The sequence below is a fragment of the Mchenga conophoros genome, linkage group LG15, assembly GCF_057382185.1.
Source record: "Mchenga conophoros isolate Kocher_MC1m ecotype Shallow Benthic linkage group LG15, M_conophoros_male_GT1.1, whole genome shotgun sequence".
NCBI classification, from domain to species: Eukaryota; Metazoa; Chordata; class Actinopteri; order Cichliformes; family Cichlidae; genus Mchenga; species Mchenga conophoros.
Window position 1 is genome coordinate 27,471,728 of NC_140540.1, and position 278,596 is coordinate 27,750,323.

General features: G+C 43.6%; 7 protein-coding genes, 4 long non-coding RNA genes and 1 pseudogene across 20 annotated transcripts; 7 read left to right on the forward strand and 5 right to left on the reverse strand.

The window, feature by feature from the left end:
* Positions 1–273: 273 nt before the first annotated feature.
* On the reverse strand, positions 274–8,668 carry LOC146558548 (C-1-tetrahydrofolate synthase, cytoplasmic-like). Of its 2 annotated transcripts, XM_085247890.1 has the most exons (12): positions 8,581–8,668; positions 7,510–7,612; positions 7,344–7,428; positions 6,612–6,671; positions 4,796–4,849; positions 4,571–4,707; positions 4,366–4,466; positions 3,758–3,894; positions 3,497–3,608; positions 3,115–3,242; positions 939–1,003; positions 274–740 (listed from the first exon to the last, which is right to left on the reverse strand). In XM_085247890.1, the coding sequence occupies exons 2-11, from the start codon at positions 7,608–7,610 to the stop codon at positions 956–958; spliced, it is 963 nt and encodes a 320-aa protein (XP_085104016.1). In that variant the 5' UTR covers positions 7,611–7,612; positions 8,581–8,668; the 3' UTR covers positions 274–740; positions 939–955. The 2 variants fall into 2 exon arrangements, with proteins under 2 accessions (XP_085104016.1, XP_085104017.1); XM_085247891.1 differs by lacking the exon at positions 6,612–6,671.
* Positions 8,669–12,478: 3,810 nt separating this feature from the next.
* LOC146558549 (uncharacterized) lies at positions 12,479–13,134 on the reverse strand. The gene is made up of 3 exons (XR_014888757.1): positions 12,966–13,134; positions 12,687–12,892; positions 12,479–12,607 (listed from the first exon to the last, which is right to left on the reverse strand). It is a non-coding gene; the product is annotated as an uncharacterized LOC146558549 (long non-coding RNA).
* A 34,577-nt stretch (positions 13,135–47,711) lies between these two features.
* Positions 47,712–49,222, forward strand: LOC146558550 (C-reactive protein-like). Its single transcript, XM_085246763.1, has 2 exons — positions 47,712–48,072; positions 48,447–49,222. The coding sequence occupies exons 1-2, from the start codon at positions 48,009–48,011 to the stop codon at positions 49,079–49,081; spliced, it is 699 nt and encodes a 232-aa protein (XP_085102889.1). The 5' UTR covers positions 47,712–48,008; the 3' UTR covers positions 49,082–49,222.
* Positions 49,223–58,348: 9,126 nt separating this feature from the next.
* Positions 58,349–64,814, forward strand: LOC146558551 (protein NLRC3-like). Of its 2 annotated transcripts, XM_085246622.1 has the most exons (7): positions 58,349–58,427; positions 58,541–58,769; positions 58,966–60,769; positions 60,840–61,013; positions 61,144–61,299; positions 61,834–61,880; positions 63,668–64,814. In XM_085246622.1, exons 1-7 carry the CDS (start codon positions 58,425–58,427, stop codon positions 64,270–64,272), a joined length of 3,018 nt encoding a protein of 1,005 aa, XP_085102748.1. In that variant the 5' UTR covers positions 58,349–58,424; the 3' UTR covers positions 64,273–64,814. The 2 variants fall into 2 exon arrangements, with proteins under 2 accessions (XP_085102748.1, XP_085102749.1); XM_085246623.1 differs by lacking the exons at positions 58,349–58,427; positions 60,840–61,013; positions 61,144–61,299; positions 61,834–61,880; positions 63,668–64,814 and having other exon boundaries at positions 58,547–58,631; positions 58,674–58,769; positions 58,966–60,773.
* Positions 64,815–97,799: 32,985 nt separating this feature from the next.
* On the forward strand, positions 97,800–116,266 carry LOC146558552 (inverted formin-2-like; annotated as a pseudogene). The gene is made up of 24 exons (XR_014888540.1): positions 97,800–97,991; positions 99,435–99,596; positions 99,685–99,946; positions 100,159–100,274; positions 101,338–101,497; positions 101,860–101,893; positions 101,981–102,122; positions 105,820–105,952; positions 106,193–106,726; positions 106,793–106,923; positions 107,012–107,073; positions 107,167–107,269; positions 107,389–107,474; positions 107,671–107,750; positions 107,836–107,927; positions 109,249–109,356; positions 109,439–109,509; positions 109,626–109,743; positions 109,878–110,042; positions 110,280–110,361; positions 110,736–110,858; positions 110,931–111,266; positions 112,266–112,328; positions 112,487–116,266. The product of XR_014888540.1 is annotated as an inverted formin-2-like (transcript).
* Positions 116,267–118,549: 2,283 nt separating this feature from the next.
* Positions 118,550–140,378, forward strand: cep170bb (centrosomal protein 170Bb). Of its 5 annotated transcripts, XM_085246614.1 has the most exons (20): positions 118,550–118,689; positions 120,975–121,112; positions 121,252–121,341; positions 121,614–121,692; positions 121,849–121,907; positions 122,135–122,252; positions 125,090–125,191; positions 125,314–125,826; positions 126,106–127,184; positions 127,626–127,802; positions 127,992–128,109; positions 128,398–130,122; positions 131,436–131,679; positions 131,773–131,929; positions 132,158–132,199; positions 133,279–133,416; positions 134,439–134,527; positions 134,915–135,008; positions 135,100–135,151; positions 137,411–140,378. In XM_085246614.1, exons 2-20 carry the CDS (start codon positions 121,008–121,010, stop codon positions 137,593–137,595), a joined length of 5,166 nt encoding a protein of 1,721 aa, XP_085102740.1. In that variant the 5' UTR covers positions 118,550–118,689; positions 120,975–121,007; the 3' UTR covers positions 137,596–140,378. The 5 variants fall into 5 exon arrangements, with proteins under 5 accessions (XP_085102740.1, XP_085102742.1, XP_085102741.1 ...); XM_085246616.1 differs by lacking the exon at positions 133,279–133,416; XM_085246615.1 differs by lacking the exon at positions 132,158–132,199.
* Positions 140,379–140,576: 198 nt separating this feature from the next.
* LOC146558554 (neuroglobin-like) lies at positions 140,577–156,523 on the reverse strand. Of its 3 annotated transcripts, none has more exons than XM_085246634.1 (5): positions 155,851–156,374; positions 154,905–155,012; positions 154,179–154,299; positions 146,738–146,828; positions 140,577–140,821 (listed from the first exon to the last, which is right to left on the reverse strand). In XM_085246634.1, exons 1-5 carry the CDS (start codon positions 156,015–156,017, stop codon positions 140,649–140,651), a joined length of 660 nt encoding a protein of 219 aa, XP_085102760.1. In that variant the 5' UTR covers positions 156,018–156,374; the 3' UTR covers positions 140,577–140,648. The 3 variants fall into 3 exon arrangements, with proteins under 3 accessions (XP_085102760.1, XP_085102761.1, XP_085102762.1); XM_085246635.1 differs by having other exon boundaries at positions 146,748–146,828; positions 155,851–156,368; XM_085246636.1 differs by lacking the exon at positions 154,905–155,012 and having other exon boundaries at positions 155,851–156,523.
* Positions 156,524–161,669: 5,146 nt separating this feature from the next.
* Positions 161,670–163,887, reverse strand: LOC146558555 (uncharacterized). Its single transcript, XR_014888541.1, has 3 exons — positions 163,828–163,887; positions 163,179–163,230; positions 161,670–162,119 (listed from the first exon to the last, which is right to left on the reverse strand). It is a non-coding gene; the product is annotated as an uncharacterized LOC146558555 (long non-coding RNA).
* An 843-nt stretch (positions 163,888–164,730) lies between these two features.
* On the forward strand, positions 164,731–167,118 carry LOC146558556 (uncharacterized). Its single transcript, XR_014888542.1, has 4 exons — positions 164,731–164,822; positions 164,964–164,993; positions 165,316–165,360; positions 167,073–167,118. It is a non-coding gene; the product is annotated as an uncharacterized LOC146558556 (long non-coding RNA).
* A 309-nt stretch (positions 167,119–167,427) lies between these two features.
* On the forward strand, positions 167,428–175,699 carry LOC146558557 (uncharacterized). Its single transcript, XR_014888543.1, has 3 exons — positions 167,428–167,559; positions 175,131–175,205; positions 175,563–175,699. It is a non-coding gene; the product is annotated as an uncharacterized LOC146558557 (long non-coding RNA).
* A 33,869-nt stretch (positions 175,700–209,568) lies between these two features.
* On the forward strand, positions 209,569–277,650 carry LOC146558558 (tumor necrosis factor alpha-induced protein 2-like). Its single transcript, XM_085246627.1, has 13 exons — positions 209,569–209,949; positions 211,265–211,375; positions 221,288–221,718; positions 222,611–222,822; positions 238,466–238,580; positions 238,786–238,908; positions 238,991–239,085; positions 239,718–239,810; positions 250,256–250,382; positions 250,624–250,752; positions 250,829–250,978; positions 255,711–255,835; positions 273,680–277,650. The coding sequence occupies exons 1-13, from the start codon at positions 209,928–209,930 to the stop codon at positions 273,861–273,863; spliced, it is 1,917 nt and encodes a 638-aa protein (XP_085102753.1). The 5' UTR covers positions 209,569–209,927; the 3' UTR covers positions 273,864–277,650.
* On the reverse strand, positions 245,220–246,586 carry LOC146558559 (uncharacterized). Its single transcript, XM_085246633.1, has 5 exons — positions 246,486–246,586; positions 246,175–246,406; positions 245,943–246,086; positions 245,780–245,848; positions 245,220–245,684 (listed from the first exon to the last, which is right to left on the reverse strand). Exons 1-5 carry the CDS (start codon positions 246,569–246,571, stop codon positions 245,322–245,324), a joined length of 894 nt encoding a protein of 297 aa, XP_085102759.1. The 5' UTR covers positions 246,572–246,586; the 3' UTR covers positions 245,220–245,321.
* Positions 277,651–278,596: the final 946 nt, after the last annotated feature.

The following is a 278,596-nucleotide window of genomic DNA, read 5'->3' on the forward strand; positions in this document are numbered from 1 at the left end:
TCTAATAAAATAATATTATATGATCTTTTCTGCCAATAACCAATACATTGATCCTTCATAAATCTCTGGTTAGTCTGCCTGACTTCAGTTGCCAGCAGGAAGCAGCTGACGATGTTTCCATGACAACAACCTCTGATCCCTGAGCAAACAAAGCTGCTGATGATTTTGAAGGTGAACACGTGATGGATAAGAACTTCGTGGGGCTTTTATTGTGAAAAGCTGCAACTTTGACTCAATTGAGCTTCATATGAACATCCTTGAATGCAAGGACGTTCATATGAAGCTCAATTGAGTCAAAGTTGCAGCTTTTCACAATAAAAGCCCCACGGAGTTCTTATCCATCACTTCTTTTAAACTGAAAGTACAGAAACTGTTACTGTCAGAGATTTTTTTATACAAGAAGGTAAAAGATTTTTACTATTTAAAAATCAAAGTAACAAAAGAATGAAAATAAATAAATGCTGGGCATGTACTTACACCTGGTTTAATACTGCAGGAAAGCGCAGCACCCACAGCCTCATCGAGCTCAGTGCGTCTGAACTCTGAGGTCCTGCTGGAGTCACAGTCAAACTTTGACAGACGTCAGAAATCTCTCAGATCAGGAAATAAATTACAGAAAAAAATTAAGACAAAAGAAAAAATACGGACGAGTTCAGCCTCTGAAACAAGAAGTGTTTCTGCTTTCATTCTGACGATGTCATCTCTGTGTATGAGCTGTTCACCTGTCCACAGCTGTCTGCCTACAGGGATACAAACAAAGTGAAGAAACTGTCAGTTATAAGAACCCAAACAAAAATACATTTAATCATTTATACATGTGCAGTTTTTTTGGTTGCAGAGTGTCCTTCAGTGACAAAAACTGATCATGACAATAAATTAGTTCTGATGAATTTAGAGGAAACCCTGGTTGGAATTTGAAAGTTTGAGCCGAGTTTTACCCGTCAGTGTCGATGTTTCATCTCCTCAACTTCAGGAGGAAGCGCTGAGCACTCTGCACCGTATTCTGAAACAAAGAAAAACCACAATAGGAACCGATTAAAGAAAAACCACAATAGGAACCGATTAACCGTCAGACCGGCCAACACTCCCAATCTTCCGATTTTAAGACCACCCCCATTTTCACCCCATTTCCCCATTTTCGAAACTCCTCAGATTTGTGTGTTTGTTTCCTAAGTTGCTGCTTACATTTTCAACTGAACTAGATCAGCCGATATGCAGACAATTTTCTTTTGTACCTATTAAATCTTAGACCATCAGGCTCCATGTTTTCTACTGTTTTCACTTTGTTCTGCACATATAGCATACAGTCAGGTCCATATATATTTGGCCACTGACACAAAAAAGAGGTTTTTTTTTGCCTGTTTACTGAAACATATTCCAATTATAGTTATATGACGAACATGGACATAATGTGGATACCCTCAGCTTTCATTTGAGCGTATCCACATTCAAATTGGATGATGGGTTTAGGAGTATCAGCTCCTCAACATGTGCCAACTTGTTTTTAAAATAAAAAGTAATTGGACAGTTGACTAAAAGGCTATTTCATGGGAAGGTGTGGGCAACTCCTTCATGTCATTATCAATTAAGCAGATAAAAGACCTGGAGTTTATTTGAGGTGCGGTGCTTGCATTTGGAAGATTTTTCTTGAGCAGAAAACATGCAGTCAAAGGAGCTCTCCATACACGTGAAACAAGCCATCTTTAAATTGTGAAAACAGAATAAAAACATTAGAGAATACAATATTAGGAGTGGCAAAATCTACAGTTTTGGTACATGCCGAGAAAGAAAAAAAGCACTGGTGAACAATGCAAAAAGACCTGGACATCCACGGAAGGCAACAGTGGTGGATGATTACAGAATCATTGAAGAGAAACCCCTTCACAACAGCCAACCACGTGAATAACACTCTCCAGGAGGTAAAAGTACGGATATCCAAGTCTACCATAAAGAGAAGACTGCATGAAAGTAAATACAGAGAGTTCAGTGCAGGGTGCAAGCGACTTGTAAGCCTCATGAATAGAAAGGTTAAACTGGACTTTGCTGAAAAACATCTAAAAAAGCCAGCACAGTTCAGGAAAAACATTCTTTGGACAGATGAGTTTAAGAAAAAGGTGGGGAGACGGTGCCGAACAGCTCATGATCCAAAGCATACTACATCATGCACACATTTTGCACAATTTCCTCCTGTAAAAGTCATATTTGTATATATTGGACCTATTTCTTATATTTTGTTCTAAAATATTGTATTATTTAATTTAGTTCAGCCTGTTACTGTTATTGTCTTGAAGTGGTTGCAACCAACATAATTTCCTTAGGGATGATTAAACTATTCTGATTCTGATTAAAACACAATGGAGGCAGTGTGATGGCTGCCAGTGGCACTGGGACACTAGTGTTTATTGATGATATGACACAGGACTGAAGCAGCTAAATGATTTCTGAGGTGTTCAGAGACAAACTGTCTGCTCAAATCCAGCTAAATGAAGTCCAGTTGATTGGACAGTGTTTCATAATACAGATGGACAATAACCCAAAAATACAGTCAAAATCCAGGAGTTTATTAAAGCAAAGTGGAAAATTCATGAATTACCAAGTCAGTTAGCTGATCTTAACCCAACCGAGCATTTCACTTCATGATGTCCATGACTTCAGGTTGTCAGTGCCAGCAATAAGTTTTCAACCAAGTTAGAAATGAATATTTTATTTTCACTTATTTAATTTGTCAGATTACGTCTGAGCCCCTGAAATGAAGGAATTGTGTTAAAAAATATTTATCGCCTTTTTATGCAATCTTTTTGTTCAACCCAACTTAAAGCTGAAAGTCTACACTTCAACTGGATCTGACTTGTTTCCTTTAAAATTAATTGTGGTAATGTACAGAACCACAAAAGCTGTGTCTGATTGGATGAAAGAGCTCTTATGAGGAGATCATTTAACCTGTTTTAAGTTTTTGTCATTCATGCATCTAAAATGATTTGATTTCATTTGAATTTGATAAAAAAATAAAAGTATGTAATGCTCAAAAGTAAAAGAGTAAAATCTGATGAGACTGAAAAATAAAACAAAAATAAAAACATAAATAAATAAAATAAAATAAAATAAAATAAATACCTCCATGAGCATGGCCACCGTCATTGGCCCCACCCCTCCTGGAACAGGTGTGATGTATCCTGCTCTCTGACTGGCGGAGGAGTAGTGAACGTCTCCAACCACTCGCTTACCGCTGGGCCTTGTCTCATCTGTAGCAGGGGTCAAAGGTCACAGAGTGAATCATTTTAAAGAATTACAGTTTTAAAGCTCAGAGCTAAACTTGGTCATTGGTTTATATTTTCCACTGCAGATCATTTTAGGATTGATTCACTCGCAGGATTGTTTCCACCCAGCTGGGGTTCCTGTGGAAACAATCCTGCTTCTGATTGGTTAAAAGAAAAGAAAAAAAAACAAGCTGCTGGCTGGAAAAAGGAAGTCAATAAGCGTAAGGGGATGCTGATACCGGGGACATGGTTAATTCCACAGTCAATGACCACGGCACCCTCCTTCACCCACTCTCCTCTCACCATCTCTGCTCTGCCGGCCCCCACCACTAGGATATCAGCCCGGCCCACCTGCAGACGCAAGAAGTGTTTGAGTGATGGAGGCAATCTGTTCTGTTTGATTTTAAAGGTGATTTTGTTTGAATTTTAACTTTTTAATTTTGCTTTTTAGGTTAGCTTTTATTCATTTCATGATTTATTTCGTATCTGCATGTTGTTACCTGCTCAGGTAGGTCAGGTGTCTTTGAGTGGCAGGTGGTCACAGTGGCATGGTTCCACAGCAGCAGGTCGTGCATCGGAGCGCCAACGATTTTACTGCGACCAATAACCACCGCGTGCTTCCCCGCCACAAACACGCCTGCACAGGTACAGGAAGTCACAGGCAAAGGTGTTTACTGGAACTGTCAGTGATGATGTTTGTATGTCTGATGAACAACAAACACATGATTTCAGATTTACAATCATGTGGTTACAATTATGTGTCTGCAGCAGGTCTTTACACCTAACCACCGTTTATCCCCAGGAGACGCATCCGCCACTTTCAACGAATGACATAATGTTCACAGTGTTCCCAATGTTCTGAATGTTCTCGGTGTTGCCAATAGTCCCAGCTTTCTGAATGTTCTCAGAATTCCCAATGTTCCCAGTGTTTCTAGTGTGCTGAATGTTCTCAGTGTTCCCAGTGTTCTGAATGTTCTCAGTATTCCCAATGTTCCCAGTTTTCTGAATGTTCTCAGAATTCCCAATGTTCCCACTGTTCTAAATGTTCTCAGTGTTCCCAGCAGTCTGAATGTTCTCAGAATTCCCAATGTTCCCAGTGTGCTGCTACCTGTCTGTCTGATGAGCTCCATGCAGGCGTTGGGGGTGCAGGGGATGAAGCAGTCATTCAGATCTCCTCGAGACAGTTTACCTGCATTAATGCAGCTCAGCCTGCACACACACACACACACACACACACACACACACACACACACACACACAGTGTTAGTGATGAGTATTTGGTGATGAACACAGGAAGTGATGCGCTCACTGACCCATCTACGTCTTTTTGCGAGGACACAGCGTTGGTGACGAACTCAGTGTCAATGCAGTTTGCGGAGTCCAATGGCAGCTGCACGATCAGACCGTGTACGCACGCGTTCTCGTTCACAGACATGATGCTGTGCAGCACCTGCAGGGCGACAGAAAACAAGAACCAATCAGACCTTCGATCACGTCACGGAGAAAAGATGATGACGATGAAGATGATGCATGAAGACCTCGTCCTGCGTGGTTGTGTTCGGCAGCCGGATATGTTTGGCTTCAATTCCAACCTGCAGGAAACAAAGTGAAGCTGCATCAGCCCACTGTGTGCGTGTGTGTGTGTGTGCATGTGTGTGTACGGAAGGACCAGAGGTTATGGTTAGGTTGAGGCTGAGGTTTAAGCTGAGGGTTAAGGTTAGTGTTACGGCCCCTAGCCTTGGAAGAAGTGAGCCAGACTTCCTTCAAGCAAATTTGAGTGTGACAACACACTCAGACAATTGGCTGCCTGGGAACCTGTGGCTTGCACCTCCAGGGAAAGTCTATTGGACCAGCTGAGGGATGCTAGACCAATCAGTGACTGATTGGGCACACTTGCATCTTTAAAAGTAGGGATGGGTATCGTTTAGGTTTTATCCGATACCGGTGCCAAATCGGTACTTTTGAAACGGTGCCGGTGCTCAAACGGTGCTCAAACCGGTGCTTAAAGAATGGAGAACACAAAATTGGTCCAAAAACCTCTCATGTTCAGCTGTTTTTTGTAAAAAGATAACAATGTTAGCCTTTTCTGCAGCTATGGGGCATATATGGTATCACTCTTGGCTGGAAGCAGTGCTTAAACAATGGAAAAAACACAAACTTTGTCCAAAAACCTCTCATGTTTAACTGTTTTCCACTTTTTCTTTGGTCATTTTAGCCTTTTTAGCCAGGGTGAAGGGAGTATCTGCCATCAAACAAGAAGACAGCTGCATGTAGCTATGATGATGTTTGCTAGCTCACCTTACATGCATTAATGTAATAACGTGGTTAGCCTACTCAACGTAAATTAGCTACTCACGCAGAGAAGAACGGCTGCTGCCACCATCATCCGTCATCATTTCTGCTACACTGGCAGGGCTAGGGGCCAGGACTCTCCTCTTCGTGTTTTTGGGAGATGTTGCATAACAGGCAACCCACCGGCAGTAGATGTGCTCGGTGTGAGGTCTCGCGGCAAGCTATCAAATACGGCGCATTTCTGGGCTTTTAAAAAAAACGCTATGCGTCGCCAGGTGTTTCATCGGATTTGAGGTGTTACCTCCTTTGACAGTATCACAGTATCAGCTTAAAGCACTTGTTGCAGGCTGCTGAGTTTGCATCTTTTGCTATGAAGTACAGCCAGACTTTTGACCGCTTCGCCTTGGACATTTTTAATCTGTAGCTCTGCTCTAACAGAACGTACGTACCTGGCCCCGCCTACTATCCTCGGAAACGTAAAATGATTGGCTAGAATCTAAAGTGTATCACAGCTCAGGAAAAAAACGCACCGAAATAAAGCACCGAAATGTGCGCTGCTTTTCGGTCTGGTTACTACCGTTTATGTCAGAACCGGTGCCATCATGGCACCGGACACCGGTACCCATCCCTATTTAAAAGGCTGAAGAAAATTCATTCTGGGTCTGCTGTTTTCAACTGAGTGTGCAGTCTGCGTGCTTCTGTCTGGTAACCTTGTTTGTAAATCCCTGTCTCGACTGAGATTCTCTTGAGTAATGTTAGTTGTGCTACAGCCCATGGGGCTAATTTTGATTTCTACTGGTTGAAGCTTTAAGCGAGGAAGTTGTTTTTGCATCGGTTGTTTGTTTGTTTGTAGTAAATGCTGCTATTATTTTTCAGTTCTCTGAGTTTTTTTGTAATAAAACATTTTCGACTCCGATCTTCCCCGTGAGAATCTCATTTATGTTACCTCCCTTAACCCCTAGCAGAGATGGTTCGTAACAGTTAGGGTAAGCAACTAAGGAAAATATTGTCAATTACATGTCTTCACTAAGATAGGAAAACGAGTGTGTGTATGTTGGTCACCTCAGCTGCAGCCTTCAGTTTGGTGCTGATGTACAGGTTAGAGTCATCTCTGTCTCCCACCTGTGACACACACATACAGTTAAAAATAGCCATCCTGCAGGATCCTGCATCCTTCTCATTCTCTGACATGTTTGTTTCCTCCTGGAGGATCCTGAGCTGCTCCCGACTTATTTGCGGCTTTTTATTTCTACATCATTCGTGTTTTTAATTTTACTGACAGAACTTCTTTGATTTTTGGTCGCTCGTTTTTGTCCCCTCAGGTTAAACTGCTGTAAGATTTTGGAGGTTTGTCCCATTTTTCACAAACAGACTGAAAATGATGGCCACGCACTCAGCAGTCACAGGTGTTTCTAATGTTCTGTCATTTATATCATTGAGGTGCACACGTCACCTGGTCACTGCTCTGCCGTAAACAGAAACGAGATGGGAGGCAGTCACATGTTTGTGTGTTTGTGTGAGAGGACCAGGAGCTCCAGCCTGAGCTGGGAGTGGAGGTCAAAGTTCAGTTGACTGGTTTCATCTGGTCACAAACACTAAAACAAAGCTGCTTTTTGTTGACAGGTGACAACAGGTGTGCACAGGTAAACTGCAGAGAGCAGCCCCGGGTAAAGTCTAGTCTGAGTTATGATGGCGGAGCTCAGAGAACGACCTGATCAGGTCACTGTGAGGTTGTTAGAAAAAAATCGGTTTGAAGTATCGCTCCATCCAGAAGGGGGCGCTTCAGGCTCTCACCTGCAGGACCACCAGGCCCGGTCTGAACCCGGAGAACTGACTCGCCATCTTCTCCACCTCCTTCTTCAGTCTCTCCCTCACTATTCTGCACACACAGCCGCAGGGCTGGGGTCAAAGGTCAGACAGTTAACGGACTCAGAAGCCGTTCTGGTGGGTTGAGACTTACTTGGACGTTTTGTTCCCGGAGATGACAGTTGCTATGGAGTGCAGGCTTTGTTGGTAACCGGTGGCCCTGACACAGAGCGAGTGGGCGGCCAAGGACAACATGACTAAAAGAGAGAGCAAGAGAGAGAAAGAGCTTCAGCTGACTGAGGATAATCAATAAAATGGATGGAAAAATCTGGAAACATCTGGAAATGTGAGGGGTGATAGGCAAACCAAACTTTAGGGACTTTGATCAGCTGTGACTGCGATGCATAAAATTCACAAGTTCAGAAACATTCCTGAGAAAAAAGACCTGCAGACGTTTTTACAGTGTTTCATGTCTTTATCCTCTCTGAACGTTTATCCAGCTTAGAATGGATGTGACCCAACCGATACACACGAGCTCATGACATCAACATTAAACGTTCTCTTATTTCCTGTTAGGACGATAGCACTCAGAAAGGCCGACGACACAAAATAACCCAAGAGTGAAAAGAGCAAACTTAAAGTCAAACAAAATGCCAACCGGGGCCTCAGACGGACCCAAAGCAAGAGAAAGCTCTGATATCACGAGAGGCAGGAGCTCCAGGGCAGACAGGGTTAATAACTGCAGCCGTCTCCCACAAACTGTGAGCGTGTTTAACTGTTTTCCTTCATTGTAATCCTCATCATCATCAGCACAAAGTAAACAGAGACTGAAAAAGCAGAGATACACAGAGTGACAGTCTCTGAATCTGTGATGGCTTCAAAATGAAGAACCTTTACTTTTTCTGAACTTTAATGAAGTATAAAAAGCTTCATTAAAGGTTTGGAGGGTTGTTTAAAGTTCACCGTCAGCACTCGCAGCTGCTTTTCTAACCTCACAGTGAAGCTCACATGTTAATGATTACAGCCGCTCTGCAGAGAAGAATTGAACCGAGACTTGTGCAGCTTCACACAAACACACACTCCTCTGCAGCGCTGCCACGTTCACCTCCAGCAGCTTGAAGTTTTCCAAGATTCCCGAAACTTCAGGAAACTCTATGCGACTTCAAGAAAGCTCCTGAAAGCTGCACAAGCACAAAGAGAAGCTGAAAGAGCAGCAGCTTCATACCTGAGAGGCAGAGCAGAGGCAGTGACAAAAAGCTGCAGCAGATGTTTCCGTCTCTGTGGAGCTTCTGTCAAAGTAAGGAAGCCCAGCAGTGACAAAAATACTATGTGAGGAGGGAGAGAGGCAGCCACAGCATCTGACAGGAGTTAATTATTGACTGAACGGGTATCGCTTATTGATCGATCAGACTGAGCTGGGTATGTGGACAGCTGCACACTTCTCCTTATCTCACCTCGGTCTACAGAAGCTATGCTCATGTAGGTCTTTACTTACCTGCGCTGAGTTACCTGTACATCTGTCCACATGCTCAGAGTGCACACTAGCTCAACTTGACTTTATGAGCAGGAATCCACTGATCGTGTGGTGTGTGGGTCACAGTCAGGAGCAAAGACCAAATCTCACATGTTGTAAAGTCTTTGTGCTTTTAAACACAAATAAAAAGTCATCTGATCATTGTTCCATTTCCTGAGCTGAGTATAACATGAGATTAACTAAAAGGTAACAGAGCTTTTATTTTGGTATAGTCCTATGACAAAAAGGAAATAGTTATACAAGTCAATGAATTTGAGTAATCAGAAAAAATAAAATAAATACAATCTCTCCTTCCTGTCCACACTGGGACCACAGTGACTGTTAACTTTATTCATGTTATTTTATTTACTATAAGTATTTGATCACAGAAACATTCATGCTGGCCGTACACTTACAGCTGTGGTTTAACAGTTCACTTCCAATATTTTAACACAACTACACGATTCACATGTATTACTAAAATATAATAACAGTGGTAATGATAATAGAAACTTTTTTGTTCCAGCTCCACAGATGCGAGCTGTATTTGTTCCTCTGTTACAAAACCCTAAAATAAAAACATTTCAGTCACTCAGAATTTCTGACACTATCATGACCTGAGCCTATGTGAGTGTGTTTGTGTGAGAATGTCTCTGTGTATGTATGAGGAATTACTGCTTAGAACTGAATCAAACCAGCCAGGAGAACCAGATTGATACTGGGATGGTGGACCAAAGGTCAAACCGCAGGAACCAGGAGGGACAGCCCACGCTGCTCTCAGCCAATTACATGGCAACCTGTCAGGGAGGAGGAGGGACTTGGTTTTACTTACATGGAGCCACTCTGCCGCATTTTCCGGCATTATTCTGATGCTGGGCTGCTCAGAGGACATGGTGCTGCGGTGCTTCCTGGGAAATGTAGTATAAAAAGAAAAGTGAAGAAAGGCTCACAGAGCTGAGAGACCTCACCTGCAGATTCTGCTTTCAGGGCCAAAGATCAAATCCAAAACACAACCCATCAAAAAAACCTTAATATGCACTGGCATCAGTGTTTCCGTTGAGCTGTCAGAGCCGGACCTTTAAATTTATCTGCACCAAAACACAAAAAGACACAAGAGGACACAACACACCGGATGAATTTATCAGTTTTAAAAGTCGTGAAATTGACAATAAGTTGCAAAGATTACAAATCTCCATGACAACAAACAACAGCCTGAGCTTCACACCATCACATGATGTCAGCAGGCCTGGATTGAGGAAAAATGCCAGGTGGATCACTACGACCAGTCAAAAAAAAAGATGTGCAGCAGCTTGAATGATGGATTCAGGGTCACCTGATTCAGCAGTAACTATATGCTTTAGCAAAAAGGAAAGTGTGAAGCCTAATCTTAAAAGTAGAGATAGTGTCTGTCTCCAGAATCCAAACTGGAAGCTGGTTCCACAGAAGAGGGACCTGAAACTGAAGTTGTTTCTGAAAGTGCTGTAGTAAAGTTAAAAAGGATATAATTGATCCATTGTTATCTTCTGCCCACACGGAGCAGCTGCCTGAGATACTCTCTGCAGAAGTCGATTATCTTGTTAATAATTTTACTTCTTCACTGTGAACGACTCTGGATGCTGTAGCTGCTGTGAAAAATAAATCTACATGCAAACTGAGGTTATTGTACTCGGCCCTGAAAATCTTAAAAATATGGTATCTAAGCAGATTCTTACTCTGGATGGCATTACCTTGGCCTGCAGTAACACTGTGAGGAACCTCGGAGTCTTCTTTGACCAGGATATGTTTTTCAATGCACATATTAAACAAAATGTAGGACTGCTTTCTTCCATTTGTGGATTATCCTCCTGAGAACTGAGGAAAAATGAATCATCCCATTGAACTTTTTTTTGATTTCCTTCGTCTTTGCAGCGAAAAGGTTTCACTCTAACACCTGAGATATCTATGGAAAGCTGGGATCTCCTCTGTTTAGTACATCGGGACTTGGTAAGATTGCTCTGATAAGACAAAAGATATCGACTGAAAACAAAAGTAGAGGATGTTGCAGAGGACAATGAATAGGGTGTTTCTTAGCAGGATTAGAAAAATCCTATCTCAGACTGAAAAACTAGTTCATGCATTTGTTACTTATAGGCTGGACTACTGTAATTCAATATTATGAGGATGTCCTAAAAATTCCCTGAAAAGCCTTCAGCTGATCCTAAATGCTGCATTTTCCTGTCTCAGTTTGAAATCATCTGAAATTGTAGCCCCCCCCGAATGAAGGCTGACACTTTACTGATGAAGTTTTGAAGGTTTAATGGCAGTAAACCATTAATCTCACCCGTGTTCTCGGCAAGTCCGTACTCCCGTGCGTTCTCGGCAAGTCCGGAGTCGCCGAGAACGCGAGTACGGACTCGCCTACTTGAGAATTGAGAAAGGGCCAGTGATTCGTTTATGCTAAGATTCAGCTTAGGAAGGGAGTGGGTGAGTGAGTGAGTGATTCGCTTATGCTACGATTCAGCACAGGAAAGGAGGGGGTGAGTGAAGGAGTGATTCGCTTACACTACGAATCCGCACAGGAAGGGAGGGGTGAGTAACTCAAATGTGCTGTTAGCATGTTAGCAGAGCGATGCTACTGTGAACCGAGGAGCTATTGTCTTGATGTGAGCTTTCTACTCAGGGTTTTTTCTTCCAGTCCAGAGCAGAAATGTTTTTATTAAGAAACTGGCTGTTGTTTTTTCCCCCCACAATTTTAATTATAAGCTAGATATATTTCTACTAATGAAATTAGTTTGCTAACAGCAACAGGGATGAGTCAGTGAGTCAGTTGGGCTTGTGAATCATGATTCACGAGTCAGTAAAGTGATTCTCGAGTATTGAACGATTCGTTCATGATTCGCACATCACTAGTGCACACTCACAACGATGGCTGAGCGTAAATGGAGTCATGTGTGGATGTATTTAACTCCACAAACAGCCAAGACGTGGTTTGCGATACATGTGGCAAGACAGTGAGGTGCTGTGGCAACACCACTAACCTTGTCAAACACCTCAGAGTAAATCATATCACAGAATATGATGAGCTTATATTGAGGCGAACTGAAGAGGAGGAGAGGGACAGGTGCTGCTAGGGCGAGACAGACGTCTCTCACGGAGTCCTTTAGTGCTGCAGGCAGGAAACGTTTTCAAATAGCGCACAACTTTTTTTTATATTTGTATATGATAATTCTGCATTATTAAGCAATAAGAACAAGTAAGTCTGATGTCCTTGAATCATTATGAAGTTATATTATTATAACAATTACATAATACAATTATATATGAAATACAATGAAATATTAAGCTTTTGTACAGAGTATCGGTATCGGATCAGTATCGTCGATACCACCCTGAATTTTACTTGGTATCGGATCGGAAAGGAAATCAGTGGTATCGCACATCACTATTTTAAACACGAAGAGGAAGCTGGTAGTAGAAAACAGCGATGAGTGCCAAAATAAGGTGCAAGGAACTAAATAAATGTCACGGCGACGGATGGCCGGTACTGAATAGGACTCAGGTGCAGAAACCCAGAGCGGAGACAGTAGATGATTTAATAGTTTATTACGGTTAAGTGCAAGGGGAACAAAAAAAGGGAAACGTGGCAAAGACAGAAAATGACGAGACGTGGAGCCTTGGTGTGGCGTGCCCAGGGGAACGTGGCTAGGGCGAGGGAACGAGGCCTGAGAAGTGGAACGGAGCTGAGTGGGGAACAGTCACACTGAGGGGAGAGGATATAGGAGTTAGGCAGGTAGTGCAGGCAGCTCAGAAGTGGCCAGTATAAGAGCAGCAATTCTTACTTGCAGTTAGGGACCTGGAGTGTTTGAGAGGGGGATGATGAAGATCCAGGGGAGGCTGAGTGGCGTGGAAAGGCTGACCTGAGATCCGGGGCTCCAGATGGAGTGTGATGGCAGGAGGGCAGGCAGGTGAGGCACAGAGGGATTTCCAAAATGATCACTAGGTATTCCGAGTCCGGAGGTGGAGTGAGCCAGGGTGGGTACAGCAACTGTAGCACAAAAGAGTCTTTGTTAGTAAGATGAATCACAGCGAGAATTTGAAACACAAGACCTGTTACCAACATGGGTTGATGACGAACTGGCAGTGAGTGAACATCGATGTGTGGTTTAAATCCCTCTGGCTTGATAGCCTGCAATAGGCTCCAGGTGTGCAGGAGCTGGAGTTGGCCCTGCCCAGGGGCGGATCCCAGGTCAGTTCAGGAGCCTAATGGAAACTCCAGCCACCCACCGTAGACCATGACAATAAAAGCATTTAGGGTTATTTACACTCCCACCAAAATTATGAATAATTGGTTTACATAAGAACCACAATGAATAATTTTCCCCAACAAAATAACTCATGTAGAAGTTACCTTAAGAACTTTCTAACAATACATGTTTTTCAAATCAAATCAAATCAAATCACTTTTATTGTCACATCACATGTGCAGGTAAATTGGTACAGTACATGTGAGTGAAATTCTTGTGTGCGAGCTTCACAAGCAACAGAGTTGTGCAAAATACAATAATGTAAACAAGCAAAATACAAGAATGGCTACATCTGAAACTAATAAATATATGTACAATATATAATAGTATATGCATTCCTGGATGTGTATACTAAATATTTTTCTACATATGTGTGTGTGTGTGTGTGTGTGTGTGTGTGTGTGTGTGTACACATATTTTACAAATTAAATAGAGTAAACAATAAATAAAATATATAAAAATATACAGAGTTGAGACATGTGCAAAACAGTGGCATTACTGTACAGTATGGAGTGCATAATGTTGAAGTTCCAGTAGTGGAGGTGAGGTGTCTATGACGTGTTCAGCAGTCTGATGGCCTGGTGGAAGAAGCTGTCTCTCAGTCTGCTGGTACGGGACCGGATGCTGCAGAACCTCCTTCTGATGGAAGTAGTCTGAACAGTTTATGGCTGGGGTGACTGGAGTCCTTGATGATCCTCCCCGCTTTCCTCAGGCACCGCTTCCTGTAGATGTCTTGGAGGGAGGGAAGCTCACCTCCAATTATCCGTTCAGAGCACCGCACTACTCGCTGGAGAGCTTTGCAGTTGTAGGCGGTGCTGTTGCCATACCAGGTGGTGATGCATCCAGTGAGGATGCTCTCAATGGCACAGTGATAGAAGGTCCTGAGGATGCGGGGGTTCATGCCGAATCTTTTCAGTCTCCTGAGAAAGAAGAGGCGCTGCTGCGCCTTCTTCACTGTTTTGTTTGTGTGTACTGACCACGTAAGATCCTCAGCCAGATGTACACCAAGGAACCGGAAGCTGCTCACTCTCTCCACAGCAGCGCCGTTGATGGTGATGGGGGTGTGTACTTCTCTGCACCTCCGGAAGTCCACTATCAACTCCTTTGTCTTTGCGACGTTGAGGGTGAGATGGTTGTCTTGACACCAGTGGGTCAGGGCGCTGACCTCCTCCCTGTAGGCCGTCTCATCACCGTTGGTGATAAGACCCACCACTGTAGTGTCGTCCGCAAACTTCACAATGATGTTGGAGTTGTTAGTGGCTGTGCAGTCGTAGGTGTAGAGTGAGTATAGGAGAGGGCTCAGTACACACCCCTGTGGAGCACCAGTGTTCAGTGTGATGGGGGATGAGGTGATGCTGCCCAGTCTGACCACTTGGCGTCTGTCAGACAGGAAGCTAAGGATCCAGCTGCAGAGGGAGCTGCTCAGTCCTAGATCCTGCAGTTTCCTGTCCAGCTTCGAGGGAACGATGGTATTGAATGCTGAGCTGTAATCTACAAACAGCATTCACACATACGTGTCTCTCTTCTCCAGGTGTGACAGGGCAGTATGTAGTGTCAGGGCTATGGCATCATCAGTGGACCTGTTGTGGCGATATGCAAACTGTAGAGGGTCCAGTAAGTCGGGTAGTGCAGAGCGGATGAAGTCCCTGACCAGCTTCTCGAAGCATTTGCTCACGATGGGGGTCAGGGCTACAGGTCGCCAGTCGTTCAATGAGGAGATGGTGGAGGATTTGGGTACAGGGACGATGGTGGCCATTTTGAAGCAGGCTGGGACTACACACAGAGAGAGGGAAAGGTTGAAGATGTGTGTGAACACTCCAGCCAGCTGAGCTGCGCATGACTTGAGGACGCGGCCGCGAATCCCGTCAGGACCAGTAGCTTTGCGTGCGTTCACCTTCTTGAAGCAGTTCCGCACATCCTCCTCAGACACAGTGTGCGCACTGACGTCATCCGCGGTGCGCACACTGTCCGGTCTCATGGTGTTCGCTGTGTCGAATCTAGCGTAGAATACGTTTAGATCCTCACACAGAGAGGCCGTGGTCTGCGGTGTGCTGGGTTTCCCTCTAAAGTCTGTGATCGTGTTTAGTCCCTGCCACATACTCCGAGGGTTGTCAAACTGTTGCTCCACCCTGTCCCTGTACTCACGTTTGGCTGCTTTGATCGTCTTCCGGAGTTGGTAATGTGCGTGTTTGTAGTCCGATGTGTTCGCGGAGGCAAAGGCGGTGCTCCGTGCCGCCAGTGCCGCGCGAACATCTCCGTTAATCCAGGGTTTTTGGTTTGGGAAGGATTTAACTGTTCTGGATGGGACGACATCTTCCACGCATTTCCTGATAAATCCGCAGACTGAGTCTGTGTATTCATCAATGTCCCTAGCAGCCACGTGAAACATTTCCCAGTCCGCGTGATCAAAACAGTCCCGCAGCGCAGACTCCGATTGGTCCGTCCAACAGTGCACCGCCCTCAGGGTTGGAGCTTCCTGTTTCAGCTTCTGCCTGTAGGCGGGCAGGAGCAGGATGGAGCGGTGATCTGATTGGCCGAATGGGGCGCGGGGGAGGGCTTTATACGCATCCTGGAAAGAGGCGTAGCAGTGGTCAAGTAGCCGATTTCCACGAGTGTTAAAGTGGATGTGTTGGTGGAGTTTGGGTGAGACTTTCTTCAGGTTTCCCTTATTAAAGTCCCCGGTCGTGATAAACGCTGCCTCTGGGTGTGCGGTTTCCTCACTGCTGATCGCGCTGTACAGTTCCCTGAGTGCTCGGTCAGTGTTGGCTTGTGGGGGAATGTAAACAGCCGTAATAATCACTGCTGTAAATTCCCTCGGTAGCCAGAATGGCCGGCACTTAATCATCAGGTACTCCAGTGAGTCCGGTGAGCAGAAGGATTTGACCGGGTGCACGTTCGCATAATCACACCAGCTGTTGTTGATCATGAAACACACACCACCGCCTCTGCTTTTCCCAGTAAGATCCTGTGACCTGTCCGCGCGATGCACGGAGAACCCCGGTAGTTGTATTGCGGAGTCCGGTACCTTGTCCGATAGCCAGGTTTCTGTGAGGCAGATCATGCAGCAGTCCCGCATCTCTCGCTGGAATGAGATCCGTGCCCAAAGCTCGCACAGCTTGTTCTCCAGAGACTGCACATTAGCCAGTAATAAACTGGGTAACAGTGGTCTGTTAGTGCGCCGTCTCAGTCGAACCAGAACGCCAGATCTTCTCCCTCTGCGTCGGCGTTTGCGGCCTCAATTCAATTCAATTCTTTATTTATTTGTCACATGTAGTTATAACTAGTACAACACACAGTGAAATGTTTTTTCCGGCTAAAAAGTACTCCCCCCCGACTGTGCATCTTACTAAACTTATAATAAAAAATATCTATATAAAAGTATAAAAATGTATAATATCGTGCAAAATATTACGCTGTAATAGTTAAGAGCTATAGTGTACGTATTTACATAAATACAGATGTATATGATAAAATACAAATAAAAATAAGGATAAAACTCAAAGGAAAATTATATACTGTGTATGGAATTGTCCATCATGTTGTCCGATTTGTGTTTTGATTGAGGAGTCTCACTGTTTGTGAGTAAAAACTCCTCCTGAACCTTTCAGTTCTTGTTTTCAGGCTACAGAGGCGTTTCTCTGACCTCAGTGGCCTGAACAGTTTGTAAGCGGGATGGCTGGAGTCGTTAGTGATCCTGATGGCCCGGGATCTGCACCTTTCAGCGTAGATGTCCTGCAGTGTTGGTAAAGATGTTCCCATAGTGCGTTCAGCTGTGCGCACGACCCTCTGCAGGGCTTTCTGTTGCTGTACTGTGCAGTTCCCGTACCACACCGTGATGTTATTACACAGGATGCTCTCAATGACCCCGGTGTAGAATCTCCTCTGGATGTTCTTGGAGATCTTAAACCTCTTTAAACGCGTCAGATGATAGAGGCGCTGTCTGCCTTTGCTGATGAGGAAGTCCGTATGTGTGTTCCAATTAAGGTCCTCGTTGATATAAACACCGAGGTATTTAAAATTAGAGACTTTCTCCACAGGGTTTCCATTGATCTGAATTGGGGTGTGAGTTTTCTCGCCTCTCTGTCTCCTAAAATCAATCACCATCTCCTTTGTTTTGCTGATATTCATGGAGAGGTGGTTTGCCACACACCACTTTGCTAATCCGTCCACCTCGCTTCGGTAGGCCCTCTCGTCATTCCCGGAGATGAGTCCTACCACCACTGTGTCGTCAGCGAACTTCACAATGGAGTTAGTGGGGTATCTGGCCGTGCAGTCCGCGGTGTAGAGGGAATAAAGAAGAGGGCTAAGCACACATCCCTGGGGGGCCCCTATGTTCAGTGAAAGGGTATGAGAGTACACATCCCCTATTCTCACCGACTGTGGTCTCGCAGTCAAAAAGCTGTGAATCCACCTGCACAAGGATGTGCTGAATCCCAGATCCCGGAGCTTATCCGTAAGGATGTGGGGCACTATGGTGTTGAACGCTGAGCTGTAGTCTATAAACAGCATTCTCACATAGTTCCCACGTCCCTCATCTAGATGGCTCAGTGTGGTGTGCAGGACCTGTGCTACAGCATCTCCATCCTCCAGGGCCAGAGAACAAAGGCGTCTCAGGTGAGATGAATGGGGGGTCTGCAAACGGAGCGTCCGTGTTGCAAAACTTGAACTCCGGAAAGTTATAAGAAAGACCGTCTTTTATGTCCAGTAAGGTTTGTCGGTCGTACACAAGGAGACATGTGCTACTCGCGAAAAAATGAAGGAAAAGTAAAATTAAACACAGAAAAAAGCTGTTGCTTGGGGGAGCTCGCGACAAGGCTGCCATACTCGGCGCCATCTTGGAAAAGATCATGGCGGTACTACCTGATTGGTAACATTCAGAGCTATGGCTGCCATGGTGTCATTTTTTGTGGTTGAAGCGACGTTTGTAGGCCTTTCATTTGCCATGTGACTCTCATTGTGCAAACAGGATGAGTGTGGTGATGACGACAGTCTCTGGCATTGTGGACCACCTTTAAGTACCTGTAGCACAGTTTATTGTCCTTCACAAATGTCCATTTGTGGTCTAGTGACTTTTCTGAGAAGCTTGGGCACTTTGACATCTGATGACTTTCATCTTTGCAGAACATGCAGGCCACCTTTAACCTTGTGTCATTTCACTTTTTTCTCCTTGTACTGTGGCTTGTGTAGTAAAGACTTGAGTCACAGATCTGTTTGGTTTGGTCTCCCTTGTGTGTCTTTTCTCCAAGCATGAGCTTGGAGTACGGTTCAGTACGGTTCCTCTCGTACTGAGCAGGATTACTATTGCAACAACACATCATCAGTAGGGTAAAACTAACCTGTCTCACGACGGTCTAATCCCAGCTCACGTTCCCTATTAGTGGGTGAAAAATCCAACGCTTGGTGAATTCTGCTTCACAATGATAGAGGGAAAATCTTCGCTTTTCATGAGAGCAACTGTGACTTCACGATTCCAACGCATTGTGAGCTAACCTGAAACCTTTTGCAATCATTTTTGGTTTTCCTCACAGTCACTTAGTATCTCTAAGCCCTTTACATGTGGTGTTGCTTGGAGACAGGAGACAGGACTTTCTGCATCTTTTGAGTGGATTTTAGGCCACTTTGACAGTTTGTCTTTGAATGCCTTTTGAACAACAAATGGCTTTTGAACAACAGAAATAGGCGTGCACATCACAAGACCACCTCAGGTAAGGCAGTGACGACTCCACCACGTCAACAAGATGGAGCAAATGCAAATCAGCAATCGGATCCAAGCACCAAGAGAGATTTTTAAAAGCGAATTGTTATATTATTAGAAATGATTTAGATATGTGTTGATCGTACTTGAATAAAAGTGCCTTTTTTAATCTTGCCTGCTACGTTGGCCTGTAGGATGCCTATAAAAAGCTCCAGTGTTCATCTGGATGTTGTCGGTGGGAGAAATCCTCATCCAGGTAACTTCCTCTCAGCTGTCTGGGATCTCCTTACCCTGTTGACTGAGCCTGCATCATGATGCTCCAGTGTAGCACTTTGTGGCTGATATTTAAAACAACAAGAATCATAAAGATGTTTCCTGTTTCAGAGATCAGTGCTTCCTTCTCCACTGAAAACACTGTTAGAGCAATTTTAGACTTTCTGGTGCTATTGTAACTTGTCAGCACAAGAGGGAGTAGTAACATCTCCACACACATTTAATCCAGGTTCAGTGGTGCTCAGGTGTGAATGAGCCTGGATATGCGTGTAAGGTCCTGTTAGATCAGAGCTTCCCAAAGTGTGGGTCCTAGGGGGGGGCGCAGAGCTATTGCAGGGGGGGGGGGGGGGGAAGGGGGAAAAAAACGGCTTGGACACTGCTAGCACGGGGCGCCCACACAAACGCAAAGCAGGAGATGAAGTATAGCTGAATATGTTTCCAAACCAACTTCATTCTAAGCCAAAGACTGGTGAAGCATATCTTCATATGCTATGAAGATATGATATGGTGAAGCATATCTTCCCCTTGGTTTCACCTGCACAAGTACCAAGTACAAGTACAAGTACCAAGGTAGGTCTCCGCTGTAGAATTGGTCTTCCCTTCGTCGGGAGCATGCGCTGGGCTGTTCAAATCACGGACAAACAGTATCCCACATTCTTGATTTTTAGTTCACAAACACTTCTCATAATGACTAACTACTCCTGACATTTTGGAGATGTTAGCTCTTTATACAGTAAAGTTACAGTGGGATACAAATAATATCAGGCTGATCCTGCCACGATTTGTCCCCCGGTTCAAATCACAGACTAACAGTATCCCATAGTTGTTTATGTTTTTAAACCCATTTTGCACAGAGAGGCATTTTTTGAAAAATGTATTGATAGCAATGTTGAATATTATTACACAGGAAAAAAACAACTACACGTAAAATAATGACACCGTGAAGCCTCTGCCTTTCTACATGGAGGGACAGTAACTGCGTGTGTATATGTAAGCGTGTAAAAACTGAAGATGGTCAGATTAACAGTAACAGTATTTTGTCTCTATCTGCCATTCTGCAATTCATCTGATGTAAACAATAACATGGCGCACAGCGTGATGTGAAAAAAGGCACATACCTTTGACGTTGCGTGACAAACTCTGTAGTCCTCGTCCACACGTAAACGCAAAAAAGGAGTTGTAAAAAATCTCAGCTTGTATATTTATTTATTTTTGTTTGAGTAGTCTTTTCACCAAATATTTTTTTACTGTTACTTGAGTAACTTTTTTGAAGACTACTTTTCACTTTTACTTGAGTAATAATATTTTAAAGTAATGCTACTCTTACTTGAGTACAATTTTTGGATACTCGACCCATCTCTGACTGCATTACAGTACTCGAGTACTTCTTCTGCAGACGATTTAATCTAATCTATGATGCTTTTAAGATTCATCCATTCACCCACTCCACCTGTCGGTGTGGCATGTCTCACCTGAAGGTACCGGAGAGCTCTACAGTTCAGTTATTTACTCAGACCCTGGAGGGTCAGATCATTCCTGCGTCCTGGCACAGGTGAACACACCTGTCAGGTGTATCAGAGCTTCCTGTTGCTGTTTCACTGCACATGTTATTTAATATAAATGTATTTTGATACATACATCAGATTTGATATATACATCAGACGTTACAAAGTCTGAGGTCACCTGTAACTGCCTCACTGCAACACATGATCAATACAGTATCGGTATTCCAGTGGAAACTGTTTACTGATTTTATATGAAGGAAACAAGGAAGAAATTTATTAAGGAGCACTGATCAGGAGTATTGCTCGTGTATTGATCTGTTTCCACAGAGCTTCCTCTCGTTCTGATGGCATGTTTTCTTTTCCTTTCCTGTCATCATGGTGACTTCACGCCCTGCAGAAGAATGAAGTCCGGCGGCTTCGGCTGCTCTAAGCTTCATTCCTGTCATTCCTATTGTTCCCCCTCCAGCACGTCATGAGCAGGTCTGATGATCTGCTGTCTGATTGGCTCATAGGTCACAGGTGAGATAAAACTGTTTTCCTGGCTGATACTCAGGTCCAGCAGGTGTGACTCACCTGTGCGATCCAGCTGATAATCAGCAGGTGAGACAAAGAGAAGGAATGCAGCCCAGCAGCAGGCCGCCTCACTTCCTGTTCACCTGGATGAGAGGGGAAGGCCTCAGCTGATTACACTTTAACTTCACAAACCTGAGCAGCCAAAAGAAAATGAAATAAAAATGTCTGAAAAGATAAAAAAAAACTGAAATAAACAGAATAAATCCTTCAAACAAAGACAAACAATCACAACTGCTTCCTGTTTATTGATCTCACGTTGGCCTGGGCATCAAACCGTAGACCTCTCACTTCTCAAACAACAGAATCAGCTCATTTACCATCAGCCAGGTGAGACACACCTGGATCAGATGACTCTGAAACAGCTCTTACTTACATGCTGGTCTTGCACTTGCCTTCCCACCCATGTGACCAGCTGTGAGAGCAGGATGCGAGTGAAACGAGTAAACGCCAAATAAATCCCCTGAACTGTCCAGCACATTCATCAAACATGATGCCAGCGTGCTCCCTTCGCCTGCAGGACGAGAACCCACCCGTCTGTGTTAGAAAAACACTGAACTTTGACCCTCTGCTGACAGTCTCCTGGGTACCACCTCACCAGGAGGAGATCCCAGAGGAGGAGGCCGGGAGACGGACGTCTGAGCTTCTCTGGACGGATGGAGGTACTGTTATGAAATTGCAGTGATGCTTGACCCCTCACTGAAAAATAATAGAGCGTAAGCACACATCTCTGACCTCTGACCTTTGAGAGTCAGCATGTTATGTGACACGGAGTGGGCCTGGGCTCATGTCTGAATTGGTCGGTGGCATTAAAAGAGAACCTCAGTGTGTCGGGAACGGATTTCCTGTAAATAAAGCTCAAAGAGTTTGAATGAAACTCAGAGGTGAACGAACTGGTGGAGCAGGAGCGTCTGGGTGTTTTCATGTGAAGCAGCTTGCCTTGTCATTACCTGTCCAGGCAGGTAACCTCCTTCTGCCGGTCGGACCAGTTGCGCCTTCATTCCTCACTGCTGTTTAAAAGGTGGAGACGCCGGCTCAGAGCGCCACACCGCCGCCTGCTCGTCCTCTCTGGTGCAGTGGTTCTAGATAGTTCAACAGTACAGCATTCGTTTGTGAAATGTTTAGGACCACTTGATCAGAGCAAGGAACTCACAGCTGGGAACTTCTGCAGGGACTCAGAGCAACACCTAAAGTCCCCGTCCTGTTTCCTGCGAGCCGGACGCACCTAAGCTGTGACAGGTAGAAAGGTCTGAAGATAAAGGTGGGGTTTCTGGGATGATTCCAGGTGTTTGATCTTTGAAGGCTGTTTACATCCACAACTTTTATTCATGTTTTAAATGATGTCTTGATGTTTGTGAGCTTCGTCAGCCAATCAGATTGCAGCTGTGACTTTTTCTGGATAAAAGCTTCTTCCTGTTCCACATGTAAAACTTGACGTCACAAGACAACCGACGTTTCCCTCAAGTCTTGATTTGGAGATCTTGCCCTCCATGGGCCTTTGCACGCCAACCAATCAGATTACACGTTCTTCCCATGTTGTTGAAAATGAAGAATAACTGTAACAGATGTAGACTGTAAAGTAGAAAATTAATCACAGCAATGTCAGAATCATTGAATCATTGAAGAAACATTTTTATCTGAGTGCTCTGCTCTAATATGAATATTTAAACATATCTGAGCTCCTCTTGTAAACACTTCTGTGAGCTTCCTGCTGAGCAGGAAGTGTGTGCATCTGTTTGTTTTGTCATTTCCTGTTGTGAATAAAGTGCTTTACCGCAATAAAAGCTTTGTATGAATCACTGCGCCATTCAGGCCCTATCCCCTCCATTTACTCATCGTGATGGTTAAATCTGGTTTGTACAATAACACAGTCTCATGACGAGAAGGATATCGTCATCGCTCCATATCCAAAAGATAAAAGATATCAGCTGTGTTTGTGTGTTATGGTCACACACTGGTTTTATGGTTATGCTACAGCTGATGGGAAACGTATTTTGGAGGTACAGGACAGGAAACCAGCAGATGAGGAGTGAAAAAAACTTCCATACAGCCATCCATTCGCTTCCGATTATCCTTTTCAGGGTTGCCCGGGGCACTGAATTCCAACTGTAATAGGGCGAGAGGCAGGGTACACCATGTACAGGTCGCCAGTCTGTCACAGGGCTAACACACAAAGACAAACAACCATTCGCACTCACATTCACTCCTGCATTCACACCTATGGGCAATTTAGATTGATTGATTTACCTATCCCCACTAACTGCATGTCTTTTGACTGTGGGAGGAAGCCGGAGTACCCGGGGAGAACCCACACAAACACGACACAGAAAGACCCCAGCCTGATGGTGGAATTGAACTCAGGATCTTCTTGCTGTGCGGCAACAGTGCTAACCACCGTACCACCCTGAAAAAAAAACCCTGAATCATTTAATAAACATATGAAGCTGTCAGTTCTGTTAAAGGGCTGAACTAACCCTTCCACCAGTAATTGTGGTTATAAAGCAGGTTGTATTGTGTTACTGTACAACTGTGATGGTATGGGCAGAACTTTGTGCCATCAGAAACAGAATTCAAATAAGTTAAATTCAAATTTGAATTGCTCGCATTGAATCTGAAATGTAAAACTGAATTTGAAGTAGCATAATTTTAAATTCAACTTATTGGTTTGAAAATGATCATCACTAAATTGAAATTGAATTTTATATTTTGAAAATGAATTCATTTCCTTTGAAACTGTATTTTATCCTTTAAAAATGTAGCTCTCGAATAACTTCAGTTTCACTTATCACTATTCAGTTCTACAATTCAATTTCAATTCCAAAATTCAGTTTTTTGGGACTTACATCTGGTTCCGGTTCCAGAGTAATCGAGCACAGATTAATAGAACTACATTTTGCCAGCGGACCGAAAGTATTACTCACGGGTATCTACAGCATCTTGAGCTGCATTAAGACTTCAGAAGTCATTCGTCATGTCGAATGACCAGCAGATAAACTCTCAAATTTGTAATAAATGTATTAAATGTATAAGAACAAGCGTCAAGTTAACAAATGACAGCCGTACAGTAACTTTTATTCTTATTGTAGCTGTTAGCTAAAAATGCTAATTTAGCGTAGTTTGCCCTTGCTTCAGCTTTGACAAATATGATTGACTGTTTCTAGTAGAATTCCAAAGTTGTCATTTTAAACTCAATTCAAATTTTAAGATTCAAAGCAACTTTACCTGTGGCTCCAGTCATTTTTCTCCACGCAACTCACTTTATTCCTCCTGTGAATCTAGCTATTGGCCCATTCTCTCCATTTCACTTTAACTTCTCCTACCCTATCGTATACTTGGCTACAGAAAGTGGCGAGCCAGGAGAGTTTGCAGAGTTGTTAGCCCGCCTAAAATTTAATAAAACCTTTAAGAGTGCCCGGAGCTTCAAAATGACTTTTTTTTTTCAACGACTGGTACTTTTACGTGTGCTAACAATGGAAGTTGTGAAAACAGAGAATGTTAAAGTTCAAAATGCTGTTTTGGTCAGTGGTTTAACTAACACAATCATTGATAAAGAAATAATTGAGTTTGTAAAAGCTTTCGGTCCTGTCAGTAGGCAGATTAAGCTACCAACTGGTGGTCAGATTATTGTGGAGTTTCAACATGAGGCTACTGCTAAGGAACTAGAGAAAAGATATCCGGTTGTTAAGTCTGACATCATTAGCCATGTCTGGACCCAAACTCCGCTGCAGGTCCCTAAGTCAAATGATCACTGCAGCATTACTGAGAGTTAAAAACTGTCTCAATTCTTTCATCTGTAATAAAATGATCAGTGTTGCTGCTCTACCAGGTGTAACAATTAAATTTAACATTCAGGCATCCAGGAAAACGTAATTTATGACATTTAACAGAGTTAGAAGTTAGCAGGGAGTTAGCTCGCTAGCTTCCATCCAGCATAACATAAACAGTAAAGCTGGAGGACGAACGCTAACGAACTTTCCACTCGATAAAAGTTAATGTGAGGGTTCCCAAAGGTTAGGGGCAAATGCAATCGCATGGTAGGATGCTGTAAACGGACCAAACGTCAGTCAGGAGACCCACCGAGATAATCCCGCCACAAAACGAGGTTAGTCATTAATATACTGCTGCTTGGGCTGCGCTGTAGTTACATCGTAAGGGTTTAAAAACTGAGCTTTAAAATGATTAGCGGTAATAAAAACCGAGAGAAGCCAACAGTGATCACTGACTGATTTTAGGGGCTTGTTGAGATTAAATAGAACAAGATACAAAGCATTAAAACATGTTAAAAATACAACAGCCTTATTAAATGCAGAATACGTTGGGCCCGGAAGCAGGATTAATCATGTCATCACTTAAAGACCGGATTTGCCTTACGACAGACCTTGCACTGTGAAACCAGAAGTTGTCTATCACATTCAAGACCTAGCCAGTGCATATAGAATTGAAACCAACGGAACAGCTACTGTAACCTTTCAGAGCTTAAGGATGTAGCAGCGCGAAGCAACCAATCTTTTGAAGACGTTTTCATGGATGAACTAGCTAAAATTGGGGAGTCATTGGGAGGAGATGTCCACAAAGCTGAGCCTTCCACTGAACAAGAGCCAGTGCCCCACAGTGATGAGGCCCTACCTTCTCCCCCTTTAACACCCAATAGCAACCATGTAAGTGCCTTGAACTATATTCATCCACCTGCAGAGGCCAAATAAAACAAACCCCTCAGATTCCCACCAACCTTTTAAGCACACCTGAAGTGCAGCGAGTTATTGTAGAGCACATTGTTAAAAGCCTCATTTTGTGGAGCTACTTCTCCAACTACTAGTGATGGGAATTCCGGCTGTTTTTAGAGAACCGGCTCTTTTGGTTTGGCTCACTAAAAACAGCCAGCTCTTTCGGCTCCCAACCAGCTCTTCAGGTTGTTTTGTTGCTTTAATTAATTTATTATCAACAACAATATAAAACTATGCACAAAAGGAATTACTAAGGTAAAAAAAACATGGTTTTGTTTATATATGTTTATATATAAGTATATACGGTGGCCCCTAGAGACAAAGCCGAAAGAGAAAGAAAGCCAATTACAACAACAAGAGACAATATTGTCACATTAGAAAGGTATAGTAATGATCCACAATTATTTTTGGTTGTGGATGATAAATTTAGATTTAGAAAGTTTATTCATGCAGTGAATCCTATGTATGAAATTCCAAGCAGGAAAACACTCTCCCAAAAAAATCATCCTAGGCCTATATGACAGAGAATGTGTATCTTCTTTTTGTTTTGCATATTTTAATTTATATATTATTGTGTTGTGGTTTGCAGTGTTTTGTGTTGTTTTACTTTAAATTTGTTTAAAAGGAAAAAGCTGAAAATTTAAATAGTTAAAAGTTGAAATGTAAATAGTTGTTTTTTGTATTTTATGATTCATTTATTACATTTTATGTGGTGTGAATAAATAAAAGTATATTTATGGTGGCCCCTAGAGACAAAACACATACAAACTCCGAAGCATGTACAAACTGCAAAACACGTACAAACTCCGAAGCAGGTCACTGAGCACCTGATGGCTTTGAACTTTTCTTGTCCATCTTCCATTGGTTTTCATTTTGCACTCCAGTATGAACACAAATCCCCCAACTCGAGGTTCGCCACAATATAACCTAATAGACCTACACCTTAGTTCACAGATTCACTTTGTCTAAGGTGTATTTCTGGGATTTCACACAACCCAGGATTCAAATCATGAATATATAATGGGATTGGATTTACATCATTATGAATGAAATGTGCTCTATCTGGAAGCAGCCGGCCCCCCTCCCCTGTCGACAGGTTGTGTGTGAGATCATCAAACTGTAAATTATTAATTTTAAATTGTTATTGATCCCTTAACCCCTAGTCCTAAAGTGTGTATTTATTTTCTTACTCTTCTTATATTTGTTGTTCGTTTACTTTCACTGCTGTAAGTGGAGCCTTGTCTCGTCTCTCTATATACTGGACTGTATATAGCGGAGATGACAATAAAGTTTACTTTGACTTCAGCAGCAAGCACCGAGGGCTCTCGCGCTCACTTTTCGCGTGAATTTCGAAAAAACATCGGTGCAAATTATAAGTCTGTATCATAATGGCTCGTGTTTTCGTGTTTGTTGGTTTTTTTTTTATTGTTTTATTTTGCGAGTTGGTTATTAGATGCTGCTCCAGCCAGCCAGAGAATCCCCCACCGTCCCGCCCTCTCCTTCCTGTGCCGCAAGCAGCAGGCGCACCTCGCAAACGGAGGGTGCCCTCACTCCCAGCAAATGGGCGATAGAAAACCGATCGGTGCCTATGTCATTCCCAATATGCGCTGGCTGATGTCGGGGCAGCATGAGTACGAGCAATTTTTTTTGTTTGTTTTTTTGCCGATGCCCGTGAATCCGCCCCCCACCACATGCTCTCATGGTAGGAACGATTATGAGCATGAAATGGATAACAATTCTCCTGACCTCCAGAAGCAAATTGCTGACCTCAGGTCTCAAATTGCACAGCTCAGACCTGACAAAACAGAGAAAAGATCAAAGAAACCTCAAAAGGAAGCAAAAAAGAACACAAGTACCAAAACTCATGAAAAGCCGGAACAGATACTACAAATTGCTGCAGTGTAAGCCAAACCCAAACCTGGATACGGTTTCAAGTGTGGGGAAGATGGTCATATCGCTTCCAACTGTAGTAATGAGGCCAACCCAGCATTAGTAGCCGCTAAAAGGAATGCCCTCAGACAAAAGCAGTGAAAATGGGAAATATCCAGACCAGTCGATGAGTCCTTTAATTTAAACAAGAAGGAGCCCCTGTTGCAGGACAGATGGGTGCTAAATCTGAACAAAGTCCCACCAAGGAAAAGACAATGAAAGCCCAGTGTGAAACAGCTAACGTTCACTCAGTGCCTAAACTCCCCAAAAGACTTGTGGGTAGAAATGCACAGCCAGAATGGTTATCAATGGCATTGAATGTAGTTGCTTGCTCGACTCAGGGTCTTAAGTAACCACTATTGCCCAATCCTTCTATCAAGAACACTTACCTGATCATCCTATAAAACCCATCAGTGATCTCCTAGAGGTTGAAGGTGCGAATGGTCAGACAGTCCCCTACTTGGGATACATTGGGACGGGAATCATGTTCCCCAAAGATCTCGATCAGTCAGAACTTGAACTATCTACTCTTCAATGGTTCAATGGTTCAATGGTAACTTTATTGTCCCTGATGGGAAATTGATTCGCAGTATGTCAAAACAAACAACAAACATACAACCAACACATCACGTACACTCATTAAAAAAATACTATAATATAATATAAGCCTGATAAAACAACCTAGATATTCCATCGAAAAAAGTGCAATGTGCAATGGCAACAACACTTACAATTTAGTGTTGTTAATTAAGATAATAGCACTAGGTACAAATGACAATTTGTGTCGCTTTGTCTTCACTGCAGTCATTTTATAACGACGACCTGATGGAAGCAGTTGAAAATCGTTAAAGAGAGGATGATCTGAACACAACAGGACAGAAGTTGCCTTCCTCAGCACCTGCCTGTTATAAAAGTCCACAAGCTGGACCTGAGACCTCCCTGAAATCTTGCCCGCCACTTTAACCAGATTGTTAAGTCTGGTCTTATTATCCATGGACATACTACCGTACCAAGCAATGATACAGAAAGTTAAAACAGATTCAATAAAACTTTTATAAAAGAGAGTCATCATTTCAGATGAAACATTAAAACCTCTCGCCTTAGTTGTCCCTGATATTTGTTCAAACTCAGACACAACTCTACTAATTGGCACAAATACACTTGACCCCTTATATAAGCATCTTTGTGAGAGCACCTTACCTGACTTTGAAGTAATCCCTTATGGATACCAACAAGTGCTAAAGACATTAGCACTGAGAAAAAGACAAACTGACAGTGGCAAGATTGGCTTGGTAAAACTTTGAAGTAGAACCCAAGAAGTCCTTCCTGCAAATCAAAAGCTACTACTGGAAGGTTTCATGCATGCTAGCCACGCTAAGCCTGAACAGTGCGCAATTATTGCATAGCTCTCTACCTGGTGGTGTGTTTGTAGATTGTTGCCTTATATCTCTGCCAAAGCATGGTCCTTATAAAGTCCCTGTGTTGCTGAGAAACGGGACTAACCATGACATTACATTGCCCACTAACTGTGTAATTGCTGAGTTAGTTGCCCCTGACTGTGTCATGGCATGTCCTGAGCCTGAGAAAGGTGACCAAAAGGTGTCTGCTACGTGTAACTCTCAGCAGCAGACCTCAAACTCAAGACCCCTTCTCAGTTTCGACAGTGGTGAATCACCACTATCTGAAAAGTGGAAAGACAAGATAACTGAAACGCTAAACACTTTCTCCAATGTTTTCTCACACAATGATCTTGATTTTGGACACGCCACACATATAAAACATCACATCAACTTAAAAGACGAAACCCCCTCCAAAGAGAGATCTCGCCCAATTCGTCCCCATGATTACGAGGCAGTTAAAAAGCATTTACAAGCCCTCTTAGATGCAGGCATAATCAGAGAATCTGAATCTCTATTCTCATCACCGATAGTGGTGGTCCGCAAAAAAATGGTGATCTGCGTTTATGCATTGATTTTAGGAAGCTTAACTTGCAGACCATCCGCGATACACATGCCCTGCCAAACTTAGAGGAGTCATTTTCTGGTCTTGCGGGATCTCAGTGGTTCTCTGTGATGGACCTAAAGTCAGGGTACTATCAAATCGAGATGTGTGAAAAGGATAAGCCAAAGACAGCCTTCGTGTGCCCCTTTGGGTTCTACGAATTTAATCGTATGGCCCTGAGCACTTTCCGAAGGCTTATGGAAAAGTGTATGAAAGACATCAATCTGAAAGAAGTGTTAGTCTTTTTAGATGATTTGATAGTCTTTTGCAGTTCCCTTGAAGATCATGAGACCCAACTCATTCATGTTCTTGAGCGACTCCGAGAGTACGAGCTCAAACTCTCACCCGACAAATGTTATTTCTTCCAAACATACCCTAGCCCTAACCCCGAAAAAACTGAAGCACTCAAAACTTGGCTGAGACGCCAAACCTTAAAAGAACTCTAGTCATTTTTAGGTTTTACCGGTTATTACCGGAGATTTGTCAAAGACTACTCAAAAATTGTCAAGTCCCTCACCTCCCTCACAGCTAGCTATCCTCCAAGACAAAAGCATTGTAAAAACCCACCCAGTGATCCAAAGTATCTGAACCCCAAAGAACCTTTCGGTGATTGTTGGGGACCAGAATGCCAGATATTGTTTCAAACTATTATTGAAAAACTCACCACCTCACCAGTGCTTGGGTATGCTGATGCAAAGCTACCTTATCTGGTACACACAAATGCCAGTACAGCCGGACTTGGGGCAGCTCTTTATCAAGTGCAGAATGGAACCACACAGGTTACAGCCTATGCAAGTCGTGGTCTTTCCCGCAGTGAAGCTAAGTACTCCGCTCCTAGCTTTAAAATGGGCCATAACCGACAAGTTTCATGACTATTTATATGGGAACACCTTCACAGTCATCCCCGACAATAACCCATTGACTTATCTTCTAACCACAGCAAAGCTTGATGCCACGAGTTATCGTTGGTTGGCTGGATTGTCCACCTATAACTTTGGCATTAAGTACAGAGCTGGGAGAAAAAATCTTGATGCAGATGGACTATCTCGGAAACCACATGACAAACCTGAAGACGATACAGTTTTTATTGAGGAATGTCAACGCATTGATAAGTTCAGATCCCATCTCTTGTCCTCAGTCAAAGATGTCGAGCTCCAACTTCAATCTGATACCGTGATGGCAGCCTGTCAAAGACATATGGCCTTGGACCAGACTGGACCCTCTTGTTCAGTTGCCATTCCAGACATGTTCCAAGAGGAAGGCAACGATAACAATCTCCTAGCCTTACCCAGATACACCCATGTTAGATACCTAACAACCAGTTAGTCCTTCCTGATTCCTTACACCCTACAGTTATGCTCAATCTTTATGACAACATGGGGCATTTAGTGGTCGAACGCACACTGGAACTCATTCGGTCTTGTTTCTACTGGCCAAAAATGGCAATTGATGTCGAAAAGAAAGTGAAAGCTTGCGAGAGATGTGTCCGTAGAAAAACCCTGCCAGACAAGGCTGCTGTAATATTAAAACTTCCAGGCCCATGGAGCTAGTCTGCAGGGACTTCCTCTCAATAGAACCAGACAGTAAAAACACTAAAGACGTCCTAGTGATCACGGATAATTTTACAAAGTATGCTGTGTCCATTCCAACCAAAGTCCAGAAAGCCACCACCGTTGCAAAGAACTTATAGGAGAACTTCCTAGTTCATTATGACTTTCCAGAGCGACTTCATAGCGATCAAGGGAGAGACTTTGAATCGCGTACAATCAAAGAACTGTACTCTCTGCTCGGTATCCGCAAAGTGCGAACAAGTCCTTATCATCCCCGTGGCAACCCTGTTGAGCAATACAATCGCAAGTTACTCAGTATGCTCGGTACCTTGAAAGACACTGAAAAACATCACTGGCGTGACTTTGTAAAACCAGTTACTCAAGCTTATAACTGTACGGAAAATGATGTAACAGGCTATTCTCCTTATGAGTTAATGTTTGGTAGACAGCCTTGCTTGCCCATTGATATTGCCTTTGGCCTACCACAACCAAACAAGCCACACTTTACTCACTCTGAGTACGTCAAGCAGCTGAAAAGCTACCTCGAACAGAGCTATGACATAGCCATCAAAAACTCCCAGAAAGTAGCTGACAAAAACAGGAAACGGTTTGACAAAATCATACATGAATCCACACTGGATGCGGGAGACCGAGTCTTGGTTCAAAATCTCTGCCTGAGAGAGAAGCACAAATTAGCAGACAAATGGGAGCAAACAATGTATATTGTTACCAAACAAATGGAAAACTTACCAGTATATACTGTAAAACAAGTTAAGTTAAGTTAAGTTACCTTTATTAGTCCCACGAGTGGGAAATTTCATGTTAAGGCTGCCGACCAATTGCACGCGATGGCGGCGCCATCTTACCCTCTGACCATACATACATTGCACAAAAACATCACATGGGGAAGACAGGTCAGAGAGGTATAACAATGGAAAATCCACAACATGTGGAAAGATAAGGAGAAAAAAAAATAACTCCCCCCAGACTGAGCTCCAACAGGGAGATCAGTTTGAGAACAGAAAAAAACACCTCTGCACATAGCACATGAAAAAACTCTTAATACAACAAAGAAACACATGACAAGCAACAGGGATGGGTAAAGGGTGAGAGACAGCCAGTGTAGACAGTGCATCCGGGCCTGCAGCATATGCGCTGGTCTCCTTGATCCACCGTCAGCATCGGAACAGAATAAACGTCGAAGGCGTTTGGAGGGGGAGGGGGGATGAGGTATATCTGCAAGTTTATATATATGTCTGTGTGTGTGTGTGTCCAGAGTTCAACTGAGACAGTGTCCTTCGCCCTGCCAGGCTAAGTAAACAGTCTTCTAGCCAACCCAGGTGGCCTTGCGTAGGATAGGAAGAACAGTCAAAGCAGTCTGTTATCAGGGTGTTTTTGTTCAGCTCCAGCCTTGAGACCACAGCTGGCACTGAGTGGTAGCCGCATGAAGTGATGATGGTTTTTACTTTAGTGCGAACAACTCGTAAGAATTTCAAAGCTGTTCTAACAGTCCAACACTGGTCTCTCAATCTCCCGTTGGAGAACCGTGAGCTTCTCCATGATGTTATCAAACTTACATGATGTCGTCATTCTTGTGCTCAAAGAGCACTTTCTGAGAACTCACGACCGCAGTGAGCTTCTCCAAGATATAATCCAATTTGCGGTCAGAGGTCTTATTCTGAATGTTCACGGCAGCTGCAAGCTTCTCCAAGATCTTATCCATGCTGCACTCAATGAGCCCATTTTGAGAGCTCACGCCTCATCCCATCATTTCAATCCCAGCGGGCAGCCTTGTGGGGGTTTGAACAGCCGGCTTAGCTTTCTTAATTCTTCGATAAGCCAGGGCCAAGCCATCTCCGATTAGCAAGAACCCTGTTATCATGGTTCCAAAAAGATAGATATCTTCAGCGTCTTCGATCGACAGTCCTGCCAGGCACACGACCCTCCAGTTATGCCACCTGTCGATCATGTATCCGGCAGGGAAAGTACCTGCAGGACACTCAGGCTCACCCGAGCCCAGACTTCTCGTTGAGAAAAGGGTGTCAATTGCATTCAGGGACCAGTTGATCAAATCCATAATTCCTCTTTTAGGTTTTAGAGAACAGACTGTGAGAGAGTGATCCAGGGAAAGTAATACAAAAAACACGAGACTAGACAAGGACACAAGAGGCTAAGCAGGGAAGCTAAGGGAGAGGAGGAGGAGGAGAGGAGAAAAGTGTGACCGCCTTCATCAAGAGCAAGAGAGAATTCAACTTGTCTTTCAGGTGAAAGTTGATTAGTTGATTAGTCTCTGACAATGGTGAATCTGACAAACAAAAGGAGAGGGACCCTACAGAACACTCCACAGAGATCTATTACTTCCCTGTGGATTTCTCTCACCGACAGAGCATAAACCCAAGTGAGTCACAAAACCTAACAGACCACGCACAAGACAAAGTTCAGCTCCAGAAGTTGACGTCGACCAAACACTTAAGGAACAGGAAGATTAGTTGTATTACCATGAACCCCCACAAGTGAAAGACAGACATTTCTACCAAGTATGTGTCATTCCACCAACACAAGGAATCAAAACTGAGAATTGAACTGAAACATACTTACCTGGACAGGAAACTGCAACATATTTACCTGAAGGCGAAACTGGAAGTTCAACTGACACCAACTTACCTCAAATGGACAGTGAAACCAACTAGGGCTGGACTATATCATATCGTTCACGGTATAGCCCAGTAATTTTGGGCAACGATCCTATCGTTGTAATTTTGGGCAATGATAGGAAAATGAAATATCGCGATAGAATATGGGAAAAACGCACATGCGCAGTGCCTATGTTTACGTACGCACATGGCAGTGACGCAGAATGAGAAGTGCGAAAGCAGATCGTTGAATGAAACAGATGAAGCAGAATTGGTTTGTAAAAATGCTGTGGTGTGGAACTGGTTTAGCTTTCGTCCATCAGAAACACAACAAAGCACTATTTTTGGTAGAGCATGCTAGCGGGCCATCGTTATTACCATATTGTTTGGAAAATACGGCACACTTAAAATCAATCCTTTGATTTTTCTGAAAATCGACAGTGTCCCTTATAATCCCGTGTGCCTTATGTATGAATTCTGGTTGTGTTTACTGACCTCGAAACGATTTTATGTACACAGCGCTCGAAAATCTGTCAAATGTTTTAGTACGACTTTGCTAAGCTACGAAGCCGCACCGCTTGATGGATTGTCGGAGCATTACGGCTATCGCAGGCAGGAGTGATACGTACTGTGCTTCAACATAATATTACCGTATTGTGTGTGTATAACTTCTTTTTAAGTTTTGTGGATATTATACATGGTTATGCTGAGGATATGTCGGCCAGTTTCCATTGGAAATGCCTTTTGGTTAAACTGTCAGCAAGGAATTTGCACTGTTAGATTTTTATATAACTTTAATGCACATAAAAAACAGCTGCTTGTTTAAGTGAAAATACATTGATGGGGTTTTTTGCACTAATAAAGTTGTGGTAAAGTATTTTGTCTCGTGTCAATTATATCGTCAGTTATATCGTTATCGCAAATTTTCAAATGTATATAGTGATGAATATTTTTGGTCATATCGCCCTGCTCTAAAACCAACTTACCTCAGATGGAACGTGAAAGGGAAACAAACTTACCACGAAGTGAACATGACACAAGCCTACAAAACAACACACCAAGTGAGTCTGAAACAGATACTCAAAAAGACAAAAATGTTTTGTCGACCAGTTTGTCAGATTCACCGTTGTCAGAGAACTCAACTAATCAACTTTCACCTAAAAAACAAGTTGAAAATGATGATGAACCTGAAACCTTGCAAACAGAAACACAGGTCAGAAGATCTGAAAGAATTCGCCAACCATACCTAAGAATCACTTATCCTCAGCTAGGTAACCCACTAGTAACAGTGGTTAAATCACTCTTTCAAGGATTGAACAAAGCTTTAATCGATTCCCTTGCTCATGATGTTGCCTATTTCACTAGAGCCGTGCATGAGATTTAAGAGGGGAGGATGTAACCAAGTGAGTTTTACAACACTCAGTAATGCACTACAACATTGTTATTGTTAATTGTGATTCACCATTAATCTGTTCATCACTGTGTTGAGCTAAAGTAAATCCATAATAAAAGATAAATAATATAAATATAAGAATAAAACCCCAAAGAGTAAATTTAAGACCCCTACTGGTTAAGAAGGAACAGGCCCCGCCTTCCCCTGCTCTGTACTGTCACATGTGCTCAGACACAGAGAGAGACGGATGTGCTCGACACCATTGCTGATTTTCACCGCTGAGCTAATTGCTGGAAAACAACTATAAACTTGATAAATTGAACAAATATCCATACTGGAGATCTACAAGGACCTTGGAGAAACTGACCTGATTTGTTGTGAACATTTTGGACTTTGGAACAATCCACCACCGTGGGTCAGAAGCTGTTAAGCTAACCTTGAAGCTAAAAAGCTAACAAGAAGTTAACGGGGAATATAATAGCCCAATATCAATGTTGTAGATCTGCACGGATGCGGATGAAGCGGACAAGATCCTCTCTGAGAGTTGAACATTACAAGCGTGCTGGTGAGTTAAACTGGGAAGGGGCGAATCAGGCTAATTGAAAAACTAACTATCCTAATGCTCATAGCTGTAGCTGGAGTCGACGTTTTCACTGTGGGAGAACACACAGGGTTTCTCACAGAGTTCAGCTACTCTGAGCACTCAGCTTGTGTGCTGATGAGGTTTTAGTATTACATGTTGAATATTAAATGCACTAAAATAAAATGATGGGATAAGTTAATTTTGATCTTAAAGTTAATGAATCTATTTTATTTGATATATGATGACATTTGATGCTTGAGCGGCACTGTATTGATGTCTCTGCATGTTCTTATTGTGCCAATGCCTTACCACACACTGTAAAACTACATCCTGTGGGCTTTTGTATATTTTTTTGGTGATTTTATTTTTTACATTGAATTAACATATTGCTTCATTGCTATGCAGTGCAAAGCAATGCTCCTGTAATTCAGTTAAAGGGGCAGTACTGTCAAAAAATAATCTACCATAGTTAATGGTTTATTTATGTTTTCTGATAGAAATGTGCAACTTAATGATGAAATAAGCTGATTGTGATTTAAAGATTACATCCATGGTTAAGATGCACTGTAAAAACTATGATTAGAAATGAGACTTAATGTTTTGTGCTTGTCCTTGTTATAGCAACTGCATTATTTACATATGGCCATATATACCACTATAGAGTGTGAACTGAATTAGTAATAGCCCTGTTGTTTACAGGCTAGTTTTTTTTGTGGGATCGTGAGACCTGGATTTCTTCCTGATAAGGAAGATGGCGAGCCTTTCCCTTTGAACCGAACCATAGCCATTCCGAGTTGGCGCAGAAGGGCAGGTTGCTCTTCTCTCATGAGCAATTGCAACAATGCAGTAGGATGAAATCGCACTAATCACAGACTTTTGACCTTTTGGATTCGACTTGACTGAACACTGACTATTAAGCCAGCAAGATTGACATATCTGAGCTCAGATAGGATTCTGGGGTGTTATTATTGCTGTTATTGTATTTTATTTTTATGTTTTCATTCCTGTTTATGAAGGGCTGTTTAATTGTTGCTACATAGTTCAATAAAATTCAAAGCAAGTTTACCTGTGGCTCCAGTCATTTTTCTCCATGCAACTCACTTTATTCCTTGTACGAATCTAGCTATTGGCCCATTCTCTCCATTTTACTTTAACTTCAAAACTAACTTCAACTTCAAATTAGGCTAATTCAAATTCAGTTTTAAAGAGCATTTATTCAAGTTAGAAACTCAGATTCAATGCAAGCAATTCAAATTTGAATTTAACTTATTCAAATTCCATTTCCGATGGCACAAAGTTCTGCCCATAGATGGCCTCAGTTCCTGCCTACGTCGTTAATAAAACCAGCCTCTCAGTCTGTAGTTTGATCTGAGGTTCAACAAATATTTTTCTGCTTTGCTTTTGATTCCCAGATGAATTCTGAGGATCATGTGACATAGCAGCTTCTTTTTAATTTCAGTTTGGGGATTTACTTTTGTGTCAGAATGTTTTAAATTATAATTTGGAGGTTTTATCAGGGGAAAGACTTTTGACTCAGAGCACGGCAGAAGCCTTGGGTAACTGCAGAGCTGCATGCAGAGCAGGTGACACCTGAACCAATGAGCACAAAGGAAACAGAGGCTCGAGGCGGTGCTCAGTCGTGATGTCACAGAGTCACTAAGCCTTGAGCTGTGATAGGTTGCCTAAGGTCGCAGGCTAATACGAGCTCACAGACGCACAGCAAAGTCAGATCACTCACACGTTACAGCTTTTATCAGAGAATAAACTTCCTGACAGACCTGTCAAAGAGAATTGAACAAACATTCACACTCTGCACCACAAACAGCTCGAATCTGCATTTAAAGGGGACATGAAACACTGAACACATAAAAGCTCATTTACCCCAGCATCACAGACACTCACACAGACGTAACTCAGTCTGTGACGCTGGCTTTAAGAAACTTAAGAGCTTAAAGTTAAAGTTTAAAACCATGTTTAGCACCATCTTCTGTCAATACGAAGCGTGACATCATGTGGTTGGCTAACAGACTCAGATTAGTTTATATTAGCTAAGCTAGCTCAGAGTTAAATAAACAGAGTAAGGGGATCACTATAGTGCTGCGGCAGTGAGTTTATGTTAAAGCAGGATATACTGTCAACTTTACTGTCTGTGTCTGTAGCAGGAATCTTAGCTTACACAGCACAGTCTGAGACAGGACAGCTGTCTCAGACCGGTGGGAGGACCCAGAGGAGAATGCCCAGTCTAAACCACAGCATCTCCCCATCAACAGCCAATCACAAATATTTCATGTTGTCATGGGTCTGATACAGGAGTGCCAAACTTAGAGGAGCTGTGGGCCACTGCTGGCACCGCCGTGTCATTGGAGGGCTACTTTAGTGTTCAAGTAGTACAAAATAAACAAACAAGAAAACACCCACAAATATTTCCTACAATGTAGTGTTTGATTGTTTTGTTTTTTTAATTTCAAATATTGTACAACAAGACAATTTTTTTTTCACTCTTAGCTAACTGAAGCCTTTCATTGAACTACCAAATAAACACACTGGTCCTCTCTTTCTCTACATGGCAGCACTTCTATCATTTTGTTCGTATTTAACAAAATAAAAATGCAGACATTAATTTTTGACTCTCTCACTGAACTAATACAGCCAGTCCCTCAGCAAGTTTGTATGTAGACCCCTGGTCTAATATATACTTTGAATTATGAATCGTACTTCACTTCTCTGTGTGTGTGCACACTCCCTGACACAGTCCACAGCTGTGTGAGCCAAATCTTTACCTGCCTGATAGTACAATAGTGTCAACTACACTGTCTCCTGAACTCCAAATTAGCCGTAATGTTCTCGTTAGTAAAGCACTCTAGGACTGTTTGGAGGAGAGCCTGTTTGAGTCAGGTGACAGGTGGTTACCAGGAAGGAAGTGATTTTTCCTCCTCTGGCCGAGAGCAACGAGCGGTGCATGATGTGATCAGTGCTATTTTATCCAATAAAATAATATTTCTGTTCCCAAACACATCATGTTATGTTTACAACATAACAGTTTACAAGCCAAAGTGTTTGGACTCAAACAGGCTCTGTTAGTAAAGTATATCATAATATGATAAACTTTTCAGATTGGAGTGGTAAAGGAATCAAATATTTAGAACATATACTAGAAGAAACAGAATTTATTTCATTTGACGGACTAGTTACACAATATGGGATCAACAAGAAAAGATTTTTAGAATATCAACAAATTAAATCCATAGTAAAAAAAGACATTTAAACCGGGTCAAGTTGAACTACAAACACCACCAAGTGTGGTTGAATTTCTTACTTTTAAAACCCCCAAATTACTATCCAAAATATACAGAATGTTTTCTAAAACAGATGAATCAATATCACTTCCTAATGCAAAATTGGAAGCGGATTTATCAGTTAACTTAGACCTAAACTTCTGGTCTCAGACTTGCTTAAAAACCTTTCATCTAATCAGAAATCCCAGTCTTCAATTAATTCAATACAAAATATTACATAGAGTGCACTATACAGGTCATCGGATGTTCAAGATGGGCTTTACGTCTACCAACAACTGCTCACACTGCCAAACCAATTCACCGGACAATTATATCCATGCTCTTTGGTTCTGTCCACCAGTTCAGAAGTTTTGGCGCGAGATATGTGAAGACTTATCAAAGTGTCTGAAATGTAACATTCCAACTTCCCCCTTAGTGTGTTTGTTGGGCAGCTTGGATAATGTCACTTCAGAAAAGAATATAGCCCATATGGTTTTCACTGCCCTATGCATAGCCAAGAAAACAGTCCTCATGAATTGGAAAAATAAAAATAATCTTAATTCTAACCAATATAGAAATGATCTATTAGATTACATTAGTCTTGATACAGCCTCTGCCACCACATCAGATCAATTGCTCTGGGCTCCTTTGATCAGTTCCATCACCTAGTGGGGGTGGGGGGTCATAGTTTGGTCCCGCCTTCACTGTTGTGATTGGTGTGGGGGTAGGGACAGGCTTAGGGCGTCAGGGGGTTCCCCGGAGGCATCTTCCTTGGGGGGCTCAACCCGGGGTAGCGGTCATGTCCAATTAGGGGCTCTGTTTGCTCTCAGGTGACGGTTTCCTCGTGGCTGCGTGCAGCGGGGCTAGGGGAGGGTCTGTGCTGACGGACGTGGGTTACTGACCTGGTAGCCTGGCTGCCCCTGGGTGGGATGGGCGCTCCGTCTCTGGGCTGGGGCCCTGGCCGGGCCTCGGGGGCTTGGGTCCTGGTTGGTGTGTTGCCGGGGTTGTGGGCGGGTGGGTGCATGGGGGCCCAGCCCTGGCGCAGGGTGCCGCCGGTGCGTCGAGCCACCTGGGCCCCGGTCTGGATGGGCCTGGGCCCCCTTTCCCTGGCGGGTTGCGGAGTATGCGGAGTATGGGGGTGCCTACTGGGGTCAGCGGGGGAGCTGGCCCCAGGGAGGGGTCACTTGCCCCGCCCTTCCTTCCCTCCCCATCTCCAGCTGCCTCCCTCTTCCCGCTCCACCACAACCACCCACACATGCAGGGCCTTGGAGTAGGGGTGTGTCACCAGGGTGCAGAGGAGGCTACCCCCCCCCCCCCCCCCCCCCCCGTCCCCTTCTGGCTGCCTCTGCCTCAATTTTATCCCACAACTTAGACATTCACATTACTCACACTCTCATTACACATACATATAGGATCTTGGGGGTGGGCACGCTACATTGATTCCAAAAGACCGATCAGCAAGCACTCCAGCGGGTGGTGAAAGAAGCTGGCAGAATTATTGGAACAAGTCTGCCAGAGATCAGTAATATCTTCCCCACTCGCTGTCTGAGGAGGGTGCACAGTATCCTGCGGGACCAACATCACCCTGCGCGCCACCTTTTCCATCTGCTGCCCTCAGGGAGAAGGTACAGGTCTATATAGGCCAGAACATCCAGACTGGCCAACAGCCTGTATCCACAGGCTGTGAGGCTCCTGAACTCTCTGCCCCCCTCTCACGGACAATAACCATATCCAACTTCTTAATAGCAATGAACTGGTCTGCATTGGTGCATCATATCTTTATTCTCTTCCCCCTCCTGCCCCCCCCCCCCTCTTTCTTAAATAGATAACTATCATATCTGATATCATATCTCACAGTACAATAATATTGAATGGGTTGCATTGTTGTATTTTGTCCTGTTTCTCAGGTCTTTGTCTGAATTTCTACGAACATTATTGCTAAGGATTGTCTTATTGCATTGGAGTCACACTGGGTTAAATATGTACACTTGGGTTTTAAGGGGTATTTATTATTTTCTTCTCTTTTTGGGTTGTATGGAAGCCCCAAACGCAATTTCATTGTTCTTGACAATGACAATAAATAAATACTACATACTACTACTACTACGACCATCAGGGTGTACACCTCACCCCTGGCGTCGTTGCCCACCTCTCAATTTTAAATACACGTAGACATTGAGGGCTAGCAGGAGGGACTATGCGCTTACCTGCTGTTCTCTGGCAGGTAGCTCCATGCCCTCCTGGGTTTTAAATGCACCTTAGAACACACATGCATCAACACTACAATGAGCGGGTGGAGGGAGGTTTGGAGTCTTCTCTCACCCCCGTTCTCTGCGGCCTGCTGGAGCGGGGGGGCTAGAAGGAGGAGTTGGCTGTCCGACTGCGGTCTGGAGTGTGGGGCCTCCCTGCTGCTGCGGAGTCGGGGCGGTCTGCCTCTCCCCACCGCAGGGAAAAGGGTAACACCACCTGGGTCTGGGTGCAGTTCCCCCCTCCAGGGGCAAGGGTACCTAGACCCGGTTCGTAGAGTACGCTTGGGGAGTGTGATCGTGTGTACAACGTCTCTTTATGTTTGTCTCCACGTTGGTTGAGTGTTGAGTAATTGCATATGAGAGCATGAGGGTGGGAATGGATGTCTGTGTCTATATGTCAGGTTGGGTATCAGACGCCACCTCTCTGGGGACATCTCAGGCCCTCCAAGGTTTGGAGGCCTATCTCCCCCCACCACCACTTCCCCTGCCAGTGGCGGACTCCCTCAGACATCGTGCGTTGGTGGTTCTTTGTGTCTGGGGATGGGCGTCCAGGTACACACCGGCTCACTCCTTGGCGGCCGCTTATCGGGGCCTGGAGCCTTGGGCTCGCTCGGGCCACTTCGGAGGTGGGGTGCCCCCGGCCTCTCGGCCTGGGGCTCGGTCACTCAGGCACGGCTGGCTGCCGGCGGAGCTCACGGGCACGTCACTGCAACCCCCCCTGGCTTCTGCTCCGCGGCTGCTGAGTGAGCCCTCATCTGGGACTCTCCTCAGCTCTTTCTGGGACAGTGGCGCGGCTGCCCCTCTGTTGGTCTTCCTTGGTCTCTTGTGTTCTGGGGGCCTCTGGATGTCTGGAGTTTTGATCTCCTCCATACCTGCTTCATGCCCTGGAGTACGGGGCAGTGGCTCCCCACAGCCTCTAGCAGATCATTACATTAAGGAACCTTTTAAAAAAAAACAAGCGCGTCCATGCTCACAGGGGTACACACGGGTGATCACACCCACAAACTACACCCTTTTTGGCTCCTACCTCAAAGCACACTGTGTTCTGTTGATCTTATGTGCTGCACAATAATGTTTAATATTTAGTATTTACTGTCATATTCCCACATATCATTGTGATGTTGTTTATTCTATTACTCTTGTTCTCTTCTCTGTTAGACCTTGTCTCAGCTGATCAGAGCGGTGGTAAAGCTGAACTCATTACAGGTTCAGACTGAGCTGAGTACAGTGACCGGTTGTTATACACTCAAAGCCTCATTCACTCAGGCACTTTCTTCTATGTGCAGTCACACACAATCAGCAACTCGGGATTAGTATTTTGCCTGAGGCATGTAGACTGGAGTAGACGGGGAGTGAACCACCGCAGTTCTAATTATCATGCTGAAACAAAAAAGTAATAAAAAAAATAAATATATCTCAGGGCTCGCAAAATTTCAAATTCCCTGGTAGCCCTTTGGGCAGGGACTCTTCAGTTTTTGGTACCCCAAAATAAATTTAAGTAGCCCGAATAAAAAAGAGCAATTTTTTGATTGATGTTTTGTTTCCTGTTTTGTTTCCTTTACAATATTATACATTAAAGTATAATATTGTATAATTATATAATATTAACTTCTTATCTTGTGCGCGTTTTTTATTTTGACAGCAAATGCGCACCTGCGGACCACTTATGTGCACCCCTGGTTATATACCTCGTCATATTGCAGCCACAGAAATTCTTTTGTCCATGAAACCATAAAGCTGCACTTTCTTTTTGCCTTATAGTCTGATTTGTCATAACTTTTCCATTTTGTGGTAAGCTTTTCTTTGGCTGTCACTTCTTCACCCTGACCTGTCTTATTTGGCTCAGCAGAACTAAAATATATATCCTGCTGCTTTTACACATGCACTCACATAACGCTCAGCGACTCTCTGCACGATCAACCTCTCACATGTTTAAGCTTGCTGCGGGAGATTTCACTTGTCATGTTTGCATAGTAAGCTAACGATTGATAAGACGATGTCAGAGGAATTGGTGCGCAAATTATCGTCACTCACCAATCAGTGCTGACGCTCTCTATACACAGTTCGTGCGATTGCAAAGTGAAAGCAAAATACAAGCGCAAATTCAAACGCGATTTAAATATGTCACATATTGACAGTGGCTCACCCATGCCAATGACATAATTACCCAGCTACATTTCCGAAAGAATGCAAAAGCATTGACATATATTTTTCCTTCCTACGATAGCCCGACGGGCAGGGCAGAGATGGATTTTGGTAGCCCGACTGGAAAAATCGCTAGCCCCGGAACGTGGGGCTAGCGATTTTGCGAGCCCTGTATCTGATTGAGGAATCACTCATCTTTGGAAAAGGAAGTTTATTATAGAGAAATGGCTCTTTCCAAAATAAAAGCTATACTATACACTTCTTCTGGGCTATATTCTCAGCAGCATATTAAACATATCAGGTCCCCATAAGGAGAATCATGTGCTAACGGCTGTCTAAATAACTCGGGTAAAGTTTGTAGCATGCGTGCTTGTTGTTTTTGTCTGCTTCCACTTGTCTTTGCACGAGGATGATGTCGGAGTAAATGTGCAGTCATATTCGTTGTGTTCCCACTAGTGCTGTCAGCGTTAATCTTGTTGAAATGACGTTAATGCCACAACACGGCAAATCTCCGTTAACGAGCTACCGCGGATCGCCCCGTGTGTGGGGCTGGACGGCCAACACGTTAACGAGCTAACTGCGCTAACACACTAGTTCCCACCAATGTAATTGAGCATTGCGTGGCACATCCGACATACTGTTTTACTTTAGTCCATGACGCGCTTACCTTCAGGGTCATACGTCACATGAAAACCAAAATAGTTCCAAATGCCACATCTGAATTAGGGTGGGGGAGGTTCAGTTTGCCATGTTGCAAGGAGAGCTTAACTTCTGTCTCGCTAGCTTGCCCTGCGCGCAGTGAATCTGCATTCGACTACTCCGCCTAGGCTGCACTGTCGAGCACAGATCCACTGAGCACTCAACACAGACAGCATCGTCAGAAGGAAAGTTGATAAAATAAATGATAAATTTTGTATTGTTCGATACATATGCATACCGAACCGAAAGCACTGTATCGAACGGTTCAATATCGATGCGAGTATTGTTGCACCCCTAATGTTTATATATAAATATATGCGGTGGCCCCTAGACACAAAGCACGTACAAATTCCAAAACACATTTCTAGCTTTAACGGAATTTCCAAAACAGCTACCTAGATCACTTAAATTACACAATTGAAAGCATGAAAGCATATGTGTATTGTTTGTATATTTATACACAAGCACTCATATATGCAGCGTGTTGTGCGCTCTGCTGAGAAGGTGATTGGCTGCAGACTCCCATCTTTGCAGGACCTGTACACCTCCAGGACATTGCGGCGTGCAGCTCGGATCTCAGCTGACCCTTCTCACCCTGGTCACAGTCTGTTTGACCTGCTCCCCTCAGGCAGGAGGCTCCGGTCCATTCGCACCAGAACCTCTCGCCATAAGAACAGTTTCTTCCCCTCTGCTGTTGGACACATGAACAATAACCATATGACTATCCCCGCCACTAACACATGACCCTACGCTGTGTTCACTGTATCATTCCATGTTTGGCACTGATCACCACCTGCACTCATGTATATATCTTTCAACGTAGCACTCTTAATTCTTACTCTCATGTATATATCTCATGTATATCTCATGCACATATCTTTCCACGTAGCACTTTTAATTCTTATCCCTACTTTTTTTCCATGTCTATTTAAGTGTTATTTATGACACCATGTTCGCACTGAAGCACCGCAGCAATTTCCTAATGTTGTAAACCTGCTCAACATTTGGCAATAAACCCCATTCTGATTCTGATTCTGATATATATTCAAATAATAATAAAAAAAAAGTTCATTTACCTGTTACTACCACACACCAAATCCGGTCGTTGGTACTGGCTTGTGTAGCCACTAGGTAACAAAAGCTCAACACTGCGCCCAGCATCCTGGAGCACTTCTGTTGTGTTTTGTACGTGTTTTGAGTTTTTATGTGCTTTTGAGTTTTTACATGCTTTGGAGTTTGTACGTGCTTTGGAGTTTGTACGTGTTTTGGAGTTTGTATGTGTTTGTACGTACTTTGTCTCCAGGGGCCACCGTAAATATACTTTTATTTATTCACTCCACATAAAATGTAATAAATAAATCATATAATACAAAAACCAACTATTCACACTTCAACTTTTAACTGTTTAAATTTTCAGCTTTTTCCTTTTAAACTAATTTAAAATGAAACAACACAAAACACTGCAAACCACAACACAATTAAATATAAATTAAAATATGAAAACAAAAAGAACATGCATATTCTCTGTCATATGGGCCTGCATGAATAAACTTTCTGAATCCTTTATCATCTGCAACTGAAAATAGATGTGGATGATTACTATACCTTTCTAATGTGACGTTGTTGTCCCTGGCTCTCTTTCTCTGTCTCTCTGTGATGGATGCATGCAACCACACAACTGAGATACTTAGTTACCTGACCTCCGCTCCAGTCCTTCCTGGTTTGGCTGAAAGAGGAGGCTGAGGGTAGAGCTGGTTTAAATGCAGAAGCCAATAAAGTGGACTGGACCATCTATTATGATCATGCAGGGGGAATGGGGTTCTTCTTGAATGATGGTTAGCTGTTATCTCTTTAGTTTTCACCTTTAGTGTATATAATGGTTTATTCATTTGCTGTATAACTGGAGCTGTTTCTCATTTGGGCAGGTCAGTTTGTTGAGTTATGTTTTTGTTAAGTGACTTTGGAGTAGCGTTCTGTTAAGTTAACCTCTTTTATGGGCCCACTTGGTTCTTAAAAACTTTATTTTTTGTTATTTTGAATTTTTGTAATCATCTTGTCCTTTTTGGGGGTATAATAAAACCCATTTTTTTGAAGATTACATTTGTGCCTGTGTGTTCCTGGCTGCTTGGATCATGACACTCTCCCTCCTGCTCTGTTCCTGTGCTACTGAGTGTAACTACCGCCCCTCCCCCCTCTTCCCAGCGCAAAGCACAAGGCTCGCATGCGGAGTGAAGTGGAAAAAAAGTGCGAGAGAGAGGGTGAGAGAAAGAAAGAAAAAAAAAACCCCACGGCTCACGATAAGGAGCCGGCTCGCGTCGTTCACGTCAAAGATCCGGCTCTAAGAGCCATTTCGTTCGCGACCGACACATCACTAATAAGAAGATCATTTGTAACCTTCACTAAAGCTGTTTACTGTAAATGTCGATCCACCGACGCACTGACTGATAGTGTTAAAAACTCCCAATCCTTTTAATCTTTGGGCTGAAGGAAGGACACTACTCGGTGTATAAATGCTCAATCAACAATTCTTTATTCCCATACAATTCAACACTTATGAGCACAAGCCATCATGATGGGGAGAGATGCATGAAGAGGGTCACAGCAAATCTCAAAATGGTGACGGGTTACTCAGCTCCTTATAGCCTCTAGTGGCCCCCACCTAGTTGTAAAAGCCTAAACATTCACATTCTTTCTCTCACACGGCGCCTAAGTTATGACCTCGGCTCCTGATTTTTCTGCTCTCTGTAAAGGTGGGGGTATGGAATGTGGTCTGTCTCTTCTATTATCGGTACAAGGTCCTCTGCACACAAAATTCTCTTCATGATTCAGCAGTATGAAATGTCAAGAAAACAGTGTAACACATTCAACAGTGTCGAATAATACAGGTCAATCCAATAGATCTAATGATTTTTCACACTCTTTTAAGTCAGAAGTATAATGCAAACTAAAACTACATACTGATCACACACTCTATACTAAGAAGTATAATATGACCTACAGCAGTATCCTAATTCAACTACTTCAATTACAGATATAAGATAACATATAATAACAGAATAATCTCACAATAGACAGCCTGCTCTTCCTCCTGAGCAACAGCTCATGTGTTTGTGAGGTTGTCTTTAAAGTATCGGCCTGTAACATCCTGTATTGTGCTGCACAGATATGAAGAAACAACACAAAAACTGCTGACTCCTCAAACATTTCAGGAAAGTAGTCCAACATTTAGAAATCACAAAAACAGGAAGTCTCACCCTTCTGCTTTCTCCAGAAAAAGTGAAAAAGTTGCTGAGTATGGGAGACTTGTATGGTTGGCTGTGATTGGAAGATGAAACAAGGTTAGTTGGTTGGAAACAAAACAACCACACAGGAATAAGAATGAGAATCATCATTTCTCCTGTCAGACTGTTTTTGTTCAAAGGAGACAAGGACAAAGAGAAACACCATTGCTGCAGTATTCAGTGTGTTATTGTTAATTACGCCTTGTTATTGGATAAAGCACCGACTCTTCAGCTGTCAGAGAAGCAGTGATATCTCTGTAAAAACAGTAACTGCATCATTTAAACGAGCCTTTTATTTTCTAAGCAGGTGTAAAAGACACTGAAACACCTCTTGTTTCTCATCATCATCATCATGGAGTCATCATCGATGCTGCTCTTCATCCTTCTCTGGACTGTCGGAAGGAGTGAGGTTCAAGGTAAGAAACGGCCAAATGACCGTGAGTGACATCATTAAATCATGCTCCTCGATCGTGATCTTTAAAACATGTCTCAGTTTCACTGATCTGAGTTCAGACTGATTTCAGCTCTAAGAGACATCTGATTAGTTCACAGCTTCTGCTTGTTGAGTTTATTCCACTCTCTCGTTTCTTTTGAATTCTTTTGTTTGTGTCAGCTTGTGGAGCTGTTTTTTTTCCCCACTGAACTGTTTTCATGTATTTATGCTGTTGTTGTTGCTGCTGTTTTACGTTTATTTTAGTGGTAAAGCTCACAAGTTTTTTCATCACAGAGCTGCTCTAGATAACCAGGAGCTCTGTGAGGTCATCCTGTCTCCTTGTCTTTTTTCCTGCAGATCTGTCGGGGAAACAGTTCACATTTCCCAGCGACCCCAAAGGCATAAACCAGCCCCGCGTTGCTCTTCGTGCTAACACCCGCTTGATCACTGTCATGACTGTATGCCTTCGCTTCTTCTCCCAGCTGAACCGGATGCAGGGACTCTTCTCTTTGGCCACCCGAGACCACTCAAATGCTCTGATGCTAAATAAAGACGCTGAGGGGTCCTACAAGGTCCACGCGGGCGACGACACCTACATCTTCACAAAGCTACCCACCAACAGGATGGACTGGAACTCGGTCTGTTGGACCTGGGACTCTCGGACCGGGCTGACCCAGCTGTGGCTGAACGGACTTCGAACCTCACAGAAGTTGGTGGGACAGAACTATCTGGTCAATGGTGATCTGAGCATCATTGTCGGTCAGGAGCAGGATGCGTACGGAGGTGGGTTCGACAGGAATGACTCGTTTGAAGGTGACATTACCGACCTGCACATGTGGGACCGGGTGGTGTCTGCGTGCGACCTCAGGTCCTACATGAATCAGGGCTCCTTCTCTCCGGGAAACCTCCTCAACTGGAACAACCTGAACTTTGATGTGTCAGGGAACGTCTCCATCCAGGATGCAGATTTTGAGGAACCAGTCTGTCAGTAAAGTGTTCTTACTGTGAGCGTAGGGCTTCAAGTTCCAGCTTCAAGCACTTTTTATGAAACAGCAGCCATTCGGTGGATGCTTCATGCTGGCTGATGCTGTGTCATCGTTTCCAGATCAATTAAAGTTCCGATGTCTCATTCTGCTCGGCTTAATTTATTTATTCACAAGATTTACACCAACATAATCCAGTCAGCACGTCACAGGTAGTGGAGGTAAACGAAGTCACTGCTATATGGTCACACCTGCACACTGAAGCCAGCACGCAGGTGTAGATTATGCATTTAAAAGCCTCAGGGTTAGCATTTGGCTGCTGCCATTTTAGTGAGAACTAAGCTATGAGCTAATGCCAGCTAGCTTATGATGACGATGAAGCTTTATTTGTCACTTGCAGTTGCCTGCAGCGAAACTGGACCTCTTCTGACCATACATATGTTACACAAACATCACATCAGGGAGACAGGTCAGAACAGGTACCGTAAAGAAAAACAATGTACAGCACAGTAGGTGGTGGAGGAGAAGACAACTCTACTCGGACTGAGCTCCTGGTAGGAGTTTGAGGGGAATGTATGTCAGTGTCTGTATATGTGTGTGTGTGTGTGTGTGCATGTGCATATGTTTCCTGTGTTCAACTGAGAGAGTTTTCATTCACCCGGTTTAGCAAAATTAAACAGTCCTGTAGGAAGTAGCGGTTTTTGATATGGGCGACACGGGCGGTTGCCCGGGGCGGCAAACACACTGACCTACACCACCAAACCATCGCACACACCAACCTGTAAATGCTCTTTTGCACAATATTATTACTAGATATATTATATATTATTATTATTTTTGCACTAACTTGTCTTGTAGCACCTTGGTTCCTGGAGGAACGTTGTTTCGCCTCACTGTGTATTTTTGAACTGTATATGGTTGAAGTGACAATAAAGTTGAACTTGGACTTGGACTTGGACTGGTGGGGGGCGGCATCACGGGCATTGGCAAAAAATAATAATAATTTGCTCGTACTCAACCTGCCCCGACGTCAGCCAGCACATTTTGGGAATGTCTATCGCGCATTTGCAGGGAGTAAGGGCGCCCTCGTTTGCGAGGTGTGCCTGCTGCTTGCGGCACAGGGAGGAGAGGGCGGGGTTGCGGGTGATTTTCTGGCTGGCTGGAGCAGCATTTAATAACCAACTCACAAAATAAAAGAAAATAAAAACAAGCCAACAAACACGAAAACACCAGACATAATGATACAGACTTAAAATTTGCACTGATGTTTTTTCTAAATTCTGTATGCGAAAAGTGAGCGCGAGAGCCCTTGGTGCACCTGCACTTTATTGTCATCTCCGCTACATACAGTACAGTATATAGAGAGACAAGACGACAGGGCTCCAGTTACAGCAATGCAAGTAAACAAACAATAAATATAAGAAGAGTAAGAAAAAAATATACACAAGGGATCAATAACAATTTAAAATTTAGATTTTACAGTTTGATGATTTAAAGTCTCACACACAACCTGTTGAAAGATGAGGGGGGCGGGGGGGGGGGGGGGGGTGGCTGCTTCCAAATAGAGCACATTTCATTCCACTGCAGGGCAACCTGCCACTGCATGTGGCGAATAAAATTTGAACTTGAACTTGAACATTTCATTCATAATGTTGTAAATCCAAATCCATTATGTAGTCATGATTTGAATCCTGGGTTGTGCGAAATCCCAGAAATAAACCCTAGACAATGCATATCTGTGAACTAAGGTGTAGGCTTATTAGGTTATGTTGTGGTCAACCTCGCGTTAGGGGATGGGTGTTCATACTGGAGTGCAAAATGAAAACCAATGGAAGATGGACAAGAAAAGTTCAAAGCCATCAGGAGCTCCACAGGGAGTGTTCACCCAGGGCGCCAAACAGGCTAGGACCGCCACTGCCTGTAGGTATAAATCTTATATGTCCTCAATTGACAGTCCTGCCTGGCACACAAATTGTCACTTCTGCCACTCTTCCATTGTGTATCCGGCAGGAAACGTCCCTCCCAATGATGGGAGTAATGGCGTTATAAGTAATGGCGTTACTAATGGTGTTACTTTTTTCAGTAACCTAACTAATTACTATTTCTATCGCTACAACGCCGTTACCGCCACTAACAAAAAAATGTGGTGCCGTTGCATTACTATTTTTCAACAAACAGACGGTTGAAGCTGTGTTCAGCTTACCGCACGTTATATCAGTTGTACGGAATTAGCTGTCTACGTAAGTAATCTGAGCGCTACAGCTTTAAGTAGCTGCGCGCACAACACCTGGAGCTAGGGGGCAAAACAATCACATGAGTGCTGCTGTTTGGCTGAGGAAGAATAAAGTAGTCGTGGTAAACCAATCACATGGTAAATGGCCTGTATTTATATAGTGCTTTACTAGTCCCTAAGGACCCCAAAGCGCTTTACACATCCGGTCATCCACCCATTCACGCACACATTCACACACTGGTGATGGCAAGCTGCATTGTAGCCACAGCCACCCTGGGGAGCACTGACAGAGGCGAGGCTGCCGGACACTGGCGCCACCGGGCCCTCTGACCACCACCAGTAGGCAACGAGGGAAGTGTCTCGCCCAAGGACACAACGACCGAGACTGTCCAAGCCGGGGCTTGAACCAGCAACCTTCCGATTACAAGGCCAACTCTTGAGCCACGATTGCCACTTCAAGATGACAAAGCAACAAGGTGCTATATACCAGCTTTTAAATTGTGTTGATAGGCCACGTAAAACCAGATAAACAATGATAAACAATATATACGTGTGTTTTTTCCTGAATACTTTCGTCACGTTTACTGTCTAAGGACAGAGCAAGCAAGCACTCTCTGCTCATGACCAAAAAATTAAAAAAAACAAAACAAAAAATACCCCTTTTGTGTTGGTGGAAATATGTACCACGTCGACCAATCAAAAAATGATATGGCAACATGACATTTGGTTGTTTAGGAAGAGGGGGAAGTTTTAGGAGTGTGTGAGAGAGAAAGAAAGAGAGCAGAAAAAAGAGAGAGCGCGAGTTCTGAGATGTGAGAGATTTGTGACATTTAGCGTGTTTGGAGTGTGTAGTTTGTGATTGTTACAGTAAAAAATATAACTTTTTTCTGCTATGACTGTCTTGGACAGTCTGTCACAGGGCGAGGTTCACACTTTAGAGGCCCTCATCATGTTAGTCATACAGGGAGACAGAGAGACCTCTAGTGGTGAGTTAGTCCATGACATCTTTCAACTTCATGTCTAAAATGTATTTAATCCAGTCTAGATGCTCACTGGAGCATACACTGGAGAAAGTAAAGAAGAGGAAATGTTGACTGTGGTCCTCACCCTCTCTGACTACCTGTCACTTTACTCTGATGCTGACTGGCTATTTCCGCAGAATATTTCTACTTGTGAATCCAAACTGCTGCTGCTCCATCAAAACTCATCAGATCATCAGTTAGCTCCATCTGCTGGAGAGACCACTGACTTACATCATCTGATGTGTGTGCTCTCTGACACTGACCGGGTCTTTCCTCACAGGTTAGACTGGTTTTGACATCTGATGTCTCTCTGAGGTTATGAGCATGTGACACTGTGTTAAGATCAAACACTCACAGACTCCAGGACTGACGAGGAGAACAAGCAGCTGCTTCTCCCCTGATGTTTTGTCCACACAGGAAGCTGTGAAGTGCCTGGAAGCTGACCTGAGGTGAGTTCAGCAGGTGAGAATCCTTCCAGAGAAATGTGAACACGTCTGTGGATCACTCTCACTGTACGGCACGAGTGCTTCCTAATGCTGACTGGCTGTGTGGGCTCGTCAGTATTAATCCAGTGAAGAATCTGAATCTGAGAACACTGATTTCAGAATCAGGGGTGTGTATTTTGGTGGTGGTTGTTGTGGACTGTAGTCTGAGTTTGAGTCAGTGGTGAAAAATGCCGGGAATGTCTGAACTGGTTTGACACTTTAGAGCAGCTTAAACTTATTTTCTAAGAATAAATTCTCAGAGTTGAGTTGTCTTATAACAGACTTGGATGCACTGAAGGCCTTTTTGTTCCACATGTCCTGGAAACGACCTGGAAAATAATAATATAAAATATAAAATTTTATTTATATAGCACCTTTCTAGACAGAGTCACAAAGTGCTCCATATAAGATAAAAAGTCATAAAAAAGTAAAACAGACAATATAAAACAGGCAAAAATTAACCAAAAGCTTTTTTAAAAGGTGAGTTTTGAGTTGTTTTTTAAAAACAGCTACTGAGTCCAGAGTTCTTAAGGTTTGGGGGAGAGAGTTCCACAGTCTAGGGGCCACAGTGGCAAAAGCTTCTCCAGGTCACAACTCAGTACTCACATCACTGCTCCATCATTATCCGGACTCAAAGCTGTGTGTGTGTGTGTGTGTGTGTGTGTGTGTGTGTGTGTGTGTGTGTGTGTGTGTGTGTGTGTGCGGGTGTGTGTGCGTGTGCGCGCACATGCGTGTGTGTGTGTGTATTAAAGTACACAGCAACAGAACAGATCTAAATATCCTGAACCAGAAACAGAAACAGAAGCTGGACCTGAACCTGGACCAGAAACAAAACCTGGACCTGGACCCAGGGGTGTGTCCCTCGTGAGTGGACACTCTTTGCCTTGGTCTGAAACAGAGTAAGTTTGTCAGTGACCCAAAGATCGTACTCAGACCACAGATAAGAGTTTATTCTGACAAAGCATTAGCTCATTGACAATAATTAATCATTAGCTATTATTAATCTCTGGCTCTCTTCCACAGCGTGTCTTTGTCCTGCCTTTGTCCTTTGAGGTAGGTGTTGTTGTGATTTGGCGCTGTGTAAATATATTTCAATTGAACCCTAACCCTGTAGAACCAGGGTCTTTTCCATTAGGCAAACTCAGGAGGAAAGAATCAGATTATTAGGACTGTCCAGCTGATTATGATGATTTGTGAAGGCAGACAGTTAAAGCTCTCTGAGGCCTTACTTGCTAGAGTGGATGATGATCATGTTGGAGGAGCTGAAGGTGGGCAGCCAGGTCTTTGTTTCCACAGTGTTGAGCTGATTGCAGAGGAGGCACAGGTAATTGACCAATTTTGAACTGAACTGGGTAACTGGGAAGCAAGTGAGAAGAGAGGATTACATACTGGAAAGACTAAAGTCTGACAGCCGGGGCGCTCCGTCATCTCAGCGTAGAGACGACAAGTCAGGGTTTCATACAGCTCATAAAATCAAAGTGTATGCCGATCTAACAGTGTATGTTGACTGGACAGAACAGGTCCTTCAGTACACAGGCTGAATGACAGGCTACACTGCAGCTGCACGGCTGCAAATCCGGGTCCTCCCTTTAGATGAGCTTACACAAAATACTGAACTAATAACTACCAACTGTCTGAATTAACCTAGATTTACAAGTATCTTTTAAACCTAAGTACCTACTCTTCAAGTTTCTACTTGATGTAATGATTTATTTTGAAATGTCAGTTGTCATCTCTGGCTGTGTGCCAGGTAGACCCACACACAGCCAGAGATTGAAGAGTTGAGAGTTGAACTGAAAAGACACAGCTTTTTTTTTGCTGGAACAAAAATACTCAACAACTAAAACATACAAAATGCCACAAAACTCAGGATGTGTGACAAATATCTACAGTCTGATTCTGGTTTTGTTTCTGTCAGGCTCCAGCAGCAAACAGCAGTCTCTCCTGTAACCAGCTCAATGTCTGTGCACTCAGCTTTGGCTTTTAATGGCCAAGCATCATCTGGAGAAATGTGAGTTACCTTGTGAGTGTGTAATACACTATGTCCTCTTTATGCTGTATAACTAGAACAATTAAAGTTCAAGTTAAAAAAAAATTACAACAATGTATATAGCTACCTCACCTCCACAGAAATGACGTAAGCTACTCAGTTTACCAAACAACATGTCACAGACAGCCTGTTAGAGAGTTATCTCTGAGATGCTGATGTGATAGCTCCCTCAGGACAAAGACTGAGGGACCAGTCAGAGAGTGGGCTCAGGGAGTGCTTTCCAGATACTTTAATGAACATTAACAGCAGGCCAGTAGTACACCAATTGGTATACTCAATGAGAGTATGGGAGTGCGTATGTGTGTGGTTTTAAATAACAAGAAAACAGGGAGAATAACAATCATTGCTTTTCAACATCACACACCAATAATGAATTACAACATAAATGATTAAATAAATGCTCTGGCTTAGGAAAATCTCACAGTGCCATTTTAAACAGGTAGAAAGCAGGAATATTTGCATATCCAAAACAACAGAAAAGGCCTAATATCTCAAAATTAGTAAAGATCAGCAATTAGGTGTTCAACAGAGCCCTCTAGTGGCCAAATAATCTAACTGCTATACACAAATCCGACCAGTATCAAAGGCTACGGTGGTAAGTTACATGCGTCTACCAATATCAATCAAATCTCCAAACACACTCCATATCATGTACCTGCCTCTGTATTTTTGTTGTTCTGTTGTCTTGTTTTTGTTCTGTTGTCCTAACCTATAATGTGCTACTCCTAATGTAAAACCCTCCCTTGTGTCATCATTTAAAAAACTTACACTGGTCACCCAAGGGACCCAAAATGGTCCTGCCCCAAAAAGTGCGATAAAAATGTTATATATTAATATTTTTTTCCACTTTAAATGAGTCAGTCTTTTAAAACTACTTCTGCCTAAAATATTCATATCAAGTTTTAATTATATTTCGGGGGTTTTAACCCTTTAAATCCCAGTTTCTTTACATGAGCGCACCATTTTTTTAGCCGAAAAAAACAAAAGACTTAAGTAATATTTGATTGTTATTATAATTAGGCCTTTAGATGGTCCAAAGATTGGCACCAACATTCATTTTGATTGATCGTTATTTTTTTTGCAGGGGCAAATTTAAAAAAAAAAAAAACTTACACTGGTCAACCTAGGGACCCAAAACGGTCTGACTCACGTTTGCACAGGAAAGCACACTGCTGGAAAACGCTACTCCCAGGCACTTATGGAAAAATGCCCTTAGGAAAATTTATTGATGTATTAATTACCACTACTGTTATAACAATGCAGCTGAAATATAAGGAGACTTTCTGACACAGCCTGTTCACATCCAGCTCCATGGATGTATCACTGCTCTCAGCGTCTGTGATCAGAGTTTGGATCAGAAGTAGGTGAAAACAAGGGCAGTTGGTCACCTGCCCACAGTGATGCCACCTGGAGGAGCAAACAGCATGCAAACGTTGTTCTTCAGCATAATCACATACAGCCATGATATTCACTGTTGGGTCTGTCTAGCACAGACCTACTGCTGGAACGAGACAATTCTACTACAACAGCAAAAGCAAGACGCAACTCACCAAAGTTCTTTGTCTTACTCATGCACGAGGGAGAGAACTGTGACGAGCGTCGTTCCTTCGCTTGACCCAGTTGCTCTCGTCTGCCCCCTCGTAACACTGCTCTTTATTACAGTTACATGACTATGCATAAGTTCATTAACATATGAAGTTTTACACAGGCATACATGTGAACAACGAGTACCATGTCTGTGTGTATGTATAGGCATGTGCGTGTGTGTGTGAGGGGGGGTCAAGTATGGGCTCAAATTGTGGTCATAAATATTTTGTACTTGTAAGTCAGGATTTGTATGTGTAAAAAGAATTTGTATGTATGTAAAAAAGATTTGTGTGTGGACTTCGCCAAAAAATACGTGTGAAACTCTGCACTCAAGTTTCAAGTTACAAGTATGAATTTTGACCCTATTTTTCTTCCTTTCAGCTGATTGGCCAATGTCATGTCAATCACAAATTTAACTATCCAATCAGAGAACAGATGGGTTTGGCTATTGGAGGGGTGCTTTATGGAGCTTCAGGTCCTTGAAGGAAATAAATGCCCTTTTACATGCCAGCCCAGCGTTTTCCTTCATCATCAGGAAGGGAAACAGTCTGTGGTGGTCCGAGTTTTGTGATTTTTGTGTCACAGATTTATGTGCTTAATACAGGGACCTCCAGAGACTTTTCAACAGTGCTGTGGACCTCGGGGGGCAGTGTTGTGGAAATGACACAGTCTCCACTAGTGGGGATAGTTACAAAGCTTTCTTCGTTATGAATGAGCATACATGTTTTTATTGAACATTTGAAGAACCAGCAAAAAAAACAGAAACGCTTGTAGAGGACATAAAGTCAAAGATAGAAACGACAAGGAGCAGGTGCATCTAGTACAGATGCCGCAAAAACCCACAGAGCTCAGCAGCCAGCACAACAAATTCTGGATCCTTGGCTTTTAGTTAGCAGTTAGCATTAGCAGCACATGCTGCGTCCAATGTGAAAGGAGCTTTATGCTGCGCACTGTGACTCACAGCAATGCTCCCGGGTCAGCCCTGACTTTGTGTTAAACTAATCCTAAAGTAATAATGGTATTTCTAACCACTGATATACCACAAATTTATCCTTTCAACAGCTACTGAAAGTTAGGGGACCTAGCTTCTATCGGATATTTATATAGAGATCCTCCAGCTTCAAACTGTATTACCCTTCAAGGACCTGTGGTTCAAAAAAGCTCCCCTCCGACAGCCAAACCCATCTATTCTCTGATTGGATAGTTAAGTTTGTGATTAACATGACATTGGCCAATCAGCTGAAAGGAAGAAAAATGGGGTCAGAATTTGTACTTGTAACTTGAAACTTGAGTGCAGAGTTTCACACGTATTTTTTGGCGAAGTCCACACACAAATCTTTTTTACATACACACAAGTTCATTTTACACATACAAATCTTTTTTACACACACAAATTCTTTTTACACATACAAATTTTTTTTACACACACATAAATTCTTTTTACACATACAAATCCTGATTTACAAGTACAAAACTGATTTACAAGTACAAAATATTTATGGCCACAATTTGAGCCCATAGTCAAGATGTGACCCTGTGAACGACTCCCCAAAGCTGGTGCTAGGAGCGCAGTGGTCCACCTAAACAAAGGGCTCTTATACTTAAGCAGATACAGAGTAGGTGTCCTCATATAGTATAAATCAGAAAGAGAAGGTATGACCTCTCTCATGACCTTAGGGTGTGTGTGTGCATGCCAGAACACTCTGGAAGGCACACAGAGTCTTTACAGACTGCTAAGGATCAAACCTCTATCAATCTACAAACATTTATATACTTCTAAGCATAAATGATTATAAATTTCTATGCACAAATGACAATAATAAAACATAAACCCAACATTCACATTAAATACAGAGTGCACCTTTACTGTACACTTCCTAAAACTGAATGTTCTCACAGGGTTACCCAGCAGAGCTCAGAGGTTCCCAGTGGTCAGTCTGTCGTTCAGCATCAAACAGACCTGGATGCCATATTCATGGTGAGACCAATTAATGCTGTATCAATGACATGGAAGGATGCATTTCGTGTGCTAATTGGACACTAAACAGTTTTAGCAATCAGCTTATAGGTTCTTATTATTTCCTTTTTCAGTTACTGGAGATAAAAATGGTCAATTTTGTAAAGACCGAGCTGAGGAAGATCCAGAAAGTTTTGAGTGCAGATTACCCAGAATGCTTAGAGAGTCTGAGGGAGAATGATGAGATGTTGGAGAATGAGGACGAAGAGCAAAGGAAGAGTAGCAGAGTAGCATTTCTGAAGATCACACTCCACTTCCTGAGGAGAATGAAGCAGAGGAAGCTGGCTGACCATCTTCAGAGCAGTAAGAATCTTTTATTAGCTTTGACATGATGTGGAAGTTCTGGAAGTTTGTATTTCAAACCTCAGCTCATCTTTAATATGATGCAAAACATCTGCACCATTTAACTCCTCCTGAGAGGCTGTTTTATTGCTTTATTTTTCATTTATCTGATCGCATTAACTTATTGTAAAAATAACATGATTTTGTGATCCTTCAGGGACCCGTGCTCCAGGGTGCCAACATGAACTCAAGTCTAACCTGAAAAAGAAGTTCCAGTGTGTGTTAGAGGAGATTGCTAAAACAGGAAACCCAACCCTTCTGAATCAGATCTACACAGAGCTCTTCATCACAGATGGAGGGACTGCAGGGGTCAGTGATGAATATGAGGTCAGACAAATTGAAACAGCATCCAGGAAACCAGACAGACCAGAAACTACAATCAGACAAGAAGACATCTTTAAAGCCTCATCTGTTAAAGATAAACCAATCAGAACAGTGCTGACAAAGGGAGTGGCTGGCATTGGGAAAACAGTCTTAACACAGAAGTTCACTCTGGACTGGGCTGAAGACAAAGCCAACCAGGACATTCAGTTCATGTTTCCATTCACTTTCAGAGAGCTGAATGTGCTGAAAGAGAAAAAGTTCAGCTTGGTGGAACTTGTTCATCACTTCTTTACTGAAACCAAAGAAGCAGGAATCTGCAGCTTTGAAGACTTCCAGGTTGTGTTCATCTTTGATGGTCTGGATGAGTGTCAACTTCCTCTGGACTTCCACAAAACTACAATTCTGACTGATGTTACAGAGCACACCTCAGTAGATGTGCTGCTGATAAACCTCATCAGGGGGAAACTCCTTCCATCTGCCCACATCTGGATAACCACACGACCTGCAGCAGTCAATCAGATCCCTCCTGAGTATGTTGGCATGGTGACAGAGCTCAATGGATTCACTGACCCACAGAAGGAGGACTACTTCAGGAAGAGATTCAAAGATAAGAAGCAGGCCAACAAGATCATCTCCCACATCAAGATATCTCGAAGCCTCCACATCATGTGCCACATTCCAGTCTTCTGCTGGATCACCGCTATAGTTCTGGAGGATGTGCTGAAAACCAGAGAGGGAGGACCGCTGCCCAAGACCCTGACTGAGATGTACATCTACTTTCTGTTGGTCCAGGCCAAAGTGAAGAAGATCAAATATAATGGAGGCACTGAGACAGATCCATACTGGAGTCCAGAGAGCAAGAAGATGATCAAGTCTCTGGGAAAACTGGCTTTTGATCAGCTGCAGAAAGGAAATCTGATCTTCTATGAATCAGACCTGACAGAGTGTGGCATCAATATCAGAGGAAACTCAGTGTACTCAGGAGTGTTCACACAGATCTTTAAAGAGGAGAGAGGACTGTATCAGGAGAATGTGTTCTGCTTCATCCATCTGAGTGTTCAGGAGTTTTTGGCTGCTCTTCATGTCCATCTGACCTTCATCAACTCTGGAGTAAATCTACTGGAGAAACAGCAAACAATATCTAAGATGTCCAAAGTATTTAAAGACAAACCTAAACTGAAAGATCTCCACCAGAGTGCTGTGGATAAGGCCTTACAGAGTCCAAATGGTCACCTGGACTTGTTCCTCCGCTTCCTCCTGGGTCTTTCACTGCAGACCAATCAGACCACTCTACGAGTCCTTCTGACACAGACAGGAAGTAGTTCACAGTCTAATCATGAAACAGTCCACTACATCAAGAAGAAGCTCAGAAAGAATCTGTCTGCAGAAAAAATGATCAATCTGTTCCACTGTCTGAATGAACTGAATGATCGTTCTCTAGTGCAGGAGATCCAACTGCTCCTCAGTTCAGGAAGTCTCTCCACAGATAAACTGTTTCCTACTCAGTGGTCAGCTCTGGTATTTGTCTTGCTTTGTTCAGAAGAAGATCTGGATGTGTTTGACCTGAAGAAATACTCTGCATCAGAGGAGGCTCTTCTGGGGCTGCTGCCTGTGGTCAAAGTCGCCAAGAAAGCCCTGTAAGTGGATTTATGAATAAAACAACAACTTTTTATAGAACAAAGCGGCTCATTTTTAGTTGTTTTTCAGGTTGAGTTGTTGTAACCTGTCAGAGAGAACCTGCAAAGCTCTGTCCTCGGTTCTAAGCTCAGAAACATGTATTCTGGAAGAACTAGACCTGAGTAACAACAACCTGCAAGATTCAGGAGTTAAACTTCTTTCTGCTGGTCTGATGAGTCCAAATTGTAAACTGGAAACTCTGAGGTCAGGATGGCAGTCATTCAACAGTTACAGACAGTTCTGAGTTCTGTTTGATTCTTCTATTCTCTAATTGTATGATTGTCCTTTAACGTCTTGAATTTTGTGGCATTTTGTGGCATTTTTCTTCTTCCAGCCTGTCAGGCTGCCTAATCACAGAGGAAGGTTGTACTTTCCTGACGTCAGCTCTGAGCTCAAATCATTCCCACTTGAAAGTGCTTGACCTTCGCTACAATCATCCAGGAAAATTGAAAGTGAGGCAGGGACTCAAGGATCCACACTGGAAACTCAGGTATGGACAGGGCATGGCTACTCATTTAGTACTATTTTGGCTAATTGTTTGCTAATTTAATGTGTTTTTGCTCAGAGCATCATCATAAAGAAGAGCTCATTTTGGGTATTTCTGAATTTTAGCTAGAACAAACCCAAATTTTAATTTCCAGTGACAATATTTCACATATTGGAGGGTTTAACTGGTTTGCACACATTCCAGTCTGGGCGGACTTGGATTCTTTTAGCAGCATCCCAGTTTTAGCAGCATTATTGGTGGATAGCTGCTGTCCATATTAAAAAAAACCATTTTGTGCTCCAGTAGTACAGGCATTACTGAACACTGTCAGTAGTCTTGGCTTACACTGATAATTTTCTTAGATGATTTAGAACAACAATGTACTTACAAATATTAGATATAAGGAACAAATAAAAGATAACTACCTAATGTAACTGGGTCAAACTTGGAAGAACAGGGAAAACTCTGGTGCTTCATGTGCAACAGTTAGATCTCATGTTGAATAGAAAATCATTGTTACTGTGTTTCTTTCTCCAGGCTCGACCATGGTGGACAGCAGTGGTTAAAACCTGGTTTGAGGAAGTGTAAGTTTGACAAATGATGACAAATCAGCAAAATCCAAATTTTATCGCTGTGCTATAAGTTGATGTGTGCTCATCCGATCGTTCAGTCTGACGTCACTAGCCGTGTCTGGGCCTACACTCTGCTGCAGGTCCATATATCAAATGATCACTGTGGCATTACTGAGAGTTGAAAAACTGTCTAAAGTCTTTCATCTTTAATGAAATGATCAGCGTTCTGCTCTACCAGGTGTAACAACTGAGTTTAACATCCAGGCATCCATGAAAACGGAATTTATGACATTTAACGGAGTTAGAAGTCAGCAGGAAGTTAGCTCGCTAGCTTCCATCTAAATACAATATAGCATGTCCTGACTGTGGCGGTTTGGAAACAAATTAAAATGTACAGCTCTGTTATCACTTCCAACATAAATGAAGACAGAAAACTAAACAGCAGTGACGTTTGTAGGGTTACTGAAGTTTGGCTAGCTGGTGTATAATGATGTGCTACGTGACCGCTAGCGACACAGCTATGTTAGCAAAATATAAACAAGCTAACTTTTTTTCCACTCGATAAAAGTTAACGTGAGTGTTCTCAGTGGTCAGGAACAAATGTAATCGCATGGCAGGATGCTGTAAAAGGACCAAACTTCAGCCAGGAGAACAACTGAGATAATCCATCCACAATACGAGGTTAGTCATTCATATACATGCATGGGCTGTGCTGTAGTTACATTGTAAGGTTTTAAAAACTGAGCTTAAATAAATGATTAGCGGTAATAAAAGCCGAGGGAGGTCAACGGTGATCACTGACTTTTTTTTTAGGAGCTTTTTGAGATTAAATAGAAGAAAATACAAAGCATTAAACATGTTAACAACACAAAAGCCATATTAAATGCAGACTACTTTAGGCCCGGAAGTAGGATTCATCACTTAATAATCGGATTAATCCAGGTAAGGAAATCCCAGAAGGCGGATGCTCGTCACATTACCTGTTAATAGTATAAACCTATGAGCTACAATACCATACCCCAACACAAACCCCTATCCTGATGAGAGCACACAAGCTTTCTTTTAATATTTATGTATGAACACAAAGTAGTCACACACGCTGAGCCTACTGATAGAATACTAGAAAACATAAACACGTAGAATGGAGGCTGCTACCTGTTGAAGTTCAGGCTCTAGTCGCTGAGCTGGTGAGGTGTATGTCTCCTGAATCCAAACTGGAAGCTGGTTCCACAGAAGAGGGGCCTGAAAACTGAAGGCCCTCCCTCCCATCCTACTTTTAAATACTCTAGGAACAACAAGTGAATCTGCAGTGTGAGAGCGAAGTACTCTAATAGGGTGATATGGTACTATAACCGACCGTGGCTCACCGGGTTAGGAAGCGCATCTGTAACCGGAAGGTCGCCGGCTCTCTGTCCTGGTTATTGTGTCCCTGGGCAAGACACTTTACTGTTGGCCAGAGGGGCCAATGGCACGATATGGCAGCCTTGCTTCTGTCAGTCTCCCCCAGGGCAGCTGTGGCTACAACCGTAGCTTGCCTCCACCAGTGTGTGAATGCGAGAGTGAATGAATAGTGGCATTGTAAAGCGGTTTGGGTGCCTTGAAAAGCGCTATATAAATCCAATCCATTATAACGTCATTAAGATAATATGGGGCCTGATTATTTAAGACCTTGTATGTGCGAGGGATGACAGTGATATTAAGTTTTATATAAATAAAATGACAGAACATAATGAAAGAACAGACACTAGATGTGTCAGATGATAAACTGTATCTCTGCTGTGTGTTTCTCTCTCCATCAGATTTCTGTGAATTAAAAGTGGACATGACTTCAATAAATAAAAAACTCAAACTGTCTGACAACAACATGAAGGTGACCGTTGTGGAGAACAAGCAGCCCTATCCTGATCATCCAGACAGATTTGACTGGTGGAAACAGCTTCTGTGCAAAAATGGGCTGATTGGTCGCTCTTACTGGGAAGTTGAGTGGAAAGGAGGCAGTTTTATATCAGTGAGTTACAAAAGCATCAGAAGGAGAGGAAACAGTGCCGAATGCAAATTTGCGGGAAATGATCAGTCCTGGAGTCTGATGTGTTCTGACGCTTTTGGTTACTCATTCTGGCACAACAATAGAGAAACACCCATCTTCTCCTCCTCCTCAGTCTCTCACAGAGTAGGGGTGTATGTGGACTGTCCTGCTGGCACTCTGTCCTTCTACGGAGTCTCTTCTGACACTCTGTTCCACCTCCACACCTTCAGCACCACATTCACTGAACCTCTGTATCCTGGGTTTGGACTGTGGTCCAGTGACTCCTCTGTGTTTCTGAGTCCTTTGTGTACTAACAAGTCTGTAGAGCTTGACTGTTTAGAAGAGGCAGAAACTACAAGTCGGTGGTATGAAAGCTGAATGTGGATGATGTTTCTTTTTTGTTTGCTTTGAATCACATATTCTGGGATTGATATGTTGTGATGTGATTTTGCTTTGCATGATTATCTCCTCACCACTTTACTTCAAACTCACTGATTGTTAACCTCTAATATAATAATAATGGATTGCATTTATATAGCGCTTTTTGAGACCCCTCAAAGCGCTTTACAATACCACTATTCATTCACGCTCACATTCACACACACTAATATCCCTAATATCAGCACATAAATATGTGGGGACATCTTTGCATTTTAAACCCTTTTCTGTTGACATGCTATTTTATCTCAAGATTAACTATTTTTAAAGACTATGAAGTTTGTGAATTAATGGTTACAGTTTTATGAATCTAAGAAAAATTTAAAGGTTTTAGTTCAAGTAATGTTAAAAGCTGTTTTACAAACTGCCAAAAATTGTAAATCATTCAGTAATCATTAATAAATCTTAAACATATCAAATGTTCCACGAGGGCAACAATAAAGTGTTAATGCTTTACTAATAATATTAACATGAGTAAAAGTCTATATGTTGTGTTTATTTTCATATATATATGTTGTTTGTTTATATTTGTCACCAGCAGTGTGGCTGATTATTTGACTCCAGCTGTTATGGTTAATTACTTTTTCATGATAATGAATAAATAAACTAATAGCTGACATGCTAACTTGCCTTGTTTTGCTTTGTAGTTGCTGTTTTAACTGTATTAACAATGACCGTGTTACTTATTAAGCTCCTCTTCTTTTTTTTTTACTACTTTCTTTTTATTGTTTTTCTTTAAACATTACACAGATGACATAAGAGGTAACAACAAAACAAAACAAAATTAAATAAAATAAAGAAATAAATTAATAAATTAATTTAAAAAGTGAAAAAAGAACATGTTGGGTCACCATGTTTCTACAATTTGATCGTTTTTCATTATCAATGTGATGGTCTTTATCCAGTTTATGTAATCAGTCCATTTCTCCCACTTTCGATGATATTGATCTTCCTGAGTCCTTATTCTGTAAGTCAGTTGTTCCATAATTTGTATTTCGTCTATAATTTTGATCCATTCATCCTGCGATGGTGGGTCTATCTTGTACCAATTTCTTGTGATAGCCTTTTTACAGGCTGCAAGCATAATTTTCAATATGTATCTATTTTCTTTCAACACATTTCCCGTAATGACACCAAGATATAATAATATACAAGACTTGGACACAGTATAACCCAGAATTTTACTTATAACTAAATGGACATCTTCACAAAATTTTGCGATCTTGGGGCAGAACCAGAACACATGGGAATGAGTCACATTTACATCTCTACAGCTTCTCCAACACGGTTGTGGTAATGAAGTGTGTTTGTTCCTAATTTTGGGTGTTATAAAAAATCTTATTACATTTTTCCAGTAATGCAATCTCCAGACACGTGATGATGTTGTTGACTGCTGTGTTTTCCAGATTTCTGACCATTCCTCATCGGATGTGTTCCCTCCCAACTTTCTCTGCCACATCAGTTTTACAGATGTTATTGTACACCCTCTTGCCTCCGTTATATGCTCGTAAATTGTTGAGATTATTCTAAAATTTTTTGCATTGTAGGTTTCAGTTATGGTTTTGATTAGAGATGGCACGATACCACTTTTTTATGTCCGATACCGATACCGATATCATAAATTTGGATATCTGCCGATACCGATATGAATCCGATATAGTGTTTTTTAATCAACAAAACTGTTTTTTAAATATCTTGCTGCATTTTGTATAAGTTCATACTCAAGTTTAAAACAACAACTACACTAAAGCTATTCTGTTATACCTGTATGCAAAAAAAAATATTTCATAGTTCAGCAATACTGATCAATCTAATAAACTTAAACCTACACCATCCTCCCTATTCTGGTATTTTAAAGAGTACTTAGCATAAATATTAAGCAACCTAACTAATAGGGTTCCAACTCCCAGCAACAACAAAAATAAATAAATAAAAAATAGGGAACCACCCCTCAAGCTCCACCTCATGATGCTTAATCGACGTAATCAACCTTAATTTGATGCAGTGTGGAAAAAAATACACAGAAATCAATTATTTTTCAAGAAATATTAAATAGATTCAACATCTTTCTTCAACAAAATTGCAGACTGCACAGATGGTACCTTCCCAAAGGAAAAAGTACTATAGCTTACTAGGGTATATTAGACTTAACAGTTACTATATACAATAATGGACTTCTATACATTTTACATCAGATTAAAACTTTGGGTGTAAGATTCAGATAAATATTAAATAATTAAAAGCTCGACATTTTAAATGAGAATAAGAAAGAATAGTATGTCTTTGTGCCCTCTTTTCCCTGTTAATGCCCTATCGGCCCCCCTGGCTAAACTTTGCTAGATCCGCCCCTGCACAGTTACCAGCCGTCAGCTACGTAGAAAAAGATCCTGGTGTAGAAAGTAATAATAAATAAATTCTAACAACAGCTGATCAAGCTTAAACGTGCTGCTGTAGTTCAGCCGCTGGTTTCCTCTGTCTGGTGCAAAGTGGGCCAAAAGCAAACAAGAGACACGGACTCGCGACAGAAAAGCCGATCAGCTGATCATTAAGCAGTTTCATGATTGAAGTAGCAGCCGGAGAGCGAGAGGCAGTCGCTCGTTAAGCTTAACGCAGGAATGCTTTACAAACATTCAGAGATGGACTTACACACTTGCTTTACTTCTCTCGGGGATAACTTTGTCGGAGATGAAATGCGGGGTTGCTAGCGAAGCTCCACATGCTATCCAGACCACCGACAGGTCCCGCATGCCACAGCCGCTCTATCACGTGATGCATACTGCTCCGACGTGCTAATGTTCTGAGGTGAGTTACAGCGTGTTGCAAGTTTTGTGAGGTGCTTTCGTGATATTTAATGGATCGGATTACATTTTTTATTTTTCTCCGATATCCGATCCAGTAATTTAGGTCAGTATCGGACCGATACCGATACGTAATATCGGATCGGTCCATCTCTAGTTTTGATTATTGAATTTTTATCCAGATTTACACTATGTTTTACTTCTTTATTAAAAAAGTCCCTAATCTGCAAATATCTGTAGTGATCTTGATTACTTAGATCATATTTTTGTTTGATCTCCTGGAAGTTCATTGCATTCCCATCTTTAATTAGTGTACATATCACTGTTAATCCATTAGGAATCCACTGTTTAAATCTTTGGTCCATAGAACCAGGGATAAAACCCTTATCATAAGCTATCCATCAAAGCAGTCCGAACTCTTTTTCCAGTTTGTATTTTCGTACCAGATTAAACCATATTTTTAGTGTAAACTGAGTGAATAAATGCAGCTGTTTAATTACACTCATTGCTTCTTCTCTGTCTCCTATAAGGCTTTGGATTTCTCTTCCTTGTACTGATTTTTCTAGATTCTTCTATTTGGCTTCATAATCATTGTCACACCAACAATTTATATGCCTGATTTGTGCAGCATGAAAGTATGCCTCAAGGTTTGGGAGTGCCAAACACCCCTTATCCTTTCTTATCTGTAATGTATCAAATTTGATTCTCGGTCTGTGACCATTCCATATAAACGTGGAAATGATTTTGTCCCATAATCTGAATTGTTTTTCAGGTATGTCAATGGGTAGCGACTGAAAAAGGTAGAGAAGTCGGGGTAGGACACTTACTTTTATGGTCTCTATTTGAGAACCAATGTCTTATGGAAGGGTAGCCCACCAATCCAAATCACTCTTGATTTCCTTATCTAATTTATCGTAATTATGTTTATATTAATCCTCAGCGTCAACCCCAAGATATTTCATTCTTGTTGCTCTCCAATTCAAATTATATTTTTGTATAGTCCATAGTCCAAAAAGGCCCAGACGGACAAGTTCAGGGGGCCGACAGCACAGGAGGCCAAAACAGTTCTGTTCCGGAGGCCGACCATGTGAATGGCAGCGGCAGTGGGGCAGGTCCGGAGGCCGCCCACGCAGTAGGTAGTGGCATGGAAACAGTTCCGGGGACCGACCGTGCGGACGGCAATGGCGGCGTGTAGGAGGTCGTCCTCGCAGAAGGCGGGGGTGGCAACAGAAGTCCGGAGGGCAGCCACGGTGGTGACGATGCCCAACAAGCGGCCTGACAAACGCTCGATGATGTTGAGGCGGTAGTTTGGGACCTGAAGGTGGCGTGATCCCTGCGGGACCAGGCGAGGCGGAGGCTGGACCAGACGAGGCAGAAGCCGAGGCGGAGGCTGGAACAGACGTGGCAGAAGCCGAGGCGGAGGCTGGAACAGAGGTGGCAGAAGCCGAGGCGGAGGCTGGAACAGAGGTGGCAGAAGCAGAGGCGGAGGCTGGGCCAAACGAAACTGGTGACGCTGAAGAGGAGGCCACTGCAGGGGATGCTGGAGCTGATGCGGGGGCTGGACCAGGCGAGGCAGATGAGGATGAAGCTGAAGCAGAGGCTGGACCAGGGGACGCTGATGAGGATGCCGAAGAGGATGCTGAAGCTGGACCCGGCGACGGCGTGGGTGGACCTGAAGCTGGACCCGGCGACGGCGTGGGTGGACCTGAAGCTGGACCAGGTGACTGCGTGGGTGGAGACACAGAGGCTGCAGCTGGCGAGGATGAAGACACAGAGGCTGCAGCTGGCGGTGGCGTGGAATCCGGAGACGGAGGCGCTGCAGCAGGCAGTGTGGACGAAACTGTGGATGCGGCTGCTGCTGCGGGTGTGGATGAGGCTGCTGGTGGAGCAGCTGGTGGCTGGACGGGCTCCTCGGGCCCCCCAGCTGACGAGGAAGGTCGCTGGACAGGCTCCTCGGGCCCCCCAGCTGGCGAAGCAGGAGGCTGGACAGGCTCCTTGGGCCCCCCAGCTGGCAAAGCAGGAGGCTGGACGGGCTCCTCGGGGCCTCCAGCGAAAACAGTCTCAGGACCAGTGGGCACAGGGGCCCCTGGAACACACAGAACAAAACGTGTCCAGCAACGAGGAAGGTTGCTGGACGGGCTCCTCGGACCCCCCAGCTGACGAGGAAGGTCGCTGGACGGGCTCCTCGGACCCCCCAGCTGACGAGGAAGGTCGCTGGACAGGCTCCTCAGGCCCCCCCAGCTGGCGAAGCAGGAGGCTGGACAGGCTCCTCGGGCCCTCCAGCGAAAACAGTCTCAGGACCAGTGGGCACAGGGGCCCCTGGAACACACAGGACAAAACGTGTCCAGCAACGAGGAAGGTTGCTGGACGGGCTCCTCGGACCCCCCAGCTGACGAGGAAGGTCGCTGGACGGGCTCCTCGGACCCCCCAGCTGACGAGGAAGGTCGCTGGACGGGCTCCTCGGGCCCCCCAGCTGGCGAAGCAGGAGGCTGGACAGGCTCCTCGGGCCCTCCAGCGAAAACAGTCTCAGGACCAGTAGGCACAGGGGCCCCTGGAACACACAGGACAAAACGTGTCCAGCAACGAGGAAGGTTGCTGGACGGGCTCCTCGGACCCCCCAGCTGACGAGGAAGGTCGCTGGACGGGCTCCTCGGACCCCCCAGCTGACGAGGAAGGTCGCTGGACGGGCTCCTCGGACCCCCCAGCTGGCAAAGCAGGAGGCTGGACAGGCCCCTCGGGCCCCCCAGCTGGCAAAGCAGGAGGCTGGACAGGCTCCTCCGGCCCTCCAGCGAAAACAGTCTCAGGACCAGTGGGCACAGGGGCCCCTGGAACACACAGGACAAAACCAGCAGGCACTGGGACCTCTGGCAGGCACAGATCGGAACCAGCAGGCACACGGGCCCCTGGCAGGGACAGAACAGAACCAGCAGGCACACGGGCCCCTGGCAGGGACAGAACAGAACCAGCAGGCACATGGGCCCCTGGCAGGGACAGAACAGAACCAGCAGGCACACGGGCCTCTGACAGGGACAGTACAGAACCAGGCACACGGGCCTCTGGCAAACACATGGCAGACTGCAGCTGCACAGAGCATTGAGTCTGCTCAGGCAGCAACGGCCGGGTGCGGTCCTCAGCTGGCTCCTTAACCATCAGGGGTCCAGAGTCTGCTGGGGGCTGAAACCCAGCCTCTGGGGAGGCCCTGGAGTGAATCTCAGTCTCAGAACTGGCCAGCTTTTGAGGACTGATAACAATATTGTTTGGTTTGTCTCTCTGATTAGGATTCGAGGTTGTGGAACAGTTCTGTAAGGGTTGGATAGACATAGCTTGCTGTACCGGAGGTGTAGGTGAAGATGATGGCTGTATAGGTGGCTGAGCTGAGGACGACTGAAGAAAAGGTCGGGAAAATGATGGTTGTGAAGTTGGAAACCGAGCTGACGATAAGGCTGATGATTCCTCTACCAACTGAGGTATTGACTGGGCTAAGGATTGAAATAAGGTTTGTAATAAGTCAGGCTGTGGATGTGACTGTGCTATGGGAAGCGAGGCTGAATGTGGTGGAGGTGGCGACTGAGCTTGGGGCCGGGCGGCTAACTGAGCTTGGGGCCGGGCGGCTAACCGGGCTTCGGGCCGGGCGGCTAACCGAGCTTCGGGCCGGGCGGCTAACTGAGCTTCGGGCCGGGCGGCTAACTGAGCTGACATAGCCCCAGAATAAACAGTTCCAGATGAAACAGTCTTAGCTCCTGGGTCTGAAGGAGCATCAGAAGCACAGTCTTTTGAACCAAAGCGGAAACAATTGCTCTCAAAATGAATACTCTCATTTTCTGGAACAGGAGGAACAGAAGTTCTAGAGTTCATGAAGCTGACGTTAGCGGCCTTGGGGGAAACGGTACGTTTATCCCTCGACACAGAAGGCGAATGTAGGGGGACTTTGTCACTCACCCTAGGCGGTTGGTCGAGAAGAGTCCCAGGCTCCTGCTGGAGCCGTGAGTGCTGGCGGCACGTTCGCCGCTTCCAAGTAGAAGAGGGAGCAGCGCTGGCAGAATGCGACAAGGAATGACTTGGCTGTGGCTGCTCCTGCTGTGATGTGGAAACGCTGGGTGAGTCGGGTGGCACTATAATGACCCTAACATCTTGTAGAAAGCTTGAGCTGGTGTAAGCTGGTTGCTCGCGGTCTCATAGTAATCCTCCCGGGACCGGCGGGAGCGTTTTCTGTGAGACCGGGGCATCCGGGGGGAAGAAGCAGGTGAGTGGACCGAAGGGTAAGCAGCTTGTGAGGAACGGCAGCACGGAGGCCCTCCAAGCGCTAGCCGGGTCCCGTCAAAGGCTGAGCTGCGCTTCCTCAGTGAGTCTGCTGGATCCATACTGGTCGCGTCATTCTGTCATGAATCGCTGTGTGGCAGGCAAGCAGGAGTGGTGGACCCAAAATGCAGAACTCAGACACGGAAGTGAAACTTAAAGCGCAGCTTTATTGCTGGGAAAAACCTCGTACAAACTAAACTCACCAAAAGAAAACCAAAAGTCAGAACAGAGGAACCAAGGACTGAAACACTGGAAAGAAACACTAAACTGGAGCAGGAGACCAAACACTAGGAACATAGAAGCAGAACAGCTAGTTGAGGGTACGACGCGACACTGACACAGAGAAACACAGGGCTTAAATACACAGATGGCAGTAATCAAGGGATGAGAGACAGGAGGGGAACACACCTGGGAGAAATCACAGCTGACGAGACAGGGGAAACGTAAACTGAACACACTGACATGAGACATGAACTTTCAGAATAAAACAGGAAACTAACAGACAGAGAACCAGACAGGACACTGAACTTGACAGGCAGACTCATGAGCAGACACAATAACACCATGGACAGACAGAGGGAACACAGAAGTGGGAGCAGGCATGCAAAGAACAGAAACCTAACAAATGGCAAAATCACAACAGAATACACACTCTGAATGAACAAAAGCATAAGGAAACACAAAACACTGAGTCCTCAGACTCAGGACCATGACAGGGCGCTATGAAGATTGCAAACAAGGTAGGAGAAAGGCAGCAGCCCTGTCTGGTAGACTGCTCTAATTTTATGGTCTCAGTTAAACTACCATTTATTCTTATTCTTGCGGTCGGGTTTTGATAAAGTGTTTTAATACATCTGATAGCTTTATCATGAAATCCAACTTTCTCAAGTACGTGATATAGAAAATTTCAATTTATGCTATCGAAAGCCTTTTATGCGTTGAGGCTTATTAAGGCTGCACATTTTCCTTTTTTCGAATATTACTGATAATATATAAAGTTCTCTTTATATTATCTTGGGTTTGACGTCCCTTTATAAAGCCTATCTGGTCTTCATTGATAATATCACTAATAAAATATTCATATATTTTAGAAATAACTGAGGTATATAATTTATAATCAACATTTAGTATTGATATGGGTCTATAATCTGAACAAATCTCGCTGGATTTTTTCTTGGGGATCACTGTTATGACCGCTTCTTTCCATGAAGGGGGCATTTCACCATGTTCGAGTGTATATCTGAATGATTTTTCGAGTAGTGGTATAAGCTGTTCTTTAAAGGTTTTATACCACTAGGATGGTAAACCGTCACTACCGGGAGATTTGTTTGACTTTAATTTATTTATTGCTTTATCTATCTCTGTTTCCGTGATAGGAGAGGTCAGATAGTCATTATGATTTTTCCCAACTGAGGGTAAATTCAGTTTCTCAAGAAAAGCTTTTATCTGGTCGATGTGAGGGGAGTATGGATGGGTATCGAAACCCGGTTCTTGTTGAGAACCGGTTCCCACTGTTTCAATTCCTTGGAATTGTTTGCCATTTTTGCAAACGATTCCCTTGTCGATTCCAGTCGCCCCGAATGACATCACCACGTTGCGAAGCGTCATTTACCTGGCAGGAAACACGGCGCGAAAGCGGCTCAAACGCTCAAAAGTTTGGTTATACTTTACGAGAATGGATGACAACAGGGCAACTTTTCAGTACTTGAAAAGTAGATATTTCATTTAGGGAAGGAAACACTACGAATATGCAAAAGCGTGTTGAGACCCCTGATTCAGATGTTCCCTTTATATGTGCCTTTTTGAGCAGAGGAACCTTGTGAGCACTTGCGAGCAAGATTTGAGTCCATTACAGCGTAGTATGTTACCAATGGTGTTCTCTGTGACTGTGGCCCAGAGTGCCTTTAGGTCATTAACAAGTAGCCCAAACAAGTCCCATGTAGTTTGGGCTGATTCACCACCTTTCGTGTGATCGTCCTCATGTGGCAAGATATTGCATGAAGCTCAAAGAGAAGAGCGATTAATGATCATTTTACATTTCTTCTATTTTTGAAGAATCACATCAAGAATTGTCCCATTCTTGCTTCTTGCTGATGGTCTTGTACACTGTTAGACTTTTCATCGCCACTTTACGGTAACATACTGGCGTCACTGTTGCCAGCGTCATACCGTGACGCCGTGTTACGGTAGCTTACCGTTCTGCAGGATGATACCGTTTTTGCTGGTGTGGTATAATACTCTTGGACAAATTATGGTAACGCACCGTAGCCTTTTTTACGGTATCTCACTGGCGACAGTGACGCCAGTGAGATACTGTTATGTCGTAAATTACGTCAACAAAGTAACATCATACTGTGATTAAGAAATTGGTATACTACCGTTTATTCACGGTATGTCACTGTAAGCCCGCTGCAAGGTAATAAACTGCAATATATTTACCAGTAACTTACCGTTATCACGCATCATCAGTGCCAAAACTATTCATCTCTGCTAGAGGACACTGTGTCCCAACAGGCGGTCATTTACTGTTTAACAGGTCGTAATTGACCGTAATTTCAGTTAACAGTAACATACTGTAAGAGACTGGAGGGTTCCAAAAAAATTGGATGGATGGATGGATGGATGGATGGATAGATAGATACACACACACAAAATATAATCCATGTGCTTTACACCACTTTATTTATTATCACTGATTTTTCCCTGCTGAAATACACATTTCTAAAATCAAAAACTGAAAAGAACTGAAAACATATTTTCATTGAGGAAGCACTTGTTTTTACTAAACCATGTAATACATTATTTTCATAATTTCATTACATATGCTCAAGTATTGGGTTTTCTTAGTTATATTTTGTAGGGTCTTAAACCTACAATGTGAAGTGCCTTGGCATTCATTTTGTTGGTACCATACAAATAAACTGAATTGTAATGAATATAATATCAAGCCCCACACTTCTGCCTTTATATACACTTTGTCCAAAATACTGGCTCACACCACCAAATCAATGCACAAAGCAGGGTCCACAAGGACATGGATGAGCATGTGTGGTGTGAAGGAACTTGACTGACCTGCACTGAACCCTGATCTTGCTTTGTGGACTGAGTTCATTGATTTGTAAGGTGAGCCAATACATGTGACAATTAAAGTGTAAGTAGCTGAAATAATTTTTAACAAACGGGTAAAAGAAGGAAAAAAAATCAAAACTGTTGCACTCAAAAAACCTATTAGACAGAGACAGCATCTTGCAAGAGTGGCAAGAGAGCTTGTCTTCATTGTTGTTCGTCTTGTGTAAATGTCCAGAAAGCATGGGCCATGGATCATCTGTGGAGACACAGGTACATTGGTCACTTAAATTATACAAGAAATTCACTAAAATGGCAAAAACAGTTACATAATTTGAAGTTCTCCACTCAAATTCAGTAAGCCACTAGAGGAAAGTTGTGACATGAGGGTTAATGTGAACAACCTTTCGCTTCACAGTGGTCCCAGTCTTTCTGCTCGTCCCAACCTTGGAGGTACATTTTGTTCCCTCTTCAGGGTTTATCCTTACAAAAAACCTTGCACACGCTGACTCCTGGTATTCCAGGTTCAATACATAGAATGAACCAAAGAAGACTGACATTGCATCAGCAAAGGTGTTCTCTTTGTCCAGCTCAACAATTACACACCCCTCTACATTCACCATCCAGCAGGTGGTGGTCATTGAACTTTGTCCTTAAATGTATAGGGGCAACATGTTGTCATTATGCAACATAAAATAATTTCAGTACTTCACTTCTTCAAACTGTCTAGATAGTCATAAAGCAAATAGCTACATACAGTTAATTATTAATGGCCTTATGTACATAAGTCCATTTTAACATATTATAATTGTACATAATTGGGAATTATTCTGCACATTAAACACACCTAACAAACAGTCAGCCCATTTAAATTACCGGAGATGAATCAACTGTATGTTATTTTGGAGTTTATAGTTTGTGCTGCTGTTAAACTTTACAGTATTGACTTCAGTATTCCTGCTGTTGGTGTAGCTAGACTACTATGTTGATCAGTAATATCAAATTCAAATTCAAATTCAAATTTTTATTTGTCACGTACACAGTCATACACAGTACGATATGTAATGTGAAATTTGATATTGTTACTTTGCTGGATTCACTGAGAGACATGTCCAACAACCTTGGTTTAGAAAGGAAATTACAGAAATTTGAGCTAACAAAACAGAGATACCTGTGTCCACGAAAAGCTCCTGTGCCAAACAGATATTGCAATATGGTCTAATCAGCTCTATTTCATGAATGACTTCTTACCAAGCATAATCAGCCTTGGGGTGATGGGCAGGTTGCTCTCTGCTTTAAGGGACATCCTGGTAGATGTTTCCTGCCAGAAAAAGGACCAAGACATTTTATGTAACAAATAAAAAAATATAACAGGACAGCAAGCAACAACATTAAACATAGAGCTGTATGAAAGAAGCTTACATCTGCTAAGACAAAGAGGGAGTCTTCATCTTCCTTCTAATACTTCATCATGAGAAGTATGGCTGCTGTGCCAACCTTGTTGTTGGTCAAAACTCCCTCACTTTCTATCTGCTGAAGAAGTGTCCTTATACCAAGGTTCCATTTGAGCTTCTGGCTGGAGAAATAGTTAATAATCCTTCTGTCTTTGGTTATGAGGGCCTGACCTAAGTGCTCACTGATATCGATGCCTGTGAGTTTGTAAAAGTGGTTCGAAAGACCTTTCCGAGTAAACAAGAATGGCCACTGCTCCTGAATTTCAGCTACTGAAAGTGAGGGACAACTGTTGATAAGCTGCCGCTGAGAAATATATGTGAGGCACATGAAGTCATCTACATCAGGTCTCTCCACAGCTCCAGGTCCTTCTGAATTAAAAATTGTTAACAAGATGTGTTTCTTTTCCTCTAAAGAAGCTGGTGTTTCCCCCTCAGGAAGTTCAACTGGCTGCCAATTTATATAACCATAGCTATCAACAAGGCATGTAACTTTTTATGTGAGGTTGCATTACTGTTGGGACTACAGTCTTCCTCATTCCTGGTTCTCTTTGTTTGACGAAGTCTATGTGTTGTATTATCTCGATTAACATGTTCAACTCTAGATTTGATGCTTCTTAGTAGTGAATAATGTCCACAACCCCGTCTTTCTCCCTTTTCAGTAAAATCTGCAAATGTTTGAGGGTATCTGTTTACAATGATCTTAGCAACCTCTTCACAAGATGCACGTTTAGGGTTTCTGCAGTTAACTTGCATGGCCTCCACAACAATTCTAACCATACTTCTCCTGTCCTCTGGATGACCTCTGTCTCCTCATGTGATTGCATGCGACAGTTGGAGTGGAAATCATTCCCAAGCTCCAGAGTAATGGTGTCATTCAAATTCTTTGGTCTGCCATCTAAAAAAAAGAGAGATGGTGTTAGTGTCAGTGTCTACTTTTGTTTCGTGCATTGCACAGCTGCAAAGATCCTGAAATTCCTCTATGATGCTCTGTATAGTGCTGGTTGGCAAGAGCATTTTAGTCTGCATTTTTAAATGACACAAAGTCAACTGTCTTCTAATAGATTAACTGTGTCCTGTCCATGTATTATGGCAAATCCCCCAATTTCTTGTTGCCTTGACTGCTGAACTGTCTACTTATGTTTTCGAGAAATATGGCTGGAAAATGATGTTCGGACACTGAAGTATTTAGAGCAACCTTCAAATGGACATAATGGACACATGGCTTAAAAGCATATTATTAGATTAGTTCACTGTAGTTAGGCAGAGGTGTCTTAAAAAGTACCACCTTATACAAACCAAATGAAGGTCCAGTATAAGAAAGAATAAGAAGAGAAAAAAGGAACACCCTGCTAAATGAAGTCATTTTTAAACATTACTCTAAATGTAGCCACTAGTTTTTATTGCTGGCCATACAAAAAGTAAGTATGCTTCAATTATATTTCCCAAGTATACCTTACCTATACGTATACTAATAATGCTTCTTGGGACTATATTGGCCCCCGTTTTAGTACATAACAGTATTCTTGAAATTAACTTTTAGATGTACTTTTTGTTCACCATAATTGTACTAGCATAATGTCATAAAGTCTACAAGAGTATAATTAAAATATACTCAACTCTATCACAATACTAACCTTACAAGTATACTATTAATTAATAGTATTAATAATGTTTCACATTGTTTGAATAAACAAATACATTTATTAATATATGAGGTTCCATTCAGTTCAAGGAATTAAATTTTAGTGTGGCTGCAACTTACTCCTTAAGTTAAAAATTATGCTGTATATTGTAGTTTATATGTTATACTACTTTCACAGTGAATCGCATTTTATAGTAAAACACTCTGGATGAGGATTTAAGTAATTAGGGCCCGAGCACTGAGAGTGCGAAGGCCCTATTGTATCTGCTCTGTTTTTTCTTATTATTATTATTAGGGCCCGAGCACTGACAGTGCGAAGGCCCTATTGTATCTGCTCTGTTTATTAGGGCCCGAGCACCGAGAGTGCGAAGGCCCTATTGTATCTGCTCCGTTTATTATTATTATTAGGGCCCGAGCACTGACAGTGCGAAGGCCCTATTGTATCTGCTCCGTTTCTTATTAGGGCCCGAGCACTGACAGTGCGAAGGCCCTATTGTATCTGCTCTGTTTCTTATTATTATTATTCAGGCAAAACAAGGGCCTTTTTGAGGGCCTAAACATGGTCAAAAACTCATGAAATTTTGCACACATGCCAGGTCTGGTGAAAAATTTTGTATTTTAATGGTTTTACATATGAGCACTGGGAAATGGCTCTAGAGCGCCACCTATGCCTTGTTAAATGCAGCCCTACGACCACATCGTTTGAGCTACATGTATAAAATCTGGCACACATGTGTAGCATGCCAAGACGAACAAAAAAGTCTGTGGGCCCATTGACGCAAACCCAACAGGAAGTCCGCAATTTGGAACTGAAGGTGACATTTTGGCTCTAATTTTGCCATTTCCATGCCTCGAACTTTTTCGAACTCCTCCTTGGGATTTGGTCGTATAAGCTTCATCTTTGGTTAGTATAAACTACACACGTGGGCCATGTTAAATTGTGGAGCTTTTGAGTTTTTGTGATACGGTGAGGCCGTGGCGCCACGGCGAATTTTGATGACTCGCCATGAAAATCTTATTGCCTCTCATTCTGTCATACATTGTCCGATCTGGACCAAAGAGCACACATATGATAAGGCTCCAGCCCTGAACATATTTCAACTGCCATATTTGACATCAGGGACAGCGCCACCTAGTGGGAACAGGAAATGTCATGTTTTACACTTTGGGGTATAGTATTGTGATGGGTGACATCTGCAGCCTCAAATTTCTCCAGGAAAGCCTTAAGGAGTTGGTCTTGGGTTACAGTGAAAACTGTGACTTTTCGCAAAAGGGTGTGACCCCAGCGGCATGGCGAATTTTGATGTCACGCCATGAAGAAACAAATTAGTATAACTCAATAAAATCCAGTCTGATCAGTACCAGACTTTACAGGCATGATGTCAGTCCCGCCCTGAACAGATTGACGTGCCCATTGTCAGTAATACGCAGAGCGCCACCTAGTGGCAACAGGAAATGTCATGTCTTTCATTTTGTCATACTGATTTTCACAGGTTCATCGTGGCCACCTCAAAAGCGGTGAATATCACCATCAGTTGCTCATGATGCTTCGGTGCGAAAATTGTGACTTTAAACTGAACGGCGCACCCTGGTGACAACGTGGTTCACCGTGAACAATGAAGTGACGTTTGAGGGGCTTGAAAAGTTTAAAAAGTCTTGAAATTTGGCCCACACCTCCAATGGGACGAAGGCTTTGTTGTTATGTGATCACCTTCCTTGAATAGCGCAAAATGGCTCCACAGCGCCTCCTACAAACTTTCAAAATCATCAGCCCCTGCTCTGTGTTTTATGTATGAGTCTGAAATCTGGGAAGCTTATAGGAGAGATCAAGATGTACAAAAAAGTCTCTTGGAGCAAAATCCCAAATCAAACAGGAAGTCAGCCATTTTAAAATGAATGTGTAATTTTGGCGACATTTTCCCCTCTTTTCAGGCACCGTTCTTTGACGAACTCCTCCAAGAGATTTCATCAGATTGATGCGATTTCCTGTGTGTGGAATCTAAACACCTTTGTGATGTTAAATTGCGAAACTTTTTACGTTCAGGAAACGGGGTGGTCATGGCGGCATGTGGAGTTTCAATCACTCGCCAAAAAGCAGTAATCTGCTGTCACTCGAAAACACAATGTCCAATCTCTCCCAAAGGTCGTAGGCATGATTAGACTCGAGCTCGGATATGTTTGTTATGCCATTTGTACATAATGGTTACACCGCCACCTAGTGGCACGACTATAATCCTGGTTGAATAAGATGAAATGTTAGCTGGTGGTTAAATGCAAGAATTCCATCAACGTGACATCAGATCGGAGGTGCTGGTTTTAGGTGTTGGGCGCGGCTCGACGCGATGGGGTGCGAGGGCCCTCATAACGCTGCTTGCAGCTTTAATTATTATTATTATTCAGGCAAAACAAGGTCCTTTTTGAGGGCCTAAACATGCTCAAAAACTCATGAAATTTTGCACACATGCCAGGTCTGGTGAAAAATTTTGTATTTATTGGTTTTACATATGGGCATGTGAAAATGGCTCTGTAGCGCCACCTATGCCTTGTAAAATACAGCCCTATGACCACATCGTTTGAGCTACATGTATGAAATCTGGCACACATGTGTACCATGCCAAGACAAACAAAGAAGTCTGTGGGCCCATTGAGGCAAACCCAACAGGAAGTCCGCAATTTAGAAGTGAAGGTGACATTTTGGCTGTAATTTTGCCATTTCCATGCCTCGAACTTTTTCGAATTCCTCCTTGGGATTTGGTCGTATAAGCTTCGTCTTTGGTCAGTGTATAAACTACACACCTGGGCCATGTTAAATTGCGGAGCTTTTGAGTTTTCGTAATACGGTGAGGCCGTGGCGCCACAGCGAATTTCGAGAATTCGCCATGAAAATTGTATTGCCTCTCATTCTGTCATAAATTGTCCAATCTGGGCCAAAGAGCACACATATGATAAGGCTCCACCCCTGAACATTTTTCAACTGCCATATTTGACATCAAAGACAGCGCCACCTAGTGGGAACAGGAAATGTCATGTTTTACACTTTGGGGTACAGTATAGTGATGGGTGACATCTGCAGCCTCAAATTTCTCCAGGAAAGCCTTTTCCCTGTCTTGGGTTACAGGGAAAACTGTGACTTTTCGCAGAAGGGTGTGACCCCGAAAGCATGGCGAACTTTGATGTCTCGCCATGAAGATGTCATGGTCCTGGGTCGGTGACCCAGCGCTTTTAGTTTGTTATCATTTTCTAGATGATGATTGTTTAGGTTCTGTGTTATATTCGGTCTGCCTCTGAGTCTGCGTCTGTATCTGTCTGTCTATGGTGTCACCCCATCTGTTTGTGAATCTGTCTGTTTAGTTCAATGTCTTGTCTGGTTCCATGTGTCTGAGTTTCCTGTTTTATTGTGAAGGTCCGTGTCGTATGTGAGTGTGATCAGTTTACGTTTCCCCTGTCCCGTCAGCCCAGATTCCTCCCAGCTGTGTTGCCCACTTGTCTCTCATCCCCTGATTACTGGTGTGTGTATTTAAGCCCTGTGTGTTTTCCTGCCTGTTGCCGGTTCATCTGTGTTCCTCCGTGTCAGTCTGTGTTACTCGGTGTCCTGCTCGTCTCTCTGCCTCTCATCCCTTTTTGTATCATCTCAGGTTTGTCATTTAGCTTTCCCAGTTCAGGTCTTTAGTTTTGTCTTCCCTCTTGCCTGTTTGCCTTCTCACTCCTGTATAAATAAACTCACCGGCATCTTATCCACTGCCTGCATCTTGGGTCCTCCTTCTAACTCCACACGGCTCGCCTCGGCAGCCGTGACAGTACGAACCGGCCACTATGGACCCAGCAGTATTCAACCCGCCCAAGGAGCTCCGGGAGGACATTGTTTACTCCGTGGACAAATTAATTAACGCGTGGCTGGAGCACGAGGGGAGAGAATTTCGCCAAGCCGTGGCTAATCGGCTACAGCGCTTGGTTTCTGGTCTCCCCTGGCTGCTCAGCTCACTTCACCCGCTCGCACAGAATTTCATTCTGAATGGACTCCGTCTTCACCCCCCGGCTGCTACCACCCACCCTGCAACTCATGCTTCACTGCCCGGTCTGACAGAGGATGTTCTGCCCGGCCCGTCAACCCAGCCTTCGAGGGGGACACGGCGCTCACACTGCCGACGCTCCTCGCCACAGTCGGACCTGGGGATTTCCGAGCGGCCAGCTGTGGTGAGTGGACAGGACAGTATTATTGGTCTGAACTGTGGGACCGTTTACTCAGGGGTGATGTTCTGTACGGCACAGGACAAAAACTGTTTATCGCCAGAAGCTCAGTTAGCCGCCCGGCCAGAAGCCCAGTCGCCACCTCCGCCACATTCAGCCTCACAATCCATAGCTCAATTACAGTCACAGCCAGACTTATTACAAACCCTGTTACAATCCATGGCCCAGTCAGTAGCCCGGTTGGCAGAAGAATCATTAGCTTTATCCTCAGTTCAGCCTCCTGTTCAGCAGTCACCAGCCCTGCATCCTGTGTCAGTTGCTCCACCACCTGTTCAGCCATCACCTTCACCTACTCCTCCTGTACAGCAAGCCATGTCAGTCCAACCCATAACGGACAGTTCAACAACTTCGTACTCTAAGCAGAGAGACAAACCCAAGAACAATGTCAACATTCCTCAAAGGCTGGCCAGTTCTGAGACTGAGATGCACTCCAGGGCCTCCCCAGTGGCTGGGTTTCAGCCCCCATCAGACTCTGGACCCCTGGAGTTTAAGAAGCCAGCTGAGGACTGCACCCGGCTGTCGCTGCCTGAGCAGGGTCAATGCTCTGCGCAGCCGCAGGCCGCTATGTGTTTGCCAGAGACCCGTGTGCCTGCTGGTCCTGTTCTGTCCCTGCCAGAGGCCCGTGTGCCTGCTGGTCCTGTTCTGTCGCTGCCAGAGGCCCGTGTGCCTGCTGGTTCTGTTGCGTTCCTGCCAGAGGCCCGTGTGCCTGCTGGTTCTGTTGTGTTCCTGCCAGAGGTCTCCGCACCTGCTGGTTCTGTTCTGTGTGTGCCAGGGGCTCCAGTGCCCACTGGTTCTGAGACTGTTTTTGCTGGGGGGCCCGAGGAGCCCGTCCAACGTCCTGCCTCGTCAGCTGGGGGGCCCGAGGAGCCCGTCCAGCCTTCTGCCTCGTCAGCTGGGGGGCCCGAGGAGCCCGTCCAGCCACCAGCTGCAGTCTCATCACCAGCTGCAGTCTCATCACCAGCTGCAGTCTCATCACCCTCGCCTGCTGCAGCTTCATCACCCTCGCCTGCTGCGGCCTCAGAGTCTTCGGCCTCGCCTGGTCCAGCCCCCGTGTCTTCGGCCTCGCCTGGTCCGGTTTCAGCATCTGCTTCAGCATCCTCATCGCCTGGTCCAGCGTCTGCTTTGGCTTCATCCGCTTCACCTGGTCCAGCCACTACTTCATCCTCGTCTGGTCCAGCCTCCGTGTCCTCATCAGCATCGCCTGGTCCAGCCTCCGTGTCCTCATCAGCATCGCCTGGTCCAGCATCTGCATCCTCCTCGCCTGGTCCAGCATCTGCATCCTCCTCGCCTGGTCCAGCCTCCGTGTCTTCATCCTCGTCTGGTCCAGCCTCCGTGTCTTCATCCTCGTCTGGTCCAGCCTCCGTGTCAGCATCTTCATCAGCTGCTTCGCCTGGTCCAGCTTCAGCATCCTCATCAGCTGCTTCGCCTGGCCCAGCTTCAGCATCCTCATCAGCTGCTTCGGCTGGCCCAGCTTCAGCATCCTCATCAGCTGCTTCGCCTGGTCCAGCTTCTGCTTCTTCATCAGCTTCAGCCTCGCCTGGTCCAGCCTCTGCTTCTTCATCAGCTTCAGCCTCGCCTGGTCCAGCCTCTGCTTCTTCATCAGCTTCAGCCTCGCCTGGTCCAGCCTCCGTGTCTTCATCCTCATCAGCATCGCCTGGTCCAGCTTCTGCTTCAGCGTCCTCATCAGCTTCGTCTGGTCCAGCCTCAGCTTCCGCCTCGTCTGGTCCAGCATCCGCTTCGCCTGGGGCTGCAGGGGCCACGCAGCCTTCAGGTCCCCTACTGCCACCTCCACATCGTCGGTCATCTGCCAGGCCGCTTGTTGGGCATCTCCGCCACCGTGGACGCCCTCCTGAACGCCGCCACTGCCTTCCGCGTGGCCAGCCTCCGGACTTGTTTCCACGCCGCTGTTGCCGTCTGCACGGTCGGCCCTCAGAACTGTTTCCACGCCGCTGTTGCCGTCCACACGGTCGGCCCCCAGAACTGTTTCCACGCCGCTGTTGCCGTCCGCACGGTCGGCCCCCAGAACTGTTTCCACACCGCTGTTGCCGTCCGCACGGTCGGCCCCCAGAACTGTTTCCACGCCACTGCCTACTGCGTGGCCGGCATCCGGACCTGCCCCGCTGCCATTCGCATGGTCGGCCTCCTGAACTTGACCATCTGGGCCTTTTTGGACTCTGTCCCTCCGTCCTGGGCCCCCTCCGCCCGCCCTGGTCGGGTCCTTTTCTGTTTTGTTTTGGTCTGTTTTTGTGTTTCTGCTGGGCTGTCTGGAGCCAGCCCTTGAGGGGGGTACTGTCATGGTCCTGGGTCGGTGACCCAGCGCTTTTAGTTTGTTATCATTTTCTAGATGATGATTGTTTAGGTTCTGTGTTATATTCGGTCTGCCTCTGAGTCTGCGTCTGTATCTGTCTGTCTATGGTGTCACCCCATCTGTTTGTGAATCTGTCTGTTTAGTTCAATGTCTTGTCTGGTTCCATGTGTCTGAGTTTCCTGTTTTATTGTGAAGGTCCATGTCGTATGTGAGTGTGATCAGTTTACGTTTCCCCTGTCCCGTCAGCCCAGATTCCTCCCAGCTGTGTTGCCCACTTGTCTCTCATCCCCTGATTACTGGTGTGTGTATTTAAGCCCTGTGTGTTTTCCTGCCTGTTGCCGGTTCGTCTGTGTTCCTCCGTGTCAGTCTGTGTTACTCGGTGTCCTGCTCGTCTCTCTGCCTCTCATCCCTTTTTGTATCATCTCAGGTTTGTCATTTAGCTTTCCCAGTTCAGGTCTTTAGTTTTGTCTTCCCTCTTGCCTGTTTGCCTTCTCACTCCTGTATAAATAAACTCACCGGCATCTTATCCACTGCCTGCATCTTGGGTCCTCCTAACTCCACACGGCTCGCCTCGGCAGCCGTGACAGAAGAAAGAAATTAGTATAACTCAATGAAATCAAGTCTGATCAGTACCAGACTTTACAGGCGTGATGTCAGGCCCGCCCTGAACAGATTGATGTGCCCATTGTCAGGAATACGCAGAACGCCACCTAGTGGCAACAGGAAATGTCATGTCTTTCACTTTGTTGTACTGATTTTCACAGGTTCATCATGGCCACCTCAAAAGCGGTGAATATCACCATCAGTCCCTCCTGATGCTTCAGTGCGAAAATTATGAGTTTAAACTGAACGGCGCACCCTGGTGGCAACGCGGTTCACCATGAAAGATGAAGTGGCTTTTGAGGGGCTTGGAAAGTTTAAAAAGTCTTGAAATTTGGCCCACAGCTCCAATGCGATGTAGGCTTTGTTGTTATGTGATCTTTTTTTTTTATTGGCTCCACAGCGCCCCCTACAAAATTTCAAAACATCAGCCCCTGCTCTGTGTTTTATCTATGAGTCTGAAACCTGGTAAACTTATGGAAGATATTAAGATGTACAAAAAAGTCTCTTGGAGCAATATGCCAAATCCAACAGGAAGTCAGCCATTTTAAAATTAATGTGTAATTTTGGCGACATTTTCCCCTCTTTTCAGGCACTGTACTTTGACGAACTCCTCCAAGGGATTTCATCAGATTGGACTGATCTGCAGTGTGTGGCATCTAAACACCTTTGTGATGTTAAATTGCAAAGCTTTTTACATTCAGGGAAACGGGGTGGTCATGGCGGCACGTGGAGTCTTCAGTCATCAATTCTGAATCATAACTAACATTAAAAACATGTTTAAGAAGGAAAGAGAGCAAATAAATCTGATTAACATCTGATCTTTGTGTTTTTTGTTCAATATCAGCATGACCTGTGTATACATACACAAATTTTATTAAAAGAGATAACATGACGTGTTTCCATCATGTAGTAATTGTTAGATTTAAATGTACCAGAACAGTTAGACACTATGAAACACATACAGACTTCAAAATGTTTGATTAATATTTTTATTGTGAATATTAATCAAGATTAAAGTAACAGTGTGCAAAATCTCAACACTAGATGTCAGTACATAGCAGACTGCATTCAACCGATTTCTGTTTTCGTACCCCTCCCAGTTCAAATACACAATCCCAACTAAGGTGGCTTCCATTTATCTGTAGTGAGTGTGTGCTGTCAGTCCGCTGTTTAGCCATTAACTTTGTCATGAGTTTAGGCTCCAGTACTTTCACCCATTCAGTCAGCCACTCATCTTCTTTTTTATTTTTATTTTTTTATTTTTTTTTGCCTGTCCCGTTTGGTCCTTTTGCCATCAGAATTATTGTCTAAAGGCGAAGAAAGATGCCCAACGGATTTACTTTACCAAATTGACGAGAAAAGAAAACGAGAGCAACATAATAAACAACATCACAATGATATATGGGAATATAACTGTAAATACTAAATGTTAAACATTATTGTGCAGCCCATAATATCGACAGCGCACAGTGTGCTTTGAGGTAGGAGCCAAAAAGGGTGTAGTTTGTGTGTGTGAGCACCCGTGTGTACACCTGTTAGCATGGACCCGAAAAACACACCAAGATGGCGCGGCCACGTCCAGACGCCTTCCTGCAGTTCGGTGTGATTTGCTCTGAGCTTTTCACCCGTGCCGCACGTTGTCAATCTTAAGTGTCTCGGTGTTGTTTATTCACCTGACTGTTTGTTAACTGTAAATCTCTGACAGATCCAAAACACACCGCCCGGGCAACAAAGGAGTAAGAAGCATTTGAAAGTCCTGGAGTGGCCTAGCCAGTCTCCAGACCTCAATCCCATAGAAAATCTGTGGCGGGAGTTGAAAGTCCGTGTTGCTCGGCGACAGCCCCAAAACATCAATGCTCTCGAGAAGATCTGCATGGAGGAATGGGCCAAAATACCAGCTACTGTGTGTGCAAACCTGGTAAAGACCTATAGTAAACGTTTGACCTCTGTTATTGCCAACAAAGGTTATGTTACAAAGTATTGAGTTGTATTTTTGTTATTGACCAAATACTTATTTTCCACCCTGATTTACGAATAAATTCTTTACAAATCCTACCATGTGGATTCATGGATTTTTTTTTCACATTCTGTCTCTCACAGTTGAAGTGTACCTCTGGTGCAAATTACTGACCTCTGTCATCATTTTAGGTGGGGGAACTTGCACAATCGGTGACTGACTAAATACTTTTTTGCCCCACTGTAGGCTTCTTCTAGTGATTTGATGTTTTTTTCTAATTCCTGAATATTTTTGTTTTCTTTTTTCTTTTTATGTGATGAGAAAGAAATTATTTTACCTCTCATCACAGCTTTCCCTGCTTCCCATAGAACAGGCCGCTCAGTGGGGATAAAATTACGTCTTCGCCGTTCAGTGGGGCGTTGTCCGTGGCCGCTCAGTGGGGCTAAAATTCGCCGTCTAAGTGGGGCGATGTACAAAGCCGCTCAGTGGGGTTTTTTGTACAGAAGCATTAAGTCGCAGAGTTGCGCAGTTCGAACTTTTTTTTTTTTGTTCGCCGTCTTAGTGGGGCGAAATACAGACCGCTGTGTGGGGTACTGTAGTGAGTTCTCCACCGCTCAGTGGGATGTTGAGAAGTTCCACGGGGTCCAGATTGTGCTGGACAATAGGCCTATTTTGTGTTGTTGTCATTGTTGTCATCGTCGTTTTTGTTGTTGTTGTGTGTGAGTGTGTGCGGAGCAGAACACGTGGTCTGTGACACCGGCTGTTGTTGTTATCATGGGTTTCTAAGCAACCAAGAGTGAGTCGGAGGGAGACAGACGTTTGTGCTGGACTTTGCTCCTGGCAGCACAAAGTATTTAAATAAAGATGAGAGAGAAGTTTTCAGAAAACACACCAACCTTGAAGAGCGTGTGGAGAAGGCCAGCCCACATCAGCAGCACTTGAGATGTGCTCTGGTGAATGGCTTTCCCCCACCCCCTTGCTGACACAAAATGTTTATTCTTTAGCTTGCCCTGATCGACAGCAGCCTGTGTGCCAGACCATAGATTTAATTGAGGTGGATAGTTGTTAAAAGTAATCTACATTAAGCTTGTGGTTGCTCAAATTTTGTAAAATGACATATGAGGTGAAGTGATATAGATAAATATTTAAACTAATGAAGTGCATAGAGGCACTTGACCTGTGTGAAAGACTGTCGTCTTATTATGAGCTATTGTTGAGATATAGAGCACACCTATGAAAACAACTAATATGCTGAACCCTGTATGAAACATCTAAAAGTACATGATGGAGAAGCTGAATTGAATATGAAAGTGTAAGCCTTTGCCACTGTGAGCAGAGCATGCAACTACTGTGTGATGTTGCGTTGCGGTTTTTTTTTTTCTTCTGAGCTGATGAGCAAGCTACACATTATCAGATCAAGAGCTGTCTGAGAACTACTCAAAGAGAGGGAAACAGAGCTCTGATAACTGTGATAACTGGAGTGTGCAGCGTTCCCGTGAGCAGTTTTCCTGCACCTTGACTCGTGTGTGTGTGTAGCATCAGCATCGTGTTTTTGTTTATTTGTTTTGTTGGGTTAAAAATAATTAAATAAACTGGTGATCATATTTATGGATCACCATGGTATCATCAGCCATGTGATTTATTTATGCAGATGAAAAAGAGAAAGAATTTATATTGTAGATGAAAAATAAATCATAGGGAAAAGGTTTTGTGTTGATCAGCCAAAAAACAACTACAATTTCATTTTATGCTTTTAAGAAAGGATTGTTCACAAAAACAGAGAGAGAGAGAGAGAGAGAGAGAGAGATGTGTGTTGATTAAGCAGCGATGATAATAATGAAATGTCTTAGTTAGTCACTTTCAGGTGAAAAGCAGACCTGAATCAATTTTCCACATGCAGCAGTCGGAAGAAAGTTATAGTTTAACATCATTGGAAACATGCAGGCCAAGTTTCTGGCTGACTTATTTACAGCGCAATGTTTATGTGTCTCTCAACCTCACAAGCAAGTGCTCACTCCTCCCTGAAGAATGCAGCTCCAAAGAGCAATAAAATGGCAGATAAAGAGACAGCAGCAAGTCCTGAGCAAAGAGTCCCAGCAAAGCAGCAGCAATGTGGACAAACAGCATCAGAGAAGAAGAGCAAACCCATCATCCTGACTGATCGGATGAATGGCACTGTGTCTACCACAAGCTGAAACTTCACTGTGCATGTGAAGAAAACGTTTGAGGAGAACTGAACAGTTGGAGTTTGACATTTGCCACCTTTGGAGTAAAATGACAAGAAGAGACAGTGGAACACAGGACAAAGCTGAAGGAGAACTGCCGGGACTGTTGAAGTGGGAGAGGACAAAAGAGTGAGAGGACAACAGAGTGAGAAGACTAGGTGAGAACACATAGGAATTATTTAATGTGGGAAATCAAAATTTGGGTTAGCAAACCTGGGGAAAAGAAAACTGACTGCTTAAGTTGGAAAATTGTGAAGGGGTCTGAAACACTGCAAAAATAGAAACATATACAAAATCACACACACAAGCACAACATGCATTAACCCTACTAACACTTCCAAACACAAGAGAGCTTATGAAGATTAGACAACATCTTAAGCGTGTGAGTCTGTTTATCATCTTATCCAAGTCACCTCGTGTGATGCAAAAACCAGTGGACTCATAGCACATTAGTTAAGAAGTGATCAAATAATAGCAGAGAAATGTGTAGGAAAGGCAGAGAACATGCTCTGTTGGATATGCAGCTCCACAGACATGCATTAAACCTGCCTAATAACACAAACACACATGCGATGAAAATTAGCTTGTTATCTTTCATCAGTGTTAAAATAGTGTCAATTTAGCAGACACTTGTTATCAAATGCTGAATTTATCCAATGCAAAAAATTGACTCTCTAGGTTGCAGGACAACAATTTAAACTTTTGTGGGAAAAAAGATTCTGGTTTGACCAACCAGTGATCAGATAATAAATTTAGTTGTTAATATAGTAAATTGGGAGAAGCTTCCTGCTTGATTGATGCAGCACAAGTTTACTACTAAATTTACTGTATGAGGGAAATTCTCTTTTAGTGATAACATTTTGAACATGCATTTCTGTTGTCCTGTCATCCTAGTGGGTTAATAGCTGATTCAAATTAGTTGATCGTTCTTAGATTAATGAAAGGTGATTGAATTCTAGCACGAGTGAATGGGATGTGTTGGAGTTGTTGTGTGTTGAGTGGAGACTCTAAAACACTGAGTTTCCTGCTTTGATGTGCGAGTGAATCCTGTATTTAGATACACAACTCTGAATACGTCAGAACAAACTTCTTTTGTGAAGTGCATGACAGCATGTCACATGTTTTATGATGAAGGGAAAAAAGGAAAATTGAATAAAATAGATCTGTGGCCTAAATGAGTGAAGAGCACAGACCTGGTGATTAAACTCATAAGTTAAAGAAGACATTAGGCTTATGTTGTGAGTTGTGCAGCTGATGGTTGGTTTGGAGTGAATCTAGCTGATGATTCTTCTCCTGTTGTGAAGTTGATGAGGAGCTTGTGTCATGACTTAACAAGGCCTTTTTATTTTGATACTTTCACAGTGCACTGAGAGTTTGGTTTGATAATCTTTGTTATTTGTTATTTTTCATTTTTGAACAGGCACTGATTTTGTTTGTCTATTTCTTTTCTTTAAGCAGATCTGCACGTCAGAAATTAAAAGTGCTATACGACCTGTCGAGAAAGCTGTTACAAGTGAGTTTTCTCCACATTGAAATGGGCTCAGGAGAAAGCTACTTATTTGGGACAATATTAAGGGATTCAGCAGCAATGTAATCCGATCTAAAGTTCTTTTTCTTTTTGAAATGACGTCATTTTGCTGGAAGTGGAAACTAAATGCGACGACAGGTTCCACTATCAGCAAAGAAAGAATGAATGAATGCATGAATGAAAGGAAATAAAAAACAAACTGACTGACTGGTAAAAGCTGACAGGACTTGACCACGACTCAAGGTTAAACCTCCACCTAGACAGGACAAAAGGGTGGATGAATTTATGTGTTTTTTGTTACAGGAGCAGAAAGATGACAGCAACATTCGAGGTTGCATGATGATTTAATCTGTTAAATGCCATTTTCTCTGTCTGTGAATTTACTATGTGTGTGTCATTCACTAACTTGTGTTGCTCACAGACATTACTGTGAGAAATTGTATACATCTGCGCAGCGCTAACATTTGCATTTTCTTTTCTATAGCATTACAGTTCTTCATGTGGTTTGATCACATGATTTATACCAGGACAACTGGTTGATGTTTTTCCTACTACAGGATTTCTGGGTTTATGTGTGAAGAAAACTGTGTTTACAGGTCATGAGTGGTGATGCTGTTACACTGTGTTTTTGGGAAAATGTGAAGGTTACTTTGATGATGTGAATAACATGTGAGAAATTTCCTGTGTTGAAAACTAGTGTCACTTCTTTCCACAGTTATGGAGTTGACTTTATGGTGTTTTTATGGCACCTCTGGAATGTGGATGGCCGACGCCTGCCCACCAGGATGATCAATGTGTATTACTAATGTTTGTTTTTCTGAGACTGCATGTAGAAGATTCAGCTGAAGCGGACAAGTGACATGAGAAAAATATATAAGGGATTGTTTATGGAATAGTTGAAGATGGGCTATTGAGCTCATAGTAATATATAAGTGGAGTGACCTTGCTTAAGAGAAGTCACTGATTACATTAATGTTAACTGAGTACATGGGATGATCCATGTCTGAGGCAAATTATGGTAATAATAGTGATTTAATGATTTGAGAAAACCTGCACATGACACTTGTCTTGCTGATGCTGAATGCTTGTTACTCTTATGATACAATTGTTTATAAGTGTGAAGTTTGATTTTATTTCCAGATCTTGTTTTCCAGGCCATGATGGTGTGTATGCAGGCTCCTGGTGGAGCCAGTTTTTAAGACAGGGATCCAGGTTTGGTGAGTTGACGCATGAGAGTGTCCATGCGTCAAGAGGTGGGGTCCAGAATTAACATTAAACAATGTTTACTATTATTGTTGCAGTGATTTGTGTGATTAGCTGTTTATTTACAAGTATTAAACCTATGCAAGTGGTGCATCCATGTTCAGATGAGGCTTTGATGGCCTATAAGTGAAGTTCACTGAACTAAAGAATGTTGTTTGATGATTGTTGACATGCTCTCCAAATAGAAGTTTTCCCTCCTAGCAAGGAAATACAGGTGCAGCAGTAATCTCCTGAGAAATCTTAAGAGGCCCAGTGAGAAGCAAGAACCATTCCAGGCATAGCTGACAGCCCAGGCAGTGGTTGAGGTCAAAGGTCGAGCTGGTTGGGGTCCATCATGAGATCAGACTTTGGAGCCACAGCAAGGACCATGAAACTGCGTTGGAATGAGAGCTGTGCCACGGGAGGTTTCCAGAGGCCAACAGAGGAGATTGTGGACAACAGACGGGCACCTGAAGGATGAGGGGAGCGTGCCAAGCTCCATCGACAACGCAGAGGGAGTCTAAGGAAGACATCATGATTCTGTGAAAAGCACAGGAACCAGAAGCTATGGTGGTGATGACAGCAGTTTCCTATGAGGTCTGCAGCTTTGGAAATAGCTGAGACCCATGTTGACAAACAACAAAACCAACTGGTATGTTTGGATGTTTATTCTACATACATTTGGACTCTGGTCCTATGGACAATGATGGAAACAACTGGAAGAGACATTCATGACGCCCTGCAGAACTCAAACCACTCTGCAGAGACATGTGATTTGCACACCCGGAGGAAGCATCACCAAGCTGAGATGTTTTTGAAAATGTTACTTCTTATTTTCACTATTAAATTAACAATTTCTTTGTTTGCTCGTAGGATGCAGTTTGCCATTGGATGAGATCAATGAGGAATGGGATAACTGCTAATACATTTGTTAAACTGTGTATTTTTTCAGTAATTTAGGGTGATTTGACATATGCTGAGTATAAAAATGTTTGCATTGAAACTGACAGACATGAGGTATTCGTAACTGGGAACTTTTCAAGCATAAAGGTCAAAAAGGGGGGAAATGTTAGATTTGTATTGTTGATTGTCATTTATGCTTAGAAATATTTACCCACATATGCTTAGAAGTGTATAATCATTTGTAGATTGAAAGAATGTCTCATCCTAGGAGGTCTGTAACAGCTCTGTGTAGCATGAAGGGGGAGTGCGTTCACTCCCTCTACAGAGTGTTCTGGCATAGATCACACCTCCTAGGAGAGGTCGTATCTTCTCTTGCTGATATATGGTTTAGCAAACACACGTATATCTGTTTAAGTATAAGAGCCTTTTGTTAGATGGACCCAGACGTCCTGGCACCAGCTAGCACCAGAGTCTTCACAGGGTCACATCTTGACCTCACACACACACACACATACACACATACACACACACACACACACACACACACATACACAGGCAAGGTACTCTTTGTGTGTATGTAGACGTCATATGTTAATGAACCTATGCATATTCATGTAACCTCAATAAAAGAACAGTGGTACGGGAGAACGGACGAGAGCAACTGGGGTCAGACGAGGGAACGGCGTCTGTCCGGTTTTCTCCCGTGCAAAGCAAATCAAAATCAAATCAAATCACTTTTATTGTCACATCACATGTGCAGGTACATTGGTACAGCACATGTGAGTGAAATTCTTGTGTGCGAGCTTCACAAGCAACAGAGTTGTGCAAATACAATAATGTAAACAAGCAAAATACAAGAATGGCTACATCTGAAACTAATAATATATGTACAATATATAATAGTATATGCATTTCTGGATGTGTATACTAAATATTTTTCTACGTGTGTGTGTGTGTGTGTGTGTGTGTGTGTGTCTGTGTGTGTGTGTGTGTGTGTGTACACATATTTTACAAATTAAATAGAGTAAACAATAAATAAAATATATAAAATAAAATATACAGAGTTGAGACATATGCAAAACAGTTGCATTACTGTACAGTATGGAGTGCATAATGTTAAAGTTCCAGTAGTGAAGCTGAGGTGTCTATGAAGTGTTCAGCAGTCTGATGGCCTGGTGGAAGAAGCTGTCTCTCAGTCTGCTGGTACGGGACCAGATGCTGCAGAACCTCCTTCCTGATGGAAGTAGTCTGAACAGTTTATGGCTGGGGTGACTGGAGTCCTTGATGATCCTCCCCGCTTTCCTCAGGCACCGCTTCCTGTAGATGTCTTGGAGGGAGGGAAGCTCACCTCCAATTATCCGTTCAGAGCACCGCACTACTCGCTGGAGAGCTTTGCAGTTGTAGGCGGTGCTGTTGCCATACCAGGTGGTGATGCATCCAGTGAGGATGCTCTCAATGGCACAGTGATAGAAGGTCCTGAGGATGCGGGGGCTCATGCCGAATCTTTTCAGTCTCCTGAGAAAGAAGAGGCGCTGCTGCGCCTTCTTCACTGTTTTGTTTGTGTGTACTGACCACGTAAGATCCTCAGCCAGGTGTACACCAAGGAACCGGAAGCTGCTCACTCTCTCCACAGCAGCGCCACTGATGGTGATGGGGGTGTGTACTTCTCTGCACCTCCGGAAGTCCACTATCAACTCCTTTGTCTTTGCGACGTTGAGGGTGAGATGGTGAGGGTGAGATGGTGCACGAGTAACATGAAGAACTTTGAAGAACTTTGCCTACTTGTGTCTTGCTTTGCAGTGTAATTATATTGTCTTCAACGTTCCAGCGGATAGGTACAAGCTACAAACCTATCAGCAGGAAACAGAAAGTAAGATTAGTGAACACAAATGTTGCAACCACATATCCATCCCTGACACAAGACAAAAAAATATATGGTGTTTCAGCCTCAGAGTATGAAGATGAAGAAAGTTTTTCTCCTGATCCATTCCGTGAGGTGAGCACTTACCCTATGGTAGAGGTTGCTAACCCACATTTTGGAGTGGATGGGGATAACAGCCGCACTATTCATGTTTACCAGCCATGGACCGAGTCTGAATGTGCTGAAGCTTGTAAAAGTCTTGGAGACCCATTGACCAATGTTGATGAGTTCATAGCTCGACACAGACAGCTTTGTTCTTCATACCGTCTAAATGGACAGGAAACTGAGATTACTTTTAGGAGATGTCTAACTTATAATTGGACTCGTGTCAGAGGACAGTACACAGGTAAAGGGCCAGGTGATAACACCTTGCCCTATGGAGATGCAGGTCTCGTTGTCCAAATTAATGGAGTGTACGATCGTCTCAGAGATCCTTTTAGAACAACTGCAGACTACACCAAAATCTCACAATGCACACAGAAGGAAGGAGAGGATGTTCATGAGTATAGGGGTAGATTAGAGGAAGTGTTTGAGAGGCCTAGTGGACTTGAAGAGAATCCTGACGCAGCAGGCCCCTATCAACAGCAGCTGAAACATGCCTTAATGAGTGGGTTCCACCCACCCATTGCAGATTTTATTAGAAAACAAAATGTAAATCACACCACAGATGGAGTTACTCAATGTATGAACTGGGCAAGGCATGCACAGGATGTGATTAAGGGCAAAAAGAAAAAATTGCAAAATACACCAAATGTTGCCACATTTTATGTTGATGAAGAGTCTCAGGTATTTTTTCAGGGACAGACTAGACGTGGCAGAGGCCGAGGAGGAGTTAGAGGAGGAGTCAGGGGGGGCAGAAGTAATTGGCCACCCCGGAGAGGACAAAGGAACAGGGATGAGTGTTACAGGTGTGGAAAAATAGGCCATTATGCTAAAGAGTGACCTAAAGACCTATGTGAGGAGTATAGACGACCAGGTCCACATAACCCCTCATATAATAAATGACTAGTATCTGCTGACACTGTTAACACACATGCATGTTTAAACACCCTATCAGACTGCCAAAAACAACAACCAGTGCTGTATTTTACTTTCAGGGTGGTGCAGCTCAACAGGATGACTAACGCGGAGTCTCACGCAATGATCCCGCGTCGGTGGGAGCTCCAAGACTCTCCTAAGTAGCTCCCCCGACGAGGCCTGACCAGCAGCAGGTGTGTGGCTTGACAGGCTCAGAAAAGTCAAAAATAGTGAGATATCTTGCAGAGGGATGCAGCAGTCTCAAAATTGCAAAGCTTCTGAAGCGTGATCATCGAACAATCAAGCGTTTCATTCAAAATAGTCAACAGGGTCGCAAGAAGCGTGTGGAAAAACCAAGGCACAAAATAACTGCCCATGAACTGAGAAAAGTCAAGCGTGCAGCTGCCAAGATGCCACTTGCCACCAGTTTGGCCATATTTCAGAGCTGCAACATCACTGGAGTGCCCAAAAGCACAAGGTGTGCAATACTCAGAGACATGGCCAAGGTAAGAAAGGCTGAAAGACGACCACCACTGAACAAGACACACAAGCTGAAACGTCAAGACTGGGCCAAGAAATATCTCAAGACTGATTTTTCTAAGGTTTTATGGACTGATGAAATGAGAGTGAGTCTTGATGGGCCAGATGGATGGGCCCGTGGCTGGATTGGTAAAGGGCAGAGAGCTCCAGTCCGACTCAGACGCCAGCAAGGTGGAGGTGGAGTACTGGTTTCATCATCATCATCGTTTATTTGTATAGCACTTTAAGAACACACCAGGCAGACCAAAGTGCTGAACAACACAGATCAAAACAACAACCAAATTAAAAATACCATAAAATCATTACAAACAATAAAATAAATAAGAAGGTGTCAGTTTCCTACAGAGTTAAAAGCCAGGGAATAAAAATAGGTTTTCAATCTGGACTTAAAGACCTGCACTGATGACGCTTGTCTAATTTGGAGGGGAAGGTTATTCCAGAGCATCGGAGCCGCAATTGAAAAGGCACGGTCTCCTCTGCATTTCAGCCGCGACTTAGGGACCGACAGCAGCAGCTGCTCAGCTGAACGGAGCGAGCGAGGAGGAACATGTGGCTTCAGCAAGTCAGATAAGTACACAGGGGCCAGACCATTTAAAGATTTAAAAACCAATAAAAGGACCTTAAAACGAACCCTAAAATCAATGGGAATGGTTTGGGCTGGTATCATCAAAGATGAGCTTATGGGGCCTTTTCGGGTTGAGGATGGAGTCAAGCTCAACTCCCAGTCCTACTGCCAGTTTCTGGAAGACACCTTCTTCAAGCAGTGGTACAGGAAGAAGTCTGCATCCTTCAAGAAAAACATGATTTTCATGCAGGACAATGCTCCATCATACGCGTCCAAGTACTCCACAGCGTGGCTGGCAAGAAAGGGTATAAAAGAAGAAAAACTAATGACATGGCCACCTTGTTCACCTGATCTGAACCCCATTGAGAACCTGTGGTCCATCATCAAATGTGAGATTTACAAGGAGGGAAAACAGTACACCTCTCTGAACAGTGTCTGGGAGGCTGTGGTTGCTGCTGCATGCAATGTTGATGGTGAACAGATCAAAACACTGACAGAATCCATGGATGGCAGGCCTTTTAGTGTCCTTGCAAAGAAAGGTGGCTATATTGGTCGCTGATTTGTTTTTGTTTTGTTTTTGAATGTCAGAAATGTATATTTGTGAATGTGGAGATGTTATATTGGTGTCACTGGTAAAAATAAATAATTGAAATGGGTATATATTTGTTTTTTGTTAAGTTGCCTAATAATTATGCACAGTAATAGTCACCTGCACACACAGATATCCCCCTAAAATAGCTAAAACTAAAAACTACTTCCAAAAACATTCAGCTTTGATATTAATGAGTTTTTTGGGTTCATTGAGAACATGGTTGTTGTTCAATAATAAAATTATTCCTCAAAAATACAACTTGCCTAATAATTCTGCACTCCCTGTATGCATACTCTCTCTCTCTTCGTGTGTGTGTGTGTGTTTCTCAGGTGAAATTCAGTACGGTTCCGACAAGAGTTTTGTGTTAATGTACAATCCTTAATATGTTTTGTGTGTGTGTGTGTGTGTGGGGGGGGGGGGGGGGGGGGGGGGGTTCGCCCAGGGTGCCAAACAGGCTAGGACCGCCACTGTCTGCAACAGAAATGAAGTTATGCGCATGCGCCCGCTATCGGCGGCTGGCACTGTGACCCTCTGACCCCGCCCACAGGCTCGCGCGGAGACTCTCGCAGACACCGAGCCGTCCTTCAGACTTTGTCCGAGTTTCTGGAAGCTTCAGCGGGGACCGCGGGAGCCTGCTGCCCCCTCGGGGTTTGCAATAAGGACACGAGCTTACCGCCTCTCTGTCTCTTTAACGGAAACACGAAGCAGCTCGTGAGCCAAAACTTTTCAGTGACCTGCTGACAGATTCCAGGTAAGTTTGTGTGATGAGCTTCTTCTGTTCCCGGTGAAATACACCTGTACCTGTGGGAGCAGCGGAGCGGCTGAAGCTGCTCCGTCCTCCGGCCGGTGTTGCCGAGCCGAACCCACCACAGCACCGAGTGAACTGAAGCTCAGACACTAAATTCGATTAATTTTGAAGGGCGTCCGGTTTGGCAGGCACAGCTCGACCTGTCAGCGGTTTTTAGCCACAACTATGTTTAAACTTTTGAACCTTTGAATCGGAGCATGCGGGTCTGCTCCTATCCAATCACTGTATTGATCCATCAGCACTGAGATCAATGCATTTGTTCTTTTGTGAGGGTGTACCACTGACAGATATGCGCATGTGTACAGTGAAAGGTCTGTTTAAGTTGTTAAATGATGACAAACACCTGAGCTTCAGGTTTAAAGGATCATCCCTCAGTTTTTCCCGATACTGGAACAACTCTAATGCCCCGGGGGAGATTTGAATCCAGGCCTCTGGAAACACCCTTTGACCATGTGACTGACCTACTCCACCTTTCAAGTTTAAAGTTCAGGTTTTCTCACAGCGGCGCGTTAATGTGGCGAGTGTGCTCAGCTGTCAGGACATGCAAACGCACTGAATACCAGAAATACCACATAGCTGACATATTTCACCCACCACGCTGTGATGTGCAGTCACTCTTCTTCACTGATGAAGACTCTGCAACACACTGAGTGCAGGATTCACGTAGCCTTCAGTCTGATTCATTCACTTTCCAAATCACAGCCACGATAGCTGTGAGCGCTTCGTGTTTATTTTTCTGTTACTGGAGCCAATCATGTGCTTTATTATCAGTCTGTTAATCAGCTGATCCTTCAGCCTGATTCACTGCATTCTTCTTCTTTTTCTCTGTTTCTTGTTATTCATGCATTCCACAGAGTGCCTTTGTTCTGTCTTCCTTCCCTCACCCCAAACCGGTCTGAGCCTGGCTCTGCTGGAGGTTTCTTCCTGTTAAAATTGAGGTTTTCCTTGCCACTGTCATAAAACTTCTTACTCATATGGTTGTTGAGAGTACAAAGACAGTACAGCATCTCAAGGTGACTGTTGTTGTGATTTGGAGCTTTGATTTGGAGCTGAATAAAACCAAGTTAAAACTGGTCCACATCAGAAGTGGACTCGAGTTTTCGGTCAAGAATATAATTCAAATAATAATTTATGACACAACTAAAGCCAAATGGAGTCCAATCACAGTATAGGACCCTGATCTCCTGAGCAGATAAAGGCGTCCACTGGAGGAGCTCAGTTTGTGACTCAGAGACATGTTAATGAATGTGAAACTGTGAGCCCAAGGCAGGCTGACACGGGCGTGATGTCATCGCTTGTGTCAGGTCTGCTTGTCATGGACGTTAAGATGATGATGTCATTGATTGTTTGTGATTGATTACCTGTATCTGTTTTAACCCTCATCAGCTCAAACATCGGTAAAACCTTTGGCCTGTCATCATGGCAACCAGTACCAAATGGGGGGCGGTAAAGGACCAGTTGACCAGAGGCCTCGCCACAGTCACTGACGGCAAGGTGGAGGCCAATCTGGAGAACGCTGACCCCGAGCTCTGCATCCGACTGCTGCAGGTAGGAAAGAAGCAGAACCTCAGGAGTCCTGCCAGGGGAAGGAGAAGGCGTCTCACAGCTCTGACCGATGGTCACTCTGCCCCTCCAGGTTCCCACAGTGGTGAACTACTCGGGTCTGCAGCGGCGGCTGGAGGTGAGTAATCAGTCATGGATGGTGCAGTTTCTTGAACTACAGGGTTTGGACCTCCTGCTGGAGGCGCTGGAGCGTCTGTCGGGCCGCGGCTGCGCCCGCATCGCCAATGCTCTGCTGCAGCTCACCTGCGTCAGCTGTGTCCAGGCCATCATGAACTCGTCCGCAGGGCTGCATTTCATCCTGGACAATGAGGGCTACGTCAGGATGCTGGCTCAAGGTGGGTGGAGGACCAGAAAGTTAGAATGAAGCAGATCTGCCTTAAAACCACCTTAAAATCATATTTACACGCTACCCTGAGCAACAGGTAGACTCAGGTGGCTGTTCCAGCCTAAGCTAAGCAGGTAGCCGGTGTACCTGTGAGGTGAAGATGACGACTCCGAGTCATTACTTATGAAAGCGGTAACTCCACCTCCTCCTATATGCCCTCAGCTCTTGACACGTCCAATGTCATGGTGAAGATGCAGCTGTTCCAGCTGGTGGCTGCTCTTGCCGTCTTCGACCCTCGGGGACACCACCTCGCCTTCGATGCACTCGACAACTACAAGGTATGCTCATGTCCTCGTCCACTTCCTCCTCTCTCTTTATTTCCTTCCTGTCCTTCCTTTTTCCTTTTTTCCCTTCCTTCTCTGTCTCCTCTGAGGTGATTTGTGATTTCATGAGATCAGTTTAAGTAATCTGAACTCTGCCTCACGATGGCAGTCAGGACAGTTGGCGCTCAGTCATATTAACAGTTAAATGTTGCTGTAGGTCCAGGTCACTTTCAGAGGCTCTCTTGGCTGATTTCATTTGTTTAGAGGGGCATGTTTACCTGCTTGATGGACAAACCAACAGATGTCGCATGAGCTGGATGGGGAGACATGAGCAGGCCATTTGGGTCGGTTTGAAAAGCTTTATCGGCATGACGTTAGCAAAAGGAAGTGCGAGTCAGTTTCACTTAGTTTCAAGGCTAACACAACAAGCAGAACAGCTCAAACTGAAAGCCACTGGCTGATTACCTAAGTCAGCAGATAGCTCACAAAGCTCCACCACAGCTCCTCGCTGCCAGGTGAGAGCAACGACGACGTGGTCTGTGTACCATCAGGGCGTGACTGCAGATACACCACAACAAACAGCTGAGCCTCAGACGCTGCAGATCTTATCGTCCCCGCCCAGCCTGTTCTCACAGGCTCTGAACTTACAGCATGGAATCATGGGATACCACACGTCTGCACACACACACTCGTTTTATTATCTTAGTGAGGACATCTCATTGACATAACCCTTTCCCTAGCTGCTTACCCTAACCATCAAAAATGAATGCCTAACCATAACCTAACTGTAACCCTGACACTAAAACCACATTTTAAGCCTCAGACACGTCTTCAAACTTGTGGGGATGGGCACTTTGTCCCCATAAGGGCTGTTGGTCCCCACAAGTATAGTGGCATGCCAATTTTCTGTCCTCACAAAGTTGTCTAAACATAACATGTACACACACGCACACACACCGCTATTAGGAGTGTTTAATCATCACACTTCAGTCAGACTGAAGCAGGAAGTTGTGTTTAATGAAGGTGTAAACGAACTGTGTCCGTCCTCTGACCTGTCACTTCCTGTGTCTGTATTCAGAGCCTGAAGAAGCAGCAGTATCGCTTCAGCGTGATCATGAATGAGCTTCACGCCACCAACAACATCCCCTACATGGTGACGCTGCTAAGTGTGGTCAACGTCCTCGTGCTGCAGGAGGAGGAGCTGAGGAGGAGGCACCGGGTGCGGCAGGAGTTCATCGGTAAAACAAACTGTTTATCACCACTCTGACATCACCCCTGACATCATCATCATGATGTCATTGCTGACATCACTGTTTTCATCATGTTGTAGGGTCTTTACCTCACAACAGAAAGACCTTGATGTGACTGTTGTTGTGATTTGGCGATGTATAAATAAAGTTGAATTAAACTGTTATCAGAGTTATGTGTAGGAGGAGCTTGATATCTGTCACAGTGTGACATCACATCCCTGTACGGAGGCTTTCCTGGAGTCAGGTCTCGCTGAGGGCTCGAGTGTCAGACCCTCAGAGGTCGTCATGGTGTGAGTGTGTCCTGCTGCTTGACCAAAATAAGAAGTGATATATGTGTCTGTGATTTTTAGGTCTGCAGCTGCTGGACCTGCTCCCCAGGCTCAGGTACTGGCTTCATTCTCACTTTGCTTACATCAGTTATTAATCAATAATCAATCGTGTTTCCAATCAGTTTCCTGTCTGTGTGTGCAGGGAGACGCAGGACAAGGACCTGAACATCCAGTGTGACGTGTTTGAAGACTCTCTGTCGGAGGACATGGAGGAGATGGAGAGGCTGTACGGAGGGATTGATATGAGCAGCCACCAGCAGGTCTTCACAATGCTCTACACCATGGTAACCACAGTTTAAAGAGTGATGCGACTCAAGCTGGAACGTTTAAACCAATGTTTCCCAACCACTGTGCCGCGGCACAAAGGTGTGCCGTGGAAGATTACCTTATTCCACCCAATTGGTACTCTAAGCCAGCGGTCCCCAACCCCCGGGCCTTGTACCGGTCCGTGAGTCGTTTGGTACCGGGCCGCGAGAGTAGAGGCTCAGGTGTGAAATGTATGGTTTTCAGGGTTTTTATCGGTTTTCAGCGTTATTTTGTTATCGTTAACTCGGTTTTCCTGGGTCTTTTCACATGTGTTATGAATAAATCCTCTTTTTTTTTCGGTACCGGTACTAGTTTTATTTTGTTGTATTTATCCGCGACACCTTAAAGGCCGGTCCGTGAAAATATTGTCGGGCATAAACCAGTCCGTGGCGCAAAAAAGGTTGGGGACCGCTGCTCTAAGCGATTGGCTTGAGTAATGGGCATAACAATTACATTATCTTCCACTAGAGGGGAGTACAACTACCTGCTCTAATTAAATTGGTTGCCGACTGCCAGTAAAACAGAAGAACATGAAGAAGAAATTATAGGTCGCTGCTGTCAGGTCTAATATTTCTCCATCATCCTCTCAGTATCACACTGACACGTTGCTTACCTCTGATACCTGGTCCTCTTTTACTCCTGTTACCTTACAGGACATCAGTGCTCTGCTTGGTCGAATGAAACTGACTTCAAGCCACCTTGATGTACTTCCTCCATCATTTTTCATTAGTGTGTTTGATTTCTATTGGCCTCTGTATTCTGGAAATAATTAATACTTCTCTTTATACTGGCTCAGTTCCCAGCTATTTTAAACAAGCTATTGTTGAACCAATATTAAAGAAACCAAATTTAGATCCATCTCTTCCAAGCAGTTACAGGCCAATATTAAAATTACCATTGGTGTCAAAGATCTTGGAAAAAACAGTTGCAGAACAACTTAACAACTTTTTGGAAAAGAACAATGTTCTGGACATTTTCCAGTCTGGTTTCTGCAAATTGCACTCCACTGAAACCGCTTTGCTTAAAGTGTCTAGTGACATTCTGATGGCAGCAGACTCTGGAGAGTACACTGTTCTGGTTATGTTGGATCTCAGCTCTGCTTTTGATACTGTTGATCACAGCATCATGATAAATAGGCTGAAGGACTTGTTTGGGATTACTGGTGTTGTTTTAAAATGGTTTATGTCGTATCTATCTGAGAGATCCTTTACTGTCCGTGTAAATCATGTGCTGTCAGAAACATCAGTTCTGTCTTCTGGGGTACCTCAAGGATCTGTTTTAGGTCCTATTCTCTTTTTGCTGTATATACTCCCTCTAGGCCACATTATCAGACGTTACAATAATATTTCTTATCATCTCTATGCTGATGACATTCAGTTGTACTGTTCTTTCAAAGCTTCTGAGTTGTATAAATTGTCTTGTTTAAATAATTGTCTGTCAGAAATCAAACAATGGTTAAATGACAATTTCCTTCAGTTAAATGCAGATAAACCAGAAACTTTGATTATTGCACCTGATCACATGCTCTCAGAAATTAGGCAGCATATCAGTTTTTTAGACCCTTCATTTCAGTCGAGTCTCAGAAACTTAGGTGTTATATTTGACAGTTCAATGTCTCTTGAGAAACACTCTAAACAACTTACCCGGAACTGTTTTTATCATCTAAGAAACATTTCTAAACTCAGGCTACTGGTGTCAAAGGCAGAACTTGAGATGATTCTTCATGCTTTTATCTCTTCTCGTTTGGATTATTGTAACGGTCTTTTTACGTGTCTCAGCAAATCAGCTCTGGATCGCCTTCAGTCTGTACAGAATGCAGCGGCAAGACTTTTAACTGGTGCAAACAAGAGGTCACACATTACTCCAGTTTTGGCTTCTCTTCATTGGTTGCCTGTAAATTTTAGGGTTCATTTTAAAATTTTAGTTGTAACTTTTAGAGCTCTGCACGGTGAAGCTCCCCAGTATATCTCTGACCTGCTGAAACCTCGTGCTTCATCCCGAGCACTTAGGTCTTCAAGTCAGAGGCTACTGGTGGTCCCACGTACTAGGTTTAAAACACGTGGGGATCGGGCTTTTCAGGCACTGGCACATAGGCTGTTGAACTCTCTGCCGTTGTCTTTACGCTGTCTAGGCTCTACTGACTCCTTTAAAAAGCAGCTGAAGACATTTTTATACAAACGGGCTTTTAATTAATTTTAACTTGTATGTCTGATCTTATTGTAAAGCACTTTGTGATTTTTATCTGTGAAATGTACTATATAAATAAATTTTACTTACTTACTTACTTATATAATAGTCATGCTGTGAGTGAAACGACGCAGCACGTAATAGCAATAAATAAATATTTGAAAAGAAAAATAGTGAGTCTGACCTGGGTCTTTGAGAAAATTCCGACCCAGACGAAGGCCCTAGCATTAGTAGTGGTCAGAAGAAAGCAAAAAAAGGGTAGATTGGGGACAAACTTGTTAGTCCAATAATCACACAACTGGTATGTTAACTCCAACTTGAATGGTTGCCTTCTTTCGTTCCTCCACACAAGAAAAAACGGACACTCCAAAAAACTCCTACTTCCCCTTCCCGCCTGTGCGTAGCCATGCCCCCCTTCACTGGACACTTGCGCAGTGGGACAGATACATCTAAACAAACTGAACCAATTCTGCTATACCTGGTGCGCGGGGAAAAATTATCAATATTCTTTTTGTGACATTTTTGTTTGGTGGTAGGTTGTGTTATTTTTCTAACGTGAAATATGTACCGTGGCTCCAAAAGATTGGGAAACACTGGTTTAAACTACAGAAGCCAACACTGTCACCTTCAGAGCGATTGGTGCAGCATCTGTGAAAGTGACACTGCTGGTAGTTCTCTTTTCAATGATAGAAATGTAAGGAGACAGACGCTACGTTCAAACTGCAGTCGAAAGCACATCAAATCCGATTTTTTTTTTTTTTTTTTTTTTTTTTTTTTTGACCCTATGCGACCCATACCCGACCATGGTATGACAGTGTGAACGGAATAAATCCGATATTTTCAAATCCGATCTGGGTCACTTTCGTATGTGGTACTGAATCCAATACATATCCGATGTTTTAGAAAGCGACTGCTGTTTGAATGGTCACGTCGCATTAAATCCGTCTTGTACGTCACTGACACAAGACAGACGCCAATTATTAGCGCCGGAGATGACATCGCGAACGCTTCCTGGCCATCCAGTGTAGATGTTAATGAAACTGTTGGAAAGACAACGTGAACATTTTATTTGTACTGTATAATCTGCAGATTTTGACAGAAATCTGCAACTATTCTTTGAAGCACTGCTCCTCTCTAAAACAGCAATAAGGATAATTATTAGGTTATCTACATTATTATGTAAATAACAAAATAACTTAAAGCAAAAATTGGGAAACGTAAAGTCCGAAGTCTTTATATTAAGGGCCATCAGTCAAACAATATTATTTGCTCTGGGTCTAAACAGAGCGCGTTGTGTGTGACGTCTTCTTTTGCGCATGCGGGCCGCTTCGAGGGTTCACACTAGGGCGTGTTTGCTGTCGCATTTTATTTGTAGTGTGAACAAGCAGACAAAAAAAATCGGATTTGGTCAAAAATTTGGAATTGAGCATTAACACCTGCAATGTGAACGTAGCCAAAATAACCTGTCCTGACCCTCTCTGCGTTCAGGTGTCCAGCCATCCATCCTCCGTGCAGCTGCTGTCCATCCTTCAGGCCTTGTTGCTGGTGGGTCCAGACAGAGCTGAGGTCTGGTGTGCTCTGGAGCTGCTGATGGATCGAGCCACCCTGCTGGCTCAGGATGGTAAGTATGGGGGCGCATCCAACAACAGATCACTGGGTCCAGCTCTGATTCCGCCTCTTTGTAGAAGTGTCCTCTCTATATAAACGATGACCCCTGTAAAGAGTCCCTTAAGGTTCAGATGCAGGCCCTGTTTTATGTCAGTTTGTATAAATGACAGCAGGCAGAGTATGATCAAAGCTGAGGGCATTTCACAGGATCAGGCGAAGGTGAATTCACCGGCTCTGTTTTTCTTGATCGCAGCTGAGGTAGACTCTGCAGATCACCTGCTGGAGAAGCTCCTCCCCCGAAAGACTTACTCACCCAATCTTGCCATCGACAGGGCGGTCCAGACTAGACTACCAGACAGTCCTCCCAGCCAATCAGAGGCACTCACCAAAGATGCTCCAACAGCCCCCACTGCAGCAGCACTGCCTCCGGCTCTTCCCACTTCCTATGCCCCCCCTCTACCTCCTCCCTTACCCGGTGCTATGACTCTTCCCCTTCCACCCCCTCCACTGCCGCCCACACCCTTGCCTGGTGCTATGGCTCCTCTCCCTCCACCCCCTCCACCCCCACCCTTACCTGGTGCTATGGCTCCTCCCCCTCCACCCCCACCCTTACCTGGTGCTGGACCTCCACTCCCCCCCTCTCCTCCAGGTGACATCAGAGCTGAGACAGTTCAAAGTCTGGGCAGGTTATATAGCAGCTCTGCTCCTAATTCAAGCCACACCCCCTGCCCAACACTGCGGATGAAGAAGCTGAACTGGCAGAAACTTCCATCCAGACTGGTGTCAGGTGAGGCCTGGTGTTGGCCCAGGTCAGGTGCAGGATTCATCCAAGCTGACGTCACTCTGTCCACAGGCCACGAGTCTCTGTGGACGTCGACATCTTTGGACTCCATGGAGCCAGATTACTGCAGCATTGAGCAGCTCTTCAGTCTCCCTCCGACTGAGACCAAGACCAGAACCAAGTCAAAGACGGAGCCCAAAGAGGTGCCGTAGCTTTCTCTGTCTTCACCTTACAGGTGTGGCGTTACAGGTTTTACCTTTTTCACATCCACATGTTCAATTCTGTCCACAGGTGTCCTTCATCGACGCCAAGAAGAGCCTTAACCTCCACATCTTCCTCAAGCACTTCAAATGGTGACTGTTCTTTTTCTGAGTCTTGCAGCCAATTAAAAACATCTGTGCTGTGACATCACCACCCCTGTATCACCTGACCTGTCTCACCTGCAGTTCCCACGAGGACTTTGTGGATCTCATCCGAAGAGGAGACCAATCAAAGTTTGATGTCGAGGCCCTGAAACAGTTCATTAAACTCCTCCCAGAGAAACATGAGGTCAGAGCAGAGGTCACCTGCGCTTCACCTGTTCTCCACCTGTCTCTCACCTGCCCCTCACCTGTGCTTCAGTTGTCTTTCACCTGTACTTGACCTGTATCTCATCTTTCCCTCCTCAGGTAGGGAACCTGAAGTCTCATCTGGCAGAGCGGGACAAGTTGGCATCAGCAGATCAGTTTTACCTGCAGCTCATTGATCTGCCCAGGTGTGAGGACAGCGCCAGCTGCAGCACACATCAAGCACAGATAAATAAGCACAGCTCACCACAGGTCCACTCACTCGCAGTGTGTGTGTGTGTGTGTGTGTGTGTGTGTGTGTGTGTGTGTGTTGCAGTTACTCTCTGAGGATTGAGTGTATGGTGTGTGTGTGTGTGTGTGTGTGTGTGTGTGTGTGTGTTGCAGTTACTCTCTGAGGATTGAGTGTATGTTGCTGTGTGAGGAGAGCAGCTGTGTGTTGGAGACTATGAGAGTGTGTATACACATGACAAACACACAGCAGCTACACAACAAACACACTGGCTGCACACGCACGTTTGGCTGCTGTGGTGGTGTTCTTGTTTCTGTTTGTGTGTGTTGTTTTGTGTGCAGGTGTGAAGGAGAGCGCTCGGCTGCCAGTCTTCTGTAAACTAATCCTGAGTGTCGGAAACTTTCTCAACTATGTGAGAATCTTTTTTTCTTTTACTCCTTGTAATCTGATTACTTTGTGTGGCATGCTCAGTGACGGTCCTAAAGCAGTTCTCTTCCCGAAGACTCAAACCACACAAACAAACTCAAACACAAACTCTGACCAGTGTTGGGGTCGTTACTCAGAAAAAGTAATCTATTACACATCACTTGTTGCTTTGCAGTCTGCCATATGCCCGTCCAACCTGAAGCAGCGTTACATGATCATCAGTGACCAGTGTAGACCTGAGACTACATTTACACGTGCAGCGCTGTGAAGCACATTTGTTTCCACTGCTGCACCGCACAGTAATAGTTTCCCGCTGCGCCAAGTACAGTGCAGCACGTCAGTGAGGAGTACTCGGCATGTGCGCTGTGTCACACGACCAATAGAATCGAAGACTACCACTGCACTAAATTCCATCACACGATGAAGGAAAACATTCGTATCAGTGCGTATCAGAGTTCTGTGAACTTTTTCACACAGGTTTATGTGCATGTATGGGGACCTCCAGAGCCTCTTAACAGCTCTGGGGACGACACACTCTTCACTAGTCTGGATAGTTGAAAGCTTTCATCTATATGAATGAGCGATTTTTTTTTTTTTAAATTAAAAATTTGAACACAATTCAACACAAACTCTTGTGAAGGACACAAAGTCAGAGAGATATAGGTTTAATACAGACTCGTAGAGTGGTAACAAAAAAAAGACTTCCAAGCAGAGCGCATCGGCCAGCACAACACAGAGTTTGGGTCCTTTACGCTAAGCGAGACAGGTGGAGAACAAGCTAGCGGTCAGTGTGCCGCATCCTATGTGAAAGGGCCTTAAGTTCTTGGCTAGCTTAGCATTAACATGCTGTCTGTGCAGATGTTAGCAGTATAATGCAGCTGTTTATGTCCTGGATGCTGGTTCCACTGCACCATGATGCTTGTCCTTTCGTGCAAGAAAAATAAGTCATGTCCGTGTCTCTGCTGTGGAGTGGGCTGCTAGCAACTGCTGGACTTCACATCAGCTAACTTGAGCCTCTGATGAAGTTTTTATGAAGTTATCTAAGCAGTAATATCACAGCTGTGAGGTTGATTGCACTAACAGTTCATCCGAGGAGTGTTTTGTTTGTTTTTTTTGTTTTTGTTTGTTTGCACATTCAGGCAGGTGTGACTCAGCACCAACTATTAGCTCAGCACAAATCTACCAACAGAGACTGTCTACCAAGACAGTTCATTTAGTTGCCAAATCATAAATCAGTCTGTTATTTAGCTGAAATAAAATCTAAAGGCTGGTAGTCTGATTTTGTCATGTGATGTATGGTCCATCAGGGAACTCGCACAGGGAATGCTGAAGGCTTTAAGATCAGCACTCTGCTCAAACTGACCGAAACCAAAGCCAACAAGTCGAGAGTCACGCTGCTGCACCACATCCTGCGGGTAATGCTGGGAATACTACGAATACTGGGGAATACTGCAGTATTCTCATAATATTTCAGTTGCTGCTGTTTGTGACCCTTAGGAGGCTGAAGAGAATCACCCCGACCTGCTCAACCTGCCCGATGAACTGGAGATCTGTGCAAAGGCTGCTGGGTAAACACATATAAGAGTTCAGTCACGTACAGACTGCTGGGCGGAGTCTGTGACGTGGTAGCTCAGGTGTTTCGCGTGCAGCGGTGTTAAATGTTGCCCTCTGACTCCACCTGCAGGCTCAGCTTGGACTCTATTCAGTCTGAAACAAACACTCTAAACAAACAGCTGAAAAACTCAGAGAGGAGCGTTTCCTCCTCATCTGACATGAAGGAGCAGTACCTGTCCACCGTACAGGTGAGTCACTCGGGATGAGGCTGTCACCTTTACGGGCAGATAAATCCAGTCTGTGCACTAACTGACACCGTTTTAGTGGGACAGACCTGCTCTTCCAGGTGAACTTACCTGTTGTTCTTATGTGGTGTTACCAGGAGAGCCTGCAGGCTGTTGAGCAGCTGCAACTCCTGCTGTCATCTGTGGAGGAGCAGAGGAAGCACCTGTCCGCCTACCTCTGTGAGGACAGCAGCAGCTTCTCTCTCGAAGAGCTCTTCAGCACCATCAAGACATTCAGAGACCTCTTCCTTTGAACCCTCAAGGTCAGCGGCCAATCGCAGTGCGGCTCAGTCTGCAGGACTCATACCCTGCCGCACGTTTGCATGTGTCATTTAAACTGTGTCTCAGCCAGCCAATCGGCTCTGACTTCAACCGTGACAAAGTGTGGTAGCTGCCACACATTAGTCCTGTTTCCCTGTAAATGTTAAGCTCCGCCCTCTCTGGGGGGCCGGTTAGCCTGTTGAAGTTTGAACTGTGTGTTCCTTTTATTCTTCCATCAGGAGAACGAAGGTCACAGGGAGCAGGAGAAGAGGTTGGACGAAGGGAGGAAACTGAGAGAAGAAGCCCCCACCAGAAAGATCAGTAAGTCAGACACCATCATTTCACCTTAAATCCTCCCTCCTTAAGGTGTCCCTCACCTGTCTCTCCAGGTGTGGCAGGTGAAGGACAGGTCAAGTACAAGTGGAGGGCAAGTGGAGAACAGGTGAGACATGTGAAGGGCCGGTGACTGACAGGTCGAGAATCAATAGCTGACATCAGCAACATTTCTCTGCAACAGTTTATCAGCAGCTGAATATTTAAAGGAAATGATGTGACAGCATCAGGACGAGAAGGAAGTTTGTAAAGATTAAATGCTGCTGTACCTATGAGGCTGTCAGGTGACGCAGTGACAGCTTTCACCTGTTGTTTGTGACATGTGCGCTAAGCTCACAGGGGAACGTGTTTCTGTGCTGCAGTTAGGACGGACATGGCCAATTGGGACGAAGGATGCATCGTCGACAACCTGCTGGCCGAGATCAGGAAGGGCTGCAGGCTGAGGAAGACAAGGCCACGGGCAGAGCCGGACGGTGGGGTCGAAGGTGAGAGCCCGGCAGGACTTCTGCAGACTTTCTTGTCACCACTGCTCGTTTGACCCAAGTACTCCTTTTCAGGTCACCCCGGGGTCACGCAGATGTCAGCGGCCCAAGACAAGCCAGATTTGCCCGAGAAGCCTCGGGAGGAGGTCCGGACTCCCACACATCCACCTGCTGGAACCAGACCAGAACCAGAGCCAGACAGAGCTGCCTCAGAGCTCCAGGCCCTCGGTGAACCCCCTGCAGCTGAGGTCCAGGGTCCGGAGTCTGAAGTGGACACCGGACCGGCGCAGCAGGAAGTCCAGCACGCAGCTAGTCAGCAGGATGTGACCCAGGTCAACAGGAGCAAAGATCCTAACCCGGAAGATTCTGCTCCCCAGAACGCATCGAACACCTTAGACACCAGCCCGGCAGGTAGAGTGAGGCGCTGTGCTCTCTGCTTCAGGCTTTGAGCACGCTCAGTGCTGCTGTTTGTTTCTGAAACATGGAAATTTTAATGCTTCCTGTCCCACAGCCCACCCACACAGATCAAGGCTACATCCACACGTACACGGGTATTTTTGAAAACGGAGATTTTCCGTTTTCGTTTTAAAAAAATAATCCCGTCCACACGTAAAGGCAGAAATGAAGGAAAACGCTGCTAGGAACATGCCAAAGCAACAGGTAGCGATATATTCCTAACCGTGCAGAAATGTTGGCCAATCAGAAGTCTAGAAGCCTCGGTGGGAAAAAGTAAACAAAGCTGGGGCATAGAAGCAGAACTGAGTCGTATGTGTGGAGTGACAGTAACTGTGTGTGTATATGTAAGCATGTAAACACTGCAGAGACTACAATTAACAGTAACAGTATTGTAGAAATTCATGTCACCGAAACAATAACGTGGCGCACACTGTGACGTCAAAAAATGCGCACACCTTTGACGCTGCGTTTTCTCTGTTTTTCTTGTCCACACGTAAATGCAAAAACGGAGTTTTCAAAAATATCCACCCTGGCCGGAGTTTTTAAAAATCTTTGTTTTCAGTGACCAAAAACGCCGTTTACGTGTGGACGAAAGGTGCAAACGCATAGAAAAATCTGCGTTTTCAAAAATACCTGTGTGCGTGTGGACGTAGCCCAAGTTGTGTTCAGTGTTTGCAGCAGAGTGACGGAGACTCGGCCGCAGATTGCAGTTGAGTGGAGTCGAGATTGCCATACCATGGTGATGTAGCCGGGTCAGTGTGGCTGTTGTGATGTAGCTCTGAGTCTATGAGGTCATTTCCTGTTCCTGAACATTAGTGTTTCCTGTGACATGGTGAGCTGAGGCTCAGGCTGTAAGGTCGCATCAAGACGATGATAGAACATCCTTTAGTGTTTATGATGAAATAAGCTTTATATCTAGAAACCGACCAATTTTATCCTCTCTTTGATCTCCAGAAGGCAGTGGTCACACAGGAAGAAAGCGTTTGAAGAAAAAGAAAAAATGCATCCTTCAGTGAGGTGAGCTCACCTGCAGCTGTGCATAAATCCACGTCAGCGGCGATTCACTGCTGTCCTTCACTCTAAAGCATTTCATTGGTCGAAATGTTTTTATGTTGTGGGATTTAAGGTCTTTTTTAAATATCATTTATTATTTTATTCTTCTTCTATGGTTCCAGGTACATGGGTCAGGACTTGTTTCTGTGGCGACAGGACTGGACCTGCAGGAGAACAAAGTGTTTAAAAGGGAAACACAATCATAAAGAGCAAGGATTCTGGGCGGAGCTTCCTGTGACTGACTGATCTAACCCTCGCTCACCTCTCAGTGGCGCCGAAGTGACTGCATCAGTTTGTGATGTCAGCAAGGTTTCTGTGTGCACTTCCTGTCAGGTCGAGGCGCTGCTGGTCTCTGAGCTCAGAAAGCACAGCATATAAACTCTTTCCAGGTTAATGCCACCTGCCTGCTCATCTGGTTTCTTGCAAAAGACCTTTTAGATTAAAAGCCTCGCATTGTTCCCGTGCAGGTGTTCAGGTTTTAGACTTTCAAATTCAAATTCAAATTTTATTTGTCACGTACACAGTCATACACAGTACGATATGTAGTGAAATGCTTGGACAACTGCTCGTGACCTAAAGAAAACAAAAAAGGAAAAGGCTATGAATAAGATAGGAAATAAATATGAAAAATTAAAAAGGGTAAATTTAACTAGGAAGGAATAAAATATAAATTAAGGTTAAAAATGAAATAACTGTACAACACAAATTAGAATGAAGGGTAAATTTAACTGGGAAAGAATAAGATAAAATATATAAATTAAAGTTGAAAATAAAATAACTGTACAACAAAATACACAATATAGAACTATATAAGAATGTATGAAGAAATATAAATAAATATATATACAATAACAGCAGCTGTACAAGTATTAACCGGAAATGAAGAATATAATGTCCAGTGTTGTGCAATCCACATTATGTCTTGTGCAGTGCAAATATGCTTAAAGTGATTTAAGTGATGAAGTGAAAACAATGTCCAGAATGTCCAGTGTGTGTGTAAGAACTATATGTGTGGGTCAGTACTGTGTGGTGGTGTGATTGAGAGACCGTATCGCCTGCGGGAAGAAGCTCCTCCTCAGTCTCTCTGTGTTGGTCTTCAGGGAGCGGAATCGCTTTCCTGACCTCAACAGAGAGAACAGTCTGTTGTTGGGATGGCTGAGGTCCTTCACGATCTTCCTGGCCTTGGTCCAGCACCGCCTGCTGTAGATTGAGTGCAGGTCAGGGAGCTCGGAGCGGATGGTGCGCTCAGCTGACCGCACAACCCTCTGTAGAGCTCGTCTGTCCTGCATGGTGCTGTTCCCGAACCAGGTTAAGATGTTTCCCGCCAGGATGCTCTCTATGGTGCACGAGTAAAAGTTCCTGAGCACCTTGGAGGGCAGTTGGAAGTCTCTCAAGCGTCTGAGGTGGTAGAGACGCTGACGGGCCTTTTTCACCACGGTGTTGATGTGACAGGACCATGACAGGTCCTGCGTGATGTGAACTCCGAGGTATTTGAAGCTGTCCACTCTCTCCACTGGGCACTCGTTGATGACGGGGGTCTGGTAGTTCCTCCCCTGCTTAGTGCTGAAGTCCACTATAAGCTCCTTTGTCTTACTGACGTTTAGAAGGAGGTTGTTCCTCTGGCACCAGTTCTCCAGATTCCTAATCTCCTTCAGGTAGGCCGTCTTGTTGTTATCAGAGATCAGGCCCACCACGACGGTGTCGTCAGCAAACTTGATGATGGTGGTGGAGCTGGTAGTGGCCACACAGTCATATGTGTACAAAGAGTACAGCAGGGGGCTCAGAACACACCCCTGGGGGGCTCCAGTGCTGAGAGTGGTGGAGGCTGAGACATGTCCGCCCATCCTTACTGCCTGTGGTCTGCCAGTTAGGAAGTTGGAGATCCACTGACACATAGATGAGCTGAGTCCCAGATGCTCCAGCTTGGTGGTGAGTGTGGAGGGAATTATGGTGTTAAATGCAGAGCTGTAGTCTATGAAGAGCATTTTAACATAATTCCCCCTTCTAGTGTCCAAGTGAGTGAGTGATGTGTGGAGGAGATGAGAGATGGCATCGTCTGTGGAACGATTTGGACGGTAAGCGAACTGTAGTGGGTCCAGTGTGTCTGGTAGTGAAGAAATGATGAATCTCTGACCAGGCGTTCAAAGCACTTCATCACTACTGAGGTGAGGGCTACAGGGCGATAGTCATTGAGAGAAGCAGGGTGGGGTTTCTTCGGGACAGGAACAATGATGGACTCTTTGAAGCATGTGGGGATCACTGACTGAGATAAAGAGATGTTGAATATCTCAGTGAACACAGGAGCTAGCTCAGGGCTGCCCAATCCCAGTCCTCGAGAGCTACTATCCTGCAGCTTTTAGATGCATCCCTATTCCAACACAGCTGAATCAAATGGTTTGATTACCTCTTCAGCATGCCATCCTGTTTGGCAAAGGCCTGATAACAAGCCATTCATTTGATTCAGGTGTGTGGGAACAAGGATGCATCTAAAAGCTGCAGGACGGTAGCTCTTGAGGACCGGGATTGGGCACCCCTGAGCTAGCTGGTATGCGCAGTCTCTTAGGATACGACCTGGGATGCCGTCTGGTCCTGCTGCTTTCCTGGTGTTCACTCTTTTGAAGGCTCTCCTTACTTCATGCTCGGAGATGACGAGCACGTTTCCGGTGCTGGCAGTATCTTCCTGTCTGCAGCCGTTAGCGCCGCTAACACTAGCATTGTTGGAGTCCTTAGCTGCAGCCTCGAAGCGAGCATAGAAAGTGTTCAGCTCGTCTGCCAAAGTCACGGCCGCGTTCGTCATACCGGTTGTTGGTGCTTTATAGTCCGTTATTGTCCTTAGTCCCCGCCACAGGCTCCTAGAGTCACTCTGTTGGAGTTGTGACTCTAGTTTCCTCCCGTAGCGCTACTTCGCCTCTTTCACCGCCCTCCGCACGTTATATGACGGGGCTTTGTACGGGTCCATGTCCCCCGTCGTGAGTCCCGTGTTGTAGGCAGCGGTGCGGGATCTCAGAGCGTCGCGGATGGTTTTATCCACCCACGGCTTCTGGTTGGGAAACGTTGTGATAGTCTTTGTCTCCACGGTATCATCCGCTAGTTTCCTGATGAATCCCACAACCGCTTCCGTAAACACGTTGACATCATCATCGGAGCTGTTTCTGAACATGCCCCAGTCTGCGTCATCGAGTGCGTCCTGTAACGCGGCCACCAATTGATCCGTCCAGCGCGCGACCTTCCTCTGAACTGGAACTTCCTGTTTCAGCCTTTGTTTGTATTTTGGCATGAGGAAGATGGCGGCGTGATCAGATTTGCCAAACGGAGGGCGGGGTTGTGCCTTGTAGCCGTCCTTGACCGTAGTGTAGCAGTGGTCCAGTGTCCTTTCACCTCTGGTGGGGCAGGTGATGTGTTGATAAAAGTTCAGCGCTGCGCGTTTGAGGTTGGCGCTATTAAAGTCCCCCGTCACAATAAGCGCAGCGTCCCGGTGTTGTGTCTGGTGCTGTGTGAGTGCCTCATGCAGCTCGCATAAGGCGGTGACCGTGTCCGCTTGTGGTGGAATATAAACGGCACTTATAATGACCGATGTAAATTCCCAAGGTAGATAAAAAGGACGACACATGATGGACAGTAGTTCCAGATTTGGTGTGCAGGAGCGTGTGAGAGGAACAACGTTCGCACTGTTGCACCAGTTGTTGTTCACCATTAAACACACGCCGCCTCCCCTTGACTCCCCCGAGTCCCGTGTCCTGTCCATGCGGTGAACCGAGAAGAACTCGGCCGGCTGGATGGCGTGGTCCGGCACCGCTGGGTTCAGCCATGTCTCGGTGAAGCAGAGGAGACTTTTCTGTTCTTATTGTTGATTAAAGTTCGCTGAGACTTTTACTGTTAGAATAAATGTTGTTCTAGCTCTTTGATGAGTCCTGTTTTTTGTTTGTTTGTTTGTTTTTCTGTCCCGTTCGGTACTTTAGCAATCAGAATTGTCTGAGGGCCAGGAAAGATGCCCAATGGGTTTATTTCTTCAAGTGGGGAAAATGTGTCAATGTGATATTGGTCCACTTGATTGATCTTTATCATTATTATTATTATTATTTATTTATTTTAAGTTATTAAAAATTGGACAGACAATTAGACAGAAAAGGGGGAAAGAAAAACAGAGGGAATCGGGGGACAGTAAGAGAAGACACTGAGAAAATCCATTGGGTCACCTGTTAACAGAAGAAAAAAGAAAACAAACAACAAGAGAACAACACAAAACAGAGGTCAAAGCAACAACCTATCTACGTGTAAGTAACAGTAAATACTAAATATTGAATGTTGAGCAGCACGCAAGATCAACAGCGCATGATATGCTTTAAGGTAGCAGCCAAGGAAGATAGAGTTTGTGTCTGTGAGCACCCATGTGTACAACCCCCAGACCCAGGAGATGTTACCCTTTTCCCTGGGGTTGACGCAAGCAGCCTGCAGCCAAGTGTCCTGATGGTGTACAGAGAACAGGGGTTGTGAAGACCCCATACCTCACTCCGCTTGCTCATATCTCGTGTTGCTGCGTGCTCTAAGCGAGCAGCTCCTGTGCTCACCTGACGGTCACCTGCACCAAGGAGCTTCTGTGATTGACGGAGCAGCAGCTCTACGAGAACCAACACGTTGTTGGACTTTCAGTTCCAGGTTTTGAGCCACAAAGTACTCATTGCCATATGCAGTAATCTGATTGGTCAAATCTGAGCCTGTTTAGAAAAAATAACTCCCAGATGCATCCACCCATGATGGATGTTTCTTTTTCAATCACTATGTGCTAAAAGACCTCCCTGCACTGAATCATACTTGTTATCAATCTCTGTCTCTCTTTCACAGCATGTCTTTTATACTGTCTTCCTTCTCTCACCCTAACCAGTCGCGGCAGATGGCCGCCCTCTCACTGAGCCTGGTTCTGCTGGAGGTTTCTTCCTGTTAAAAGGGAGTTTTTCCCTCCCACTGTCGCTAAAGTGCTTGCTCATAGGGGGTCATATGACTGCTGGGTTATTGTAAGGTCTACCTTCCAGTATAAAGCGCCTTGAGCTTGTATAAATAAAACTGAATCAGTGTACACCCCCCCCCCCCCAACATACACAGCGCAGGTAAGCAGCTGAGTCACACGTGAGGTAGACTCTTCATCTGCAGCTCACAGACGGTCACACGCAGAGCCATGAACCGGAGACGTGCACGTGCTTATTCACACGTTTACTTTTTTTTTATACAATAGATGTCGTCATCATCCTCATCCCCGTGTCAGCGTTGCGGTGACGTCACGCAAAATCGGCGCTTCCCGTACTGAAGTGACGGCGCTCCAAATCATGTGACCTCTGCCCGGCGCAAGCTGAGCTGATCGATCAGAAGAATCTGTGCTGATTACCGATGAGCGGGTCTTCCGAAAACCCTCATACTGCCGAGCTCGCAACCGGAAACCGACCCGCCCTCACAATAAGAGTAGGCCGAGGGCAGCCGTTCCGTCACGGTCACACCTGCAGTCAGGTGTGCTGTGACGAAGTTACTCGCGTGGTCACACTTTTTACTCGTACATGAGTTATCCTCCATCATCGCTCCTCAGCAGACCAACGCTGAGGGGGCCGTGCTTTTCCGCGCTCAAGTCTTACAGTATGTAAAACGGACTCTGAGCTGCTCTCCGGTTTAAGTCTTGCTGGATCATGCAGGCCACTTACACAGCCATTCGACTCAGTCGTGTGAGGTGTGCACCGCTGGATTGGCTCAGCACACACCATCCCTATCGGTACAATCTGCAGAATCCTGCCTACCACGTGACTTTAGCCAGCAGGTGAACCACTGTTTCATTTTAATCAATGGCTAGTTTTGTGTGAACAAAAACAACATGAAAATTCAGTCTGACTCACCGAAATTACAACATAGTGCCTCTGAGTCTAACTACTGACCACTGCCAAGCCAAATGTATGATAACAGAGCTCCACAGCGCCCTCTGCTGTGGCAGTACCAGGTAATTTGACAGCCAGCCCCGGTGTGCCTGCCTCAGACTCGGTCGGTGCTGCAGTGGACTGTAATATTCTATTTTTTCTAATAAAACCTGTTCGAACCTCACTGGGCATGTTATCAGGTGCGGGCTTTTATTGTGAAGGTCTCGGCAGCTCTTCCGGTGCGGTGGTCGCTGTCGCGGTGCGTGTTGACGCAGCGGGTGCGTCAGGAGGAGATGTTGTAGAGCATCATCGGAGCCGAGCCGCCCCAGTCCGTGTGAGTCCGGATAACGGGACCCGCTCATGCTCTTCCCGCCCCGCAGCACGCCAGCCCCAGATCCAAGAAGCGAAGAGCAGCGGGGAAGAGCCCGGAGGTAAGAGAGGGGGAGGGCAGGGCGTGGAGGAGGAGAGCCTGTCTGTCATCTGTCTGTAACTCCCCCACCCTTCACACACACACATCCGTCGGTCTGTCGGAACCGGACAGGAGGAGCAGCTCCGGGCAGCAGCCGCCGAGAGGCGCTGAGGCTTGGAGAGCTGCTGCTGAAGAGCCGCTCCTCTCCTCCAGCATCAGCTCAGTGTCTGTGGTTGTCTGTGTGTATGTGCATCTGAGTGTGTGTTGTGCACACTTGTCCACATCATGAGCAGTTTTCTTCACTGGTTCTATGCCGTGATGAAAAACAGGAAGATCCCCCCTCCCTTCTCCAGACTTTTTACCTATGGAGTGAGCTGTCCAATCACCTCTGACCTCCTGAGAAGGGCAGAGCTTCACAGAGTGAGCTCCAGAGTGGATGTGAAGTCTCAGTGACTGATGGAGGAGCTGATCTACTCCATGTGTGCCCGTGTGTCAGCCTCTGATTGGACAGAGCGTCTGTGGCACTGCTGTCTGTGCTGCAGAGGAGCTTCATCTATCCTTCAGCTGTGTCTGCAAGAGCTCCTGCATACAAAACCCAGTGCTCAAACTCCAAACTCTCACTTCATCTGTTCGTGTGGTTCACACAAAAGTATTGACAGTACTGATGATACTGCAGTATATGTGCAGAAAAACACTAAAGCAGTGAAGTTTTAATGTCAGTGACTCTCACCTGTGCGAGTGTGTGTGTGAGATCATGTGGTCATTTGACAGTTGGGTATTTCGTGTTAGAAATCGGAAATATCTTTAATCCGTTCCCAGGAAACAGAATCATCTCTGAGCCGTTATTTCAAATTAGAAGTTTTATAAAGCGCTCGTGTTTTATTTTCTGCTGGTCAGTGATTTAGTTCAACTTTTAACTCTAAAGATGAAATGAACAGTTGATTTGCTCATTCTGTGTTTTTAATAAATATCGCATATTTGCCTGCATGACCCCATTTCTGTGCCGAACCTCTGTAATCAGAGCACTGTGAATAAAAATGTCTGTAGGAGTTCATTCAGTGCTTAATTGAAAGTTGAAGGTGTTTGAACCTCAGACTCAGGCTGGTGTGGACAACCTGCAGGTCCTTTTGGACCTGACTACACACCTGCAGGTGCCTCAGCTGTCAGGATTCAAACACACACAAATCAGTAAGAGCAGGATCGTCTGAAATTACTCATTTTGTCTGATTAAATATTTAAAATCTGTCACGATGGAACAACAGGCCTGCACAAACCCACCTGTATCACCTGTAGGGATGGGACCGGTATCGGTTCTGACATAAACGGTAGTAACCAGACCGAAAAGCAGCGCACATTTCGGTGCTTTTTTTTCCTGAGCTGTGATACACTTTAGATTCTAGCCAATCATTTTACGTTTCCGAGGACAGTAGGCGGGGCCAGGTACGTACGTTCTTTTAGAGCAGAGCTACAGATTAAAAATAACCAAGGCAAAGCGGTCAAAAGTCTGGCTGTACTTCACAGCAAAATATGCAAACTCAGCAGCCTGCAACAAGTGCTTTAAGCTGATACTGTCAGAGGTAACACCTCAAATCTGATGAAACACCTGGCGACGCATAGCGTTTTTTTAAAAAGCCGAGAAATGCGCCGTATTTGATAGCTTGCTGTGAGACCTCACACCGAGCACATCTACTGCGGGTGGGTTGCCTGTTATCAGACCCGGAGTTAGCAACATCCCCCAAAAACACGAAGAGGAGAGTCCTGGCCCCTAGCCCTGCCAGTGTAGCAGAAATGATGACGGATGATGATGGCAGCAGCAGCCGTTCTTCCCTGCGTGAGTAGCTTAATGTTGTTCGTGTGTAATTTACGCTGAGTAGGCTAACAGCGTTATCAAATTAATGCATGTAAGGTGAACTGGCAAACATCATCATAGCTACATGCGGCTGTCTTCTTGTTTGATGGCAGATACTCCCTTCACCCTGGCCAAAAAGGCTAAAATGACCAAAGAAAAAGTGGAAAACCGTTAAACATGAGAGGTCTTTGGACAAAGTTTGTGTTTTTTCCATTGATTAAGCACTGCTTCCAGCCAAGAGTGATGCCATAAAAAAGGCTAACATTGTTATCTTTTTACAAAAAAACAGCTGAACATGAGAGGTTTTTGGACCAATTTTGTGTTCTCCATTCTTTAAGCACCGGTTCGAGCACAGTGTAAGCACCGGCACCATTTCAAAAGTACCAGTTTGGCACCGGTATCGGATAAAACCTAAACGATACCATCCCTAATCACCTGCCTCTGTCTTCATTTCCCAGGATGCTCTGGGGTTTCTCAGCAGGCCTGTGAAGATGAGTGTGACATCATGGTTCCTGGTAAGCAGTTCGGGGACTCGACACCGCCTCCCCCGAGAGATGATTTTTGTGGGCCGAGAGGACTGCGAGCTGATGCTTCAGGTGAGGCTGACCTGTGCAGGTGTTCGGGTTAGTAGAAATTGCCTCCCTCTAGGTTGGTCTGAAAAAGGAAGTTGTAATGGTGTCTTGTTTGAGTCGCAGTGAAAGTAAGCAAAAAGAGTTGTATGTGTGTGTGTCTCAGTCTCGCAGTGTGGACAAACAACACGCTGTCATCAACTACAACCCGACCACTGATGAACACCTGGTGAAGGACCTGGGCAGCCTCAATGGGGTGAGCCATACACAACATATCAGTACATTATCATAGGTATCCACCAATCAGCAGCAAACACAGGTGGGGGGTGGTGATGCCTAAAGTCACAGGTTACAGTACAAAGATTTTTTTTTTTATTAACTTAAAAAAAATTAATTCCACTTTCATTTAAACAGGCAAGAACTGTAAAATCACAAAAGAGTGAAAACCTTCAGAGTGGACTTCAACATCATAATCAGAAAGTTTCACCTGGACGTTTGTTTGTTTGTTTGTTTGTTTGTTTCCTGCAGACATTTGTAAACGACCTTCGGATTCCTGATCAGACCTACATCACCCTCAAACTGTCCGACATCATCCGCTTCGGATACGATATCCTTCAGACGCACACACGCACTGTTTGTGTGCGTGTCTGTGTGCGTGTGTGTGTTTCTGTGCGTGTGTGTGTGTGTGTGTGTGTGTGTGTGTGTGTGTGTGTGTGTGTGTGTGTGTGTGATAATTTTAATATTTTTCTGAGCTGTTGTTCACATTCTCACGTCTACGTTCTGGAGAAAAGTCAACACAAAGTCCCAGAGGAGGCCCTAAAGGTTGGTGTTTGTGGGTGTGTGTTTTCTATTGTACAAATTACTGCATAGAGGGTGTTATTTAATTTCCTTGTTTAACTGCATTTAGTTTGCATTTCCAAAACTACTCAGAGCGTCATGAATTTCTCATGACTACACACAGCATGTACAGTACTGTGAGTAAATGCAGTACCGTGAGTACATGCAATTTGCAGTACCTTGAGTACGTTTGCCTCGTTCTTCTGTTTCAGCATGAGAAGTACAGCAGTCAGCTGCAGATGAGCCTAAAGCCTTCAGAGGGGAAGAAGAGCGACGTGGACGAGCGGGCGAGAGGCGAGAAAGCGCAGAGTACCAAGAGCCTCACACAGGGTAACAATAATACAGCAACAGTACTGGCAGTAAATATACTGTGTATCAAATGTACTCCTAACAATAGGGCTTTGGAGTTGACGTCACGCCGCAATGCATTATGGGAGCGCAGCGCCATTTTCGGGGTCTACGAATCAAACCAAACACACTGTGTTGGAACGACGACTACAAGAAAGATGCTTAAAAGCAGCTCAAAAGAGAATGAACTGTATAGAGACCGATTTCATTCAGAGGCGAAGCAGCGGTACTTGCAGAAAATAGCGTGCATTGGAAATGTGGACCAGTATGAAATAGGGCCGTGGAGTAGAAACCCTGAAGACCAACCACTACTGACGTAGCCTGACATATTTTCGTACCTTATCTGTGGAATCAGCGCGTACAAGTCGTCATTCAAGCAAAGGTAAGTCAGCTCGAGTACTGCGAGTGAAATGCGTTTGATTTCCTTGCAAAGATTCAGATTAGTGCAGCATAAATTCATTCATGAGGGGAAATTACAGTGAGAACATGTGGAGGCTGTTAGGTGGATAACATAGCGAGTTCAGTGCATTGATGAGACATTCTCCTGAAGGATTGTTATTCTTTATGGTTAAAGAAATTGCACTAATTTATTCATATTTATTATAAATAATCCTAATTAAACATCTTGCTTCCATGTTTGTATCTTGTGTCACTAAAAATACAATTTATTTTAATTTTATATATTGATCAATGACCTGCAGAATCTCCTTATCATATTAAGGGATTCATAATTGTCACTTTATGCTTTTTCCATCTCTAAAGTGATGACATCCTTGCATTACCGGTACATACTTTAGGTTCATTTTCTGCAGGCAGATTTACACTATAACATGCAGCGTTCTATAGATGGACACATAAAGAAATGAAAAATTACATCTATGTGCTAACTTTCTAAACACTTTGTTACATTTATGATAAAGTAGATAAAACACATTTACGTCGGCCTTGGCTCATAGTTCTTGTCTTTAAATGAACTTTGTCTGTGTGTGTTTCAGGTCCTGCACTCTCAAAGACTGAATGAACCAGCATTGCAGCCATGGGTCACCGTGAGCATCACAGGGAAGTTTGAAGCCGCCCACTGCAGCTGTAAGGCCGGAGTCGCAGAGACCTGCAGCCATGTCGCTGCTCTTCTGTTTAATGTAGAAGCAACAGTGTTGATCCGTGGCACAAGGACTGTTACAGATGAACCTGCATACTGGGTTTTGCTGGGTAATATGACCAAGATACAGCCAGAGGTTGGCCATAAGATAGACTTCTCCTCTTCAGCTGCCCAAAAAAAGGCTCTTGATCAAAACCTAAACAGACCATCTGTAGTGACAGGTAAAAGGAGCCGTCCTCAAAACAGAAAAATCCCAGCTGCTACTTTGGAGGAGTTGTCACTGCTATTGGATACTTTGCTGGAACACAGTAAAGCTGTGGGTTGTGGGAATGACCCATAATGTTTTATCTAGGGGTCTACATTTATGCCTGTAGTGCACTGCCGTGTAAATAATTTGCATTTACTGAATATATACTGACTGAGTACCACTGTTCAAAAGTTGAATAAAGAAACAAACTAATTTTTGCCTCTTTTTTTTTTTTTTTTTTAATTGAAACCACCTTATAGAACATCACATCAGTTACAATGTAGAATCCATGTCATTTATAGTTTACAAATGACAAAATGTTTACACAAAATCATGAGTGTTTACATGACATCACCCACTACTAACATTACTTTATTTACTGTATCTTTTGAAAAAATACAGCAATTTTAACAGCACAAGACTTAAGAATATTTAACAGGAGCAGGTTTCATTCTTCCCTGGTTTTATTATCACACTATTCACCAAAACGCAGCAAACCTTCACCATCTTATCCAGAAGGGTCAACTCTTCACCCTCACATGGAAGAAGTAATCTGATTGGCATGGTGGTATGTTTGCAGCAGGTCCCTTGTGTAGCGCTGGAACCCAGTCACGATGTTTCATCCATTTCATAGGCTGGTTTGCTGCAATAATGCCAAATAATTAGCATCTCTATAAATAGAAGGTAGTTCTGCAAAATCACTCAGTAGGATGTTTGTTCTAATTTGCTATGAGCTCAGAGCGCATAGAAAATAATACTAATAGGCTATAAAGAGTGATATGAACATATTTAGAACTTACCGGAATGAAAATGTCTGGAGCACCAACAGATATTTGGAGATGGAAGAGAGCTGCACGTCAGCTCGTCTCACAGCTGCTATCCAGGCTAGACGCCTTCGTTTGGTAACATCAATACACGAGCTGCTCATGTTGCTTCCAGGTTGGGAAAGAATGAAAAGATAAACCATTTTCAACCTTATTCTCTTGCCGGTCGTGTGATCGAACATTGCAGCCGACCACACAGCAAATACGAACCATGGCTGTTGTGTGAGACTTCGCTCCCTTTTCACTTGCGCTAGACCCCCAAAATGGCGGATCGGGCCAAAATCCTTTCCACGCCCACCCCCCGTGACATCACGGTCCAAAGCCCTATACTGGGCGTAATACAAGCAATAACACAAAATTTTGACATCACACAGGGTCAAAAATATACTGCACTGTACAAAACATAATGTAATACAAAACCCTGCACCAGAAAGCCTGGTGCAGGGTTAAAAAGTACTGGATCAGGAGTCTGTCCGCTGTGTGTTCCTGTACGCAGATGATGTGTCGCTGTTTGTTCTGATGTATTTTTTACTATAAATCTGCTCGGTCAGGAAAATGTTTCAGTAACAAACCAGAAAGTCGTTTGTTCACGCTCCTCGGGACACTTTGATTGATCGTCAGTTTCACCTATCACACGTTTCTGTGACAGAGGCGCCGGTGTGTCGGCCCACTCCTTTGTATGGCCAGCCTTCCTGGTGGGGCGAGGAGGATTATGGGAGTAAAGTCCAAACCAGCGATGAGCCACATTCAGGTACGCACACCTTAATAAAGTGGAGGAGTGCAGTAAACTGGTGCTGTATAAATAAAGCTAAATTGAGCTGATGGTGCATTATTGATGATGTTGGTGAGATGTCGTCTCTTTGCCTCTGTCAGATGTTCAGAAAGACGCTCCCTCTGCAGATCCAGAATTTTCTGCATCGCTGTCAGACTGTCAGCCAAAGTCCGCCTTCCCTTCGTACCACCGTGAGCCGAGCTACTTTGAGATCCCCACCAAGGACTTCCAGCACCCTAAGTCCTCAGGCGCGGAGCTCCATGAGATCCCCACCAAGGACACTGACACGCCCCCGGCCCCACTCTCGCCTCCCACTCCGACTCCGCCTGTTGTTCAGAGCCATGCCTCCTTTACCATTGAGTTTGATGATTGCATGCCTGGGAAGATCAAGATTAAAGACCACATCACCAAGTTCTCCACTCGCCAGAGGAAGCTGCAGGCTACACCCACCAAGACAGCCATCATGGCCACACCTGCAGAGGTGATGTCAGCAGAGAGCAAGGTGGCTGACTGGCTGGTCCACAGTGATGTAAGCATGATGAAGAGACGCCCACCGTCTGAAGACGTTTACAGCACCAAGAGTGACCTCGCCATGAATATCAAGACCCTGAAAGGTCAGAGTTGCACCTGTGTTCCGGACCATACCTGTGTTTGTCATTCACAGGTAATCGGGGATTATGCTTTCTGCTGGTGATAAAACCTGTCCAGCACTTCATTGTTAACAATTTATTGACACACGGTCCCTGAATCTTCTGATATTTCTCTGATTTTACTGACCCCACTAAACTTGTGTCTTTGTTTGAGGCTATCAAAGCTTCAGTCATACACTTGTGACCATTGAGCTTCAAAGTTCAAAAGCTAGTACTCACTGACATCTTTATTCCTGTCTTTAGGTCACCATCATGAGGATGGGACCCAGAGTGACTCAGAGGACCCAGTTCTCAAAGGAAGGAGTAAATCCCACCACTCGGTCCGCACTGAGCACTCTATGCAATCAGAGCTGTCCCAGGCGTCGCAGCAGGTCATCCAATCAGGCCAGTCCATCCATAGTCAGCTACACCAACCACTGCAGCATGCTCCACCCAGACCGGCCTCTGCCTCACCCGTGGCCCCTGAGAGACCCCTGTCCCAGAGTCCTCCTAAAGCTCTGTCACCCACCGAATTTCCCAAACAGGCGCCCCCCGAGCACCTCACTCAGCAAGCTTTCATCATTGAGTTCTTTGATGACAACCCACGCAAGAAGCGCTCTCAGTCCTTCACCCACAACCCCGCCCATGCTGACTCGTACTCCACACTCAGAGCCAAGTTGGAGCGGCGGAAAGGCGGCGAGAGGCCAGCATCTGTGCACGGCCACATCCCTCCCACACAGCAGGTGACGGTTCCTCTGAAGAGTCAGAGCCATGGTGGCCCTCAGAGGTCAAGCTCTCTGAAGAGAGAAAAGACTGAGGGGGAGGCGGCTTCGTCGGCTTCCTCGTCTCGCTCCTCATCGGGCATCATCATCCGACCTTTCGGCAGCGTTGGGAAGAAGTCAAAGCTTGCCCAGGAGTTTGCTGCTGAATTCCTGAAGGATTCGGGTCGTAATGACTCCTCCCCAACCAGGGATAAGACAACTCCTCCACCAATGTCTGCACCTCCTGTGATGATATCGCCTCATCATACAAGGATCCTCTCCACACAAGAACCTCCAGCTCCATCTTCTGTCTCCTACCCTGCCTCCCCATTACAGCCTCCAGCAATCTCAAAGACCCCAGTCCCAGTCAACATTCCAGGCCCAGCTGCCGCTCCGGTACATCCGTCTGGACCTCCCTTCTCCACCATGCCGCCCATGGCCGTCAGTGGAGGAGATGTCAAAGGTACCCAGAGGATGGCCCGGAACGAGGAAGACGACAGCTTGAGCGATGCTGGGACCTACACCATTGAGACGGAGTCGCAGGACAAAGAGGTGGAAGAGGCTCGTAACATGATCGATCAGGTGAAGTCCCAGTGAAAACACAGTAAGAATAAGATCTTTGTGATAGTGGTGGGGTGAGGCAGCATTCATTGTTCCTGCTGCTCGTGAAAGGGTGTCTTTAAGTGGTGGTGAGTGCAGGAAAACTGCAGCACAGCACACGTGCTGTGCCGTATGATTCTTCAGCAGGGATGTGGACTTTGATAAAATAACACATCTTATGTAATGTTGTATTCAAACCCTTGTATCATTGCTGATTATCTCAGTTTTGTTGTCTCGTCTTCACCGAATCTTCCAGATAGAAAAATGTTTATGAAATTAGAAATGATCCTAGGGTATCTTGAAGTATTCTGATGTTGCCTATCTAAACAGTATCTCTTAGTGATGCACTGACCCTCGTATCCTTCCTATTTCTTCCTGTTTGTTTTTTCTGCCCGTCCTCATGCATGTCCTGTGCTCTGACAGGTGTTTGGTGTCCTCGATTCTCCAGAGTACAGTGGTGTGAACACTGGTGTGTATAGACCTGTGATAAATGATGGAAAGGATGAGCATGCTAACCTGCCTACTGATGGTAGCACTGTGGACTCACTGCATGGCTTTATCCCATCTTCTATCAGCGACCCTTCAACAGGCCCCATACAGGTAAAAAAAAAAAAGTGAAAATTTTGAAGTACAACCTGGAGAAACACCTTTGTAGCACACTGTTATCCCAGTGCCTGCACAACCATGTTGTTATTCCCTATTTCTTCTTGTGATATGAATGTAAATGTTGACGTTTGTTTCCACTGATCTTCCTGAAAATGGTGTTGGTCATCATATTTTGTTCTGCAGGTTCCAGCTGCTCATGCTGCATGTCTGGAAGGCCCTAAGTGGGTTTCACGTTGGGCCAGTCTAGCAGACAGCTACGCCGAACCTGGTTCCACTCCACCTCAAGTAGAATGTCTGGAAGGTGAGGTTTGTTAAAAATACCTTAAACATGTTTAAAGAGCACAGAGCCGCTGTTATCTCAGCTTTATGTTTATGGACCTCCAAATGTGATTCCGTTTGTCTACTTGGAGTCTTGAATTTATCAGTAATTTGCAGTTTTGTAAGTGAACAATAAATGTATCTATACACAGTTCAGAGCAATGGACCCATGGTCTTATTTTTACTCCGCTTATTGTTTTAAAACTAAAGTAGTTACGCAACATTAAAGCAACTCATATAAAATGCTGACGTGACTAAACTTGTGTTGCAGATTCACGTCTCATGAGCCCTTCGATGGGAAACTACAGCTACGACAACTCTGAGTCAGAGTCCAGCCACAGCTCCAGGACAAGAAGGCTGCTGCCCCAAGTGCCTCCAGAAAAGCTAGACGGTGTCACCCCAAGCATCATGATTCGCCATGAATCTTACCAAAGCCAAGAACCTCTGGACAGAGCCTTTGGTCCCTCCCACTCAGTTGACTCCACCCAGCGCCTGTCCGTTCAGGATGATGTGGACCCAGACAGCCTGAGTGATGCCAGTCGCTCAGATGATGGACCTGTTCAAGAGAAGATGAGGACAAATCAGGTCAAGACTGCATTTGTATCTCCAGTGATCACTGGTCCTCAGCTTAGAGGTCAGGAGAAAGTGTCTCCATCCTCCAAATCCACCTGCTTCTACATTGGTTCAGAAGACCATCCCAGCAAACCTGAGCAAGCCCAGAGCCCAGTACAGTCTGAGAAGACAAGAGACCCCCCAGCAAAAACTCCCCCTACCACTGTCCTGATCCGACATCTGAGTGGATACGAACCCAAGAGGACGGGAGTCAAACCCAACAGCTCTGCTCCAAACCTCCAAACACAGGACAAAGATTCAGTTCCAACCAAAGACAGTTGCACATCATCCTTCATCCGTCAGGAGAGTTTCACCAAAGACCAGCCCAGTGACACTGTCCAGATGAAGAAGCTTCCCCACATCTCCAGCCACCCATCCATCAGAGACATGGAGCAGAGGCAGGAGAACATCCAGGACACACAGTCCTTCCTTCAGGAAGGAACTCTATCCTCTCTGGATGCCAAGTTCCCCTCCTCTGGTTCAGGTCGCAGCTCAAAGAAGGAGGGTTCGTCCAGCCACATGGACGACTCCCTGTCTGGTGAGTCAGATGTTGACACGGCTAGCACGGTGAGTCAAGTGAGTAGCAAAAACACTCCAGTCAGCTCAACTTCTAAAAAGCACCCTCCCATCAGCAGCCTTCAAAAGGAGAGGTCCTCTTCTAGTCCATCCATCCAAGAGAAGGGACAGCAGCTCAGTGCCCGTGAGCGACTTTCTGAGAAACGCCGAAACCAGATCACTGCCAGTGCAGCAAATAAGGCAGAGGCAGCGAAGCGCTTCCAGATGCGCCGCAGTGCCGGGAATCGTGGCTCTCTGGATCTGTCTGAAGGCCAGCAGGGGTCTGGTCCGCAGTGGACCGAAACCCCATCATCTGATCACGAAACGTCCCGTCCATCCAGCCGCAGCAAAAAACTCATTGCCCCTCTTCAGAAAGAAGACAATGGGAAGATGCCCAGGACGGCGACCCAGCAGGTTCTGACACGCTCCAACAGCCTGTCAGCGCCACGGCCGACCCGAGCCTCAATGCTGCGGCGGGCACGTCTGGGTGAAGCTTCAGATAACGAAGGTGCTGAGACTGACCGAGGCTCTCAGAATTCTGACCATATTGCTGCAGCGCCCAAAGTGTCCACTGAGGGGAAGAAGCTGTCCAGGCTGGACATCTTAGCGATGCCCAGGAAGAGGACCGGCTCCTTCACCAACCCCAGCGATACCGAGGCATCCTCCACAGGACGGCCCACTTTCTCCAACCGGAACACAGAGGCTGTTGTCAGCACCAGGAAAACATCGGCGGGTGACAACCGGCAGGCAGCTAGCAGAGGAGGCGGAGCTCCAGCGAAGCAACCTCTGACACGTACCCGTTCGAGCGGAGCCAAGTACGCCGGCAGCGGTGAGTTATTCCTTAATGACCCTGAATGTGAGGGGTTCCTGATGTTTCAGTCAGTTGTTCCTCCTGAGTTGTTCTAGGATGAGAGACAGAGGTCGAGTCTGCCGTCACTCAGTCTAATCGCATTAATCATAGGTGTTTCAGTTGCTCCGTCGTCTCCAACAGGTGAGGACTGGTCAGTTTGAATTTTTTGGCCTTTTATTATGGAATGATAATCATGTCATGATAAATGCATGAGCCAAAAAATTATTCTGAGAAAATAATTTCATTTCACTGGTGCAATTAAATTCCTCATGTATAAATTCAACAACCTGTGTGTGTAAGTCTCAGAGCTCCGAGAAGCAATTGCTCATGCCAGCTTATCAAGGTACTAACCGCAAGTCCAATGTGTCCCAGGTGTAAGTGTTAGATAAAAAAGAAAAAGTCTGTGCAAACCTGAGTTTGTCAAAAGTTAGTGCGAGCAGCCTCAGCTGACTGGTGTGAAACAGCAAACAGACGATTCAGAGGAATCAGGACAATTGTGAGGAAATCGGGGAAACCTCCTCATCACGGTCTCACTTTTTGAGCTTCACAATGAGCTGAATTGTTTGAGTCGTATCATTGTCGCATCTTTACCTTTACAACATAAAGTGCTTCGAGGTCATGGAAATAAAATTGAATTCAATTGAATCATGGTAAAAAGCACTTAAACTCAAAACCCTCCATGAGGACAGACTCTCTGGTGGGATCTGCTGACCTTTGCTGTCATTTGAAATGTCGTCAGATTTCTGATGCTGCTGAGTCTGTTTGTATTACCGTGGAAACAGCATCAGCTCCCTTGTTATGAACAGGAATTAGGACACAAACCCAGATACCAGCTGCAGCCCAGAGCTTCGCCCTGCAGACACTTTAATCTGATGTCCTGTCACAGCCACAGCCATCCAAACATGCTTACTAACGCTCTGAGGCAAAACCTAACACTGTGTAGAGTTAGACAGAAGCTCTGGATGGATGATGAACAGCGCCTTTGTGCAGCTGCTGTAGTGATTTGGCACAATATAAAATAGTATTGAAGTGAATTGAATAATTTCATTTTTTGGCCCTTGATCACAAAGAGCTGAGATGCGAGGGTCAGGGTGATCACTGATGAAGGCTCACAAGGATCAGATGTCAAACTTCACCTGAGATGTCAAACTTCACCTGAGAGTCTGAGGTTTCTGACTGAATGATGGCATAGCGGTGCTCTCTGGAAGTCATGGTTGGCTCTTATCTGAACCTCGTGTTAAACAGAATCTCGTAGTTGAGGTTTGCGGTTTCTCACGACCGGCTGTTCTCAGGTTCCCGTCGCAGACAGAAGGGCTCGGACTTCTCTTCTTCCTCTGATGAAGAATACGAGACGAGTGGCAGTATCTCCAGAGCCAAACGCTCCTCCCATCCTTCCACCTCTGACCAGACGCCACACAGCCACCGGACGCCCGCCACCAGGACCAAGTCTGTCTCCCTGGAAATGGAGGAGGATGAGGATCAGAACGACGTTGACCCGTACCAGAACTGGTCCACGCACAGCGCTGAGATTGCAAAGTAAAAGCACTGTCACATGTTGACACGTGTGCCACGGTAAGGTGATGTCACTCACGTCTCTATGGTGATCATGTGTTTGCGTTTCCCCTGCAGGCTCAGTCAGGACCTGGCTAAAGACTTGGCCATCCTGGCGAAGGAAATCCACGATGTCGCTGGGGATGGGGACTCGCCGAGCTCCAGCATGGGCACCACCACGTCTCCCAGCTCGCTGCCCAACACGCCAGCCTCCACCATCTCCGCCAGGGAGGAGGTGGGCCACAAAAATCCCTCATAACACTCTCACTACACACAGGCCATAGAATGACTAGCAGGCAGGGTTAGCAGCAGGTGTTGTGTTGCAGTGTCTTCAGGTTTTGTTTATTAGCTCAGCAGAGGTCAGTGCAAACTCCAGTGTTCCCACTTCAGATGCTGGTCTGACTGGGAGGAAAAGCCTTCGTCATGCTTCGACTCATTGTTCATTTCTCTGTTCTGCTCGCAGACGCCATCCTGTCCATACTTATGGGGGGTCCGACCATCTCAGGTGTCTGACTCATCTCTCCTCGTGCCCTGTGATTGGTTCCCCTGCCATCACTAATCCTAACACTCCCTTCTCATTGGTGTTGTTTTATTTATGTTTTGAAAGATTATTGATAATAAACTGCTGAGGCGGTGCTGAACAAACCCGAGCTGGAACAAGTGAGGAGGTGTGTCAGAGCAAGGACTCGAAGCCCCGCCCCTCCGAGGGTCTGCTGAGAGCAAAGAGCTCTATCAAGAATATGACCTGAGGCCAGGTGACAGGTGGCTTCACTTGTGCTACTTCACACTCCCTACATGAGAATAAAAACGTTTCACAGCTCGGCACGCTTCTTTGGATTCTATGGTTTAACAGTGGCAACCAAACAGCCTGTAGGGCCCTAACTGCCACCTTTTGGCAGTTGTAACACATTACACCCTCCAGGTGCCAATAAAAACAAGATCAGAAGTCACGACCCCTGTAGTGGAAGCCTGTTCTCTCACTTTTCACAGCCAGCCACCACATTTAAGGCTTTATTGTGTTTTCTATCGGCTGTTTCACAGATTTGCCAGATACTCCAGCTGTGGTCCTCTGCGGAAAGGAGCTAATGACAAACCACAGAGTGTGAATCAGAGAACAAATTTCCACAGCGTATCATTGGGTGCTCTGTCTGACGCGCCCTCATAAACAGATGAAGTTCGTAACTGTCTCAAACAGAGTCCGTCCCCTCTCTCAGGTGACTGAATCAGATGTAAGAACCTGAACCTGCCCCAATGGTGTTGGTTCCTGCTCGGTGTTGTTTGGTGCTCACTCAGTGGTTTTGATGATAATCGGGTCCATCGGCCTCCACCGTGAATGAACTGGTGTTACTGGTTTTGGAACAGTTCGTGAAGCCGTGGCTGGTGCCCAGCAGGGTTCTCCCGCCCTCCTTCGCCTCCCCGTGGTCGTTACGCTCTGTCTCCCAGCAGCACTGAAATTCACTGCGCACGCTGTTGCCTCCACGATTGCAGCTGCATGTTGACTTGGTGCATGCGTTCACAGAGCACCGCCATCACCGTCTAGCTGGTTTCATCACCGGAGTCAGACTCCTTTTATTCTCTTTCCAGCTGGTCCAGCGTATCCCTGAGGCCAGTTTAAACTACCAGAAGGTTCCTCCAGGTTCTGCTGCTGTCTCGGACCTGGACGCAAATATGAATGAGCCAGAGACCAGTTCTAAGCAACGGCGTCCGTGGAACCGCGAAGAGGTCACTGTCTAATCCCTCTGAGGCTACGTTCACACTGCAGCTTGTAGCGCCACGGTCATGTTCATGTGTAATTAACAGAGCAGTTAACGCCAAGGTGTGTGTGCGTGCGTGTGTGTGTGTGTGTTTGTGTGTAACCCATCGCACTGACCATCGTCACACCCAGATTTAGCTTTGTTTTAGCTGGGACTAATAACCACTAAAATGACTGTAATATTTAGGTTTTGATTAGTGCTGTCAGTGTTAATCTTGTTAAAATGACGAGCTAGCATGTTAGCGCGGTTAGCTCGTTAATGCGTTAGCGCCGTCCAGACCCATACACAGGTCTATCTGCGTTAACTCGCTAACGGAGATTTGCTGCGTTAATGTGGTTATGGCCTTAACTTCATTTTAACAAGATTAAGGCTGAGAGCACTAGTTTTAATATTGTTGTCTGCTTACTTCCGGAGGAATTGGGACTGCGGTACACCGCAGCCTGAAACATGGATGTGCGTGCTGTGACACTTGCTTTAGTGACCATATTTGGATGGGACGGAGGTGCTCCAAGTGATCTGCTATCAGGTGTTATTTAGGAGAAATTATCAGCATTAATGTGTTTGTTTTAACACAGAGTCCATAAAGACTGACTCAGTGCTGCCTGTGCTGGACATCAGAGGAACTCCAGCTTCATTTCTCAGCCCTGGCAGGTGCGTCAGGCTGAGGACTAGCTGTGCTATATGCTCAGACAGTATCACCTAGAGGCTGCAGGGATCATTACAGCTCGCACCATGCAAGGGTCAGACTGAAGCGGGGCTCTAGACAAAGGCACTGTTATCCATTGTTTCAAGACTAGAACATCATGCAAAAGTAATGAAACCCTACATAGCTGCCGTGTGAACATAGCCAGTGTGATCGTTACCATGACTACAACTGCTGCAGTTAGTTTTGGTGTGCTGGGAAATCAGGATGTAACCTGCTGGAGCCACGTGACGGTACAACGCTGGCTTCATCTCCTGCCCTCTGCATGTCCCTCTGAACTCTTTCAGGTGATTCTGGACAACCTGATGCTGAATCCAGTGTCTCAGCTGTCTCAGGCCATCCGGGAGAACACAGAGCAGCTGGCCGAGAAAATGAAGTAAGGAAGCACTGACACCCCGAGGCTGTAGCAGCTCAAACCTGAGAAATGTTGGGGATGCTTAAAAGGATCCCTTTTCATCAATATCTTTTTAGTTTGTACAGAAATGACCACCTCCTCCCATTCAACACGTTTACCCAAACCATTCAGTCCAAGTGCAGCCTCTCTCTGGGGGAACAGCTAGTTTCCCCTCACAGTGAGACAAAGATTTAAACTTCAGACCACAGATGTAAAACGAGGATGATTTCTTTTGTTCCCTTCACTTGCTATCAGGCTTATTAGGTGTTCAGGTGTCAGGTCCGGTTCGGTATAGTAAGGGGCACTTTTGGGAGCTGTACGCTGTGGTTTCTGAATGCTGGCGCTGACTCGACAGTGTCTTCCTCTCAGAGTTTTGTTCCAGAACAAGGCTGAGGTCTGGGAGGAGATTGAGGCAAAGATCAATACTGAAAATGAAGTCCCCATCCTGAAGACCTCCAACAAGGTTCATCTCCATATTTATTGGCTGATTTAAACAGCACAAAAGCAACTTCATAGAACATCTGGAAACCTCAGTTTTCTGTTTCCTGTTGCAGGAAATTACCTCCATTTTGAAAGAGCTGAGGAGAGTTCAGAGGCAGCTTGAAGGTACGTTCAGGTTTGGATTTGTGTGTTTTGTCCAGTTTGAGTCTGTCAAATCCAAAAAAAATTCAGGGACAGGTTTTTTTTTTTTTTTAAACTTCTAGTGAAATCACAAGAAAAAGACAAAGAAGTTCCAGAACTGCCTAATAATTGAGCTGATGAACAGTGCTCAACAAATTTATTACACCACACAGTGTAAAATTTATGGCACAGCTGCCCTAATTAACAGTATTATTTATCATGTTTTATGTTTTTCTAATGGTTAATCCACCACTATGCTCATTTAACTCAAGTGATTTCAGTGCTAAAATATCATTACTGTGCCTGACTCAGCAGAACATATAGTAAAGCAAAATTATTGTTTTTTCTTTTTTAAATTAGGATACCAAATTGTAGAATTTATTTACAGAAAATCAGTTTTAGTTGTTGAATGTTGTGCTCGAACCATTCCTGTGTGTGTGAATTGAGTTTATCTACCTCATAACTATTAAACGGCTCTTGTCATTGTGGTTTTCAGTTGAATTGAACTTTTAACTGTGGTTCTTTTTAATGTTCTCTTTGTGTCCAGCACTTTCCAGAGAGTACAGTGCTCAGCATAAATGAGTACACCCCACTACATTTGTCAGAAAACCTTTAGTTTCCTTTCAACATTTTCTATGAGATACAAAATACTCCCACAAATGTGGACCATTGATTGCAAACCAGTTTTGTTTATTTACACACACAAAAAAGTTATTTTCCTAAAAAGTTAATTCAAGCCCATGTCGCAAAAATGAGGACACCCCAATTATAGTCTTAGGAGAAAAGCCACACTAAAGACTACAAAATTTGAATTAACAGGCATTCAAGCACAGGTGAGTCTAATGATTCATTTAAGAGGTGTCCAGCAGACAGGTGACTATGAAAGGGATTCTTTATCAAAGAAAATCCCTTTCCATTTCATGATGTCAGCAATGGCTCCACATGGAAGAGAAATGTCACAAAATCTGAGAAAGGAAATCATTTCTTTACAAAAAAAAAAGGTGAGGGCTACAAGAAGATCAGAAAAGCTTTACATTTCAGCCAAAATACTGTAGCAAAAGTGATTCAAAAATTTAAGAAAGATTGAAGTGCAACCATTGTACAGAGACGTCCAGGCCATCCACGGAAGTTAACATCTCGACAGGAGCGTCTTCTGATGAGAAGGGTTGAAGAATATCGCCATGCAAGTTCACTTCAGTTAGCTAAAGCAGTAGAAAGCCAAACTGGAGTGACCGTTTCACGTGACACCATACAGCGCACGCTGCAGAGGAATGGCATGCGTGGGTATCGTCCACAAAGGAAGCCTCTCCTAAAGCCCATGCACAAAAAAGCACACCTAGAATTTTCTAGGGCCCATGCTGAAAAAGATGAAGACTACGGGGACTCTATAATCTGGAGTGATGAGACAAGGCGTTGTAAAAGTGAGGTTTCAAAGAGAAATGCATGGTGCCTACAGTGAAACATGGTGGTGGCAGTGTCCTTATGTGGGGCTGCATGAGTGCTGCTGGTGTTGGGGAGCTGCATGTCATTGATGGTATCATGAACTCAACAATGTACTGCTCTATACTGAAGGTGAAGATGCTGCCATCACTGCATGCACTTGGTCGTCGTGCACTTTTCCAACACAACAATAATCCAAAACACACATCTAAAGCTACTGTTGCATTTCTGAAGAAGAACAGGGTGAAGGTGATAGAATGGCCAAGTATGTCTCCTGATCTGAACCCAGTCAAACACTTGTGGGGTATTCTGAAGCGGCAAGTTGAGCATCACTCTCCGTCCAGCATTCAGGCTCTAAAAGAGGTTATTCTTGAAAACTGGAAAAAGATAGATGTTGCAATATGTCGCCATCTTGTTCATACCATGTCTAGAAGACTTGGTGCTGTCCTTGAAAATCACGGCGGTCATACAAAATACTAGATGTAGTAGTTTTTGTTGTGGGGTCTATTCATTTTTGCTTTAACCAATTTGAGTAAAACTGAAGATTTTGTGATCAAAGTTATATTATTAACCTTCTTTCCATGTTATGGAGTTAAACAAGTGTTCAATAAAACTCAGCCTTGTGAAAATTTGGGAAATTGTTCTTAGGTTCATTGAGCTACTGATTAAATTTGTACTTTTTAAAGGGGGTGTACTCATTTATGCTGAGCACTGTACATCTTATAAATCATCTCAGACTCTATCTGAAGTAGACTCATTGGCCCTGGTGTGTTATTTAATATTCTTGTAATGTTCTTGTTATAGTTATAAACACGATTGTGGAGCCTGATGGCGGTCTTCAGGCAGCAGCCGGCGCAGCATCCCTCAGTCAGACTCGACCATCCACAAGGGAGAAGAAACCCAGCACCAAACCTCGCGGAGCCCCCAACACCAACGAAAGCACCAAACGACCGCCTCGTGGACCCGATGGGGCCCACAACATGGCCTGAGCAGGCCACTGTAGCACCTCTGGAAAGTAACTGTGCATCCACCAGTCCCTGCCTCTGACTGTAACACCCAGATCCACAACTCAGTGCTGACTTCAGCTGTAAATGTGTGGTTGGAGGCTGGTGTGGGTTTGTGGCGGGCCTGTTTGAGGTCTGCCTCTAACTTATCATCCATTCGCAGCAAGAATGGATATTTACAAAGCTTCTGACAAATGCCGTGCATCAGTGGAATTTTTGGTCTGAATTTATTGGTTTCCAACCCAGAGTTTGGTTGACGTTGGTTTCCAACGTCAGAGCGATGTGATGAGGTGATGATCTCGGTGTCCCACAGGTCATAGTTGTGAACTTTCAAGGATGCAAATTTTAAGTGAAATGCTGCTGTGGACCAGAACCACATGCATCGTTTCTAGCAGACTCCTCTCACATGAATCCTTGCCTGTAAATACTGCAGCTGTGAACAGACCTCAAACACGCCCCTTCCCTGTCTACAGGGAGCAGCTCAGTCATGCTCCTTCCGGCTGTTACCGTGACGACCTGTCTCCGGTGTGTGTTTGTTAGGGTGGAAGAGCTGCGGCGTGTGGATGCACTGAAACTGTCCAGAACTAACTCTCATTCGTGGTCAGAGTATATCTGTAGAACTGCTTCCACTTTGCACAAGCTCAGCAAACGTAGTCAAAGCTCCATAATGAAGCAGCCGCTCGCGCCACCGTAGTACGTGGATGATGTACAAACATATACCGATAAACTTTGTGCTTTGATAATCTGTTGTTGCGTTGCATTTGAACAGATAGATTGTGTTGCTGTTTTTATGTCTGTATTTATGAAGAGAAAGCCGTAGCTTCCTGTGGGCTGTGCAGACAGGAAACGGAACCCTGAGCTCAGCTGTAGAAGAGAAAACTATGTAATGTTGTGTTTCCTGAATGTTTGGGTGCTCCGCTGCAATGACGCTCAGCCTCATTTTCTTTTGCCATCTTGCCGTAATTGTGCATTAGCTTTGAAGCTGTGTCAGGTTATGCTGAATGAACAGACTTGTGCTGGTCCCTGAACGCATCGCCTTTCTACCTAAATTGAAAGAAATGCGAGACCAGACTCAGCTCTGTTTGGCACACTGGTTTCTGATAGAAAGGCTCGCCCCTTAACATAGTTCAGGGTCATGTGAAACAAAGGAACGCTGAGGTGTTCTCCACAAGTTCTGCCTCACTTAATTATGACACCTCATGTGTTTCTGGTAATGAAATGAGCTGTAAGGCTGACACGCCAAGCTCTAATCGCAGACCGCAGATGTCTGTGGAAGCAAAGCTGCAGCTCTGATCAGAACAAGCCACTGTCCATTTGCCCCGTCCTGATCTGTGAGGGCTCAGAGAGTCCAGTTTGACAGCGTTATGTCATGAGCACAGGCTGTATTCCTGATGATGAAGTGTGGACTCATCAGCTGAGAAAAAACTCGACAATGAATTTTTTTCTTTTCGAAGCTGCTCTGTCAGAGAAGCTGCAGACTTGGTTCCAGAGTTCAGGACTGACACTCTCCAATTGATGAACAGCTCGTGTCCTTTATATCCTCGTTTCAGCTGACTCTGCTTGCTGAGTTCTGCTCATCTGTGAGCAGCATGAGCTGCTGGATCAGGCTCACCTGTGATACATCTGTGTGTTGTGGACTTGACTGTGTAACTCCATTCATCTGGAGTGTTTCTGATCTTTGAATTTCTTGTAAATTTCTTGTTCGGCTGCGTTAGAAAAGTTTATATGAAGAAAGTATTTAGAGTTTTACCTGTGAGAGCACTGCCTGCTCTCAGAGAGGCGGAGGATGGCGCGCGTGTGTGTGTGTGTGTGTGTGTGTGTGTGTGTGGTTTTTTTTGTTTAAGCATCTGTGTGGGTAGAAGCCGGTTGTTGAGCGCGCTCAGTGAAACCCTCTTGAGCGATTAGCCTAGCTTAGCACAAACCCTGGAAGCAGAGGGAAAGTGTTAGCATAGCTCCACAGGAGGAAGTTTGATGTGTGAAGACATCATCAGTGGGCGGGGCACACACGGCATGCCAGGAGCTCATTTGCGTTGAGAGGACAGCAGACCCAGCTGCGACTCTCAGGACCAGTGCAGGCGAGTGGCAGGCAGGTGATGTATTAGACGGGTCTGTGTGAGTCCAGGATTTATCCAGCCGCAGAGCTGTCCTGCACCTCTTCAGGAGGAATTTGCCTCAACACACCGTTAGTGGGTGTGGTCTGTAGAGAGGGTGACCAGTTTAAGCTAGGCTCACATCAGCTTGTGAACTGAGAGAGCTGAGAAAAAGAGGACTTCACTGAATCTGCTGGAATGTGCGTGTCTGAAGAAGCTGGACTTTTATTTTGTAAGGTGCATGTTTCCTGTAGCTTGCGGCAGGTGAGAGTTTGAGGCTGAGTCACCAAATGTGCACTTTTTCATTGCCGAACGCCTGTGAGGGCAGCTGGAGCTGAGCTTTGTTTGCTCGTGGTGTTTTGGCGCAGCCTTCCAGAATGTACCGATTCATCGCCGCCCACAGCAGACACCTGATTGGCCATTGCTGTGATGATGTAACTGCTGCTGCTACAGGTCATTTGGGCTACCTGCCTTTGTGTTTTACTTTTGTTACAGTGCATGCGGCTGAGAAGCAGCCAGGCTGTAGAAACGTGTGCTCACGTCTCATCGACCGTTTCACATGTCTGACGGTCCTGCGGCCGCCCACGGCCTTTATGTCCACATATCCGAAGCGTCACGCGTCATCATGACGGGATTTCTTTTATCATCATGTCATTTGTAATAAACTGATCTCATGCAGATGTTTCTCTGTGGTTTTTCGATGCTGTGAAAATTTAAATGAAAATAAAAACCAGAACCTTAGACGGCCTGTGCTCGATGTGTGGCTGAGGTCAAAGGTGATCATGCCCAGAGGACGTGACATCGCAGGAGGAGCTTCATCCCAACATGTGACTCCGCTCATACTCAGATCGTGTACAAACAGGGGCATAAAAGATCTCCTCGTCACATGATGTTTATTCACTTTCAAAATAAAAGCCCACAGCTCAGCGCTGTTAAACATTCATACAGTTACACATGAGAGCTGAAAACAACATTTTCACTACACATCTTGTCATTTAAAGACTCCGTCCTGAGCTGCTGAAGCCACGTGATGGGACGAGCTGCTCTCAGCTGCTGCTGTGGCTCCTCTGGGCCTGCTGGTAGCCTTTCTTCATGGTGCGAGTGATGTACAGGAACAGAGTCTGCAGGAAAGAGAAGAGTCGTAAAAAAGGGTCAACACAGACGGCAGGGTTTGGTCGATGACCAGCAGGGGGCAGCATGAGTCTGCAGGCCCAAGCAAGCTGAACTGTGCAGGTAAATGAGGTAAACAGGACTGCAGATAAACATTCAAACATGAGCCTGGGGTCCGTTCTTCGTACCTCGCTTACTACATCCAAGATCAAATGACACATCCAAGATCAAATCATCGCGCCAACTTTGACCTCGCTATTCCGGTTCTCCGAACACACCTGTTGTTGACGATTAGTATAGCTGGATGAAGTAATGTGAGATCATTGGGTGGCTTAACAGGGGCTACGCATCGATAGTAGAAACATTGATCGGCAACCCTTTGATTGGTCGGCGAAAATGTCGAAGGAGCGCGCTCAGTATTTTTCGGCAGCAGAGCAAGAACTCTTGATTGAGGGATTTCAGGAGTTTCAGAGTTTAATTAAAATGCAAGGGAACACTGCAAAGGCTGCAAAAGCAAGGAGAGAGGGCTGGCAGAAAGTTGCTGACAAATTAAACTTGTAAGTAATTTAATAATAATAATAATAATAATAATGGATTGGATTCATATAGCGCTTTTCAAGGCACCCAAAGCGCTTTACAATGCCACTATTCATTCACTCTCACATTCACACACACTGGTGGAGGCAAGCTACGGTTGTAGCCACAGCTGCCCTGCGGCAGACTGACAGAAGCCAGGCTGCCATATCGCGCCATCGGCCCCTCTGGCCAACACCAGTAGGCAGTAGGGTAAATTTATCATATTATATCACATTATATCATATTATATTATATTACATTATATCCTCTATCACATTAGAGCCACAACAGGACCCACTAGAACATGTGAACAAGTAAAAGTGAAATATAAGAATATTCTACAGAATGGTAATATTTATCACTTATATTGCTTTTAGTCTCTTGAAAAGAGACCCTGACATAATCTGTTCGTTTGTTTATAACAGCAACCAAGAAAAGGGCAGAGCAAAAAAAGACAGGTGGTGGTCCTGCACCCCCTCGTCAACAAGTTGGTTAAGTAAATAATACCCTCACGGGAAAATCGATATCTCTCTATGAGCACACTGTGGCGCTGAGCTAAAGGATCCTGTCTATCCCGCAATATACGCTGAGTTCTGAAAACTCTCCTTATCAATCTTGCACCTTCCGCAATGGGTGGCTCGCGTATACGGACAGGACATGGCTGCGACAGACTTCCCAAATCCACCTTCGCTTTTATAGCCGTGGTCTCTCATCTTGATTACACGACGTAATTTACCATTACTACTCTAAAATATGAATTGCATCTGAAATAATCAAATACATGGAATGGAATGAATAATAGTACATTTCCCTTTTTTTAGGAAATGACCTGTATGTATCTGTATGAAATCAATAAAAGGATCAAGTACTGCATTATCTTTAGTTACATTGATAATATTTATTTATGGACAAACAGTGGTAAAATATCGCTGTTGCTTTCGTATAAATGAAGCGGACATACCTGAGTGGCCGCGATCTAATCTTGTATACATAAAGTAAGCCTGCTCCCAAGCAGGTTTACGCTTACGGATCTATTGCTATGACAGCAAGTCCCGGATGAGCTTCGGAGAACCGAACGATCCAAGATCACGCGAAATCGTCAACAATCAAATCCAGCTAACTTACTTAGCGAGGTATGAAGAACGGACCCCAGGTCCTTTTACAGCAGGTTTGAGAGGACAGCGTTAAACCTGCTGCTGATATTTACAGTCCAATCATCAGCTGAAGTCATTCCAACAAACTGACATCTTCATTTATGCAAAACTCTCTGGAATATTAACAGTTAATTTTCTGTTTCTTTATTTCCACGAGTTTCTTTCATTTTCTCAGAAAGCAGAGGTCAGATCAGAGGAAGCTCGTCACAGCCAGGCTGTCTTTGTTGCCAGCATGGTGATGTTATCACTGCTCTATCCATCTTTGCAGGCAGCACAAAGGTGACCCGGAGACAGTTCAGCACAACAAGCCAAAAAGTAGAGCTAAAACATAGAACATCAGGGCTAAGGTCCTGTGGCAAAGAAAAGACTAATTTAATTTTAATTATACAGCGCCAAATCACAACAGCAGTCACCTCAAGGTGCTTTATATTTTAAGTTAGACCTTACAGTCATATGACCCCCTATGAGCAAGCATTTTGGTGACAGTGAAAAGGAAAAACTTCCTTTTAACAGGAACAAACCAACAGCAGAACCAGGTTCGGGGAGGGGCGACCATCTGCAGCGACTGGTTGGCTTGTGAGAAGGAATGGTTGGCTCAACAGTGCTCTGACTGTTTGTCAGCCTGGCTACAGTGCCTAAGAAAAATCTAGGGTTGTTCTTATTTTCTTCAATCAGTGATGAATAGCAAGATGTTCTAGCTTCACGGAGAGCTTTCTTATAAAGCAGTAAACTATTTCTCCAGAGTAAATGATGAAATGTATTTCCCTTTTTCATAACGTTTAAATGCTAGTAATTAAGGGCCAGGTGGACAACAGGTAACAACAGATTAAAGATTAAACTTTGCTTTGTTAATTTTTTCTGCTTAATTCATTTCTTGCTGTTTCTTTGTTTTTCGGTGGTCTGAGAGCAGACAGGGGGAGGAGTGGGGGGAGGACGTTGCAGAGAGACACATAAGAGTGCAACTGTTTCCTGGAATTGCCACATTCATCACCACTGTGATGAGTGTGGCAATTCCACCTAACGGTGATGTCAAACAGAGAGAAGTACCGCGGGCTGAGAGAAGAGCTGGAGCCGATTTGAAGTCCTTCAGTGGGAGAAGCTACAGTTTTTGTATTAGAAAAGTGACCGACAATTCTAATAACCAGATAAATGCGCAGCCCTGTGAAAGTCCACTGCTACTGCCATGTACGGGTTCGGAGGGTAAGAAGCAGACATTCCCTCCTAACAGCTGTGGGCACAGATGAAGCCCTCCCCCTTTTTTTCGGAACAACAAAATAACGGCTGTACCAACCTTTGTCTGTCTCCGAAGCGGGGACCACTCGTATCGCTCTTTTCTGCAATAGCGCCTTTATTTCCTCTCTGAGTATCATGGCCGCCTCGGTGTTGACAGTCGTGTTTACGACTCTTTGGAAACGAGGTGGCTTGACCCGGAACTGCAACGGTAACCCATGGCAACGGTTCGCAGAACCCACGGTTGTAGAGAGGGGGCGCAAGCGCGCCACTGACGGAAGTGAGCAGCCAGCCGGCTGACCTGCAGCACCGTCGGCGGGGCGTTGTCGCCCCCCAGTGTGTCTGCAGGGGACTGCATCACCTGCATGACCTGGCTCATTCTGCCTGCAGGCTGAGCATTTGTGATTGTTTGAGAATAAACAACACTCTTTATTGATTGTAACATGGAAACATGTACATTCATACATTTTGTTGGAGGCACCTTTTCTGGGGCACAACAATGAAAAACAGCGGGAACACTCGATGTGGTCACCTGAACATTTAACACACCTGAACAGGGAGTTACCTGAGGCATTTTGTGTGCAGGGGTTTTGTGCTTGGGAGACAGTGTTAGGAAAGTGCAGCGCCTTCTGGGGCTGACAACCTGAACAAAACTTAAGCGGCACCTCTTGGGCGGCAACAGAGGGGTAAAAGCAGCGTCTCCCTGCTGCTGGACCCCTTCTCCACTCGAAACCACAGCTAGGAGGGCTGAGGCTTCTTCCTCCTGGGCGTCGGGTCCCATTGGGGGCCCGAGGGTGGGCCTTTGCTCCAGGCCGACTGGCGTGGAGCTCGGGCTGGAGGATGTGCTCTCGCTGGCAGCACACCCACTTCAGCAGTGACTCTTGCCAGTCAGCAGAGGAGCGGCGGGCCTGTGAGAGCTAGCTGCGGGCTTGGGCTGACGTCTGGGGATGATGTTGCGCAGAGCTTCCGTCTGCTTCTTCCTCAGATTGAATCTAGCCTGAATGGCTTCAAGTGAATGTCCAAATAACCCAGCCGCAGACACTGGTGCGTCCGGATATACAGCTCTGTCCCTATCCGGGACATCAGAGAGGGTCAGCCACAGGTGCCTCTGTGACACTACTGCCGAAGCCATCCCTCTGCTCAGGGAGAGCGCTGCACAGCGAGACGCACGGAGGATGTAATCTGTTGTGACTCTGACCTCGTTAAGAAGAGGTGCCAGCGGGCTGTCATCAGGAACCAGCGATCCGAGCTCTGCCAGGCACATTGTCTGGAGCATGGTGACGGAGCTCATGGCGCGAGCAGTGCCAGCCTGAGCCCGATAAATCTTCTCCAGCTGCGAAGCAGAGAATCTGCAGTGCTTGTACGGCAGAGTTGCAGGGCCGCCGAAACCATCGTTATGGGATGGGGCCAGATAAGCAGCCAGAGACGGCTCCATAGGGGGTGGGTTAGCTAAGCCAGCCCCCTCGGCGCCGTCCAATTCCATGTACTGTCCATAGCCGGGCACAGTGACGTGGGTAGACAGAGGTTTGTCCCATGATGCTGTTAGCTCGCAGAGAAAGTCTGGGAACATGGGAAGGCAGTTTTTGGCCGTTGCGGGCTCCGTTGGGAGGAAAAACCCGGCTTCTGAGCTGGCGGAGGAGAGGGCCAGTCCAGCTGCAGCTTCTCAGCAGCACGGCGAAACAGGGAGAAAAGAGAGGTGTCATCGTGGCCCACCGGCGCAGCAGTGGCGGCACATTGGGCCGACAATAAGCTCTCCTGCTCATCCTCCGACAATCCATGGATGTCCAGGCCGATGTCCAGCACGTCATCGTCTTCCTGGGGAGCACTGGTGGGCTTCAACCCAGGCTGAAGCCCGTCAGCGCTCCTGCATGGTTCCGGCTCGTCATCGGCTAACCCGTCAACATATTCCATGTGGTCAGCCCAGCTAATTGCGGGGACGTCGACCGGAAAATCCTCGTCTTCGGACTCGGACGAAGCCGGGGCTCCAGACTCGGAAAGGAGATGGTCATGCCGTGCGACAGCCGAGCGTCCCAGCACTTTTTCCACAAACGTCACCCGTCTTTCCTGGGTCGAGCGCTGGAGCTGGCGGCAAAACGCACAGGCTTCGGGCTCCGTCAACGCTCTCCTAGCATGGACAATCCCCAGGCAGACACGGCAGGCATCGTGCTGGTCGCTGTCGTGCAAAGAGAAAGCGCATCCCTGAGGACAGGGGCGGACAGAAGATTTCTGCTTTGCTCACTTCGGTTTGGAGTCCATTCCAAAACGCAAAGCGAAACGCTGCACAGGAAAAACTTGAAATTAGCACTCTGCGGGCAGCCTACACACCAACTGCGCGGTGGAGGCTAACATCAACAGGGGCAGTTAAGCTAAGTTCAAGTCGGCAGACAACGGAGCTAACTAGCAGCAGCTAGCTAGCCCAACTCAGCAGAGGTGTTCTCAGCGAGGTGAAGAGCGTAAGAACTGAGGGATGACTGTGATGACAGCGGCTACATGTGCAGGCGGGGGCCATGCGCGTGTCATCACACTTCATCTGCCTTAAAGGCGTGAATAAAGGTTTCTTCAGCCAGGACACGCGAGGGCATGATATCCCATAATTATGTGTTGTACCAAGTGAATCGACTGAAAAGGAACTGGACAGAACAAGTCCAGAGCCTGACTGAGAACACTGTGGACTGAATGTAAAGCCTGCCCTATTTAAAATGTCTTTCTCTTCTTTCATGACAGATACAGACAGCCCCTCTACAGGCTTTCAGAAGTTGGCCAATGAAAAGAAAACAGGCTCTTCATTCTGATTTGCAGTTTTTTTTAGGCCACCGTCAGCTTCAGGCTTCAGCAGAGATCACATCTGTTTCTCCTCTGGTTGTTTATATGTTCAGGTTCTTGAAGCAATAAATTGCATGTTTAATCATCATCTGTATGATGAGGTTAACTTTTCTCTGCTTGCTCTGAAGAATCTGTAAAAGTCACCTCTGTTTACCTTCCAGGCCTCCTCCAGGTCTGAAGTCCAGCGCTCCTGCAGGACCGGATGGATTGCGTGGATGAACTCTTCCCCCATGAGCTGGACAGACAGAGAAAGTTTTTTTTTTGATGAGCACACACATGCAGCTCTGGGTGGGTGGAGTTAAGAGTAGAGCAGTTTGGTGCTTCCACAGAGCGTGACAAAATAAACCAGAAAAAAAAGGCCTTTCTCCACCCGAGCCCTCCTACAACCTTCTTACAACTCTCCTAGAGCCATCTTAGAAAAGTCCTACAGTCCTCCTACAACTGTCCTACAACCCTCCAAAAGTTGATTCTATTCATCTGGATGTAGCATTTTGTGGAAGAAACATTTCGTCACTCATCCAAGTGTCTCCGCTGATTGCAGGTTTCCCCAATCTTATAAACAGTACATTGCATAATAAATGAAACCAGCCCACTGAAGGAACAATGGCCTGGGAGGTCAGTTCCTTAATCTTTACAACACTGAGCGAACAACACAGAGCGAACACCATCACCACAGACACAGCAGCCAGGGAAGCTGAAGAAAAGCACATCAAGAAGGTCCTGAGTAAATGTGGTTATCCCAGCTGGACTTTTGTCAAAGCTGGGAAGGCGCCAAAAGAAAGCTCCAGCCGATCCAGGAGAGAAGGACAACTGCTGCCTAAGTGAAAACCCGCAGTAATCCCGTATGTGTCAGGAGTATCGGAGCAGTTGAGATGCATTTTTTCTAAACACCGGATCTCTGTGGCTTTTAAAACCCAAAACACGCTGTGCCATAAATTGGTCCACCCCAAGGATTGGGTCCCCCAACACAGACAGAGTAACATGGTGTACACTATTAAGTGCCAGGAGGATTGCCAGGATTTATACATCGGGAAAACCAAACAACCTCTGGTGAAGCGGATGGCACAACACAGAAGAGCTACCTCGTCAGGCCAGGACTCTGCAGTCTATTTACACCTACAGGCCAGTGGACACTTTTTCAATGATGAGGAGGTACACATCTTGGACAAGGAGGAACGCTGGTTGAGTGCGGTGTCAAGGAGGCCATTTACGTGAAAAGGGAAAAACCATCTCTGAATCGAGGAGGGTGCCTAAGGGTACATCTTTCGCCATCTTACAATGCAGTGATTGCAGCCATTCCCCAACTCTCTGTGAATGGTACTCATGGCCATTGATCAGTGGGCTTTGATCAGTGGGTTTTGGTCAGTGGTTGTTGATCAATTCTCATGAGAATTTGCATAATTAAGATTAAGGAACTGACCTCCAGGCCCATTGTTCCTTCAGTGGGCTGGTTTCAGTCATCATGCAATGTACTGTTTATAAGATTGGGGAAACCTGGAGTCAGCTGAGACTGAAGAAGTCAGTTGGATGAGTGATGAGCTATTATACAGCTATTCTACTACCATCATTCACTAGCTCAATTCATGTCATGCTTTGACATGAATTGAGCTGCAGTTGGGGAAGGCCTCAAAGGGGACGGGCGATGGTTCCCGGGCCTGGCAGATCCCCATGTACTAAATAGAAGTGAAGAAGTTAAAGAATGGAGAACAAGGAGGGAGGGAGGGTGGGGCACGTAAACGAGAATGATCAGCTTGCAGAACTGGGGGAACCTATATAGATGACAGCTGGAAGGAGCATGTTTGGAGGCGTGGTCCTACTCCGGAAATTCCGATACATAATCTCCAATTCACTAGCTGGGCCTACGTCCTCATTTTAGGTTTGACAGCGTTTTAGTAGGTAAAAGTGAATGCTTTGACATGAATTGAGCTGCAGTTTGTGGAAGGTCTCAAAGGGGACTGGCGATGGTTCCTGGGCCTGGCAGATCCCCAAAGAAGGCATCCCCTGAAAATGGTAACAACTGTGCATTACGAGGGTCGACGACCTCAGCGAGAATAATTAGATTTTCAATTCAACTTATTTATATGCCACCGAACCATGGTGACAGATGCCTCGAGACCCTACAATGATGTCTGGAGGAAAAACCCAACAATTGTATGACCCCCTCTGAGCAAGCGCTTTGGCGATGGTGGGAAGGAAAAACTTCCTTTTAACAGGAAGAAACCTCTGGCAGATCTAGGCTCAGGGAGGGGCAGACAACTGCCGTGACCGGTTTGGGTGAGAGAAGGAGAACAGGACAGAGGCAAGTGTAGGGAGAGCGAACGCCGAGTGGCCTCACCACCCAAAGAAGAGGAAAATAACTGGTAGCAGGCTAGCAAAGCTGAACAGCTCTCGATAAGGTAGTCAAAGATTCCATGGAGTGGAGTGGATCAGCTCGGACAAGCAGAAGATGGAGAGGGGGTGCTTAGCTGGTTAATTACGTCAGATAAGGTAGTGATAACTACTGTGCTTATTTCTGAAATGAACAGAAGTGAAAGCGGCAGCTTGGGAAGGGTTGATGAATTGAATGACTGATTAGAGGAAAGTCGTCTTCTATAATAATAACTCCCAAAATTGTCAGAGAGCAGAGGGCGAGTCCACTGAACTTCGTGGGAGATGATGAGCTGTTTAGACATAGTCTTGAATGATTGTGTCGAGGGTGGATGCTAGATAATGCTTGCGAAAGCACGTGAGAAGTAAAGGGATGTCATGAAGAATTATGCGCATGGCACAGTTTGGATGTCTTAAAAGGGGCGATAGAGGAAAGAATCTGGCATCCCAGTGCCACGAAGGTTCATCAGTGCTTTGCAAAGGCAGGAAAGATGACAGATGGTTCTCTGTGCCGGAACAGTTTGCTGCTACATCTTGTGGAAGACTGGATGTAAAGAGAGAAACTGGCATCCTGGTGAAAGGAATGTTTTGGGTTTTTTGCGAGTGATTGATGGCGGAAGCTGCCAATCCAGTAACGGAAAGGTAAGCTACTTAGGGAACAGAACCTGGCATCTCGGTGCAAAGAACGTTTTCTGCATTTGCAAATGAGGAATAGAGACAGCGAACCTGGCGTTTTGGTGCTGAAAGGAACATCTGCTGCTTAGCATATAAGGGCTAGATGTGGAGAAGCTGGCGTCCCAGTGGTAGAAGGATTAATGCAGTGAAACTGGCAACTCTGTATTAGAAAGTTTGCTCCTGAGTATGCGAGTGAGGGATAAAGAAGAACCAGGCAACTCGGCGCCTGGTTCTTCTTTATCTTGCTACTGTATTTTCATAGGAGGGATAGAGGATAAGAAGCTGGCATCCCGGTGCCAAAGCTTGCTACTGTATTAGGATAGGAGGGATAGAGGAAGAGAGGCTGGCATCTCGGTGCCAAAGCTTGCTACTGTATTTGCATAGGAGTGATAGAGGAAGAGAACCTGGCATCCCGGTGCCAAAAGCATGCTGCTGCATTTTGCCAATATGGGTTACGGGAAAGGGAAACTGGTGACTCATTCATAGAAAAGTTTGCTGGTGCGATTGGATATGAGGGAAGGACCGGCAAAGGAAACCAGCAAGGCGTTGGTAGAAGGCTTGCGGCTGCTTTTGTAAATAAGGGTTAAAGGACAAACCTGGCAACTCAGTGCCTTTTTTTTCCCCATGCAAAGAAACTGGCTATTTTGCAAATGAGAATTGAGAACTTGGTATCGGGGCTAGAAGGATTAATGCTGCTTTTTGCCATGATGGATGCAGAGAAACTGGCAGTTCATTAGTTGGAAAGCTAGATGCTGCATTGCTAATGGTGATGAAGGAAAACCTGGCAACCCGGGGCCGTTTAATTAAATTCATTAATTAATTAATTTTGTCTACACTGAGAACTGGCAACCCGATGGCAGAAAAGCTTGCTGTTTCTTTTGCGAATGAGGGATAAAGGAGCCTGGCAACCCAGTGCCAAGGTTTGCTACAGAATTTTGCGAAGGAGAGATGAGTGGCTGGAAACCTGACAACTCGGTGCCGACGCTTGCTGCAGAGTTTAGCAGAGGAAGGATGAGTGAACGTATGCTGCAGAGTTTAGCCAAGGAGGGATGAGAGGCTGGAAACCTGGCAACTCGGTGCTGAGGTTAACAGCAGAATTTGCGAAGGAGGGATGAGTGACTAAGAGCCTAGCAACCCGGTGCCAAGGTTTGCTGCAGAATTTTGCGAAGCAGGGATGAGGGGCTGGGAACCTGGCAACTCGGTGCCAAAGCATGCTGCATTCACTACGGAGGGGTGGAGTACTGGCAACTCTGCTGCTTGCTGCTGCTTTTGCGAATGAGGATAAAGGAACCTGGCAACTCGGTGCTGAGGTTACGTGCAGAATTTTGTGAAGGAGGGAAGAGGCTGGGAACCTGGCAACTCTGTACTGAATTTGCTACGGAGGAATATAGAACTGGCGTTACCTCATAACTGAATTTAGCCGAGATATGAAGACTGGATGGATCGACGTGGCAGTCCATATGTCGGGTGGCGAGAAAACTGCTAGAGGATCATCAGCATTCGGTCTTGAGCCGTGGCGTTCGGTGTGTTTCTTGGATTGCCGGAGGAAAAGCGATGGACGAAGAGCTTGAGTAGTTGTTCATCTAATGCGCTGACAGACAAGAGGACAATTGTAGCGAATGGAAGGGTGAGTAAAATTATGTTACTCCTGTGAGAAAGCTGTGTTTAAAGGAAACCGCCAAGAATGGACCCTGTTTGCACGTAAACGAGAATGATCAGCTTGCAGAACTGGGGAAACCTATACGGAAGGAGCGTGTTTGGAGGCGTGGTCCTGCTCCTTAAATTCCGATACATAATCTCCAATACAACAGTCCTACAACCCTACTACAGCTCTTCTACAACCCTCCTACAGTCCTAGTTAGGGATGGCTACCGGTATCTGGTGCCATTATGGCACCGGTTCTGACATAAACAGTAGTAACCAGACTGAAAAGCAGCGCATTTCAGTGCTTTTTTTTTTTCTTGAGATGTCATACACTTTGGATTCTAGCCAATCATTTTAGCTTTCCAAGGATAGTAGGCGGGCCCAGGTACGTACGTTCTTTTAGAGCAGAGCTACAGATTAATAATGTCCAAGGCGAAGCAGTCAAAAGTCTTGCTGTACTTCACAGCAAAAGATGCAAACTCAGCAGCCTGCAACAAGTGCTTTAAGGTGATACTGTGCAAAGGATGTAATGCCTCGAATCTGATGAAACACCTGGCAACGCATAGCATTTTTTTAAAAGCCGAGAAATGCACCGTATTTGATAGCTTGCTGCAAGACCTCACACCGAGCACATCTACTGCGGGTTTGGTGCCTGTTATCGGACCCGGAGTTAGCAACATCCCCCAAGAACCCGAAGAGGAGAATCCTGGCCCCTAGCCCTGCCAGTGTAGCAGAAATGATGACAGATGATGATGGCACAGCAGCCGTTCTTCTCTGGGTGAGTGGCTTAATGTTGTTTGCGTGTAATTTACGTTGAGTAGACTAACCACGTTATTAAATTAATGCATGTAATGTGAACTAGCAAACACCGTCGTAGTTGCATGCGGCTGTCTTCTTGTTTGATAGAGTGATACCATATGGCTTGCAAAAGTATTCGGCAACCTTGAACTTTTCCACATTTTGTCACATTACAGCCACAAACATAAATCAATTTTATTGGAATTCCATGTGAAAGACCGATACAAAGTGGTGTACACGTGAGAAGTGGAACGAAAATCATACATGATTCCAAACATTTTTTACAAATAAATAACTGAAAAGTGGGGTGTGCGTAATTATTCAGCCCCCTTTGGTCTGAGTGCAGTCAGTTGCCCATAGACATTGCCTGATGAGTGCTAATGACTAAATAGAGTGCACCTGTGTGTAATCTAATGTCAGTACAAATACAGCTGCTCTGTGACGGCCTCAGAGGTTGTCTAAGAGGGAGCAACAACACCATGAAGTCCAAAGAACACACCAGACAGGTCAAGGATAAAGTTATTGAGAAGCCAAGGCCCATGGTGACTCTGGACGAGCTGCAGAGATCTACAGCTCAGGTGGGGGAATCTGTCCATAGGAAAACTATTATTGCACTGCACAAAGTTGGCCTTTATGGAAGAGTGGCAAGAAGAAAGCCATTGTTAACAAAAAACCATAAGAAGTCCCGTTTGCAGTTTGCCACAAGCCATGTGGGGGACACAGCAAACATGTGGAAGAAGGTGCTCTGGCCAAAATGCAAAACGCTATGTGTGGAAGAAAACTAACACTGCACATCACTCTGAACACACCATCCACACTGTCAAATATGGTGGTGGCAGCATCATGCTCTGGGGGTGCTTCTCTTCAGCAGGGACAGGGAAGCTGGTCAGAGTTGATGGGAAGATGGATGGAGCGAAATACAGGGCAATTTTGGAAGAAAACCTAGGAGTCTGCAAAAGACTTGAGACTGGGGCGGAGGTTCACCTTCCAGCAGGACAACAACCCTAAACATAAAGCCAGGGCAACAATGGAATGGTTTAAAACAAAACATATCCATGTGTTAGAATGGCCCAGTCAAAGTCCAGATCTAAATCCAATTGAGAATCTGTGGCAAGATCTGAAAACTGCCGTTCACAAACACTGTCCATCTAATCTGACTGAGCTGGAGCTGTTTTGCAAAGAAGAATGGGCAAGGATTTCAGTCTCTAGATGTGCAAAGCTGGTAGAGACATACCCTAAAAGACTGGCAGCTGTAATTGCAGCAAAAGGTGGTTCTACAAAGTATTGATTCAGGGGGCTGAATAATTACGCACACCCCACTTTTCAGTTATTTATTTGTAAAAAATGTTTGGAATCATGTATGATTTTTCATTCCACTTCTCACGTGTACACCACTTTGTATCGGTCTTTCACGTGGAATTCCAATAAAATTTATTCATGTTTGTGGCTGTAATGTGACAAAATGTGGAAAGGTTCAAAGGGGCCGAATACTTTTGCAAGCCACTGTATGCCCTATAGCTGCAGAAAAGGCTAACATTGTTATCTTTTTACAAAAAAGAACAGCTAAACTTGAGAGGTTTTAGGACAAAGTTTGTGTTTTCCATTGTTTAAGCACCGGTTCCAACCAAAGGAGGTATGTTGTATCAACAGAAAAGGCTAACTTGGTTATCATTTTGCAGAAAAAAAGAGACTGCTAAAAATAAAAACATAAGAGGTTTTTGGACAAAGTTTGTGTTCTCCATTCTTTAAGCACCGGTTCAAGCACCGTTTAAGCACCGGTACCATTTCAAAAGTACCGGTTTGGCACCGGTATCGGATAAAACCTAAACGATACCCATCCCTAATCCTAGTACAGCCGTCCTACAGTCCACCTACAGCTGTCCTACAACCCTCCTCCAGCTCTTCTAAAACCCTCCTACAATCCTCCTCCAGCTCTTCTACAACCCTCCTATAGCTTTCAATCTGCCTAAAGCTCAGAAAATTGAGAAGAATTGCCAGACGTGTGTGAGCAGGCTCGGCTGAGGATGACCAGTGTGGACTGAACTAATGTCACAGCTGAGTGGAAACAAATCCCCACCACTGTGTTCAGCTTCACACTGACATCATAGTATTTTGGCAGGGCTTTGTACTGGTAATGCTTCCTGCCCAGATCCAGGATCAGCTGGTCCAGACGGTCGTCCTGGTCGATCCTGGCGACCGTCTTCTCGATGATGTACATGATCCTGCAGAGAGAGCAGAGGAGAAAACCAGTCAGCAGGAGGCTCTGCTAAAACCAGAGACCCTGCAGGAGTCACAGGCAGCTTTTGCTGCTAGCTGTCAGCTAACCGGCCCTCTGGGCTGTGTTTTAATGAAATGAAAGGTTAATTTCATGCTTCTGTATGATTGCAATAATTCTGATCAGAGGCAATAATAAATATATCTTGAGCCCTCATTGCAGCCCTCATACAAAATGTTACAGCAAGGGGTGAGAGTACAGTTTTATATTTCCTCTCCCACACAGTTTAACAAAGTGTTTCAGTTTCAGAGATAAAAATGGACGCAAGTCATTATGACTGATAACAACATCTGCTTCTTGTTATTGTGTATGACATTAGATTAGCACCACCCTCACATCCTTCCTGGCTTCAAAAGAACTTTATTTATAAGTCCAACAGAGGTGGTATTTATGTTTAACGCCTCATTTGACTAATGTTTTATGTCATTTGTGAAATCAGCTGATCAGCTGTTAGCACATTTGTCCCTGTTTCTGCTTGGTCCCCCCACTCACAGTTACACTGCTCAGCTCTCACTTAAAGTGTGTGCGTGTGTGTGTGTATGTGTGTGTAACCTGAGGCCGTGGGCTTTCAGCTCTTTGCTCGCCCTCAGGGTGTTCACATCATTCAGGTCTCTGAAGGTGAAGAAGGCGTCTTTGCACTCCGGGTGAGTCTCAAACAGCCTGGAAGAGGGTGGGGGTGGAGTTAAACGGTTGGTGTGAGCGCTGCTCTGATGTCTGATAAGCTAACAAAGGGCAGTCAGTGAACCTGCAGCTGCAGAAAGGTCACGTCCTCATTACCCACGGTCCTCTGTGCTGTGCTGAGGGCTGGGGTGAACTTGCACACACAAACACAAGGCGAAAACAGACAGCTGTGCACAAACCACAGAGAGCGGCTGAGACTGCAGAGCGGCTCGCTGCACCTGCTTTGCATGAACATCAGTAACATCAGTCTGCAGGTAAACAGCACTCCTGAGCCCAAACACTGTGGCTCTGCCTGGCCCTGCTCCATCTTGCAGAGGAGAGGAGGACCTCCACCCTCTGCGAACTCAGGCACAGCAACCAAACCAGCTCCAGCCCACTTCCTGTCAGGGTTCGTCTGCACAGTTTTCTCAGACTCCAGAAAGCAGAACATGATCTCCCGTGACTTTTGACACATGACCTCTGACTCTGAGGCACTCACCTGCATCAGAACCAGAAAGTCTTTCAGACCTGCGCATGCCCGCTGTTTGGTGATGAGCTGTCAATCAAACCTTGCCCGCAGTTTTTACAATAATCTGATCATCTAAACGATAATCGCCACTGTTGTCTGACTGAACGTCGATTTACGCAGAATTGACGTCACAGCCGTGCCTGTGGGCTGGTGGGACATCAGATCTGCGAGCTGAGAGACCCTCGCCCTTAAACAAACTCAACACGGCTTTATGACCGGTAGTTAAGGATACCTGCTCTGACGTAACACTTCTTCATAACGTCTACCTGCGTGACGGTACAGAGGACGGCGGAGCGCGCGTGAACTCACCTGACGAACATGATGACGCCCACCCTGCTGATGTCCTCCTGGATCTCCCTCCAACTGCTCCTGATCGCCTCCCGGCTCTCCGCGCTCAGACTCACCGGCAACGCATCCTCTTCCTCCTCCTGCTCCGGCCGCCGGTCCGGAGCCTCCGCTGAGAGGGAGCAACCCATCTAGAAAATCACCGACAGTACACCAGAACCGCCGCACACAGCGCGACGCACAGCTGGTACTGACTGCGCTCACTTCCGCACTCACGAAGCGCGCGTCTTCAGATCTGAGCTTGTTTCTATCAGATAAAGTTCAAAAGAAACACACACACACTCACAGGGACACATGCACACACAGCGCTCCTGTTTTAATAATGTTTAGTATCACCCGAATGCGCTGACACACCGATCACCTGCACAGGTAAGAATGTGACAGCTCCTCAGTCCAAACCGAAGAACTGATAATCTGATCCCAGCCCAACTTCACAGTCTCATGCTTGTCATCATCAGCTGCCTGACGATCATCAGCTCACAACAACAACAACAGCTTTTTAAGGCGACTTTAGCTTCCTGTGTGCAAGCAGAGAATAGGAAGTGAGCTGCAGCAGAAAACCTCTGAGCACATAGCGAGCAAAGTCTGATAAACTGTCACGTCATCAGCTGTCCTCACAACTGATGGTATGACGACTGTCACCATCATCACATGTGTTTCTGTGCAGCATTTAAACCTGGGGTCACATGTATGATCACATGATAGCATGTCAGAACCATGAAGACTGTGTATGTTCCCCTTAGCTATGGTCACAGGCAGTGGCGGCTGGCCCATAGGGGGCGCTCGGGCTCCGCCCCCCCAAATGTGGAGGAGTAAAAATATATATTTTTAAAAAATTCATCAATGATAGTTTTACTATGTGTGTGCGCATATACAGCCAGGCGTATTTTAACATTTTCACCAGCTGACTCATTAAAGTTCAACCAACAAACGGTGTTTTTCTTCTTCTGGGGCGCTCGTCAAAGCGCCCTTGATATGCAGCGAAATAGCCTATCATTAAATGGTTGCCAGGGGAAAATAATAAATATTTGACCTATCAGCGTCGCTGAATTAAATGGTTTGGGGGCGCTTAAAATTGCGCCCCTGCAGAAAACGCGCGAAGATTTGCTGTTCTAGAATTTTACCTCAGTCAGTAGCCTAAGTGAGCTATAAGGTCAGAGAGAGACGATGGCAGCGGTATTGTTAACGGTTGAGGCACAGCCTCCCCCAAATTCGGTTAGATCGCTTCTAACCTACCCTTTTGCCAGAAGGACAATGGCAGAAAAACTGCAAGTTAAAGAGTTGGGACCTGACAAGCCCGAAATTCAACTAACCCAGGCAACGAAGGAGAAGTCAAAAGCATACAACAGGACTTTTTGTCGGAGTTGGTTCCAGCGCAAGTCGTGGCTGACAGGCTGTGGAACAGCTAATGCACTTTTTTGTTTCCCGTGCATACTGTTCAAAAGTGACAAGTGTGATTTGACGTGGACACAATCTGGACAAACCGACTTAAAGCACCTCTCCGAACGAATCAAGAAACATGAAAGCTCACGAGTTCATATGGACAACAGTGTAAAGCTAGCTGTGCTAGGGAAAACTAGCATAGCGGCGCAGCTAGATGATGGACATCGGATTGCTTTAAGAAGGCACAACGAAGAGGTAGATAAAAACCGTCATATTTTATCTAAAATCATCGATTGTATTAAGTTTTGTGGTGCTTTTGAGCTAGCAATGCGGGGACATGATGAAAGTGATTCCTCAGACAATCCAGGGATTTTTAGAGGTTTAGTCGACTTGATGGCATCAATTGATCACGACTTGAGGCAACACCTTGAAAATGCTACTGTATTTAAAGGCAAATTTAAATTAAAATTGTGTTGTTTGATGTACTCATTAAATGGGTCATTTTAGTCGATATCATAAAAATTGCCCCCCCTGAGATTTTTTTCAGGAGCCGCCACTGGTCACAGGTTAAAGCACTGGGATGCAGGTTCCTCTCACCCTGGTCTGTCCTCAGCAGGTCTTTAGAGGTCTCTTCTCTTCCAGCCTGATTCTGAGTGTGCTGGTCCAGGTTCACTCACAGCTATTGCTCCAGTGCACAGATCCCAGATCAGCTTACATTCAGTGAGGTCAGACACTCTCCAACTGTTTTGGTTTGTTTCCCAAAAATTAGAAAATTATTATTCAGTTTAATTTTGTTCATACAGCACCAAATCACAACAGTCGCCTCAAGGTGGTGAGGTAGACCGTACAATAATACATACAGAGATAACCCAACAATCATATGACCCACTATGAGGAAGCACTTTGGCAACAGCGAGAAGGAAAACTCCTTTTTAACAGGAAGAAGCCTACAGCAGAGCCAGTCTCAGGGGAGGGCCAGGGGGAGGAAGACAGGAGTAAGACATGCTATGGAAGCGAACCCGAGATTAATAACAAATATGATTCAGTGCAGAGAGTTCTGTTGACACATAGTGAGTGAAGAAGTAACACCCAGTGCATCATTGGAATCCCCCAGCAGCCTACACCTACTGCAGCATAACTAAGGAAGGATTCAGGTCACCTAATCCACCCCTAACTATATGCTTTAGAAAAAAGGAAAGTTTGAAGCCTAATCTTGAAAGTAGAGATAGTGTCTGTCTCCTGAATCCAAACAGGAAGCTGCTTCCACAGAAGAGGGGCCTGAAAACTGAAGGCTCTGCCTCACATTCTACTTTTAAATTCTTTTTGTTACTAATACTAGTAACAAAAAGTAAAACTACAGTGTGAGAGCGAAGTGCTCTAATGGGGTGATATGGTACTATAAGGTCATTAAGATAAGATGGGGCCTGATTATTCAAGACCTCCCATACGGTAAAAAAAATACTTTTTTCCTGACCAAAATATATTTCAAATATATGGTAAATATATTTTGTATTTGTGATGCTCCAAAAAATATATTTTTGAAATTGAAAATATATTTCTTTCAAACCAAAATACATTTCAAAAGATATTTGCGTTCAAGAAAATAGATTTCCAACCTTTCAGTAGAATATATTTCAAAGTATCCCTTATTTAACCTCCTAGGACCTGGCGTCCACATATGTGGACATCACATTTTGGGTTATTTAGACCAAAATACTCAATTTTGCTCTACAAGGGCCTAATATCCACTTACGAAGACATTATACTGCTATTGTTCTATCAAAATTTTAAACAAATATCCTCATATGTGGCTCTTATTTTTCTTAAAAACAAAAATAAGGTAAAAAAAATAAATCTGGTAATTCTTTGTTTTTACATTCATCGGGTCCCAATATGCCTAAATATCAAAGAGAAATTAAAAATGCATGTCGTGGAAGAGTTCGGGTCTTAGGAGGTTAAAATGTATTTAGTGCAATAATAATAATAAAAGTAACAACATCTGCATCTAATCACATCTGCAAAAACAGTTGGATTCAAACAAAACAGAGTCAAAGGTCTAGCAAGAATTAGGTTATTTATTCAGTATTTCACATTACACAATATTAGCATTCACTTGACTTTGAAATTATTTGTCATTGATACAGTACACAAAATACAACAACTGCTATGTACACTTTAGTTTTTGAAAATATATACAATATAGTACTTAAAGAAACAGTCCACTTTTTTTGGAAATAGGCTCATTCTCCATCTCCCTCAGAGTTAAAAAGTTGAGTTTGACCATTAAGTCTTTGGTCATTTTTCAACGCGATGCTCACGGTCCCCTTGGATTATATGATGTATGCTAAGCTATGTTAAAAGTGTTATCACCATACAAATCAACTGTATGGATTCCAAAATGGTCAGACTCAACGTATTAACTCTGAGGGAGTGTTCCTGTAATGATGCAATATAATATAGCACTTAATGACTTAATGTAATATATATCTGACGTTTTGCCATTTAATGTTTAATTATGTATGGGTTTTTTTATGAACTGGTTTAAAATCACTTCAGAAAAATACCACATGGCACTGAAGAAAATCATGTTTTCTCGTGTTTAACCTTATTTAAGGAATTCACACTGATTAATGCTTCTAAAATGTAATTGACTTTTAGTTTTTCAGTGTGAATGATCAGACATTTGCATTTGATCTTTGCAGCAAGAATACCTGTCAGATGCCCAAGACGTTTTGATACTGGTTCACAATAACTTGGATTTGAGGCACAGAGACTATGCTTTGCTCGTTCATAGAATCTTCCAATGGCATAACACGTCTCTCCACTTTCATTTTGACATATTACAAATCGTTTAATGTTAAAGAAATTTTGATCATCATCATTCAACATAACAGCGAATGAATTACGTTTGAGTACACAACTGTAATCTTCTGAGTGAAACACCTCGCCATTTGTAATGATTCGTTGAAAGTACTTTACTCTGCTCCTTTGTACCCCATAACGACTCAGTGCCATATAGTCATCCCTCCTAATTAATCGCACTTTAGGATGATTAAGTGCAGTGATACCATGTGTGCGAGTTACATCTTTTAACTGTTTAGGTCTTGTTAGAGATTCAAATATCTCCTTGCATTCATTTGAGGCATCTTTCAGTAAAGTCTGGCCATAAAATGGTAAGGCCTTCTGTAGCCAGAACATTTTTACAATCTGTAGCGCAACCCCTTGAGTGCTTTTGATCATGTCTAGTAGTTTAGCATTGTAAGACTCAAACATAAAGGCGGAATGAGCCCACAAAGGCCCCCAGTTAACTACACTTCTTGGTAAATGGAGGCAAAGATGGACATTATAAGACAGATTAGCTTCCCCATAGAATACCTCCATGTCTTTCACAAAATCTGTTAGAAGTGCCTCAGACTCAGTAATCTGCTCTCTAGTTATATTTTCGCCCAACAGAAGGGATACTCCCTTGACTAGTTTAGACCAGTGATTCAGTAGTGGTTCTGGCAATACACCTTTTAGTACAGGTAAGCTATTATAAAAGAGCCACATATTCCACATATATGTGACAGACCTTGGCACACGAGGTACATAACATGGCGGTTTAATCTTTAAAAGCATTTCATCTAACAGTTTTGTAGACCTACCTATATACCAGTGCTTTTCATGGTTTTCACTGTTTAACCACAGCCCTGTTACAGTTCTTTCAACACCCAGAAGTACTAAATGCATATAGTCTGGGACAGACCCTTCGATAATATCAAAACTGGGAAGTCTACACAACATACTTGGCCCTTTAACACCCAAAGCAGCTTTACCAGACTGTAGCGCAGCTTCTACAAATTCATTAGTTTGTTCCTGATTGCGGAGCTGAACGTCCTTCTGAAAAGGATATACACGAGTGAATCCTCTGCCTTTTTCAACTACCTTTCCTTCATGAAGGCAGTAGGAGCATTCATATTCACCATTAAACTGTTTAAAATTTTGGATCAGAGGTCTGGCAACTGAGTCACTCATTAGAATTAAAGGGATTACTTTTGTATTGACAGAAACGCCTTTGTCATCTTCCCATGTGAAACCACTGTCCTGTAGGTCCACACACTCATCAATGAAAGGTTTTAAGAAACTTCTCATGTGAGGCTTCTCATCCCCGAACCATAGTCCACAAAGGAGTACATTATCCTGTCTTGTTTTCAATGGCAATTCATTAATGGTGCAAAAAAAAAGGGCCAAATACTACAAGGGGACTTTTTAAAAACTGGCACACCATCACAGCTAAATGTTAAGCTGAGGGTTTGAAGGGCCGTTTCTGAACCACTTAAAGCTTTCTGATACAAAAAACCATCACAAATGTCACTGAGAGAAGTAGATGTTTCTGTTTGCCTCCCTATTAATTCATCTGTAATTCCTGGCATTCTCAAGAGATTTTTGAGTTGATCTTCCAAGGAGAGGTATATGAAAAAGTTATTGGTAAACCTACTTGCTTTGTCATAGGTGCTGTTGCATTGAACACAATGAACTTGGTCCAGTTCAGCTGACATTATATTACTGCACTGTTCACACACATAACAGATTTTCATGATGTCTTTTGTATCATCAAAAGCTTTGTAAAATGAATATTTTGTCCTGCATGCTGAATCACTGCCACCAACAACATTAAGGATTTTCATGATATCTTCAAGACAGTCATTGGTCAAACTGTGTTTGAGCTTAAGTGCCAGAAGTAGTAGTTGATTTTGCTCTTTAGTTTGATCTGAATCCACTGGGACCTCTATCTGAACAGGACCTGCAGTGCACTCTTCATCATTAGTCATCAGCAGAGTTCTGTCTTCTGGAAGGGTGTCTGGGATTTCCTTGAAAAGAGAAGCGAGAGAGAGAATTATGGGTCCTGTAAACAAATCTTCAGTGTAAGAGCATTAACCTAGTGGACTCATAGACGCATTTATGTCTATATCGGTGAGATCTGCCCTGTAACCGTCTTCTCTCTACTGTATTTATGCGTCTCTTTTTTTAACATTACAGCAGACATTTGAAATTGGTCTCATTCACTAATTGTGCACTATTTGACATGTCCATTCAGTCTTGCCAAAATTTAAGTTAGCTTTGGCTGTCAAAATGAATGCTTAGTGCTTTCTTTCATGATAAATTCTGTAAGAATATATGATTGCAGTAGAAAGTAGAAATTACCGTAAAAATCATAATTAGAACAATGATTACTTGTTTTATTTTTTCTTGTTCAATGCACTAATTCATGAATATTCTTAAAAAAATAATGTCTAGAAATGTAATGATCTTTTTGATTTCATTTCTTGACTTGAAAATTCAACTAACTATTGTGTACTTATTTCGACAAATCTATAGTCCAATATTCAGAATAAATTCAATTTAGATTTATGCATTAAAATTGTTTTCATTACAGTTAACACAAAATGTTTGTATTCCAACACCAACCTTAAAAAGAGACCAATAAGATCATTTATTAATATTAATATGAATCAAGCATTTATTATTTGGTATAACTGAGGTAATTAAATGCTAAGGGAAAAGATAAAATGGATGATAAGATAAAAGGAATAAAACGTTATTTTGGTAATCATCACCCTCAAGTTGTTCTAAACCTATTTCTTTGTTCTGTTGAACACAAAAGAAGATATTTTCAAGAATGTTGATAACCAGTTTCTTGTCCCTACTGACTTCCATAGTGTTGTTATTTCATACTATGTCCATACTATGTCAATGGGGACCAGCAACTGTTTGGTTATCAACATTATTTTGTTCAAAAGAAATTCATACAGGTTTATAAAAACTTAAGAGTGAGCAATTGATTAGAGAATTTACATTTTTGGTTGAACTGTTCATTTATGAATTTACAAAAATGCAAATTGAACCACCAATTATATCATAAGGCATACCTTTTGACATTCCTTGATAACATTCTGAAGTTCTTCTTCTGCAACCTTAATTCTGAAAAAGAAAATATACAATAAAGAAAATAGAAATTGCTTATTGCTATATTTGAACTCTAAGTGAACTGCTATTAACACGATAAAGATGTGATCACTTATAAAGTTTATTGATCAGTAATAAGCAGATTAGACATAGCCATTCCCTGTTTAAAAGAGCCAACTGCAGATCATTCATTTGGGAGCCAGAGTACATTTATCGTACCTTATGGTATGGTAATTTATAAAGATCATTTTTTCCTTACAATTTTCATTGTGGTTATTAATTACATTTTATAAAATTCACTTAGAATGATGTTTATACCATTGTTTTAAGCAACTGCATGTCCTATTTTTAAAAGAACATAAGCTGAAAACACTAATTGAAAATCCTTCAATGCTATTCTGGAGTATTAAGCCCCAAATGTCTATTACACATTGGCTTTGTTTATTCTTGATAAAAAACAAACATCTTAAGCATGCAGTGGACGATTATTTACCACTTTGAACGATTACATAATTGTGGCATCGTTAGTGATTGCCACTAGATTAATTGATTGTGCGGCCCTATGGCATTCGTTAATGTTAAAGAGTGAGGGATATTACATTACCAACACACCTTTCTTTTTGTGCCCATCTCCGTTTGGTTCTTGAAGGAATTTCCTCTTCAGGATCAGTTAGATAACATTTATACAAAATCCTTTCAGGAGGCTCGCTCATTTTGACTCACATGTGACCTGTTGATGAAATTAAAATTACATTGAAGAAAACATCGAGGATTGTAAAACAGAAACTGCAACATATAAAATAAATGTAGCATGTTACTGTGAAATATATGCTTACTGAGCAGTTTTCCAGGGAGTTTGCAAAATTGCAGCGTCTTCTTCCGTGAGCACACCTTAACAAAGTCCCAAAAACGTCCGTCTTTGTACGTCACAGAATTAATAAAAAAAAGGTACTTAAAACAATATGTTTTTTCTATGAAATCTATGCTCACCAGAGATTATTCAAAAAATGCGCGTGCGCGTTGCCATTGTGCTTTTTATAAATAAAGATAAAATAAAAAGTAATACGTAAAAAGTAAATATTGAAATATTCCCAAACATGTGCAATGAACGCGCAAAAAATATGTTTATTAGTTGTTGTTTCTTTCCCCCCCCCCCCCCCCCCTTTTTTTGAAATATAACCGACGTCTGAGGCGCAATTTCCGAATGGCCGATATACAGACGGGAAGACACAAGCGGATAATGTTCGCGTTAATTAAGTGGTCGGAAGATGGAAAGTTCTCAATTCTGCCAACTGAACACATTCGGGATTTTGATGAGGAGGAATACTTAGACAGTTTGGAGGAAAAGGAAGTTTATTTGGTGGAGTGGAAAAGAAACTTGAACCTCTACAGCGTGTCATTAATCAGTTGAGAGAAGAGAACTCGAATCTAAAAAGAGAGAACGATAGGCTGAAAAATGAAATACTTGAAAGTACTGTACTATTGCATGTTTTATGTGTGTGTTTACACCTGTCATATACAATAACTATCAAAACCTATTCACATTTAATTTCACTTTCACAGAAATCCCACCTCTCCTTCAGGCTACAGAGCATTTACTTACCAAGGTTAGAAACAAAGCACAGTTATCCTTCATTAATAATCACTAATTACAATGTTCTACATTTCCTTGCCTTTTTAATCATTTTAAGGCCTTTTGGAGTTTTTTTGGGTTGTTTAGCAGTAATGTTTGTGCCTATTTATTTCAGCCCATGAAAATGAATGCAGATCTTCCTGATGTAAGTAAAATCAAATTAATTTTTTTGTCATTTTCATTAATTTTGTTGCTTTGTTGTTTTTGTGCAGTTTGCAATCATATAAACCTAACAAGCATCAGTCAGCAGTGTGCCTAACCTAACCAGATTCTTGCTTTATTCACATAATATGTAGTTATATGTACTTGTACATTGTACCTAGGGTTGGGTTGCGGCCACTTGGCACCGCCCCATTGTTGTGACAGCCCTGATTGTACTTGTACACTGCATCGGAACAGGGAACAGTCTGCCACATTAATGTATTTTTAAATGACTTGTTTCTAATACATCAATTTTTCTCTTACAGATGTCAAAGTCTCAACCTGATGCTGCCCTCCCTCATCCTCCTAAAGTAAGTATTAGTTGTTGTGGTTTTTTACGCAGTGTCTGTGTCACGTGATATTATGTCACATGCTAAGCATAACTATTGAAATAAAAACTGTTTTATAACAGATTTTCCCAAAAACTAGCTATGTTTGTTGTCATTCAGACCAGTACTACTGGTTAGACATTGCTTAATAAGGATTGTGTTTTTCAGCACGATATCTTATTTTTCACAGGAAAAAGGGGAAAAATTTGTAGATGGAAAAATCTCCAAATGTTCTTTGTGCATTTTGTTTTCTATTTGTTAGAATATTTACTTTTTATTCAAGTTTTCTAAGGTATCTAATATTTTCATTCCTAATATCCATGATCTAAATATTTTAAGAAATAGTCGTTTGTTTGTCAATTGAAAGTGTGTAGATCTCGCATTATTTTGGTGTTATTTTATGATTATACACTTAAAGGTATTAAATGGTCTTAAAATGACAATGACATTACTTGACGCAATTGTTTATGGGGCAATATACCGACCAACAAAAAGTTGTTATCGTAACAGGCCTAAAAAACATGACTTTATGATTGATAAATACAAAAAATAAATACATTTCATTTCTCTGACATTCATCTGATATTCAGTTACAATTCACACCACAGCTACCTGCACATGCAAAGTACTATACTGTAAATTATTTTGCACAAATACCTGTACTATTACTAACACATTTACTATATTACTTTTAGCCTGTGGATTTAAATGCAGATGTCCCTAATGTAAGTTGTTATATCATGTTATTTTTATTGTTATTTATTTTATTTTACATTCAAATATCTCAAACTTCTTAGTTAAATAAGCTTGATTGCTAGTAGATAAAGAATAGGTCACCTGTAGTTCACCTAGTTGTGGGGCGATCGTGACTCAAGAGTTGGCAGTTCGTCTTGTAATCGTAAGGTTGCCGGTTTGAGCCCCGGCTCTGACAGTCTCGGTTGTTGTGTCCTTGTGCAAGACACTTCACCCGTTGCCTACTGGTGATGGTCAGAGGGGCCGGTGGTGCCAGTATCCGGCAGCCTCGCCTCTGTCAGTGCGCCCCAGGGCAGCTGTGGCTACAATGTAGCTGCCATCACCAGTGTGTGAATGGGTTGATGACTGAATGTGTAAAGCGCTTTGGGGTCCTTAGGGACTAGTAAAGCGCTGTACAAATACAGGCCATTTACCATATAATTGATATTCACAATTAATTTCTCATCTCTGATTTAATGCCTTTGTTTGTTTGCCTTTTTTTGACCATAACAAGATATTTTTGCAGGATATATATGGTGAATTTATATGCATAGATACAGTCGTAGTGCTTGACACATGCACAGAGCAGTAGATGGACTAGGAGGGAAATAATTACAATCATGATGTTGATTGCTGATGTCAGTATATATATATTTAGAGGAATGTTTTGTTTTTCACCCAAAATGAACTATATTGCTTCAGAAGAGATTTTTTTACCCCACTGGATTCTTATATATTGTTGTGTTTTTTGCTTGCTTGTTTGTTGTTTTTTTCTCCAGAACATATATGCTGTACCTATTTACTTGAATTGTATAGATATATTTACGTCATCAAAATATGTCACATGACTTACAAGGTTTAGATTGTTGTGCAACATTGTCACATTCTGATATTTATTCAGTGGTTTTATGGCAGTCAATGCTATGTGTATTTTTTTTATCTTTAAATATTCTCCTTTATAGGTGCCTAACTCTTCATGCAAAGCTTCTACGTCTGGTGATGCTAAAGTAAGTAATTTTGCTACTGCTTTGTGCCACCGAGAAATGTCAGTCTTTCTTTTTAAAGAGTAAAGACTCAATCATCTAAGTTATTCTGAGTTCTTCCTTCTTTCATTTAGTTTACCAGTAATACTCTGTCTGTAACAACATTGTTAACTTCGTATGTATGTGTTTATTTATTTAAAGGGTTCCAGTGATGCCGAATATGTAAGTAATTTTGCTGAGAATTTAGGTAGGTGCATACTCAAATGTGTTTTTTAAAAACAATTTATATTGAAACACTCTTTTTATGTGATTGCAACCACAGGTGGAGATAGCACATGCTACAGGGTAAAAATTCTGAAACATCAGTGGGCTACTGCTCTTCAGGCCCAAACACCCACTTCAATGGTGCGTGTTCTTCTGATGGCCATCTTCCCACTGGAGGTTTTGATCCAAAGCAATTTAAAAGGTAAACAGCTTTGAAACTTAGTTCCAATGGTTAGCTAATAGTATTTTAAAAAGCCTACTTCTCTGTCACCAGTTTCTTTACCAAAAAGCATAATATTGTAGTTCAAATGTTTAGATGAACAAAGATCAGATTTTTGGAAATTTAACTAGTCAGACTGATAGGTTTGTAGCTTGTACCTATCCGCTGGAACGTTGAAGACAATATAATAACACTGCAAAGCAAGACACAAGCAGGCTGGTTTACTCATGCATGAGGGAAATCTGGCTGGGGCCAAGTGTCGTCCCACCACCTAGCCTCCGTCAGACTCTCAGCCAGGCTCCCCATAGCACTCCTTTTATTGTGGTTACATGAATATGCATAGGGTCATTAACATATAACATCTTACATAGGTATACATGTGAACAAAGAATACTGTGTGTGTGTGTGTGTGTGTGTGTGTGTGTGTGTGTGTGTGTGTGTGTGTGTGTGTGTGTGTGTGAGTTCAAGGTGTGACCCTGTGAAGACTCTGGTGCTAGCTGGTGCCAGGCGTCTAGCAGATCTATCTGAACAAAGGGCTCTTATACTTAAACAGATATACGTGTGTTTGCTATACCATATATCAGCAAGAGAAGATACGACCTCTCCTAGGAGGTGTGTGATCTATGCCAGAACACTCTGTAGAGGGAGTGAACGCCCTCCCCCTTCATGCTACACAGAGCTGTTACAGACCTCCTAGGATGAGACATTCTTTCAATCTACAAATGATTATACACTTCTAAGCATATATGGTTAAATATTTCTAAGCATAAATGACAATCAACAATACAAATCTAACATTTCCCCCTTTTTTGACCTTTATGCTTGAAAAGTTCCCAGTCATAGAATACCTCATGTCTGACAGTTTCAATGCAAACATTTTTATACTCAGCATATGTCAAATCACCCCAAATTACTGAAAAAATACACAGTTTAACAAATGCATCAGCAGTTATCCCATTCATTGATCTCATCTCATGGCAAACTGCACCCTACAAGCAAACAAAGAAATTGTTAATTTAATAGTAAGAATAAAAAAAGTAACGTTTTCAAAAACATCTCAGCTTGGTGATGCTTCCTCCGGGCGTGCAAATCATATGTCTCTCTGCAGAATGGTTTAAGCTCTGCAGGGCGTCATGAATGTCTCTTCCAGTTGTTTCCATCATTGTCCATAGGACCAGAGTCCAAATGTATGTGGGATAGACATTTAAACATACCAGTTTGTTTTGTTGTTTGTCAACATGGGTCTCAGCTATTTCCAATGTTGCAGACCTCTCAGCACTCCAGTTTTATGGCCTCTTACCAGGCCCCATCACCTGACTTCAGACCTTCGTCTTGTGAGGGGGATATTTATGACTCCTTAATTGTCCACGCTCTGCAGAAAAACCTCTCTGTGGAAAGGGTGCTGGGTTCCGTCATCTTACTGCTGTTATGATCCCAGCAGTCTTCAATGTGCCATCGTATGCACAGTATAGTGGCACAGCATTAGGTGATGTTCATAGGAAACTACTGTCATCACCTCCATAGCTGCTGGTTCCTGTGCTTTTCACAGAATCATGATGTCATCCTTAGACTCCCTCTGCGCTGTCGATGGAGCTTGGCACGCTCCCCTCATCCTTCATGTGCCCGTCTGTTGTCCACAATCTCCTCTGTTGGCCTCTGGAAACCCCCTTGGCACAGCTCTCATTCCAACGCAGTTTCATGGTCCTTGCTGTGGCTCCAAAGTCTGATCTCATGATGGGCCCCAACCAGCTCGACCTTTGACCTCAACCACTGCCTGGTCCTGTCAGCTATGCGCTTCTCACTGGGCCTCTGAAGATTTCTCAGCAGATTACTGCTGCACCTGTATTTCCTTGCTAGGAAGACAAACTATTTGGAGAGCATGTCAACAATCATCAAACCACATTCTTTAGTTCAGTGAACTTCACTTATAGGCCCTCAAGCCTCATCTGAACATGGGTGCACCACTTGCATAGGTTTAATACTTGTAAATAAATGGTTAATCACACAAATCACTGCAACAATAATAGAAAACATTGTTTTATGTTAATTCCTGGACCCCTCCTCTTGACTCATGGGTCAACTCATCAAACCTGGATCCCTGTCTTAAAGAAAAAGATTAGCTAGATCCTATCCCAGGCAACATCAGGGCATCGCCTCCCCTGGAGCAGCACCACCCTGGACCTATAATCCTGCAATAAAAATGTTAGCGTGTTTTGCATATTAAGTTTGCTTAACACCTGGCTCTCCCAGGAGCCTGCATACACACCATCATGGCCTGGAAAGCAAAATCTGGAAGTGAAATCAAACTTCATACCTGTAAACAAGTATATCATAAGAGTAACAAACATTCAGCATCAGCAAGAGAAGTGTCATGTGCAGGTTTTCTCAAATCAGTAAACTACAATTATTACCATAATTTGCCTCAAACATGGATCATCCCATGTACTCAGTTAACATTAATGTAATCAGTGACTTCTCTTAAGCAAAGTCACTCAACTCATCAATCACTATGAGCTCAATAGCCCATCTTCAACTATACCATAAACACTGCATCTCTTATTTGTTTGTCTCATGTCACTTGTCCGCTTCTGCCAAATCCTCTACATCTAGTCATAGAAAAACAAACATTAGCAATACATATTGACTGTGGTCAAATGCAGGTCGACAGGTTCCAGAGGTGCCATAAAAAAAAAAAAAAAAAGACCATAAAATCAACCATCCACTGCTGTGGAAAAATGTTATTCATATCATCAAAGTAACCGTCACATTTTCCCAAAAACACAGTGTAACAGCATCACCACTCATAACCTGTAAACATAGTTTTCCTCACACATAAACCCAGAAATCCTGTAGTAGAAAAACATTAACTAATCCTCTTATAAATCACATGATCAATCACATGATCAATCACATGATTAATCATCTGCCGTAAAAAGAAATGTAAATGTTAGCGCTGCGCAGGTGTATACACTGTATCACCGTTACCTCTGTAAGCAACACAAGGTAGGGAATAGCACCCTTGGTAAATGCACAGACACAGAAAGTGGCACTTAACAGATTATCGTCATGCAACCTCAGATGTTGCTGTCATCTTTCTGCTCCTGTAAAAGGAAACACATAAATTCATCCACCCTTTTGTCCTGTCTAGGTGGAGATTAACTTTGAGTCGTGGTCAAGTCTTGTCAGCTTTTACCAGTCAGTCAGTCAGTTTGTTTTTATTTCCATTCATTCATGCATTCATTCATTCTTTCTTTGCTGATAGTGGAACCTATCGTCGCATTTAGTTTCCACTCTCAGCAAAATGACGTCATCTCAAAAAGAAAAAGAAGAACTTTAGTTTGGATTACATCGCTGCTGAATCCTTTTTTTTTTTTAGGCTGGGACACTCATTTAATATTGTCCCAAATAAGTGGCTTTCTCCAGAGCCCATTTTAATGTGGAGAAAATTCACTTGTAACGGCTTTCTCGACAGGTCGTATAGCACTTTTAATTTCTGACGTGCAGATCCGCTTAAAGAAAAGAAATAGACAAACAAAATCAGTGTCTGTTCAAAAGATAAAAACAAAAAAATAACAAAGATTATCAAACCAAACTCTCAGTGCACTGTGAAAGTATCAAAATAAGAAGGCCTTGTTAAGTCATGACACAAACTCCTCATCAACTTCACAACAGGAGAAGAATCATCAGCTAGATTCACTCCAAACCAACCATCAGCTGCACAACACACAACATAAGCCTAATATGTCTTATTAGCTATGAGTTTAATCACCAGGTCTGTGCTCTTCACTCATTTAGGCCACACACCCATTTTATTCAGTTTTCCTTTTCCCTTCATCATAAAACATGTGACATGCTGTCATGCACTTCACAAAAGAAGTTTGTTCTGACGTATTCAGAGTTGTGTATCTAAATACAGGATTCACTCGCACATCAAAGCAGGAAACTCAGTGTTTTAGAGCCTCTACTCAACACACAACAAACTCCAACACATCTCATTCACTCGTGCTAGAATTCAGTCACCTTTCATTAATCTAAGAACGATCAACTAATTTGAATCAGCTATTAACCCACTAGGATGACAGGACAACAGAAATGCATGTTCAAAATGTTATCACTAAAAGAGAATTTCCCTCATACAGTAAATTTAGTAGTAAACTTGTGCTGCATCAATCAAGCAGGAAGCTTCTCCCAATTTACTATATTAACAACTAAATTTATTATCTGATCACTGGTTGGTCAAACCAGAATCTTTTTTCCCACAAAGGTTTAAATTGTTGTCCTGCAACCTAGAGAGTCAATTTTTTGCATTGAATAAATTCAGTATTTGATAACAAGTGTCTGCTAAATTGACACTATTTTAACACTGATGAAAGATAACAAGCTAATTTTCATTGCATGTGTGTTTCTGTTATTAGGCAGGTTTAATGCATGTCTGTGGAGCTGCATCTCCAGCAGAGCATGTTCTCTGCCTTTCCTACACATTTCTCTGCTATTTGATCATTTCTTAACTACTGTGCTATGAGTCCACTGGTTTTTGCATCACACGAGGTGACTTGGACAAGATGATAAACAGACTCACACGCTTAAGATGTTGTCTAATCTTCATAAGCTCTCTTGTGTTTGGAATTGTTAGTAGGGTTAATGCATGTTGTGCTTGTGTGTGTGATTTTGTATATGTTTCTATTTTTGCAGTGTTTCAGACCCCTTCACAATTTTCCAACTTAAGCAGTCAGTTTTCTTTTCCCCAGGTTTGCTAACCCAAATTTTGATTTCCCACGTTAAATAATTCCTATGTGTTCTCACCTAGTCTTCTCACTCTGTTGTCCTCTCACTCTGTTGTCCTCTCCCACTTCAACAGTCCAACAGCCGGCAGTTCTCCTTCAGCTTTGTCCTGTGTCCCACTGTCTCTTCTTGCCATTTTACTCCACAGGTGGCAAATGTCAAACTCCAACTGTTCAGTTCTCCTCAAACGTTTTCTTCACATGCACAGTGAAGTTTCAGCTTGTTGTAGACACAGTGCCATTCATCCGATCAGTCAGGATGATGGGTTTGCTCTTCTCTGATGCTGTTTGTCCACATTGCTGCTGCTTTGCTGGGACTCTTTGCTCAGGACTTGCTGCTGTCTCTTTATCTGCCATTTTATTGCTCTTTGGAGCTGCATTCTTCAGGGAGGAGTGAGCACTTGCTTGTGAGGTTGAGAGACACATACACATTGCGCTGTAAATAAGTCAGCCAGAAACTTGGCCTGCATGTTTCCAATGATGTTAAACTATAACTTTCTTCCGACTGCTACATGTGGAAAATTGATTCAGGTCTGCTTTTCACCTGAAAGTGACTAACTAAGACATTTCATTATTATCATCGCTGCTTAATCAACACACATCTCTCTCTCTCTGTGTTTTTGTAAACAGTCTTTTCTTAAAAGCAGAAAATAAGATTGTAGTTGTTCTTGGTTGATCAACACAAAACCTTTTTCCTATTATTATTTTTCATCTACAATATAAATTCTTTCTCTTTTTCACTCTCTTTTGTTTGTATTTTTTTTTTTTTTTTTGTAAAATAGCCGGCGACCTGCAGAATCACCTGCTCTCCACAATCAGAGGCAATTACTTTTACACAGCGCACAAAAAACTGGGATGTCAGACACATTCACACTCACTTTGTCAGCTGCATAAATAAATCATATGGCTGGAGATATGTGCCATGGTGATCCATAGGCATGATCACCAGTTTATTTAACTATTTTTCAACCCAACAAAACAAATAAACAAAAACATAATGCTGATGTTATGAACACTCTACACACAAGTCAAGATGCAGGAAAACTGCTCCCGGAAACGCCCTGTTTCCCTCTCTTTGAGCAGTCCTCAGACAGCTGATAATGTGTAGCTTGCTCATCAGCTCAGAAAAAAAAACCGCAACGCAACATCACACAGTAGTTGCATGCTCTGCCCACAGCGGCAAAGTCTTACACTTTCATATTCAATACAGCTTCTCCATCATGTACTTTTAGATGTTTCATACAGGGTTCAGCATATTAGTTGTTTTCACAGGTGTGCTCTTCAAGGCTGGTGTGTTTTCTGAAAACTTCCCTCTCATCTTTATTTAAATACTTTGTGCTGCCAGGAGCAAAGTCCAGCACAAACGTCTGTCTCCCTCCGACTCACTCTTGGTTGCTTAGAAACCCATGATAACAACAACAGTCGGTGTCACAGACCACGTGTTCTGCTCCGCACACATTCACACAACAATAACAACAACAACGACAACAACACAAAATAGGCCTATCGTCCAGCACAGTCTGGACCCCGCGGAACTTCTCAACGTCTCACAAAGTGGCGGAGAACTCACCTCTCGCTGCACAAAGTAGCAAGGAACCTCTCAACGCCCCCCAAAGTGGCGGAGAAATCACCTCTCGCTGCACAAAGTAGCAAGGAACCTCTCAACGCCCCCCAAAGTGGCGGAGAACTCACCTCTCGCTGCACAAAGTAGCGAGGAACCTGTCAACGCCCCCCAAAGTGGCGGAGAACTCACCTCTCGCTGCACAAAGTAGCGAGGAACCTCTCAACGCCCCCCAAAGTGGCGGAGAACTCACCTCTCGCTGCACAAAGTAGCGAGGAACCTCTCAACGCCCCCCAAAGTGGCGGAGACTGCACAACCACACGGTTATAGAGTCGGCCTCTTTAAACTTACTTGGCGTTGCTTAGCGTGTAATATCACCCTCGAATCCCGCCGATCGCCATTCATCGAGGAGAAAGGACAGACAGCGAATCCACAGGAACTTCCTGGCTGACGTCAGTCTTTCAGCGTGTCCCTCCTCCCCTCGGTGAATGCGATTCCAGGGATCCGGCTCTCGAAGGACCAATTAATGATAGGTTTGTAGCTTGTACCTATCCGCTGGAACGTTGAAGACAATATAATAACACTGCAAAGCAAGACACAAGCAGGCTGGTTTACTCATGCATGAGGGAAATCTGGCTGGGGCCAAGTGTCGTCCCACCACCTAGCCTCCGTCAGACTCTCAGCCAGGCTCCCCATAGCACTCCTTTTATTGTGGTTACATGAATATGCATAGGGTCATTAACATATAACATCTTACATAGGTATACATGTGAACAAAGAATACTGTGTGTGTGTGTGTGTGTGTGTGTGTGTGTGTGTGTGTGTGTGTGTGTGTGTGTGTGTGAGTTCAAGGTGTGACCCTGTGAAGACTCTGGTGCTAGCTGGTGCCAGGCGTCTAGCAGATCTATCTGAACAAAGGGCTCTTATACTTAAACAGATATACGTGTGTTTGCTATACCATATATCAGCAAGAGAAGATACGACCTCTCCTAGGAGGTGTGTGATCTATGCCAGAACACTCTGTAGAGGGAGTGAACGCCCTCCCCCTTCATGCTACACAGAGCTGTTACAGACCTCCTAGGATGAGACATTCTTTCAATCTACAAATGATTATACACTTCTAAGCATATATGGTTAAATATTTCTAAGCATAAATGACAATCAACAATACAAATCTAACACAGACACTCAAATGTTAATGCTTTTTATAGGAGGACACAGCAAAACAGACATAGGCGCAGAGCGAAGAACTGCCCTTGATAAAGAAACCATGACAGCCATATATAGTAAGTGAAGACTGTGTATCTAAAATTGTATACTGCACAAGTAACTCACTTTGCAACAATAAAAATTGCACAGATAGGTGATGATGCATTGAAGTGGTTGGACTCAGACAAAGAAGGTCAACAGATTGAATGCTGGAGAGTAAGGATAGATGACCAAAAGGGGTGTTAGTATTATTGTAATGTGAACTGGATAGACTTTCCATCGAGGGGAAAAAAAAAGGTAAAATTATGTGTAAAATATATCTGTATCTCTATAAACGGGAATATCTATTTGCTAAATGAAGCTAGCTAATTTAAATCATGTTTTTATTTTAACTCTGATAAAAGTACTAGAACTGTGACTTTTGTTTGTTACAGTGGCGGTAAGGAAGAGGTTCCCCAATGTATCCAGAGGGGCTTTGGGGATTGCAGTCAATTCAAAGCTGGGGGAACTCAGACTGTTGGAGAAGAAAAAAAAAGTTACATTTTAATTATGTTTTATGTTCATACACACCCACATATATATATATCTATATCTATGTATAAGTGTGTGTGTATTCCTCTGCTTGTTATTGATCAGTAAACATCTTTGAGTGATCACATCTTTATTGTGTTAGTAGCAGTCCACATCAAATTCACAAATTCACAGTATCGTTACTTATAAGTGTTTGTTGCAGTTGCATTATGTATAGCAAAATGTATATATGTGTGTGTGTGTGTGTGTGTGTGTGTGTGTGTGTGTGTGTATGTATGTATGTATGTATGTATGTATGTATGTATGTATGTATGTATGTATGTATATATATATATATATATATATATATGTATATATACTGGTGGTGGTGGTCAGAGGGCCCGGTGGCGCCAGTGTCCGGCAGCCTCGCCTCTGTCAGTGCGCCCCAGGGTGGCTGTGGCTACAATGTAGCTTGCCATCACCAGTGTGTGAATGGGTGGATGACTGGATGTGTAAAGCGCTTTGGGGTCCTTAGGGACTAGTAAAGCGCTATATAAATACAGGCCATTTACCATTTACCATATATATATGCCGGCTCGGACGTCGCCCAGATCAACAAGGTCCGCGTCAGGTTTTGAGGAACCAGGGCACCCTGACGAAAAGTGGGCTACTGGAACAAGAAGGCATCGGTGGGCAAGAGACGAAAACAGGGCGTTGTTGGAATGCTACTACACAAGTAACCCCGGCAGAAGGGGCTACATGAATAGGATGAGGGACCTATGGATTCTTCGATACCCAACATCCACAATGACGGTGAAACAACTAGTAGCTCAGTGTTCCAACATTCAAAAGAAGGAACTGCTCTCACAGCTAGAGATTGACGAGGTACAACACAAATGCTACGGCAAGGAGGAGTCAGGACGCCAGGTCAGGGGGGAGATATCATCACCCCCACCCGAGATTGGGTACATAGCCCCAAGTGCGATAGGAGAAGGATCATTGAGTGCGAGAGGAACTGACCTGAAAAATAGGATCATGGCCAAGCTTGAAACCTGGATCCCCCATAGCCGGTTACCAAGATTACGTGAAGTACCCTCAGAACGTCTGCTAGATGATGTTAATGCAGCACTACGGACAATACCTACAACCACGATTACCGACACTAACAAGCTGATCTACAATACGGCAGCAGTGATCAGTGAGATGCTTGGCTACAAGTTGAACAGCCACAAGGGGCAGTACCCTCCGTGGAGAAGTAGGCTAGAGGGCAAGATCAAAGTAGCACGGAGGGAGGTTAGCCAACTAACGGAGTTGCAGAAAGGTGCGACAAAGAAGGTGCGTAAGAAATACAGCAAGCTGTCCATACCTGAGGCCTTGGAAACTGCCAAGCAAAGACTCACAGCCTTGAGGGCAGACCACAGCGACCTCCCTGAACAGAGTCCAGTAACCATCACAGTGGCAGATATCCAAGAAAGGGTCCCCAGTATGAAGAGTTGGACAGCACCAGGGCCCGACATGGTTCACGCCTACTGGCTAAAGAAGCTGACTGCACTCCACGAGCGTCTGGCAGCACAAATGAACCAGCTGCTAGTTAACGAGAGACACCCGGAATGGCTAACCGAAGGTCGGATGGTCCTGATCCCCAAGGACCCCAAGAAGGGACCGGTCCCCTCCAACTACCGACCAATAACCTGCCTCAGTACTACATGGAAGCTCCTGTCAGGCATCATGTCGGCTAAGATGAACAGGTACATGGGTCAATACATGAGCGGGACACAGAAAGGAATTGGCAAGAATACCAGGGGCGCAAAACACCAGCTACTGGTAGACAGAACAGTCAGCCGAGACTGCAAGACCAGACTGACCAACCTGTGAACAGCCTGGATTGATTACAAGAAGGCCTATGACTCAATGCCCCACAGCTGGATACTGGAATGCCTAGAATTGTACAAGATCAATGGGACCCTAAGAGCCTTCATCAGGAACTCAATGGGGATGTGGTGTACAACACTAGAGGCCAACTCCAAGCCCATAGCACAAGTCACCATCAAGTGCGGGATCTACCAAGGAGATGCTCTGTCCCCACTGCTGTTCTGCATAGGCCTGAACCCCCTCAGTGAGATCATTAACAAGACTGGCTACGGATACCGACTACGGAACGGAGCAGTTGTCAGCCACCTCCTGTACATGGATGACATCAAGCTGTATGCCAAGAGTGAACGAGACATCGATTCACTGATCCACACTACCAGGCTATACAGCAATGACATTGGAATGTCGTTCGGACTGGAGAAGTGTAGTCGGATGGTAACAAAGAGAGGGAAGGTAGTCAGAACTGAGGGGATTGAACTACCAGAAGGCAACATTGCAGACATAGAGGACAGTTACAAGTACTTGGGGATCCCACAGGCGAATGGGAACCATGAAGAGGCCGCTAGAAAAGCTGCAACCACCAAGTACCTGCAGAGGGTCAGGCAAGTCCTGAGGAGTCAGCTGAATGGTAAGAACAAGATCCGGGCCATCAACACGTACGCCCTGCCCGTGATCAGGTACCCTGCTGGGGTAATAGGCTGGCCAAAGGAGGAGATAGAAGCCACTGACATAAAGACAAGAAAGCTCCTTACCATGCATGGAGGGTTTCACCCCAAATCCAGCACCCTGAGGCTGTACGCTAAGCGGAAGGAAGGGGGCCGGGGACTGGTGAGTGTCAGCACCACAGTCCAGGATGAGACAACGAACATCCAAGAATACATTGGGAAGATGGCCCCAACTGACCGAGTGCTCAGTGAATACCTCAGGCAGCAGAAACCCAAGAAAGAGGAGGGAGACGAGGAACCATCATGGAAGGACAGGCCCCTGCACGGTATGTACCACCGGCAGATAGAGGAGGTGGCTGATATCCAGAAATCCTACCAGTGGCTGGACAAAGCTGGACTGAAAGACAGCACAGAAGCACTAATCATGGCAGCACAAGAACAAGCTCTGAGCACAAGATCCATAGAGGCTGGGGTCTATCACACCAGGCAAGACCCCAGGTGCAGGCTGTGTAAAGATGCCCCAGAGACAATCCAGCACATAACAGCAGGGTGCAAGATGCTAGCAGGCAAGGCATACATGGAACGCCATAACCAAGTGGCCGGCATAGTGTACAGGAACATCTGTGCCGAGTATAACCTGGAAGTCCCGAGGTCAAAATGGGAGATGCCCCCAAGGGTGGTGGAGAATGACCGAGCTAAGATCCTGTGGGACTTCCAGATACAGACGGACAAAATGGTGGTGGCTAACCAACCGGACATAGTGGTGGTAGACAAACAGAAGAAGACGGCCGTAGTGATCGATGTAGCGGTTCCGAATGACAGCAATATCAGGAAGAAGGAACACGAGAAGCTGGAGAAATACCAAGGGCTCAGAGAAGAGCTCGAGAGGATGTGGAGGGTGAAGGTAACGGTGGTCCCCGTGGTAATCGGAGCACTAGGTGCGGTGACTCCCAAGCTAGGCGAGTGGCTCCAGCAGATCCCGGGAACAACATCGGAGATCTCTGTCCAGAAGAGCGCAGTCCTGGGAACAGCTAAGATACTGCGCAGGACCCTCAAGCTCCCAGGCCTCTGGTAGAGGACCCGAGCTTGAAGGATAAACCGCCCGCAGGGGCGTGCTGGGTGTTTTTTATATTAGGGGTGCAACGATATTCGTATCGATATTGAACCGTTCGATACAGTGCTTTCGGTTCGGTACGCATATGTATCGAACAATACAACATTTGTAATTTATTTTATCAACTTTCCTTCTGACGATGCTGTCTGTGTGGAGCGCTCAGTGAATCTGCGTTCGACTACTCCGCCTAGGCTGCACTGTCGAGCGCAGATCCACTGAGTGCTCCACACAGACAGCATAGTCAGAAGGAAGAGCGCAGGGCACCTCCCCCACCCTCATTCAGATCTGGCATTTGGAATTATTTTGGTTTTCATGTGACGTATGACCCTGAAGGTAAGCGAGTCATGGACTAAAGTAAAACAGTATGTTGGATGTGCCATGCAATGCTCAATTACATGGGTGGGAACTAGTGTGTTAGCGCAGTTAGCTCGTTAACGTGTTAGCCGTCTAGCCCCATGCACGGGGCGATCGGCGGTAGCTCGTTAATGGAGATTTGCCGTGTTGTGGTGTTAAGGTCATTTCAACGAGATTAACCTGAAAGCACTAGTGGGAACACAACGAATATGACTGCACATTTACGCCGACATCATCCTAGTGCAAAGACAAAAACAACAAGCATGCTACTAACTTTAGCCGAGTCATTTAGACAGCTGTTAGCACATGATTCTCCTTATGCTGCTGAGAATATAGCCCAGAAGAAGCGGATAGTATAGCTTTTATTTTGGAAAGAGACATTTCTCTGTAATAAACTCTCTTTTCCAAAGATGAGTGATTCCTCAATCAGATACAGGGCTTGCAATATCGCTAGCCTGACGTCCTGGGGCTAGCGATTTTTTCAGTCGGGCTACCCTGCCCGTCGGGCTATTGTAGGAAGGAAAAATATATGTCAATGCTTTTGCATTCTTTCAGAAATGTAGCTGGGTAATTATGTCATTGGCATCGGTGAGCCACTGTCAATATGTGACATATTGAAATCGCGTTTGAATTTGCGCTTGTTTTTTTGCTTTCACTTTGCAATCGTGCGAACTGTGTATAGAGAGCGACAGCACTGATCTGTGAGTGATGATAATTTGCGCACCAATTCCTCTGACATCGTCTTATTAATCGTTACCTTACTATGCAAACATGACAAGTGAAATCTCCCGCAGCAAGCTTAAACATGTGAGAGGTTGATCGCGCAGAGAATCGCTGAGCTTATGTGAGTGAGTGTGTAAAAGCATTTCAGTTCTGCTGAGCCAAACAAGACAGGTCAGGGTGAAGAAGTGACAGCCAAAGAAAAGCTTACCACAAAACGGAGAAGTTATGACAAATCAGACTATAAGGCAAAAAGAAAGTGCAGCTTTATGGTTTCATGGACAAAATAATTTCTGTGGCTGCAATATGACGAGCTAAATAACCAGGGCTGCACATAAGTGGTCCGCAGGTGCGCATTCGCTGTCAAAATAAAAAACACGCACAAGGGTTAGGGTTAAATTTAAAAACTGTACTTTTGAGTTAAAATATATATTTATAATTTTAATAAATGACAAATTAAAAATGCATGAACATTTTTTTGTATCGAAAAAATATCGAACCGTGACACCAAAGTATCGAACCGAACCGAACCGTGAATTTTGTGTATCGTTGCACCCCTAATATATATATATATATATATATATATATATATATATATATATATATATATATATAATGTTCTTCCTCTACACCCCCCCCCCAATTTTTGCTCATGTCGAGGAGCATGTCAGGCTACATTTCACTGTGTGTTATACTTGTATAACTATGCATGTGACAAATAAAGAACCTTGAACCTTGAGAGAGAGAGAGAGAGAGAGAGAGAGAGAGAGAGAGAGAGAGAGATATAGATAGATAGATAGATAGATAGATAGATAGATAGATAGATAGATAGATAGATAGATTATATTATTTATTTTTATTTATTTTTTTTATTTTACAATTTTTAAGAATGTTATGAGAATAAAGTTGTATAATGTATGTTCCTAGCTTTATTTATATGCTATGTTTGTTTTAGATATCAAATAAAGATTTTCAGTTGTTACATGTGAATGTGTTTTCTTCGACTGAAATATATGAAGGGTAAAATATATTTTTGAAAGATTTTTAATTAATTTTCAATTGTATTTTGAAATATATTTTGAAATATATTTCAAAATATACAAAAAATGGCCAAAAAATATATGTGCTATAATATATTTTGAAATATATGTATGTATGTATTTTAGCGCATATATTTTTTGGCCATTTTTGTATATTTCAAAATATATTTCAAAATATATTTTTTTACCGTATGGGCTTGCATGTGAGGAGCAGGATTTTAAAATCTGGATATAACAGGGAGAGAATGAAGGGAAGCCAGTATCACTGTAAAATCTAATTAGTTCACAGAACTCAAAAAAACTATGCAAACTCGTTGCCTCAAAAAAATTGAGTAAAGTTTACTTGAGATGACTAAGTTAAGGCAACTTATTCACGTTGAGTACAGAGTAAAAACCTATTTAGTTTCCAAAACTCAAAAAAAAAAAAAAAATATGCAAACTCGTTGCCTCAAAAAAAACTAAGTAAAGCTTACTTAAGATGACTGTTAGGACAACTTATTCGTTGCAAGTCCGCAGTATTAAGAATAACTTGGTATTTCTGACTGTACAATACTAATTGTTTACCTATTGACAAACATTTCAAGTTCAACTAAATGAAAAAAACAATTTGTGGTAACCTGAATATGATTTAAAATAATTAACAATACCTTTTGTAATGATGTTAAAATCAGCCCAACTTTTATTTTCAAATGCAAAAAAGTATAACAGCCAACATGCTTGACACTGTCCTCTTGAACAACAAACAATTATATCACTGTTATAATCTTACAATGAAACAAAGTCACAGATTTCATTATTGTGAAACTAAGTTTAGACCTACCACAACTTTGTTTTGTACTTACATTACTTATATAATCAAAATAAAATATTTATTGTTCTGTCACAAGTGCAGTCTCTAATTTAAACAACACATTTGTTTTTCATTCCAACACAGGAGCTTGAATGTTGTAATATTTTAAGGATGGCTTCTTTTCAGTCCAGGCATTACTGCCTGAATGACTACCATGGACTTAGATGATCCAAATGTAAGTGCAGAAGAAAGTCTTTAACTTCCCTTAAGTACAGTGGCAGTGGATGTGGGTTGGAGATACAATGAACTTGAACCTGCAGGCAACCATCTTCACTGACCATACCATCAGTGACGGAGGACTCATCTCTCCTGGTGTCCTGCAAGCAAACAATCATATTTTTTGGAAAACAAACTTAATTGCTTTCTTAAAACATTTTTTTCTGCATTTGGTATAGAACAGACTCCACAAAACACATGTTGCTGTTAGAAAACTTCCAGACTTCACTATATACAGTGTAGCCCCTCAAAACTAAGTTTGGGGGATGTGATCTTTCAAGAAATGCTGACCAAACTGTTGTTGTTTGTTTACTTACACAGCATGTCTTGTAGAATTAACTGGAGTCAACAGCAACAGCATAGTGCAGTCATATCTCAAGTCTAATAACAGAAGACAGGAAAAGATCAGTAAAGAAACAACTTCCCCAAACCAAAGCACAAATAAACAATAAGTAAAACAGGCTGATCTAAAGTATGATTAAAGTTCAGCCTGATTAATATAAATGTTACTGACAGTTGCTAATATGTTTCGAAACCAAAATACTTACCACTGAGTTGATGTTTTTCTGTCCAACAGCAGGAGTGCTGGTCCTGAGCCTCAAAGACAGTAAGAAGCAAGCAGAGGAAGAACAAACAGAATTTTTTTAGAAGCTGATTTGATCCTTAATGGCTGTGCAATCATTATAACTTACAACACAGAAGGTCAAATGTAGACCCCATACAACCAAATTAGACTAACACATTAAAAACACCATCTACTACTGTGTCTGAATGTGTGGTATTGGCACTGTCAGTTTAGGCCTAAAGAGATATGTGCTTAAAAAAAGACCACCTAATTTAAATATAATCATTACATAATCATTACATACTTGTAAAGCACTATACAAATACAGGCCATTTACCATTTAAAAGTTAACTTCCAATATATAAAGTTTCTAATAAGCAAAATGACCAGATCTAACATATGGCAGGGCTTATATGTAACATAATGTTTCTTATGATGCCATTCTTTAGAAGGACAAGCTATATTACTTTATTATCAATTATAAAGCCAACCTAGACTTTAACCATTTAACAGGCCACTAATCTGGATTATAGCTTTCACAACAAAACTTGTTTTTAAACACATTTTTTAACAAAACAAGTACTATTGTTATTATTAGTATTTAAAATGTAATTAAACAGAGAAGTCGGTTAAATATAAAAGCAGTTTGCTTATGTTGCAAAGAAAGGCTAGATTTGACATTAATAGATGCCACAGGTGTTCAAAAGCTGCAAAAAAGAATTAAAAAATAGACTTCTCCGAAAACATCTGAGCATTTTTGCAAATATGTGATGTCTTGCTAAATCGAGCAGATAGTTGAACTTTACACAGCTACATTCTCGCATCAAAATATCTTAAAAGTTTATTTTGTGACCCAGAAAAAGTAATATTTAAAAGTTTTTAAGCCGCGCTCCTCCGCCATCCGGTTGTTCAGTCTGACGTCACTAGTCGTGTCTGGACCTAAACTCCGCTGCAGGTTGTAACGCCGGGTTGCGTTTAGTGGTTGAGAGGAGGCGGCAAAACACTTAGCAGGGTAGCCAAAAGAATACACACTCACGCTGGCGTTGGGAATTCCACAGTGTGTTCTTTAATATACCTTCTCTTCATCAACCATATAAGCCCGGTTGAACGGCTGCAGCTTAACAAACATAGCGCACAGTGTTCGTACAACCCATAACATTGCAAACAAAGGTGTCTGGAGAGGTAAAACATAAAATCCGTCCCTCCTCATGTACTAGCGTGCAAGCACATGTCCACACAATCACAGAGAGAGAGAAAGACCAGTGGCACAAACTGATGACCCCATCAACCCTCGACTTGGGTGTCTTAAAGGGACACCACACCATTGTGACTGTTACATATTCCCCCCGGGTTAAACAAAGGCTGTCCTCAGCCGGACCCAGGTGACCCTCCTCCCGCTACCCCCTTTCACTACACATAGCTACTTTAGGTAGTACGCAGGTCGTGGAGGAATTGTTACACACCTGTACAGCAGTGGTACAGTCCAGACTTAACCAGCCTCCATACATGGTCAGCAGGATAAGAAGTTAAAACCAAAACAGGGAAATGTACAGTGCAATATTGACAAACTGGCATACATGACAGTGTCCCACATGGTGAATGTCCAGTTGAATAAATGTTAAAGAAAGAAAATAAACTCAGGATAGCCAGGACAATTGCAGAATGAAATTCCCTTTTTCTTTCATTGTGTTCCTTCTTATTCCTCAAAAACAGCAACAGTAAGCATAATATGTGAAAACAGTACCAGAAAGTACTGTAGAAAACTTAAACAGCAGTCATGTCACAACAGTAACCAATACGAAATACATAAGAAAAAATACAAATTCAGGAACTATGGCAAAGCTACATCGAACCCACGCCCAGGAAACGCAGGTCGACGCACATCCAATGGAGCCACGACGAAGAGGCCAAACAGAGAACGGCACCACAGTCCACAAACAGCGCTGGAGCGGCTCCAGTCGTTGCCACGGAAATGCACCGCCGCGACCCTTGGATCCTCCCGACGTTCGCGTCCAGGCCAGCCTGGTCCGTTCCCGCGAAACACGGCAGACATCCACTTTGCCGCGTCGTACCTTTTTATGTACCAATCATCAACTGCTCGAAGATACTGCACACTGAGGTCCAAGAGAAGATGTTCAGGCGCCATTTTGTAACGTCGGGTTGCGTTTAGTGGTTGAGAGGAGGCGGCAAAACACTTAGCAGGGTAGCCAAAAGAATACACACTCACGCTGGCGTTGGGAATTCCACAGTGTGTTCTTTAATATACCTTCTCTTCATCAACCATATAAGCCCGGTTGAACGGCTGCAGCTTAACAAACATAGCGCACAGTGTTCGTACAACCCATAACATTGCAAACAAAGGTGTCTGGAGAGGTAAAACATAAAATCCGTCCCTCCTCATGTACTAGCGTGCAAGCACATGTCCACACAATCACAGAGAGAGAGAGAGACCAGTGGCACAAACTGATGACCCCATCAACCCTCGACTTGGGTGTCTTAAAGGGACACCACACCATTGTGACTGTTACAAGGTCCATATATCAAACGATCACTATGGCATTACTGAGAGTTGAAAAACTGTCTAAAGTCTTTCACCTTTAATAAAATGATCAGCGTTCTGCTCTACCAGGTGTAACAATTGAGTTTAACATCCAGGCATCCATAAAAATGGAATTTATGATATTTAACGGAGTTAGAAGTTAGCAGGAAGTTAGCTCGCTAGCTTCTATCTAAATACAATATAGCATGTCCTGACTGCGGGGTTTTGGAAACAAATTCAAACGTACAGCTCTGTCATCACTTCCAGCATAAATGAAGACAGGAAACTAAACAGCAGTGACGTTTGTAGAGTTACTGAAGTTGGGCTAGCTGGTATATAATGATGTGCTACGTGACCGCTAGCGACACAGCTATGTTAGCATAATATAAACAAGCTAACTTTTTTTCCACTCGATAAAAGTTAATGTGAGTGTTCTCGATGGTCAGGAACAAATGTAATCGCATGGCAGGATGCTGTAAAAGGACCAAACTTCAGCCAGGAGAACAACTGACATAATCCATCCATAATACGAGGTTAGTCATTCATATACTGCTGCATGGGCTGGGCTGTAGTTACATCCTAAGGTTTTAAAAACTGAGCTTAAATAAATGATTAGTGGTAATAAAAGCCGAGGGAGGTCAACAGTGATCACTGACTGTTTTAGGAGCTTTTTGAGATTAAATAGAAGAAAATACATAACATTAAACATGTTAACAACACAAAAGCCATATTAAACACAGACTACTTTAGGCCTGGAAGTAGGATTCGTCACGTCATCACTTAACAATCGGATTGCCGCGTTTGAGTTTTGGACAATTGCATTCTGGGATATTTAGCTGTACCAAGTCGCTGCAAGTCCACACAAGTCACCACCGATACATGTTCGATAAAACAGGAGGAGCTTTTCGTTTTCTCAGCTTCATGTGTACTTTGAATTGGAACAGTACTTGGTCTCCGACATATCACATGTCCACGAGACCACAAGTACGCATACACAGGCTCCAACTGCGGCTGACAAATGTGATCCTCCCTTTCCCCAGATTACCCTTTTTGGGTCACAAAATAAACTTTTAAGATATTTTCAGGTGAGAATGTAGCTGTGTAATGCTCAAATACCTACTTAATTTATCAAAATATCACATATTTGCAAAAGTGCTTGGACGTTTTCGGAGAGCTCTGTTATCCACCAACACCATAGCTGACCGGGAGGTCAAGGCTCGATAGAGCTGGCGAGCACAGCTAACTGCTGGCATATCGTTTTCAACCCCCTGCGGTCTTTTGATACTCAGGTTAAACATGATATATATAGTTAGTTAGTTCTCTTATCCTCTTATCTCACGTTTTATTTCAAACAATCAACAGAAAATTTCACAGACATATTTTTATATAAGGTTTTTAAGGCTATGGTGTTAATTTTTAAGTAACATGAGCCCAGCGGCAGCAGCAATGCTAACTAGCTAGCAAGATTATAAACATGGTGCTACACTAAGAGAAGCCACAAAATAAGTTTGAATAAGAGTAAACATTTACTCACCAAGTCAGTGTATCAGGTAAAGATCCACAGCAGTGACAACAATAATATCTTGAGCTGAAGCTTCTCCAGGTTTGCTCAACATATTCCAGAAAAAAATGCTGGCACCATGAACATACGGACTGATCCATGATAGGGAGGAGGACGGTTTTCAAACCACATCGTTTCATCCTTCCGCATTGAGAAGCAAAACTTCCAGCTTACTTAGTTTTTCTAAGTTAAGACAACTCAAATAAATTGAGTTGATCAGTGTTTTTGCATAAAAAGTACTGGTAACTTACTTAAATTGTTACCAGTACTGGTAACTTACTTACTTGAGTTCTAATAACAAATTGATAAAAATTGAGTTCAGCATACTTAATATTTTTAATTAAACACAATATTAGATTTTACAGTATAAAACAGAAATATGCTCTCTCTTTCTAGTCCCTGTCAGTACTCTCGTTGCAGCATTTTGGATTAACTGAAGACTTTTCAGGGGTTTTTCAGGACGACGAAGATGATGACGATGAGGATGATAATGACGTTCTTTCTGAGAGGTCCTGTGCTTGGTGTTGCAGTGATTACATTATTAAAGGCACTGTCTTCATAAGCAGCACAGGCCTGAGGTAAAATCACCCTTCCTCAGATGCTGCTGACCGGTTAGCCAACAGTCAGCCAGAGCAGATGGAGCCATCTAGTGTTCATGTGAAGAACTCCTGCTGATAAGGAGCTCCTGCATGGCCGTTCATATACACCTAATTGTAGCTGCCCACTTGGAATTACCACTCGTGACGCAGAGAGCTTCGACTGATGCAACTTTATTCTCTCCTCTTTAAACCACCGACAATATGGCACCATGAAAACGATAAAGATGCACAAACAAATACCATTAAACATTCAAGTAGAAAGTGTAGAAATGTTCACATTTTACTATAGAAAATTATTTTGATTAACCCAAATAGTGACATTGACATAAATCAATAGTTTTTAAACTATTTATGTTACAGCATTTAATAAAATTAATTAACAACAACCTTTCTGTCTCTTAAATACATAAACAATCATTTGCAATCATTAACCAACCTCTTTCTGCTTCCAAGGGTGCTAATCATGCTGAACCAGCTAGCAACCTCCTCCATGCGCATCTCTTAGCCAGTCTTTCCACACCGCAAACAAATGACATGCATACACAATAAAAAACGAATTCAACCACATTGAGTAAACTTTCAAAGTTATAGCATGTGACAGAAAAATAAAATACATAGTTTTGCATGAGTATTTTCAAAAAACAAATGCTTTTACTCACTCTGAAGCAACGTGTTTGCGTCGCCTCACCGCGAACAAAACAGGAAGTCTGACGCAATAAAAGAGGAAGTGCTGAGGTACTCTTCAAAATAAAGCACAAAGTAAAGTGGCTTTGCCGGCATTTACACTAATAATTAACAGATAAACAACCGAATGACAGAAAAGTCACTGTTTTTTCACGTCTGTGTTGGAAATGTCAGTTTTTTTATGTGTCCACAGTAAAAACATTAAAAATGAAAAGATTAAAAAACAGATTTAAAAAAGAAACTTTCAATTTTCTGACTGCAGGACAGTTGGAGCAATGAGCTGCTCTACACCAGTGTATACAAAAACTGCATTTGTTCCTTGTACTAGTTAAACTAGCGTACTGCGACAGACTATCACTTAGCCGTCCCACTTCAAATTAAATTCAACTAAAGTAGTTCTAGTAAAAGTACTTTACTAGAGACTTTAACATAGAGACTTTAACATAGTGCTCACAATGATACTGACTTCTTCCTCTGAAAACAACATAAGAGTATTTCAACATACATCTGAGTACTTACAGTTTTTTCTGATTGCTTAAGCACATTTTTTGTAACTATTGGCTAATTTTGCATAACTCTATACACAAATAAAAAAACCTGTCACCCAATTATCAAAACATTTTGGTTCTCTTGCAAAAGCAAACACAGCTAGATTAACCCTTCACACCTTTGTAAAAATGGTGTTTTCGTATCAAACAGTACACACAAGCCATCATCTACCAAGCACACAATGCGCCAACTGCACACTGATGGTATGAATACAAAACACATCTGGCTTTTGCTTTCTCTGTGTACAGATGTCAATTTGAGGTCACACCTTTGTCATAGTGTCATGTAAACATACAAGGATCCAAACTTCAAGTATTGGTGTTTATTCACACTCATCAAAACCAAGACAAAGTCAGAACACAAAATAGGAATTCCACAAATAAAAGGGAAAAAAAAGACAATCGGCCTACATCATGTCGTCTTTCTGGGTCCGGCCACAAAATTTCGTCCACATTGCATGCGATATCCTCCAGTCCAAGGCACCGGGGAAAATATCTCCTTGAATGCCGTATCCAGGCCTGACATGATGCCTGGTCAATATCTCCACATGCCTCCTCCATTGCCTGTAAAAGGGCTACCTGTTGATGAGGATGATGGTCATACACTTTCCAGCGCCAGGCAGAGAAGAACTCCTCGATGGGATTCAAGAATGGAGAGTATGGAGGGAGGTTGAGTGCCATGAAGGATGGATGGTCTGTAAACCAGTTGCGGACCAAAGCAGCCCTATGGAAACTAACATTGTATATGACATCATATGATGACATATCGGGTCTGCTCTGGTCTCTGAACAGTGAGCATGTCATGCAAGGTGTCCAGGAATGCAATAATGTGTGCAGTGTTGTATGGGCCTATGGTTGCATGATGGTGAACAACACCATTTTGGCTTATAGCTGCACACATGGTTATGTTACCACCACGTTGTCCTGTGACATTGATGATGGCACGGTGTCCAATAATGTTCCTGCCACGTCTCCTGGTTTTACTGAGGTTAAAACCGGCCTCATCTACAAAAAGTAGCTCATGTCCCATTGCATCTGCTTCTAGTTCCATCACTCTCTGGACAAGACAAAACAAATGCAACACATCAGGCCCATGCACAGCACTACAGTATGCACTTCCAAATTCAGAACCAATGACACTAGCTTACCTGCACATAGTCATATCGCAGTTGCTTTACACGTTCTGTGTTTCTCTCGAAAGGAACTCTGTAAATTTGCTTCATTCTTATTCTGTGGCGCGCAAGTACACGACTTAGTGTAGAAATGCTTGCACTGTGTATATTTTGAAAGATGGTGTCATCATCCATTATGCTGTATTTCACGCAGTCTTATTGCATTACAGTTTTTTCTGATTGCTTAAGCACATTTTTTGTAACTATTGGCTAATTTTGCAAAACTCTTCACACAAATAAGAAAACCTGTCACCCAATAATCAAAACATTGTAGTTCTCTTGCAAAAGTGAACACAGCTAGATTAACTCTTCACACCTTCGTAAAAATGGTGTTTCCGTATCAAACAGTACACACAAGCCATCATCTACTAAGCACACAATGCGCCAACTGCACACTGATGGTATGAATACAAAACACATCTGGCTTTGGCTTTCTCTGTGCACAAGGTAGGCTATGTCAGTTTGAGCTCATACTTCTGTCATAGATCCATAAGCATAGAGGGATCCAAACTTCAAGTACTGGTGTTTATTCAAACACATCAAAACAAACACAAGTGTTTATTTCCAAGTATAGGATTATTTGCAATCGCCATAATGACTATATGGGTTACTTGGTCTGCAGTGAACATGCTTCCTCTGCCCCCAGCATCTGGTCATCTAGCAATTCTGTAAAGTAACAATTTCAGTATTTTTACATCAATGGTATTGGTGTGTTTCTCATTGGCATATGGCAGTGCTACAAATCTTTGTGCGAAGTGACTGTACTAACCGATTCTCATTTCAAGATGTCCTTATGGTACTTGCTACAGTGTAGCGGCTCGAGTTAGGCTGGACCCGTTGGCCAGCTACCCTCAGGGTCATTCCACGGTTGATTACATGGTCCACTATTGTAGCTCTGATGTCATCAGCAATTCTATTTCTTACTCTTCCTACCCTTCCTCTCCCCCCTCCTCATCTTCCTCTCCCCCCTCCTCGTCTTCCTCTTGCTCCTCCTTGTCCTTGTCGTCCTCTTCATCCTACTTCTTCACCTCCACGTCCTCTTCCTCGGCCTCCTCTACTTCTCACTCTTTCTGCTCCCTCCATTGTACTCCGCACACACAGCTTACCTGTATTATAGTGCTTAGGCTGATTGCAAAGTGAACTAATAATCTAAAAAAGTTTTCACATGTGAAAGTGTGCCAGACAGTTGGCAAATTAGTGTTAATGATAGCCATACATGTGTATACTTTTGCTAGGAGTGTGTTGGAAATTTGGTAATTGAGTGTTGTGCAGTGAATTGTGCCTACAGTTTTGCAAAGTGTGTGTTACAAAATTGCAAACTGAGTGCAAAGCAGTTTTTGTGCTTTTAGTTTTGCAAACTCAGTGAGTGGTTTTGCTATAAGTCTGAATAGTTTTAGAGATTGTGCTACAGGAATCACAGTTAGGGTTTAAGCATTCAGAAAAAACTGTAAATGAGCAGAACTGACTGAAGTTCACACCAGTCCGCCATCCTCCGTGACTTTTGACCTAGCACGCTGTTGCTAGCTGTAGCAGCCCTCCGATGGTAAACAACAAGCCAATAGGTGCAAACGTCCAGCCCACTTACATTGATTGACAGACAAAGTCATTCTGCTGAAAAGTCGCATTATGAAATAAATAGGCCATTGGGAAAAACGGGATTTTGAAATAAAGACTGACATTGAAAATGGGTCATTTTGGAATAAAAACGTCTGGAAATAAATAAAATGCCTCAGGAATAATCTCTATTATTGTGAAAAATAATGACCATGAAATAATATTTCACAATAATAAGTAAATTTATATAGTAGAATGCAATATATTTCACAATAATGAGCATTTTTTTCAAAATGTGTTTCATTATTTCACAATATCATTCTCACATTACATATCTGTGTCTTATTTATTCACATAGTTATTTATTTCATCATTGTAGCGACTTCCACAGTCGCTAGAGGCCGGGGATGGAGCCTGCCTATTTGCCTGACACGCTGTCAACTTTACGCAATAATACGAGAGGTGGAATTGTTTGCTTGTTTATTAAAATGCTTTGAGAGTTTACAATGTCATCGGCTCCTGATTCAGACTCTTACAACGTCACAGGCTCTAATATAACGAAGCAAAACATGTTGTGCAGCGGTCAACAAAAACTACAGCTACCCAGCCCTCCTCTCTGTCAAAATCAAAACCAGTGAATGACAGACTGACAACGCCCATTTATGTCACCGCTAGCACCCACGTGACTCCCATAACAACCAAACAAATAAAAACCCAGTGATCATCAAAATTCAATACATTCAATTATGGCTCCTACACACCAGCCCCTAATTATTAGGATCCCTTCTAATAATTACCCATAATTAACCAAGTAGGAGACATAAAACATGCAGAGAAAAGTCAAGCATTTACTGTATTTCAATATTACCCGCAGGAATCCTATAGGTAATCTTAAAGTCTATCTTTAAAGAAAAAAAATGAGAGACATTTTATGTCCAAATACAATCAATGTCTGATAATTGGACCCAGAAGTCTTTAACTGTGATCTTCCTCCAGCAGTAGACACAGTTTGGTAATAGGCCGATCCAGGCAACTAGTCTGAGTTTTAATCCGAACTTGACGAACGAATCCTCTTCGGTCAGGAAAAGTCTTTATCACACGTCCCATTGGCCAAGAGTTTCGAGGTGCCGAACTGTCCATGATGAGAACCAGATCTCCCACGATGAGGTTCCTTTTTACTCCAATCCATCGCTGACGTTCCTGTTGCTGTAGTAGGTATTCCTTCACCCATCTTTTCCAAAACAAGTCAGACATGTATTGGACATGTTTCCATCTTCTGTGTGTGTACATATCAGTGGAATGGAATACTCCTGGTGGTAATATCGGTGAGGTCTTCAACAGAAGAAGATGATTAGGGGTCAAAGCTTCCAGGTCGTTAGGATCCATTGAGGCTTTGGTAATTGGGCGGCTGTTAATGATGGCTTCAACCTCACAAAGTACAGTATGAAGACCTTCTTCATCCAGGTTTTGTACTTTCATTATGAAATTAAGTACTTTGCGAACCAGTCTTATCAGTCGCTCCCAGGTTCCTCCGTGATGTGAACCTCCAGGTGGATTAAAGGTCCATTTAACTCCCTTTTGCAGAAAGACGTCATTGATTTTTACCTGGTTCCAATGTTCAATGGCAGTTCTAAGTTCACGTTCAGCACCTACATGTCACAGGTCTCTGACCCAGCACTCTGAACTCATTTTTGTATTTGTCTCATTTTAGATATTTGATTAGTTTGCGTCATTTCCTATTTATCTTTAGTTTAGGCAGTTATTGTATCTTGTATCGTTCATCACTTGTTAGGTCTGTTAAGTTTGTTGTCATGTCTAGTTTCAGTGTTTCCTGTTTTATTTTGGAAGGAGTCGTGTGTTCTTGGTTCTTTGTATTTAGCTTCACTGCTCCTGTCATTAGGTTCATGTTAGTCAGCTGTTTCCTCATGTGTCTCCACTTCCCCTGATCACCTCATGTGTGTATTTAAGTCCTCTGTTTTTTGCATGTCATTTGTCGGGTCGTCAGTTATTTCACCATAGTCATAGTTATAGTCATAGATTTTCTTGGTATTTGTTTCTTAGTGTTTTTTCGTTTGCTTAGGGTTCCTGGTTAACCCCTGTAATCACCTAAATAAAGGATCACTTTTCTGTTTAAACTTACAACTCCTCATCTGCTTTTGGGTCCTGTTTCCATTACACACCGGCGCACCCCGCTGTGACAGAACGACCCGACCAGTATGGACCCAGCGGACATCTGTGAGGATTTTTGGGAGTTCAACACTCAGGTGACCGTTCTCCGCGGACAGTGGATTTGCTACTCCGCGTGCAGACAGGAGAATGAGAAGGAGTCAATCAGAGTTCAGCTAAAACAGATTTTGTCTGCATATCCTGCTTACGCGGCAGGATTGTCGGAGGATGTGCAGGATTTTGTTCGCACCGTTTTGCCACCGCAGCAGCATCAAAACCGCGAACAGGAATCACTGCCGCTGCCTTGCGAGCCTGAGACGGTTCGTGTCGGTTCGCTGAGACTCGCCGCAGCGTCACCACCTCTCAGCTCATCAGTTTCCACACCCTCGTCACAGTCTTGCCACACTCTTGCCACAGTCCAGCGCGAGGAAGCGCTGGACGCCATAGATTTGGACTACGACGAACGTCAGTCAATATTCAGCGCTCTATTGGAGGAGGAGCTCCGGTGGAAGCCATGGTTCATTCCAGAGCACGAGCACTCTTTCCGGGGAACTCGACTGGCTCTCGGGGGTCCCCGGAGTTACCAGGGACTTCCACCCATTGCTCCGCCGTCTTCCACTCTCAAGAAAAAGCGGCGTGCGCACCACCGACGCTCCGCACCACAAACGAAAGTGAGTGACTATATTTTGGCTCCTCATGTTTTTTCTCAGGAGAATATTAAAACTAACACTGACTTACCAGTTCATTAGCCCAGCTATAAAGAGACTGTTTATGATTTTCACGTTGCTAAGACTGAGAATATTTCGGCCGAGTCTTCCACGGACCATCCTATCCCTTTGCAAACTTCCCGCTTCTCTGTGCATTGATCATGCCACGAACTATGCGTCCAAGAAGCCTAATTATGAGACTGTTTGCACTGGAAATGCTAGCCATCAGGCTCAGCTAAGCTGCTGTGGGACTGTAATCCAGGCCGGGTTGGAGCCAGGGGCGGAGGTGCAGTTTGTGCAGCCTTTTCCAGTGTCAGCTGGAGGGCCCGAGGAGCCCGTCCAGCCTCACTGGACTCTGCTGGGGGTTCGGGAGAACCCAGCCAGCCTCATGTTTCGTCTGCTGGGGTTCGGGAGAACCCAGCCAGCCTCATGTGTCTCCACTTCCCCTGATCACCTCATGTGTGTATTTCAGTCCTCTGTTTTTTTTGCATGTCATTTGTCGGGTCGTCTGTTATTTCACCATAGTCATAGTTATAGTCATAGTCATAGATTTTCTTGGTATTTGTTTCTTAGTGTTTTTTCGTTTGCTTAGGGTTCCTGGTTAACCCCTGTAATCACCTAAATAAAGGATCACTTTTCTGTTTAAACTTACAACTCCTCGTCCTCATCTGCTTTTGGGTCCTGTTTCTATTACACACCGGCGCACCCCGCCGTGACACTACAAAATTGGTTCCGTTGTCAGAACGCAGTTCTCGAACCTGACCTCTTCTTGCATTGAAACGTCTGAACGCATTAATGAAAGAGTCAGTATCCAGTGATGGAGCAACCTCAATGTGAACAGCACGGATAGCAAGGCAGGTGAACATAACACCGTATCTCTTCACCACGCTCCTCCTACTTTTTACACTGAAGGGTCCGAAGTAATCCACTCCCATCCGCGTGAATGGAGGTTCATCTGGAATGATTCTTTCATTGGGCAAATCCGCCATCTGTTGATTCACTGGTGGAGCATTAAGACGTCGACAGATGACACATTTAGATAACACTTTTCTTATTGCTGTACTAGCTCCAATCAACCAGTACTTTTCTCTTAGTTTAGACAGCATGTGGTTACGACCACCATGTCCAACTTCCTGATGTATGTGTCTAAGCAAGAGCTCGGAAATGTGTTGATCCTTTGCTAGTATTATGGGATGTTTCACCTCAACTGGCATCGATGATCTACTGAGTCTCCCACCCACTCTGAGAATTCCATCTTGCAGCTGTGGGCAGAGTCTTCTTAGAGGACTTGATTTTATAATGGGTTGTCCCTTCTCCAGACTCACAAGCTCCAAGGAAAATCTCCTCCTCTGACAGAACTTGATAATGACAACCTCAGCTTTGTCCAGATCTTCCACTGTAAGATTCTTAATCACAGATGTCCTCTTAAAGTTCCTCAGCTTTTCTTCCACAAATGATTTCTGTTGCTCTTTGGTGACCTCTGACTGTGGTAAGCTTGAACACAATTCTCTCCTTTTCTTCACAAAGGACAGAAGCAAGTCCTTAAATTTTAACAGCCATGCCACTGACTTCTTAAGACGTGTCCAGGTGGAAAAATGTTTAAACAAGCGAGTAACAGAATTTTCTCCAGCTTGCTCAACACTCTCTGTGGCAACTGTTTTTACCTCAGGATCATCAGATGCAAGCAGACTGATGTCATCTGGGTAGACAGGCCATTCACTTCTAGATTGTAGAAGATACTGAGGCCCAGACAACCATTTTGTATTCTTCATAAAAACATCGACTTTCACTCCTCTTGAGGCCATATCTGCTGGATTACTGGCAGTGTCCACATATCTCCATTGCGAGGAAGATGAAACTCCTAAGATTTGTGAAACTTGTTTGGCCACAAAAACCTTGAATCTTGAAGTCTCACTCCTGATGTATTTAAGAACAGAAGCACTGTCTGTCCAAAACACAGAATCCAGAAGTTCCATCTGCAGCTCTTTCCTCCAGAGTACATCCAATCGACTGCCCATGGTTGCTGCAATGAGCTCCATCCTCGGGATGGTAAAGGATTTAAGAGGAGCAACACGAGCCTTTCCCATAACAAACGCACAGTGTCGTTCTGAACAGATGTTTTCAATCAGCAGACAGGTCACTGTTCCATATCCATCCTCACTGGCATCAGAGAAATGGTGCAACTGAGCACTCGTGATTTCTCCAAATCCATCAGGTTTCAGACAACGACTCACTTCAAACTTGCTCAATAGCTGGAGCTGCTGGAGCCATGTTAACCATCTTTTGGAAAACAGCTCTGGTACGTTATCGTCCCAACCGATTCCTTCCTGGCATAGATCTCTTAGGATTTTCTTAGCAGTTAAGACCACAGGACTTAGCATTCCAAGAGGATCATAGATAGAACTGACAATTGAAAGGATTCCTCTTCTGGTGAGCGGTCTGTCCTTGAGCACAATCTTGAACTTAAAAGAGTCTGATTTTATGCACCACTCCACGCCCAAAACTCGCTCGATCATTGAGGAATCCAATTCCATGTTCAACTCTTTCATTCCTGTGGCTCTGTGACTTTCAGGAATTGATTCCAGCACTCCAGGCTTGTTGGTGATCCACTTTTTGAGCAGAAATCCTCCTTTGGCACACAAAGAAACCAACTCGTGGTACATTAACACTGCTTCCTCATCAGTTTCAACGGACACAAGACAATCGTCCACATAAAAACAATGCAACAACTTCTTCACAGCTTCCTCACTGTAGAGATGTCCAAAGTCATCCGCACACTTTCTGAGTGCAAAGTTGGCGCAACTTGGCAACAAGTTGCCCCGAAGAGATGTACATCCATCCTGTATTCAGATGTTGGTTGTTTTAGATCACCTTTAGGCCACCAGAGAAATCTCAATAGATCTTTATCTTCAGCTGGAACCATGACTTGATGGAACATGGATTCAATATCTCCCATAATTACAACTGGCTCCTTCCTGAATCTTGTGATCACTCCTATTAAAGAGCTTGTAAGATCAGGTCCTTGTAAGAGTTGGGAGTTTAAAGATGTTCCATGATAACTCACTCCACAGTCAAACACAACTCCGAGTTTCTTCTTGGTCTGATGGTAAACACCATGGTGTGGTGTATATACCACAGCTTGCCATCATTGCGATTGATCTCCTCTTCCGGGACCTTTTCAGCATATCCTTTAGCCAGAAGCTCATTCATGAAGACTTTGTACTCAGTATGAAACACTGTGTCTCTCTCAAATCTCTTTTTTAGAAAGCGCAGACGTTGTTGAACAACTTTCTTATTGTTTGGCATACTGATACTGGCATTCCGAAAAGGTAATGCTATCTGGATATGACCACCCACATATTTGGCAGAGTTAGTCACTATTTCCAGAAATCTCTGATCCTCTCTTGACAATCCAACCTGCTCATCAACTTTGCTCTCAGGAAAGTCATTCTTGAACTGTTGCTGCCAAAGATCCTCCAGCGTGACAACAGAAATTCTGTTGACTGTAACTTGTGGATGCTTCTGATCACCTGTAGCTTCACAGTTTCCTGAAAGTGGTCCATTGATGGTCCAGCCAAGCCTTGTCCTTACGGCATACGGTCCTCCATTAACACTACACACCACTTCCAGAGGTTCCAAGGCTTTGGGAATGTTTGTTCCAATCAGAAGTTCGATTCCTGCATTTATTTGAGGCAAGGTTATGCGTTTTAAATGTGCCCATCCTTCAATATCTCCTGGTGTTGTAATATTTCCTTTATGTACAGGCATGGACTCCTGTGTGTACACTTTTGGCAGTTCCAGAAATTCGTCACCACAAAGAGCGGCAACCTCCAGTCCTGATAAAGTGTTGCTGCTCACAATTCTTTCCTGGCTCATGGTTCTGAGGAGGATGTTTCCTTTCCTTCCCTCAAGGTGAAGTCTGCGCATCACTCTCAGTGCAGAAAACTGCTGTGCTCCCTTGGTCCAAAAAAGCATATGTTGTAATAATGTTGCTTCCTTTCTTTGACTTTACTTGGACAGGCACAATGGGCAGTTTACAGTCCTGATCTCCAGCCCCTGTAAGACCACTCGACACCAGTGTGCTCACATGCGGCTGCATGTTCCTGCCGGTCTTTTCAGAAGGTGAACTTTCTTTGTGCAGGATGGTGGGATGTTTTCGGCTGCATTTGGAACAGGAAATCCTCTTACGGCAATCTTTACTGATGTGTCCTATACACAAGCAGCCAATACAGATGCCATTTTCCTTTAAGAAGGTTATCTTCTTCTCATGAGCCATTTTTCCCAACTGTGCACAGACATCCAACATGTGTCTTCCTCCACAACAAATACAGACGTTCCTTCCAACCTGATTATTTTTGATTTCCATTTCCGCAGGCTTAGGTGTTCTCTCCACAACTTGCATAGTGGTGGCAAAGCTTGTTCCTTTATTTCCAGGTCTGCCTTGATACTTGGCTTTACTCATTCCTTTTGTTGGTAAAGAAAGCGGAGAATCTTGAATATCACCGAATACAGGATCAGTTAATATTCTTATTTGCTTCTCCAAAAAGTCTGCAATGTCCATAAATTTGGCTCTTCTTTTATGCCTTTCTTGCAGGTCACAAACATGGCTTCTCCATTTGTCCCTAAATTTATACGGCAATTTTTTAATAATGTTCACCATATTAGAAGGCATGTCCAAATCACTCAGATGCTGCACCTCCTCCATTGCATTACAGCATCCCCTGAGGAACAAACCGTAGTTCTGAAGAGCTTTTACTTCCTCTGTTTTAATTGATGGCCATGAAAGTGCCTTGTCCAGATATGCAGCTGCGACCTTCTGTTCATCGCCATAGTGCTCCTTTAACAGTGATTTTGCCTTACGATAACCACGATCTGAGTTCATTTGTTGACAGCTTCTCACCAATTCCTTTGCATGGCCTCTTGTGTACTGTTCCAAAAAATATAAACTATCGCTGTTATTTTTCATATTGCACTCAACTGCATTCTCAAATGCTTTAATAAATGAATAATATTGAAGTGGATCTCCATCAAAATGAGGTATTTCTCTCTTTGGTAAAGAAAAGAGGCTTTGTTGTTGGATTAAGAGTGTTGTTATTTCATTTTGTTTAGTCATTATTCCAATAACATCATTTTGTGGTTCCAGTTCCACCATACCATTTGTATGACAGCCATTTTGTCCATTTGCATCAGATGGGTTTGAAGGAATAACTGAATATTGTCGAGGATGCTTATTTTGAGAAGATTCAGTCAGCATGGCTTGTTGCATGACACATTCCAGGGTTTTATCTTTTCTCCTGTTTTGAGTTTCAGCATTAGTCAATGAATTTTGTTTTGCAGAAATGTGAGGTATAAATTCCAATGCATCAACATTAAGGGTTTGTTTAGATCTTTCATGGGAAATGTATGAATTCATTCCATCTGAAACTTTTAAAGATCCTTTTTTGCTTGTTATACTTTGAGCTTTAAGGACATTTATTGTAGCCATTTTTTCAGCAATTTCAGTGTCCAATTTTAGCCTTTCCTTTCTTTTACGAAGACGTTCCTCCTCTTCTTCCAGTACATGTTTCTCATCCAAAATCTTCTGCTTTATCATTAAAGCTGCCAACTCTGCCTCAGCTTTCATATGAACAGATGAAGTTGAAGATCTTGATGAAGAAGTTTTGTCACTTTCAACATTTGAAACACTATCACTTGGCTTGATATCATCCTCCACTTCTGTCTCAGTATTTGATGCAACATTGTTTTCCAATAAATTGATTTGCTTTGGACAAACAGCAGGATTTTGTTCTCTTTGATTTATCCAATTTTGAATTTCATTTAAAAACACATTGGTGTATTTCATGATGTTTGAAAACCATTCCTCTTGTTTTATTACTTCTTCTTCTGGCACCAAAGACAACACCTCAACATGTGAACTTGAAGCCTTTTCACACAGTGCCTTTAAATCCACCAAATACTGCTTAATTTGAGAAAGATTTTCATTGTGTTGCATGAGCGCTTTCATTTTTTGTATTCATTTTATTGACATAAATTTTGCATTCATTTTTTAATTTTTCGATTTTATTCAACAATGCCTTTCCAGTCATTTTTCTTTCTCTCTTTCCCCCCAAATCATTAGAGGAACAATCATCACCTCCTGTTTGACTCATGATTTTCCCGTTTGTTTGTTCGATTTTTTATTTATTTATTTTAATCTTCAGTGATCATCCATTAAAACATATATCCACTGGAAGCCACAATAGACTTTGACCATAAAATCCTTTCAACGTAACGGCACTTTAGTTGTCCATTTGAACATCATCCAAGCAGCATAATTAATAAGACGCAGCGCAGACATCAATCCAAGAGCGCACCCAAAAACGTTGCACATATAACCAACATTCATTCCATTCAGTGTCTCCTCTTGAAACATCTCAGTGCTAATCCAATGTGGCTTCCTTTTCCACAACCAGACATGCACAGGTATTCTTACCTGCGCTCCTCAGAATTGCGTCAGGTGTGTCGGTGCTACTGGGCTCACTCATTCAGATGCGCTGCACTTACTTGGCGTCTCCGCTGGAGGGCCCGAGGAGCCCGCCCGGCCTCAAGCCACGTCAGCTGGAGGGCCCGAGGAGCCCGTCCGGCCTCATGCCTCGTCAGCTGGGGGGCCCGAGGAGCCCGTCCAGCCGCCTTCTGCTTCGCCGTCACCTGGTCCAGCCTCTGCCTCAGCTCCTGCTTCGCCGTCGCCTGGTCCGGCTGATCTGATTTCTTTGATCCTGCTTGCGGCTTGCTTCTCCAGAATGCTGTTTTTTGTTGACTAAAGATGTAGCGACTTCCACAGTCGCTAGAGGCTGGGGATGGAGCCTGCCTATTTGCCTGACGCGCTGTCAACTTTACGCAATAATGCGAGAGGTGGAATTGTTTGCTTGTTTATTAAAGTGCTTTGAGAGTTTACAGAGTAATGTCATCGGCTCCTGATTCAGACTCTTACAACGTCACAGGCTCTAATATAACGAAGCGAAACATATTGTGCAGTGGTCAACAAAAACTACGGCTACCCAGCCCTCCTCTCTGTCAAAATCAAAACCAGTGAATGACAGACTGACAACGCCCTTTATGTCACCGCTAGCACCCACGTGATTCCCATAACAACCAAACAAATAAAAACCCAGTGATCATCAAAATTCAATACATTCAATTATGGCTCCTCCAATCATGACCTATTTATTTATTTAATTTTGAACACTTTGGAGTTCCATAGTAATTAAGTCATTAAGTGTGATTGGAGAAAAGGAAGTAAATGACCCAAGACAACAAGGGGTATCTTCACAGGGCCGTGCAGAGAGGTTTAAAGGGGCGGGTGCTCAAAGTTAAAAAGGGGCACATTGAACCAGGCTGAATAACAACAACACATTCATCAAGAATCTAATATGGGAAGGGCAGGGCTGTGTTGATCTGAGACTGTAGACATTAAAAAGTCCATAGGAGAGATGGTAGCTGATTAAACAAGTGTCATGAGATAATAACAAAATGCAAAGATTGGTGACAGCGCTTGGAACCATAAGGCAACAAAACACTGTGAGAAATAAACTCGGCTCTGCCTGTGAATCACTCTTTGCTTCTCTTCTTCCATCCCATCATTTCATATATCACTCTCCACTTGCTGTCTATCTGAGAACAAAGCACAACTTGCTATTGCAATAAACTATAATCTAATTATCCACATCTAACAACTCTTGCACTTAATCTAAAATAAAATGATGACAGAAAAATGTTATAGCCCTGCCTTTAGTAGCCTCCCACAGCTCCTGCTGTTTCCTCCTCATGTCCTTACCAGGCATGTCTGGATAATGTTATATCATGAGTAATATTTTTTTTTTAAATTCATCTAAATAAAACACACACATGCATGCACACACAGTGACATTTTAGACCTTCTTCAGAATACTGTATATACTATGGGCATCATGGTGCTGATCCACAATCCTTACATTATTATTTATTACTAGAGCTACAATAATAAAGCAAAGAGGGGGAAGTAATAAATATGAAATAATGTCATTATGATGATTCCATTTGTTTCACTATCCACTCTGTGCAGGGGCAAAGCTTATTACATTTTTAAACTGTAGAGATACAATCATTTTACTGCTGTAAAATCCAACTTTTGTCTTATTTAAAATATAAATCTAATATAATCTGCTTCTTAATGTATGTTCTTTAAAATACAGCTTGTGTTTTTAAATATATTATAATTATAATTATTATTATGTGGACATGCATATTAGATCATTTTTTAGTGAAATATAATCCCTCCAGAAAGGCAGGAAAAGCCCGGAAACTTACTTTAAAATTAAATATGTTTCTAAATACTTTAAAACTAAATATGTTCCCTAAAACGGTGGACAGAGCTACAGACCCATGACAGCCAGGTAGCCAGCAGCTATGACCAGCACTACTTGTGCAGTTAATAAAAGGACAGGTAATGTTTGTCACGCTGTTGCACACACAGCACGCTCGTTTGTTTCAGTTCCTCAGTTGCAACAAGACATCTTACCAACGTGTACGTAATAAGCTAATACTCCTGGGTGCTATACACTACAGTGTACGCTGTACACCTACTTACTGGTTTTGTCGCATCAGTCTGTGTCTCTGAGTTAACTTGTGTCTCTCCTACAGCTCCGGACCGCTAAAAATGCGCGTGCTCTTTGTGAGCTCGTTCCCGGCTCGTAACCAGCGCGTTCTGCCGTCAAGGGCGATCATTGGTTAAATGTGATCATGTGACTGATGCAAGCCAGATCCTTTTATTTAGCAAAACTGTGATTAATAGTTAAATATTATTGTTGAGGGGTACAGACAGGACTCCGCACGCACGCACACACACATAAAAAAATAATAATAATACTAATTTTTTTTTTAAAAGTTACCTCAACAAAAGGGCACTTTGGGCACCCATCAGGAAAGGGGCGGGTGCTCAAGCCCCTCTAGCCCCCCCCCTCTGCACGTGCCTGTATCTTCATAAGGGGTGGCACTTGAGGAAATTTTGGATCTCAAGTCCATAACCTTATTTACAAAATGATTGAGGAAAGTATTGCAATCTTCATCAGAAAGTCACACAGCATGCTGAGTTGGAGGAGAAACAATATTGTTTATGGTATCAAATAGAGCTCTCGAATTACTTTTATGATGATTTATAAGATTATTGAAATAAGAGGAGCTAGCCTCTTTGACTGATTCATTATATAAGTAAAGAAGTAATATGTGGTTTGAATGCAAGCAGGTTTGCCTACAGCTAATTAAAGGCAGATCCAGCCCATAATACTGCAGCATGCAGTTTGTGATTTATAGGCTTTCTGCTGTTGAGTTGCAGTTTGATCATCTGATCTCATGGAACAAATGGAACAGGTGCAAACAGCTGTAAACAGCTGTTCTGCAGCTAACAAAATTAATTTAACATTTTCCAATCTACACACGTTCAAATACTCATTGAGTCTGTGTAGCAAATCAATGAACTCTACAGGCAGGTCACTAAAGGCGCAAAGCAGCAACAACCTTGACAAAATGAAAACTATGAAAATCACTTTTTGTTGCATTACAGAGTTCCTGGCTGCCGTTTTACAGATTATTAATTAGAACTTTTTTTCTTAATTTGAATTTCACAGCTCATATGTATTGAATAAGAGCACTCAGGATGTAGTGAGAAAATATATTTAGTTCAGGCTGAGTCATAGCAAACCTTTTGTCATGGTCCTGGGTCGTGTGACCCAGTGTTTTGTGTTTAGCCTATTTTGATGTTTATTGTTTGTTTAGGTTCTCTAAGGTAGTCCAGCCATTTGTATATATTACCCTTGTATTAAGTCCCTTGCCCTTCGTGTGTTTATGTCTGTGTGTCTTGTATTGTCAAGTTCATGCTGTCAGTTATGTCATCTCCCCTGTACTAAGTTTCCCTGGGTCGTGAGTCATGTCTGCGTGGTTATGTTTAGTTCTTGTCATGTCTAATTTCCATGTTTCCTGTTTTACTTTGTAAATCTGTATTCATGTCAGTGTATTCAGTTGCACCCTCCTGTCCTGTTGTTAGGTTCATGTGTGTCAGCTGTGATCCCATGTGTGGCCACTTCCCCTGATCATCCCTCATGTGTATTTAGTCTCTGTGTTTCATGTAGTCTGCGTCGCGTCGTCTGTGTTCCCACCCTCTGTGTTTCCATGCCCGGTCTGTTGTCTTCCAAGCCATAGCCTCACCTAGTGATGGCCAAATGAAGCTTTCCGAAGCACTGAAGCTTGTATTGAAAAACGGTTCATTACTCGAAGCTTTTCAACACAGTCCTCTCCGGTGACATCTGGTGGTGAAAATTTTGAAGAGCAGCTTGAATCTGCAAAATAAAACGGACTGCTCAATTATCACTGCTCACTCAAGAGTGGAGTTCTCTCTGATATTGGGCCACCGTTCCGTTGCTTTGAACATGTAATTGGTTTTGTTTTCTCGATTGGGGGGCTGAAAAAAATGTAATGCGTATCTGCGTAATACATTTTGATCAATAAACTTTCCCTATTTAAACATGCACTATGGTGTGGCCTTTCTTTGCTCATAACTCCTTGATGTTGGTAAATACAATAAGTGAGCAATATATATAATATACATATGAGAATGCACAGCACATTATGGAGTATGCCCCTGCTGTGAAGTCCTGCCTCCATCTACTTGTCGTTTAATCACTGGACAGCTGGACAGGTTCATACAAAATATTAGATTAGGCCAATTCCTATACATATTTTTGACCTAGGGGTGGGATTGATTGTGAACTGGAAAGGGAAAATGCTTAGGGAGCTGAGTACGGCTGCATCGTTACTGATTTGTAGAACCATTTTGATTCGATACAGGATCCGGTTCAATTTGATTGGAATCTGGAAAGTTTTGCCTCAGTCAGAAATATTACAATTCTGATCATTTAACAATATATATCCATAATTTCGTATCTATTAAAAGAAAGCTGACACATGTGAGACTTAATTAGAGATGTAAACAGAGAGTTATGAAACCTGCAGCTGCAGAAGCCAGCGAAAAAAAAGGAGGCAAACACAGCGCGGACCCGACGACACACCAAAATCTGATTCTGACACGTCGGGTCCGCGCTCTGTGTTTACGTTTGTATGCAGAATCCGTAAACCTGCTCCCAGTTACTGTTTTAGCTGTATGGTGTTTGACGACATGTTGTGAGGTTTAACCTGAGATGCTGGCGTTTCAGGCATAATAACGTTAATTTACAAATCAACACGGGATTTTAATGAATCAATATCACTTTATTCAATTTAGCATGGATTGTAATCAGAAAAGCGATAATCAAAACCCACCCCTAATCAAGAACTTGCAAAGTAAAAACATGATCTATGTAAGGTAGCCCTTTTGTTATTTACATTTAAAAAGAGGATTAGTGTTACTGTGCGCTGGCTGAGTCTGTTTCTTTTCTTAGAAATAGTTTCTCCTGCCCTGGAGAAAATCCACTTGCATGGAACAGAAGAGGCTGTGGAGTGCAGGAACCACACTGCAAGCTGGTAGATATGCAGGTATTCCTGGGTCCTGCAGACTATCACCTAAAAACAATAAACAAAATGATTTTCTAAACTGTGTAGCAATGTAATAGTGTCAAATACATTTTTGTAGTCTTCATTAGCTTTAATTCACATGGAAGTGTTCCTAAAGTCATATGCTGTAATGATATTTACATTATGAAAACATGATTTTGGACATTTCAAGTTTTGCACTTCGGCAGATAAAATGAATTGAGCAAAATCAACTCAAAATATTCCCACACGCCAGAATGTCCTCTCTTCCTCGCTGGCTCCATATCTGTCAGTGGAATGATCACCTCGTCACTATCTGTCACCATCAACACACTCCACGAATCCCGTGGATGATTCACTTCCTTATATCCGTTTGAATCAGGTACCGAAGCAGTTACGTGCGTAATGAAGCTTCGGACGTCACTGGTCACGTGACTTTTGCCAAACGAAGCAAGCCTCGACACAGTGCTTCTGAACCAGTGTGTTGTTTTTTTCGACACACGCTCCGGAGCGTCAGCTTCAAGCGGGCCATCACTAGCCTCACCATAGTTTGTTCCCAGTTTAGGTTTCTGTTTAGCCACGCTATCCCTGCTGTGTTTGTACACCTTGTTTTCAGCCATATTAAAGGCTCGCCTTCTGTTAAGCTCACTCCCGTCTGCTCACTTGTGTACTGTTGGATTGTAGTGTTATTTTATGCCATGTTATACCCCGAATTAAAGATTGTGAATTATTATGTAGTTTTAGTTTGCATTATTCTCCTGAATTAGAAAAAGCTGATAACTATTGCATTAGTTAAACTGATTTGCATTACATTAAACTGCTGACTTGTTGTGAATGAATGACATTGTTTTATGATGCATTATACTGCTGAGTTATAAGAAATACTGTTCGCAGAGAGTTATTGTCTTATTTGTCTGATTAGAAGAGAACAGAATATGCTGGAGTTTTCTGCCCCATCTCAGCAGGAGCAGATAAACAGGGAGCCAAGGTCGTAGCTTAGACGCCGTGTGAGAGAAAGCATGCGAATGTTTAGGCTTTTTATGATAAGGTGGAGGCACCAGACGCTATAAAAGTTTGAGCAATGCTCCACCATTTTGAGATCTGAGGCTGTCTGCATACAGTGTCCATCTCCCACGCGTGTGATCATTAAAATCATCGTTTGACTCAACCCGGCCGGACCAGTGTTGTTATTGTGGTTTTTTCTCTTGTTTCCATCCCCAATTTTGAACTCGTAACAGTACGCACCTGGGTCCATTACACACACCACCGCACGGCCTGTCTCTGCAGACCGTGACACCTTTCCTCATCAGGTTTAACTGTTAATTGAACGTCTTCAGCTCTGGGACTGACCAGAACGGACAGATTAGAAAGAGTTTTTCAGAGGGACGGGTTCACTAAAGCTCAGGTGTTTGGACATGTACAGGCTTGTATTTTTGACAAAGGATGTTGAAGCTGGCAGGGAGGATGAAAAGAGGACCTCAAGGAAGATTCATGGATCTACTGAAGGAGGACATGCAGAAGCCTGCTGTGTTGGGGAGGATGTTAGGAACAGAGTGATGTGGAGACAGATGATTCGCTGTGGAGACGATAGCAGCCGAAAATTGTGCAAGAAGTGGTCTTGACCATCTGTTGCAGACACCGACAGATGAAGTCCGCTCCTGGGGTGCAGTTCTCTGTGGGTGAGTCCACATGGTCAAAAAACCACAGGCAGGCGTCCTCGTGGTCGCTGTGCGACGACAAAACACTAGTGATGTGCGGATCGATCCTGAAATATCGATTCCTCCGATACCAATCATTTATGTTCTAGAATCGATTCTCACATTAAAATATCGATATTTTAGTAATTTAGGGTAAATTTGTAGTTTATCATTAACAGGAACACAGTGGAAAGAAACTATAACATTCGGATTGTCTATATTCAAAGGAACTACTTCCTCTTCCGCCTTTCATAGTCATGTGCGAAATACGGCTGTATAAATGTCTCGCAGCCCCTTCACAACAATGGCTGAGCGTAATTGTGTGAACGTATTTTACCTCCACAAACAGCTGAGACGTGGTTTGCAATACATGTGGCAAAAAAGTGAGGTGTTGTGGCCATACATGCCAACCTTGAGACTTCAGAATTAGGGAGACATTCAAAAGGGCTGTTGGGGGGGTGATAAATACATTTTACAGTGTTTATTTATCGGATAAAATACGTTAAATGTCACCGTTATTATTGGCCGGCCCGGAAACAGCTGGCGTAAACTCTCGACCGTCTCACACTTTGTTTAATTAGTTTTCTGTTTAACGTTTATTCAGCTGTGTGAAAACCCCAGAGGAACCCACCCGAGGGATTAATAAAGTTTAATTTAATTTAATCTAATCTAATAACTTTAATCTCAGCCAAACCGATTTACTCACGAACAAATAAAACACTGAAAAAAGCCAAACAATAACATTTTTAAGTTATCAAAGTGACTTATATCTCATGTTTAACCCGAGTAGCGAAAGACCGTGGGGGTTTGAAGACGATGTGTCGGTCGGCTCAGATATTTGAAGTTTACACAGCTACATTCTCACCTGAAAATATGTTAAAAGTTTTTTTGTGACCCAGAAAGAGAAATAAGAGTAAAATTAAAACTAAGTAGCTGCCGCCATTGTTGGAAACTGGAATTGGCTGGGCCGCGCTATGAATTCTGCAATATGGTTTTTCAATTTTGCTGCCCGGGTGGAAAATCGGGAGAAATTCGGGAGAATTGTTGCTCCGGGAAATTTTCGGGAGGGGCACTGAAATTCGGGATTCTCCCAGAAAAATCAGGGGGGTTGGCATGTATGGTTGTGGCAACATCACTAACCTTGTCAAACACCTCAGAGTAAATCATATCACAGAATATGATGAGCTTATGTTGAGGCGAACTGAAGAGGAGGAGAAGGACAGGTGCTGCTAGGGCAAGACAGACGTCTCTCACGGAGTCCTTTAGTGCTGCAGGCAGGCAAGGTGTTCAAATAGTGCACAACTTCAGTTTTTTTATTTCTATATGATGAACTCTGCATTATTAAGTGATAAGAACAAGTAATCTGATGTCCTGTAATTATTATGATGCTATAATTTAAGATACAATAAATAAAATAATGTTTTGTACAAAGTATCGGTATCGGATCAGTATCGTCGATACCACCCTGAATATTACTTGGTATTGGATCGGAAAGGAAATCAATGGTATCATACATCAGTACAAAACAACAGGGTCGTGTGACAAGTATAACAGAGGCCTTGTTTTATTTCGACACACAGACGGTGGAGACGTCACTGTAAGTGGAAAGAAGAGACAATTGTGGAGCTTTTCTGTTGTATTGACTTGCTTCACCACAGTTTGTGGTAACATAAAGCAGCTAACATTAAGGTCGTGGAATGGCTGCGCTTAGAAGTCGGTCTGTGCCAGGAAACCATGAACTTTACCAGTTGTGAGAAGAAGAGATAGCTCATTTACGCAGATACATCAGGAAGCCATTTTAAACACGGACCAGCGAGGAAGGGAACAGGCAGGTTTTCTACATCTGCGTGTGTGGGATTGGCTGCCCGCTCTAAAAGGGGGAGTACGGTCTATGACAAGCACTCAAACTCACAGACACACACACACACACAATCTGTGTGTGTCTCTTTGTGTGTGTCCTTGAGTGTAAGTGTTGATGATGATGCAGCTTTTCTGAACCGAAACTGAAAGTGTTCTTTCAGGATGACGTGAGGGGGATTCAGACATCACCTGCTCTCAGCTGCATCCAGTCCTGGTCCCGGTCGATCTGATCGTCGTACTGCCCGCGCGGAGGTACTTTCAGCTCCTAATGAGTCATCAGAGGAGTAAAGGTGAGCTCATCTATGTTTCGGTTCAGGTTAGACTCCTGCTCCTGCTGCTCACGCGCCCTGCCCTCTCCCGCTGCTCCTTCAGACACAGAGCGGCCGGTGAGGAGATTAGCGGAGCTGCGGAGTCCCTGTCGTCGATTTGACGTTTGTGTGTGTGTGTGTGTGTGTGTGTGTGTGTGTGTGCTGGTGATCGATAAGCGGACTCATTGATCTGATTGATCGGACTGTTTGAAGTGTTTCCATCAGAGCTACAGCGGCAGGCCTTCAGACTGCAGGTGGTGCTCTGCTGGGGAAGTGCAGAGTCCGCACCAAACTCCGCTCAAAAAAACTCAAATTTACGGCGCAGCAGCGAGTTTCACTCTGGTGTTCATATCAGTGCTTCATGCTGCCGCTCAGGTTTAGCTGGAAAATCTGTGAGCCCTCTGCAGTGGACCCGAGCCTGTCAGCTTACACTGTATTGACTGTCTGCAGCAGGGCTTTCATCATCATTATCCATTGCAGTACTTATATCTATGTAGCGTCACAGCAGATGCCTTTGTGCCAAAGTAACTGAGGATAAAAACATGAAGGAGATTTTCCCGGCCTGGCTTTTTATAGCAGATAACCGCCTTAAAAATATTCTGCAGTAGATCAAAAACAGAAGAAAACCATGAAAACATACTACCTGATGCTGCTTAAGTAAATCAGAGCAAAGTTACAGAGGTTTGATTAGAGAGACAGCTAAGCAATCATTTGTAAAAGTTTAAATTTCTTCAGCATTGAACAGCAGAAATGAGGCTTTCATGTTGGAGGCCGACAGCACTGAACAAAACGGTAGACTTGTGCATAATAAGCAGCAAATAATGCAGAAAACAGATATTTTTGATGGTAAACTGGTCTCTGAGTAAACTGACAGAGAGAGAGAGAAAGAGAGAGAGAGAGAGCTGTGCAGGGAATAACAGCCAAAGTAAGAGGGAATTAATGACGATTTTTATCAAATGTGAAGCCCAGTTTTGATCTTTTGCTGCTAGTTAAGTGAATTTTAGTAGGAAAGCGATGAAACCTGATGTTTCAGAATATTTTAGATTTTGGCTTTCAGCACCAACGGCGTGTCTGTGTTGTGTGCCGTCAGGTGAACGAGCCGTGCTTTGTGTTGACATCTTTTTCCGTTTTCCCGCTCTTTAATCGTTGCTGTTTTAGCTGTTTTGCAGTTGTTGAAATAGTTTTGTGAGCTCTAAGCTAAGATTCTGGCAAAATACATTTATATTTAAAATTCGATTCAGGATTTAATTAATCGATATCAGCTGCACATATTCATTCATCATCTTACTGACTGCAGCAGGAGGTGCAGAGGAAAGTGGAGAAGAAGGAGGAGCCTGGAGCAAACTGCCAAGACTGAAGATCCCCTCAAAGATCTGGAAGAACCGCAAACTGCACAACAACAATGAAGGTGAGACCTGCAGAAGCCCTGCTAGAACCAGGTAGCTCTCCAGGACCACAGACTGTAGATGAAGGATGGACATAGCAACAGTCACGTCACCCACTGGTAGCTTTCGTGAAGGCTCAGTTTGAGGATTTTCTCTATGTTCGTTTTTGTTTCCAAAAATGGCAACATGTGGACGCTAATGGTAGCTAGGTTAGCATAGACTGAATGGGAGCATCTTACCGAGATGGTGCCTGCTAATTAGTGCTCAGTGACATCCAATCACAATACTTTCACCAGAGTTCTGCCCTCTTGGACAGTCTATTAGTACAGTAACCTCACAGCAACTATACGATTGGTCACATGATTTCATTTAAAATGGTTCAAAAGGCTCCAACAGGACAAACACAGTCCAGAAGTCCAGTTCAGGTGAAGTTTGCTAGCTACCAGTGTAGTGGCGAATTTCTGTCCCAAGCTTCGAAAAAATAATTCTTCCACTTCTTAATGTGAGCTGTTCAGATTTATTTCTGACTCGTACATACAAACAAAAGATGTCACGGTCTAAAAAACTATTTGCTGCTACAGCGCACATTTCCATTGCCGTCCTGGCTCACTCTAACCTGCTACCACACATGCGCTGTAATGTTTTCTTACCCGACACAAATTAAACGCCCAGCATTTATTCTCTAACAACATATTATACAAAATTAAACATGTAACATAATAACTGAAACAGTATCAAAAATATTTCTCTATAGATTGGCTCTAACATTTCCAGCCCCCTAATTGGAGGGCGTGAAGACTGACAATTAGCGAACACTTACAAAAGAGCCAAATAACATTAACACTTCCTGTATCACACATGGTCATTCAAATTATCTTTCACAAAACCTGTAACCGATCAGAACATATACTGTATTTTCTCATTCCAAGTTACATGACATTCTCACAGATCAAGCATAGCTTGTCAATGGGTCTTTCTAAGGTGTTAGTCTTTGTCTTGATGATCACACGCCGCACCAGACCCTTAGCATCTGGAATGACACGAAGAACTCTCCCCAACATCCACGAGCTTCTTGGCGCTGACTCGTCGACCACCATTACAATGTCCCCCACAGTTACATTTCTTCTGACCTGAGTCCACTTTTGACGCTCTTGAAGCATAGGCAAATACTCGCGCACCCACCTCTTCCAAAACAAGTCAGCAAGATATTGCACTTGCTTCCAACGGCGGCGGGAGTATGAGTCTTCCTTTCTGAAAAGTCCAGGAGGCAAACCCGGCTTTTTCTTCATCAGTAGCAAGTGGTTAGGCGTCAGTGGTTCCAGGTCTGTTGGATCATCTGTTACTGTAGTCAGCGGTCTGTCATTTAGTACTGACTCCACTTCACACATTAGTGTCAGTAAACCTTCATCATTGACCAACTGTTCCTTCAGTATAGACCTCAGGACCTTCCTCAAGGTTCTGATCTGCCTTTCCCATATCCCTCCAAAGTGAGAACCAGCGGGTGGGTTAAATACCCACTGGATTCCCTTTTGCATGAGACAGTCTAGAATCTTTGACTGATTCCACTCTTGAATGGCTCCCGTTCAGCAGCGACTAGGTTGGTGCCATTATCTGAACGCATGACAGATACCTGACCTCTTCTGCACACAAAGCGTCTGATGGCGTTCAGACATGAATCAGTGTCCAAAGTGTGCGCAATTTCAATGTGCACTGCTCTTGTTGTAAGGCAGGTAAACAACACACCATACCTTTTTACTGTGCTGCGGCCATGCTTCACATTAAACGGTCCAAAGTAATCCACCCCAACATTAGAAAAGGGGGGTTCATCAGGTAGAAGCCTATCCTCTGGCAAATTTGCCATCTTCTGTTCCAGTGGTTTGCCTCTAGTTTTCCTGCAGATTACGCACCTTGACAGAAACTTCCTCACTTCTGAGTTAGCGGATGGAATCCAATACTTCTGTCGCAGCCGTGAAAGCATATACAGTCTTCCACAGTGCCCAATCTTCTCATGTATATCCTGCAAGATCAGTGTGGTGATATGTGAGCCCTTTGGGATAATGACTGGGTGCTTCACATGTTCTGGCATCCCAGCAGCTGCGAGGCGACCACCAACTCTCAAAACTCCGTCCTGCATCACGGGATCAAGTTTCCTCAAGTGACTAGTCTTTGTCACACACTTGCCTTTCTTTAACATGGTGATCTCTTCTTGGAATTGTTGACTTTGACAGAACTTAATGATCTCTGCCTCAGCTTGCACCAGATCTTTCAGGGTAAGTGTTGTCTGCATTGATTCGTTGTCTTGTTCTTTCTGTTTAGCGTACGTCTCTTTCCTTTTTTCACATCGTCGTAGCAGTAAGTCTTTGAGTTTGATCATCCATGCCACAGCTCTCTTCACTCGATGCCAGCTGGAATAGTGATTGATCAGCTTGTTCAACGTGTGAACATTCTCAGCTGCATTTGTGAGATGTACCATGGTTGCATGCCTCACTTCGCTGTCATCTTTATCAATCCTTTCCTTGTCAGGTCTTTCTGGCCACTGTCTTTCTGGGGTTTTCAGGAAAGCTGGGCCGTGGAACCAGCTTAGATTCTTCATGAGCTTAGATGGTGCAAGCCCTCTGGATGCACAATCAGCTGGATTGATTGCTGTACCAACGTACCTCCACTGCTGAGGATTTGTTAGCTCTCTAATGACCGCAACGCGATTGGCCACGAATGTCTTGAAGCGAAGATTTTCATTTTCAATATACTTCAACACAGTTGTGCTGTCAGTCCAGAATGTAGATTCAAGAAGATTCATCTGAAGCTCCGTTCTTAACATTTTGTCTATCTTTGCAGCAACCATAGCTGCAGTCAACTCTATTCGTGGAATAGTGGTTTGCTTCATGGGCGCCACACGGGATTTTCCCATCATTAATGTACAGTGAACCCGTCCATCATTGCTGGTCATCCTCAAGTATGATGCTGTTCCATATCCACTTTCGCTCCCATCAGAAAAATGGTGGAGCTGTGCTGTTGCGACAGGACCGAAGTCCAATGGTCTCACACACCTGGGTACGGTTACCTCTGACAGCTGGCACAGCTCTTGTAACCACTTGTTTCACTTATGACTGAGCTGTTCTGGGATCTTATCATCCCAAGCAAGACCCTCCCTGCATAACTGCTGCAAGATCATTTTTGCAGGGAGAGTTCTTGGGGAAAGGAATCCCAGTGGGTCATAGATGGAGCTGGTGACGGAAAGTATTCCACGTCTCGTCACAGGTCTTTCTTTGATGTTAATCCTGAACTTGAATGCGTCAGACTCAGGGCACCATAGAACTCCTAAAGCACGTTCCATAGGCAGCAGGTCATGGTTCAAGTTCAGGTCTCTGACAGCTTTGGCTCTCTCATGCTCAGGGATGAATGAGAGCAAGGCACGACTGTTGCTTGTCCATTTCGTTAGGTGAAATCCTCCACCAGAACACAATTCAGTAAGGTCTGTGTATAACTGCATACCTTGAGTTTCCGTGGCAACAGACTTCAAGCAGTCGTCAACATAAAAATTTTCCAGGACTGTGCTTACAGCTTCAGGTGATGATTTGCTGCGGTTCTCCTCTGCTGTAAAGGCGATAGACTATTGCCTGAACCGTGTCAGCACTCCGATCAATGAGTTTGTTAAATCTGGCCCTTGTAGAAGTTCACTATTCAGTGAAACTCCTTGGTAGCTGGCAGCGCAGTCAAATACCACCCTCAGCTTCTTTTTTTGTGGATGATATACCCCATGGTGGGGAATATACCACTGTTTTCCATCCTTGCGGTTTAACTGTGTTGTTGGAACCTCAACGGCATATCCCTTGTTCAACATGTCACTCATGAAGGCAGTGTATTCTTCATGGAGTGCAGGATTCCTTTTCAGCTTGCACTGAAAGGCTCAGTGCACGCTGTAACACTGCACTTCGATTGTTCGGCATCTAAACGCACGACTTCTTCGTAGGAAGACTTATGGCATAGTGTCCATCAGTGAGACGAGTAGAGCTTGACACAGACTCCATGAAGTGGTGGTCTTATTGAGACATTCCTGCTTTATCATCACAGTGACGCTCTGGAAAGTCGTGGTTATACTGTCGTACAAGCAGTTGTTCCACGTTGTCGATGGCTATTCTGTTCACAATAGCACATGGTTGTACATCATTGGCTGCAGTATCTGTTTCTCTGAGTGGTCCATTCAGAATCCATCCAAGTGCTGTCTTTACGCCATATGGACCATTGTCCTCACTTGGGATCACCTTCCATGGCTCCAATATGGTGTATTCTTTAGTTCCAATGAGAAGCTCCACTTCAGCCTCAATATGAGGCAACCTCACCTCGCGTAGGTACGGCCACTTGTCAACCTCTTTCTGGAGTGGGATGTTCTCTCTGGAAACAGGAATACTTTTCTGTGTGAAGACCTTTGACAGTGCGATAAAGTTGTTGTGTGCCAGACTGCTGACTTCCAATTCTGTGAGCACATAACTCTCCTCTCGACTTCTGGAATTTATGGTCCTCAACGTTAGCTCGGTTCGTCTGCCTTGCACCTTCAACTTCCTTGCCAAGGCTTCGGTGCAGAACGATGCAGAGCTACCTGGGTCAATGAAAGCGTAAACCTCCACAGCCTTGTCACTCTTGCAGGACTTCACCCTTACAGGTACAATGGCAAGCACGCAGCTGCCTCCAGCCCCAGTACAGGCACTTGTCTCCTTTTCTTCAGACAACCCTGCTGGGCCTTTAGCAGTGCTACCCATATTGACCTCATCGGGAGGCTTCTCTTCCTCATAACTTGAGAAGTGCAACAAACTTGGATGCTTGAGTGAACAAACCTCGCACACCATCTTCCTTTTGCAATCTCTGCTCATGTGACCCTCTTGTGAAGGCGCAGTTGAGTGACAGGTCACTCTGGTTCTTACTCACTCTGCTTCTTTTGTCCATTTCTGAACCTTGGTTAACCTTGATAGCAAAGCTGCTCCCATGTCTAATGTCTTTCTTCAACTTATTTCCTTGCTGTGGCTTTTTCATAACCTTGTCTGACACTGCTGTTTCAAGATCGCCAAAGAGTGGGTCGGACATGATCTTTGCTTGGTGTTCAACGAAGGCCACCAGCTCTGTGAATCTTGCTCTGTTGCAGCGCCGCTCCTGGATATCATATGCATGGATTCTCCAGCGCTCTCTTATTTTAAATGGCAACTTGGAAATGATGACCCTCATAGTTGCAGGGTTGTCCATCTCTTCCATATAGTCCACATCCTCCATGGCATTACGACAGCTCACCAGGAATACAGAGAATGCGCTCAACGCCTTTCCATCTTCAGCCTTAATTTGTGGCCACTTCGATGTCTTCTCAATTAGTGTGCTAGCAATCTGTAACTCATTTCCATATTTATCTTGAAGCAGCTGCAGAGCCCTTTCATACCCCCGATGTTCAGGCATATGCTGACAACTCCTCACAAGATCACGAGGCTCGCCTCGAGTATACTGCTCCAGAAAATATAGCTTGTCTGAATTGCTATCAGTTCTGGTGTCAATAGCGTGCATGAATGCCCTCATAAACGACCTGTACTCCAAAGGATCTCCGTGGAACACTGGCACATCCCTTTGTGGTAACCGAGCCAGCTGTTGGTACTTTACAAGCATCTCTGTGATATCTGCCTGTTTCTGCATAACTTGATAAAGCTCACTTGGTCTGGTCTCCTGAAGTGAGACACCATCTTGGCGTTGGCTCGGCCCCTGCAGTGGAGTTCTATGTGTCTTAGGTATGGCCCCTGCTGCAGTACTTGGATCACCAGGATTCCTCCAAGAGGCAGACCTATCTATCTCTGTTGGCTTCCCTGGTGTGTGTTTTACGTTGCCATGACGATTTTCGTTATTCATCTTCAGGAGGTCACGACGTGGCATTACCGTAAGTCTGGTTTCACTCACTTGAGACTTAACCCCTTCACATTCCTCATACACTTTCACTTTGGCAGTAGACACTGCAATGGCTGTTTCAATTTCCAGTCTTTCCTTTGCAGCTTTAATTTCTGCTTCTTTTAACTCTAGAGCCTGTTTTTCTTTCAGAGACGCTGCTCGTGCCATCAGAGCTGCTCTGTTAGCTTCTTCCTTGACGCGCTCTGACGATGCTGTCGACACCCTTGACGTGTTGGATACTTTAGACTTGTTTGACACTCTAGATGTTTTTGACACTCTGGATGCACTGTCCATGGGAGTTATCTCTTGATCACATGTTTGTATTTCAATCCATGTATTAACTCTATTAATGAACTGCAAACATCGTTCTGACATTGGCTGAAACCAAAATTGTTGGTCAGCCTCCTTTTCCTCCTCATCTTTAATACACAGCAACACTGCATAATTGCATTCTTGAAACTCTTCATACAACTTCTTGTAAACTTTCAGTGCCTCTCTCACATCATTTACAGCCAGCAGAATTTCATGGCTCAAAAGTCGCTCAGTTTCATCTTCTTGTGCTGTCACTTGTCCTAATTTGCCTCTTCTCACCTTTGTGAGCTGATGCAGTTTGAACTCCAGACCTTTGTCTGTCATCGCCCTCTGGCTGTCATCACGCGTAACTACACCCACACTGTCATTAATGTCGTCCGCCATTGTAATTATATAACACCGCTAAGCCGTAATGATTTTCTTCGGCACAGCTGTCGGGTGGTGTACTGCACAAACTCCTTTATGCTACTTCCACAGGTAAGATGCATCTGACAAAACACTTTTTACTTAGCTGTTCGCCGTGTTGTTGTGTGTAGGCGTCCTTATGCCGACGATCCGGTGACTTTTCTATGTCTCAGTCGGTGGCTCTACCGCGGAAAACATTCCTCCGTTACTCGATAGATTTTTGACTTTTATGTAGTGGCGAATTTCTGTCCCAAGCTTCGAAAAAATAATTCTTCCACTTCTTAATGTGAGCTGTTCAGATTTATTTCTGACTCGTACATACAAACAAAAGATGTCACGGTCAAAAAACTATTTGCTGCTACAGTGCACATTTCCATTGCCGTCCTGGCTCACTCTAACCTGCTACTGTAATGTTGTAATGTTTTCTTACCCGACACAAATTAAACGCGCAGCATTTATTCTCTAACAACATATTATACAAAATTAAACATGTAACATAATAACTGAAACAGTATCAAAAATATTTCTCTATAGATTGGCTCTAACAACCAGCTATCCGGTTGTTCAGTGATGACGCGACGAATCCTACTTCTGGGTCTAAAGTAGTATGCGTTTAATATGGCTTTTGTGTTGTTAACATGTTTAATGTTATGTATTTTCTTCTATTTAATCTCAAAAAGCTCCTAAAACAGTCAGTGATCCCTGTTGACCTCCCTCTCCTTTTATTACCACTAATCATTTATTTAAGCTCAGTTTTTAAAACCTTAGGATGTAACTACAGCCCAGCCTATGCAGCAGTATATGAATGACTAACCTCGTATTGTGGATGGATTATCTCAGTTGTTCTCCTGGCTGAAGTTTGGTCCTTTTACAGCATCCTGCCATGCGATTACATTTGTTCCTGACCACCGAGAACACTCAAGTTAACTTTTATCGAGTGGAAAAAAAGTTAGCTTGTTTATATTATGCTAACATAGCTGTGTCGCTAGCGGTCACGTAGCACATCATTATATACCAGCTAGCCCAACTTCAGTAACCCTACAAACGTCACTGCTGTTTAGTTTTCTGTCTTCATTTATGTTGGAAGTGATAGCAGAGCTGTACGTTTGAATTTGTTTCCAAAACCCCGCAGTCAGGACATGCTATATTGTACAGTGGGGCAAAAAAGTATTTAGTCAGCCACCGATTGTGCAAGTTCCCCCACCTAAAATGATGACAGAGGTCAGTAATTTGCACCAGAGGTAGACTTCAACTGTGAGAGACAGAATGTGAAAAAAAATCCATGAATCCACATGGCAGGATTTGTAAAGAATTTATTCGTAAATCAGGGTGGAAAATAAGTATTTGGTCAATAACAAAAATACAACTCAATACTTTGTAACATAACCTTTGTTGGCAATAACAGAGGTCAAACGCTTACTATAGGTCTTTACCAGGTTTGCACACACAGTAGCTGGTATTTTGGCCCATTCCTCCATGCAGATCTTCTCGAGAGCAGTGATGTTTTGGGGCTGTCGCCGAGCAACACGGACTTTCAACTCCCGCCACAGATTTTCTATGGGGTTGAGGTCTGGAGACTGGCTAGGCCACTCCAGGACTTTCAAATGCTTCTTACGGAGCCACTCCTTTGTTGCCCGGGCGGTGTGTTTTGGATCATTGTCATGTTGGAAGACCCAGCCTCGTTTCATCTTCAAAGTTCTCACTGATGGAAGGAGGTTTTGGCTCAAAATCTCACGATACATGGCCCCATTCATTCTGTCCTTAACACGGATCAGTCGTCCTGTCCCCTTGGCAGAAAAACAGCCCCATAGCATGATGTTTCCACCCCAATGCTTCACAGTAGGTATGGTGTTCTTGGGATGCAACTCCGTATTCTTCTTCCTCCAAACACGACGAGTTGCGTTTATACCAAAAAGTTCTACTTTGGTTTCATCTGACCACATGACAATCCTCTGCTGTATCATCCATGTGCTCTCTGGCAAACTTCAGACGGGCCTGGACATGCACTGGCTTCAGCAGCGGAACACGTCTGGCACTGCGGGATTTGATTCCCTGCCGTTGTAGTGTGTTACTGATGGTGACCTTTGTTACTTTGGTCCCAGCTCTCTGCAGGTCATTCACCAGGTCCCCCCGTGTGGTTCTGGGATCTTTGCTCACCGTTCTCATGATCATTTTGACCCCACGGGATGAGATCTTGCGTGGGAGATTATCAGTGGTCTTGTATGTCTTCCATTTTCTGATAATTGCTCCCACAGTTGATTTTTTCACACCAAGCTGCTTGCCTATTGTAGATTCACTCTTCCCAGTCTGGTGCAGGTCTACAATACTTTTCCTGGTGTCCTTCGAAAGCTCTTTGGTCTTGGCCATGGCGGATTTTGGAGTCTGACTGTTTGAGGCTGTGGACAGGTGTCTTTTATACAGATGATGAGTTCAAACAGGTGCCATTCATACAGGTAACGAGTGGGGGACAGAAAAGCTTCTTACAGAAGACGTTACAGGTCTGTGAGAGCCAGAGATTTTCCTTGTTTGAGGTGACCAAATACTTATTTTCCACCCTAATTTACGAATAAATTCTTTACAAATCCTACCATGTGAATTCATGGATTTTTTTTTCACATTCTGTCTCTCACAGTTGAAGTGTACCTCTGGTGCAAATTACTGACCTCTGTCATCATTTTAAGTGGGGGAACTTGCACAATCGGTGGCTGACTAAATACTTTTTTGCCCCACTGTATTTAGATAGAAGCTAGCGAGCTAACTCCCTGCTAACTTCTAACTCCGTTAAATGTCATAAATTCCGTTTTCATGGATGCCTGGATGTTAAACTCAATTGTTACACCTGGTAGAGCAGAACGCTGATCATTTTATTAAAGATGAAAGACTTTAGACAGTTTTTCAACTCTCATTAATGCCATAGTGATCGTTTGATATATGGACCTGCAGCGGAGTTTAGACCCAGACACGGCTAGTGACGTCAGACTGAACAATCAGATAGTCTCCTGTGTCAGTGAAAATAGGCGACTCCCCTAAAAAACAGGGGAAGTATAAAGACCCCACCACCCCATTCATGTGCAATGAAGGAAAAGACCAAACTGTTTGTTTATCAGGCTGTAAATATGTTTATTTGTGCTGTGAAGTTTTAACATGGGAGTCTATGGGGGTGACTCACTGCTGTTTCTGCTGGATGTCATAGGAACTGCAGGTGTTTGGTTCACATGAAGAATGAGAGCTAGCAGGACCTGATCTGTTGATGGATTTAGCTCCTGTGGTTTTTTGCTTCTGATGCTTTCTGTTTTCTTCAGGGGATGAGGTCAAGCAGGTGCAAGTGGAGAAGGAGGAGCAGCTGGAAGAATCAAGCAGGAGGCTGATAGAGAGGGAGGAGGACCTGTTCAGCTATGACTCGGTCAATGAGGAAGAGGAGGACGAGCTGCACAAAGACTTCGAGGCTCTGCAACTGAAGCTGTGGATGGCCATCAATGACACCTTCAACCCCTCCTCCTCTGCAGGGGAGCTGAAGGTCCTGAGGAGTGCCATGGTGTCTATCCAGCAGCAGGAGGCGCAGGACCGGCGCTGGAGAGACTGTCAGGAGGAGCGAGTCCCAAGATGGCGTCCTCAGAAATGTCTCAGCATCCACAACATACTGCTCCAGAACATGGTGGAGGGCCGAATAAAGGAGGCTGCCAAAGACACCTCGGGAGGAACCGACTGGCTCTCTTCACCTGTGAAGAGACAGGTTAGTCACCTGGGAGGAGGTGTGGGAGGAGCTCTGCTGGTACTCAGTTTGAGCTGGATGAGAGTTTTTTTTTAAAAATTCAATTATTTATTAGATTTTACATTTTATAATAACAAATACAAAAATACAACAACCAAAAACAAGAAGCAAAAAATCAAAACAAAAACAAAAGAGAACAAGAAAAAAGCAAACAAAAAGAACAAAACAAAAAGTCAGGTAGACATGTAGGTGCAGAAATTGCCCCATTGTTCCACCAAAGCTTCCGTCACATGATCTTACCTTCCCAACATCTTTTCGCAAGTAAAGTTCCCAATCATTCTGGCCACATTTTAAGCATTTGAGTATAGGTGTCCTTTCAGTATTCCAAAATGACACAGGCACATGTTACTGGTGCAGTGCTTAACACTCTAAACTGGTGTTTATTTAATTGTGGCACCTTTCTTTTATCTCCTAGTAGACATAATTTAGGTGATTTGGGCAAGTTACAAACCTTCCATCCCTGCATATAATTCAATACAGTGTTCCAAACTGAAAAAACAAACAAACAGTGGGCATTCAGGGGGCATGTATCAGTACCTTTGGCTTGTTGGCATTTCCAACACAAGTCCTCTCTACCAACACCCATTCTATACAGCCTTGAAGGAGTATAATAATATATATTAAGATTTTTTACTGAATAAATTAAAATTATTCTTATTCAATTAAAATTCAGTTTATCTTGTTTTTCTCTGCTCAATGTTTGCCTAATCTAGCCATTTCAAAAGTATGCTTTAATAATCTATATTGGGCAGGACTAATCCCCCTTTTTGTTTTGGTTGGGACAGTCGATTAATGTTAATACGGGGTTTGATGAGAGTTTTTACCCTACTCCCTGTTCGATGAACCTGTCCAGGTGTGTCGAGTGGGAAGATGTGTGAAGGAAGACCTGCTGACGGTAGTGAGGAGGGTGAAGAACTGCTACCCTCCTCACATGGACATCATGAACCTCTACGCCGGCCTGTACCATCAGGAGTTCTCGGCCCACCTCACTCAGCTCACCGCTGCAGGGCTGGACGACGATGACTGCAGCTACCTGTTGTCCTGGGTCAACCAGTACTACCCACAGTGAGTCTGTGTGGCACTGGGTGTGGCAGCGCTGCCCACAGGCCAAAGAGCAGAGTGCTAATCACCATAGCAACAACCATAACAACAACCCTGAAACAAATCAATGCGAACCTAAACACTTCTACTGAGCTTAACCATGACAGCAGAACCATTACTGGGGAGCCGTTATTGCAGAACTGTCACAGCAGAACCGTTACAGCAGAGCCATTATTGCAGAACCGTTTCAGTAGAACCGTCACAGCAGAGCCATTAAAGCAGGGCCATCACTGCAGAACCGTCACAGTAGAGCTGTTATTGCAGAACTGTAGCAGTAGAAGCATCACAGCAGAGCTGTTACAGTAGAACTATTACAGCAGAACCATTACTGCAGAATGGTTACTGCAAAACGGTTACAGCAGAACCGTCACAGCAGAGCTGTTACATCAGAACTATTACAGCAGAACTATCACAGCAGGTCCTGTCTGAGCATCAGTCCTCTGCCTTACCTGAACACAGCCCAGATTCCTGCTGCACTGTGAAACATTCACAATTAGTTATTTAAACCATCAGCCAGACCTGTAGGTCCCAGTTCTGGTCCACAGGCCTTATCTTTATCCTCTCTGTAATAACCACTGGCTAGTTTCTTTTGCATGATCGTATTCTGTCAGACTCATGTGAAGGAGAGAAGTTAGTGTGTGTGAATTATGATCTTTGCTCGGTGTGGTCAATAAGACTTCAGAAAGTTGTCACGGTTGAGGATTGAGTGGACTCAAGCACGGAGCTGTGAATATAAGCAGTGCGTTTATTTACAATGGATAAAGGTTGACAATAGTTAAAATGTGCAATGATAATAGTTGGTGCGTCCTCCTTCCCGTGCTCAAACCGTGCGTGGTAGTGAGTGCCAGTCTCTCCTCCAAGTGTTTTCTTGTGCTCGTGAATCCTCCGTCCCAGTTCCTAGTTGCACACAGACAATAGTAATGAATAACCAAAAAGAGCAGACAACACTGAGCAACATGAGCGGCTCGTAACATTACCAGGCTTAGTGCAATACTCCAGCGCTGTCGTTCGCTCAGCCACACCATTAAATAGCCCTGCCCAAGATGGTGGATGATTGGTAGCAGCTGGTGGAGAATCGGTTGCAGGTGAGGCAGCTCAGGGCCACAGCGCCTCCGGGTCGGAGGTCCCTCGTTGCTATCCGACCTCCGTAAACACCACAGCGGAGGGAAACAGAGCGAGAGAGGAAAACACACACACACATATACACACAGGCGGGTTGACCGGTCGGGGCACCGTCCGACCCTGACAGTACCCCTTCCTCTAACGCGAGCCACCCGGCGACCCACCAAACTTGTAAGGGTGCCGGTGGCAGAATTCTCTCACCATGGCATCATCGAGAATTGCGGACCGCGGCACCCAGGAGTGCTCTTCCGGACCATACCCATCCCAATCCACCAAAAACTGAAAACCTCTAGCATCCATAATGCGGGTGATGGAGTATGCCGGGGCGCTGTGGATAATCTTTGATTCAGTTTTGAGTGGAATGTGTTTGGTTGAGAGCCATACCTGCTGGCCCACCTGGTACTCTCAGAAAAATTATGGCTCTTAAATGGTTCTTCAGATGTCTTCATGGTTCTTTAAAGAACCATCATATGTCAAAGAACCTTTTTATTTTGTAGATGGTTCTTTAGGTACTACAAATGGTTCTTTAAAGAACAAAAGGTTCTTCATCCTTAGCTATCTAAATTTGATGGTGTAAAATGGCATACATATTTGTTATAATTATAGTGTGAATTATACTGTGTGTTTTGTTTGTGTACATGTGTGTGCAAAGGGGGAGGGCGGGTTACCTGGCAACCTCCAGGAGGTTTGCTCACTGGTGCATCTTTATTTATAAGGCCCTGCTTGGACAAATGCCCACCTACATTTGCGATCTGCTCACACGGAGAAGTACTGTTTCTTACAGCCTGCGTTCAAGCGATCTTTTATTGCTCAATGTTCCATTTGCCAGAACTGAACTGGGAAAGAGGGCTTTTACTTATGCTGCCCCTTTCACATGGAACATGATGCAAAAAGACTGGAAGATAGCAGATCTTATTTCATTAAATGCTTTTAAGTCCAGATTGAGAGAGCCAGAGAAAAATGTTTTTAAAATGTAATTGTTATTTATAATATGTATGTAACTTTGTAATTTCAACGTGTTGTCGCCTCTTGGCCAGGACTCCCTTGCAAAAGAGGTTTTTAATCTCAATGGGACTTTTCCTGGTTAAATAAAGGTTAATAATAATAATAATAATAAAATTACCCTTTAAGAGCAGATGGTAGGAAACTGAATATTCAAATAAAAGTTAGAAATACTTGGTTAAAAATATACTGGTGGCAGGGGTGGGGGCCAAAGCCTAAAGACCCTACCCCCAACACCCCTAACCCTGCAAACCCACTGATCACAAATAATGTGGTAATAGAATATGGAATTTATTATTAAGACGTTTACTGTACTTTAGTTTTAAGTTTTAATAAAGTATTACTATTTTCTGTTTCAAGGCATTACTTTTGAGATTATTATACATATTAGAAAATATAGCAAAATGATAATACTAATTATTGTAAACTTTATAAACCACCCAGCAGTATGTAAAGTCAAATTATAAAATACAAGTAAATAACAATTGTACAACAGAATGTCAGTGTAATGAACACACTTATGTGTAGTGAACACACTTATGTGTTCATTATCGACACACTTACTTAGTTTTGACAAAGCGCACTGCTTAGGTAAAGGATCTGAGTACTTGTTTATCACTGAGCAATTTGTTAATATGTGTTTCGAGCCAAATAAATGACAGAGAGAGAGAGTCACGTTAGAACATGTCGTACTGTGGCAACCTTCCGAAAGAGAAGGGGGGCGTCAATTGTTGGGATGCACATGCGCAGACAGATTGTGCGACCGGTGGGCCTTGAACTTTGTAAGGGAAAAAACACTTTCTCACAGTCGGTGACAGCAAAGCGGATAACAGTCTTCAGTACCTGCTGGTCTTTGAAGCTCTGGATTCTGGGACTGTTGGAAAAGGTAAAACATTTTCATTAAAACCTTTTTACTGTTTTGTTTTTGTTACTTGTCATTGTAGCTTGCTGTTAATGCTGTGCTAACAACAAGGGTTAGCTATGTTAGATACGTTAGCCGCTGATGTTAACGCAATTTAGTATCCAGTATACAGAACTGTTTTCCTAACAAAACCACTGTTATAATTAAGTGAAGGTGCTCCCAGCTAATTTGAACCTTTGGCTTCTCAAATTGCGTGCTGCGTACATAACGTAATGTCAGCTAGACCGATATTAAAATTTATAATATTGTTAAAGTCACTAAAAGGGCGCATGAAGCCTGTTTGACATGAGCGCTGTGTCTGCTCTAGAAACTCTTACATTAAATACTCACATCAGCCTGTACTTTGCAGTCTGTAAGAGCTGTATAAAACACAGCTATGCGTAAGTGTTTTGAATGAATAGAATGTGACACATGAGAAGGTGTGTCTTTGACTGTTACTGTATAACTTATTTTCAGACTACTTGACAAGTTATGCTCCGGTCATTTGATGTTTCAAAGATAGATGATCTTTTGTGATATAGTTAAATTTTCTTTGTACATTTCATTTATCCACCATCATACATTAAGCCAAGAAGAGGTCATTATACTATACAAGTACTATACTATACTATACAAGAGGTATCAACGCTGGGCCAAAGTTCAACACGTGGTTAAAGTTTGTAATCCAGCCGGGGTGTAAATATCACTCAGCAACCAGTCGTAGAGATGAAGCAGGCAGCATCAACACATAAATCTACTCTTCCCAGCTTAAATCACAAGAGCATCTCTGACCGAAAAGCTGATTTTTCACATTTGCAAAAATTAATTCAGATTCACACTAATTCCTTTCACAGCTCCAACAAAATGAGGAAGAGGAGGGGGAAACACAATTAGATTGAATTACAATTGGATGGAAGTCGAGGACAAGGAGAAGGAAGCTTTGGATGAGGAGGAAGAAAAACAGCAGGAGCATCTTTAGGGATCTCTGTGATGTCATTGAGATTGGTTTCATTAATATGGTCCTCTCACAAAGAAAGATGACTTGTTTTAGTTCACCTACTTCCTGTATTAAATAGTGATGTGCAAAATGTTGTGGAAAACCACAGAGCAGGCACGTATAGGGCATCTGCAGGTAAATGAACGTCAAATCTCTCAGACTAAAATCTGTATTATACTTTTAGTCTTAAGACCATATGTTGTATATTTATCACCCTTATGATAAAACCCATGTCAGCCATTAGTTTATGGACTTTGTATTTTGAAGCCTCAACGTTTGCTTTATTGCTATAGCTATGTTGGTTGTTGTGAGCCTTTTGGGACCATATTAAGACAAGGGATCAGAATCTGAAGTCGTGCACACTACTGTTTCATTTATTGTGTATCCATAAGATTTGTACAGCAGATCCAAGTTGTGCCTTGAAAACAGGAACGTTGTCTGCATAGAGGAGAACTTTAATAGCAGGCTTGTATAAAGTGAAGCTTTGTGCTCACATTTGCTACAAACACTTGTTTTAATTCTGTCTCCCTGTTTTGATGCAGATTTCACTTGAAATCAGGCAAGAACGGGACTTTCTTTTTTAATGTGTTCTTGTGAATTGATTGTGTATCGCATACATTTGATTTGACTTTCTGCGAGACAACAGTCGTCTGCTGGCCAAAAAAGTTTTCCAAATACCTCCACGTGATCAAGCCTGGATTTAGAAAAGAATAGCAAAAAAAATCTGCACCTCCTGCTTTACATGCAATTTGTGTTTGTGTGTTTAGAGGTGGTGGTGAAAGGGGAGACCTTGGCTCATCCAGCTGGAGAGCCTGACCAGGAAGAGTCGAAAATTAACTATGCTCTTCCAGGGCACCCTGCAGACTCGGCTGCTGGCATTGGCGAGTGAGTGCAGCCGCCGCTGGGATGACGTGAACACCAAACAGGAGTCCATCACAGGTCGACCTTCTGAGGAGGGTTTCACTTTTCTCTCTTCTTTATAATTGACCCTTGTTTTCTCTCTCTCAGCTCCTTGTCTCAGAGTGGGAGGGATTTGAAGCACAAAGGGAGGAGCTTGTTGTTTGGTTGGGTGATATGGATGTCCACCTGAGTGAGGTTGACCACTGACAGGAAACACCTGTGAAAAACTGAAACAACTGCAGGTGTGGGGTTGTTTTGATATGACATATATTTGATATGATACATACGTCAGAGACATGGTCCTAAACTGGAATAACAAAGGACCGTGAGTCCAACATGAAATTTCCCTTACATAACGCTGAAGTTCATTCATCATTTTAATCAAAAACTTGTTGTTGAAATATTTTTACTGAACATGCAAGCATCTGCTGATGAAAATGTGTTGATTTATTGGTCTGTTATGAAGCTATTGCTATTTCTAATCTGTTTTTATATCTTTCTGATGTTTTATTAATTAAGCAATACATGTATTAATTGTTGTGTTATCTATAGATATAGTATTTATATATTTTTGTTTATAGTATAGTAAAAATATTTAATTATTACTGTTTAAATGACTAATATGTGACATGTATTAGCTGTGATGTTGTGCTGAGGGTTAAAATGTCCTTTTGTCTTTTGGTAACTACGAAATGGCAATAAACCATTAATATACAGTGGGGCAAAAAAGTATTTAGTCAGCCACCGATTGTGCAAGTTCCCCCACTTAAAATGATGACAGAGGTCAGTAATTTGCACCAGAGGTACACTTCAACTGTGAGAGACAGAATGTGAAAAAAAAATCCATGAATTCACATGGTAGGATTTGTAAAGAATTTATTCGTAAATTAGGGTGGAAAATAAGTATTTGGTCACCTCAAACAAGGAAAATCTCTGGCTCTCACAGACCTGTAACGTCTTCTGTAAGAAGCTTTTCTGTCCCCCACTCGTTACCTGTATGAATGGCACCTGTTTGAACTCATCATCTGTATAAAAGACACCTGTCCACAGCCTCAAACAGTCAGACTCCAAAATCCGCCATGGCCAAGACCAAAGAGCTTTCGAAGGACACCAGGAAAAGTATTGTAGACCTGCACCAGACTGGGAAGAGTGAATCTACAATAGGCAAGCAGCTTGGTGTGAAAAAATCAACTGTGGGAGCAATCATCAGAAAATGGAAGACATACAAGACCACTGATAATCTCCCACGCAAGATCTCATCCCGTGGGGTCAAAATGATCATGAGAACGGTGAGCAAAGATCCCAGAACCACACGGGGGGACCTGGTGAATGACCTGCAGAGAGCTGGGACCAAAGTAACAAAGGTCACCATCAGTAACACACTACAACGGCAGGGAATCAAATCCCGCAGTGCCAGACGTGTTCCGCTGCTGAAGCCAGTGCATGTCCAGGCCCGTCTGAAGTTTGCCAGAGAGCACATGGATGATACAGCAGAGGATTGTCATGTGGTCAGATGAAACCAAAGTAGAACTTTTTGGTATAAACGCAACTCGTCGTGTTTGGAGGAAGAAGAATACTGAGTTGCATCCCAAGAACACCATACCTACTGTGAAGCATGGGGGTGGAAACATCATGCTATGGGGCTGTTTTTCTGCCAAGGGGACAGGACGACTGATCCGTGTTAAGGACAGAATGAATGGGGCCATGTATCGTGAGATTTTGAGCCAAAACCTCCTTCCATCAGTGAGAACTTTGAAGATGAAACGAGGCTGGGTCTTCCAACATGACAATGATCCAAAACACACCGCCCGGGCAACAAAGGAGTGGCTCCGTAAGAAGCATTTGAAAGTCCTGGAGTGGCCTAGCCAGTCTCCAGACCTCAACCCCATAGAAAATCTGTGGCGGGAGTTGAAAGTCCGTGTTGCTCGGCGACAGCCCCAAAACATCACTGCTCTCGAGAAGATCTGCATGGAGGAATGGGCCAAAATACCAGCTACTGTGTGTGCAAACCTGGTAAAGACCTATAGTAAACGTTTGACCTCTGTTATTGCCAACAAAGGTTATGTTACAAAGTATTGAGTTGTATTTTTGTTATTGACCAAATACTTATTTTCCAACCTAATTTACGAATAAATTCTTTACAAATCCTACCATGTGGATTCATGGATTTTTTTTTCACATTCTGTCTCTCACAGTTGAAGTGTACCTCTGGTGCAAATTACTGACCTCTGTCATCATTTTAGGTGGGGGAACTTGCACAATCGGTGGCTGACTAAATACTTTTTTGCCCCACTGTATGTCTATGCTGTTGTTCTTGTATTTATTTTACCCTGCTCAAATTCAATTTATCTTACACTTTATTTTGTTGTTTTTTTTTTTTGGTTTTTTTTTTGCCTGTCCCGTTTGCCTCCTTTGCCATCAGAATTATTGTCTAAAGGCAAAGAAAGATGCCCAACGGATTTACTTTACCAAATTGACCATCCCAGCCTTGCCATAATGGTCCATTTGATTCATCTTTTATTGTTTATTTTATTTTCACTTGCTGAATACGGGACAGACTTGACTGAGGGAAAGAAGGGGAGAAAGAAAGAGGGAAAGAGAAACAGCTGAGAAGAGGGACGGGGGAGAAGGGCAAAAAACAAAAACCAACAGAATGGGCAGAAGAAGAAAAAAAGAAAAAGAAAATGCATATATCGATCACCTGGATCACCTGTTGAGAAAGAAAAAAGAAAACAAGCAGAAGAGAACAAGAGTAATAGAATAAACAACATCATGGGAATATGACAGTAAATGCTAAATATTAAACATTATTGTGCAGCACGTAAGATCAACAGAACACAGTGTGCTTTGAGGTAGGAGCCAAAAAGGGTGTAGTTTGTGGGTGTGATCACCCGTGTGTACACCTGTGAGCATGGACGCGCTTGTTTTGTTTTTTTTAAAAGGTTCTTTCATGTAATGATCTGCTAGAGGGTGTGGGGGGGCCACAGCCCCGTCCTCCAGGGCATGAAGCAGGTATGGAGGAGATCAAAACTCCAGACATCCAGAGGCCCTCAGAACACAAGAGACCAAGGAAGACCAACAGAGGGGCAGCCACGCCACTGTCCCAGAAAGAGCTGAGGAGAGTCCCAGATGAGGGTTCACTCAGCAGCCGCGGAGCAGAAGCCAGGGGGAGTTGCAGTGACGCGCCCGTGAGCTCCGCCGGCAGCCAGCCGTGCCTGAGTGACCGAGCCCCAGGCCGAGAGGCCGGGGGCACCCCACCTCCGAAGTGGCCCGAGCGAGCCCCAGGCTCCAGGCCCCGATAAGCGGCCGCCAAGGAGTGAGCCGGTGTGTACCTGGACGCCCATCCCCAGACACAAAGAAGCACCAACGCACCGATGTCTGAGGGAGTCTGCCACTGGCAGGGGAAGTGGTGGTGGGGGGAGATAGGCCTCCAAACCTTGGAGGGCCTGAGATGTCCCCAGAGAGGTGGCGTCTGATACCCAACCTGACATATAGACACAGACATACAGGCACACACAGATACAAACATCCATTCCCACCCTCATGCTCTCATATGCACTTACTCCACACTCAACCAATGTGGAGACAGACATAAAGAGACGCTGTACACACAATCACACTCCCCAAGCGTACTCTACGAACCGGGTCTAGGTACCCTTGCCCCTGGAGGGGGGAATTGCACCCAGACCCAGGTGGTGTTACCCTTTTCCCTGCGGCGGGGAGAGGCAGACCGCCCCGACTCCGCAGCAGCAGGGAGGCCCCACACTCCAGACCGCAGTCGGACGGCCAACTCCTCCTCTTAGCCCCCCCGCTCCAGCAGGCCGCAGAGAATGGGGGTGAGAGAAGACTCCAAACCTCCCTCCACCCGCTCATTGTAGTGTTGATGCATGTGTGTTCTAAGGTGCATTTAAAACCCAGGAGGGCATGGAGCTACCTGCCAGAGAGCACCAGGTACATTTTATTTTGAAAGATTTAAAATGGTTCTTTAAAGAACCACTCAAAAAAGGTTCTTTAAAATGTTTTTTTTAAAGAACCATTTGAAGGACCTTTTTAAAAATGGTGTCTTTACAGTAAGACCCTGACAAAAGTATTCTCTCCGTAAAGTATAACTCTGGTGTACTTGTAGTCAGAATGATCCCAGCAATACGTCACACAGTAAGAACCTGGTCCGTGTTCTGAGGCACCTTGGAACCCACACAGGTGCTGAACTTTGTGAGGTCATCACAACACACAGCAGCTACCATTAAGAGACAGTCACGCCTTTAAACGAGGTGCACAAGTTCTGGTCCCGTTCAATGGAGTAGTCACAGTATCTGAGCCTGAGTTCAGATTTGTGTTTTAGGACTTTTTATGGTCTTTTTTTCCTCCTCCACAGAGCACAAAGTGCTTTACACAGAAAGGATCAGCTCATGTTACAGGCTGAAGAAACAATAAGAGACTTTAGCAGTTAGGTTAATTTTAGCTCATCAATAAAAAGCTAGAAGCTCTTAACTGACCAAACACTCAGTTTTATCTCACATCTATAAAGAATCCTTCCAGAAATTCCTGAATCCAGAACACCTTTTGGGTCATCCATCTCCTGTAGGGTGGTCACGCTAACAGAACCAGATACATTGTTTCATTTAATTTAGTTCAATTTTATATTTCTATCACCAAATCACAACAGTTTCCTAAAGTTAAAAACTCAATAATAAATAATAAAAAGAAAACAGAGAAAAACCCAACAATTATATGACCCTGCTTGAGCAAGCGCTTTTTGACAGTGGGAAGGAAAAACTCCCTGTTTGACAGGAAGAAACCTCCAGCAGAACCAAGCTCAGGTACACAGCCATCTGCTGTGAGCGGTGGGGGGTTATGGGAGGAAGATGGGACAAAAGACATACTGTGGGAGAGAGCTAGAGATTAATAATACCTAATGATTAAATGCAGAGAGGTCAATTTTCACATAGAGAGTGGAGATGAAACACTCAGTGCATCACGTCCTGCTGCATGCTCAATCATCCAGGTAAGAAAATCCCAAAAGGTGGATTCTGTTCATCTGGATGTTTTCAGTGGGAGAAATGACCTTGTAAACAGTATATTTGTATAATGACTGAAACTAGCACAACTGGCTGTTAAGTCAATTTCTTGATCATTAATATGCAAATTGTCAAGACCCTTGATCAACAACCACTGATAAATGGCCATGAGTACCATTCACAGAGAGTTGGGGAATGGCTGAACTCACAGCATTGTAAGATGGTGAAAAATGTACCCTTAGGCTGCCTCCTTGATTCAGAGATGGTCTTTCCCTTTTCACATAAATGGCCTCCCTGACTTCCCGCTCCCTCCTTGTCCAGGATGTGTACATCCTCATTATTGAAAGAGTGTCCAGTGGCCTGTTGGTGTGAATAGACTGCTTAGTCCTGGCCTGATGAGCTCTTCTGTGTTGCGCCACCTGCTTTACCTCTTTAGGTTGTTTGGTTTCCCCGATGTATAAATCATGGCAATCCTCCTGGTACTTGGTGGCCCAACACATTCACATTCACCAGGGAGATGCAAAGTGGCAGGTTAGCCTTCTTAAACTGTGAAATTTCCATCAGTAATGGGGGGCATTTAAAAGTTGATGTGAACCGTAAACCTACACACACTGTTCAGAATTTAAGGTCTTACTCTCATCATTCACTGGAGCACAAACTGGGTTCATCGGGACGCTACAACACAGAGCGAACACCATCCTGACAGGCAGAGCAGCCAGGAGTTTGTATCAGGAGTATCGGAATAGTTGAGACTCTTAGCACCGCGTCTCTTTGGCTTTCAAACCGCAAAACAGGCTGCGCCAAAAATTGGTCAAAACAGAAACAAAGCTATATAGTGTATGCTGTTAAGTAGCAGGAGGATTGCCATGATGTATACATCGGGGAAACCAAACAACCTCTGACTATCAAAAGGGCCTGGAAGCCTGTATGTAACTGCAGACTCAAGTGCAGAACCAAACGCAGAGACAACAGAGTAACTTTTGTACAAACATCTACATCTACAATCGTAGAGTTAAAAAAAATCCTAAACATCAACTCCATTAGCAATAACCCAATCATCCTTAATGGACGTCCTCTGGAGGAAGTACACTCTTTCAACTAACTGGGCGGCATCATCGACCAGCAACGTGGAACCGATGCAGATGTCAAGGCAAGGCTCAGCAACGCAAGAGTCGCCTTCATCCAGCTCAAGAACATCTGGCCTTCCAGAGAGCTGACCGAGACTACCAAGATCCAGAGATGGGCAGTAACGCGTTACTTTTAATGCGTTACTGTAATCTGATTACTTTTTCAAGTAACGAGTAAAGTAAGGGATTACCATTGCAAAAACGGTAATTAGATTACTGTTACTTTCCCGTAGGAATGCTGCGTTACTGCTTTACTAAAACCGTGATTTTTTTGCCAGAATGTCTCATGACAGTGACGTAAGCGAGTGCGACGTTTGTGACAACAGCTGTCTGCAGATCAACAATGGATCATATATCAAGTGCGGGAGAGAGTATGCAACGTTTAAAGCTTGGAAGTACTGACCTTACTTTGAGTTTGATTCCATAAAAAGTGACAAAAACATTAGCGTCCATTGTGGGTGGGAAGAAAACTTCTTTTTACACCGAAAAAAACCCGTAAACTTCCAAGCAAGCTCCGAGTGCGCAACGACGTAATGGGAAATTCACAGAGAAACTCGCGGATTCTTCCACTGACCGCTGTGCCACACCTGCACCAGAGCACACCTCCGCCTACCCCACTCCTGCTTTACAGGTGAAAATAGAGCACCAGGACTGCTAGTCTTTGATTTTATTTACTTTCTGCTGTGTTTTACTTGCATCTATTTGAAAGACTGAGTGCAGACACAAAAAATATTTTATTTTATGTGCTGGAATGTGCAGAAAATAGGTTTAAATGTTAAACTAATTTCTTCAAGTCAGAGAATGGTGCATATAATTTAATTTTTGCTTGATGCATAAAGTTAAAAGATTAAAACGGATAAAACAAGTTTAAAAAAAAGAGACTTTTCCATTTGATTACATTTTGTATGATGGATTATGCAGAAAAAGTAGAATTGGCTTGACAGATCTATCGTTTTATCACCTATTCAGGTTATAAATCATGTTTTTAAAAAGTAACTAAGTAACTAAGTAATTAATTACTTTTGAAAATAAGTAATCAGTAAAGTAACTGGATTACTTTTGGGGGAAGTAATCAGTAATTAGTTACTGATTACTTTTTTCAAGTAACTTGACCAACACTGCCAAGATCCGACTGTTCAACTCCAACATGAAGTCAGTCCAGCTGTATGGGGCTGAAACTTGTAAGACAAACAAACCTCAAACAGAGAAATCCAGACATTCCAGAACAGCTGTCTCAGAAGGATTCTCCACATTCGCTGGCCAGACACTATCAGTAACATAACCTATGTTGAACCTGTCAACTCCCAGTAGAGGAAGAATCAGGAAGAAAAAGAAGAACGGACAGGGAAATCTGCGCTTTCACAGATAGCACTTTATCAATAAAGAAGTGTAGGAAGTTTTCACAAATTTCCTGAGAGGACTCGACACCAACAGTCTGTGGAGCATGAAGGACCCTGTCAATAGTCTTAAATAAGACATGAGGCTTACGACAATTTGACTGAATAATAGCAGCAAAATGTTTCCTCTTAGCATCTTGTACAGTCTTCTGATAGGAATTCCAGTAGTTTTGTAATATTTGGTATGACACCTGAAGTAGATCCTTCTTCCATTTACTTTCAGTTCTCCTACACTTTCTTCTGGCAGCACAGAGTGTCTTCATTCAGCCAGGGTTCAGATTTGGCTTTAACTTACCTAAGTTTAAAAGGGGCCACCGAATCTAAAACAGTTTGGCAGACTGAGTAAAATCATGTACTCAGCTCTTCTGTATCATTACATATGGAGTCAGGAAGGCTGCAGTTCTGATTAAAAACAATAGAGAACTGACCAGCAGAGGAAGGGTTAAAAATACGACAGCATCTAGCAACAACAGGAGGAGGATTAACTTTGGTACAAGGAAGGGAAACCTCAAACAAGACAGGCTTATGATCCGACCATACAATATCACAAACCTCTAAGTTAGAGACAGGTAGATTGTGAGTTAAAACAAGATCCAACGTGTGCCCATATTTTTGGGTAGGCACAGACAAAGGTTGCACAAGATCAAAAGAGTCAATAAGATTTAAAAAGTCCTTTGCCATTGGCTTGCCAGGGCAGCACACGTGAATATTTAAGTCCCCAGTAATAAGGACATGATCATATTTTGGCATAATTTCAGCCAACAGATCAGAAAAGTCATTTAAGAAGTCCTTATTGTATTTTGGGGGTCTGTAACCCACAGCACAGAGCACTGTGTGACAGCAACCTAGCTCAAACACACTCAGTTCAAAGCTACTAGGTGATGTTGATAAGGACAGTGGTTTACATTTATACTGCTTCTTAAAAACAACTCCTGCTCTGCCTGATATTCGAGGAGAGTTTAAAAAGCAGCAGTCATCTGGTAAGAGATCTATGAAAACGCTGGACTCACCGGCCCTCAACCATGTCTCAGTTATACAGAGGAAATCCAATCCTTGGGTCATAAAAAAATCCTTTAAAATAAAAGTTTTATTACTCAGCGATCTAGTGTTCATCAATCCAAATCTGGTGGAGGTCAGCGTGTTCTTGGCTGACTGCGAGACCCGACACAGCGGCCGCAGGTTCTGTAGGTTTGCACCGCGCCGACGAAGATGAGGGAAAATCTTTCGCGGCTGGGACATCTGATCCGAGCCAACAACGGGCACCAGCCAGGCATCGATGGGCTCCAGAGAGCATGGAGAAAAGACATGGCGAAGCACAGATCCACGTTCGTTCCAAGGAGCTGGGGAAGAGCGCACCAAGTATGGCTTAAGTTTCACGAGCAGACAGCTGCGTTTGCCTCGGCGTCTGAAACGCTTTCGCTGTGAGGCTGGGGCCAGGGTCCAACAAAGGTTAGCTGGTATCCCAGATACCGCGCGCCGCACGCCGCACGAGGCCGCTTTGTAAGGCGCTCATATCACCAGTGGCGAGACCCGCGTTGTAGGTGGCGGTCCTGGCGTTCACATCAGTTTTCTCTGATGGACTCTCCATCCACAAATGCACATTGGCCAAGAGTTGGGAATGTCTACTAATGTCCGTAGACTCATCAAGTTGCAATGCAAACCTCCCACTGAAGCGTATCTTCTCCAAAACCACACTTTTGATGTCTGCAGACATGTCATCAATACGTCTGGCAATTGTGTTATCTGAGAGCAGGACTTTTTCGGGGGCTATTTCTTTAACTGCATCAGGTCCGAGCATCTCATTCACAATGGCTTTGCAGGCAGGTAGAGTATTAATGTCTCTACTACGGTGTGGTTTTTTTGCTATAAGTTCAGCCACTAAGTGGCTAGCTTTGAGAGCTCTTTCAGACACCTTTGTGTTTTTTCTCAGTAAAGTTGTTTCTCAGCGTGTTCAAGCAGGCAAACAAAATAGTCTCTGTTCTTGTTTTGAAGTGAGGGATGTTTTGTGTGGAAATGGCGTTTGAGCTTGCTTGGGACCATGGTACTGTTTGAGAGCTTTTCTCCACACACCAAACATAACGGAGTCGGTGCAGTCGGATCTCCAGTGAAAGCAAATCCGAATGAAAGATAACTTTCGCTGTATTGCCGCGAGCTCACCGTTTTTGCTTTCTTTTGACTAGCGCTCGTACTAGGCTCTTCTGGATTAGAATTTTTTGGACCAATTAATTAAAATTAAATAATTTCCCACGGCACACCTGACAATCTCTCATGGCACACCTATGTGACACGGAACAGTGGTTGGAAAACACTGGGTTACCTGATCCAGCCGTAACTACATGCTTTATCAAAAAGGAAAGTTTGAAGCAAACTTTCAAACTTGCCTTTCCTTTTCCTAGTTTTAAGACTATAGTCTTAAAAGTAGAGATAGTGCCTGTCTCCTAAATACAAACTGGAAGCTGGTTCCACAGAAGAGGGCCTGAAAACTGAAGGCTCTGCCTCCTATTCTACTTTTAAATACTCTAGTAACAAAAAGTAAGCCCACAACAGATCATTTGCCTCCTATCCAAGAATACTCCTCTGTCACACCATCCCTCTGCATGTCCTCCTTCAGTACATCCTCCTCTGAAGTCTTGCTCTTCTCCTTCTGCCTGGTAACTGTATCTCCAGCCTCCACGCTCCCTCCTCTCCACATGCTCAATGCAGCTCATTTGTGATCCTGTCTATACTGCTCTCTGAAAATCTTCACCTCTGTCTCCTGTCTTTTTGTCAGTGCTACTGTCTCCAAAGCATACATCACAAAAACACTCAGATATGGTCATTATGTTTGTAGCCTCTGCCACAGCCGCCTCTGTTAGGTGGCTGGTTTCTGGAACCTGTCTAAGGACTGGGACAGGGCTTTCCTGTAGTGCAGAGTTGGTGTGGAGCCAACTGGTCAATTTTGTTAGTGTATGTACACTCGTTATTTATAGACACCAGGTCTATGAATAACGAGTGTAGAGGAACTTTGTAGACTCTCCATAGGCTCCTGTTGTTAGTCTTTTTCTTTTGTTCATTCTTCTGTTATTCACATTAGTATTTGTGTACTTTTGCAATGCCAGAGTTGACGAGTGGTGTAATCTTGAATGTCTGTTGTTTCATTGCAGTGAAATCCTGGAACATACGGAGCTGGATGGACAGATAAAGGTGCCCTGTCTGGGTTCTCTGCTCCCGCAAAATGAGCTGAAGCTGCTGGAGGAGCAGTACCTGACCCACAAAGAGGTAAAGAGCAGCAAGAACTGATGCTGCTGTCGGGTCAACTCAGTTCTGTCCCCCCATGTTAAAACTGTTGAGGGTGGCTTCTCGCTTTGGCCTGATGGTCGGCTTTCTGCTGGGGTGATTACATAGAGAACCCAGACTCTATGATAACTCAACAGCGTCTGATTATAATTTGTAGAACAAATGTGAAGTGAAACGTTTTCTTTAGGAAAAGGTGAAGCTGTGGCTGAACACTGCCCTGAAGAAGGAACAAGAGAACTGGCTGAGTGGAAGGACACCCGAAATCATCGATGGTTATTACTTCAGTTGTCTGGCTGTAGACGTCATACAGGTGAGGCTCAGGTGAGACCCATTGTGCAGGTGAGGCTCGGTCTGTGTTAAGTTGATTAGTGTTGTGATGTTTGTGTTTTCAGGTGATGACCGGTTCCCTGTCTGAGTTCAGCTGTGCCATCAAAGACAAGAGAAAAGCTCAGAGGCTCACAGTTCAGCTTGAGAACTTCATGTACAGGTACAGTCGTACTATGTGGTTCGCTAATCTTGAACTTACTTTTTATGTTACGGCATCATTCCTCCCATGCTCACTGAATATTTACTACAAATATATAACTTAATGCTGTCAGCATTAATCCCGTTAACATGAAGTTAACGCCATAACGGCATTAACATGACAAATCTCCGTTAGCGAGTTAACGCGGATCGCCCTGTGCGAGGGCTGCATGGCGTCAACGTGTTAACGTTGTTACCTTGTTAACGCATTAGCACCCTGCAGCCCCTTGCACGGGGCGATCCGTGTTAACTTGCTAATGGAGCAACGATAATGTGGTTATGGCGTTAATGTCATTTTAACGAGATTAACACTGACAGCACTAATATAACTATATTGTAACGTTTTCCACTTTAAATAAAAATGGTAGAGCTCAGCAATAAATTGTTCCACAAACTTATTTAAATAAAATTCTTCATAAAGCCTTCACTGCTTGTTCACATTTTCCATATTAAAATTGATCTTCAGTCAATATTTGAAGTCTGTTTTTGACCTGAAAAAAATGCAGACATGTAAATGACGTCTGATTGACACCCAGATGTGTAACAAATGTATGTGTGTGTGTGTGTGTGTGTGTGTGTGTGTGTGTGTTTCAGCTATGTGAAGTGTGTGGAAGAGTTTGTGAAGGGAAACCATGGTAATGTCCGCTCGGTGATCAAAGCTCAGCTGGTCTGCGAGCAGCAGCTCAGGTGAGGTCACCTGTTCAGTTCTCAGACACCTGAGTCTTTGAAAGTCTTCCAAACAGAGTGGACTAGATCACATGACCTGTCTAAGGACCAAGGATAGAGTAGGATTAGATCTACCTAACTTTCAGCACTACTTCTTAGCCAACAGGCTTCAATTTATCTCAGGATGGCTAAAACATACCTACATCAAGCGACATGAATGCTTTAAAAGCATCCACATCAGCTCTCTGACAGCATGGGGGGAGTTTCTAAAATTGACACAGTCTTCATTAATCCCATGCAAATGTAGCACCCCGGTGAGGGAATGGCCACATTAATATTATTTTGTGTAAAACACTTGTGTTATGGGACATTTTTCATTACTATATGTACTCATTTTCAGTTACTTTAAAAGAATAGAAACCCATGTAAAAGGGAGTCATTTTATGTTAGAAAGCAGTAAGGGCGGAACGTTGGTGGCTGCTCTAGGGTTTCGGGGTGCAGTAAGTGGAGCCCACCTTCTGCTGCTTCCTCAGACACGTTCTAGAGGAAAACAGAGATGCATTGTGTCTTCCTTACTCCACTCTTCACCTGCTTTTACAGGTTGGTAAATGGTGTTTGTACTGAAAAAGTTGTTTATTGTTACCACAGTTACCCATGGTAATGTGAATGAGAGAATTTAAGGCGGTCCGCCTGAGTTACTTACAGTGTTGTGCAAGTTACTTTGAAAAAGTAATTAATTATAGTTACTAGTTACTTCTTCAAAAAAGTAACTGAGTTAGCAATTGAGTTACAATATTCTAAAAGTAATTAATTACATGAAAAGTAACTATTGCGTTACTTTAAAAAAAACGTTTAACCCCCTGGGTCCAGGGTATAATTGGCCATTTTTAACTACTTTTGATTTTCCCTCCACATTTTACCTTTAAAAACTATTTACTTTGCCTTGTGTTAATTCCAGTTCTTTTGATTCTTAGGGCCAAGAAAACACAGCTCAAAAGTGGTCTTTTACTTTAAAAAATGATCTTTATTTACATTTTCTGGAATATGGAGACCTGAGCACACAGCACACAGCCCCAGGTCTGAAGCACAAATGGAAGCCTAGTTATTTATATACTTGCTCTCATGTCACACCACACTTTAAGTTTCGATCAAACAGCCTAGTTGGTTTCACTTTCACTTCATTTTAGCTGCAAAAGCACGCTCTGCAACAGCAGCACTTTTTGGCACAGAGTGTACTCAGAGTTAGGCCTTTCTCATATGAAGCAATATAATCAGCATATAAACATTTGATATGATAAATTTAACGTCAACACTTGTTTGGTATCATCCTTTTCAGCACAACGTCCCATGTCTGAATTTACAGTCATGTTTTCATTTTGACACACTGTATTAACACAATTGATCTATAATCAGACAAAAAACATAAAATCATAGTAGAAAAAGTTATTTTTTACTGTAACAACCACAAACATGTTGTCATGAAACGCTGTGTGGCAGGCAGGAGTAGGACCCAAGATGCAGGCACTCAGACGCGAGGGATGAACTCAAAAAACTCAGCTTTATTTGCTGACAGGGGAAAAGCATACAAAACTAAACTGGGAAAATATAAACTTACACTTGACAGAGAGGCACACGAGGAAACACACAGCTTGAGGCAGTGGTTCCCACACACACACACACATTGCCACACACACAAACACATCCTCCAACCACACATACCCATATTTTCAGGGGGTGGCTGTAGCTCAGGTGGCAGAGCAGGTCAGCCACTAATCAGAAGGTCGGTGGTTCGATCCCAGGCTGCATCCTGGCTGCATGCCAAATATCCTTGGGCAAGATACTAACCCCATGTTTGCCTACTGGTGGTGGTCAGAGGGCCCGGTGGCGCCTGTGTCCGGCAGCCTCGCCTCTGTCAGTGCGCCCCAGGGCAGCTGTGGCTACAATGTAGCTTGCTATCGCCTGTGGGTGGATGACTGAATGTAGTGTAAAGCGCTTTGGGGTCCTATGGACTAGAAAAGCGCTATACAAATGCAGGCCATACCCATATTTTGCTCCATTGCGGTTTATTTCACACCTCAAGCATTTAGTAAACAATTAAGCAAATACAAGTAATCTGCAATAAGTTACAGGTAGTAATAAAATAAACTACTAACTCTTTTAGGCTATGTCAGCACCTACACGGGTATTTTTGAAAACACAGCTGTTTCGTCCACACGTAAACGGCGTTTCGAATCACCGAAAACTGAGATTTTTTAAACTCCTTTTTTGCGTTTACGCGCGGACGAGGAATACAGAGTTCGCCAATCAACGTCAAAGGTATGTGCCTTTTTTCACGTCACGCTGTGCGCCACGTTATTGTTTACATGAGGTGAATTGCAGAATGGGAGATAGAGACAAAATACTGTTACTATTAATCTTCAGGTTTTACACGCTTAAATATACACACGCAGTTACTGTCCCTCCATTTACAAAGGCAGAGGCGTCACAGTGTGATTATTTTACGTGTAGTTGTTTTTTTTCATGTGTAATAATAGTCAACATTGCTATCAATACATTTTTCAAATGGAACAGAAAACAAAAGCAGTGCACAGTAAACACCGGAGCCCAAGAACACAGCCCAAACACAGTTCAGTTCAGGCAGCCGACCGTGCGGACGGCAATGGCGGCGGCGGCGTGGAAACAGATCAGGGGGCTGGCTGTGCGGACGGCGGCGGCGACGAAGGAGGCTTGGAGGCTGGACCAGACGAGGATGAAGGTTCGGAGGCTGGACCAGACGAGGATGAAGGCTCGGAGGCTGGACCAGATGAGGATGAAGCTGCTGATGGCTGGACCAGATGAGGAGGAAGCTGCTGATGGCTGGACCAGATGAGGATGAAGCTGTTGATGGCTGGGCGGGCCCCTCAGACCCTCCAGCGGAGGCAGGTTGCTGGACGGGCCCTCCGGAACCCCCAGTGGAGACGAGGAAGTGCTGGCCAGGCCCTCCCGAGCTTCCAGCAGGAGCAGATGCAGAGCCAGAGGGTGTGGGGACCCCTGGCTGAACATTAGGCTGACTAGGTGGGTGAGTGTGTGGCTGACCAGGGAACTGAATTGCTACAAGGGACTGAACTGAAGTCTGAAGTGGCACAGGGGACTGAACTGAAGTCGACTCAGCTAATGGTTCATATAGGGGTTGTTTTTGTGTGTGTGTGTGTGTGTGTGTGTGTGTGTGTGTGTGTGTGTGTGTGTGTGTGTGTGTGTGTGTGTGTGTGTTGATATTTTAGAATATCAACAAATTAAATACATAGTAAAAAAGAAATTTAAACCCAGTCGAATCACAAACACCACCAAGTGTGGTACAGTTTCTTACTCTTAAAACCCCAAATTACTGTCCAAAATATACAGAATGCTTTCTAAAACATATGAATCAATATCACTTCCTATTGCAAAATGGGAAATAGATTTATCAGTCAACTTAGACTGAAACTTCTGATCTCAGGTATGCATAAAAACCTTTCATTTAAATAGAAATTCCATTCTGCAATTAATTCAATACAAAACATTACATACTGTAGAGTGCACTATACGGGTCATCGGATGCTCACATTGTCAAGCCAATACACCAGACAATTATATTCACGCTCTTAGGTCCTGTCCACCAGTTTAGAAGTTTTGGTGCGGAATATGTGAAGACTTATCAGCGTCTGAAATGTGACAGCAAAACACAATAAAATACAAACGAGTGAGAACAGAAGAGTCAATAAACGCATTCAAAAGTGATTTACTCAAGCAAGAATGGGAGATGCTGTATAAGGAAAAAAATATTGATAAAGCTTATGAGATTTTTTTAGGAAAATTTAAACTGTTATATAATAGTCATTGCCCAGTAAAGAAATATAGTAAAAAACAAAAATATGCAGAGTGCCCATGGATTACAAAAGGATTGCAAAATGCATGTAAGAAGAAAAATACCTTATACAGAGAATTTATAATGAACAGAAGTACAGAAGCTGAAAATAAATACAAGAAATATAAAAATAAATTAACGAGTATTTTAAGGTCATGTAAAAAGGAATACTATGAAAAATTACTGATTATGAATAAAAATAATATTAAAGGGATCTGGAAAACATTAAATACCATCATCAAAAAGGGCTCGGGGCAGGCAGACTATCCTTCGTATTTCGCAAATAATGATAGAAATATTACTAATATGAGAGATGTGGTAAATGAGTTCAATAAATTCTTTGTAAGTGTTGGGCCAGACTTGGCTGAAACAATTCCTGATATAACAGATTCTGTAGAGAAAGAAACTAGACTCATTGACCGCAATCCTCATTCAATGTTCTTAACGGTGGTGGAAGAAATGGAAATCATTGATATTGTTGGGAAATCACAAACAAAAAACTCTACAGACTCTGACGACATTGATATGGAAATCGTTAAGAGAGTGATAGAGGGCATTTCCAAACCCTTAACACACATTTGCAATTTGTCCTTACAAACTGGTACATTCCCAAAACAAATGAAAACAGCTAAAGTAACACCACTGTTTAAAAATGGTGACAGACACCAATTCACAAATTATAGGCCTGTCTCTCTACTTTCTCAATTTTCAAAAATACTGGAAAAAGTCTTTAGTAATAGACTTGACAAATTTATAGATAAACACAAAATAATAATGGATAGTCAGTATGGTTTCAGATCAAATAGATCAACATCATTGGCATTAATGGAACTGATCGAAAATATCACCAACAATATAGATAAAAGTTAGTGTATTCATTGACCTAAAAAAAGCTTTTGACACAATTAATCATGACATATTACTTGATAAACTGGAGTACTACGGCATTAGAGGAGTGGTGTTAGAATGGGTAAAGAGTTATTTGAGAGACAGGCAGCAATTTGTGAAAATTGGGGAATATCAATCAGAGTGTATGGACATTGTTTGTGGAGTTCCGCAGGGGTCAGTATTGGGACCAAAGCTGTTTATCCTCTATATCAATGATATATGCAGAACATCAGATATATTACAGTTTATTCTATTTGCAGATGATACAAATATTTTTTGTGCTGGAGAGAACTTACAGCAGCTTTTGGAAATTGTCACACAAGAAATGATTAAACTGAAAACATGGTTTGATAGAAATAAGCTATCATTAAATTTGGAAAAAACTACATTTATGTTATTCGGAAATTGTAAAAAAGATGCAGGAGCAAAATTATTAGTAAACAATGTTGAAATAGAGCAAGTTTCGGATACAAAATTTCTGGGTGTGATAATAGTAGGGATGGGTATCGTTTAGTTTTTATCCGATACCGGTGCCAAAACGGTACTTTTGAAACGGTGCCGGTGCTTAAACGGTGCTCGAACCGGTGCTTAAAGAATAAAGAACACAAACTTCGTCCAAAAACCTCGTGTTTTTATTTTCCCCAGTAATTTTTTTAAGCAAAATTATAACAAAGTTAGCCCTTTCTGTCAATAAAACATAACGTCTTTGGAACCAGTGCTTAAACAATTGAAAACAAACTTTGTCATGAAACCTGTGATGTTTAGCAGTTTTTTTGCAAGAAGATAATCATATTAGCCTTTTCTGGAGCTATACGGCATCGCTCTTGGCTGATGGCATGCCCAGCACAAAAGAAAACACTTTCAGAAGGCGTTGATGAGGCTGGGACACACAAGTATTTTTCTGATAGGGCAGATAAATTGGGGAGTGTATCCCTCTTACTCCACCACCAGGCCACAGGGTCTTGTCCAGAGGTAATTCCTGGCAGTCTTTTGTATATTTGAAGCTCCTTATGTACCTGCTCTGTGATTGAGGGGACTCTACCCGCTTGAGAAGCAGCCTGTTGAAGTTCTCTGTCTTCATCCTCAAACAGTTTTTCTAAGGGTGACTTCTGGACCTTACTTAGCTGAAAAACAACAAAAAAAGATGTGTGAGGTTTGCAAAATAAATAAAGATCACTTTTAGAATGTAGTGGTTGTGTTAGAAAAAATCTGAAATTACATATTTTTCTGGCTTGTCCATGTCAGCATCATCCACCTCGCTGTGTGCTTTGGGGTCCTCAGTGGGAGGCTATGGACACACAGATAGTAAAAGAGCATTCCTTCAACATAGAAACTACATCATGATGCAAAAGGACAAGATTGTACACACACAATGAAAATACCTGCGCAACTGCTACTGTGGCATTTGCAACTGCTGCCTTCTCCAACCTGTCCCAGATGTCAGTAGCTGCCTCACCAGCTAGCCTGCCTTTAAAACGTGGGTCCATCATCGTGGCCTCCTTCAGAAATTTCTGAAGGTTTTCATCCTTTAAGTAAAACAAGATATAACATAGGAGCTGATACTGAAAAAAGGTAACCCTATTTTCCATGCGCATTGACATTGTCTGCAAATACCTGATATCTTTTCTGCAGACTACCCCAGACTTTCTCTTTTATTGAAGAGGTGAAAACACTGTCTTCATCACATCGGCTGAAATGTGCCTCCAGCTTGGCCAGGATGGGGATGATTTGGCTGCATGTGGGTGACTTGTCACTTGAGACACACATGGTTGACGTGTACAGGACTTGCATGCACTTAATAAACTCCTCTGCCTTGATTAAATCAGTGTGTGTGAACCTTTCTAGTCTGTTGAAAAATATTCACAATGTTAAAGGTAAATGACGTTATTTAGCTCTTGCAAGTGATGCTCATGTCATTCACTTACTTGTCCTTCTCCATAGGCTTCCTCAGCCGTTGATCCAGAGCAGCTGCCTGGATTGCATCAAACTGCTCCATAAATCTCTCCACCATTAGGAAGAGAGAATTCCAGCGCGTCTTAACGTCAAGAATTACATTATGCTCTGGCAAATCTAAAGCACAGATAGACACAAACATTTTTTTAAATTACTATAAAAAAGGTAATATGAATAACAATACTTCTTGATATGTAACTGCATGTGCTACTTACTCAGGATTCGCTGCTTTTCTCTGAGCACAGTTTTGCTCAAGGATGAACGTTTGAGCCACACCACAACTGAACGGATTTTGGCACACCAGCTGGAAACTGCAGGAATGTCATACACCTTTTGTGCGGCCAGGTTGAGGGTATGAGCAAAGCATCCCACTTTTAAAAAGTCCAATTTTTTCAAAGCAACATCCATGTTGCAGGCATTATCTACAGTGGCAGCAATTATTTTCCCTCCCAAGTGAAATTGCTCCACAACGCTTGATATTTCTTTAGCGACAACTGGACCTGTTTGTGACTCATAAACTGCTTCAGTGCTGAGCACATTCTGCTTCATTTTGCCTTTGTAGATGTAGTGAACAGTCACTGTGAGGAAATGGTCCTGAGCAATACTGGTCCATCCATCACAGGTGATAGCGACCTTGTTAACCTGTGCCAAATTCTGGATGAGGTTGCTTTTCTCCACACAATACCAAGCAGGTATAAGTGTGTTGGATAGATCATCCCTGGATGGGGGCTGATACCTCGGATTAAGGGCAGAGGACATCTCCCTGAATTGAAGAAAAAAAACAAAACAAAAAAGAAAAAAAAACATAACTCACCTTTTATTCAAATATAGTTTACTTATAAAATTTAGAGAAGACTTACAAAGCTAAGCAGCTATGAACATATTAACCTTTACAGTATTATGCAGTCTATTTTTTATGTCAGAGTAATACAACATTTTTCACCTGAATGATGGTGACTCCACCGTTGAAAATGGATGGAGATCTTTGACTATAAATTTTGTCACTGCCCTGTGAATTTCGTCCACTTTTTCTTTCGTCATTTTAGCCTTTTTGGCCAGGATGAAGGGAGTATCTGCCATCAAACAAGAAGAAAGCCGCATGTAACTACGACGGTGTTTGCTAGTTCACCTTACATGCATTAATTTAATAACGTGGTTAGCCTACTCAACTTAAATTACACACGAACAACATTAAGATACTCACCCAGAGAAGAACGGGTGCTGCTGCCATCATCATCATCAGTTATCATTTCCGCTACACTGGCGGCAGGGCTAGGGGCCGGACTCTCCTCTTTGGGTTCTTGGATGTTGCTAACTCCGAGAACAGGCACCGCAGCAGATGTGCTAGGTGTGCTGTCTTGCTGCAAGTTATCAAATGCGGTGCATTTCTCGGCTTTTAAAAAAACGCTATGCGACGCCATGTGTTTCATTAGATTTGAGGTGTTACCTCCTTTGCACATTATTACCTTTAAGCACTTGTTGCAGACTGCTGAGTTTATATCTTTTGCTGTGAAGTACAGCCACACTCTCGAGCGCTTCGCCTTCGGCATTTTAGCTCCGCTCTAAAGAAAAAACCGTACATACCTGGGCCCGCCTACTATCCTGGGAAAGGAAGTGATTGGCTAGATTTCTCAGGGGAAAAAAGCACCGAAATGAAGCACCGAATTGTGCGCTGCTTTTCGGTCTGGTTACTACCGTTTATGTCAGAACCGGTTCCACAATGGCACCGGACACCGGTACCCATCCCTAGATAATAGATAACAAAATCTGCTGGAAACCTCACATAAAGCATATACAAGCCAAACTGTCAAGAAGCATCTCCGTACTAAGTAAAGTTAAATATTTTTTGCCTTCCAAATCACTCCGGGTACTTTATTGTTCACTTATATTGCCATATTTGGAATACTGTGTGGAAATTTGGGGAAACACATATAAAACTGCACTTCAACCAATATGTAAAATTTAAAAAAAAGCAATCAGGATGATTAATAAAGCAGGATTTAGAGACCATACTAACATCATGTTTTTGAAATTAAAAATACTGAAGTTTATGGATCTTATAAAATATAAAACTGCAAAAATTATGTACAAGGCCAGATACAATATGTTACCAGGAAATATACAGAGGATGTTCTATGACAGAGAAGGAGACTATGAATTGAGGGGGAAATTGAATCTAAGGATTCTTAAAGCACGGTCAAAGGTTAAAACCTTTTGTGTCACTATTTATGGGGTAAAACTGTGGAATAGTTTTACTATAGATCTACAGCAATGCTCAGGAATTAGTAAGTTCATGAAAATACTTCGAAAACTGATTTTGGAAGAATATGATACCGATAAAGATGATCACCCATTGTATGTATAAAAATATCAAATTATATCCAAATTATATCAATCATGGTAGCCAAGTTTATATAGGTTCTCCTCGTGTATCGTGTGGAGTATGTGATGATGGGAATTAGGTGAATTATGTGGGATCAATAAGATGTTGAGCAGGGGTAGGAATTAATAAGTATGTTCATACTTCTTCCTACTCCTTTTCAGACCAAACATTGTTACATTATGTCAGACGATTTTGTTTTATTTCATTATATATTTTTTGTTTATCTGAACACATACGTGTGTGTGTGTGTATCTACATATATATTCGTATCTGTAAAAGGAAATATATATATATACACACTACATGTGTGTATATATTGTTTTTTGTTTTATATGTCTGAAACAAATAAAGATACAATACAATACAATACAATACAATACATTCCAACTTCCCCATTAGTGTGCTTGTTGGGCAACTTAGAATATGTCACAACGTATTGGGGGGTCATAGTTTGGTCCCAACTTCGCTGTTATGATTGATGTGGGGGTAGGGACAGGCTTGGGGCGTCGGGGGATTCCCTAGGGACGTCTTCCTTGGAGGACATCAGGAATATTTCAGAGTCATTTAATAAAAATCTGATGAAACATTCGTCTCTATATCAGGACTTTATCTGTCATCCACTGTGATCACCTTCTGTTTTCTTTCATTTCTACAACACCGTGAAAATAAAAGGGAGGTTTGCGTGCTTCGTACACCCCCGTTCTCAGGGCAGGTGGGCTGGGAGGAGGAGGTCTGGGTTGTGGGGCCTCCCTGCTACTGCGGAGTTGGGAGCGGTCTGCTTGTCTCCAACCCAAGGGAAAAGGGTAACACCTCCGGGGTCTAGGTGCAGTTTCCCCCTCTAGTGGCGAGGGTACCTGGACCTGGGGTATAGAGTATGTTTGGAGAGTGTGATTGTGTGTACAGTGTCTATTTTTGTCTGTCTCCACATTGGGTGAGTGCTGAGTATTTGCATATGTGTGCATGAGGGACATACAGGACAGGCGGCAAAAAAAAATGACATGACCTGGATCACATGACCTGCAGATCTGACTGATAGCACTGATAGAGAGAGTTAACCATTTTGTCTTCTTACAGCAGAGACTTGCTTATATTTAGTCATCCATTGCTTTTATTTCAGATACAGAAAATAAAGAATTATATTTCATATCTGTCCACAGGAGTTTGCCTCACATTTAAATGGTAGAGGACTCGCAGAGGAAACAAAAATAAAAATTTTATCATGATGTTACAGCCTGACTTCTTCCTACTGTTTATCTTTGTTGGTCTATTTTTAACAGTGAATCATTTTATTGTTGCTGTTTTGGCGAGCTGTGTGATCATGAGCTCTGCTGCTGACTGGTTCTCTCTGCTCGTCTTTAGGGATTACATCACAGCTGAAACAGGAAATCTGTCTCAGGAGCAGAAGCATGGCTGTCTGAATGCGCTGTCTGCCCTGAGGGATTGTGGGTACAGATATCTCACCTGTTCTCTTCACATTAGACTGAAGGTATGAATACTGTACTGCAGTAGTAATATTCAGAAACCTGCACATTAACAGAAGTCCTTAAATCAAATCCTCCTGGAAATCCTGTCACAGAGGTTTTCAAAGTGTTATCGTGAAACGTTGCATTATTCACCTGAAGCTTGTTCTGATAAACGTCTTTATGTCGCTAAGAGCACTGCTCACATCTCATGGTTTGAAGATCTGACAGTTTCATGTTTAGGGCATTTATTTCTGGAAATGACAGAAGGTGTGTTGGAGTCAGCTGTGGATGCCGCGATGGCTGAATGGCTCACTTCCTCTCGTCGACTTGCTCCTGGACTCTCTGAGCCAACAACTGGTTGACCTGACTGACCTGAAACCAGTCTGCAGAGAGGTGAAATGCCTTCATACCTCTGTATCTGTCTGCACACCTGTCTGTCTGTCTGTTTGACCCCACTGTGTGTCTGCAGTTGCTCCTTTGTGACCTGCATCAGGATGTGGTCCTTAAGTATGTGAAGAGGATGATGAAGACCAAGATGAAGAGCAAGGAGCAGCAGACTGCCGGAGCTCAGCGGATGATTGAAGACGCCAAAAAGATCAACAGCTTCTTCTCTGAGGAGGTGAGACAGGTGCACCCTCACATAGGTGTGCTCACCACCAGGCTGTCTCAGTTAGTTCACTCTTCAGTAATACTGTGCTAGTACTGCAATACTGTTAATGCGTTAAGGCATCTGGGAAGGATCTCAAAACTGGATTATAGATGCCATACAGTTGGTGTCATAAGCCCCGGCCTCTATTCAAAGATGGTCATTCACTCTGGACATAGATGGCTTCTTTCACTCCTCTGTCAAACCATCTTTCTTCTTGAGACCACGCCCACTCACATCCTGGGCCATTTGACCTCAGTAAGTCACATGATAGGGTGGGGCAAGGTCTCATAAAGGGTTCACCTGAAACCTTGGCTGATTGTCACCCAAACCTGTTTTCACGCCTTGGCTCGTGTGATTAGGCAGAGGATCAATAGGGGGTCCATGACCCTTTTTGGGACACTCAATGGGGCTTAAAAATCTGGGACTCCACCGTTTGCTCTTAGAACTGAAGAAGCTTCTTGGATGAAATGTCTTTAAGAAACTTAAAGTCCAGATGCTTTTTAGGCCAAGAAGTAAAATTATTAACAAGATAATCAACCTCTGTTGGAGTAGCGTTCAGGTAGGTATTCTGTGCTGGTACAGAAGATGATAACAGTGGGGTTAATAAATTTGGCCAGATTTCTAGAAATGAAATCTGCTCCACCAAAAGTGTGATGCATGCTGTGTCACGGTCGGACGGTCCTCCCCGGACGACCCTGCTTGTCTATGTATGTGTGTGTGAGTGTGTGTGTTCGCTTCTCCCTCTCTCTCCCCGGTCCTCAAAGCCGTGTTTACGGATGTGCGCGCTGTAGGGAAGGCGTGACCTGGCGACTTTCGTCATCAAAGGTCCCTTCTCGCTGTCGCAGGCCCACCAGCGTCTGATTACCTGGCCAGCTGTTGGCAATCATCCTTCTTTGCCATTCGGAGGTATTTAACCTGGGCTTGCGGCGACAGTCACGTGGGATTATTACTCCAAACTGGTAGAATCTTTGCGAGAAGTGTGCTTTTGTTATTCGGCTAGCGAGTTTGCTAATTGTGGATTTTGTGGATTTCCTTCTTCCTCCAGGAGAGTTGGGTGGAGAAGCAAGTTGGGGAGCACACGCACTCACGGAGCCTCTGCATGGAGCACACGGGGAGCAAAGGACGAGCCCTGTTTGGAGATTGCACTTTTTTTATTGTATTGTTGGACTTACCTGTTTTTCTCACTCTCGAGGGTTGAACAAGATTACAGTTAAAAATAAATATCCTCTTCTTCTGCTTGCCTCAGCATTCGAACTGTTACAGGGGCCGGTCATGTTCACAGGGCTCTAGACTAACTTTTTGCCATGGTTGCACCACATCGCTTAACACCGCAGTTTTACATGTGCACTTTTTTTTGGAGGGGGGGGGGGGGGGGGGGGAATTGCTGTCCATACAGACAATATTCATTTGTAAATGATTAACTAACAATCTTGTGCTTAAAGTGGTTTGGCACTCTTTGGCAATATTGTAGAAAATGTTAAGCTTAATCATCATCTCGGCCTCCTCTGATGACCTGTTTGCTGCTGCCTGCTGCTGAAAGGCAGTGGGGAGAGGGAACACTTGGGCAGTGCATTTATTGCAGCATATAATGTGTTTTCTGGATACACCGTGCTTTTTCAGTGTTCAAAGATTAATGGCTCCGTGTCAGAGCACTGCCTATGAATTTCAGATGGATCAGGCCTTAACTTAACAAAAAAGTTATCAATAGTTCTTTTCATCTTTTCTCATTACCCACAGCTACATCCACTTCTGTTGGGCCTACTCACTAGGGCTGGGTATCATCACTGATTTCTATAATCCATTCGATTACAGTTCTCAAAGTCCCGATTCAATTCAATTTTGCTTTCGGTCTTACTAATGCCCCTGTTGTCTTCCAGGCCTTGATCAATGATGTGCTCAGAGACTTTATTAACCATTTTGTTTTCATGTATCTGGATGACTTTCTGATCTTTTTCAGGACCCGGAGAGTGCACATCAACCATGTACATCTGGTCCTACGTCGCCTGTTGGAGAATCGCCTCTTTGTTAAGGCAGAAAAGTCTGAGTTCCATGTTCAAACGTTTTTTTTTTTCTGGTATTCATTGTCTGCTCGCAAACAGGGGCGTTTGCGAGCAGATGCGGTCAAGGTCAAAGCCGTAGTGGAATGGCCAATTCCCAAAACCTGCAGGGAGCTGCAGAGATTCTTAGGCTTCGCCAATTTCTACCCCCGCTTCATCTGGGATTTCAGCAAGGTAGCCCTTCCTCTAACCAACCTCACTTCTCCTAAGTTGTCTTTCCAGTGGTCTCCCACAGCCCAGCAAGCGTTCAATCGGCTCAAGCACCTGTTCTCTTCAGCTCTGGTCCTTGTCCAGGTGTACCTCAGCTGGCCCCTTTATCATGGAGGTGGACACGTCCGACTCGGGCGTGGGGGCGGTTCTCTCCCAACTGATTGAAGGCAAGCTACATTTCTGTGCTTTTTTTCTCCCGTAGGCTGTCTCAGGTTGAGAGGAATTATGATGTGGGTGATCAGGAGTAGCTCGCCATCAAGTTGGCTCTCAAGGAATGGCAGCATTGGTTGGAGGGCAGTGAGCAGCCTTTCGTGGTGTGGACAAACCATAAAAATCTGGCATACCTCCAGGCAGCCAAGCGCCTCAATGCCCAACAAGCCAGGTGGGTCTTGTTTTTCACACATTTTCACTTCTCCATTACCTACAGGCCCGGCTCAAGGAACACTAAGCCTGATGCGTTGTTGGTGGCCCTCTCTCATTCTTGATGTCCAGAACTATGTTTCGGTTTGCCCAGTGTGCGACCTCCAACTCACCTGCCTCTGGCCTCCTGCGACTGTTGCCCACTCCTAAACGCACTTGGTCCATTATTGACCGTTTTTCCAAGGCCGCCCACTTCATTGCTCTGCCCAAGCTCCCTTCTGCCCTGGAGATGGCCCAGTTACTAATGCAATACGTGTTCCGGTTCCACGGCATACCCCAGGACATAGTTTCTGACCAAGGCCCTCATTTTACCTTGCAGGTCTGAAAAGAGTTCTGTTTGGAGTTGGGAGCTCAGGTCAGCTTGTCCTCCGGGTTCCATCCCCAAACTAATGGTCACACTGAAAGGGCAAACCAAGAAATGGAGACCACGCTGCGCTGCGTTGCTTCATCTAACCAGTCGACCTGGAGCAACCAATTGGCCTGGGTGGAGTACGCCCACAACGCAAGCACCTCATCGGCAACCGGACTCTTGCCCTTCGAGGCATCGCTGGGGTACCAACCTCCCCTCCTCTCTAGCTCTGAGGGAGAGTTGGCAGTTCCCTCTGTAAAGCACCACCTGAGATGCTGTCGTCGGGTCTGGCGGGCCACCCGAGCAGCGCTCCTGAGAACGGCCGAGCGTAACAAGGCACTGGCGGATCGCCGTCGCAACCCTGCCCCAGACTACCAGGTCGGCCAGCAAGTGTGGCTCTCCAGCAGACACATTCCCCTTTGGACTGGGTCCAAGAAACTGGCCCCTCGGTCTCTGGGCCCCTTCTCTATCCAGGAGTTCCTGAACCAGGTGACGGTCCAGCTGGCCCTGCCGCCCGCTATGAAAGTACATAACGTCTTCCATGTTTCTCAGATTAGGCCCGTACGGACCAGCCGTTTGTGCCTGCCCTCCGGGTTATCGACAGCACCCCGCCATGCTCCATTACTCGCATAATGGATGCCAGGCGTCGCAGTAGGGGCTTTCAGTTTTTGGTGGATTGGGAAGGGTATGGTCCGGAAGAACGTTCTTGGGTGCCGCGGTCCGCAATTCTCGATAATCGCATGATGAAAGAATTCAGCTGCAGGCATCCAGACAAGTACAGCAGGTCTCCCGGAGGCTCCCGTTAGAGGGGGGGAACTGTCACGGTCAGACAGTCCTCCCCGGATGACCCTGCTTGTCTATGTATGTGTGTGTGTGTTCACTTCTCCCTCTCTCTCCCCTGTCCTCGAAGCTGTGTTTACGGAAGTGCGCGCTGTAGGGAAGGCGTGACCTGGTGACTTTCATCATTGAAAGTCCCTTCTCGCTGTCACAGGCCCACCTGCATCTGATTACCTGGCCAGCTGTTGGCAATCATCCTTCTTTGCCAGTCGGAGGTATTTAACCTGGGCTAGTGGCAACAGTCGATGTGGGATTATTACTCCAAACTGGTAGAATCTTTGCGAGAAGTGTGCTTTTGTTATTCGGCTAGCGAGTTTGCTAATTGTGGATTTTGTGGATTTCCTTCTTCCTCCAGGAGAGTTGGGTGGAGAATCGAGTTGGGGAGCACACACACTCACTGAGCCTCTGCACGGAGCACATGGGGAGCAAAGGACGAGCCCTGTTTGGAGATTGCACTTTTGTATTGTATTGCTGGACTTACCTGTTTTTCTCACTGTAAATAAATGCACTGTTTTGCTGTTGAATAGAACCGCGCCTGGATCCTCTTTTCCGTGACATGCTGTCCCCAAAACGTTTCCCAATTATCTATATAGGCCACATCGTTTGTTGGACAGGTCTACTGTGAACATCACTGGATCAGAATAATTCATTTATGTGCAAAACAGATAAAGTAGGAGGATACATTGGTGTAACAAGGACAAACAAAAAGGAAGCCACTGGATTGTTGAGTAAGGACAATGAGAGATGACGTGCATACTGTGACATTTAGAGTCAAGGCAGTTTTTTCTTGCAGTACTGAGAGAACTGACAGTGCATTGTTTTACCTCAGGGCTGCAGCAAGGCCTCGTGGCTCTGCGAGATAGTATGCAAACTTGCAGAGATCCTCCGTCTGCAGGATCCTGCCAGCATTCAGCTGGAACTCGTCACTCTGGCCCGGAACTTCCCCGACCTCAGGTACAACACAATTAATCAAAATACACATTAAAGTATGTCACAAAGCACTTCAGTCTAGGGATGGGTATCGTTTAGGTTTTATCCGATACCGGTTCCAAACTGGTACTTCTGAAACGATGCCGGTGCTCAAACCGGTGCTTAAAGAATGGAGAACACAAACTTTGTCCAAAATCCTCTCATGTTTAGCTGTTTTTTTGTAAAGAAATAACAATGTTAGCCTTTTCTGCAGCTATAGGGCATATATGGTATCACTCTTGGCTGGAAGAAGTGCTTAAACAATGGAAAAAACACAAACTCTGTCCAAAAACCTCTCATGTTTAGCTGTTTTCCCACTTTCTTTGGTCATTTTAGCCTTTTTGGCCAGGGTGAAGGGAGCATCTGACATCAAACAAGAAGATGGCTGCATGTAGCTACGACGGTGTTTGCTAGTTCACCTTACATGCATTAATTTAATAACGTGGTTAGCGTACTCAACGTAAATTACACACAAACAACATTAAGCTACTCACGCAGAGAAGAACGGCTGCTGCTGCCATCATCATCCGTCATCATTTCTGCTACACTGGCAGGGCTAGGGGCCAGGACTCTCCTCTTCGGGTTCTTGGGGGATGTTGCTAACTCGGTGCATTTCTCGGCTTTTAAAAAAACCGCTATGTGTCACCAGATTGGTCGTCAGATTCAAGGTGTTACCTCCTTTGCACAGTATCACCTTAAAGCACTTGTTGCAGGCTGCTGAGTTTGCATCTTTTGCTGTGAAGTACAGCCAGACTTTTGACCGCTTTGCCTTGGGCATTTTTAATCTGTAGTTCTAAAAGAATGTAAGTACCTGGGCCCGCCTACTATCCTTGCAAAGGTAAAATGATTGGCTAGAATCCAAGGTGTATGACATCTCAGGGAAAAAAAAGCACCGAAATGCACACTGCTTTTCGGTCTGGTTACTACTTCAGACTACTTTAAAGTATCTCAAACTATGTCAGAAAATACTTTAAAGTACTTTGTAATTTGAAAGTACTTTGACATCGTTAACAGGCAGATTCTTCCTGTTAGCAAATGGTGAAATGATGACAAACGCTGATTTGTTCTAGTGATGATAGTACTCAGAGATGTTGAGCTGAACGTGATGTTTGACTGGTTCATTGTGTTGTGTCTGAGTCCCTACTCATTCAGACTGTCACTCATCTAATCAGGCGGCTGCTGGTGATGTCACCTGGTTAACATTCGGGTCATGTTGTTTCATGTTCTTTCCTGATGAATGAAGCTGAGTGGAAGAAAACAACTGAGCGAGCAGCCAAAGCTTTCTTCACTCATTTGTCCAAACACAGAGATTATAAAAACGAAGTCCGCCGACACGTTTAATGAAATAACGAGGAGCAGGGAGCATGAGATGAGGATTAGAACCATCAATAGAGCTTTCAATGCGGGGTTCAGTTTCCCTGCTTTAATCTTTGATCCGGTGGGAGGTCCTGCTGGGTCCCCTTCATGCTCACAGCTTATGTAAGGCCTCAGCCTGCAGACCTTCCTCTGAGTCTGCACACATCACGCTGGCCGAGTTTCCCCTGATCCATCACACCGACTCCCTCCCCGTCCTTTGTGATCCCCACATAAGGGCAGAGCAGCAGCAATTTGTGTGCATGAAATCTCTTTTGTCTGTTTTACATCAGGAATATTTCAGAGCTATTTAGTAAACATCAGATGAAACATTCGTCTCTGTATCAGGACTTTATCTGTCAGAATCAGAATCAGAATCAGAATCAGAATACTTTATTGATCCCTGGGGGAAATTATTTTTTGTTACAGTGCTCCATTTTAAACCAACATTAAGACAAGACAGACAATACGCTAACTAAGAATAGTACAATATATACATATATATACATACATACATACATAAGTCACTTATAAATAAATATTTGGAAAAGAAACATGTGTAGTTGTAGCAGCAAACAGTGTGTTAAGTGGATGCGTTGTACAGGGAGATGGCCACAGGCAGGAATGATTTCCTGTGTCGTTCAGTGGTGCTTTTCGGTAATCTCAGTCTCTCACTGAACGAGCTCCTGTGACTGACCAACATGTCATGGAGTGGGTGGGAGGTGTTATCCAACATTGTCTTTATCTTGGACAGCATCCGCCTCTCCGACACCACCTTGAGGGAGTCCAGCTCCATCCCCACAACATTGCTGGCCTTACGGATCAGTTTATTAAGTCTGTTGGCATCTGCGACCCTCAGCCTGCTCCCCCAGCATGCAACAGCATAGAGGATCGCACTGGCCACCACAGACTCATAGAAAATCCTCAGCATTTTCTGGCAGATGTTGAAGGACCTCAGTCGCCTCAAAAAATAGAGACGACTCTGGCCCTTCCTGTAAAGTGCTGTGGTGTTTTTAGCCCAGTCCAGTTTATTGTCAATGTGTACTCCAAGGTATTTATAGTCCTCCACAATGTCAACACTGACCCCCTGGAGTGTTTCCTGGTCTTCCTGAAGTCCACGATCAGTTCCTTGGTCTTTGCCACGTTGAGCTGCAGATGATTCTGCTCACACCACGTGACAAAGGAGTCGACCACAGCCCGGTACTCTGTCTCATCATCCCTGCTGATGCATCCAACCACCGCAGAGTCATCAGAAAACTTCTGAAGATGGCAGGTCTCTGTGCAGTGGCTGAAGTCTGTGGTGTAGAGGGTGAAGAGGAAGGGGGAGAGGACAGTCCCCTGTGGTGCCCCTGTGTTGCTAATCACCTTGTCAGACACACACTGTGGGAGACGTACATATTGTGGTCTTCCTGTCAGGTAATCAACAATCCAGGACACCAGAGAAGCATCCACCTGCATCGCTGCTAACTTATCACCCAGGAGGGTCGGCCTGATGGTGTTGAAAGCACTGGAAAAGTCAAAAAACATGACCCTCACAGTGCTCGCCGGCTGGTCCAGATGGGTGTAGACACGATTGAGCAGGTAGATGATGGCGTCCTCTGTTCCGAGACGAGGCTGATAAGCGAACTGAAGGGGATCCAGATGTGGTCTTACTATGGGTCGCAGCTGGTCCAGGATGAGCCTTTCCAGGGTCTTCATGATGTGGGAGGTCAGTGCCACGGGCCTGTAATCCTGGGGGCCACTGGGACGAGGCGTCTTTGGTACAGGGACGAGGCATGATGTCTTCCACATCACCGGGACCCTCTGCAGACTCAGACTCAGCATAAACAGTTTATGAAAGACTCCACACAGCTGGGGGGCACAGGCCTTGAGGACAAGGGGACTCACTCCGTCTGGTCCAGCAGACTTGCCTGAGTGAAGTCTCCTCATTTGCATCTCAACCTGGTATTGAGTGAAGGTGATGGGTGGGGGAGGGGTGTCAGGAATCTCACAGGAGGCAACATGTGAAGAGAGAGGCTGGCACAGTGGTGTGGCTCTGGATTCCAGGCTGACTGCAGGTGAGGTTGTGGGGGTAGGAGCAGACACTGTGGTGTCGAATCTATTGAAAAACAGATTCAACTCGTCGGCTCTATTCTCACCTCCCTCAGCTCCCCTGCTGTTGGTTGGCCTGAATCCAGTGATGGTCTTCATGCCCCTCCACACCTCTCTCATGCTGTTCTGCTGGAGTTTCCACTCCAGCTTCCTCCTGTAATTGTCCTTAGCCTCTCTGATCTTGTCCTTTAGTAACACCTGGACCTTCCTCACCTCCTCTTTGTTGCCCCCTCTGAAAGCCCTCTTCTTGTTGTTGAGGAGGGCTTTGATGTCCTTAGTCACCCACGGCTTGTTATTTGGGTAACAATGAACAGTCTGAGCTGGAACAATGGAGTCGGTGCAGAAAGTTATGTAGCCTGTGATACACTCAGTAAGCCCATTGATGTCCTCGGCGTGAGGCTCACAGAGTGTTTCCCAGTCGGTCACCTCGAAACAGCCCTGTAGTTCCGCTATTGCCTCCTCTGACCACCTCCTAACAGTCCTGGTGGTCACAGGTTCCCTCCTCACAATTGGCACATAGCGGGGGGTGAGGTGAATCAGGTTATGATCTGACCTACCAAGTGGGGGGAGGGAGGAGGAGCTGTATGCATCCTTGACGTTAGCATACAGTAAGTCTAAAGTTTTCTCTCCCCTGGTGGGACAGTCCACATATTGTTTGAATGTTGGTAGTGTATTGTCCAGTGATACATGGTTGAAGTCACCCGAGATCACAATAAAGGCACTCGGGTGCTGAGTCTGTAGCCGAGCTATGGCAGAGTGGATAGTGTCACATACAGCTGTGGGGTTAGCAGAGGGGGGAACATAAACAGCCACCAAGATGACGTGAGAGAATTCCCTGGGTAAATAATACGGCCTGAGTCCAACAGCACACAGTTCAGTGTCCGGGCAACAAATCCTTTCTTTGATTGTTATGTTGGCAGGGTTACACCACCGGTTGTTAACTAAAACAGCAAGCCCACCTCCTTTACGCTTACCGCTAGCGATGCTGTCCCTGTCCGCCCGAACAGTGTGGAAGCCTTCCACGGAAGCATTCTCATCGGGAATGACCTGGTGCAGCCATGATTCGGTGAAACACATCAGGCTACACTCTCGGTATTCCCTCTGACTCCGTACCAGTGCTGAGAGCTCGTCGATTTTACTTGCCAACGATCGCACATTTCCCATCACGATAGACGGCAGACACGGTTTAAACCTCCTCCTCGCTTCGAGCCTCCGCTGTCTCACCGTCACCTTTTTTCTTCTCTTCTGTCCTTGACCTCTGCATCCCCGATGTGTTTTCCTCCAAATTTCAGCTGGTACTTCTGCGGGCACTTCTGCGGGCCTGGCCAGCGAGCCGGCCGGCATCAGGGCGATCAGCTGATCTCTGGAGTAAACAGTCCGTGCGTGTAGGAGATGTGCCGCGGTCCCGTTCCATGATAAAAGTAACAGTTCCACGGCCACCAGAAGAACAAAAACTCTCTCAATCCACATGATTGAGTAAGAGATAGAAAACGGAGGAAAATACAAGTCAGAAAAAAAAAAGAATACGTAAGAAAAAAGAGCTAAACTAAGAGAAAAGCAGGAGCGACTGTAACAGGCTGCACGCTGGTTGGCGCATGCGCACTTAAGTCAACCATTGTGATCACTTTCTGTTCTCTTTCATTTCTACAACACTGTGAAAATAAAACCTCAGTGACTGAAAACAGCAGACAGGAAAGATGTTCTCATGTCAGATGGTGGGTGCAACTAGGTGGGGTTCATGTATCACAGGTGTGTAACATGAGTGGAAAAATACTGACTGTCTGACTAGGCTTCCTCTGCTTTATTCCTCTGAACTGTATTTAGGCTTAAAGTTTGCATTATTAGGGGCGTGGCGCGTGACTAACAGGTGGATGGCGACAGAGGTGGCTGTAGCTGCTAGTTTTCTGCTAGCTTCACCTGAACTGGACCTCTGGATCATGTTTGTGCTGTTGGAGCCTTTTGTGTCACGGCTGAGGAGGCGAGCCGTGTGGTGTGGAGGAAGGAGGACCCAAGATGCAAGCAGTGGATGAAAATGCTAGTGAAGTTTAATTACAAGGTGTTGTAGTGGCAAACGTACGGTGGCTGGGAAGTGCAAAGCGAGACAAATTAAAAAACCGCAACAAATTAAAAAACCACAACAAATTAAAAAACCGCAACAAATTAAAAATCCACAACAAATTAAAAATCCACAACAAATTAAAAAACCGCAACAAATTAAAAAACGGCAACAAATTAAAAATCCTTGACGGAAAGGGATTGTCTGAAATACCGGAAGTGACACAACGATTAGCCTAATAGGGCTTTTGGAGAGTGATGTCACGAGAGGGGGCGTGGCCAGGATTTTGGGTTGAGGTGCCATGTTTCTGGGCCGAACAAAGCGCTAGCGAAAGAGGAGCGAAAGTACACGGATAACACCAGCTATGGTTCGTACTTGCTGTGCGGTCGGTTGTAAAGTTAGATCACACGACCGGCAAGGGAATAAGGTTGAAAATGGTTTATATTTTCATTCTTTCCCAGTCCAGGCAGGGCTGGACTGGGACAAAAAATCGGCCTGGGCATTTTGACTAGAGCTACTCCAAAGATGTGACGTCATTCAGGGGTAAAACCGCAAAGGATTCTGGGAACTTGTGGCAAGAGGTACTAGCGCATGCAGGCTTTCAATTGAACTCAGTTACACAGCGATAAAAAGAAACACAAAAAATGGCAAGAAGCTGTTGTATTATTAACTGCAATAGCTGGTGTTGTGCCAAAAAGTGATTTCCGGTATTTGCCAAAACCTGATTGCTCATATTTAAATTGCTATAAGTAACTTGTTGGGCTATAATATGTGAAACATATGTCAAATGCATCCCTCATGGATGACATAAAGTCATCTCTCCATCTCCATCTCTCTCTCCTGCTCTTTTCTTTCTCTCTCTTGCTCCATCTCTCTCTGTAGCTCTTCTGTCTCCTCTGTCACAGACTTCTCCACTTTTGATGATAAATCAGCCTGGTGCAACATGTAAGGATTGGCACAATTGGTTAAGATCTTGAGGAGTTTGAGAAACTAACCTTAAGCATAAAATAAAATTTATAATCAGTAACTTCATAGCACCCGCCCAGCAGTATACAAACTCCGTCATGCTAGCTAGTACGCAGTACCAGTTATTCTAAGCGACTGTAAAAAGTCAGCACAACGAAAACAAACTACAACTAAACTTGGTTTATATCTGACACAGATAGACAGCAGGTCATAACTTCTTACCTGAAGTTCAGTTCCTCTGCCACTGTGACCGGCGGCCGCCTCGGGTCTCTCCTCCTCTTGCCTCCCCTTACCCTTTTTTTTTTTTTGTTTTTTGTGTCCCGTTTGGATCTATAGCCATCAGAATTGTTGTCTTAAGGCCAAGAAAGATGCCAAGCGGATTTATTTTACCAAGTGGATCATCATGGCTTTGCCATATTGGTCCATTTGATTGACCTTTATTATAATTATGAATTTATTTTATTTTCAGTTGCTACAAATGGGACAGACATGACTGGGGGATAGGACAGGGAGAAAGAATGAAAGAAAGAGAGGGAGAGAAAGAAAACCAAAGGGGAGAAGAGACGGTGAGAAGGGGGGGAAGAAAGAAAAAAAAAACACCTGGGTCACCTATATGGAGAAAAAAAACAGAAGAGAAAGCAAACAACAAAGAGCAACATAATAAAAAAAAACAGCACCATCACAATAAACTAGCAAGCAGTAGATATCAGTAGATACTAAATAATAAACGATATTGTGCAGCACGCAAGATAGACAGCGTACAATGTGCTTTGAGGCAGCAGCCAAGAAAGCTGTAGTCCGCGTCTGTGAATACCCGTGTGTACACCTGTGTGCATACCTGTGTGGATCAGCGTGCTTGCATTACAAAGGTTTCTCCATGTAACGATCTGCTAGGGAGTGTGGGGAGCCACAGCCGCGTCCTCCAGGGTATGAAGCAGGTATGGAGGAGATCAAAACTCCAGACATCCAGAGGCCCCCAGAACACAAGAGACCAAGGAAGACCAACAGAGGGGCAGCCGCGCCACTGTCCCAGTAAGAGCTGAGGAGAGTCCCAGATGAGGGCTCACTCAGCAGCCGCGGAGCAGAAGCCAGGGGGAGTTGCAGTGACGCGCCCGTGAGCTCCGCCGGCAGCCAGCTGTGCCTGAGTGACCGAGCCCCAGGCCGAGAGGCCGGGGGCACCCCACCTCCGAAGTGGCCCAAGCGAGCCCCAGGCTCCAGGCCCCGATAAGCGGCCGCCAAGGAGTGAGCCGGTGTGTACCCGGACGTCCACCCCCAGACACAAAGAACCACCAACGCACCGACACCTGAGGGAGTCCGCCACTGGCAGGGGAAGTGGTGGTGGGTGGAGATAGGCCTCTAAACCTTGGAGGGCCTGAGATGTCCCCAGAGAGGTGGCGTCTGATACCCAACCTGACATATAGACACAGACATACAGGCACACACAGACACAAACATCCATTCCCACCCTCATGCTCTCATATGCACTTACTCCACACTCAACCAACGTGGAGACAGACATAAAGAGACGCTGTACACACAATCACACTCCCCAAGCGTACTCTACGAACCGGGTCTAGGTACCCTTGCCCCTGTACCTATCCACCTGCTGGCCTGCACCACTTGCTGATGTTGCTAAATCTGTGGAAGCTATACCATAGCTACCGCCAAACAATTCAGTTATTTTTACACATTTGGCAGCGTCTGCCAGGCAAATGCCCGGTATGCCCAATGGCCAGTCCAGCTATGCTTCCAGGTGGGGAAAGAATGAAAATATAAACCATTTTCAACCTTATTCCCTTGCCGGTCGTGTGATCTAACTTTACAACCGACCGCACAGCAAGTACGAACCATAGCTGGTGTTATCCGTGTACTTTCGCTCCTCTTTCGCTGGCGCTTTGTTCGGCCCAGAAACATGGCGCCTCAACCAAAAATCCTGGCCACGCCCCCTCTCGTGACATCACTCTCCAAAAGCCCTATTAGGCTAATCGTTGTGTCACTTCCGGTATTTCAGACAATCCCTTTCCGTCAAGGATTTTTAATTTGTTGCCGTTTTTTAATTTGTTGCGGTTTTTTAATTTGTTGTGGATTTTTAATTTGTTGTGTTTTTTAATTTGTTGCGGATTTTTAATTTGTTGCGGTTTTTTAATTTGTTGTGGATTTTTAATTTGTTGTGTTTTTTTAATATGTTGCGGTTTTTTAATTTGTTACGGATTTTTAATTTGTTGCGGTTTTTTAATTTGTTGTGGATTTTTAATTTGTTGTGGCTTTTTAATTTGTTGTGTTTTTTTAATTTGTTGCGGATTTTTAATTTGTTGCGGTTTTTTAATTTGTTGCGGTTTTTTAATTTGTTGTGAATTTTTAATTTGTTGTGTTTTTTTTAATATGTTGCGGTTTTTTAATTTGTTACGGATTTTTAATTTGTTGCGGTTTTTTAATTTGTTGTGGCTTTTTAATTTGTTGCGGTTTTTTAATTTGTTGTGGATTTTTAATTTGTTGTGGATTTTTAATTTGTTGTGTTTTTTTAATTTGTTGCGGTTTTTTAATTTGTTTTGGATTTTTAATTTGATGTGTTTTTTTTAATATGTTGCAGTTTTTTAATTTGTTACGGATTTTTAATTTGTTGCGGTTTTTTAATTTGTTGTGGATTTTTAATTTGTTGTGGCTTTTTAATTTGTTGCCATTTTTTTAATTTGTTGTGGATTTTTAATTTGTTGTGGTTTTTTCATTTGTTGCCGATTTTTAATTTGTTACCGTTTTTTAATTTGTTGCCGTTTTTTTAATTTGTTGTGGATTTTTAATTTGTTGCCGTTTTTTTAATTTGTTGCGCTTTGCACTTCCCAGCTACCGTACAAACGAGCAGTGGGGCATGACAAAATAACTGAAGACACCTAAACTGGGAGAACTAAAATAACAGACCTGGGAGCATACGACAAAGGGATGAGAGGCAGACAAAGAGCGGGACACCGAGGAACCAGCAACAGGCAGGAGAACACACAGGGCTTAAATACACACACCGGTAATCAGGGGATGAGAGACAGGAGGGCAACACAGCTGGGAGAAATCAGAGCTGACGGGACAGGGGAAACGTAAACTGAACACACTCACATCAGACAGAGACCTTCACAATAAAACAGGAAACTCAGACACGGGGAACCAAACAAGACACAGAACTAAACACACAGATTCACAAACAGACGGGGTGACACCATAGACAGACAGAGACACAGACGCAGACTCAGAGGCAAACCGAATATAACACATAGAACTCAAACAATAATAATCATCATCATAATAAACTGGAAAATAATAATAAACTAAAAGCGCTGGGTCACCGACCCAGGACCATGACTTTTTGTCATTTTTAATAACATCATGTGACCAATATACGGCTGCTGTGAGGTTATTGTGCTAACAGACTGTCCAGGAAGGCTGAGGTCCAGATTTTGCGTTTTATTTGGATGCTACTGATTAGTAGGTATTTGTGTCTGTGATGTAAACAAGCTACCTAGCATTAGCTAATGCTCCACCAGGTTAACCCTCCACCCTCTTGTCCAAATACGATGACTTCCTGTAACACAAACCAACATGGCGGTTCTAATTCATTATTAATGTGCTGAACCTTCAACACATTAACAATTATAAGGTGTCTGCTGAAGTGTTCTTAATGTGTCATTGAGTGGCAAGATGGCGCCTGTGTTTGGCTTTGCCACTGCTGCAGTTTGCTGGATGCAACGATGTAGTTTTTCATTGTCGTCAATCGTCATTTGTAATGTTATTTTTGCTCTTTTGTGTTCTGACTTTGCTTCTGCTGCTTTAATTTGTGATCGGGATACACTGTTAAACATTAAAAATTAAATGGAGCGCTACTGTGACAGCTACAGCAAAAACTTTTCCTCATCCTCTGGAGTGTTCCTTACCTGAGTGCGCGCTACTGTGCACAACCCACAGGACTCCCACCCCTAAGAGACAGAAAGGGGGAATGAGGCCCAGCATCCAGGTGAAGCCGGAGGCTAGCTTCTTGTCTGTGGGGAGACTCCAGGGTGCCTGAAACCAGTTCCTCTCCTGACATTTGGTTGGGATGTTACCCTGCTGCCTGGGACCTGGGCCCCATGGCTCAAAAGCAGTATGCTCACCCTGTGTCTGTCATCCGTTTTCCTTTTTGCTGGTGACAGCTATGTCCGTTCATCGATCACTGTTTCCCCCAGCTCTGGAGTCGCAGTACCGCCCGGCAGGCACACAGGTGTGCATAGGTTTTTAATTCAAGTGCCGCTGCAGTCAGCTGTTGATTTCGCAGATCAACAGTCATCAACTCAGTTCGCCCTGCTTAACGTTTGTTCCATAACTAACAAATAATTTATTCTAAACAGTCTCTTTTTTTAGAGTCTCTAGATTTTATGTATCTGACTGAGACATGGCAGCAAAATAAGGTTTACGTCCACTTGAATAAAATCTGCCCGGCTGGCTGCTCCGTCATCGGAACTCCGCGTCTTTTGGGATGTGGTGGAGGCCTTGCTGCTGTTTACCAGGACAGATTCATGTGCAGGCTGATGACCTTGGACTCCTTTTCTTCATTTGAGTCACAGATGATGAAGGTTTGTTCTCTGAAAAACTTTTATTTTATTTTAATCTATCGACCTTCTGGACCTGCTGGGGTCTTTCTAACTGAATTTAACGACCTTCTGACATCCATCATTAAATTGGAGAAGGTTGTAATAGCAGGAGATTAAAACCTTCATATTGATGAAGCATTCTGTAACGCTGCTGCTGAGCTCATTGCTGTCACAGTGTCTTTTAACTTTAGGCAGCATGTTTCTGGTCCCACACATAGAAAGGGCCACATACTGGATCTTGTTTTCTCTCTGGGTTTAAATATACATGATGTATGTGTGGAGGATGTGCATGTGAGTGACCATAGCTACATATTTTTTAATTTGCCATTTTACTTGGATCCTTCACCTCCTCAACTAATGATCCGAAGATGGATTATAAACCAAGATGCTGCTGGAAGGTTCTCTGCTATGTTTGACCCTGGCATGGGTCAAATATGGCAGAAACATTTCTAAACTCAGACTACTGGTGTCAAAGGCAGAACTTGAGATGATTATTCAAGCGTTTATTTTTCTCATTTGGATTATTGTAATGGTCTTTTTACTTGTATCAACAAATCAGCTTTTGCTTGACTTCAGACTGTACAGAGTGCTGCGGCAAGACTTTTAACTGGCACTAACAAGAGGTCACATATTCCAGTTTTGGATTCTCTTCATTGGTTGCAGGGTTTTAATAGTTTTGCAATTTTCATTAGTTTTTATTTTTATTTAGTTTTGACTTCAGATTTTCAATTTTATATCAGTTTTATTAGTTTTTACCAATTGTTTGCTAGTTTAGTTTTTATTTTTTTGAAAATCCTTAGTTTCAGTTTAGTTTTGATTAGTTTCAGTTATAGTTTTAGTTGTGTTTGCAATAATTAAGTGTAACAAAATCCCAGTTTCATCATATCAGTCATTCTCTTCTGCTTATCCTTGGGTATGTTGCTATTCCAGCTACCATACCCTGCACCCTTGACAGGTCGCCTGTCTGTCGCAGGGCTAACACGCAGAGACAGACAACTCACATTTCCACCTATGGGTTCTTTAAATAAATAAATAAATACATAAATAAATAAATAAAGGCAGATGAACAACCATTGATACCAGACAACTTTAAATTTTATATATTGGCCCCAATGAGACTACTAACTCTTGCTGCACTGGGTGTTCGTAATTTTGGTTCAAGTGAATTGATAAACTTTTTGAAGACAATTGACTCGCACAGTTACATAGATATCCCAGTCCTGTTGTCTCGGGATGCATCACGCTGCCTTGCCTGGGGTTAGCTTCTGTTTTCTGGGGATGAGGGTTGAGTGTGCTCCCTTACCTTCTCAAGGTAAGCTAGGTTAGCCTTCTTGTGTGAGCTTTTCAAGTGCACTTTAAGGTTTGTGGGATTTTTTTCCCTTCTAAAGGGATTTTTTTTTCCCTTTAGAAATGTCCCTCATAATTTGTCTCTTTCCACTACACCCATCAAACACAGTCATATTCAAAGTAATCCCAAATTGGACTCCGGCGCTTTCTCCCGACTTTTCCTGACATGAGTCTTTGCGTGGACGGCGCAGCAACACAGACGACTCGACTAACGTACTTGCCACCTGCTGGCATAATGAGACGGCAAGAAAAAAAATCTGGAAACTAAACTTCATTTTCACCCTTGACTATTGTATGACACACATACATCAACAAAAACTAAACACATTTTTGCTATAAATTCAGTTAATTTTAGTTAGTTTTGTGAACACTCATTACAGTTTTAGTTAGTTTTCCTTTTTTTGTTTTTATTTTTATTTCCGTTAACGAAAATGTTTTTTCACTTCTACTTTTCGTTATTTCGTTAGTTTTCATTAACGATAATAACCTTGATTGGTATGGAACGCCAGGACTGCCATAATGAATTAATTAAATACACCATTAAATAATTAATTAAATGTGTCAATAATTAATTAAAATTGGAATTAATTGATTAAATAAATAGTTTTGACACATGTAATTAATTAATTATTGACACATTTAATTAATTATTTATGTATTTCACATTTTAATTAATTATTGACACATTTAATTAATTATTTAATGATATATTTATTTATTTCATTTTGGCAGTCCTGGCGCCTGGCTCTCATCATGAAATAATTTTATCTGTCAGCCTCACCCATTGAACTCAGGGGGCGGGGTTAACGCTGCCCATGCAGCTTCTCTAACATTTGACTGGTTGGCGTCCAAAGTAAGTCAAAACAGGTCGATCCTAGATAATCGATTGCTTGTGTAGACTTGGGGCAGCCAGGTATCCCAGAATGCAGATCAAATCACAGGCAGCAATGGTGGTGGTGTAGTTTTTCTGTCACCAGCTACACTTTTAACAGTGATTTAGCCGCGAATGTCGCGCCGTATGTCTGGTCAGGTTGTCAACATAGAACATGTTTGCAAAAGTGCTCAGATGTTTTCAGAGATTTCACTAGCTCTGCTAACAATTAGCATGCAGAGTGCACCGAGGGGGTTACGTTAACCGGTTTGTTTACATATTCCACTCTCCGTGTTCCACATGTTGCATTCGCAGATTCTCATTTTCACCGAACGATCGTCTCTTTCCGCCTGGTCTTGTGTCTCTGTGCTTCTGTAACATAAAGAACGAGCTGACATTTTTCTCACGAAACCAGCGATCAGCTCAACAGACCCTCAGTTTACCTGCATGCATCCTCCTCCTCATCTGTCAGCTGTTTAACACCTGCTGCTAATTCAAGAAACACGCCTACGTTACCTGGTAATAGTCACAGTTTAACTGGGCAGCCGGTGCTCGATATAAAGCAATGTCAGCGCATTTTTCTGCACAAGATAAGTAAATATAGTGTTTTCCCTGAGCGCAGAGCTGCTGGAGCTTGTTTCCTTACAGAGCACTTTATAGGCGAACCAGCTTCATCAGCGGCTGATGTCCAATCACCGGCACACAGCTTTGAAACCTCAGCTGAGTTTTAGCTCTCAGTGGTTAAATGCTGGACTTCATTCACTCAGGTTCTGTCTGTCGGGTCACGTTTACTTCGCTGTTTTATTTACAACTGAGCAAATCGGTTTGGCTGAGGTTAAAGTTACGTTTCATAACTGCATAGTTTCACAGACATTTAATGGTTCACTGGCACATGTATTAGACTGAACTATCATCTAAATATCATCTGTTTTTTAATAGTTATTCAACTGTATTCTAAGCACCAGCTGTCTGTTAGAATGTGATTTTTTTTCTCTCTCTGTTGGCAGAGGTATAAAAATGCGCAGGAAAATCTGACGTGCATGGCAAACTTCACCGACGATATTTAGGGAGGAATAAACACACATCAAACATAAATGAACCATTTGCCTGTCTCCATAATTGAGAGCATTTTCTCTTCTTATGTCAACACTCTCTCTCTCTCTCTCTTTTTTTTTTTTTTTTTTTTGCTTTTTTGGTCATGTTATGTTTACCTGTCAAAGGCTTGTTACAAACTATGAAACACATCGTGCAGACTTCTGGATGTTAGAAGAAAACTAATACTGCTCATGAAGGAGACTAAAGGCAGGAAGGTGTCCTTTAAAACTAAACATGTTAATAGGACCTCCCTATTTATATCATAGTCTATGATATAGCACGTGTATTTCAGTAATAGCCTGCTGATTTCAGTGTAGTGGTGAACAGTCGCACAGCTCACGTAGGCGTTATCTGTGATTCTCCTTAACTATAATTTATCCAAGTTAACTTCAGTTAACCATTCAGACAGTTCTTTTGCAATAAAAAACATAAACACCCATGCTGCCGGTAGGTTTCCTCAGTGCCAGCTGTTAACATTATAGCTGCTTATGCAGTAACCATGGTAACCACGGACTCTGAGCGGCTGGATCGACGGAGGTCAGACAACAATTTTACATGTATGATCTTAAAACAGGACACAGCCACTATACGTGCTGGCCTCATATCAAATGTGAAGGCAGACTGAGTCTATGTTTGACGTTGTTTATATCTAATCTTCCTTTTCAAACATTTAAACAGCAGCGAGTCTGCAGCTGAGGGAATACAAACTCAAATTGTCGGAACAGGTTTGCTCTGTATAACTGTTATTCTAATCTTCTGCTGAGTATCTTACACTTTTCTTTATGCTGTATATTTTCACGTCTCTGGAATAGTTGGAAGTTAGATAGTCAGCTGGGAAACTTTGTGTTAACTCATGGAGCTGAGGATATCGTGGATATGCTGACCTCGCTGCGTGGTGTACAGAGCGAGGTCAGCATGATTAATATTCACAATAAAAATATTAGCCGAACATCATGAAGTCTGTATGTGTTTCATAGTGTCGAACAACCTTTGTACAGTTAAAGCCAGCAGTTACTACATGACGGAAACACCAACGTTATCTCTTTTATGCGTTTATACACAGGTCACGCTGATTACTGAACAAAAACCCAAAGATCAGATGTTAAACAGATTTATTTGCTCTCTCTCCTCCTTAAACATGTTTTTAATGTTAGTTATAATTCAGAATTGGCGACTGAAACACGTAGGACACATAAGAACATCAGGAAATAAAACACCGATAAATATAACCTCAGTAAAAGAAGTCAGCGGGGGTTACTACAGCTGTGTACCGGGGCCTGCGCTTTGTCGGTGGGATTGCTTGCGAGGCGAGCGGGTCTATCCCACGCTTTGCTGTGAGACTGGGCAGACATCTCCGAAATCATCGAAGCACTTTTGCAAAGAGGCTGTATCTTGACAAACCGACCAGACACATGAAGATTAAACCACTACATTCTCGGCTAAAAAAATATTAAAACGGTATTTGGTAACACACAAACAGGGTTTTTCAAAGTTCAGTTCTGTTAGCTTCCAAATGCCGGTTGTTGTGTGCTAGAAACAATGGCCACCAGGCCAAAGCAATGGTTTTGACTCGATCAGCATTGACCCCGCCCCCTGAGTTTGATGGGTGAGGCTGACAGATAAAATTATTTCGTGATGAGAGCCAGGCGCCAGGACTGCCAAAATGAAATAAATAAATATATCATTAAATAATTAATTAAATGTGTCAATAATTAATTAAAATGTGAAATACATAAATAATTAATTAAATGTGTCAATAATTAATTAATTAAATGTGTCAATAATTAATTAAAATGTGAAATACATAAATAATTAATTAAATGTGTCAATAATTAATTAATTACATGTGTCATAACTATTTATTTAATTAATTAATTCCAATTTTTATTAATTATTGACACATTTAATTAATTATTTAATGGTGTATTTAATTAATTCATTATGGCAGTCCTGGCGTTCCATAGATTGGTTGACAGTAAATTTTAGGTTTCATTTTAAAATTTTAGAGCTCAAAACGGTGAAGCTCCCCAGTATATCTCTGACCTGTTGAAACCTCGTGCTTGTTCCTGAGCACTTAGATCTTCTGGTCAGAAGATACTATTGCTCCCATGTACTAGATTGAAAACACGTGGGGATCGGACACAGACACCAGGGCTGTGGAATTCTCTTCCGTTGTCATTATGCTACATAGACTCCGTTGACTCTTTTAAAAAGCAGCTGAAGACATTTTTCTACAAACAAGCTATTAATTACTTTTTTCCATTGTTTTGTATTATTTTTGTATTTTTATTATTTTATTTTTATTTGTGATTTTATTGTGAAGCACTGTGCTTTTTATCTATGAAAGTTGCTATATATAAATAAATTTTACTTACATACTTTTAGTTACCTCGTTTATTATAGTTTGTTATTGTTTGTTGTCATTCTAGCGTTCGTTATCTTCCCTTATCAATTGTTGTTGTTCTAGTTATCATGTTCGTTATCTTTGTTATCGTTCATTATCAATCGTTATCGCTTGTTATAGTTTGTTATCGTTCTAATTGTCATGTTCGTTATCTTTGTTATCTTTGTTATCGTTCGTTATCAATCATTTTCTTTCATTATCATTCTTTTAAAATGTAGCTGAAGACATTTTTCTACAAACAAGCTATTAATTACTTTTTCCCCTTGTTTTATATTATTTTATTTATATTTGTGGTTTTATTGTGAAGCACTGTGATTTTTATCTATGAAAAGTGCCGTATAAATAAATTTTACTTTCTCACTTCTAGTTATCGCAATAACAAACAAAAACGCGTTCGTCCGTTATTGTTTGTTATTATTCTAGTTATCGTGTTTCATTATCATTTGTTACTGTTCTACTTGCGTGTTTGTTATAGTTCGTTATCGTTCTAGTTGTTGTGTTCGTTATGTCTCGTTAGTGTTCGTTATCTTTGTTATCATTCTTTATCCTTCGAATTATTGTGTTTGTTGTCTTTATTATCGTTCGTTATCATTCATTTTCTTTCGTTATCGTTTGTCATTGTTTGTTATAGTTCTAGTTATTGCGTTTGTTATCGTTCTAGTTATGTGTTCGTTATCTTTCGTTAGTGTTTCTTATGTTTGTTATCATTGTTATCATTCTGGTTATTGCTTTCATTATCATTCATTATCATTCGCTATCTTTGTTATTGTTCATTATTGTTCATTTTCTTTCTTTCATTATCATTCGTCATCATTTGGTATTGTTCGGTATCATTTATTTTCTTTCATTGTTGTTCGTTATTATTTGTTATCATTCATTTTTTTTCATTATTGTTGATTATCATTCATTATTGTTCTAGTTATCATGTTCGTTATCATTCGTTATCACCTGTTATCGTGTCTGGCATGACTCTAACCCTAACAATGCCTCTCACAGCTGACTGCTGTAACCCTGTGTGTCTGTGTCTCTTTCTTAGCGGCGCGCATGTCTCGGCTCTCCTGTCTCTTAAAATTGGGCTCTCAGCTGCTGACACTCGCTCTATCAGACGCAGTGTGGAGGAGAATCGCCACGGTGACGTCTCCACCAATTACAGTCCTCCGTTCTTCTCCAAGGTCAAAGTCAAATGGATTGACAACAAGATGAATCAGATGGGACTGTAGGTATAACAACATGATGTTAGTAGTTCAGGATGTGAGCAGTGTTTCCTGTATGCTAGCCTTCTATTTCATCCTAATGCAAACAAGTATTTTGTTGTGAAAGGTGCTGCTGGAGCCCATGATGAAGGACAGAGCAGCAAACACAGTGGCTATGTCCAAATTCAGGGGCAGCATGTTTCGAAGGACCCAACCTAACCAGTCCATGTAGGGTGGGTCCTTCGAAAGCTCATCTCACACTTCTGTTTGATATTTATTCAGCTGTGTGTAAACTATAACTTTAATCTCAGCCAAACCAATTTACTCAAGAACAAATAAAACACTGAAAAAAAACCCCAATAACATTCTAATTTATCTATTTGACTATTTGAAGACCGCGGGGGTCTGAAAACGATTTGCCGGGAGTCCGGTGCTCTCTCCGGCTCTAGTGAGCCTTAACCTCCCAGTCAGCTATCGAGTTGGTGGGTAACAGACGTCTCCGAAAACATCGGAGCACTTTTGCAAATATGTGATGTCTTGATAAATTGAACATGTATTTGAAGTTTACACAGGTACATTCTCACCCGAAAATATCTTAAAAAGGATACCCAACCCATCCTTCAAATCTGGGGAAAAGGAGGATGCATTTGTTGCCGCATTTGGAAGAGTCTTCGAATTTGGACAGCCTTCGTCACGTCACTGTGACGTAATTGCCTACAAATGCGGCATTCGAAGCAAATGCAGAGAGAGAACCCACGCAAACACGGGGAGAACATGCAAACTCCACACAGAAAGACCCCGGCCTGATGGTGGAATTGAACTCAGGACCTTCTTGCTGTGCGGCAACAGTGCTAACCACCGTGCCACCGTGCTGGGCATTCGAAGCATGCTGCCCCTTAATTTGAACACACCATATATCGTTACAAATTCTCGAGAGCTGTGCAGCAGGGCTCTGCTTTCTTCTGATTGTCTGGTTTCTGGAAGCCTGCAGAGGAGAAGACAGAAATCTGTGAGTGGACTCTAATGTCCAACAGGTAATAATAATAATAACAATAATACATTTTATTTGAAAGTGCCTTTCAGAACACTCAAGGACACTGTACAAGGTAGAATAATAAAAGAAACATAAAAGCAAACAGTTTACACAATCATAAAAGCATAAGACATAAAACAAATTTAAAATAGCAGAGTGGAGAGGTTATGTGGGATAAGCTATTTTGAACAAGTGAGTTTTGAGTTGGGACTTAAAGAGAGAGAAGGAAGAGATAGTTCTTAAATCAGGAGATAGTGAATTCCAGAGTCGAGGAGTAGAGCAGCTGAAAGGGTGATAATACGGGCAGCAGAATTCTGGACGCGTTGGAGCTTGTGGATGGATTTTTGAGTAAGACCAAAAAGAAGTGAAATACAATAATCAATCCAAGAAGTAACAAGGCTATGGACAAGAATGGCAGTGGCATGTGGGGTGAGAAAAGGACGGAGACGATTAATGTTGCGCAATCGAAAATATGCAGATCGACTAACATTATTAATGTGTGAATTGAAAGATAGAGTAATGTCGAGGATGACACCCAAGCTTTTCACAGAGGAAGAAACAAAGACCGGCGAGTTATTGATAGTAACAGAGAAACTGTTGGTTCTGGATAATGTTGATTTAGTGCCTACCAAGAGAAGCTCGGATTTATTATTATCGAGTTTGAGAAAATTAGAAGAGAACCATGAATTTAGTCCGGCTAAACAAATGGTGAGGGAGGATGGGGGAAGAGCAGAATCAGGTTTAGTGGACAGATAAAGCTGGGTGTCATCGGCATAACAGTGAAACTGAATATTGTATTTACAAAAAATGTGTCAGAGCGGTAGAAAGTAGATAATGAAAAGAAGGGGCCCCAGGATAGATCCCTGGGGCACACCAGTGGTCGGAGGAAATGGCTGAGAAGAAAAGCAGTTGAATAAACTGAGTGCGATCAGTCAGGTACGATTTAAACCAGGCTAGTGGAGTATGGGAGAGACTGATGGAGGCTAGCCTACTGAGAAGAATGGAGTGAGAAATAGTGTCGAAAGCAGCGCTCAGATCGAGGAGAATAAGGATGGAAAGTAAACCGGAGTCAGCTGCTATAAGAAGATCATTGGTTATTTTAAGTGTTGTTTCAGTGCTATGGGAGGAGCAAAAACCAGACTGAAACTGTTCATACAGATTATTATTAGTTAAATGTGAGTGGAGTTGTGTGGGAACTATTTTTTCAAGAATTTTTGAAAGGAACGGTAGATTGGAAATAGGCCGAAAATTCTCAAAATTACTGGGATCTAGACCAATTTTTTTTTTCAATATTGGGGTGATGGCAGCAATTTTGAGGGAAGCAGGAACAGTTCCAGTGGTAAGTGAAGAATAGATTATGGCAGATATTAGGGGAAGCAAAGAAGGTAGACATGCCTTAACCAAAACTGTAGGAATGGGATCTAGGTGACAAGTAGAACGTTTTGACTTACAGATGAGATCTGAGATATCAGTAACCGAGTGGAGCTGGAAAGCAGAAAAACAGTGTGATGGGAGAGGTATTACAAAGGAAGAGCTAAATGGAACATCGGAAACCAGGTCATGGTGTATTTTGTGAATGGTGTGCTCACCTGCCACATAAAGAAGAGCAGGAATGATTTCCTGAAGCATCGGCACTAAATGCGTCTGAGGAGGCGTTATGTTTGTCCCACACACAGACACAGGCAGAAATTCACAGACACATAAACAGAGACACACACACACACACGCACACACACACACACACACAAAGTCATTTTCATATCCTAGTGAGGACATCTAATTGACATAATGCTTTCCCTATAGCCGCTTACTCTAACCATGAAAAGTGAATGTCTAAACCTAGCCATAACCTAACTGTAACCCTGATACTAAAACCACAAACATGCCTTTAAAAACACAGGTATAGTGTTCGCCTGAAAATATCTTAAAAGTTTATTTTGTGACCCAGAAAGATTAATAAGACTAATTTTACAACTTAGTAGTGGCCACCATTGCCGCAAACTGGAGTTTGGCTGGGCCGCGCTATGAATTCTGGGATATGGTGGGCCACGAAGGACACACACGACCCATCCTTCAAATTTGGGGAAAGGAGGATGCATTTGTCGGCTGCATTCGGAGGAGTCTACGAATTTGGACAGCCTTTGGCGCATCGCTTGTGACATAATCATGTACATGACATATGTAGGATCAGAAACATTCCAAAAATCAGCCAATCAGAAGAAGAAATGCTCTTCTGCAGTCTGATGTCCTCTGGGCCTCGTTCACATGGCCTAGCTCCTCTTCCTCTGACCGGCTTCCAGCAGTGATGTTTGTCAGTGACACTGTTCAGAGCTTTGTTACTTTAATCACCTGAACGCAGCGAGCTCGAGCTGATGTTTGACGAGCTCGAATATGAAGCTGCTAGAAATCTGTGCAGAAACTGGTCGACATCTTCATCTCCTTCATGTTCACCACCGCCTGCTCTGCACCACACTGCCACACAGCTTGTTTGCAAGATGTTGATATACTGACTTATGACATACTGAGGATGTTATTAACAGTAACAGAAATATGTTAATATTAATAGTAATATATGAGAAATTATAGTATTTCAGAGGAGACAGAGACAGTACTGATGTATTCTGGTCTAAAGACTTCCTGTATTTGAGTATTTAATGATCCTTTTTCCTGAAGTGTTCATGTACTCCCTTCCTCTTAAACGTCCTCTATGACTTAATTTACAGAAACTACATTTCCTGCATCCATTTCAAAATAAAACCATTCTTATGTTTCAGTAGTAGAGATGCTTTGTTTCTCTTATTGTGAAACATTCTTTGGGACACAATTTTTGGGGTTTAGGAATCATTGAGCAGGAGAACATATGTTTAGCTGGTAACGTTTACTGGTTTAAACATGAGAGCAGAGAAATCTGCTGGGTCTGACCGGGAGAGAGGAAGATGACACTCAGACAAATTTTATTCATTCAGTCCAGTATTTAATCATGTTTAATAATACTCCAGTAAAAGTGGAAGTACTGGCTCTGAAATGTATTCAAAATATGAAAGTAAAAGTATCTTCTTGGAGGACGTTTCTACCAGCTGTTTTATCCAAATCTAACTGAACTCTGCGCTATATTAATGTAATAAAATAATAATAGTAGATGGAAATACAAATCTTATTTCAGTCTAAATTTTAATTATAATATTTAATTTTAATAAATGAACTCAACTTGAATCTGTTAAGTAGAACACGAGCAGAGAAAAAGGAAAATAAAAAATAATTCTATTTTCTGTTGCCTCCATTGTAGAAGGGTGACTTTAGCTCTAAACAGTAAAATGTGCACAGTCAGGGGTTACAGTGTGATCGTTGCCCCCTTGGTGTGACAGGTGCCTGGGAGGGGTGCGATCCTAGATCCCGCAGCTGTGTATTGAAATAAAGAGGCACAGATCATGAACTTGTTTACGATTCAACTGCAGGATTTATTCTGCTCATCAAAAGGGGAACAAATCATTAATCGCCTCTCATAAGAACCAGCAATTCTTTGTAACGTGTGGCATAACAGCTGTCAGCGCATTTGCAAAAGTACAGGAATAATCTTGGCGAGTATACATTAACCATCATAAATATAGACAACATTGGCTCGCAGTGACCAGGTTGCCCCAGCCTTGGTTCCGGTTACACATACATATCACTGCATCAAGAAATACAATGTACTGTAACTCACAGCCCATGAATAGCAAATAACCAT

Excerpts from the sequence above, each read along its gene's own strand:
- LOC146558551 (XM_085246622.1), top strand. Across the intron at positions 58,770-58,965 it reads GGCTGACCATCTTCAGAGCA|GGACCCGTGCTCCAGGGTGC; the intron begins GTAAGAATCTTT and ends GTGATCCTTCAG. Across the intron at positions 60,770-60,839 it reads AAAGTCGCCAAGAAAGCCCT|GTTGAGTTGTTGTAACCTGT; the intron begins GTAAGTGGATTT and ends GTTGTTTTTCAG.
- cep170bb (XM_085246614.1), top strand. The coding sequence starts at position 121,008 with ATGAGTGTGACATCATGGTTCCTGGTAAGCAGTTCGGGGACTCGACAC. Across the intron at positions 121,342-121,613 it reads ACCTGGGCAGCCTCAATGGG|ACATTTGTAAACGACCTTCG; the intron begins GTGAGCCATACA and ends TGTTTCCTGCAG. Across the intron at positions 132,200-133,278 it reads GGGGGGTCCGACCATCTCAG|CTGGTCCAGCGTATCCCTGA; the intron begins GTGTCTGACTCA and ends TTCTCTTTCCAG.
- LOC146558558 (XM_085246627.1), top strand. The coding sequence starts at position 209,928 with ATGAGTCATCAGAGGAGTAAAG. Across the intron at positions 222,823-238,465 it reads GTCAACCAGTACTACCCACA|TGAAATCCTGGAACATACGG; the intron begins GTGAGTCTGTGT and ends GTTTCATTGCAG. Across the intron at positions 250,383-250,623 it reads CTCTTCACATTAGACTGAAG|AAGGTGTGTTGGAGTCAGCT; the intron begins GTATGAATACTG and ends TGGAAATGACAG.
- LOC146558559 (XM_085246633.1), bottom strand. The coding sequence starts at position 246,571 with ATGGTGGAGAGATTTATGGAGCAGTTTGATGCAATCCAGGCAGCTGCT. Across the intron at positions 246,407-246,485 it reads AAGCCTATGGAGAAGGACAA|ACTAGAAAGGTTCACACACA; the intron begins GTAAGTGAATGA and ends ATTTTTCAACAG. Across the intron at positions 245,685-245,779 it reads TGGACAAGCCAGAAAAATAT|CTAAGTAAGGTCCAGAAGTC; the intron begins GTAATTTCAGAT and ends GTTGTTTTTCAG.
- LOC146558554 (XM_085246634.1), bottom strand. The coding sequence starts at position 156,017 with ATGGGTTGCTCCCTCTCAGCGGAGGCTCCGGACCGGCGGCCGGAGCAG. Across the intron at positions 154,300-154,904 it reads CTGAAAGCCCACGGCCTCAG|GATCATGTACATCATCGAGA; the intron begins GTTACACACACA and ends CTCTCTCTGCAG. Across the intron at positions 146,829-154,178 it reads CCCTGCCAAAATACTATGAT|CTCATGGGGGAAGAGTTCAT; the intron begins GTCAGTGTGAAG and ends CTGTCTGTCCAG.
- LOC146558548 (XM_085247890.1), bottom strand. The coding sequence starts at position 7,610 with ATGTTGTCCTTGGCCGCCCACTCGCTCTGTGTCAGGGCCACCGGTTAC. Across the intron at positions 4,467-4,570 it reads TCGCAAAAAGACGTAGATGG|GCTGAGCTGCATTAATGCAG; the intron begins GTCAGTGAGCGC and ends GTGTGTGTGCAG. Across the intron at positions 3,243-3,496 it reads TGGAATTAACCATGTCCCCG|ATGAGACAAGGCCCAGCGGT; the intron begins GTATCAGCATCC and ends CCCCTGCTACAG.
- LOC146558550 (XM_085246763.1), top strand. The coding sequence starts at position 48,009 with ATGGAGTCATCATCGATGCTGCTCTTCATCCTTCTCTGGACTGTCGGA. Across the intron at positions 48,073-48,446 it reads CGGAAGGAGTGAGGTTCAAG|ATCTGTCGGGGAAACAGTTC; the intron begins GTAAGAAACGGC and ends TTTTTCCTGCAG.